General features: G+C 46.4%; 1 protein-coding gene and 2 long non-coding RNA genes across 10 annotated transcripts; 1 reads left to right on the top strand and 2 right to left on the bottom strand.

The window, feature by feature from the left end:
- Positions 1-107,560: 107,560 nt before the first annotated feature.
- Positions 107,561-198,354, bottom strand: Znf516 (zinc finger protein 516). Of its 7 annotated transcripts, XM_040757801.1 has the most exons (7): positions 193,260-193,348; positions 152,179-154,114; positions 122,387-122,505; positions 121,051-121,177; positions 117,031-117,135; positions 115,755-115,822; positions 107,561-108,621 (listed from the first exon to the last, which is right to left on the bottom strand). In XM_040757801.1, the coding sequence occupies exons 2-7, from the start codon at positions 153,950-153,952 to the stop codon at positions 108,562-108,564; spliced, it is 2,253 nt and encodes a 750-aa protein (XP_040613735.1). In that variant the 5' UTR covers positions 153,953-154,114; positions 193,260-193,348; the 3' UTR covers positions 107,561-108,561. The 7 variants fall into 7 exon arrangements, with proteins under 7 accessions (XP_040613735.1, XP_040613732.1, XP_005065459.1 ...); XM_040757798.1 differs by lacking the exon at positions 193,260-193,348 and adding an exon at positions 198,261-198,354 and having other exon boundaries at positions 121,051-122,505; XM_005065402.4 differs by lacking the exon at positions 193,260-193,348 and adding an exon at positions 197,047-197,181 and having other exon boundaries at positions 121,051-122,505.
- A 4,896-nt stretch (positions 198,355-203,250) lies between these two features.
- Positions 203,251-211,928, bottom strand: LOC121144302. Its single transcript, XR_005881627.1, has 5 exons — positions 211,736-211,928; positions 209,206-209,380; positions 205,884-205,952; positions 204,416-204,575; positions 203,251-203,744 (listed from the first exon to the last, which is right to left on the bottom strand). It is a non-coding gene; the product is annotated as an uncharacterized LOC121144302 (long non-coding RNA).
- A 52,290-nt stretch (positions 211,929-264,218) lies between these two features.
- Positions 264,219-266,583, top strand: LOC110343747. 2 transcript variants are annotated; one of them, XR_005881650.1, is made up of 3 exons: positions 264,219-264,335; positions 264,995-265,112; positions 266,254-266,583. It is a non-coding gene; the product is annotated as an uncharacterized LOC110343747 (long non-coding RNA). The 2 variants fall into 2 exon arrangements; XR_002386077.2 differs by lacking the exon at positions 264,219-264,335 and adding an exon at positions 264,823-264,871.
- The last annotated feature ends 21,775 nt before the right edge of the window (positions 266,584-288,358 follow it).

The following is a 288,358-nucleotide window of genomic DNA, read 5'->3' as shown; positions in this document are numbered from 1 at the left end:
CTGACCAATCGAATCAGCCATGATCTTGACCTTGACTTCCAGCAGTAACCCATTGGCTCTGCTCTCGACTAGCTCATTCTCAGACTGCTCTTGGGTGCTACCAAGCAGACATCAGGGAAACACTCTGCTTCTGACAGATGGCACAACCTCCATGGAGCCTCAGAAAGCCAGGAAGACCAAATCCAGACTTGCATGGGCCTCCAGGATACAAACTTTTAGCCTTCTTTCTGAGCCTCAGTGTCACCAAGACTGGATTTCTTTGTGGTGCTCTTCTGTGGAGTTCACAAGCAGAGGGGTCATGAGGCTCAGAAGTCCAGGGTGAGAAGGGGTCACAGTTCCACCACAGTGTCTCTCCTTCTGTGTGTTCCTTGCCATCTTCTATCCCTCATTTCACTCTTTGTGTAATCGGTATCACAATAAAACGTACTGTCCTAGTTAGCTTCAGCTGTCAACTTGACAAAGCCCAAAGTCATCGGGAGGACTCTCAGTTGGAGAAGTGCCCACACTGGAGTGGCCTGAAGCCATATCTGTGAGGAAGTGCATTAACTGTTGATTGGAAAGGCCAAGTTCACTGTACAGGGTGCTATCCCTAGACAGGTAAACCTGGGCAGTATGAGCATGAAACAGAGAGCAAGCTAGTAAGCAGCACCCTCCAAGGCTTCTGCTTCAATTGCTATCATGATTTTCCTCGGTGATAATCTGTTACCTGAAATTTCTTCCCCAAGTGGCTTTTAGCCAGAATGTTTATATGCACAACAGAAAAGTAACCAATGCATCCCTGCCCCTTGGAAAAATGAGACAAATGGACAAAACAAAATTACCCCTTCTAAGTGTTTACAATGATGCCTGACTCACTCACCGAGATATCTCAGTAACCAAGAGCGGTATTTTTGCATGAATGCTACGCTGGTTACAATTACCCTTAGCCTCTCAGAAACTTAGCACTTAGTATCACCACTTCAATGAAACTCAAACACAGTACCTCTTATGTTTTTCCCTGTATTCTTATGTCATTTAACTTGAGATATCATCCTCCAAGCCAGTGTTACAGAGACCCTTGTAAACTCAAAAGCCTCCACTTCTCTGCAGCCCTTACTGAATACCTGGGCACAAAAACTGTTCCCCCATAGGACCGCCAAGAATTCTGGTGTGCTCTCCAAATGCATTGTCAGGTAAGCTATGTGTCCACCAATTCCAGAGGCCAAGAAATTCACCCCTACGAAGATGAAACAGTGACAGACACAACTAGTTTCCAGTTTGGTAGCTGTCATTCAGTAAAGAAACCAAAGGACCAGGAAAACTCCCTGGCAGTGCTCCTCCTTAATCCGCAAGCCCGTGATCTGTGAGGACTTCTGGGTTAGGATCCATCTTTGAATTCCATTATGCATCATTTGCCTTCTTCTAGCAGTGAATATATTTATCACTTGCCACTCCCAACCCATCTCAACATGGAACATGCCAGAACAAGAGAAAAAGGGAAACCAGAGGATACATCCTAGGACTTAACCCAACACAAACATACAATGTCCTGTGTGTCACCATAGAAACTTCAGTTTTAAAACAATTCCCCAGTCTCCAAAGACACCAGACTCGGGAAGCAGGCCATGCCATGCCAGCCATGAGAAAGGCTGGTTTTACTTATCTCAGAAGATCAAACACACGGGAACGCATGAGTCACCCACAGATTACTCCTAATGAGGAGAGCATTCTGTGGAGACTGACAAGATGGAAGCCAGAGCTCTTTGTCCATCAAAATTGGACAAGAACAGACAGCTCCCACTTCCCCAAACTTCAAGTCTGCCTGAGCAGAAACAGCTTAAGAGAAAATCATGCACTAATATTTTCCATAAGGAGCCAGAAGTCCTTTACACAGCTGCAGTTCAAGCAGGAAGAAAGCTCTCATCCCTGGAGCACCCAGCATGAATGCTTTTAAGACCCTTTGGGTCAGCCTGCACAGATGGAGTCCTGTTCCTGTGGGTGGCAGCCATGTTGTGTCCGTGAGTTCGTTTTGGTAGATATGCCTGCAGATCCTTCCAGACTACCACGTTCTTGCTGGACAATGATCTCAGAAGTTGGAAGTCCTAGTGCTTTAGAAGAAATTAGCACCCCAGCAGTGAAACACATGCTTCGAGAAGTGGCAGGTTGTAGCGGGGGGTCGGTTATCCTGAGGCTACAAGCCCCACAGCTCCTTCTCCAATGTGCTGATACTGTCTAGGCAAACAGGCTGAACTCATGTGTAGATTCCTGGGGGTCAGGGGAAAGGCTTTGACTCTAAAACAGACCTTATTCTGTTCTGCGCTCTAACAACAACAGGTTTCCCTAGCCTCTGAGATAACCAGGGCCTGCCAGGAAATCCATTAAATCTCCAATGTTCTCAGGAACCCCGAAGTATACCGTCCTCCACAATGTTTTTGCAGAAGAACTGCTCAGCCCAGGGACTATTGGTGTTTGCAGTTTGCTCATCGTGGTGACAAGGCATCCTGAGCACTGTGGGGTGTTTGGAAGGATCCCAGGATTCTCCCTCCAGGCAGGGGCATTCCCACTGTGACAGCCCAAACTGCAGAAATTCCCAAACGTGCCCCCTGTTGAGAACCTCTGGTCCTAAATGAACAGGAAGTTCTTGGTTTTGACACAAGATGTCAGCCACTGCCTGTCACTCTGTTGAGAAGAGCCAGCAAATTTAAGCTTTCTTCCTCACATAGGCTCCCGCTAAGGGGAACACAAAAGGCATCCCAGAGCTTTTGCACTTGGAGCTCCGCAGGAAGAACCGGGGTGGTCCCTCTGGCATCCGGGGCTCCTCATGTTTCAGGCATAGGTTGTGGCCCCAATGGCGCTCAGGTCCCGCTTATGAATAACTGTTCCATGCTCCTTAGGGAACAAATCCTCTGGCTTTCGAAGGACACCCAGACAGGTTGCTTAATGATCATTGGGACATTGTGGCACCGATTTTTAAAATGAAATACCCATAAATATCTGAGCCTGGGGGTTATTTCTCTCCAGCCCTGATGGCCTCTCTCATCTTAAAATAATTTACAGGAATTCTGCAATTATAGTGGGTTCAGGGTTGTTTTCCCTTGCATCACTTTACAGAGATACTTATCAAAAGCCCAAACCAGACCCCATAAATCGCTCGCTTCCTCGGTAGACTCACACAGCTCTGGGTCCCATGTGGTCTAGCATAGGGTCACTTGGTGAGGGGCCAAGCTGCCAGACGTCCCTCCCTCGCTGCTTTTTTAATTTCCTCTCTTCCTTCCTTTATTCTCTGAGATACTACATCTTTACATAAAAGGCAGTGCACAACTTTACGGGGGATTTCATTTTAAATAAAATGTTCTTGAAGTTTAAAAAGAAGAAAAGGAAGAAAGAAAGGGGGCGAGAAAAACCTTTTCTTGATGACTTGCCTGGGACGCCTTGGCTCAGGATATTGGCCAGGTTCCCACCTCCTTCCACTCCGCGCAATCGGTTACTCGCAGACAACTGGTCAATGGCAGAGAAGCCAAACAAAAAGAGAATGGGCTCCCTGGCTGTTTTTCTTAAGTCTTGCTATTTACGGAAGACAATCCGGGCCACTTTTGCCAGGCAGTTTTCTCCGTCCGCTGGCTGGCTCCCTTCTGTTATCACAGCACAGGGCTTTGTGTGGCAAGTTCCTTGCAAGTGTATGATCACTGTCTTCCTGATGCCCCCTGTCCTCTCCAGCTTCTTTGTTCATGAGTCTATGGTGTGGGGACTGTCCCACGCCATGAAAGATTCATTTCTTTGTGTGTCTGTATATATTCATGCACTTGCCAATGTGGACATGCCTGTCCCTGTGTGTCTACACGTGTTCTGGTGAGTGTGGAGGTCAACTATCAAACTCAGGTGTCATTGCTTTTAGAGACAGGACTTTTCATTGTCCTAGGTACATTGATTTGGCTAGACTGGCTGGCCAATAAGCCCCAAGATCCACCCATCTCCACCTTCCCAGACCTGGGATTACAAGTATACACTGTCACATCCAGATTTTTACATCGGCTCTGGGATCCAGGTCAGGGCCTCATACGTATGTGACAAATACCTTACAGGTTGAGCCATCTCCCTAATCCTGAAGAGTCATTTTATTACCATTGACTCTTGTACCTCCATCAGTAATAAGGGACAGACTTGATGGGCACACAGTGAAGTCTACATTTTGATTCTTTTTGCCCTTTTTAGTCTGTAGAAAATAATGCTTCCTGTGGCTTACTATGAAGGAAACCTAGAGAAGATTTTTTTTCCTTCTTTTGGCCCAATGCTCACTGAAGGCTGGGGTTAATTAATTCACTAGAACCAATGATAAGTGGGTGTTTTATTGGGGGAAAACTTACACAGAACAATGAAGAACCACTACAGGGTTTTCTCTGCCCTTCGGATCGGATCTGCAACCCAACAGAGAGAGACAAAGCCTCATGCTTTCTCTTTCTGCATCCTTCAGTCTGCACCTGAAGCCACGCCCAAAGGGGTGTGGCCACAGTGACTAGTTCACAGGCAAGACACCACTACAGCTCACTCAGTCTTCTCATTTCTGGGTCCCTTGCTATTCTGGGTTAGCTAGCAGATGAGTCAAGACATAGCTGAAAGATGATTCTGGAGGAGAAAATTCTACAACATAAAAAGCACCCCACATGTGTTTGGGCTTTGTTTCAGTGGTGTGCAATCTCCCGAGGACAAACGTCTGCATGGCTCTCTGCCCTTCCTCAAGATGTCATAATTCACCCCCATTCTCAGTCTGGATTAGGCTCCTACTATACAGAGATTCCTAAATGGGCATGCCCTCTCCTCTTGTGGGTGGTAGCCAACCCTGTGTCGAGGACAGGTCTTACATATAGATCAGGACAGACAACCTTCACTGTAGTGTGAATGTTTTACCTGGTGTGATGAACAGGCTTGTGTTTGGACAGAGTGTGGGAATTTTCTCATGTGTGTGTTTGGCGCCTTGAGAGGAACACACTGTTGATCAACGCAATACACTGAGTAGGCCTGTGTTAGACTGCTACAGGGGTATTAGGAGGGCATGAGGCAGCTGCATGAAAAGATGCAGCACCTGCCCAACCTATCACCTAAAGTGATTTACAGCTTAAGAAACTGCCACGTATCGCCAGGTGGTGGTGGCCCACGCCTTCAGTCCCAGTACTCAGGAGGCAGAGGCAGGCAGATCTCAGTGAGTTCCAGGCTAGCCTGGTCTACAGAGCGAATTCCAGGGCAGACTCCATAGCTACACAGAGAAACCTATATTTAAAAGAAAGAGAGAAAGAAGAGAAGAGAAGAAGAAAGAAAGATTGAAGAAAAAGGAAACTGCCAAGTCTTAGCTGCTGTTGCTAAGAGAATGAAGCAAGCCAGAGTTCCACACTTAAAGTATGCTATTTACTCTCAGGAGGAGTTTGAAGAAGGGGCACCATCTACATCCTACTGAAGGATACACGTAATGAGAGGTACGAAAAGCTCACGCTGGTGAGGAAAGTACTAAGATTATTGACACAAATGGAGTCGAAGCAGAACAGCCATGCTCATGACAACCAAAACCAGACTTTCCCTTGACAAACAGTGGAAGTCCTGCTCCCACCACACAGCAAGGAAAGACCCTGCTCTCCAGACTCTGGTGGACAGTGACATGCTTGGGTAGGAATGCTCATAGAACTTAGAAAAGGATTTTTGTAACCTGAGCAAAGTAACTGATTACTTCATTCATCTCTTTTTTTTATTACCTGTTCCAAATTGCTTGCTCTCTGACCCCCCAAAAATCATTTGGGATCAAAGCAACTTACGAATCAATCAAGGAAACAAACGGTAAATGGCAAGGCTTCTTACATTTGGGAACTCTCTGGAGAGATGCCCCAGCACTTCAGAGCACTGGCTGCTCTTCCAGAGGAATCAAGTCCATCCTCAGTCCCCACAGGGTGACTCAAATTGCATATAATGTCAGTCCCAGGGGGGTCTGATGCCCTCTTTTTACCTCCAAGAGTAACAGGCATGTATGTGGTTCACTTACATACATATAGCCAAAATCTCATACACATGAGATAAAATAAATGAATCTAGTTTTCCTATTTTGAATGAGCTATAGCTCAAGGAATAAATTTCAACAGAACTTAAAACATACATTGGACTGAATGAAAGTGAAGGTGTAACACATTAAAAAATCATTAGATTGTAGCTAAAGCAATAAGACAAGAAAACTGTATAGCATTATACACCTGCATTAGAAAAGAAAGTCCCAATACCAACCATCTAGGTGCTCATAGAAAGAAAACAGAAAGAAAAATGTGGGAAGGAAAACATCAAAGTAACCTGAATAGAGCTGGAAGATGAAAATTAGAAAAACGGAAAATAAATAGAATTTAAACAAAAACTGGAAGAAGAAAATCACTGAAACATTAAAATTGTACTTTGAAAAGGTCAATAAAAACAACACAGTTCCTTAAGAAATTACTCATGCCACATTATGAATGCCTAGAAAATAGCAGCACCTGTTGCTACATAGTCTGCAGACACCAAAAAGCAATCACAATTCTGTGACACAAATTTGACAACTTGATGAAATGGAGCAATTCAGAAAACACCAGTGAGCATGGCACTCAGAAGTAGATGAGTAGCTCTGCAATGATTAAAGTAATGCAGCTTCCTATTTGAAAATTCCTTATGAAGCTGTCTACAGGTCCACAATCTCGTGCTTAAAAATTAACAATACTACTCGATTCCACTCAAAGAGGAGGAAGAGGCCCTCTTGTTTGTTTACTGGTCAGCAGCACCTTAGCAGAGCCCAAAAAAGAAAACCACAGCCTAAAACCACCTACGGATGTAAGCATAAAAAATAAAAAAACAGACCATTAACAAAATGCAGTACAAAGTACAATATAGGTTTAATTTGCATATGTGTTCATAAATGTTATAAACATATGTTCATGTGAAATCTATTCCAGGGCTGAAAGATTGGTTCAATATTGGAGATGAGGGAGGGGCTCATAAGGTACCTCCCCCTTTCTTCGGAATTATAAATAGTTATGATTGCTGGGGGGAGAGGGAGTGATAGTTCTCAGTAGTGTGGCTACGGGGAGTTTACCCTCACCCAAGTAAATAAACTCCAAAGAAGAAAAGGCGTCAGAAAGAAGGAAGAATTTGGTCAGAGGGGAAGGAAATAGTAGAAAATAGGGAATTTTATTTTTATTTGTCTTTGAAATTTTCATACATATTTACAATGTATCTTAACCACATATATTCCCTATAATTCCCCCCTAGGGAGGGAGAGGTGTGAAGTTGTGAAATTTGCCAGAAAATGGATAGAACTAGAAGACACGATTTTAAGTGAGAATAGTCAGGCTCAGAAAGACAAATCCTGTAGGTTCTCTCTCATCTGCAGATCCTTGCCTCTAACTAGGCAAACACACATCCATGTGGGAAGAAATCTGGGTACAAACCAAGAAACTAGAAAGGGGCCCATGTGGCTAGAAAAAAAGGGGTTTCAAGGCAGGGATAAAGGTACTAGAGCCAAGTGGAAGGGGAAATATCAGAAGAAAGAGAGATGAGAGATGAGAGGGAGATAGAAGAAATCAACCAAAATGAAATAATATAGAAATTCCATATTGTGCTGGTTAGGGCTTCTGTTTTTGCGAAGAGACACCATGACCATAGCAACTCCTATAAAGGAAAACATTTAACTGGGGTGGCTTACATTTTCAGAGGTTCAGTCCATTAACATCACAGTGGGACACGGTGGTGTGCAGGCAGACATGGTGCTGGAGAAGAAACTGAGGGTTCAACATCTTGACCCGCAGCCAACAGCAAGTGGTCTGTTTCACTGGATTTAACTTGAGCATAGGAGACCTCAAAGCCCAGCCTCACAGTGACATTCTTCTGACAAGACTACACACCATACTCCAACAAGGCGACATCTCCTACAGTGCCACTTCCTCTGGGGGCCATTTTCTTTCAAACCGCCACACATAAGGAAAACTGCTAATTTTAAAATTAGAAAATAAGCATAAAAAATCTAATGAGTGCAAAAGATTCACAAGCTAAAAAAAGCAACATTAAAAATCATTGATTTTCTATGTAGCAAAAAAATGAAGGTATAGGAAACAAAGTAAAAATGCAAAATCATTTGTAGTCACGCAAGTGAATTCTTCAGAACAAATTTCAAAACTGAAAACTCTTAAATATAAATCTCACAAAAACACATACAGAGCTTGACTGCTGCGCTGCAAAATGCTAATAAAATATTCAGTCAACTTCTAAACAAAGGAGAGACACACCACACCTGCAGAGTGGGAGACTCAATATAAAGATACCAACTGCTCCTACCTGATAGTCCCACTGGACATACCTCTTCTCAAAATCCCAGGAAAAAACTGTGATATAAAAATTATTCTAAAACTCCTATGAAAACAGCCCATGGCTAAGATAATCTTGTAAAAACGAAGCAAGAGGAAACATACTAAAGGCATCAAGACTTGCTTTGTAAGCTACACTGACCTAGCTGTCTGGAGATGGGAGACAGGCACATAGACCAATGAAGCAGAACAGAGGTCCCACTGTCTTCAGCACTCATGACTATGCTGACTGACTTGGTTTCTTGACCTATTGCTGCAATAAAATCCCTGACAAAAGCAACTTAGGGCATAAACGGCTTCCCTGGCTCGCGGTTCAAGAGTACAGTCCATCATGCAAGAGGTGGAGGCAAAGGGAGCCCAGAGAAAATGACCACTCTGTGCCTGAAGTCGGAAGAAAGGAGCAATGGGTTCGTGATGCTAGTGGTCAGCTGACTTCTTCACTCTTGCACAGCCTAGGATCCCCCACCCAGGGAAAGGGGACACCTACAGTTAAGATGGATCTTCTCACCATGATTGATATAATCAAGGCAACCCCCCCACCCGGCATGCCCAAAGGGACCTTTTTCCAAGTCATTGTAGTTCTATAGAAGGACAACGAACACTCACCATCATACAAACATACAAAACCAGATCAATGGACAAAGTATTTTCAAAATCAGACAAATATCCTCTATCTGATATTTTAACCTAAAATTAACTAAAAATTGAAGCATATTTAAATGTTATCATAAAACTAGAAAAAAAAATAGAAGAAAACAGGAAAATCTTTGAAACTCGGGGTCTCATAAGGAATTCTTGTACAGGGCACACACACCATCAATGAAAAATTTCAATAAGTGGGACTTGAAAAATATTACAAACTATCTGCAAAGATTTTGTTAAAAGAATGAAAACAGGGCTGGAGAGATGGTTCAGCTGTTAAGAGCACTGGCTGCTCTTCCAGAGGTCGTGAGTTCAATTCCCAGCAACCATATGGTGGCTCACAACCATCCAACCATCCAACCATCCGCAATAAAATCTGGTGCCTTCTTTTGGCCTGCAGGCAGACACGAAGGCAGAACACTGTATACATAATACATAAATGAAGAAAATGTAAACTACAAACCTGGGAAGGACACTTGAAATGACACAAGGGACTCATACGCCCCTTGACTTATGTAGGGAGTATGTCCTGATTGATCCAGTGTTATATGTTGAAGATGCTCTTACTGTACCTGATCTACAGAGCACCACAGCCTGACCTGGCCCACCTGAAGTGTGTTCTGCACACCTGCACAGGCCCATGGTTGGGCTGCACCCTCCCGCCCATTTACACAGCTTTAGTACCTCAGCTAACATCGCTGATCCATTGTTGGCCTTTGTGACTAACATTTTAAATCAAATCTTGCTAAAATGAGGGACCGTCTATAAGCCAGCAAAACTCAATAATAAGAAAAACAAAAGCTGCACTTGGGACCCTTTTCCTCCTACTGGGTTGCCTCATCCAGCCCTGATGTGATGCTTTGTGCCTGGTCTTAGTGTAACTTCTTATGCCGAATGCAGTTGATGTCCCTGGGAAGTGTTCTTCTTTGGTTTTTTGTTTGTTTGTTTGTTTGTTTTGAGTTTTTTGTTTTTGTTTTTTGAAGGAAAGAGGAGAGGATAAATGCATCTGGAAGAAAGGGTGGGTGGGGGGGTGCCTCTAGGAGGAGTGGTGGGAAGGGAAACTGCAATCAGGATGTATCCGAGAAAAATAAAAAAGAAAGAGACAGGCAAAAGACATTGTAATTTCATCAAAGAAGACATATGGATGTCATAAGTTCAGTCAGTAAGTATGCGTAAATTAAGGCCAATATGAGACATTATTATTGCCACAGCCCAAATAATAATTAGTGATATGAATACCAAATGCCGGAGATGGGAGACAGCCTGGGTCTCTCACATTCTGTGAAATTGTGCAGCTACTCTGAGACGTTTTGAAACAGGGTCTTACTATGTCATCCTAGGTGACCTAATTCTTGCTATATAGCCCAGACTGCCTTCTGACTTATGGAAGTCCAGCTTCCTTAGCCTTCCGAGTACAATGACTACAGGCATGTATCTCCATGCCTGAGTGGTAGCTACCCCTAGAAACAATTTGGCAGTTTAACTTTTAAATAAGAATAATAATGGGAATAATATTTAACTAAACAATTCAAATGTTTAGATAACTAATAATTTAAAAATTAAACAGACTCTAAGAGTCAGAGGTTGAGGAGGACCAGAGATACAGTGTCTTCTGAATGTAACAGGACAGCTGCACTCATGTACGGCCAGCAGCTGCTTGCCTGCACAAGATCAGTCTGGTAGGCGTTACGTTATGGAGAGTGTGTGGCTCATGAGGAGCCCCAGCTCACAGCTGAGGAGCTACTGGCAATGGCTTCTGAGAAGGCAAAGTCAGTGTGTAAAGGGAGGCTTTTCCTTTCCAGCCTCTTTGGTTTATCACTAGCCAGTCGCCTGGGCTCTGCCACGTTGTAGTCCCCAAATAACACACAAGACGCTGTATTAATTATGAAGCTGTTGCCCTTGCTTGTTTCTTACTGGCTAGCTCTGACTTAAGTATTTACTCCATAATTGTTAATCTAAGTATTTCTCTTACCGGAGAAGTTTCCGGCTTCTTATCCCTATGGCAGTTACATCTTGACTTCCTGTGTTTCTCCTACCCAGAGTCCTCCTCGACTCCTAGTCCCACCTATCTTGCTTCCCTATTGGCCAACAGTGCTTTATTGACATATACACAGGACTTCCCTCATCATCAGTGTTCCTTAAGGGTATGTCCCCTGACAGACTCCAGGGGATGGCCTCACACTTATGAGTATATGGCAGCACAAACTGGAGTCTACGGGTTTTAAAGAAATAAAAGGACATAAAATCAGGAGGGGTGGATCTGAAAAGCATAAGGGGAAAGAGGTTAGGGGTGAATATAATAAAAATGTGTTGTATTTGTGTATGAGATTATTTTTAATTAATTTAAATATTATGTTAAAAACTAAACATACACACAGTAGAGTCTACCATGCGGGATATTGATTTCAGAGAAAATGGAAGTTCACACATACAAAAATTGGGCCCAGTTATTCATAGCGATTATTTTTACTATCTTGGAACCAGAAATAACCCAACTGTCCTTTGGTAGGTGAACCACCCATGGTACAGCATACCCTAGAATCATACTCAGCAATAAAAACAGCATAGACTTGACTGACACTTGAATGAGCCTCAAGGACATTCGGCTGAATGAAAAGAGCCTATTTTGAAAGGCCACCAGCCATGTGTAATATAGTGGTGCCATTAGTGCAACATACTCAAAATGGCAAAATTTATAAAGATGAAAATGAGATTAGTAGCTAGTTAGGGTAGGGAAAAGGCAGGAGATGATCATGAAGAAGTCATCCTCTGAGGCCTTCGAACTGAGAGAGCAGCTGTGCAGCTGGGGTGTGCTGGTGTCTCTGTGAATCTACAGATGTGACAAGATGGCCTCCATCTACAGATGTGACAAGATGGCCTCCATCTACAGATATGACAAGATGGCCTCCATCTACAGGTGTGACAGGATGGTTTCCATCTACAGATATGACAAGATGGCCTCCATCTACAGATGTGACAAGATGGCCTCCATCTACAGGTATGACAGGATGGTTTCCATCTACAGGTGTGACAAGATGGCCTCCAACTACAGGTGTGACAAGATGGCCTCCATCTACAGGTGTGACAAGATGGCCTCCATCTACAGGTGTGACAGAATGGCCTCCATCTACAGGTGTGACAAGATGGCCTCCATCTACAGATGTGACAAGATGGCCTCCATCTACAGGTATGACAGGATGGTTTCCATCTACAGGTGTGACAGGATGGTTTCCATCTACAGATGTGACAAGATGGGCTCCATCTACAGGTATGACAGGATGGTTTCCATCTACAGGTGTGACAGGATGGTTTCCATCTACAGATGTGACAAGATGGCCTCCATCTACAGGTATGACAGGATGGTTTCCATCTACAGATGTGACAAGATGGCCTCCATCTACAGGTATGACAGGATGGCCCCCAGCTACACACTCAGTAACCCAGCATCTCTTTCTGGGGTTGGTGTAGCATGAGTTGATGGCTATGGGGGGGTGGGTGTAGAAATCGCCCCCCATGGAATCAGGAATTACTGCACTGTCTGTGCAGCTTCCTGTGGACTAACAATAATTTCAAAGCAAGAGGTTTGAATGTGTTCTAGATTTTAATGAAGAAAGCAGTAAATCCATGTGGAGGAAAGGCAAAATACAAACTGAAAACTTTCCCATCATGGCTGTGACCAGACCCCACTCCCAGAACACAAAGGAAAATGGATCCTTTCCTTTTTTTCCAGAAGGTTCTTGGTCTGTGTAAGATAGGCGATTTTTTTGTTTGTTTGCATAAGTGGGTTTTTTATGGGGGAAAGGTTGTTTTACACAAATGAAAGCACACTCCACAGACTGCTTTACACTTGCTTCTGCTTTCTTGTTCATCTCTCCAGGGAGTCTTCCCTTTTCATTAAAGGCTATGTCTTACTCACGTGTGCAAGCATCAAAGTGTAACTGTACCAGGCCCTGTTCATGGGTGCCAGAGCTGCACATGGGCTCATCCTGCTTTCTAGTTGTCAGCAGAGGGCTGGCCTGTGCTTACAGCCATGTACTCACAGAGTTAAAACAGATCCAGTGTGGGGCACAGCTTCCTGTCACTGTAATGTTTGAGATGGTCAGCTTATTTTGGGTCACCATTTCAGTCCATAAAAGTGAGGCAGAACACTTGGTGGGGAGGTGGGGGGAACAAGGCTGCCCAACTCACCGTGATCAGGAAGCAGAGACAGGAAAGGATTGAGGCCCCAGAATGGGACCCCATCCCACCTCCAGAAACCAAACTTCCTGTGTCTTTGTCCCAGCTCTTAAGGGTTCTACCATTTTACAGTGTTCCAACAGTGTCACAGACTGATGACAAACCTTTGGCATGTGACTTGTAGGGAATACTCAAGATCCAGAGCATTGCCCCATTTCATGACAAGTCAATCAACACTGGGTTTTATTTCAGGCCTTTAATGTCTTCTTTGCAAGTTCTAAATTGACACTTCAGACTTGTCTCTTCTTAAATCTCAATAATACCACACTGCCCGTCCCTGAGTCCCTGGGTCTCTGGGTCCTGTAAGCCCCTCATAATCCGCTGTGTCCCCTGATGCTTCCCAGTTGACTCAGATAGCAACTGTGATCAGAAAGACTTGACCACACAGGCTTCTAAGAGCTACTAACTGCCATATGGGGAAGTTCCAATTCCATCTCAGGCCTAGCTAGAACTTTCATTAAGATTCCAAATTTTCATTTACCACTACTCATTAAACACATCTAACCACAAGATCATGAACTTGCTGAGCTCCTACATACCAAGCAGACGAGAGCCTCACTCTTGATTACATAAGTCTCCGTGCATGCTGCAGATGACATTGCGTCTAGATGTCGAGACATTTGACATGCCTACAAGCCTTCTGTCCCATCAACCAAGGAGAGCAGAGATAGCACTCCTCTATCCATGCAGCCCCACTGAGTGCACCTGAGCACACACTGCCCAAGTCTGAACTTTAGTAAAGCTCACTGCAAAGTTTGCCTCTTGAAACACACGAGCTCACACCTAGACAAGGCCTCGGTCTTTGTGATGCCCCCACCTGTGTCTTCACCGTGCTTTTCTCCTCCACTCCTTTTGCTTTATCTTATCCTTAGTTCAGTTCTATGGCTGCCAGGACATGCCCACCACAAACAGAAATGCATTTTCTCTTTCATGGTTCTGAAGACTGGAAGTTCAAAGCCAAGGTGTTGGAGGGTCCCAAGCCCACTGAGAGGTGCTACTGGGGTGCTTCCCTAATGAGGTAGACTGCCCACGATACTTTCTATCTTGCCTCACAGTCTGCTGTAGAGATTGGTGAATCTTGAGGTGACTTGCATTTCTTTACTGCTTGATGCAACCTCTTTGCCTAGTAAAGTCCTGAGCAGGAGCCGTGGGTAAAAAGGAGTTTTCATCACCTTCCCCCTCAACACAGTGGCCAATAGTGACATGTGGCCACTGAGTACTCAAAGGGAATCTAACGTAACTCGGGGACTAATGTTTGACTTTTGCTTATATTGTTTAAAATCTCCACTGAAATCCTGGCATGGCCAGTGGTTGCCTTGTGGTGGCCAAGGCTCTCTATGTCACAGCTGGATTTGGACAAGGGAATGAATGATCTATCATACTGGTATCTTTCAACACTCTTGTCAACCACAGTGGACATTCCTGTCAAGCTCTCCACTATGTTAAGCAATTTTCTGAATAAGAATATTTAACCTTGTATTTTCATATATTGTTCTAACTAGTTTAGGTTAACAATTTAACACTGCCCAGAGTCGTCTACCTCCATTGAGGAGTTGTCCAGATCTGGTTGGCCTGTGGGCATTTCTTGATTATTCATTGATACAGGAGGCCAGTCCACCATATGCAGCACCATGGGTAGGTGTTCTTGAGCTGTATAAGAAAGCTTTGAGAGACAGACAGCAAACGATGTTCCTCTATGTCATCTGCTGCAGGCTCCTTCTTGGATTCCTGCTCTGGTTTGCACAGAAGATGCACTGCAACCTGGAAGTACTAGGCAAATAAATAAATAAATAAATAAATAAATAAATAAATAAACCTTTCTTCCCCTAAGTTGCTTTTGGTCTGAGTACAGATTAAACTAGAATATGAATGTTACTTTTTTATTTTTGTTGTTTGCCATATGGAAAATTTAAGTTTAGACAGGAACACTAATATCTGGGCATAAATTCTAATAAAATATCTCCGTATCACATACAAGTTAGTTGAGCGATGAAAAGCAATCTTTCTAAATTCCCTTATCCAAATGTCTTTCAGAAACTGAACTGTCCTGAAATTGTTTTTCCAAAATAATAAATTGTGCAAACCAAGTAACTGATAACAACTGCTACAGGAACAGAAAAGCAGCAAAGCACAAAAGGTTTTCAAAACAGTAGTTGCTTATTTGCTCATCAAAACCTTGTCTCTCTGCTTGGTTTGCGTTTAGAAAGGGAGCCATTGCTTACGAAATTCCATTAGCCTGCGCAGTTACTTATGGGATGGCCAAAAATAGAGTGGGACTGCACAGGGCATTTGTGTTGTTGTAGCCCCTGGCCAGTAGAGCACTGGAAATACAGGCTCGCTTGAACATTTAACAAAGGCCTCGAACTGAAGCTGCCTCGCAGGTCTCTATCACATCATACTACTCTGCTTCATCCCACAAAGAGATGTTGCAGCATTTTCAAAAGCACCTGAAATTCTACCTAAAAACGTCATGAAAGACCCACTAGGAAACCCCATACATGGGAGCACAGGGATGCAGAGAGACGGGGGGGGCCTAACTGGGACATCACTGGTCCCTGTCCCCCAGGATCCAGGGAACTCCTGCACACGGAGGGAGGCCTTGATGGTGGGGACTGACTTACCCACATCTGCAGGTGCTTGCTACACTCCGAGCCACCGGGCTCCAAGTGATTGCATTTCTACTCAAAGCTTGCTAAGTTTTGCTGCTGTTGTGACACATGCCAGGCACCGACTATGCTTTGGATGATCCAAAACCTGAACAACTCATTGTTGACTGTAACAAATACCTGTCAATTTTAGACTTGACAATTTCTACTTATGTTAAATTGCAGGGGGTACAAAAAAAAGATGGAACACCCTCTCTTGTGGTGCTATGAAAAGAAATAAGGAAATATTTGATATGTGCTTTTGCACATTTGAACAAAACCTAAGGCTTTGGCTTTCGGATTAAAAAAAATAAATGAAAGGAAATAAAAAAAGATGGAACAGAGCCGGAATAGAAAACCAGATCAGTGGCTACAGCCCAGGTTTTTTTTCTTTCTTCAAAGAGATGCACATATGTCCACAAACACTTCTATGGAAGTGAAAAAAAGAAAGAAAAATTTGCTACCAATGCAGTGAATTAAGAAAGTGTTGCTGGCTCCAGAAGTCTCCACTTCTTAAAGGGAACATAATTATTAGGGCTATAAACATTTTAATCATTTCCTTGAACATACTCAAGTGTAGACCTGGCAAGTGTCTCCCAGAGCAAAGCCCGGTCCTTTCCCTAATGGCACATTTTCTTAATGGCTTTGCTGGGTCTGAGTTCACTTCATTGCACTGTTACTCGTTACATCCGACATGAGTTAATATTGCACTAAAAAATGCTCACCGTCATTTCTCCACCACGTCAGCCCCCTCCACCTACAGGGGAAGAGAAAGAAAATGAGACCACTAAGAAGGAATCCCATGAACCACAAACTCTTGGGAGCGCATTTAAAACAGACACTGGAGGACGGAGATACAGCAGGCTGCTACAGCAGGCTGCTGTAAAGAATGCCTGTCAAAACACGGCTGAAAATGAGCTCAACAGATACCATCCTAACAGTAAACAGAGGTCTGGTACCTACAGAGCCGGCCTAAAGACAAAGCTGGAGCTGGGAGGGATAGCTCAGTTGACAATCTGATGGCAACACATACCTGTGGAACTCAGTCTGATGCCCCAGAACGTACATAGGAAAAAGTCCCACTCCTAGAAAAAGGTCCCAACAGGCTCGTTGGTTAGCCCACCTAGACTGCTGCTAAAAGTGCAGTGAGAGACCTCAAAAAGAATCAAAGCAGACAGCACCTGAGGAACGACAGCCAGGGTTGTTCTCTGAGCTACACAAGCATGCGTGTATGCATGTGTGTACACTCATGCACACATACATACACACGTGCATATATGCATGTGCATACACACATACAGAGAGAGAGAGAGAGAGAGAAGACAAAGCTACAACCCCCATGTGGAATGCAGAGGCAACTCTCTAACCATTAGTGCAGAAAGGCAGTCCTGACCTACCCAGGGACCACCTCTCTGAGGATAAGGCCTAGCACTGCAAGGTATTCAATAAATATTTTAAATGGATTTAACACTTGAATTGGCTCACTTTGGGGAGTTGAACATCTTTCCACACATTCTTCAACCACAATGTGCATGTCTTTCACCTATAATAATTTTGATTGAGATCTTCACTATGTTAAGCTATTTTGTGTATGAGGAAATTCAAACTTTGACTATCACACACATTGTGGATATTTTGCCCATCATGGGGCAAGCAAGACAGGATATAACTAGCAGTTTCCACAGACACACAGCTCATTCAAATTAGCAGCCCAGTCTATATAGTCTGAATTCAATCATCAGAACTCACGTTTTAAAAAGTAAAGGCCAAGTATAGTGGTCCATGATTTTAATCCCAGGACTGGGTAGGAAAAGATACTGGCAAGTTCCTGGGCTTGTGCCCAAGGTTGTCATCCAACCTACACACACACACACACACACACACACACACACACACACACACACACACACACGGTCCAGACAATTCACTTCTCCAGATCACACAAGGTCAGTCATATCAGAGCTGGCACTAAAACCTTCCAACACCAGAGGACTGCTGCTCCATTACAGCATATGGTAATTCTCGTTAGATGGAAAACAGAAATATTTAGGAGGTCCTTGGAGGCCCTTATTTCTTGCATGGAAAGTGAGGACTTGACATTCTTTAGGAGTGCTGGTCAACTCCAGACAAGCCACATGAAATAATGAAGTGGGAACAGGGACTGTGAAAAACGTAAGGATGGAGGGGTTTAAAGCACTGTGGATTTCAAAGCTCTCAGAAATATTATTTTGCTTTCATACCCTTGGCTCCTTCTTGGGGTTTTGGGTCCTATTCAAATGTTAGTTTTACTGGAGTGTTTTGTCGGGGCCAAATTAACACTCAAACTGGAATTAATGCCTACCTTTGTTCTTCATATTCAGACTCCCAGATGTCAGGTAGGTGCTGAACACGTTTTAACACTCAAGGACTTTTCCCACAGAAAAATATATCAATTTACCGAGAACAAACCTCAAACCTTGATGTATAAACCTTATCGACATTGGTTGTGGGCATTGACCCCAGAGCCTTCTCCTAGTCCTCCTTCTCCTTCCCTCCCTTCCAATCCCTCCTCTTTCCTCTGTTTTTCTAGTGCCTTATCCCTGGCTTTCCCATCCTGCTGCTCCATCAGACAATCGGAGGACTGTAGTCTTCGGGAGAAAATCTCACATCCCCCAGATGTCTTGCCTGTCTTTATATTCAGCCCCAGTATGGGAAGAAAGAAATAGATCTTGCTCCCTGTGGGCTGTCACATACCCGGCATTCTGGGGTCCTCCAGTAGAGGTCTCTGAGTACCTCACTGCCAAGGTACAGCATGGCTGAATGCAGGGTCCATTTCTTTTTGGCAGAGGCCCTTGTTTTCCACACACAAACTAATACTATTGCAACAGATTCTGACGTCATAATGTCTTTTCCATACACCTGCTCTGACAATTTCGTGAGATGATTGCATCCCAACCGAGCAAGGTGGGAACTGGGGTCCGCACAGGAACGCACAGAAGGCTGCGGTCACTTTCCCCACCTCACCTATGCTCTGCCTTAGGAAAGCAAGCCGGAGGCCTGCCACCCTTCAGATTTAATGACCAAGAGCTGCTTGCATTTGATTTTATAATCTTCTGCTTTCTGATTGCCTTGGGAAATGATACTGCCACTCCGAGAAGTGACTACTTCTCTAAGTAAATAAAAATTAGAAAATGACCTCCACACTTTGCCAGTTTTACTTTAGATTTTAATCGGCTCCGTTGAAGTCAGCCAAAACCTGCTGGGGGGTGGGCTACCAGGAGGAGTTAGCTGGGTGTTTAAAGCAACCCATCCTGGGTAGGTTTTTTTGTCAACGATGAGACCACTGCACTGAAGGCGTCTGCAGCATTTTCACCGGAACTGTCGAGCTGCAGTGCCCCCTAGGTGTGTCATGCAGAAGAGAAGACTATGAACCACACAGAAATCGCCCTCCTCTGTGTAAAACACCTTGAGTTGTTGTTTTGTCGGGCTGAAACGATATTTTAATGAATGTGAAATTGATACTTAGATCTAAAATGCCCCCACGTAACCCTGTCCTCCTCCCTCACAGACTTCAAACACTCCTCCCTGTAAGTCCTTAACCAAGAGCTGTTTTTGCTATTAATTCTCCAGGTCGAAATTAATAGTCAATAAGCTTTTATGCATCTAATTTTTGTCATATTAACTATTATACTACATAGTATGACCCATTGATTTTTGTGGTCATGTCAATTCCTCATCCTCTCTAGTGACTCCCAAAATTTAGCCTGTAAAATCATCAAAGGCAGGAATGGAAATTCTTGGTTTTTAATTCCCCAGTGGTTAGCTCAGAAAACTTGTTAAATGAACAGATTTCATGGCATTGCCTTTCACTATAGAAGGGTCATCCTAGACGCAAGTCATGCATGTGGGAAAGTTATTAAGTCAGTCTGCACACAAACCTCTCAACACCTAACCTCCTTACCCACTGTGGAACTTCAGAATGACTGGCTAATGTCACCATTTTCCTGGTGATGTGACTGATACCTTCCATGTAGTTTATGGCCTGTGGCAATGCGTAGCCATTTCTGAAAACACATTCATAACTGAAACTCAAACATAAATTCCCTAAAGAATCCAGACGTAAGAGGTCATTGCAATCCTCACTCCTCTCCAAGTTCACTAACGGCAGGTTATGGGGCTTCGAGAGTTGGCATTAGGAGGGATTCACAGATGGGAGATGCTTCATGTAACATTTGATTCAGGAAGGCCCATTGTCTCTGTGTGCTGTTCACTCCTTGGACCTCTAACGACCCTATGAGTAAGCATTTGGTGGAACTGGTGATATTTTTGTGGTAACCGGTGGTTAAACTTTCCTGAGCTTTTTTGTGAATAGTTGAGTGCTGAAGAAAGGATTCCCTCCCTGCTTCAGGTGTTAGATGTCTTGTAAGTTGAGGGCTTTAACAATAGAGTGCTGAATCACTGAGTGTCACAGGTTTCCAGTCAGGTCACTTCCAGGTTCGAGTATGTTTGGGCTTTCAGAATCCTCTGTGTGACTTGTTTTCTCAGACATGCAGTAGAAAGCAGGACCAGTCTGCCCTAACTTGTTTCTTGCTAAGGGTCCCGGTCTCCAGGGATCCCAACTATCCTGAGACACGAGGAAAGAATTTGGCCCCAAATCATACACAGCAGACCATCAGCATCCATGAAGGAAGTTCTGTGTGGCCTTCATGACCATTTTATCAGAAAAAAAAATGGTCCTCTAGACAGATTCATCTCCAAAATTCCTAACCACATGCTAAGAGGAAAGCTGTGATACTATGGTAGGGGTATAGTCCTCTTAAAGATAGCAGATCCAGTTTGCAGAAAACACAGCTACTCAACACCACCTCAGCCTGGTTTCAATTCTCTGTAGAACAGTGGCTGTGAGGCTTTCATCCACTTGGGTTTCTGTTTCCATGTGCCTAAAAGGTAATTTGGGTTTTATTTTTAACCCCAGTGAGTTGGCAGGGGAGAGCACAGTGCTGTAGCAATGTAAGCTCCTCCTATGCATGTGTAACCATAAACACTAAAAGACAAATGGCCATGCCAGACAGCCCAGAGATGAGCGGAACACTAAGCCCTACAATGTAGATATCCCAGTGCTTTCAAAGGAAATCTTAGGACTAAGTTGTACAACCAAGAGCTTTCATCTGCCTGCAGAGTTGGTGCACACCTTTAATACCAACACTCAGGATGCATAGGCAAGCAGATCTCTGTGATTTTGAGGCAAGATTGGTCTACAAAGTGAGTTCCAGGAGGACAGCCAGGGCTACACAGACACAGGGGAAGAATATCAAGATGGCTAGGTCTAATTGTCAACTCCACACACCTCTAACTGCTAGGTAAAGAATCTCAATGAGGAATTACCTAGATCAGATCAGCTCCTGGGCGTATCTATGGGTAACTGTCTTGATTCTTAAACGGACAAAGGAAGAACCTGCCCATGGTGGGTGGCACCATTCCTAGCCAGGAGTTCCAAGCAATACACTAGGGGAAAATGCTGCATGAGAACAAAGAACTGTGAGTTTCCTCTCTCTGCCCTGGACTCCAGACCTGGTGCTTCACGTTTCTGCCTTGTCTCCCCCGCAATGATGGACTGTAGCCTGGAATTGGGAATGAAACCAACCCTTCTGTAGCTGGAGTTGTCTTGTCCTGCCAGGTCCTGCCACTGCTTTCAGCCCCAAATAAATACATAGAGACATTAATTATAAAACTGTTGGCCAATGGCTATAGACTAGCTCTGTCTTAATTATTAACCCATTTCTGTAAATCAATGTATTTCCACATGGTCTTGGCTTACTGGAGAATGACCGGACCTATTTATTACTCCTTTGGCTGCTACATAGTGTCTCTTTGATGCCTCTCCCCCAGCATTCTCCTCATCTCCTAGCCCTACCTATCTGTCTGCCTCTATTAGCTAAAGAATGTTTTATTCATCAACCAATAAGAGAAACATACATACAGAAGGACATCCCTCCATCACCCTTACTTTCCTAAGTTGTTTTCTGTGGGATATTTGTCACAGTAACAGAAGTGACAGGACACATGGCAAAGGCTAATAATGACTGCCATTGTGCCTATATTTAGCAGAAAGTGCCTAATTGGCCCCTGTGGCTGCAATCCTACCTGACTCCGTTTAGGGTTTAGGGGCATTCTGAAGAAATCACCCCACAGGCAAAAGAGAGAGAGAGAGAAACAGAGAGGGAGGGAGGGATAAGAGGGAGGAGGGAGCGGGGGGGGGGGACGACTTCTGTTCATCCAAGATATAAGTTCTCATTAGTCAATACAGGAACTCCAAGCATCAAGCAAGCACAACAACAGACAAATACAGACTTGATACAGTTTAGAATGAATTCCTCATTAGTGAACTGGATTTGTTTCTTATGTTTCCTCCAGAATTCCAGTTTCTACATAAGTACCGGAAGTCGAGACAGGAAGTGAACACAGCTGATGTTTCCTTCCTTTTCTAGTGGATTCGAAAGCTGGCAGCCTTGAAATGATGCATGATGACCTTCTGAAGATGGTTAATGAGAAAAAGCTACCCAGAGTTAGAATTCTTTTATCTTGAAAACTAACAACTGTCCCTTGAAACTGGTACTTGCCAATTATTCAGAAGAGCCTGGCTGTGTGGGAGCCAGGAGGAGCAAGAAAGAGGACAGACTTGGGACTCATCTCACAACCTAAGTGTGTCCAAGTTTGCAGAGCAATATCCTGGAACCGTATGAGTAAACGTGGTGTAAATCCCCTGCCGTGGGAAGATAAGTGCTCCGAGCTCTGTAAGCTAAATGCACACTGCTGAAATCTGATTGGAAACTTGGCGATGTGAAGACTGAAAATCACAAGGAGGAGGCAGTGTTTAATCTCCTGCTGGATGATGGTTCAAGATAGACCAAGTGAGAGTCCTGCTGCCTGATAAACCAGTCAATAGTGCCGATGGGAGATACCCACAGGGCAGGAGAGGGAGAAGGCCAAGCATTTCCGGTTTGTCATGATGCTCTCTGCTCTTTCCTGGAATGGGTGAGACCTGCATACTCCATGTTCTCAGACTGTGGGGCCCCAGGCATCTCACCTTCTAGGTAGACCTCCATAGTCAGGAACCCACAATTCTTCAGCCATCTCGTTTGCCCATCGGAGATGATGAGTTAGTCTCTGAAAGGAACCTACGTACTGAAGGGAGGCCAGTATTCACACAGGTTTTCCCATCTATCAGTCAGTCTGTGCTTAGACATCTATGTTTTTTTCTTTCTTTCATTCGTTTGGATAAAATATACACCTAGATACAAAAGGACCAGAGAAATCAGTGTCTCTGGCCAAATGAGGAGAATATATGCCCACAACGTGACTAAAAGGAGCTAGGATCACACAGCTTTTCACACTGTGTGTGTGTGTGTGTGTGTGTGTGTGTGTGTGTGTGTGTGTGTGTGTGTGTCTGCATGCACATGCAGCTGTACCTACTTGCATACATCGGCTCTTGGTGGCACACTTATTGCTGTAGGTATTGGGAGGGAATTTGAGAAGAAGTTTTTGAATGTGATCATCTTAACAGGTTTATTTACTAAATAATTCACTAGGCTTTTCTGTTGGAAAAAATTCTGGTTGTAACAGAAAGTCAGGCAAGAAAAATGTTCATGGCGGGGAGCACCTATGGAATATCTCAGCTCTGGGTTCTTTATTAGGTAAAATGGTGTCACACTGCCATCCCTGTTGCAAACTCTTCATTTAATTTCCCTCTTTTGTGGATATTTTGTTTTCTCCTAAATGTCAGTGTTTGCTAGAGAAAAATAAAATCTCTTTGGTTTTTCTCTGAAAGCTTCTTGAAGTATGCCTCCACCTGCTGGGCGTTTTGCAAAGTGTGGTTGTATCACCGTGTATTCTAGCTGGGTTTTTTTCCCCATCACAAGAGAAAGGAGAAATTATGAACCTACAGAAGAGACAGACATAAAAAATATCGTGTGTAAATTAAGTATCATTCTCAAAACTTCTGAAAAATAGTATAATCAAAGTGTGTTCAGTACAGTTTGAAATGAATGAAAATAACTTCATTTTAGGGAAAGCAGGGTTTATGTTGATACAAGTAATCTACAGTATTTATCAAAATATAATCAATTAAAGGTGAAATGTAAATTGTGGCATTAAACTTCTGAATACTAACAAATATTTCCAATTCCCCAGCTGTAGGACATCATTTTTTATCAGCAACCGGGATGGAAGCTGTCTGGGGAATGCCTGTCTTACACAACAGTGCATCTTGTGGGTGCACCTGTTCTACAGCACAGATACGTCCTAGGAATCCATGTAATTTCCCTGATAGGTCAGGAACTGCCATGGCGTGCTGTGTGAATTTGAATTTTGGCATCCTTTACAAAGCTGATTATTATTGACCCAATAGGTTAGTAACAGCTCCAAAAAAAGCCAGTGCCACCGCTGTGTGACTCCTCCAGCGTGTGTGTTTTATTGAGCACTTGGAGCCATTGGGGTCTGACTTGTCAATCTTACTACCAGGGACATGAAGCAAGTTTATGCACCAGCAATGTGCTGGACATGGAAATGCAGTGCAGTCACCCTTGTTCTGACCCACCAAGACACAAGAAAACACGGGCTGTTTCCACAACAGCCTATTCTGTCACCTCCAGCTTTCTCCGTACACACACACATGCACACGCATGCGCACACACGTATACACACACACACCTTAAAACACTGGAAGCGAGATAAAGGAGTGGTGACTTGATTTCAAGCTCAAAAGAGAGGGGAGTGGGAAACAGGGAAAAAAGCAAAGAGGGAGGAGGGGGAAGGGTGAGCTTGTATGTTGTGCCTTAAATGAAACGGTATACATAGATTCACCAGCTGCCCATTGTGGATAACCATCCTAGAAACCAAATGGAGCTTCCTTTTAATTACCTAACATGCTTACTTTGTTTGCTCTCTCCTTAACATTTAAAAAATAGAGGGACTGGAAAGATGGCTCAGCAGTTAAGATCCCTGACTGCTCTTCCAGAAGACCCAGATTTGATTCTCAGTAACCACATGGCAGCTCACAACTCTCTATAACTCCACTTCCAGGGGACCCTACTTCCTCCTCTGGCCTCCTCGGGCACAAAGTTCACAGATATACATGCAGGCAAAACATTAATATATATAAAATTCCCAAAAGTTTTTTTTAGTAGACATGGGAATTGTTGTCAGGAAAACAACTCAGTGTTTTGTATTTTGCAAAGAAAAGAAGAATGAGACCCTTAGAGGCCACAGGTGTAGGGAACTGTTGCTGGCCAGAGATGTGCACTAGTCATCTTCATCTACGTGGCCGAGATCTGAGACCCAAGCTGATGATGAACCTCTGTGTTCTGTGCCCCCTGAGCACCATCCAGACTGTGCAAAGCAGTAGGAATGCCTAATACTTGGAGCCAGGACATGTTCTAGAAATGAAGGCATGAATGAACAAGTCTCAACAAAAGAGATATAGGGATGAGGTCACTAGGAACATAGCCTTACTCTCAGGCTGGCAGAAAATGGTGTCTTAGTTTTTGAAGCTGGGAAGAAAGGTGTACAGAAGGGCCCTTGAAACATGCCTGCTTCGTGAGGCCAGTATTCTTCCAAGTTATAGAAGAAGAAAATAGTCAGGAGTTGAGAGAAAGCGTCGCCCGACCTCATTCTTTCCCTCTCAGAAATACCAGAACTACCCATGATTTTACATGCTAAACTGAAAGGAAATTTAATACAATACTTAGAAATAGAGCAAACATTTTTTATTCTTTGCTATTTTGATCCATAATTGTTTTACTTGGCAGTTTTAAAACCAAAAGTTCCATGTTGGTGGGGCAAATGGGGACAAACTGGATGAGTTGGGTATTGGGGGAAAGAGAGGGGTGTTTGTTTATTTATTTGCATCTGCATGTTGTCGTGTAATTGAATAAAGGTTAGGAGCTGCAATTCATAAAGAATTGCAAATGTAATTCTTTGGGGGAATGATTTATTTTCACTTTGTAAGTGTCTGCTAGCTGTAGCCCCGAATCTCACCAAGCTCTAAGGCAGCAATCAAAGTGTGTCTCCCTAGTGTGGAGACTGAGGCCTGAGAAAGCCTTCCCTGAGAGGCTGTGGAACAAAGCTTCAATGAGCCTCCCCTGGCCTCTGGGGAGAAATCACTGGAACTCAGCCCAAATTGCTGGCTTTCTACCCTGGAGGCCTCCCATGGCTCTCCTGAGAGGATAACTTGTCACAAAACAGTGACACAGACTGGCAACCAGGACAGAGAAACTGCTTGCGGATGATTTTATGTCTGGGAAAGGAATCCCAAACCCCACTGGTCCACACCAGGCTCCCCATTCCTGTGACTTGGGCAGGGGAGAGTTAACTCAGGAGCGCTACTGGCCAGCACCAGCTGAAACAGATCTGTTGAAGACTCTCTCAGAAGCAGCAGGAGAAGCAGCTGCAGTTCAAGGACACACACGCGGCACACACATACATGCACACGCACACACACACACACACACGCACATATTTGTATACATGCACATAAACACACACATATGTATGTACATACGTACACACACACACACCCTGGATGGAGACTTCACAGGCCGATGAGCCTACTTCTTGCCAAGGAAATCCCTGGACAGTCACTCTGAGAGAGGAAATGCCCCATGCTTTTGAGCTCCTGGCTGACCAAGGCTGCCTGGGGGTTACACTGGACCAAAGCAAACAGGATGCATGAAATTCTTGTGGCTGCCCAGCAGCAGCCAGCAGGGGGAGCCGCTGGGCTCCTGGCCTGCAACATCCAAAAATAGCCCCTCACTCATGAACATAAGCACCCATCAGCCCACTTCCCACAGGAAAAACACAATCTCACTTTTCCTTCATATTGAAAGAGAGGAGAACCGGACATCATTATCTGAAATAAAATGAACTTGAACAGAAATTTTTAGGGTCTTCTTTATTTCCCCAGTTTTCATTTACCCCTCCCCCTACACACACACACACACACACACACATACACACACACATACACACACACACACACACACACACACACACACACACACACACCTTGGAAATGCAGAGAAATGCAGTCCTCTGCCAACCAGCACTGACTTCTAAGTTAGAATTTCAGTTGCAAATGTGACACCCCTTAAAAGCAGGTTCAGAAGGCTTCCCCCTCTCAAAACACAAAACAAAAACAAAAAAATAAACAACAAAAAAAAACAAACACTCAGAGGGACCCTGCACCAGGGCTGTTCTTACAGCGTGTGCACAACGCACAGCCTATCAAAAATACATTCGTGCTGTCAGTGAATCATATTGCTAATGCTGGACTAATTACAGGGGTGGCAGTGCATATAATAAAAAGTTTACGCCATCCTCACTCAGCACACACCTCGCTGAGACCTCTGAGCTCCTTCACTCTGTCGGCCTGTGAACACATCTGTCCCAAGTATGCCAAGAATAAATCTTCCCCTTCTGATCAATGCCGACTTCAGACTCAACTTTGCCCCATCTTTCATTTCAATCAGTCACTCTGGTCCAAGAATAGAGGGCTAATTTGGTGGCCAGAGAGACTAGAAGTCGTGTGGACAAGAGCCTTCTGTGGCAGCCATACTGTCCTGCCATGGGAAGGAAAGCAGGTGTGTGACCGCACTTCCTGTGAAAGGGCAGCCAGCCAGGAGCACACTGGGTCTTTTGTGGGGCAGAAATGCTGGGAGATGTCTGATGGGCATCTAACGCAGACTGAGACAATACAGAGCCTGCTTGCTAGGAATGCCTGGGAAACTGAATGCAGAGAGAGGTGCCCTGGATTCCCTCTACCCCTCTATGGCATATGCAGTACACAGATGTTCCCAGCCTGATGTAGACCTGCACCAACATAGAAACTGGATTGGGGTCAGGGAGGCCAGAAGTTGTGTTTAAAGCACTGTAGAAGGAGGGACCCCCTTAGACATTTCACATAAGATCCTTGCCTTTCTCTTGTAGACCTCTGGAAAATGAATGAAGGTCTTCATAGCCTTCCAGCCCTTAGTCCTTGGATGAATTACATAGACTGAAATACCACAAAGTCTGTCTTTCTCCTAGGGATGATGGTAGGCACCGCCCAGCCAGGCAACTAGACAGATGGGTCTGCCTTGGACAATGAGGGGCCACTGCATCTGCTCTTAGGCTCTGATTTCTAAGTCAGAAGAAGGGGCTCTGAGAGGATGGAGAGCCCGTCCCAGCTCAGATGCACCCTTACAGAGGACTACACTAGCCCTGACCCTATTCATAAGTGTGTTGGGCTGCATGGAACCAAGGGAAGGAGATGGGAGGGCCTCAAGCCAACCAGGCAGTGGGGGACAATGGGACGTAGGACTCCCTGGTAATACACTTCCTATACAGAGAAGGCCCACATTAACTCTGAGCCCTCATAGGTCAGCACAGCAATGGCAGAGGGTCCCCAAAGGACTGGCTAGCTTCCCTCTGGGGGTCTTCTCATCTGGTGAGGCAGAAAAGAGACAGAGTACAACTCAATGTTAGCAGACACATGGCAGAAGGGGTTTTGATCCTGGGCCCCCAGCTGTCTATACAATCTTAATAGTCTCCATCTAAAATGATCGTGTTACAAGCATCCGTATTTTCAGATTATTTCCTGCCTTGAGGGAATAAAGGGGGGAAAGACACCTAGCACATTGCCCCTTGTCAGGAAAAAGAAACTGCACTGAACCCATTCCGTGGCTGATTGAAAATTTAAAGACCCAAAAGAAACAGATAACAGACAACTTCCACTTGGCCCAGGCTCTGGTAGTGTGGCCGGTGGGGCTCTCTAGAATGTGGCAACTGCAAGCTGACAGTAGTCACGCCATCTACTGGGGGAGAACATGGAAGCCAGCATGCCTCAGTTTCTCTCCCTGTGAGAGGCAGCACAATCCACCATTTACAACCTAGTCTAGTGACACAAGTCTCTGGGGAACAGAGAAAGGAGCCCCAGAGTCTGAACAGCCATCAAGCTTGGTCCCCCATCCCTCACTGTGTGACTGTGGCAGGATACTTCCCACTGTCCTCTAACCCCTGCTTTCCTTAGTTGCATCATAGCACCTGTGTCTAAGGAAGGGGGAATAGATGAGGCAGGTGGTAGGGGACATGGTCACCCCTGGACTCCTATCCAGTCCTGTCTAGGACAGAGTGACCAGACATAAGAGGGAAACACCGCCTAATCTCTACAGAGCATTCCTGTGCAATCATCCACCTCATGGCTTCCCCACAGGAGGACTGCAAAAGCAAGCCTGGTGCCCTGTGCACACAAAGACCAGAGTCAAAAAGCCACCATCAAGCGTCCCCTTGCAATGTCTCTGCCCTGTTCTGCGTGGCTTCTCCCCCTAGCCTGAATCTCTAACCTATTTTAAACCCGCCACCCACTCCCCAGCATTAAGAGAAGGCTCCTTTTTTCTCTTTCTGTCTTTTTCCCCTCAGCAGATGAACTTTAAATGCAGTAGTGCGCTCCTCCTGGCTGACCCGCCTGCTGTGAGTAATTGTCTAGAGAGAATAGGAAAATCTAACAGCTTTTGTGAAAGGGAAAAGAGAAGACAGACATTATTATGATCTCGGATCCGAAGCTCTCTTCTTTTCTTTCTTTCCTTTTATATTTTTTTCCTGGATCTAACAGCTGTTTCCCATCACAACTTGGGTTTGAAAGACATTGCAAAAATGAGTGTATCCGTGCCCCAATTAGTTTCAGTCGCTAATAACTTACTTGCCACCCAGACCTGATTTAATCAGGACAGCCCTGATTTATGGTTGCTTGCCTGGTGTCCGACTCTCCTGCCAGCTTCTTAGGAGGGGTACCCTTTGGGGTGCTGGGGGAGGGAGGCTCTGTATCAGGTCTCACTTGAGGAGACCCAGGACTCCTCCAGGGGCAGGCAGGAGGACCCATCACTGAAGGAACTAACCACCAGTTAGTTCCTTCTGCCCCCACCCCCATCCCCAAGCCCTCCACACTTTAAGGTCAAAGGCAGTTCCAAGCTTTGTGTCAGTTCAGACATAAAAGCCCGGAGCCTTTGGTGGGGAGGCCACTGTGGATGGTGCCAAATTATGCGTGTCTAGTTTTTGTGATATGATCTACGCTGTTCATTAGGGACGGGGCTGAGCCCATGCACTCATTTTTCTTAGGGCTGCATGCTGGTCTGCAGGGAGTCCCTGCGTAGAGAGGCCCATCCGTCCTTTGCTCACTCAGCAACTTTGCTCTTTGGATTTTTTTTATGAAAATTTTTCATGCAAAATCAACATAGAAGTGGCTGGATCAGATCGTGCACACACCGAGCACAGGAAGCCAGTGGCAGCAGTTAACAACTTTGAAGGTTTTGAAAATCTGTGTCTGGCGGGGCAGCTGTGTCTCCCATTTCATGGTGCAACTGCTGAGCCTTAATGACAGCCATAAAAAGCGGGCATGGGGGCGTATGCTTCATAGTTCTGGGAACACATTATATGGTACACAGAACCTCAAAAGGCGATGCAGCCTGCTTGGGTAGGCTGGGACCTCTGTGTCTCTGGAAAATACACACAAGACACCACACAAAGGTGACTGGAGTGAATCCACCAGGCTCAAAGAAACAACCTCCTGTTTCTAGGCGACTGGAATTGAACTAAGGATACTCAAGTGACCACTGAACAGCCCCAGTGACGCAGCAGTGAAGAAAAAGGAAAGACATGTTCCTCTCCAGATGCCCAGCTGTTGCACCCCATCATGACAATAGTGTCCCTCCCTCCCCAGGGTCCCTTAAGCCTCCAGCTCCCCTGCCAGTGGAAAGAGAGCCTCTGAAAGCTGCCAGGTGGGCAGGACAAAAATCAATGGGTTTTCATAGGCGGCATGAGAATAGAAAATAGGATCGGGTCAGGCACGAGCAAGCCCTCCAACCTTCTCATCACCCTAAAACCCAGAAATAGCGATGCCACCCAGACCCAAGAAAACTGTTTGCTCTCATACAAAACCACACACAAAAAAAGCAAACCAAAAGCATCGAAAATCTCCAGCGAGGTGGCAACCTGTGGACAGTCGCAGTGCAATGGACATGGGGGAGGATAATTTTTCATGTTAGGACACCAGGGTCACAAGTTCCCAGAAGGCAGATGCCCTCTTATCATCAGATACCAATGTCTGTTAGCAATTGTCTTTCCTGAAGATCTGTCTTCCTGAGGTGCTGGGTGCTGTATCTACAAGTCTGGTTATCCCATGGTTTTGGAGCAGCTACAGCATAAAGCAGTAAGTCCACCGTCTGGTCTCTGGTCTGCCTTGGTTGAGTGATTTCTTTTGAAAAGTGAATTCAGTGACCATGGACGTCAGGATGACCATTGAACAGGAAGAAGTTTCTTAGAGAGGTTATTTAAAAAAAAATTAAGAAGGGGCAGCAGGTGAAGGTGCTTGGTGCCAAGCCTGGTCACCCGAGTTCCACCCCTAGGACCCATGTGATAGGAAGAGAGAACCTATTTCCACAAGCTGTCCTCTGACCTCCAGATAAACAGTGATACACACACACACACACACACACACACACACACACACACACACACACACACACATATATATATATAATTAAAAAGTCACCATCGCAGCCATCACACAGCAGAGTACACTGCAGTGTAAGGCCACTTCCTCCAATCACAACTGGTCTAACATTTTAGTCTTTCGCCCTCTTTACTGAATGTGCAGAGGCAGGCAGAGGCAGACAGCTTGGGGCAGAGCTGTGGCTGAACTCAGCACAGGGACGGCAAAGAGGAGAAAATAAAAGAGGAAAGCGACCATCCATCCATCTCACTTGGCATGTTTATATGTTCTCTTAACCAAAAAGGAAAAAAAAAACTGTTTACCAGATGGAGTGTCAGGAACATTGTGTAAAAGAACACTTATCTGAGACACTTTGATCTTTCTCCAAAGCACCGTTAGACGAGGCAGAGAGGATGAGGGCTTGGGGGCCAGGGAGTTGGGGAGGCAAAGGGGACAAGGGCTCTAGGGCCAGGGAAGAGGAAAGGGGAGCTTCCAGCAACAACTGTGCTTCTCCTTCTCGGGACTGTATTTAGAACTAGAGTTCTGGCCAGGCTGCTGGCCCACAGCACATTCAGAAACAGAGGAAGCTGGCTGCCATCCTCTCTGGGGGCCAAGGCCAGCTACCCCAGCCCGATTCCAGGCTGAGTGCTCCTATACCCTTGCTGCTCAGTCAGCCTGTGAACATTCCATTTTCTGTTTCGTGTGGTCTGATAAAGCAGGCAGAGAAGAAAGAGAAAACAACAAAAGGAGGGGGTCAGCCACTCACTTTATTGCCGTTTCCATATGTACTATTTTCATTTTAATGTAATTCTCTTTCACTTTTGGGTATTGTTTTGTAGGGTTTTTTTTTTGTTGTTATTCTCATCAGGGTCTTACTGTGTGTGTATTAATCCTCCTGCCTCAACCTCCCGAACGGTGGCATTACAGCTGTGACCAACCACACTCAGTTTGGTTGTGCAATTTTCATCTGTAAAGGAACAAATGAAACGTGCCCAAAAAGGCTTTTTGTTGTTCTTGAAAATTCCAAGGAGGGGTAGGTACAGGGTTCTGGAAAAGGAATGCGCATGGGCCAGGAGGGGTCAATTGCAAGGTCCTGTGTTCCTAGCTCCAGCTTCTTCAGAAATGAGATGACTCAGCACGTTGTTTTGAGAAAACACAGCAAACACCACTGAAAATGGGAGACTGTGGATAGGAAACACCACCCCGAGGTGACATTAATGAGAGCGGGGACTTTTGAAGGGTAAGAGAAGTGGGAGTCCTTCAGATGGCAAGTATGACATCCTGCCCTTGGATACTGGGTAGCCACTGCTTGTTTATACTTGGACAGGAGGTGCCACAAACCCAGTGACTCCAGAGTCCAGTGAAGCAGGAACTTCAGTAAACCACTTTCTGTGTATACTTAATAGATGCAACCCATCTATTTAGGAGTGTACGGGTTTTTCTGCATCTTTACTGTGTAGTGGGAATGGTGTCTCCACACAATCACGTTTAAGGATATTTATTTCCTGAAGATGTGAGATAAGCAGGCAACAACAAATATGTTTTCATTTTAGGAAGAGTCAGCTTTGGGTATGACAATAAGCAAGGCTTTTGCAAGTGGAGTCTATGCAGAGAACAGCCCAATGTGGTTAAAGATGTTTGGCAAATACACTGCAGCAGACAAAATAAATCAGCCAAGGCCTCCCACGCAGTGAAACCTTTGTCTCCAGGTTCTTCGTTCTTTCACAGATATTTCTACTTTCTTTTGTGTTTTTTTGGTTTATTATCATATCAGATGGGACTCCCCTGTGATCAGTCATTCATTTTCATTCTGACCTCCTTATCCATTTATTGTGTCTTTGTGTTGCGTCTTCAAACTCTTCTCGTCCTTCACAGATATACCATAGGTTGTTATAGCCACAGCCACCCTGCTGAGCTGGGGACAGCAGTGCTGCATGAAGGGTTCCAGCCATGTTACTAGATACTAACACAGTTCCACCTTTGTTGCCGAGCATTCACTCAGAAGCCATGGCTGCAAAGAGCGCCTAATATTCTGTCTCTCTCCACTACCAGCCTAGGAGCAGGAACCTTACAAGGAAGGGACATTACAGCTCCAGATGATTAGCAAGCACCCCAAACTGACATCGGGAAAGAAGGTGGAATTCCAAAGCAGGGATAGTGGGTGCAGATCCCAAGCAAGTCCTCTAGATAGAGCCACCCTGGACACCCACCCCACCTAGTGTCAGTCACAGAGGTCACAGCCCAGCATGTGCTTATGCATGGACTTGATGAATACATGACCTGGTCTCCTAAGACTAGTCATCTATAAAACAGGGACAACAGTGTCTGTCTAATGGTGGTGTGTGAATTACATCAACATGTAAAGTTTAATTTTTTAATTCAAATTAAATCAAAGTGCAAGGCAATTTGGTCAATTATGCTAAATCCATTTGAATTAGTTAGATTAGATTCTCATTCAGTACCACCTCCCTGACACCAGTGTGTCTTAAAGTAAGGACACCTGCAGAGCAGGTGTTGACTGCCAAGAGCCTGGTAACACTGAAGCACCTCACACAGACTTTGCCACCAGCAGTAGGGTCATCCTAATGAAATGAAACAGTATGCTTGGTTTCTGGATGTGGGGGTTTGTGCAATACTCGACAAATCTAACTCTGAAATTATTTTATCACTATTCTGTAAATCACACCTGTATCTCATATACTCAATTATTCAGTAACTGATCAAAGTTGATCAACTGCCAGCAGTTCTTCCAATAATGCTGTTTCATCCAGTTTTCAAAAAGTCTTTCTGTATGTTTAACTATAGCTGGAGCTCTGATCAATTCCCCAGGGTCACTTTTTGAAAACTGTCTAAGTCCTGGGTCAGGCATACTGTTGTACCAACTCAGAGAAACAGAGACTCAAATGCATGAGCACTGCCCATGCATGTAGCAAGGCAGGTAGCATGTACTTCCCCTTAATGGCCTCTACTTTGTCGGTGCCAAAGATCCCTGGAGCCAGGTAGATAGCTCAGAGGTTGAAGTGCTTGCCACATAAGCAAGAGAACTGGAATTCAGATCCTTATAACCCAGGAAAAATGATGGGTGGGTATAGCAACTTGCCTGTACTTCCAGCCTTAGAAGGCAGAGAGAGGTGATCCTTGGGGCATGCTCTGGGTTTGATTGAGAGACCCTGTCTCAAACAATAAGGTGTAAAGCAATCAAGGAAGACTGCTCTGCCAAGATCAGTTTTGGGCCTCTACAGGAGAACACACACAGATGCAAGTACAACCTTCCACATGCATAACCATGTACATGTAAACACACACACAGGAGAAGAAAAAGAAACCCAGCCTGTGTTCATGGTTCTAACTCCATCCCACATGTTAAAGATCTCAAAGCTACCATTCCCTTCCTTGGGACTTCTGGACTGTTTGCCCTAAGAGTGTTATGCTTTCAAAGCTAAAGTCTCTAGCTTCCCATCAGGCCAGTAGCTCAAACCCCCACCAAACCTAAGCTCCTATTGAATATTTAGTCCTCAAGTATTAGGTATCTGGGTTCCTCTCTCTTGTTATCATCGTGTTCATAGCTTATCACCTGGACCATTGCAGTAGCTTTGTGTGTAGTCTCTCTTCAGAATTGTCCTTTCACATTCATTCTCAACACACACACACAAACACACACACACACACACACACACACACACACACATGGGGGCTTCCAGAGGTTTATAATACCTAAGCATGTTACTCCTTGCTGATAACTTGGCTGGGTTCCTGTCACTACAAGGCAGATGGTCATTGCCAAACCTGTCAGAGAGGACACTCTAGAGCCAGTCTATGCTCTATGCTCGTTAGACTCACTGCCCCACCCACTGGCATCATGACCTTTAAGGTTTCATCACTAGAAAGCTACCTGCACACCCTTTAACTTTGCAGCCTTCCCCCTGCCACCAATACCTGCACAATTCAATATGGTGGCCACTGGCTACACAACCTACTACACCTGAAGACACGGTGCTAAATAAAGCTGAAATGTGTCCTCCATGTTATCAGGTTGATTTTGTGCTGAAATGGTAAGACTTTGATACACCGAGTCAACTAAACCACAGCATTAATATTACTTTCATTTTTTTCATTTTCCTATTTTAATGTGAAAATGGAATGACTTTGTAGGTTCTGGTTATATTTATCCCTACTAGACAGTACCGGGGCCAGCCCACCTCCCTCCCTTCCCTCTCCCCCAGACCCTTCCCCATTTCTTCACATCTAAGGTTCTTCACAACTGTCAGGACTCTTCCTAGAACCTTTGTCTCCAGGGAGCGTGTCTTACCTGCCTCGGGGTGAAGTTGAGCCTTGTTCTGCACTGTGGAAGACAGCCTGCATGCTACTTTCCCTGTGTGTGTGTGACACTCTTAAGTCTGTGGCACATGCCCTTCCAGACTATAAGCCACTAGAGGGTAGAAATTGTGACATAGTCATATCAATAGACACATCCACATATCTGGCAGTATCCATAGGCATCCGCCACATCTTGCACTGTGCTGGGCATTTGGTCCTGATGCTCAAAAAAGGAAAGAGTAGAGGGTCTGAACCCAGACCTAGCTTGATGAATAGACAAGGGATCCTCTAAGAAGGACATAGGAAGGTCAATTTTGTCAACTTGGCACAGCCTAGAAAGACCATGGGAAGAGAGTGCATGAGCTGTGGTCTACACTGATTTGCCTGTGGGTGTGTCTCTGGGGGGTTGTCTTAATTAAGTTAATGGATGTCAAAAGGCCCAGCCTATGAGAGGCATTTCCTAGGCAGAGGGTCCTGAACTGTATAAGAGTAGAAAAATCCAGCTAAGAATAAGCCAGCAAGCACATGAGCATGTATATATTTATTTCTCTCTGTTCCAGACTGTGGATTTGAGGTGACTACCTTTTTGATGTCCCTGCCTTAAGTTCTCTGCAGTAGCAGACTGTAGCCTGGAATTGTAAGCCAAATTAAATCCCCATTTCCCCTAAGTTGGGTCTGGGTGGGGGAAGCACGGGGGTATCACAGAAACAAAAATGAAACTAGAATACTAGACGTAAGCACCTTATTTCAACCTAACAATATTTTATGGCTTTTCTGCATGCCTATCTGACCTATCCCGTGACTGACACACTTCTCCCTCAAAGGCATCTAAGTCTACCCAAGAGGAAACACAGGAGTAAGTGAACGTGATAGAAGGCAAACACTCCAAAGCACAGCCTTCCACGCAAACCAAAAAGTCCTTCACCCCCATGGGAGCATAGGCAAGCTTCGTGGAGGTATAGGAGAGACAGTGCCAGGTGGGTGCCGATGGAATGTGGGAGAGGGCAGATGAGGAAGAAACCAGGGAGGAGCACAGAGCGGGGACAATGGGTGGTCGGGCAGGGCAGAATGGAACTGGGCTTGGCGAGAGCATAACGTGGCCACAGCAAAGCGACTTGTTGGCAAGGTCTGTCAGAACAGAGGACCACAGACTGGGTAGCTTGAAACAACACAGATGGAGGCGAAGTATCAACAGGGCCTGTCTTCTCTCCAAAACTCTGGGTGACATGGTAGGTTTCCCTGGCTCTAGTGGCTGTCAGCAGACCTTGATATCCCTCGCTTGTGGCATGGCTGCAGTTGTGGCCTCTCCCACTGTCAGTCAGCCCTCAAATGAGCGCTTCTTAACAGACACACCTGCAAAACATGACCTTATCCTCACCTGACTTCAACCCCCAATATTACATTTCCAAACAACATCACATCACAGGTATTGGTGATGGCCAATACTGCAACAACTCCTTTTGGGGGACACACCCACAGAGTATCCTGAGACCCCATGGAGGGTGGTTCCCCTCTCTACCCTGCACCCTGCCCCCCCCCAGCCTATCATCATGTTCAGTAAAGAAGAGGAAAGCTCAAAGCAGGGAATACAAGCCTGGTACCGAGAAGCAATAGTGACATGAAACGACATTTAGGATCATGCTGCACACATCCAGAAAACAAGCTAGCAGCCATGTGCCCAACAGAAGGAAAACCACCGTTTATGTGACCCACAGAGGACATAACTCAGTGTTACCCAGGGCACCAAGAATCCCAGTGACAGGGAGGCTTTGATGCACACCCCCACACTGGAGCATGCACTTACTCAGGTCTTAGCTGAAGCCTGAGAGAGGGAAGCAGAAGCCCACAAGTGGGCTCCGCAGTGCCTGCCACTCCCTGCTAATCCCACCCACCCTGCTTGTCTTTACTTCTGTGTCTGCACTTCCCGGGCACCAGACCCTTAAAAACCTCGGTGGTTAACGTGGAATTAAACAAGCCAAAAGCTCCTCTAGCCTGTCATCATGTTCAGTAAAGATGAGGCCTAACGTCGAGTAGAAAAACCCAGAGCAGCAAAATGCTAGGGATACAGGCCTGACACCAAGCAGCACTAGTGACATCTTGTGGCAGGAGCCCGTGACAGGCGCTCCCCACATTTTCCCTGTCACTGCACAAGCTGTGTTCCAGCATCCAGCCCTGTCATTACTCATCCATCAGCAGAGACATCTGGGACTTTGATAATGGCTGCCAGGAGCTGCTGATGTGCCCTCTAGAATTTTCTCTTGCTTAGCCAAACCTCACAATGCTCAGTTTTGCCAGCTTCTTTCCAACAAGAACTTGTACTTGGGGACGACGTGCTTGCTGTTAAACTAGTTATACTCTGGTAAAATTCCTACTGATAGACTTTCCCAGTGTAGCTTGGGCAGCATTTGTGACCCTGAGCTCCATAATGGGACTATTACCATCACATTTGGAGATACCAGCAAGTAATTTACTAAGTGTCCTCAGAGTGACATGGAAGCATGATCCAGGCCAGTATGTCACAGGGTCATGGGGGAATCAAGTCACAAGAGGTACCTCTGGGAACACATTCGTGTTTCTCTTTCATGTTTCTTTCCAACAATTTCAACCAAATGATGCTGAGGTTTAAAGGAATAAATTCTGGATACATCATGAGTCTGTGTTACCCAGAAAAAAAAAATGAACACAAAAATTATTTAATCCCAGCAGAGGTTTTATTTGATTTTATATTTTGCATGTGTGTGTATGATGCATGCTTGTGTGCATGCTGTGAATATGGGCATGCACCTGCCACCACACATACATGGAGGTCAGGGGACAGTCTAGCATCTTGGTCCTTTCCTCCCACCTGCTTTAAGACAGGTCTCTTTTGTGCCAGGCTAGCTGTCCTTAGAACCTGAGATTTTGCCTGTCTCTGATTCCCTTCCCTCTGTAGAACACTGAAATGACTGCCATGCCTTATGTAGCTCTGCACTTTCACACACATGTCCCTGTGTTTGTGCAGTGAGCACTTTTACCCACCAACCCTTCTCCCTGGTCTTTGTATTCTGTTTTGCCCAGAACTCATATTTCACATCCAGGGCTCACCAAGACATTAAATACAAATGCATTTGGCTCAGTGAGCACACATTGTCCTTTATGTCTGACTGGGAAAAGAGATGGTGTTTCACTCCAAATTTACAGTAATAGTGATATTTTAAGAATTATAGAGTACCCTCCCCTAATTAGACTTGAGTTCACTCCCTGCAGCCTCAGGGTGGCCTTGCTCTGTTTACTGGCAGGCACCAGCTGTTCTGGATACAGAGTATGGGCTGCAGACTCTACAAAGAAGGACATGCAGTATTCCAGAAGATTTCTGCCCCGGCTCCACATGTGGAGGTTCCAAAGTGCAAAACTGGATGCATGGGAAGTCAGCCCATGCAAATGTCACCTGTGATAAATCAGTCTTGCTTGTCAACTGGGCTGGATTAAAAGATATCTAGGACTTTGGCCTGGAAAGATGGCTCAGTGGTTAAAAACACCAGCTGCTCTTCTAGAAGACTTGGTCTGGTTTCTAACACTCACAAGACAGCTCACAGCTGTCTGTAACTCCAGTTCCAGAGGATCTGCTCCCCTCTACTCAGGGGCCATGTATGCGTGTAGTACACAGACTTACATGCGTATAAAACATCCATGCACATAAAACACGAATAAAAAATATTTTTTAAAAAGACTGATGTCTAAGCCTGTCAAGGTGCACTTCTAAGTGTGTCTTATGGACGTTTCCAGAGAGGGCTAACTCATGGTGCAGGCACTTGGGGTGAGACCCCTGCCTTAATGTGGGTAGGCTGGATGGACGAAAACGGGAGGAAGGGGAAGCTGCAAAGTAGTGCATGTTCCATCCCTTCTCAGTGAATGTGTCTGTCACTGCTGCCATCATGCTTGGATCAGTCTCCAGCTTCTTCCGCCTTTCAGGTGTCCTCAACACCAGGGAGCCTCCAGGTCCTCAGCACAGCACGGCTGAAGGGTCCTTCTAAGACCGGACAGCTGTGGAGTCCCAAGCTTCCCAAACCATCAGTGAATTAACTGGTCCCTGTCGTATCAGACTTACCCAACCCACAGCCCCATGGAATACAAGCATCTGAGGATAGATATAAATGTGGTCCAGTACAAACTTGAGCTTTCTAAAAGCACTGATTTCTGTGTGTGATTATTTTTGTAACCTTTTTGCATAGTTCTTGAGCATGAATTTTATAGATGGCGAGGTGATCCAAAGAAGCCAAAAGGTTGGACATACCCAATACATCTCTTTTTACTATAGTACAAGAGAGAGAGAGAGAGAGAGAGAGAGAGAGAGAGAGAGAGAGAGAGAGAGAGAGAGATCTAGGTGACCTCACTCGCAGTGACAGAAAATAGCATTCAGCTTAATTTGACGTATTTCCACTTGACTCCTGATAAAGAGACATCTCTGGCCTTGGGGCAGGCTAACCCTTTTATATAATCTAGTGCCTTCTCGGCTCGCAGAATTGCCAACTCCCCAAGTTCAAGCAATCCCATTTCTCCCTATTTAGTTTTTAAAAGAAGAAACAGAAAGCAAGATTGGGTAAAGACTGGTTTATTTGAACAGGAAAACACCTAGATAACTTCCTGGAATTTAGAATTGCAGAATGCAAAATTACATGCTAAGCATATATACATCTGTATTATATATTCAATTCTTTACATCACCTGACATCCTACAAATGAGAAGTGTTATTTAAAGATTTATTTCTATTACTTTTAAATTGTATATGTCTATGTAAGAAATGCACGTGACTGCATTGTCCTCAAAGTCCAGAAGAAGGCATCAGATCTACCGGAGCTGGAATTACTGAGATCGACTACTAAAATGGGACCTCCTGAAACACAGTCAGCAAGACAAAACGGCAACCCACAGAATGGCTAAGGATGTTAAGCACTTTCTTAAGTGTCTCTAGGCCATTTTAGATTCCCTTATTGAGGATTCTCTATATAGTTCTGTACCCCACTTTTTGATTGGATCATTTAGTATTTTGGTGACTACCTTCTTGACTTCCTTGTATGTTTAGGAAATCAGCCCTCTGTCAGATGTGGAATCAGTGAAAATCTTTTCCCATTCTTTGGGCTGCTGTTTTGTCTTGCAGTCTCCTGTACCATTCCAGGGTACCTCCCACTTTCTCTTCTAAGAGGTTCAGTGTGGCTGGACTTACATTGAGGTCTTTGTGCATGGCGATAGATAATGGATCTATCTGCAGTCTTTTACATGCCAACATCCAGTTATGCCAGCACCATTTGTTGAAGATGCCTTCTTTTTTCCATTGTGTAATTTTAGTTTCTTTGTCAAAAATCAGGTGTCCGTAGGTGTGTGGGTTAATATCAGAGTTTTCAATTCAATTCCATTGTTCTACCTGTTTACTTTTCTTCCAATACCAAGCTGTTTTCTGGACTATAGCTCTATAATAGAGCTTGAAGTGAGGCATGGTGATGTCTCTGGAAGTTCCTTTATTGTGCAGGGTTGTTTGGGCTATCCTGGGCCTTGTGTTTTTCCATATAAAGTTGATTATTGTTCTTCCAAGGTCTGTGAAGAATTGTGCTAGGATTTTGATGTAGATTGCTTTTGGCAAGATTGCCATTTTTACTATGTAAATCCTACCTGTCCAAGAACAGGTAGGTTCTGGTATCTTATTTAATTTCTTTCTTAAAAGACACATAGTTCTTGTTATACAGGCCTTTCACTTGTTTGCATTACCCCCAAGATATTTTATGTTGTTTGTGGACATTGCAAAGGGTGATGTTTCTCAGATTTCTTTCTCCGCCCGTTTATTGTCTGTATACAGTAGGGCTACTGATTTTTTTTAGTTAATTCTGTATCCTGTCACTTTGCTGAAAATGATTATCAGCTGTAGGAGTTCCCTGGTAGAGTTTTTCGGGTCACTTATATAAACTATCATATCTTATGAAAATAGTGAAAGTTTGACTTCTTCTTTTTCCAATTTGTATCGCCTTGATCTCTTTTTGTTGTCTTATTGCTCTAGTTAGAACTTCAAGTACAACATTGAAGAGATACGGAGAGAGTGGGCAGCCTTGTCTTGTCCCTGATTTTAGAGGAATTACGTTGAGTTTCTCTCCATTTAGTTTGATATTGCCTGTTGGTTTGCTGTATATTGCTTTTATTATGCTTAGATATGTTCCCATTATTCCTGATCTCTCCAAGACCTTTATCATGAAGTGGTGTTGAATTTTGTCAAATGCTTTTTAGCATCTAGTAAGATGATCATCTTGTTTTTCTTTTTCAGTTTGTTTATATGGTGGAGTACATTGATGGATGTTTGTATGTTGAACTATCCCTGAATCCCTGGGATGAAGCCTACTTGATCATGGTGGATGATATTTCTGACGTGTTCTTGGATTTGATTTGCAAGTATCTTATTGAGTATTTTTGCACTAATGTTCATGAGGGATATTGGTCTGTAGTACTCTTTCTTAGTTGTGTCTTTATGTGGTTTGGGTACGAAGGTAATAGTAGCCTCGTAAAAGAGTTTGGCAATGACCCTTCTGCTCCTATTGTGTGGAACACTTTGAGGAGTACTGATATTAGCTGTTCTCTGAATTTCTGGTAGAATTATGCACTGAAACCTTCTGGCCCTGGGATTTTTTTTTTTGGTTGGGAGCCTTTTGATGACTGCTTCTGTTTCATTAGGGGTTATAGGTCTATTTAAATTGCTTATCTGTTCTTGATTTAATTTTGGTAAGTGATATCTATCCAGAAAATTGTCCATTCCCTTTATATTTTTGACTTTTGTGGAGTACAGGTTTTCAAAGTATGACCTGATGATTCTCTGGATTTCCTCAGTATCCGCTGTTATGTCCCCCTTTTTATTTCTGATTTTGTTAATTTGCACGTTCTCTCTCTGCCTTTTGGTTAGTTTGGATAAAGATTTGTCTATCTCTTGATTTTCTTGAAGAACCAACTCTTTGTTACATTAGTTCTTTGTATTGTTTTTCTAGCTTCTACTTTATTGATTTCAGCCCTCAATTTGCTTATTTCCTGGCATCTACTCCTCTGGGGTGAGTTTTCTTCTTTTTGTTCTAGTCTTCAGTTGTGATGTTAATTCTCTAGTGTGACTATTCTCCAGTTTTTTCATGTGGGCACTTAGTGCTATAAACTTTCCTCTTAGTACTGCTTTCAAAGTGTCCCATAAGTTTGGGTATGTTGTGTCTTCATTCTATTGATTTCTAGGAAGTCTTTAGTTTCTTTTTTATTTCTTTCTTGACACAGGAATGGTGTAATTGTGCACTGTTCAATTTCCATGAGTTTGCAGGGTTTCTGCAATTTGTGTTGTTGTTGAATTCTAACTTTAAAATATGGTGATCTGATAAGATACAGAGGGTTATTCCAAGTTTTTTGTACCTATTGAGGTTTGATATATTGCTGAGCATGTGGTTGATTTTAGGGAAGGTTCCATGTGGCTCGGAGAAGAAGGTATATTCTCTTGTATTTGGATGGAATGTTCTATAGATGTCTGTCAAACCCAATTGGATCAAAACTTCTGTTAGTTCCTTTGTTTCTTTGCTAAGTTTCTGTCTGGTGGTCCTGCCTAGTGGTGAGAATGGGGTGTTGAAGTCTCTTACTATAAGTGTGTGAGGTTTTATGTGTGATTTGAGTTTTAGTAATGTTTCTTTTACAGATGTAGATGCTTTTGTATTTGGGCATAGATGTTCAGAACTGAGACTTCATCTTGATAGATTTCTCCTGTGATGAATATTAAATTATCTTCTTCATCTCTTTTGATTGATTTCAGTTTAAAGTCTAATTTGTTAGATATTAGGATTGCTATACCTGCTTGTTTCTTGGGTCCATTTGATTGGAAAATCTTTTCCCAACCTTTACCTCTGAGGTACCATCTGTCTTTGAAGTTGAGGTGTGTTTCTTGCATGCAGCAGAAGGATCGATTCTGTCTTTGTATCCATTCTTCTAGCCTCTGTCTTTTTATAGGTGAGTTAAGACCATTAATATTGGGAGATATTACTGCCCATTGATTGTTAATTCTTGTTTGTTTTGTATTTGTTGGTGTGTGGATTCTCCCCCCTTTTTTGGCTATTGGCAAAGTTGGATTATCTATTGTCTATGTTTTTGCAGATGTAGTCAACTTCCTTGGGTTGGAGTTTTCCTTCCAGAACTCTCTGTAGGGTTGGATTTGTGGATATGTATTGTTTAAATCTGGTTTTGTCATGGAATATCTTGTTTTCTCCACCTATAGTGATTGAAAGTTTTGCTGGATATAGTACTCTGGGCTGGTGTCTGTGGTCTCTTAGTGTTGGTAGAATATTTATCCAGAACTTTCTGGTTTTCAGAGTTTCCATGAAGAAGTCAGGTGTAATTCTGATAGGTTTGCCTTTGTATGTTACTTGGCCTTTTACCTTTGCTGCTCTTAATGTTCTTCCTTTATTCTGTATGTTTGGTATTTTAATTATTATGTGGCAAGGGGACTTTTTTGTGATCCACTCTATTTGGTGTTCTGTAAGCTTCTTGTAATTTTATTGGCATGTCTTTCTTTAGGTTGGGAAAGTTTTCTTCTATGATTTTGTTGAATATGTTTTCTGCATCTTTGAGTTGGGTTTCTTCCCCTTCTTCTATACCAATAATTCTTAGGCTTTGTCTTTTCATGGTGTCCCATATTTCCTGGATATTTTGTGTTAGGGATTTATTGGACTTAAGATTTTCTTTGGTCAATGAATCTATTTCTCCTAGTGTATCTTCAATGCCTGAGATTCTCTTTTCCATTTCTTGTATTCTGTTGGTTATGCTTGCATCTGTAGTTCCTGATCATTAAACCGGGTTTTCTATTTTCAGCATTCCCTCAGACTGTTTTTTTATTGTCTCTATTTCAGCTTTCAAACCTTGCACTGTTTGATATTGTTTCTTATAAATTTTTGTTTGTCTTTTCCTCCACTTTTTGTTGAATTTTTGTTTGTTTGTTTTTTCTTTCATTTCTTTAAGGGATTTTCTCATTACTTCTCTGAGGGTCTCTGTCATCTTCATTAAGCTATTTTAGGGTCATTCTCTTCTGCTTCATCTGTTTTGGGATGTTCAGGTCTTGCTCCTATGGAGTCCCTAGACTCTGGTGGAGTCATATTGATCTTTCTGTTGCTGACTGTGTTCTTATACTGTTGCATTTCCATCCCTTCTTCCAGTGGATACCAGTTGGGTCTTTCCCTCTCCTGGTGGGTATGGGACCAAGGTTCTCTTCCAATGGGTGCAAACAAGTCCAATACTCTAATGGCTCTCCTCTTCCCATGGGTGGAGGTGGGACTAGTACCATGATGTTGGCAGACTCTGGATGTGTTGTTCCGCTGGGACAGGTTCCCTTGTGCACAGTCCCCAGTCCTCAGGATATTCTGAGCAAGGCACCAAAAGGCAGGCCAGAAACAGGTCCACACTTACCTCCTCTCATGGGTTGAGGCTGGACTAGCACCTTGATGCTGGCATACTCTGTACAGGCTGGTCCTCTGGGACAGGTTCCCTCATGCACAGTCCCCAGGCATCAGGAGGCTCCAACACTGCAATACCCTTCTAACCATTAAGCCCCATCTTCTAACTGCCTCTCCAACCCAAGAAGTATTGTTAATGGAAGGGGTTAACTTGAGTGGTTATGGAGCTCAATCTCACAGCACAAAAAAAGAGAAAAAAATGATTTCACACTTATAAAAACCAAGTCCAAAAATATGCAAATATTCTGGCAATTCCTCCAGACATTCTGTCCTCACCTATGTCTTTACTGACTTGTAGGTCATCCAGAAAAAAAAGATGCCATGGATATTTTTTCTCAGGGTCTAGAGGCCATGAAGAACTGAAGTGTCGACAGTGGTAAAGCTCTTTGCTTTGACCTCAGCTGTGCTCTGTGACATTTACAGCAGACCCTGGAGTTGTTGGTGACTCAATTTCATCCACTCCCTAGATACAGATTCGCCAACACACTGAAATGAATGTTGGGTTGAAAGGGTCCCGAGAAGTACTCATGGCAGCTCATTCCCTGAGTGGCCTGATCCACAAGGATACTACACACACAGGGAATTGAAGACAGCAGAGCTGATGAAATCAGGTATCCCTCTCAAACAGAACAGGATAACTGCCAGAATCCAGCTACAGTGTTAGCTGGGTCATTTGCAGATAGACAGCTATTCAAACATTACAAAGGTTAAGTTTTTCTGAGGTTAATGAGATGACTCAGTGGGTAAAGGTGCTGCTGTCAAACCTGAGGACCTAAGTTCGATCCCCAGGGACCTACATGGTAGAAGGAAAAGAGGGAATAACTCCTGAAAGTCATTCTCCTACCTCCATTTATATCCCATTGGATTACACACACATACACAGACATACACACATACACACACATACATATATACACATATATACCCACACATACACACATTCACACATACATACACATGCACACATACATTACACACATACACACACATACATACACACACAGGGTGAGGTAAATAAACCACAATTTTAAGACATAAAAGATATGCAATATTTTAATTTCTCCACTTTGCTATCCTTCCCAATACTATTAACAAACATCTTTAGTCCTTTATTTACCCCCAGTGCACTGGGATCAGTTACTCATCCCCTGCTCCATACAAATACACTGAGCTGGGTCCTTAAAACCCATCAAAATTGAGGACACAGTCATTGCTCTGAAGAAGTCGAAAACCAAGAGGACAGTAAGCACATGAACATTTTTACCAGGACTGATACAAGAAGGGAGCGGCCCCTTGAACCACACCTACAGAAAGCAGCACGGACAAGTACTGTACTGAGCAAATGAAGTCCCACGCCTAGCCAACAGTACAGAAAGGCATGACTGCATCTCTCTGGGTCGGGAGTGGGTCTTGAGAGAGGTGAGGAGGGGATTTAACAGAGGAAGCGCCTGACTCCAAGAAGAGTCCTTGTGAACAAACATGGACACGTTTCAATACAGGGCTTATCTATGTCTGTCCTCCAAATGGGGGCCAATACATAAGGCAGAATTTCTAACGCCATGTCTGACCTCCCCCCCCCCCCCGCCCCATTCTACAGTGCTTCATTGCATAAGGCACAGCTAACTGAATGATGGATGGAGAAGCCACTTGGGCAGTAGCCAGTATCTATCTCCTTCTGTTCCGAGACCTGCATCCAAATTTGAGCCTGTGAAATGGCTCGGGTGATCTTAATTTGACAGTTGTCAACATTTCAAAATCATTGCCAAGTTCAACCACATGGAAGTCTTTGATCAGGCTCAGCTCTCCACATATGTGTGCGTGTGTGACTGTGTTGTGCGTGTCAGAGAGTTGCCAATCTGAGCTGGGAGAATACACCTGAGCACCCTTCTTCAGTCACATCTCATTAACATCTTGCACATGACGGATTCTGCGGGAGAGTGAAGAGGAAATGGCGCTTCAACTTCAGTAAGTTTGGTCCAAGGAGGAGAAAATAAATAGGCAAAAAAAAAAAATATTTTGAGTCGCGCATTAAATTCAACATCGAAACTGAAAAAAATTAGAAAATGTACTACACAAAATAAAAACTTTTACATTAAAAAAATGAAATGGGATCATGTTATGAACAAAACAGCTCACAAAGGCATTTAACCCTTCTCTGGGTTCTTCATCAACCGTCTATCTCAGTGTAAGCTGAATTTGAAGACAATTGAACCAACCCAGTGTCAGAGGGGAAAGCCATATGACTCTGCTCCAGGCAAGGGGTTTTTCTCTGATTTGCCACATGCAAAATAGCCCACTTGGAAACACAACCACTGGCAAAGCAAATACAGGACCCCTAAGGGGAAGGCAAAATGCAAAAATCCAGGAACCTGCTGTGTGGGGAGCACAGCTGTGGGTTAAGGCATCTTCTCTCCATCCCCAGGAGTCTCACGGAGAAGCTGTCATTTCGTCTGCTGCCAGGTACCAAGCAAGCAGGGGAAAGGATGGACGTGGCTCTCCACTGTTCTTTCTCGTGCCAGTACATTTTGACGGCTATTCTCCAGAGTTAACGTCTTCCAGGAAAGCGTGCATGTGTAGCTAGAAGGTCTTGTTTGAAAACAGTAAGCCAGCAGAATAGAAGGTAGGGGCTGAAAGACCCTGAAATGACCCATCCTCACTGTCCACTTCATTAGAATCCCCAGGGAGGCACATTTGTGAAAGTGTGTCCAAAGAAATTCAACTAGGGACGGAAGACCCAAGCTGAATGCGGACTATGGGCGACCCCCTTCCACAGGCTAGTAACCCCCGCTGAATAAAAAGAGGGAAAATGCAAGCCAACTGAATACCAGCAACCTTCTCTTTCTGCTTCCTGACTATGGACATGGTGTGACCAGTGCCTCGAGCTCCTGTCACCATGCCTTCCCTCGAGCTGGAAGCCAGGAGAAACCCTATCCTCCATAAGATGCTTGGTAAAATATCTTGCCACAACAATAAGAAAAATGATCAAGACAATGCTATCTGCTGTCTGTCTTGTTGCTCAGACCCTCACTAATGGGTGTAAATCTGTTTTGCTTGCATTTATCTGCCAGCTGCAGGCTGAGCATCTATCTATATACTTTTACTCATTCGTACATCTTCCTAAAGTGAAACGTCAACTCATATCCTTCTGTGTGTGAGAGAGGGAGAGAGAGAGACAGAGGCAGAGAGAGACAGAGTTGTCATTGTGTTTCAAAAGTGTTTTCATAAATTCTAAATACAAGTTCTTTACTAGAAATGGACTCTGTAAATTCTTTCTTTTATCTTTTCATTTTCTTATTGGCATTTTTTAAGTAGAAAGTTTTTAAAGTGTGATGAGGCCTAAATTTTCAATTACTTCTTTTGCAAACTGTGCTCTCTGTGATAAATCTTGGGAATTTTTGCTTGTATCAAGACCTTAAGATATTTTTAGTAATCTGTCTTCTAAAAAGTTTGGGGTCAGGCCGGGCGGTGGTGGCTCACGCCTTTAATCCCAGCACTCGGGAGGCAGAGGCAGGCGGATCTCTGTGAGTTCGAGGCCAGGCTGGACCGACAGCCTCCAAAACAATACAGAGAAACCCTGTCTCATAAAAACCAAAAAAAAAAAAAAACGTTTGGGGTCAGAAAGATGGCTCCGTGGATAAATGCATTGTCTGCCAAGCCCAATGACCCAAGTTTGATCCAGAGGACCCACGTGCCGGAAGAAAAGACCTGACTCCTGAAAGCTGTCCTCCAGCATCCACACTCGTGTTTCACACACACACACACACACACACACACACACACGCACGCACACAGCACACACACACTACACACACAACACACATACACACAACGCACACTACACACACTACACACAACACACATACACCACATACACACACCACACACACATACACACACCACACTACACACACACCACACACACAAACACCACACACAAACACATACCACACACAACACACACACACCACATACACACACCACACACACATACACACACCACACTACACACACACCACACACATATCACACACACACACCACACACACAAACACCACACACAAACACATACCACACACAACACACACACACACTGTAATAAAAAGAAATAGACATAAACTGTGTCTACTTTTGTATAAATATTTGTGGATAATATCAAGTAAGGGTTTCAACTCCTCTCTTTGTACACAAGATTAAATGACCTTCACATTCATCAGCTTTGCCATGAAAGATTGACCACACATTGGGATTGATTTCTGCACCCTCAGAATTGTTCCCTTATTTTACAGTCCTGTATGCCACATTACTTTAACTTTGGTAAGGATAGCTCTAGAGACAGTTTCAAAATAAGGAGATAAAATTGTCTTCCAACTTCCTCCTTGTCTCTCTAAGTTGTTTTGGATATTCTAGCCATCTTGATTTGGTATGTGTGTTTTTAAACATTCAGCTATTCATTTTATGTGCATGTGTATCTGTATATTGTGTGCAGATATTCATGCGTAGGTGGAGCACCTGGGACAAGAAGAGGCATTAGGTCCCCTTCGCTATCACTCTCAACCTGTTCCTTTGAGGCAGGGTCTCTCCCTGACACTGCGGCTCCTGTTTTCTCAGTTACTCTGGAAGCCACCAAACCCCAACAATCCTCTGGTCTCTACCCACCCTTGAAGTCAGGACGGCAGGTGTACATGAGACATCTGGCTTGGTACACAGTTGCTCGAGTCCAAACTCATGATTGCACCACTAATGCTCCTAGCTGCAGAACCGTCTCTTCAGCCTCAGCATGTAGATATTTTGGAACTACTTGTCAAAATCCTTTCTCAAAATCTGCTGTAATTTTGAATGCGTGAATTGATTTGAGGAGAATCTCCACATTTGCAATATGTGGTTTTCTAGTCCATGAGCCTAGATCCTCATTACTTTCTCAATACTTCAATAATTTTCACCATGCAGGTCTTTTGTGAAATTAGTTTCTGCCAATTTTATTCTTTTTGATTTATTATTGATTTTAATTTTTAGTTGTTTTATTGTTTGTATATAGAATAGAACTGATTTTTATATTAATCTTGTATCCTATCCCCTGTGAACATGCCCTACTTGTTTATTACTTCTCATGGTTGTTTCTCTGTGTGTGTGTGTGTGTGTGTATGAGTGTGTATGTGTGTGTTCATGTGTGTCGGTGTGTGAGCATGTGTCCATGTATGTGTGCATCCATGTGTGAGTATCTGTGTGTCCCCCATGTGTGTGTGTGTATGAGTGAGCCTGTGTCCATGTGTGTGTACATAGATGTGTGTGTCCATGTGTGTGTATGTGTGTCCATGTGTGTTATTTTCCATATAAGTAACTATGTCATTCATGAATGAACACAGTCTTACTTTTTCATTCCAGCATGCATGCCTTAAATTTATTCTTCTTGTCTGGTTTTGCTGGTTAGAGACCCTTGTGTGTGTTGAATAGAAGTAAGAAGGGATAATCCACTTCATGTTTGAACTCAGGAAGAATATCCATCATCATCCATTAAAGACAATGCAACTGTTGGTTTTGCTCTACAATGACATTGACCTGGTACAGCGCACAGATGCACTTTATCAGTGCTTCCTCCCACCATAAATGTGTTAAATAATTTCTATCATAAATGCATCATGCATTTTTAATGGATTTCTATATTTACTGTGATTCGGGGGATGAGTCTTTTGTCTATTACATACTATTAATATTTTTTAAAACCCGTACCCCTAGAAGCTTCATCCAGTGACTGATGGAAGCAGAGGCAAACACCCACAGTTAAACACTGAACTGAACCCATGGAACCCAGTGACAGAGAGAGAGGAGCGATGAGCAAATTGGCAAAGAATGGGCTGGCAAAACCAGCAGAGGCAGCTGATCTGAACAAGGGGGAGCTCTTGGACCCCAGATTGACAGCTGGGAGGCCACCATGGAACTGATCCAGACCCCCTGAGTGTGAGAGTCAGTGAGGAGGCATGGGCAACCTATGGGGCCCTGGGCAGTGGATCAGTGTTTATCCCTGGCATACAAACGGACAAAGGGATGCTCTCTCAGCCTGGACTCTTAGGGGAGTGCCTGGACCCTGCCCTGAGTGAAATGACAGACTCCGGATATCCCCTATGTGGAAGTAAGAGAGGATAGGGTGGGAGGCTGGGGGAATGGTGGGGGGGTGCAGGAAAAGGGGGGAGAGGGAACTGGGATTGACATGTGAAGCAAGATATTTAAAATTTTAAAAAAACCTGTACCAACTTTGGATTCCCACTTGCTCATGTTATATAAATCTTGGAATTGGTTTTGGTCTTGGTTTTCTAACACATCACTGCATTTTTATTCTCATTCTACTTATGAATGATATTGGTCTGTAAATTCCAGGGTCATTCGGTGATTAAAGATCTGGGTTCCCAGGATGCATCAGCATTTTCAAGTGCTACAGATGGATGTTTCCGTCTCTGAAGCATCCCTGGGGTTGGGGCCAGGCTCTTTTTGCACACTTGGTCTCTGCCAACAAGAATGTTAAACATTTGCAGCTGACTATTATCAGGGAATGCCCCGGAGATGGAGGTTTCCTGAAAAGTGAGCTCTGAGTCCAATCAAATAATAATCAGTGCCCTTTGAGGGGGCTTTTTTCTGAGCACCGTGAATCGGGTCACAAGGTGGATGTCCGAATTACTTCCATTATCTTTATGACAAAATCCACGACAAAAGCATCTTCCAGAAGGGTTTATTTTGTCCACAGCTTTAAAAAGGACACAGTCCATTGTGGTGAGAAGTCATGACAGCGGGAGGGAGTATCCTCATGGTCATGTTGTGTCTGCAGTAAGCAGCAGACATTGCTGATGTAAGTGTTCAGGTCATTTTCTCCTTTATATTCAGTCCAGGGTCACATCCCGTGGGATACTGCCACTCACACTCAGGGTAAACCTGTCTGGAAACACCCTCACCGGTCCCTGGATGATTTCAAAGTCCCGTCAAGTTGATAATAAATATAACCGTCACAGAGGCAGAGAGATGGCTCAGCTGTTACGAGCAATTGCTGTTCTTACAGGGGACCCAAGTTTGGTTCCCAGCACCCACAACAGGCAGTTCAAAACTGTAACTCCAGTTCCAGGGGATCCAATTCCTTCCTCTAGCTTCCTCAGGCACTGGGACTTGTGGTACATAAAAGCTCACATGGGCATAAACACAAGCATAATTTCTTTTAATTTGTTGAAAGTTTAAGATGGCCGATCACTGTGGTCATGGAGTTTTGGCAGCCTTCCAGACCCGTTCTCCTTTGGTGGCTGTGAGAGCCGCAGCTCCCACAGCTGTCGAGGCACTGAAGATGCTGGTTTTCAGAGTAAGAACTTGGGCACCTGGAGAGTAGGACTCGTCAAAACTCTCCAAATGCTTGGTTGCTGTGGATCCCACGTAGCTTTTCTTCAGTAATTATTGAAGTCTTTGAGCAATCTCTGGAAATCCCCAAAGTGTTGATTTTGATAACTTTGCCCAGACCCTTTCTTCCTTTGTGAAGGAGCCAGGAATCATTCCTGTTGGGTGATGGTGGTGGTTGTTGTTTTTATCTTCTTGTCAGAAGTTAGACTCAAACAGTAAAAGGAACCTCAGCTAAGAAAAATCCTCCGATCAGACTGCCTGTAGACAAGTCTCTGGGGCCATTTCCTGATTGCCAATTGACAGAAGAGGGCCTAGACCACTAGGGAAGCAGTGCCACTCCTAGGCAGGTGGTCTTGAGGATGAACAAGCCATGAGGAGCAAGCCAGGAGGCATCACTCCTTCACGGCTCCTGCTCCAGTTCCCGCCTCCCGGCTCCTTCCTTGGATTTCTTCCCTGATCATGATATAGAACTGTAAACTGAAACAAACCCTTTTGCCCCAAGGTGCTTGGTCATGGTGCTTATCATAACACAGGAACTTAAAGCAGTGTCCATGTCCTTCAACAGATCACACAAATTCATCTATGGAATTGTAAGGTGGTAGAATCTATAGCACCTGGTTGTGGTAGTTTGAATATGGTTGACCCCCATAATCTCATAGGGAGTGGCACTATTAGGAGGTGTGGCCTTGTTGGAGGAAGTATGTCACTGTGAGGGTGGGCGCTGAGACCTCCTCTGCTCAAGATACCAACCAGTGTCTGAGACCACTTCCTGTCGCCTGCCTGCAAGTCAAGATGTCGTACTCCTAGCTCCCTTCCAGCACTGTCTGCCTGCAAGCCACCACGTTTTCCACCATGATGATAATGGACTGGACCTCTGAAATGTAAGCCACCTAAAGTCAGACTGCTCGCAGAGTTGTAAGCATTCTGGATGGGAACTGTGTCCCTGCCTTGTCTAGCATCCAGTGACTACCGTGTTGTTTAGCTGATGGTCCCCGTCCTTTGTATAGTGAGCAGCCACAGCTCCCCATTTCTGCTTTCTCTCTAGCACACACCCCAGAGCTCTCCTCACATCTCAGGAACCCTGTATTTCTTGAAAGCCCATAAACGTAGTCCATGACAGTCTCCATGTCTCATGGTCCTCGACTTTCATCACATCTAAAAAGTCTCTTTTCCATGAGAAGCAATACAGTCCCAGTCTCCAGAAACTGGACATGGATGAGGGCTAGAAAGTTGTCTCGGTGGCTAAGAGCACTTGTTCTTGCAAAGGACCCTGGTTCAATTCTCAGCACCCACTTGGAGGCTCACCACCTCCATGGGCCCCAGGAATGCGTGCGGAGCACAGACCTCCACACAGACAGAAACACTCAGACACAGAAAATTCTCATCTCTGGGGAAGCTTTGTCCTCCACAAGTCAATCTGAGGTTCCCCCCTCCTGCATCCCAAAGCTGCTGTCCCTTGTCTCCCCCTTTATGGCCACACAGTCACATGATATTGACTGTCTTCTGACTCTGGCTTCTCTGTTCACCTTCATCACCGGTAAGAGTTCACTAGTAAGTTTCTTACAATAAATCTCTCAGTGGCTTACACAGTGGCTTGCCCGATGGTACATTTATCGATTGTGGAACATGTCGTTGTATGTCCACACATCTCTGCTCAACATTTTTCTTTATTCTCATATATTAGCTGAAAGAGAGAGAGGAAAAACCACCTCTCCTGGAATATGTTGAACCTGTCATCTCGACTTGATTTAAGGCAGCCTTTCTCAACAAGAGACTTTTTTTCCACTTGGATGCAGACTGGATCAGAGGAGCTGGGAGTGCCTTTTTCATCTCTGAGATAATTGGTTTGCTTCTGGTTCTAGGGAGTGACTTTGATAACCCTGTAACAAGCAAGGTAAATACTCTTTCTAATTGACCCATTCAGCAGTTTGCGTACTGGAATCCTCGGGGACCACAATCAGTAGATGTAACATAGGGAAGAGAGAGTTGCAGGGAAGGGAGGAACTTGCGAGACCTACTGTCCCCAGCTACATATAAGAAAATGCACTAATTAATGTTTGGATTAAGTGGAGCAAGGGGAACATACTAAAATGTGATGGTTAATATTAATCACCAGCTTGATTAGATTGAGAAGCACCTAGGAGATCAGTAAAATACACCTCTGATGGGCGGGTGAAACTAAGGAGGGAATATATGCCCTGAGTGGGGACCACACCACAGGCACAGTCTCCGAAGAAGGAAAGGACTATTGTGGTTTGAATCTTAGATGTCCCCACAAGGCTCGTGCTTTTAATGCTTGTTCCCTAGCTGGTGTTGCTGTTAAGGGAAGCAGTGTAAAACTTCTGGAGATGGGCCTTTGCTGATAGAAATAGGTTGTTAAAGGGATGGAGCAGGTTATAGAACTCTTTTTTACTTTCTTTTTTCCTGGTTTTTTTCTGTTTTGGTTCTTTGTGACAGGGTTTCTCTGTGTAGCCCTAGCTGTCCTGGAGCTAGCTCTTGTAGACCAGACTGGCCTCAAACTCACAGAGATCTACCTGCTTCTGCCTCCTAAGTGCTGGGATTAAAAGCATGTGCCACCACCGCTCAGTCAACCTGTTCTTTTTTTTTTTTACATTTCTGTGGTTATGATTTTAAAAATATATGCCTTGACAAAAAGCAACTCAGGGGACAAGGGAGTTGGTTTTATCTCATAAATCTAGGTTATAACCATCATTGTGAGGAAGTTAAGGCAGGAGATTCAAACAACCATTCACATCACATCTGCTGTCAAGAGCAGAGAGAGAAGGAGCAAACACATGCACAATTGCTTGTTTGCTTAATGGGATTTCTCCACTCTTACACCTCTTAGGCCCTCCCTCACTAGGAAATGGTGCCACCCAAACTGGGCTAGGGATCTCCACATCAATTAACTCACTTAAGATAATCTCCCATAGGTGAGCCCAATGAAGATAATTTCCCATTGAAATGCTTCCCAGGTGATTCTAAATTGAATCAGGGTATCAACTAATGTTAGGTGCCATATGAATGCCCCCTGCTACACAGTCCTACCATGATGGTTGGAGTGGTTCTACCATGCTTTCCGGTTTGGGTGGACCCAAACTGTGAGCCAATGAGAACTTTGATTGCCTTGTGTTACTTCTTTCAAGTATTTTCTCACAGCAGCAGCAACAACAACAACAAAAGTAATTAACACAATGGGGGGGGCAAAAGATACCCTGCTAGAGAATGGTCTCTCTCTGTCTCTCTCTGTCTCTGTCTCTCTGTCTCTGTCTCTCTCTCCCTCTCCCCCCGCCCCTCTCTCTCTCTGCCACATACTCTCACTGCAAAGGCATTCTGCGTCAGTCAAAGCAGCCAAAGACTTCCTGGTCTGAAACCATAAACCAAAGCAATCCCTTCTTCCTAAATAGTTTTACATCATGTGCTTTATCCCAGTGAAAAATCTGGATAATAGATAAAATAGGAGAGAAGTAGGGACATTGCTGTGACTAAAACTTCCATGAAGTTCCTAAGCCTTTACAACTGGCTTTCGGGAAGAAACCATCCCAGGAAACACTTGACTATTGTGATCCCAGCCTACTGGGTGATTCAGAGGGGGCTTAGAAGACAACAAGTAGGTCTAGGCACAGTGACTAATGCCTGTAAGCCCATAACTTGGACTAAGCAAGAAGAAACAATGCAAATTTGAGATCAGCCTGGTCTACATAGTGAGTTTCAGGTCAGCAAGGGCTACATAGAGAGATTCTGTCTTAAGAAACTGAAAGCAAAAGAAAGAAAGAAAGAAACAGGAAGTAGTGAATGAAGGGAGAAAGACAGGAAGAAAGAAAGAAAAAAAGAAAAAAGAAAGAAAGGAAGAAAGATGTGGATATTAAAGGCTGTGTTTGCCAGGCTTCAGATACAAACAATGACTCTCATTGGACTAAAGGTCACTGTTGTATCATGGTTTAGAAATACAGAATGGGAGGGAGGAAGGGAGGAATCTGTTTTTCCCTCCTGACCTGAAACTTTGTGAGAGACTGACTTAACAGTGATGGATTAACTAATTTGACGGAGAAGATATCAAGACAGGCCTGCACTAACATGCTAGGTGAACTCAGTTTTAGTCACTGCTTTTGCTAGTAGCTTTTAACCATATTTATAGAGCAAAATTTGTAGTAGAAAATTTGAAAAGGCAAAAGCTAAAAGCTTTTGAAAGCTGTGGTAGGAAGGAAGGAAGGAAGGAAGGAAGGAAGAGAGGGAGGGAGGGAGGGAGGGAGGGAGGGAGGGAGGGAGAAAGGAAGGAAGGAAGGAAGGAAGGACTTCATATATAGACCTTGGGTATCAAATAAACTCTGTCTATGAAAAGTAAATCCAATACTCTGCACTGGAAAAATAGGAAGGTTCCTTAAGATCATCTTAGAAACTAGCTAGATCCTACCCATCAAAGCCTCAAGAGTACAAAAATACAAACACATTTGAAAGACTCCCCCTCAGAAGCCAGTGTTTCTTGGTACACAGGGCCATCTAAGGAGAGTGCTATAGTTGTGGTTCATAGAAGTCTGACCATTGGTTCAATTGGTGACACAGTGTGACATCATACAAAATGTAGATGGAAGTTTATGTCCCACCCAGTCCTGCAGCCATTTAGTCCCAAACAAGCACACAGAGACTTATATTATTATAAACTGCCTGACCGGTGGCTCAAGCTTCTTATTGGCTAGCTCTCTCTTTTGTTCAGACATGCAGAAGGCCACTGAGAATTCTTTTCACATTTTAGAAGTAGACCTAGGAGAAGGGACAACTGTGACATGGTTGGAGTCCTACTGGAAGCTCCTTTGAGTCTGTGAGGATAACATCCAAACTTCCAGAGAGACCTACAAAAGTTAGATATACCAGAAAAATTCAATGTCCACCAAGAAACACTTAAGGCAATCACCAAAGCCAACATGAGAGAATAAGTGCATGGAATCAAACCAGCAAAGACACTGGAATGGGTGTGCCTGAGCCCTTTGAGGTTCATCTCATAGTTAGTCCCAAGATAGCCAAGGCTACATGATAAGTAAAATCCTGTCTCAACAAGCAGGGAAGGTGTAGACACACTCTTCACTTTGGGTCTACCATGAAGTCAGTAACCTCAGGTATACATTCCTGTTCCTGCTTCATCGTGAGCTCAGATTAGTAACCTCAGGTGTACATTTCCTGTTCCTGCTTCATCGTGGGCTCAGATTCAATGGAACCAAGGATGATAGACTGAGTCCTCTGAAACTGTGAGCCAAACCATGTCCTTTCCCTTCAAACTGTCTGTGCCAGGTGTCTTGTGACAGCACAGAAAAGTATGACACGTTCAGAAAACAAGTGTCACTGAGAACAATGTTTGGAGACACTGATTTAAATTTTCTTGTATCAAAAGAATTTAACCAAGACAACATAGTTTATCAATACCTTGACTCTTCAACAGTCAGGAAAGGATATATGCGCCATCTCAAATTAGTTGCCCACAGATGGTACTACATTTGCTTCTCAGCAGATATCATCAAGATTGAGTTTTACAGTCAAGTATATCAGTAATCTCAGCACTAGGGAGGCTGAGGCAGGTAAATCTCACATTTCAAGCCTGTCTTAATTCCATTTCCTGTTACTGTCATAAAATGCCCTGGCCAAAGCAGTTTAAGAAAGATAAGGTTTATGGAGCCTCATGTGTCCCAAGTGCAGCCCTTCCTGTCAGGTGAAAAGGCAGGAACGAGAGATGGCTAGTAAAGAAGCAGAGACAAATGTTGGTCCTCAGCCCTCTTCCTCCTTCTGATTCAGTCCGGGGTCTCCACCAGGATCATCACAGTGGGTAGGTCTTCTCACCTTAACGAACCTAAGGAAGCTAATCTTCCATAGGCATACCCAGAGTACTGTCTCCTGGGTGATTTGGACACTGAGATTAACCAAAGCCCACCTTAGGTGACAAAGTAAGAACCAACCTGTGTCAAAAAAATTTAATTGAAGCTGATGGCAAACCGGCTTGTATTATTGCTAAACCAAGATCTCCCAGAGTCCTGCAGATTATACGACCTTGGGCTGAGGGAACAGTGTACTGTGTAAACACTCCCAAATAATATGTTACCCAAATGAGTAGAATTTCACTGGGTTTTTCTCAAAATACGGAGACGCCTATTGCAATTTTTTAATAGTCAAACATGTAAGTTTTGGGATCTAATATATTACAACAATCTACCAATAGATTCAAGTGTTTCAAACATAGAACAAATAAAACTCAAAGGTTACTAAAACTCAAAGAGGGGGGTAATCAAAGTCTCAATGAGTATGGTTTTGATGAAAGAATGACCTCACAGCCACTGGGGGAGGAATCTGCCTCATGTAAGTATGGTTTTGATGAAAGAATGACCACACACCCACTGGGGGAGGAATCTGCCCTCATGCTTGAGAAGAACAATGAGTTAATTCCTGACTCATCTAGAGAGTATGTGTCCAGGTGACAAGCCTGTCTGCAGACCCTTGTAAAAGTTCACTGAGTCCAGATACACTTCAAGCACAAAGTAATTAGCACAGCAGACAAGGCACACTTGCCTCGCTGTGGACCTGGATTGTCAATGAATGAAGCTAATGTGGTAATCCAATTCTCACCCAAATGTCTAACACTGAAATACAGAAGGAAGGGCTGGCAAGATGACCCAGTGACAAAAGTCAACTATTGCCAACTGATATCCACATTTTGGCCCCCAAGAGCCACATGGTGGGAGGAGAGAACAATTTCTGTAAGTTTTCCTCTGATGTCCACACATGCTCATGGCACACATGTATCCCCCATAAACACACACACACACACACACACACACACACACACACACACACACACAATAATTTTACATAATTAACGAGTAGTTGGAGAAATGGCTGAATGCTTAAGTCCATGTATTCCTCTTGAAGAGGACTCAAGTACAGATCTCAGCATCCATATTGAGCAACTCACAACTGCCTGTTACTCCAGTTCCTGGGGAATCTGACGCCTTCTCCTGGCCTCCACAGATACCCTAATTCAAATGCAGATACCCAAACACAGACATGCACACATACATCTGGTTACAGACTCAGTGAATCTTTGAAATAGCATAATTAATGAAATACAGAAGGGATAAGCTAAAGATACCTCTGATACTCCTGACAAGACTAAAGCAAGTGGCACATCCCTCCCTTCTCCTATTCTATTTAAATGTGTTGATTCAGAAAGGAAGAATTAAGTCTGGGCTTGCAGCTTTGTGAGAAGTAACATTTAACTAATATGTGCACCACAAATCTCGATCTGTGTAAACAAGATGGTCACAGAGCTGTGTCCTCCACGCTTGCTGTGATATTTGTTTCTGTCCTGCTCTGTCAACCTGTGCCAGGAGATGCTGCAGAGGTCTCAGGATCAAAAGCTAAACTTCAAATAAGCACATGTGGAAAACACAGCTTCTTTAACATTGTTTACATTTTGGAGGATAGCTGATCTAGTTGCTGAGAAACACAGACAGAGAGAAAATGAACTAAAATCTGCTTTGGAATGCAGTAGCACCCTCTCAGCACAGAAGCACACACACAAAACTCCAAATACAAGGAACTGGCCTGGCCTGAGGGAGTCAGAGGATGGGACTGCACTGAACCGGGTAACTCTGAGGGAGGACACAGGCTTCATAGCCCCGTGCTCGCAGATTAGCCAGTAATCTTTCTGGATACATGAAACTTCAGAACCAGAGGCTCACTTATAACCACTGACTGTTCCTGGCACAGCTTTTGACAGATAAGCTGCCCGCAGGCTGGTACACATTTGGCTTTGGTGTGTTTGCAAGAGGGACCCTAGGGGTGTGGGTCTCACATGGGAAGAGCCACTTAGAGACAGAGTCACCGACCCAGCAGCTCATCCTACCCAGGCTTAACTTCATGGCTGTGACAGAATCCACAATGAGTGCAACTTCCAGGTTTACATTGGCTCACATTTTAAGGGCACAGTCCGTCATGGTGGGGAAGTCATGGCAACAAGAGCTTGAGGTGACTGGTCACGCTGCATTCACAGCCAGAGAGCAGAGATGCCGATGCTCAGCTACCTTTCTCCTGTTGATTCTGTCTAGACCCCTCGCCCATGGAATGACACTGCTCACATTTAGGCTTGGTCATTCTTCCCACTTCACTTAACCTAACCTAGAAACTCCCCCACAGACATATGCAGAGGCGCATCTCCATGGCAACTCTAAATCCCATCAAGTTGACAATTAAGATTAACTGTCATAGTGGAACAACAGGCTTAGGGCTTAAAATCCTGGGCTCACCATGGACAATGTCCCTGTAGGCTTAAGATCTGAGTGTTTTATGGTACTTGGAACACTGACTTCTGCCCAGAGTCATAGCATGCCTTATATGTTTGAATCAACTCTATCTGAAGACCTGCCTCAGTGACAGACTCATCACTGGTGGAAATAGGAGGATCCTGGTAGTAGTGTTGGTCATATTTGTTAGCAGTGGTGTACACTAAACTTAAACCACACAGGGCTACCCTTGAGCTTATGCATACTTAGTGAAACGCATGCCTACTGATGAATGGTTGGTGCATAACCGTTGGAGCTCTGCCATGTTCCAAGAATTCCATACGCATTCAATATCTTTGCTTCTTTTCCTAATTCTGTGATAAAATGCCCCAGTGATAGCAACTTATAGGAGGAGGGTTTGTTTTGGGGCACCGTTCAAGGTACAGTCCATCATAATTCAAAAGTCAAGGCAGCAAGAACATAAGGCAACTGGTTACATTGCCTCCACTGCCAAGAAGCAGAAAGAAATGAATTCTCAGCTTGCTTTCTCCATTATACAACCTAGGATCCCAGCCTAGGGAACTGTGCCACCCAGAGTGGGCCGACATTTCCACCTCAATTAACTTGACAGAAATAATCCCCCATAGGTTTGCCCTTAGATAACCCCTCACAAAGGTCCTCTGAGGTTTATCACCTATGCAATTCTTTATCCTAGAAAGTTGACAACATTAACTATGCCAGTTCATGACTTCAAACTCCTAGCCCTCAAGGACAACTGTATGCCTCACAGAGGATCTTGACATGAAATGGTGATGAGAGCCATAGGTTAGTTTGAACTGGCATAAGCATTATATTTGGCACTTGGAGGAAGGGTTTGACCAAAGAATCATGGGAAATATTTTATGACCATGGAAGTATTTGTTTGGGCTTTTTAAAATGAACAGAGAGTTTTCAAGCCTAGTGATCAGTCACAAGGCATTTTGGGAGGACACCTAGGTCCACACAGCTGGGTCTAGAGTCTTGGAATCTAGTCACCTGGAAGTTCTGAAATTTATCATTTTAAAAAATATATATTGTATTTTTGATGCTGCTTTTGCTTGAAGAAAGAGACTGAACATACCCCAAACACAAAGCGGATGAAACAGTTCTCCAGGGTCACTGGCCGGTGAGAGAACACTGCATACAAGCGGTTCCTACGTAGTTCAGAGTGGTCACAGGAAGGCACTGGATCTCATTCCAGGCAGAGATAGAGATGAGGTGACCCAATGGTCATGGGACTCCCAGGACAGCACAGGACCTGCATATCTAATGCCTTTGGAACCCATTCCCTGTTGTCTGAGGTTACCATGTATATCGAGAAATCTGAGAAATTCCCAAAGCCTGGAGAAACCTAGAAACTCCCCACTTCAATACATCTGCTTTCTGAGTCACTCATCCCGTGCATGGACATTTGGTTTCAGGCTGGGAGAGCCACTCAGGACGTTTTCCTAAATGAGTAAAGGAAGGAGGTTGATGTGGGGTGCCCCTCTGTATGCTTTGCGTATGTTTTATTACAATTGGTTAATAAAGAAGTTGATTTGGTATATAGCCAGGAAATCCAAGCAGAGATACAGAGAGAAAAAAGGCAGAGTCAAGGAGACACCATGTATCTACTGGAGGAGTAAGATGTCAGACCATTACTGGTAAGCCATGGCCACATGGCAAAACATACATTTTTATTTAAATGTGAGAACTTGTTAGTAATATGCCTGAGTCATTGGCCAAACAATTATAATCAATATTAAGCCTCAGAGTGGTTACCTGGGAACTGGCAGGTGGAAGAGAAACATCCAGTTATAGGAAGTTTAATCCCAAACTGGACTGTGTTAGCAAGCACAAGGGTGAACTCAAAGAGAAGAGGAACATACAAAAGTGTTCCTCAGCATCAAGAGGACACCGTGGGTGTGGGATAACACAAGAGAAGCACACATACACGTCAGGTGGAGAATTGCAGCCATATGAACAGCCTCTTATCAGAAATGTACAGCCATGCCATGGAAGACACCATGAGCTACGATTCAAAGTCCTGTGATAGCAGCCAGACATGTTTTAAGAAATTGAGGTTCACCATCCCAAGAGAACGTGCCCCAACACCTTGGAATATAACCACAGCAGAGGCTGGTGGTCTGTCTTGGAAACTTGTGAAACCCAAGACAGCATGGTCAAACATTTTGAGGAAGAAGGAAGGGTTCTTCCCCTCATCATACAAGTTGGGAGGAATTTCCACACATGTAAAGTCATTTTCCTGAGCAGAAGGAAGAGGAGGGGGGCTTATTTATTCTCATGGTATATTGCTGTCATGATTCAACTGAAACATGAGCAAGTTATAAGCCTGAGCTGGAGACAGCAGCCCAAATGCAGTGGGTGCCTGCCTGCGATTCACTCAGCCACTGAGGAGACAGCTGTGAAACGGCAAGCCTCGGCCCCTGAGCAAAGAAGGTTTGGTGTGAATTCCAGAACATCCCACACTATTACACTTTAGATGTGAGATTGGTGTGTTAGAAAACTTGATCCCCTGCTGCTGTTCTGTTGAGAAGTTGTGGAACCTTTTTCTGAAGGCAGCGGTCACTTTGGGGGAAGAGACCTTCTGGACTATAGCCCTACCTCCCTGCTTCATGACCCATGGAGACATGAGGAGTTCTGGTACACAGTCCCACCACCACGAGCTCTGCCACTCCTTTGCCGTCGAGATGGACTGTACCCTCAAACCAAGGTCCAAAATAAATCCTCCCTTCCTTAATTGCTTCTTCCAAGGTATTTGGTCACAGAAAAGTAGCACACTTCCAAGGTATTTGGTCACAGAAAAGTAGCACACACACACACACACACACACACACTCACACACTCACACACACCCTTTCTAGCCAAGTAAAGTCTTGAGAGAAAAAGCAGCAGTTGTTTTTGCTCACTTGCATGTCTCATTGGGAAGCCCAAATGTAGACAAGAAGAAAGCCTTTATTTCTTCTGGCTAAAACCAAGTGAAGAATCAGCTCTCTGGGACACATTTTCCACCCTCTGCCACTGGAATGGAAGGGCCACTCTGTCCACACAGTCTGCCTGGGTGTAAACAACACTAAAGGTGGGGACATTCCCCTGTCCCCCTTCACTACTGTCAGACGTGAAAAAGAAAAGAGCAAGGGTCATTTATTAGAGGGTGCTTTCCATGCAAAGCACCCCATGTTCTCTGCCATTCAAAAGGTGCAATTCTACTTCCTCACTCCCATATTAAGGGGGCTTCAGGTTGCAACCTTCCAGGGCATTCACAGTCCCAGAGCCTCTGATTAGTGGCCAATTTACACATCCTTCAGCTGAACTGGGTCTTCCGTAGAAAGACGCTGTAAATTCATTTGGCCTTTACTCTAGACTGTATATGAACTCTGAATTCAAAGCAGGGAGCATTAAACTATATCACTTTGTCTTGTGATAGTGTTTCCATTAGCGAGATGCTAGTTAACCCTTTCAAATCAGACCCATCAGTTGTGGGCAATCTTTCCAATAAAATTAATAGTTGCCACTTACTTGAACTACCTTGACCATCTGATCCCATTTATGGGTTTCTGTACAAGAGACAAATTCACATCCAAATCAGCCTTGATTTAATGGCCTCTGAAGGGTTTGGAATGATGGAAATTTACTGGAAGTTTTAAGAACATCATTGAATTATTGCATCGTCACCTTATAGGAAGAGATCACCAATCATGGGCTTTCTGATCTCAACAATAAGGCCACATCTTCTGTTTGCATCTCATGATCAATACATGCTTTGTTCTCTTAATTGGCCAAATTATATTGCCATGCTGGCTGGGGCTGCTACATCGAGTTGTCTGCTGGCTTGCTGACTTGGTTGTGAGTAGATTTCTGGAGACAGCCATACTTCATCGATAAGCAGTAGGTCAACAATCCATCAGCTTGGTGCTACACAGTCATTTCTAGAAGGCAAATCTAACTAAGGAAAGATGTCTATAAGCTTTGGCAGAGGAATGCTGGGAAATGGACCACTGTGTTCTTAGTGCAATTCCCACCTCACTTTGATGGGGAAGCACACTGGACTCTTTCAGAAACTGTGTTGATAATCCTCCTTAATCTAATATCCAAGATGCCCAGGGCTTTGAAAAGACAGATGCATTATGGTTATCTGCTCCCATAATACAGTCTTCCTCCTGTGAAGCTGCAAGTGTGGACTGCAAGTGTAAGGAAAGGAACCTCCTCCTAGACACCTAATTCCCATTGGAAATGTTTAAACATCATTTGAAGGGTATTTGCTGAGAAGAGGTATTCAAAACAGAAATAACTTTATTTGTTCATGCTACGCTTTTTTTTTTAAGTACACACTCTGCCCAGAATTGGGAATATGGGATTCTGTCCTCAGTAAGTAAAAATGGCAGGGCTGATGAACCCAGTAATAAGAACAAAGAAGGGTTACAAGATCAAAGGTTAGGCGTGTGCCATTCAGCCCACTGACACTTCCTTCCTGGCACAGAAGCTTTGGCAGGCCCCGCGGTGTTCTCTCCTTCAGACATCTCAACCTGCTTCTTTCTCCTCCCTCCCTGACACCTGTCCTTACTCCCAATTTTCCTGCCCTCTTTCTCTTCTCAAAACCCCTGTCATCTTACTAACTTAGCATCATCCTGAACCCTGTAAATGCACACATCCAGAGGAACTGCATGCTCCAACCACAGAACCCTGAAAACACACAGAAGCAACAAAAACACATCTCAGTAGATCAGGAAGATAAATCTAGGGGCGGGGGAATGATGCAAAAACCCAACACCTGGAAAGAATGTATCAATAGTGTCTTACCTGGTTAGAGAAACAGATAGGCTTGAAACAATAGGAACTATTTTGGAAGGGCATCTTTATTTCAGTGGAAGAAGGATCCAGGCTGCTTTTAAATGTCTGTGTACCTTTGACAGTTTGGAACTTGGTCTGCACAGTAACACCAGTAACTTCTACTCATTACGCTCTTAAAGTATGATACTATTGTAGTCCACAAGTCAGCAGTTCTCAATCTGTGAGTTACAATCCCTTTGGCAAACTTCTATCTACAAAATATTTACATGACAACTGGTAACAGTAGCAAAATTACATTCATGAATTATCAATGAAAATAGTTTTATTGTTGGGCGTCGCCACTACTTGAGGAGCTATATTGAAGGGCTGCTGCATAGGAAGGTGGAGAACCACTGTGATATGTGCTGCCATAGTATTGCTGAGCACTCTCTATTAATGCCTTAAGATGGCGCTGGTAAGCTTACATGCAGCTGCGACCTCAATTTCATGTAAAAACAAAAGTTAACCTGACTCGTCTGGCTATGGTTATGGTAGAAGGGGATCTAAACTGGGCTCTGAGCCTAGCCTGTGGGAAGGTTGAGGTGGTTCTCTGCCCATCGCTTCTGGGACCCTGCATCTAGACCTCATGAATAGCACACTAGGAATGGTATCTTGTTTTGAAGAACTAACCCAGGGACTGGGAATGCAGGTCTGTTGGTATAATGCTTGTCTCAAATGCACAAAGCCCTGGATTCAAGCTCCAGTGTTGCATAAACTGAATGTGGTGGTTCGAGTGAAATTGGCCCCCATAGACTCATATATTTAAACATTTGGTTCCAGGTTGGTGAACTGCTTAGGAAGGGTTAGAAGATGTAGTTGGCCTTGTTGGAGGGGATGGACTATGAGATTTCAAAAGCCCACTCCAGGCCCAGTGCACTCGTGTGTGGTGTGTGGTGTGTGTGTGTGTGTGTGTGTGTGTGTGTGTGTGTGTGTGTGTGTGGTCTTCCTGTTTGTGGATCAGATTATAAGCTCTCAGCTACTGCTCCAGTGCCATGCCTGCCTGCCACCATGCTACCTGACCATGACGGCTGTGGACTCCACGCCCCTGTAAGTGAGCCCCCAATGAAACACTTCCCTTTGTAAGTTGCATTGGTTACGCTGTCTCTTCACAGCAATAAAGCAATGACTAAGACACTAGGTACCGTGGCATACTCTGAAGTCCTAGCACTTGAGAGGGGCCAAGAGGATTCAAAGTTTAAGCTTGTCCTTGGCCACACAGCAGGTTCAAGGATACCTGAGACCCCACAGGACAAGGCAGGAAAAAGGAGAGGAAGAGACGAGAAGAGGGGGAGGAGGAAGGAGCGGAATATGGGGAAGAAAGGAGGGGGGAAATTAATGCGAAATAAGAAGAGCTAACCCAAAAGAGCCCAATGTAGGCAATGGCCAATGTACGAGCAGAGCTTGTTCTATTGTTTGAAACAGACTGGCTGTACCCATCTGAGCTGTTTGACCTGTGGTCTTCTGAAGGTGCAAAGTCAAACATGCATTTCAGAACAGACACAAACAGCCTGAGGACTGTGCACTGTTTGGGATTCTACAACCCCACAACACACTTTGATTACTGTGGGGGAGTCACAGAGTCTGCCAAAGTTTAAAAAAAATCATCACACAAAGAACAAATATCTGACCAAATAAGTTATCTGTGATCAACTTACCAGGACCTGGTACTTACCACCACAGCAGCAGCAGCTGGGCGGTCACAAGCCATCTGGCCAGCACACACACCCAGCCTTCAGAAACAAACGAGCCTCCGGGGCAGCCTATGTAGAGAAAATGGGACACCAAGATCCTCCTGAAATAGCATTATTCCGCTAAAGGCCTGTGTAGGAGCCTGCTAAGGGTCTAAACTTCGCATGAATAAGATAAAATAAAATGTAGCTTCCAAGACCAAGAACATACAGTCTGTGCACATGACGGCCTCTGTGTCATCTTGCTTTCTTGTGCACAAAGTGAATGTTGTGCAATTTGCTTGAAAGTAAACAAGCAGCTACATTTCCAAGGAACAAACTGGCCCCTAAATGTGTTCATGAAAGAGAAGGTGCAGGGAGGGGTGCAGAGAAAACCAACAGGCGTCCCCGAGCAAGAATTAGAGGACTGGGCAGTAGGAACACAGTGACACAGTGAGGAATGGCCATGACCTTGGGCGACGGAGCATGGAGATGGTGTTTTCCCACACCACAGACAGCCTCGGCTAACCCAGCTGTTTCTGTTTGGCGTGGGCAGATTTTCTCTTCCTTTTGTGGAGAAGAGGGAGACTCGGTGCCCACTGGGCAGTCTCCTTAACTGTTCTGCTCTGAGCATCTGCCTCCCTGTGAAAGCTGTTTGCTCTCACAGCATCTGATGGGATCTGGAGTTGGTAAAGGGGCCATGAGCTAAGAGCGGAGGAAGAGGCCGTTACATGACAACAGCAGCTAGGACTCCAGTGGGAGCAATGTTCAAACTCAGGTTCAGCGCAGTGACAAAGCATTGTCCTTCTCGCCACAGATGAGATGAGAACTTCTGAGCTTTGCAAACATATTCTCATCTCTACGGGAATAGTTTCAGGTAGTTCCAGAAACAGATACAAGCATGTGTGCTGAAGAAAGGAAAGCCAAGCCACCCTCACATTAGAAGGAGAATACTCTGGAAGGGATCCCGGATGTGCAGTCTTAATATCCGAGGCCAATACTTGGTCATCCATGGGAAACATCCCCAGGCCTGCATTACCATGGGGGAAACAGCCTACATAAGGATTTCCTTGTCAGCATGTGCTGAGCCTAATTTGAAAGCTTAAGTGTAAATAAACACATTTCCTGTGTATGTCGGCAGCAAGCAAAGACCAAACAGGAAAAGCGACTCCATCTCACGCCACACGCACTGTGTGCTAAGCGAACCCGAGAGCAGCGACAACACACAGGTATGTTACTGCACCCAAATGCACCATCTCTCCTCAGCCTCCCCTGCCAGTTGTCCGGAAACAAAGCCACGTGGACGCACAGAGCCATTTTGTAAGTACCGTCCTTCTATGAAAATGTTTTCCCCCTTTTTTCATTGGCTTTTTGTGAGCAGAAGATATAAAATGGGCCTTTGAGAATCCCATGAAATACCTCTACTTTGTGCTCAAATAGCCCATAAAATGCACAGAGAGCCATGAATATAATTTTTATACCCAAATTGGATTCCAACCCTTGACGGCTATTGTGCTATCGACTGGTTGACTGGACTGGTTATCCCACACAAAATACAAGGACAAGTTGTAGCCCGAAACCTCATGTAGGCCACAGCCTTGGCTTTGGGCCTGTGCCTCTGAGACCACAGGTGCTTTGGGACTGACCAATGGCCAGTCCCTTTCAGGTGTCAGTGAGGAAGACTTGAATGAATAAGCGAATGATCAGTTTAGAAAATGGCAAAGCCGGGCGTTGGTGGCGCACACCTTTAATCCCAGCACTCAGGAGGCAGAGGCAGGTGGATCTCTGTGAGTTCCAGGCCAGCCTGGTCTACAGAGTGAGTTCCAGGATGGCCTCCAAAGCCACGGAGAAACCCTGTCTCGAAAAACCAAAAAAGAAAAAAGAAAATGGCACCATCCTGGACAACTATAAATTGCAGTGACCACAGACTTAGTGTGGGTCTAACAAAGGCTGTAGGGCTGTCTACCACGCCTGAATCTTCCATCACACAGACTGCTCTTCGTTCAGCAAGCGTATTTGATTGCTGCTTGGGCAGCCGGGTCTGAACCAGAGTCATTATCACAAACACCCAAAGTTACAAACCATTTATGATTAGACCACAAATTGAAACGCAGGGAATATTTATAAATTCAGTGTTAGGGGGAGCCTATGAGCCAACCTCAAGTCGTGCCTTCACTTTAGTGAGGGTTCAGTGAGACTGTGCACCGGAAGGGGTTTTGAAAACATGCTAACAATGTCTCCAACACTTACACACTGCCCTGCACCTAACTTCGTAATATCTTCCCGGGCCCCTCTGCAAATGCCCACCCCCTCTTACCCCACGAGGTGTCCCTCCCCCATCCCCAGAGTAAACGCTGCCCCTCCCCACAGTCACAGAGGGCCAGGACATCATGCAGCTGAGGCGGCTTCTTTTTCATTATTCTCCCTCTCCTTCTCAGAGGAGGCTGGCCCTACCAAGCGCATGGTAGACTTGTACGAGACCCGTCTGTGTCCTTCAGACACAGGTGACTGTGTTGGCTGTGAGACTTCTCAGCCTGGCAACACAGAGGAAGCATGGAGCAGCTGCGCACTGCCCCCCTGAGTTTCTGTCACTTAACCTCTTCTTTGGCAAGAACAGACTTGCTCATCTCGAGGAAGATTGCCAAGGCCTCTCAAAACACTGTTCTCAGACACAAAAACGTGAAGAGACCTGCAAATGCCTATTGTGGATTTCAACGACACTGAAAATCGCTTGCCATTCAGGCAACACGAATACTCTCAAGATGTGAAAGAGCCCTAGACCTCAAGGACCCTGTTCGCATGGAGAGCCGACAGGCATTTAATGAGGTCAGCAAATGAGGCACTTTCTCCCACACCTTCACAGAACCTTCCAGGCTTTCCAGGGAACCTGGATGCCACTTTGTGCAAATGATTCAATGCTGAGGCAGCAGAATCCAGGAATGGCTAGAAAGCCCCGTTATGATTAACCATGTACGTAGTGTGACTTGACACAGTACAGTTATATAGCAGGCACACACAGGCTAAAGGAGAGCCTGGTAAGATAAAGCTATGGGACTTTTAAATTTTATTGTGAAATCTTCACTTTATCTCTAATTGTAAAGACTCTTAAAATTAAAAAAAAGAAAAAAGAGATATCCCTTTGCTTATTAGCAAAACAAAAGACATGGCTTTCACGGCTCTATTTTCTTAGGAAGCACAGTGAATAATCACACCAAAGCATTCCCAACACTCACAGGGAAACATTGTTGCCGTTTAAATTTTCCAGGGGACAATTCAGAGAGACAGTCATTTGTGTTAGGCTATATTACATGCTCATTTAAAAAAATAATAATAACTCCAAGCTTGACAGGTTGCTCTGCCTTTAAAGTAAAATATTCTGATAGTTCATCACAACCCACAGAGAGAAGACAGGGTCTTTTCACAGAGGGCCATTCTTCCCAGAGATGCCGGTCCCACACTGCTTATGTGCAGGTCTCAGATCTCCATAATCTATTTCAGGCATTATGAGCATCCAGGGTTCCTGGGGCTTGTTATTGCTATAGCTCTGTTCTCTCGCCTGCCACTCACTGCCAAGAGATAGGGAACAAAAGCCTGCTGCTTTAATCTCAATTTGTTACACTAAAAATGCAAAATTAAAGAAAAAGGAGGAAAGTTTAATATTGCCAGAGAATGTGATTGATAACATTGTGTCATGTTACGATTTTTAATATTATAAACTGAGTTTTATGTGGCTGTCTTCTAATAGTGACATATTTAACATTTTAAGACTGGGTATAATAATTTTATGGGGTAAAATGGGTATGATTAGATGATTATGCTGTAGTACTTTGTCAAATTCTTGTGTATTAAATACAAAAGAACTACAATAAAAACAAGAGAGGATTCTGCTCTCCTCCGAGTAAAAGAATATAACCGCTGCTGACCTCCCCTGTGCACAGTGCTACCCCAGCCCCAACTCAGAGATCAGAAAGATGGCTTTCCTGCAGGACATGGTAGCACGGTCCACAGTCATCACTAAAGTTCCGTGTTCTCGTGGCTGTGTCTGAATGCCGGTCCCGGAAGTGATTCCCCACCAAGTCTCCTTCATTTCCTTGAATGCATCTCTGGGGCAAACCTGAATCACATTCTTGAAGGACGGTTGCCTAGTGACCACTTAAATAGGGCTGAGAATCTAGAAGAATTGGACCACAGGATGTGTGTCTAAAGGCACCTGCTTGAGCAACACACTTAACACTTAACCACTTAAACTAAACAAAAGGCAGTTTCATCTTCTGTAGAACATCTTTTAGGTGGGCACAGCTCACACATTTCTTGAGACAAGGAGGCCTAATCTATTCCCAAGACAAGGCTGACATTCAAGCTTTGTGTTACCTTAGCAGAAAGGACACCAGGGGACAATATCACGCCACTACTGCAGGGAGGAAAGGTGAGACCCGGGGAGCCTCTAGCACGTCGAATCAAACACAGAGAGTGACGGAGGGCATGATGGTGAGCAGTTGAGCTAGCCAATCCGCTTCCCCCGTCACGGATTAGCAGACCCCATTGCTCTCTGCTCCTTGTGCGTATTCAGGGTAGAACCGAGCTGTCCAGATGCATCTCCACTCCTCCTCAGAGCACAGTGAGGACATACCTCACTTGCAGATTCACAAGCCAGCTGCGTCCCCTTCCTCTGCACACAAACTTCTGAGTCACAGCTGCCCTTCAGCAGGAAGTAGAGTGTTCAGGGCTTCGATCTACCTCATGCCTGAGAAGTAAGATGCAGCCCTCCTTTTCCCAACTATGTCTTCTTGAGTGGCAAAGTGCTTTCCACAGAGGAAAAGGACATTAATGGAGACACCAGTGTCACAGGTGCACATCCAAGCCTGGGGGGCACCCACTGTGATTTCCACATTCTTGCGTCTGGTCAAGACCAGCAGACTGCACCAGGCACACATTGTCTATAACAGAAATAGAGACAACTTATTGGAAACAGAGAGATGCTTCTGAAATTGGAAGTGGCTAGTGGGTTAAGGAAATGTGAATGGGCCAACCCAGACCACACGTACCCAGACCCTCCCTACATCATTTACATGGCACCCCCCTTCTATCCCATGTCTTAAGCAGGTTTTTTTCATGCTGATTCCGTGCAGTTCAAATGGAGAAGGGTTTTCCATCTTTTTTTGTTATGTAACCTTTTTCCATATCCCCTACCTCTGTGTGTGTCTGTACACATGTGGGTATGTGTACATGTGCACACGAGTGTCCATGACTATTCATATCCCTACTCCCTGTCACAGAAGGAATCAAAACAGGAAATGGGCCAGTGTCATCCACCTTGGCTGTCCATACTCTGCCTGAGCCTCTGGGTCAGGGGACTGACAAGGATGAGCTTAAAGAAGCAGACAATGTGTCCTCCAGGGCACTTGACTTCCTTTGACCAGGACTGGGAAGCACCTTTAACTCCCTACCTTTATCGAAGTGAGAACACAGCAAGACAGGATGCCTGGGCCTCTCCACACCAGCTACCTGTGAAGTTTGTCTCCTGCGTGACTCCCTGTCAGTCCAGTAAGACAGGATGCCTGGGCCTCTCCACACCAGCTCCCTGTGAAGTTTGTCTCCTGCGTGACTCCCTGTCAGTCCAGTAAGACAGGATGCCTGGGCCTCTCCACACCAGCTCCCTGTGAAGTTTGTCTCCTGCGTGGCTCCCTGTCAGTCCAGTAAGAATCAACACAAACCATCACCCTCTCGGCCAGAGCAAGAGCGCCATGTCCCAGGGCCAGGTCACCTGTAAAAGATCACATAGAGACAACCACAACGCCACTTAAACCAAAGTAACTCCATTAAAACAACAGGAAAAGCATGGCAAAGTGGGAAGCTTTGAAATTGGTAGGGGGGAAAATAAACTCTGGGAATAGGTTTCATAGTTCAGTGCACTCTTATTAGCGTTATTATTTATAACACACGTATAGTGAGTAAGACACTTGGCCAAGCACAGACAATCATACCGTCTCTATTTTTATTTAAACAACCAGGAAGACGTAAATAAGCCTCCAAGGAGTCTGACAAAGATGCCTCATTTTTTGTATTAAAAAAAAGTTCATGTTAATATTGTTCCTGACCCCATGTTACTTGTATTGGGAGAGAATGTTATCACAACAGTCCGCCAGACCTGGATAAAATATTCAGAAGAAAGAGAAGGGACTTGACATTGGCAACAACTTATCCTATAACCTTAAAGGAAGGAGAAAGATTCCAACCAGAGTTAGAATGGCAGTTTTAAGACAAATTAGAACAGCACCAGAAATGCCAAGAAATACAGAAAGTAATGTAAAATCTGCAAGAAGTCACTAGAAATATTACATGGTAACGTGGTGATTGGATAAGAATCCCCCAACATAGCTTTGTATATTTGAATGCTTATGGAGTGGCACTGTTTGAAAGGATTAGAAGGTGTGGCCTTGTTGAAGGAACTGTGTCACTGAGGGTGGGCTTTGAGGTTTCAAAAGTTCAAGTTAGGTCCAAGGCCCCTCTCTTTCTACTGTCTATGGATTCGGATGTAGAACTGTCTGCCTGCATGATGCCATGCTCCCCACCGTGATGATAATGGGCTAAACCTCTAAAATTGCAAGCCAGCTCCAATTAAATGTTTTTTATAAGCATCTCCATAGTCTGTGTCTCTTCACAGCAATAGAACACTGACTTAAGACATAACAGTAGCAATATACCTGCAATATAAACCCAAGTTCAGGGGTAGAAGAGATACAAGTTAAGCATGTCTAGTCATTAGTGCTCTCAACAAATAACAGGAGGTTGTGGCCTTTTCTAACTGTCCTCAGTGTCCAAACTCAAGGAGGGGTAGGCTCTATCTGGCACTGTAATAGGGAGACATGGTCATCTTACCTCACTTTCTGCCCAACGGATGCCCCAAAGATATCTATATCCAGGTGACAGCATTCACAGGGAGCAAGCACTTTGTTCAGAACGTCAAAAACTCTGAAGCAACCAGTTTGAAGTCATACCACTACCAAGTTAATTGCAGGGACTACTTTATATTATGACATGTTTGTGACACAGTACAATGGCAGCATATGAACCTGTCAAAACAAATAAACCTTTCAAAATATATACATAAAGAAATCTACTGCACAAAGAGCTACACAAATTATGGGATAGAAGCAAATGTCTACTGCATCAACTGAATTAATACCTGAAGAAAACTCCAGGAAACCTAGAATTAACTGGGAACTACTGAGCACCAAGAGAAAGACATCTTAAGACAGAAGGGCAGCAATGGTGTGGTCAGAGACCGCGTGAAAATACAGCCAGCCACCTGTGCTGCACCTGGCTGTAATCAAGAGATAACAAAACGTGTGACTCAAAGCAGGGACAGAGAACTTGTCCCCAGGCTATTTGTGTGTACTCACTCAGGGCCACTGACATGCTGAGTCTTGGACAGCATCCAGTTGCTTCTTCCTCATTTCTAAACAGAGATGAGGGACTCGCTACTCAGTATGGCAACTGATCCATGGCTGAGGTGGTTGGTTGGTATTAAAGAGAAAGTTCTGGTAAGGAGACAGACATCTATTCTTAAAAGAACATGGTTGAAAGTATGCTGAGAATGGGCACCGGGTGGTTTCGAACAATTGAAAACATACCAGGTTTTTGGAAGTCACATGACAATCAATGACCAATGTTCTGGAAGGGCAGTGCTGTGTGGCAACACATTTGCTTGGAGCTCACAACAGAACAAATCATGACCACCACTGAAGTCCAACTTAGTGAACCACTCAGTTTTTTTACACCAGGTGCCTCCGTCAGTCCAAGCCTCTTCTAGGCAGCTCAGCTGGTTTCTGCTTCTTTCAGAGAGCTGACCTGACCTCACAGTCTTCTTTGCCGCTTATCTTGTCTGAGGGACTTCTTGCGACTTTCAGTAGTCTTCTCTGTTTATATAGTCTCAGGAGAGGGAGGGTGCGCTGGCTAGTCTCATGTCAAATTGACACAAGCTATTTATCTGAAAGGAGGTAACCTCAATTGAGAAAATGCCTCCATAAGACCCAGTTGTAAGGCATTTTCTTAATTAGTCTGGGAGGGCCCAGATATTGTGGGTAGTATCACCCCTACGTTGGTGGTCCTGGGTTGTATAAGAAAACAGGCTGAACACGCTCTGGGGAGCAAACCTGTAAACAGCACCCCTTTAAGTCCTCTGCATCAGCTCCTGTCTCCAGGTTTTTGCCCTGTCTGAATTCCTGTTCTGACTTCTCTGAATATGAACCGCAATGTAGACATGTAAGGTAAATAAAGCCCTCCCTCTCCAACTTGCTTGCCTCATTGCAGCAATAGAAACCCTAAGACAGAGGGACCTTGTGAATCTGATCAGTTTCAGGGACTTCCTGAAGCTATTTTGACTTGTTTACCTTCAGTCTTAAGTGGCATCCGTGGGAGATAGAATGTTTCAATCTTGGAGGAAACTGCTACATAGCAAGTAGCCAGGCATCTTAGACCCCACAGTGAGAGTCAGAAGAACCCAACGCATGCACCCAGGGGAGAGAACAAACGATGATCCTTAGACCATTAGGACAACAGAAAACAATCTACAGGCAGAACTGACTAAGCATATAATGCAACTACAAAATGAACTGCTTTGGAACCACTAAAATTAATGTTGATTAACATGGGAGACAGTCACTGTTTGGAGCACAGCACAGAGGTCTTTGCATCCCCAAATCTCCAGAGACACTGGGACAGCTATGCACACAGGATAGACATAAAACCTGTCCTTCCATAGAAAGCTGGGGACCAGAGGTAATTAACAACCTGGTGATCTAATGAGCCAGACCGTATCAAGGTCCTACAACCAGGACTGGGGGTGGCTAGTCAACTAAATGACCCTTACATTATCAGTACAGCCAGAGGTACCCCCAAGCTCCCACAATAGGACCAGAGGTAGCTAACAGTCCAAATGACTTCTATGTTATCTGTATGACTGAGACTAGGCCAGAGTCATCCTTAGGCCCCTGAGCTAGTTCAGGCTGCATATCTCTAGAACCCATTTTCTTGGAAGAAATGACTTGTACCCTGAGTTGAGTTTTGCTGTAATTATGCTTTCTTGTGCACCAGGCATTGTATTGCACCAGGAAGCTTTTTTCCAGGTTATACTGTTTTAATATGCTGGCAATAAACCTACTGACATCGGGCTCCCTGAGGTTTGAATCAGGTTGACAAAGTCAGTCTGAATCGAGTTTTCATTTTCACCTCTTTGTGTTTCGCTTCCCTGTCTGCCATGACCACATACAGGGTTCCCTTTCAATTCACAAAGGCAAATAAATAAGAAATTGCTTCATTTGAGGAAGTGTAGCCTGTTAGACCCTTTGGTGTACTACAGCATAGTATAGAACATGTGTGTGAAACTCTTGAATAATTAGCCTAACAGCAAAGGGAAATAATGTGTGGGCTAAGGAGATGGCTCATAGAGTAAAATGCTTGAGCACCTGAGTTTATCCCCCCAGCACCCACTGAAAAGCTAAGCACAGTGATGCGCCGCCACCCAGTGCTGGGGAGATGGCTACAGGAGAGGCCTGGGGGCTTGATGGTCAACCAGTTTAGAACAGTGAGCTCCAGAGAGACCCTACACATGCACGTGCGCACACATGTGCTATACAAACATGCAGAAGCAAATCATTTGGAAACTTAAAAGCTAGTGAACTAGAAGAAAGACCTGATCCTTCTACAAACTGGAGAAGAAGGGAAGGATCAGATAATGGGCGTAGAGAGGTGGAAGCCAGTGGGTAGAAGGCCCCATGTCATGAAACAGGGAGAGCCAAGGTTGTTGTGTGAAAAACCAAAGGAGCCAGAGATAGATATTGGTTCAGGGAAGATCAGGGAAGCAAAGCAGCCAAGCTACCAGAGAGTTTTTACCTTTAAGAGGCCTGGGACGTTCCTATTCTCAACACGACTAGAGAATGAATGCCTGACACTGAGACCTTGCTCCTGTCATATCTACCTCCCTAAAGCTGGGATTAAAGGTGAGTGATCCCAGGTGCTGAGATCATCTTTGTCCTAGGATTAAAGGTGTGTACCACCACCTCCTAGCTTCTTGCTGCTGGGACTAAAGGTGTGTGCCTGGCTTCTATAGCTTGAGACTGACTTTGCTTTCTGAATCCTCAGACAAGCTTTAATAAATCATAAATAACATACCATCACAAGAGGCATGACCAGGTTTCCTACCACCAGTTTCTCAAAAATTCCGTTCATTTCTAAGAAAGAGCATTGTCCTGGCCACAGCCTCCTTCTCTATTTCTAAGCAAAAGAAAAAACTTAAAACCCGGGGCAGCTTGGCCCCTGGATGGCCGTGGAGAAGCTCAACACTCATAGCTCATCATTAGCTAGAGGCAGGACACATAATATGGTGCCCATTGATTTCCCCTCCGACCAATTCATTTAAAAGAATGGTGTTGCTAAATCTGAAATGAGGCGAGCTTGCTTGGATGGTAGTCATTCATTAGCCAGGCTGGACCCAATGCCACAATATATACTTAGATCAAGAACGGGGGGTGAAACAGGATCTGTAATTAGACTGTCTCTAGGGTGAGGCTGGGCAATGGAAAACAGGCATTATTCATGGTGTGACACCAAGAAATGTCTCCAGCATTTAGGAACAGTGTCTGCTTCATCAGAAAGCATGGGTTATGGACATCAGACAGACACTGAGCCCTATTCTCCACACAGCCCCTGTGCTCCTGTAGACCCATCACTGGGGCTACTCAACTCACACACTTCACTGATACAAAGGGAATTTGGTGGTCATTCTCTCCCTGAAGACTTCCTTCATTAACCTTGTTTCTACAGGGACACCAGGCCCCATGGGTGGATGCTGAGTGTAAGCACTGTCCATAACTCAGACTACCAAAAATACTCACTGTTTGTAATATCATGAGCTTGATTTGACTATTGCTGCCAGTCAAACCTGGAAAAGAACTGGTTATAGAGAGAACGGGCTATAATTAACTCCCCAAATAATGTTCACCATCTGCATTGGCAGCACAATTTCATATCTTAGAGCCCTAGTGGGTGTCAGCAGGGACCCCACACAGCAACCCTGGAAACTCAGAGGGGCTTTTCACTGAACCTAACATGGGGGAACTCTCTATAATAAACATGACTCTCGATCATTTACATAAAAAAAATCAAGTGATTTCTGACAAGTGAAGGGTATGTCTGGTGTGGGAACACCAGACCTTGAGCAGAGACCCACTTCCCCTTCTGCCTGGGAGTAGGCAGCTATAAGACAATGTTTAGTAAAAACATGTTTACTAAAAACGATACAATAAGTTCCTGGCCACTTCCCCTTCTGCCTGGGAGTAGGCAGCTGTAAGACAATGTTTAGTAAAAACCTGTTTACTAAAAATGATACAATAAGTTCCTGGGAAAGGCCTTCCCACGGAAACCGCCCTGACCTCGACCTTGTCCAGAGACTAACCGCACCTTCAAAAACCCACACACATCCACCTCTGGTGTCAGAGCAGAACCAGCCAGGGGAGAGGAGAGAGCAGAGGCTTCTCTGGTGGGAGCCTTTCTTAGGAAGTTTTTCTTGAACCTTTTTGGAGCCTGTTTAAAGTTCTCTTTATATCATTGAACGAGTCTCTGTGTTATCAATACCCGACACCCTCCGCACGTTCTCGGACACAGGCCGCGCAGCAGTCGTGACAATTGGAGGTCCCACCGAGATCGTGAAAGCGAGGTAAGTGGACGGGGTTAAGAAACTATGGGGAATAGTTCCGGGAAGCTAGAATCATTGCAGTATCAACTAAAAAAGTTACTTAAAGAACATGGGACTGCAGTCAAGTCTAAAACCCTAGAAGGCTTTCTAAAATCGATCGAACGAGCCAGTCCATGGTTCATTACTGGGGGAAGCTTAAATATTCCAGATTGGGAGGAGGTTCGCCGTGATCTTCATAGACTTTTACGAAAAGAGGGATCTGAGTCCTTGCCCCCTACGACATTCTCCTTATGGAGATTAGTGAGGGGAGCACTTTTGACAGATAAGGTTCGTCACCGCCAGGTAGTTCAGGACACAAAAGAGGCTTTTTAGAGTTACAAGAGACTGAGACTCAAGCCTCCTTGAGTTCAGGGGCAGAGAGTGATGATGAAGAGACCGTGATTGAAACTAGAGGCTCCATTGTTAGTGAGGATGAGGAGGAGTCTCTTAGTAACAACAAAAAACGGGTAGACATCTCCGGGCGCGACCCAAAAGAAGGACTCCGGTCAGAATCGGTTATATCCTTCTCTATCAGACCTAGAAAATGGAAGTAGCTCAGACTCAGACTCGTCACAGTCTGAAAAGGAACGGTTACTTGCTGAGATCGCGGCCCTTAAAAAAGAACTAAAAAAGATTCTAATTAAGGAAAGACAGGACAGGGAGAGAAACCCTTCCCCATACTCTGAAAAAAGGGACTCCTCCTATGAGATAACCCAGTCCTTCTTGGACCTGGAGGGAAGACCCAGAGGAGGGGTCCAATGCTGCCCGGTGGTGGCCCCGGTAATGGAAGTTCCAGACCCGAACAATTCTCGACAGGTCATTCGGCGCCATGACCCTTTAAGTTTCAAAGATATAAAACAACTGAAAGAGGCAACTTTAAATTATGGAGCACAGGCTCCCTTTACACTTTCCTTAATGGAATCTTTTGCGTCTCTTAATTTGACACCTGGCGATTGGCAGCAGCTTTGCAGAGCAGCTCTGTCGGGGGGAGATTATTTGATTTGGAGAGGTGAGTTTCAGGAAAGATGCAGCCAGACAGCCCAAAGGAATGCACAGGCCGGACAGCCCCAGAGAAATGTGGAGATGCTTACCGGAAGTGGTCAATACGCCACCATTCAGCAGCAAATGCAATATGACATCGCAGTCTATGCCCAAGTGGCAGCAGCGGCCCAAGGAGCTTGGAAAGCATTGCCTTCCAAGGAAGGAGGAGATCATCTGTCCAAAGTCCTTCAAGGACCTTCCGAACCTTTTCAAGACTTCGTAGACCGTCTCAGTCAGGTAGCAGAAAGAATATTTGGGGGCATTGGGCCTGCGATGCCAGTCATAAAGCAGATGGCATTTGAAAATGCAAATAAATATTGTAAGGAAGCCCTTCGTCCCTATCGCAATAAAAGTCTAAATGACTATATCCGGATCTGTAGGGACATTGATGGGAACTTCATCCAGGGCCAAGTGTTAGCTGCTGCTATTCGGCCCCAAGTGGGGAAAGAAAGACCTACTCTGGGAGGGAGAAAAACATGTTTTAGCTGCGGTAGGGAGGGACACTTCCGTAGAGAGTGCCCTCAAAATAGTACTACGGGTCTCAAGAGACCTGGTTTATGCCCCCGTTGTCGAAGGGGATATCATTGGGCCAATAACTGCTACTCTAAAACTGACAGGGAGGGAAATTTCCTTTCTGCTAATAATAATCAGGGAAACGGGAGGAGGGCCCCGCCCCAGGGCCCCAAAACCAATGTGTACGGGGCAATGACCCCTGCTCTGGGCAGTGGCAGGACTCATTTTCTCCCCAGAGCAACCCCTTCATATCTCAGACCTCCTTAGAGCCACCTCAGGGAGTGCAGGATTGGACCTCGCTCCCTCTGCCCGGGCAATCCTAACACCGGAAATGGGGATCCAGGCCCTCCCTACTGGGGTGCATGGGCCATTGCCCCCAGGCACGGTCGGACTACTTTTGGGACGGTCCAGTACTATTCTTCGAGGCATCCAGGTACACCCCGGTGTTATAGACCAGGATAGTGAGGGGGAGATTAAAATAATGACATCAGTGGGCAGTGGGGTTGTTGCCATCCCTGCAGGAGAACGGATTGCTCAGATACTCCTTCTCCCTACAGCTCCTTGTGAGGCTAGAAAAATTAAAGAGAAAAGGGGCAACCAAGGTTTTGGAAGTACCGGCCCGGCAGCATTTTGGGTAGCCACTATGGAGAACCGCCCCCAGCTTACATTAAAGATAGAAGGCAAGTCCTTTAGGGGCGTCTTAGATTCTGGGGCAGATTTCTCTGTCCTCTCAGATAAATTCTGGCCCCCCACCTGGCCGAAAGAGGAAGGGACAGTGACCCTCCAGGGAATAGGACAGGCTGTGCCCCAAAAAGCCTCAGAATCTTAAAGTGGCAAGACTCTGAAGGCCACACAGGGCTTTTCCAGCCATATGTTTTGCCTGGCCTCCCTATAAACCTCTGGGGACGGGACCTCATGCAAGAAATGGGAGTGGTCCTCACCACTCAGGCACCCAAGTCCAAAAGCAGGGGCCCCCAGATGATGCAAGGGAGGGGCTGGAGCCCGGGGAGGGAACTAGGTAAACTAGAACAGGGAGAGGTTTGCCCTGTGGCATCCCTCCCTTTGGAGACCAGGGCCCCAGGGGATAGGAAGGGTTTTGGCCATTTTTGATGAGGGTCACTGTTGCGCCGCCAGCCCCCATGCCCATCACATGGCTATCAGATGATCCGGTATGGGTGGAACAGTGGCCCTTACCAGCGGAGAAACTAAGGGCGGCTCACCAGTTAGTTCAAGAACAATTGGAGGCAGGTCATTTGGTTCCTTCCACGTCCCCTTGGAATACCCCTATATTTGTAATAAAAAAATCTTCAGGGAAATGGAGGTTACTACAAGACTTGAGGGCAGTGAATGCGACCATGCAGCCTATGGGGGCTCTGCAGCCTGGCTTGCCCGTGCCTGTGGCCATTCCTAAAGACTGGCATTTGATTGTTATTGACTTGAAGGATTGCTTCTTTTCTATTCCCTTGCATTCTCAAGATAGTCCTCGGTTTGCATTTAGCCTTCCTGCGATTAACTTTAGGGAGCCTGCCCTTCGCTTCCAATGGGTGGTGCTCCCCCAAGGGATGGCTAATAGTCCAACTATATGCCAGATTTATGTAGCTGCCTGTTTAGATCCCCTCAGACGTAAGTTTCCTGATCTTTACATTATCCACTACATGGATGATATTCTTTTGGCCGCGGTCGAAGAAAGACAATGTTACATAGCCTTTGCAGAGCTACAGGAACTTCTGGAGGCCCGCGGATTTATTTTGGCTCCTGAAAAGATCCAAAAGAGACCCCCTTATACTTATTTGGGTCATCAAATTCAACAAACTGGCCTCCGGCCACAAAGACTCCAAATTGATTGTTCAAATTTAAAAACACTTCATGATTGGCAGAGATTCTTGGGAGAGGTGCAATGGTTTCGCCCTTCTCTTTCTATTAAAACAGGGGCCCTTAAAGCGCTTTATGATATTCTTCCTGGAGATCCTGCTCCAACTTCCCCTAGACAGATTACCCCAGAGGCCAGGGAAGCCCTACAATTGCTGTTAAGAAGTATAGAGCAAGCCCACCTTTGGCGTATAGATTATGGGCAGCCCCTTGTTCTGGTTGTACTTTCATCTAGCTTTTCGCCCACTGCCGTGTTTTGGCAGACTGGTCCTATTTATTGGGTACATTTGTCAGCCTCCCTAAGAAGGTAGTGACCCCTTACTATGATCTCATTTTACAATTGTTGTGGAAGGCACACAAGTTTAGCATTCAAACCTTTGGAAAGAGTCCTGATAAAATTATCCTTCCTTATGGTAAGGAGGAGGTGGAACATCTACAGATCTTCCATGATGGGTGGACCCTGTTTATTACATCTACAGGCGCACAGTTTGATAACCAATATCCCAACAGCCCCTTGATGTCTTTTTTCAAACAACACCCTGTGATCTTTCCCAAGATTTTAAAGGAGAACCCTCTAGTTGGAGCTCGCTCAGTCTTTACAGACGGCTCCTCCAAGGGTTTCGCGGTGGTGGTTTCTTCTCAGGTGCAGAAGAGGGTACCCACAGGACAGATGTCAGCACAAGCCGCCGAGTTGTTTGCTTGCTTGATGGCTTTCCAAATGTTTGAGGGAGAGCCCTTTAATTTATATACTGATAGTGTTTATGTTGCCAACATTGTTAGACCTTTAGAAACTTCTCCATATGTTCTTCCAACCTCCCAGGTTCGTTCCTTATTAGTTCAGCTCCAACATCTTATTTGGCAGCGCATCCACCCTGCTTATGTGGGATTTATTCGTGCACATACTAACCTTCCAGGACCCCTTGCCCAGGGCAATGAAATTGCTGACTCCTTGACCCGCCCTAGGGTCTTATTTACTCAGGAGCAGCTGGCCCACCAGCTCCATGAGAGGTATCATCTAAATGCCCGCTCCATTAAATTTCACACTGGGTGCCCCTTATCCATAGCTACACAGATTACCTCTCAGTGCCCTGATTGTGCCCCTTATCATAATTCTCCCAATGAGGGGGTAAATCCCCGGGGCCTCAGGGCCAACCATCTCTGGCAAATGGATGTCACTCACCTGCCGCAGGCAGGGAAATTAAAATATATGCATGTCTCTGTGGATACGTATTCTAAACTGATTTTTGCCTCTCTCCACTCAGGAGAGAAGATTAAAGATGTTATTTCTCATTGCCTGCAGGCCTTTGCCTACATGGGCGTACCCGATGCCCTGAAAACGGACAATGGCCCTGCCTATGCCAGCAATCGCTTTGCTGCCTTTTGCAGGGAACATCACATTGTCCATTCTTTTGGTATTCCTCACAACCCCACGGGACAGGCTATTGTGGAGCGCACCCATGCCACTCTCAAACAGTATTTTAAGAAAATAAAAAAGGGGGAGTATGTTACCTCCCCCAATATTCAGTTATCCACCATACTTTACATTTTAAATTTTTTGACCGTAGACCGTAATAATTTGTCTGCTATGGAGAGACATTGGAACAAACCCTCCCAGTCCTTGGGATGGGTCAGATGGAAGGATTTGATTACAGGAAAATGGCAGCCACCCACTCCCCTACTAGCTAGGGTCCGAGGGGCTGTTTGTGTTTTCCCTCCAGGAAGTGAGAAGCCCATTTGGGTCCCCGAACGGTGCATCAGGCATGTCGACCCCAATACTACTCCGGATACTAGGAATGCTCACCATGATAAAGATCCAACCATTGCTGAACACTCAGGTAAGTGAAATATGGGCGTTGGTGAGGATTCCCCCCCATGTTGATGCCAGTTAGTCATTCCAGCTCCCTGTTCATCAATTTTTATAACACCAATAATACATTGGAAGCGGCTGCTGCCAATGAGATTAAAAAGTCAGAAACTAGACATTCTGAGTTTCCCCTCCTAAGCCTGATACCAGGGTCAGGAAGTAGGGGAATCCAAGAGATTCCCAGCGGCATACGCTTTTAATCCCAACACACCTTTATGCAAGTCCCAGGACAGCCTCCAAACAATACAGAGAAACCCTGACTCAAAAAAAAAAAAAAAAAATTGGTACTGGTATTAATTAAAGAAAAAGACAAAGACAAAGGTATATGGAATGGAAAATTTTGTTTACATTTAAGTTCTATTTTGTGAGTCATCTCTAAAAACTTTTGGCCAAAATCCTGGCCTCTCTACCTTGCATCTACAGAGTTACAAGGAGTAGGTACGGCTGTACCCCATGACTGTAGCTCAAATGGAGGAATGATAAAAACATATAGGACTTTTTAACCTTTTTAGTTCAAGGATTGGCTGGAGTTGTTCTTTTACATAGATTTCAATTAAGGAAGCTTCATTGCAACAGACTAATCATGACCTAGGGAAAAAGGATGACTGAAAGATGCATGTATGTTCTGAATGTATGGTGTGGCCACACCGGTATGTATGAAATGTGATTGCGAATGTGTGAGTGTGAACTGCTTATATGATTAAAAGGATACTTAAATCCCTTCAAAAATAGTTAAGAAGCTACCTAGATTGCGTTAAATATAGCCAAAAGGAACATCCAGCCAGTCTGTTAATGTTTTAACAGAAAAATTTAAGATGCAAATGAGGCCTTGTCAGCTAGTGAGAGCTCTACAGGTTAGATTGGGAAAGACTGCTCACAGACTTCAAATAATTTTCAAAAAGTTATTTGGACACAGTATAGTTTACAATCTTTGAGTGATTTTTCAGAAGTTTTTGGGAAATATTCAAAGGATATGTCCTTTTTAATGGACATCTACAAATAATCTAAGTAATAAGCCCAATTTACCTAGATAGTTAACCAAGGAGGGTAGACAAATCCTTCTACTGTTATGGCCCAGCTTCAACAGTTCAAAAAAATTTTTTAGAAAATAAAAAAGGAGAAATAATGCCCCCAGTCCCCACATGACTCATCAAATAATACACTCCTCATTTAAAAATTTTATAATGTGAATGCCAGTGAGTTTCAGACAGATTCTGGCATGATGGAACTTGAGCAACCATTGCTCAGGTCAAATGGAGACATCCATACACTAGACAGTGGAGAAGACCCTAATTTGGGGTCGAGGGCATGTTTGTGTTTTCTTGCAGGAAAAGAATAAAGCTTCGGCAGCTGTCAGACCATTTAGTGAGATGCATGGAGCAGAGAAAAACTGGACCTGAGACCATGGGAGCCTACCTAAGCCAGTTTGAGTGAGATCTCCTAAATCAGTGTTCCTGACCCTTGATGTCATCGAATCTACAGCCCAAAAAAAGAAAGAAAACAGTTGGTTCGAGATTTCCAGTTTCTCAACAGACCTGCTGCATCAACCTTCCGGACCCATGAGTTTTCATCATGAAGCTAACAGAGAAAAAAGGACCCATTTAAAGCATTTGGACATTGGTATGGACTATGATGAGTGGCAAAAGCCTCTTTTCAGTATTTGAACAGGACATGGTCACTTGATGGTTCCTGTTTCTGGAATCACGACTAGGCCAGTGTATTTTTCTGGAGAAATGCAACTTGTCCTAATGCGACAACTATTGTTCATATTTTTCGTAATGCTACATGTGTAACATCAATGATTGTACCTAATGTATCTGTGCAAGTGCACTTTCTAAATGCTTTCCTGAGCAGATCTTGAAACGATTGGAAACTTTATCAAATTGTAAATGTAAATCACATGCGGGTTACCCTTGTAAGAGACGAAGGCTGGTAGAATGTTATGGCCCAGATCTGGTGATGGGTATGGTAATGGAGAGGCGCTATGTCGATGGGGGTCCTGGAAATGGTGGCAGTGGCGGTAGGCATTCTGGCTTTATGCCGAGCTCAAACGTGCCTTGTTCCAGAGACAAGAGATCCGTAACCAAGTATTGCTTAGCTTAGCCCATGGCAATCCCGATAGCCATGAAGGTTGGTTACAGATGATTTAAGGTTGGGGTATCTCCGATGACGGGCAACCTGTGGGGAAGACCCCTCCCACCTAAAACAGGGGTTCAAGGTCCCCCAAAGACGGGAAAGGGAGGGTGACCCTACTTGACCTAAGCCAGGAGTGCCTCATTTGAAAATAAAAAGGGGTGAATTGTGGGAACACCAGACCTTGAGCAGAGACCCACTTCCCCTTCTGCCTGGGAGTAGGCAGCTATAAGACAATGTTTAGTAAAAACATGTTTACTAAAAACGATACAATAAGTTCCTGGCCACTTCCCCTTCTGCCTGGGAGTAGGCAGCTGTAAGACAATGTTTAGTAAAAACCTGTTTACTAAAAATGATACAATAAGTTCCTGGGAAAGGCCTTCCCACGGAAACCGCCCTGACCTCGACCTTGTCCAGAGACTAACCGCACCTTCAAAAACCCACACACATCCACCTCTGGTGTCAGAGCAGAACCAGCCAGGGGAGAGGAGAGAGCAGAGGCTTCTCTGGTGGGAGCCTTTCTTAGGAAGTTTTTCTTGAACCTTTTTGGAGCCTGTTTAAAGTTCTCTTTATATCATTGAACGAGTCTCTGTGTTATCAATACCCGACACCCTCCGCACGTTCTCGGACACAGGCCGCGCAGCAGTCGTGACAGTCTGGTTTGATAGGAAAGAAATAGAACAAGTCATGATGACTGTTGTCATGTCAGACGTATCCACTTGTAACCCCCGGACCACATGAGCCCCAGGATATCATCTACGAATGTGGCCAAGAACAAAACTATAAACCTTCCTTAAAACATTATGTCTTTTTTGCAATTTTTTGTAACCCACAGCCCTCATGCATGAACTCCATATATGATAACATCCTATCACAATGTCAAAAGGCTGAAAATACCTGGTGGAACTTTGGGTTGTTATAGATTGTGTGTTGGTTACCTTTAACTGTCAAGCTATAATAGCCTGGGGCGAGAGTCTCCATGAGGAATTATCCAGATAAGGTTGGATTGTGGGCATGTCTATGGGGAATTGTCTTGATTGTTAATTGATACAGAGAAACTCAGCCCACTGTGGGCAGTGCCATTCCCTAGGCAGAGGCTATGGACCATACAGGAACAAGGGAGCACTTCTCTGTGCTCCTTACCTCCTGCTGCGACTTCCCCCACAGTAATGGACTGTAACCTGGAACCGTGAGCTAAAATAAACGCTTTCTCCTCTAAGTAGCTTTTGTGCTGAGGCTTTTGTTACAGCAGTGAAAATGAAACTAGGATGGATCATATTTAGGCATCTGCCTTGCAAGGAGTCTCCAAATGATATGCATCATCCTTGACTTTTGGATGTCCTTGCTGCATACAGTTCTTCACAGAAACCGCCTTCATGTGGGAGAGACAGGCAGACACTAATGTTAAGTAGCTCATGTAAATATTAACCTGCCCTTTTCCCGTGCACAACATGGAGACAGTGTCATGCGTCATGAGCAGCCCCCTTCCCCCTCCCCAGCTTTGCTTGTGTGTTGTGTGGCTTATCAGACCCTAGGACACCAGAAGCATTCTGAGTTCATTTGGTGAGTCCAGCAGCACCAGCATGTTCAGGTTAAAGCAGACCCTGGAGGAAGAGTGGAAAAGGAAGTTAGCTGGATGAGGACCAGGTCCTCCCATCCCAATTTATGTCACACTGACCATGTCACAAGTCTGTCCTGGTCATGCCTCCAATTCACAGACCAAGAGAGCAAGGAACACCATGGCTCTCCTGTGGTCTGCTCCAAACACAGGCAGCAAAACCCAGCCTCCATGCCACTAGAAGATGGGAAACTCCAGACACCTATGCTGGAGAACATCTGCCTCAGTGACTCTGTGTTTGCTGAAGGCCCCCTCCCCAACCTCTTTTAAGAAGGTATGACAGATACTTGGTTCCTCCTACACAAGGGAGTAAGCACTGATGGGGGAAATCAGAGACCAGACCTTTGTGACTCACATGACTTTCTTTCCTCCTATACTTTGGTGCCTTGATGTGACATCCGTGGGATAGTAGAGGGACACTAAAAGTCAAAAAGAGATTCTATCTGAACAAGCCAGTAAAGGCCAGTGGCAAGGGAGGGAAACACCATGTCTCTATGACAAAGTTTAGATTAGCAGGTTATAGACTTGGAAGGGAAAAGACAAGGATGCGCACAGGTCACACCTTCTGCAGAGTGAAGTGAAGGATTGAGCCCCTTGTTGCATCTTCTTGAAGCTTTGAGCAGGCACAGACCATGAACCAGCATCAGACACTCAGGGCTGGGACAGGGAATAAGTAAACCTTATTGACTTCAAACCCAGTTACTGAGGGTGTGCTCCACACAGGGTGCTTGCCACATGCTGAGGGACGAATTATGTCGGTGGGCACACAAGATGGGCAGTCACTCAGGAATCTTCTGAGGGCCCCACGAGTTCCCCATCTTTGCTTCCTAGAACTCCCTTCCATCACTTCCTGTACCGGCAGTCTCCAGTTGAGTTGTCAAAGACCACAGAGTTATTAAGTACAATTATTATTTATTCGTTTTCTGGTCTATTTTTTCCTAGCCTTCACTACTGGAAATTACTTATGGGAAGTGGAGGAAGCTCTGAGTGAATGCGCAAAAAGCAGATGAAGTCCTGAATGAATGTCACTGACATGACTACAGCCACACCAAGGACTCAATGCCTCAGACACACGGGAACTGGCAAAGCCTGCCTCTGGTCAGGGTGTGAATATTTACAGAGAACGCAGAAGCACCCATCCACAGCTTCCATGCCTGAGATAAGAGACCTCCTACCAAAATTAGCTAAGTCTGTCTCCTTCTTCAGCTACCTACAATAAACTCACTTTCCCAGTTTGGATGTGCAAATTAATGTGCTGAGACTCTGGGTCATGCTATTGTTGCTGCATCTCCACCAGAGAACAAAGGGCCCATCCGACCCCAGCTTTTCTGTACGTGTGTCTGTGTGTCTGTCCTTCATTCCTTAATCACCTCAGTTAGGTTTCCAGGACCAGCAATTGCTGTTTAGGACACAGCAATGATATCTTCATCATACAAGTTCAACAACCTCAACATACTGCTAAGTGGTAAGTTCTACCTCTGTTACTTTACTTCACTGCTTGACCCAGAATATTTCAAATGACCCCCAGACATAACATTTCAACTATTAGTGTGTGTGTGTGTGTGTGTGTGTGTTTAGACAGTGTCCTGTATCCCAAGATAGATTCAGACTCACTACGTAGCCTTTTCCTCCTGTCTCTACCGCCCAAGCATTGGGATTACAGACTTGGGCTACCAGGACTGTTTTATGTGGCTCTTCGGATGGAATCCATGGCCTCGCACATGCTAGACAAATACTCTATCAACCTCATTATATCTACAGCCCCTTGTACTCATTTATTAGGTAAGAGACCCACAGGTCACAAGTGTGTGATATTCCACAGCCTGAGTCTAACCCAAGATTAAATACATCCAGACATATCCAGAAAGTTAGTGAGAAAAAAAGATTTATAGCCAGTATAAATAAATAAGTAGCACAAACTCACAGCTGTATGCCAGTATAGCCAAGTCCTCCTCCTATGATATTAGAATAGCCAAATTAATGTTATCTGTTGGGCACATCCACTCAAAATTGACTGTACCTGAACCACACAGGTCTCCAGGGCCCCTCCAAGTGACAGTGTCTGTTCATCTGCTCTTGTCTTTCTGTGGCATCTTAAATGCTCAGAGAGAGAGAATCAAAGGGGTCCTCTTCACTCTTTAACACACTTCCAATGAGAGTTTCCTTGAGACTCTGCACTGAGACAGCCATTCAGCCTTCCAGAGAGTAAGAAATTCTTCAGGGAAAACCAATGACTGACTGTTCCTGGAAGATGGGGCACAGGGGCTGGAAGAAAGGAGGCATAACAAGAATGATGGCAGATTGATCACACAGGTGAGAAGAGCAGTTGCATCAGGAGAAAACCAGCCTGCCTAGGGATTTTCGTTTTCATGCTGGACATCATTAGCAGCTGATAGATGCCAAGACCCTACTGTTGAAGTTGAGAGCCAGATGCTCAAGCAGGAAGTTCCTATATCCTCTCAAGACCACAGAAGGACAAGTCTACCAGTTGGGAGACTCCCCCAGCCAGATGCAGACAGCCTGGGCAGGTGTGCTCCTCTGGGTCATCTGATGAGCTTCTTCTGTAGCTTCTCAGAGAGCACCTGTCCTCCTGCCTTCTACTTACAGAACTGCCCAGAGTGCCTCTTCATGCTGTATTTAACCTGGATGAGAATGAGTGTTGGACAAGGCAGATGGAAGCTGTTCTTCTGAAGGACACAAGAAATCTGGAAGAGGTGGTGCAGACTTTACAGCATCAATGCCAACTCAAACGGTGTGTGTGTACACATATACATGCACATGCGCGTGCACACACACACACTCTTTAATGCTGGTTAATGAGTGCAGTGGTGATGAGAGATACAGGGAATAGCTTAGCAATCCAAGTCTCTACTTGGCTTGGACCATGTACACACTGCCATAATAATGCACTTGGAAGTCAAAGACCCTTATCTGTACACTCTGAGTGCACGCGCCTCTCTAAACAATGCTCCTAGCGATCTACACCTACACAAATCTGCACACTCTTTGAACAATGGAGTAAGTTTCTTTGCCCTGTAATATCTGTAAACTTGGACAGTTTATACTCAAATTTGTTCCCAATATATTCAGGTTTGGAAAGTATGAGGTAGTCCAGGCTAAACTGCTTTTTAGTGCATGCAAAATAAAGCAAACATAAATCTCCAAATAAATTTTTATAAAGATTCCCCTATATGCCATCTATGCCTATTCATGATTGGGCTTACTAAAAATTAAAATCAGGTGCATTGTGGGAAGGGACAGGCATAGTAGAAAAAATGGTATATAACCTATTCTGTCAGTCACCATAAAGAACCACTCCAATTACGTTCCTACTAACTAAATTCTTTCATCTCCTGAACCCTGTGAAAGGCCCCCATCAATACCCAGAAGCTTTTGGTATCCACTCGCATGGCCTGCTGCTCTCATATATACTCTTGAGCTGTTCTGTGGCTTTGATTGAATAGTTTCCTTGCAAGCTTTACTATACGGGCTCTTACTTCACTCTTGAATAAGAAGGCAAGAACCCAACCATCAGCAGCAGTCCTGGGCATCATTAGGAGGCATGTTTCTCTACTTTGTCATAGATGTATAGAGGTGTGGGAAGATTCCCACAGAAAAAAGCACCTACATGGATTTTAGTTTCTGAAGGTCAAGTGAAGAATCAACATGACTGACAGCTAAGTGGTGTGGAGGGAGAGAGAGAGAGAGAGAGAGAGAGAGAGAGAGAGAGAGAGAGAGAGAGAAAGAGAGAGGAGCCCAGGTCTGTCTGCTTGGTGGCTCTATGCACACGGTGCAGCCCCTCACGCTTCCACCCCCACGCGTTTTGTCTCTCAGTCACTTGTCTCTCTTCTGCATCGTCACCTGAGCACCTCAGGACCCGTGACAGCCTCGCACAAAGTAGATTGTCACCTTTGTGGCATTCCACCTCAAGCCCTCCTCTGTGTCTGCTCCGCCCTGTGGTGATCACTCCTCAGAAATCTGGGTGCCAGCCTGGGTGCCTCCTTCAGCCTCTTTCCTGGACCCAGCTCGTTCCAGAGTCTTTCTACTTGCCTCCTCATACAAGTGAATAAACAGGATGTTGTTCTAAGGGGAAGGGAAGCATTCCAGGCTGAAGGGACACTCCTTAAGTTGAGGAAGTAAACAACTCAGAGCAGCTTCCGGAAGTCACTGAAAACGACCAGATTCACTAGGCCCCTCCCTTCCCTCGTGTACCTAAGCTGTAAGGCCCCCCCTGAGATGCCTGGAAGAGGTAGAGACCAGCCAAGCTGCCTGGAAGAGGCTCAACCAGCTGATGTCCGGACAGGACACACTCCAGTGTGTTGAGCTGTCTGCAGGTTGCTCAGTGCGGTCCAGATCTCTAGCTGCGGTGAGCGCTCCCCCCATGCTGCGGTGGGTGGGCTTCTGGTGATGCAGTACAGCTGTCTCTAAGCCATTCCTGCTCCTGTCAGTCACCTCAGTAAAACCCAAACCACGTCAGATCTTCATGGCGTTCATACTTTGGTGTGTCATCAGCTCCCTGTCTGCTGTGAGCAGATCCTTGTCCCCATCTCCACATAAACAGTGTCATCCAGCAGCCAAGTTTCTGCCATGCCCTTCCTCTAGGCTTCAGCATTTTTCAAGCAAGAATTCCCTGAGACCTTGTCACTGTAACTAAGTCAGGACTCCTTTTTTTTTTTTTTTTGCATGAAAGTAACATATTTTCTGTAGCAGGAATTCTAATTGGTCTTAATAATAAAAGCCCGGAGCCAGAAATCACAGTAAATGCTGAGAAATCAGAGAAGCAGAGCAACCAGCCACTAGTTCTTACCTCTACTGACTCCTCAGACCGAAGGGGCAATCCTGTCCCTACAGACCCTCAGACTGAATACAATGAACTCGTTTCCTCCTGCCTTATATTCCTCTCTCTGTCCATATCCCTTCCTGTCTCCATCTCCCTGGTGCTGGAATTAAAGATGTGTGACCCCCAAGTACTGGGATTAAAGGTGTGAGTCACCATTGCCTGGCCCTGTTTCTCTTTTAGACTGGATCAATCTCGTGTAGGCCAGGCTGGCCTTGAACTCACAGAGATCCGTCTGCCTCTGTCTCCCGAGTGCTGGGGTTAAAGGTGTTGTGCTGCCTGGCCGCTATGGTTAACTGGTGGCTTAGCTCCACACTCTGATCTTCAGGCAAGCTTTATTAAATTGCCAACAAAATATCTCCAGTTTCCCCGTGGCGTTTTCATACCTGTTTGGTTTTGGTTGACCTGCCTATCCTGATTCTCCCTGTTCCAGAAATGTGAGTGTGCTTGTTAAACATTGTCTGAGCGCCCATGCAAGTATGTAGAAAACTAGCTCCTGCTAACGCCCAGCTCCCGGCCCTCCTTTTCCCCATGCGTAGCTCATCAGACCCTTGCTACCACCCAGATGCATCTATCTTCTATTGTACTTTGTCTTTCACTAATTTTTCAAAACTTCCAAAGGAGAAAAAGCACTTAGACTGGCAATACCTCTTATTTATTCAATGGCCATTTCCAGAACACAATGATGTATGAGTCTTAGGCTGGAGACAAAAAGTCGGGGGTCACTGGCCTCATTCTTGGGGATCTTCTGTCTCTCCTGAGAGCTCCACTTGCCTCTTCAGTGACATCTCTTGGCAGGCATTATATGAATCCACTAACATGCAGTTTTTTTTTTAATTACAGCTATGTTTGTCTGTGGTGTGTACTTCCTCAGCTTCCCCAATATCTCAAAGGCCACTGGTGAAAAGACTCTCATCAACAGCTTGTTTGTCTTCAGGTGGAGGTAACCCGGCCGGGCCACCTGAACCAACACTGCACAGCTGAAGATACGTCCTCAATATCTTCCCTTCCTGCCCTTGTCAACCCACCACCTTATTGCTCCAAACCCCCATCTGAGTGGCAGTCTTGGAGTCCGGTTTGGGGCACATACAGTGTGGCCCTTCCTTCCCTCAACAGACCAACTCAAAGTGATACAGTGCAGTGTGCAGCTGAAGCCGTAAGCAGTCTTACTAATTCTAGAGCATTTATTTGCCTGGCGATTATAGAAACTACTTCGGTGACAGTGTGAGCTTATCACGGTTCCCGAAAGGAATGCACTCATTTTTCTCCTCCCCGCTCTTACACTGTAACAGAAGCTTCCTCATTTTCCAAAGCAGTGATATTATGAGACAAACAGACTGGAAATCCCCAATGACAGTTTTCTTCCAAGAAACCATTTTAAATTATGTAACTGATTTACAGTGGCTGCTAGATCCTGTCTATTAATAGTGCAAATTTAAACTCTAATTCTCCAAGCGAACATTCCAGAAAAGGACTCCTTATTTTGGTTCATTGCAAATCCAGCTGGTATCTGGCAAAGGGATGGTGTCTTTGGGCTCCCCTGAGGGTGCCAGGGCAGCAGAGTGGTGACACAGGGTACAGCATGATCTTCCACCATATGAATTCCAGCCACCATACAGGGAGACTGTCTTCCCACATCTGTCTGGCCTGGCCTCTGTGGAAGCATTTGGCCTTGGTTAGCCATGTGCTTGCATGGACCTCACTTAGCATCAGCTGGTCCACAGCAGCACCGAGTCCTGCTAGTCGCTAGCCAAATTTCCTCCTCTTCTTCCCACATGAGTGTCTTCGCCCTCTGACTCGAACTTCTTCTTTTATTATTTTTCTTTAGAAAGCTCATACATTTTCCTGGCTTTAGCCATAGGACTAATTAATGACCCAGGAATCTTCACTTTCTGTCTTCTCCCGAATCCTCTGGTCCATGCTTCCACCTGGGGTAATGTTGTTTACATGTAGTGATAATGATAGTGATAGATTTGATGGCAAAGGTGGTGAGGACAGTAGTAGCGGTGATGATGACAGTGATGTTGCGGTAATGAGTAAGATGATGCTGACAACTATGGTTGTCTTAACTACTACTGTGGTCATAAAACACCATGTCCCAAAGTAACTTGGGAGGGAAAGGGTTTATTTGCCTTACATACCTTGAATCACAGTGCATTAAGGGAAGTCAAGGAAGAAACTCAATATGGGAACCCGGAGGCAGAAACTGGAGCAGAGGCCATGGAGGAGAGCTGCTCACTGGCTTGCTCAGCCTGCTTTTTTTTCCTTTTTAAAAATCTGTTTATTATCATTTTATATTCCCTTACCCTTATTACATTTTGTTTTTATTTTTATTTATTTATTTTTATTTTTATTTTTTTATTTATTTTTAAGTTTAAATTAAGATTAGAAACAAGGTTGCTTCACAAGTCAGTTCTAGGTCCCTCTCCCTTTCCCTTCCCTCCTCCTGTGCCTTCCCCCCAACCCCCCAGTATCCCCTCATTCCCCCAGGGAGGGTGAGGCCCTCCATGGGGGTGTCCATAGTCTGTCATTTCATCCAGGGCAGGGCCTAGACCCTCCCCCAAGAGTTCAGGATGAGAGTGTATCTCACATTGTTGGATGGGAGTCCAAAGTCCGTGTGTATACTCGGGATGGGTACTGATCTGCTGCCCAAGGCTCAATAAATTACCTAGGCCTCCTCACTGACACCCACATTCAGGGGGTCTTGATCAGTCCCATTCTGGATTCCCAGGCTGATGCCTGGGATTCAAGAGTTACCTTTGTCAGGTCAGCTGTTTCTGGGGGTTAAACCAGCCCAGTCTTAATCCCTTTGGTCATCAGTCCTCCCTCTCTGTTACTGGCTTTCTTGAGTTCAGCTCAGTGCTTAGCCATAGGAGTCTGCCTCTTCTCCCATCAGCCACTGAATGAAGTTTCTGTTTCCCAGACTCTCTGGCCATGGGATTATAGGCTGGCACTCCCCAGATCTATGTCTAAAATCCATATATGAGAGAGTACATGCCATGTTTCTCTTTTTGTGACTGTGTTACCTCACTCAGGGTGGTTTCTTCTAGTGTCATCCATTTGCCTGCAAATCTCAGGATTCCATTGGTTTTTTTTTCTGCTGAATATTACTCCATTGTGTAAATATACCACATTTTCTCTATCCACTCTTTGGTTGAGGGGCATCTAGGTTGCTTCCAAGTTCTGGCTATTACAAATAATGCTGCTATGAACATAGTGGAACAGACATCCTTGTATGAATGGGCATCTTTTGGATATATGCCTAAGAGTGGAGGTGCTGGGTCTTGTGGTAGGTTTATTCCCATTTTTCTGAGGAATCTCCATACTGATTTCCAAAGTTCAGCCTGCTTTCTTATAGAACCCAGAACCACCAGTTCAGGGATGGCATCGCCCACAATGGGCTGGGCCCTCCCCTGTCAATCTCCAATGAAGAAAATGCTGTACACACTTGCCTACAGTCTATGGAAGCATTTTCTCGATTGAGCTCCCCTCCTCTCTGATGACTGTCACTTATGTCAAGTTGACATAAAAACTAGCCAGCACTGTGGTGATGCTGGTGGTAGTCATAAGATGATGGCGGCATTGATAACGGTGAGAGTAGATGATGATGGTAAGGACGATGGTAGTGATGGTGATGACATTGGCATTATGGTAATGAGTTCGACAATGGTTATTGTAGTGATGGTGAGAATAGTGGTGGCAATGATGGTTATAGTAAGTTGTCAAAGGGCTGAGAATAACTCAGTGTTGAACTGAGTCCCAAGTGGGCATATCACATAACACACACACACACACACACACACACACACACACACACACTGTCACGTCTGCTGAGCGGCCTGTGTCCAAGAACGTGAGGAGGGTGTCGGGGATTGACAACACAGAGACTCGTTCAACGATATAAAGAAAACTTTAAACAGGCTCCAAAAAGGTTCAAGAAAACCTCCTAAGAAAAGCTCCCACCAGAGAAGCTTCTGCTCTCTCCTCTACCCTGGCTGGTTCTGCTCTGACACCAGAGGTGGATGTGTGTGGGTTTTTGAAGGTGCGGTTAGTCTTTGGACAAGGTCGAGGTCAGGGCGGTTTCCATGGGAAGGCCTTTTCCAGGAACTTATTGTATCGTTTTTAGTAAACATGTTTTTACTAAACATTGTCTACAGCTGCCTACTCCCAGGCAGAAGGGGAAGTGGGTCTCTGCTCAAGGTCTGGTGTTCCCACACACACCATCATACTCAGGGAACATCTAAGAAGAGGGGACAAGAAGAACTAAGAGCTGGAAGGAGTGTAATGTCATGGAATGCTTTCTTCCAGATGTTAACAGTGCCATTGCACTCTTGAGCCCTCAGTGGCTGTGATTATCCATGTAAGAACTGCACACAATTGAGCTCACCAGCACTCTGTCACAGAAAGTGTAAGAGACCACGCGCCTCTCATCCTGGGCATAAATGGAATGGATGGTGGCGGGGCTCAGGTTTGTTTACAGTGTCCTCTTTGGTTCCAGTCCTCCTTCCCCTCTCTCATGTCCATGAGTTGCATGCCTCTCCTGCAGAAAATGCCAGGTTCAAGGTGAGGGAGGCATCTTATGTGCCCAGCTGCTGTCCCCAGACTCTGCCCACCTTCACCTGGCACAGACAGATGTGGGGTGGACATTCATTTAACCATTTGAGAATCTGAGGGCCTGTACCATGACAGACACACTTCCCCCATCCCCCACATCCAGTAAGGGGCTCCCTCCCACTTCAGCAGCCCTGGCTCCAGGGGTGGTAGATGAGCCCTTTCATTTCCAAATAAAAACCCATTCTGCCAACAGCACACAAGTGGAATTCTTCTGGGGTTTTGCTTGTTTTTTTTTTTTTTTTGTACATGGGCTTTTGTCTTTTGTTTTGTGGCACTGTTAGGAGGGGAACTTTAGGCCTGCAGTAGACTAGGCAGCTGTGGAACCACACCCCAGCTCTAGATAAGCAAGCTCAGGCGAACAAAACCAGATATTTCTTCCACTGCTCTGTGCCCCTAAAGGTTCACACAACTCCCTGTGGTCCCCACTGTCTTCTCTTTGAGATGCACTCACTCACTGCCCTCTAACGTGCTGAAAATAAGAGGTCACCTTTTACCTGATGTCCTACCTATGCATGGACTGTCTGCCGCTGGTCCTCCAGAGTAAGGGAGCATGTTGCCACATAGACCTGTGATCCTGGGACATGCAGCCTCTCTGCTTCCCGCCCTGGTTTCCTGCTGAGATGTCCACAGGGGTTGGTTTTTGTGACCCTAGACAGGAGATTCCCCAAAAGCAGAACTTCCACCGTCTGATCAGCCTCTGTCCCCCATACCTGGCTCTGAGGAGATCACTACTAGCTTGGAGGAAAGGGATACCTGTCATCTTCACTGCAGGCTTCCCACATCAACATCTGCCTGGAACTGCCATCTTCATTCAAACACCGCCCCCCCCAACACACACACACACACACACACACACACACACACACACACACACGTGAATGCTGTAAGTGCTCAGTGCATTTGGAAACAAAAAACAACCAAGTGGAGGAATCTGACATTGGCATTCGTGTTCATGCGTGACCTCCATCCACCATCTAGTGGTGGAAGAAGGAAACTTCACAGCAGTACGCTTTCTCAAGGCAATCTGGGAGCAACAAAGGAGCTGGGCATCCGAGTCCAGAGTGACACCCACTGTTGTCCTGTAAGCACCAACCTTTGTTTCCTAGAGCAGGTGTTCCACTGTGTGGTCAAATCATACATGGTGCAGAGATAAGCATCAACACAGAAGAAGAAGAAAAAGAAAAAACCTGAGCTGGGCATCAGTCTAGTGGGATGATCTATGAGAGAAATCAACCACTTGGTCAGACAGCATAATCCAGGCAGAACCTCTGTGGGGTCAGGGGTCAGATGTGTGTGGAAGCTTTCACTGGGGGACATGGGAACTTAATATTTCATATTCCCTGAGCCAACTCAGGGAAGAATTGGGGACAAGTTAAAAGAAATTGAAAGGAGTGCTGAGTGTAAAGTTGAGGGGTATTGGTGGAGAGAATAGAATAGAAACGACGCCCAGCCCACAAAATTCCAGAGATAAGTAGAATAGTCAGTGTGTAATGTTAAAAGAATAAAATGAAGCTTTTACCTGGCTGTGTCCTGAAGACAACTTGGGGACCACTCATTCCTCAAACTTTGCTTACCTCCTAGCTTTGAGCTCTGATTTTGAATTAACTTAAAGCCACATTCGAGGTACACACAGAGCCCTTTAATAGTCCAATGACTCACTAGCTGCCATGCCCATTCTCAAGAAAACCTATGTACCTAGCACTCCGGACGTAGAGGCAGGAAGATCACGATTTCTGGGCTAGCCTGCCGTGTATATTCAGAAAATAAGCAACAGAAGACCCTGCCCCCAAGTACCTACCAAAGGCCTACAGCATCCCAGATTGCTCAGGTGGCTTCTATAGATGATTCTTTCAAAGACATCACATCAGTGCTTCTCTAGTCAGTGTTACATAGGCAAACAATTCTATTTCAACTGGAGTCAGCTTGATCATAAGTCTGAGGACTGCGCCTCAGTGGGTGGGAAACAAATTCTAGTTACCTTTGGACAAAAATAAAGAGCCCCAGGTGGTAGAGTTGTCTATCATAAATGAAGCCCTGGGTTTGATCCCCAGAAGAACAGGATATAAACTAGGCAGAGTAGCACATGCCTGTAACCCACCACTTGAGCTGTGGAAACAGAAGTTCAAAGCCATACTTGGCTAAAGGAAATTTGAGGTCATCCTGGGCTACACAAGACTCTGCTCAAAAACAAAAAGGCCCTGTAAGTGGGATGATAGCCTAATTTCTTGAGTGTCACATAAAAATAAAATATACATTTCCTGATGTATAAATGCAGGTTTATAAAATGTAGGGGATGAGTGATATAAAGATCTTGGTGACTAGTGAATGCGACTTGAAAAAAACCTATCAACTCAACTAAATGTCTCACATTTTGTGTATCATCTAAAGTTTGAAAAATGTGCCTCCTAACACCACAGGACTGAATCACTGGAGTATGTGTTTACAGTTGAGTACTATGAATGAGACTAAGAAGACAGAGTACTTGCCTTCATGCATAAAGCCCTAGGTTAGCATAAGCCAGACCTGGTGGCAAATGTTGGTAATTCCAGCACCGGGGACATGTAGGCAGAAATAAAAGGAAGTTCAAGTTCATTCTTGACTACAGGGAGTTTGGGGCCAGCCTAAACTACATAGCTTGGGCTATGTAAGACACTGTTTCACCAAATGAAAAGGGGCATGACAGTTGAAAGGTCACCACATCTAGAGTCATTTGAGATATCCAGGCCAAGCAGTAGAGTGAAGGATAGAGGCCACTCTTGGCAAAAACGTAACTGTTGAACTTTGAATGATCAGGAGTATCTGAGTGTATATAATTTCCCACTGAAAAGGCTAGAACAGAGTAATTGGAGGAAGTAATCATTACATTTACTAACTACATGGTCCCTGACAAGCTCAACGGGAGATAGTGAACACGGTAGTGACAGCAATCCCAGACACCTCAGGAAGTTCAATTTGAAGTGTGGAGAATTGGGGTAAGAGGGTGTGGTGGAAGAAGGCACCATCAGCACCATCTGTGACAAGGGGATGGCTTGAATGTGCCAACATGAGCTAGGTAAGACCCAACCAGCTGAAGAAAGGAAGAAGCTAATAGATGCTGGGTTCTGTGGGCAATATGATAGCCATGAAACCTACACCATGTCTTCAAAATCTGAATTCGCCTCTGCTTTCTGTTCCTGAGAGACAGAAAGCCATTCTCGGGGGGGTGGCTTAGAGAGTCAAAGCACCAGTTCTCCTTAATGGACTGACAGCATCCTACCTTTCCTCCCTCCTGGGTGGTTTCCAGATCCATAAGGGATGCCCCTGTGTACCAGAGAGTGGCATCATCATTTCTCACCATGGGTAGTACACGGGCTGGGGACCTGCAAACTACAAGAGATCTGAGCCCACACCCCAGAACCTGACTTCTGGAAGTGCTAGCCGGCTCTTCTACTCAGTTTTCTCCATAAGATGGAGTTTGTGATGCTCATCTTGAAGCATACTGAGACAACAAAGCCACTTTCCCAGAGAATAGCCTTGAAATTACAGCATGCTTGTCTCCATTTGTGTCAGCCTTCTTTCAGAAAAAGTGAGAAAATCCAAATCCAAGTGAAGATGACCACCACCCATACCTATGCCTCAAACCCAGGATCTTCCTACCATAGGTCTCAGCCTGGTCCTCTCTTGACCCCCTACCTAGCCTGAGACTGCTTCAGAGTCCTGTTTCTCTAATCAACTGTCAAAGTCCTGAACTCTGAATAGCAGACACAGAAACACACAGGCCACCTTCGTACTGAGCCAACTTGTTCTCTCCTCGGGATCACGGCAGCTGGTAGACACTTTTTCTTCCTGAAGCTTCACTTTGCCATGAAAGAGTAGCTCACAAGGATTCTTCTTTGCTTCCCTCTGGCAAATTTGACAATTAAAGTATGTTCTTGATGCACACCATCACCCCAAATCAATTTCCCTGGACTTCTCTCAGAAGCACTAGTGTTTTCAGCTTTAATCTCCAACCTTATCAACAGAACTCTGTTTCTTATGACTGCCCCTGGGATGTGAGGTGACTTGATTCTATGATGGGGATGTCCTTCTGTGTGTGTTTGCCTTATTGGTTGATGAAGAAAACATTGTCCAGCCAATGAGGCAGGAAGACAGGTGGGACTAGCAGGAGAATCTGGGAAGTGTAGGCAGACAAGGGTTGTAGAGCCCGGAAAGAGATGACATGAAAGGTGGTCTCCAGTAAGCCAAGACCACGTGGAAATACATAGATTAATAGAAATGGGTTAATAATTAAGACAGAGATAGCCAATAAGAAGGCCTAGTCATCAGCCAGCAGTTTCAAAATTAATATAAGTCTCTGTGTGTTCTATTTGGGGCCAAACAGCTGCAAGAAGCTCTTGCTACAGTCCTAGGTGTATGTGGGCATATGACTTTGGACCCTTAGCCTCCTAGAGTCCTCTATCCCTTCCACTCATATCCTTGTACACAGGACAGCTGCCTGGACTGAAAACCATCACTTCTAGGTATTTTCATTCTTGCTCCACTGTAAACCCAGAGTAGAGGCTTTTTCTTTTTTTCTGTGTCAGCATCTAACACAATTGTTGGCTCACATCAGTCAACACATCTGGTGAACTTCTAACACCTACCTATTTGTGCACACCAAAACTCTTTATAGGGGGAGACACCACACTGCCCTAGTTCTCTGAGCAAGATTATACAGCACCCCTGGAAAACAAACCGGAAGCAGCTCAAGTAAGTTGCCACCTCCACAAGCAAGCCATCCCACTGTGCCATGGCTAACCTTATTGTGACTCTTGATGCTGGATCTGGGTGACACTCAGCTGAGAACACATCCCAACCAACCTCAAGGATGAGAACTCCAGACCTATCAAGCCACTATCCATTTGTGTCAGCTTTGTAAACATAGCCCTCTCCTCTGCCTCCCCAAGTCTCACCCTTTCCTTGTGACTCTGGAAGAGTTCAGAAAAGGTAGAGGGTGGCATAAGAGTTAAGTGGAAGGGACTGTCTTTGGGACTTAGATAATGTCCTACTGCCAAGTGATCCAGATCCCCTTGCCTTTTAGAAGCTGTCACCACTCTGATGTCCTGCTCTCGCCAAGCCAAGGACTTAATGTGGGATCCCACACATCTTCCTCAGATGGAAAGAGCCATTGCTGCTGTCTGTTTGCACACCCAAGATATGCACAATGAAAGCTCTGTGGTGACATAAAGCGGCCTTTGGGAGACCAGGTCTGCAGAGTAGAACCCTCTTGGGTGTGATCAGTGGCCACATGAAAGAGGTAGCAGGAGCTTCTCCCTTCTAGCCAGGGATGATGCTGCAAAGCCCACTGGTGAGACAGAGCTAGTTCCAGCTAAATGCCAAGTCTCTGGTGCCTTGCTCAGGATTCCCACCACCCAGAACTGAGAGCAGTGAGAGTACTGCTTTAAAATGACTCGAACTAAGGTATTTTGTTATAGGGTCCCAAGAAAGACTACCTGCTCATTATCAGTTTTCCTCTTCCAACAGGAGAAATGAAATGGACTACGTGATCACATGTTCCTACATTCCTAAAGGACTCCTTGGAAATCACCCTAGGCCTTGTGTCAGTTCAGAGTAAGTACTGAACAAGTATAGCTACAAACAAAAGCCACATTTTACATCTCAATCTGCTAGTCCCTCTAGTATTGACCTAAAAAAAATGGACTGAACTGTACACCAGTTGGGAACTTACGCTCACTGTGTTGACTGGAACCATTAGTTTCATCACTTCAGTATCAGGTAGGGAGGTAGGGGTGTGTGTGTGTGTGTAACATGGCCATGTTCAACTCTTGTATCCAGATCAGGGACATGTGATCATTGGCTGGTCTTCTCCCATAATTCCCAATAGCCAAGGAAGTGCTCCAGGCAGCCTATGGCTGCATGTGTGTCCTTCCTGTTGTGGGGTTACTTTCCTGGAAGAACAGTGTTTCCATGCAGAGTAAGGGAAATGTGTGTTTGGATGTGAACCCTGGAGCATGAGCAAGTCTGTGAGCTAAGCACCTATTGGTGAAACACGGGTCTCTGGGCTGAGCTTTGGCTGTCACATCTCAGGGGCTGTTGAGCTTCAGCCTCAGCTGCCCGTTGCAGACTTAGTATTCCCATCTTCTCGGTCCACATCTCATCCTTTTATGAACCAGCCATTCAATGGCAGGGAGGTCCAGGACAGCCACACATCTCACCTGAATCAACACAGGCTGTATTTCCCCTGCGTCACCCTGAGGCCTCTTAGGAAATCCCTCAAAAATGGTGATTCCTCTTGAAGTGCAGCAGGAGTGGGCGACAGTGAGGTTGCCCATGGCTCTGCGGGTAGAGGAAGACAGTGATGGCCTCTTTCATGCCATCAAAAGTCGTCTCCAAGTACTTGCTCATCCCTTTTCTAGGGCACACAGACATACAGGTACATCTTTTACTTTCAAGACATACCTTTTTTGGCATCTGATGGCCAAATTCCATTTTTATTACCTAGTCAGTGTCAAAGGCCCTAGGTCACCATATGCCCAAAGTCTGGAGCAGAGACCAGCTGTGGCTCCACACCCAGAACCTCTCCCCACATTCCACTATGACTCCCACTGGACCAAGGGATTGTCTAATTTTACTGCAAACATCAAAACACGGTGTTCAGGCAGTAGAGAAGAGGGTGTGTAGCAAAAAAAAAGAAAAGAAAAAAGAAAAAAGAAAAGAAAAAAAGCTTTTCACTAAAAACAAAGCAAAAAAGGCATACCCTGGAATCCACAAAAGATGGGGTTTGGGGACTGTCCATCTGGCATCTTTTCAGGTGAATCATCCCTTGGCTTGTTGTAAAACCATACAAGTAAAGAATAGTAACATTTGGGCTTATATTCAGCCAATAAAAAGGAATAAATGCAGGTCAAGACAAGCTGTCAAATAATATAAGCCACCTTCTAAAGGAGGGGCAAATATTTTACAACTCCAAGATGTTTTTATTTATTTCAAATTCCAATAGAGTGAATATGTTTTATCTAAATATCTTTTATCACACAGCTGTAACATTGAAATTTTTTCTCAGAAATAGTTAAATACATCAATCTAGTTACAAATTCTAATATAAAGAGTACAAAATATAGCATTATAAATTGTATTTTTTAGAAAGAAATACAAACTCTATGGTCTTCTGCATCTTACCACCTCAACGACTAATTATTAAAGTTGGTGAAGAAGAACATTTGCTTGGTGGTCACTTCATTCAGGAGTGTCCCCGGGCTCTGCAGTTTGCAGCAATCGCCAGTGTCCTGGAAGGCCTTGTTTGCAGGGCTGTTTTTCTTTTAGCTTTGTTTTCTGTTTTTCTCTCAGCAAATAAAAGTTGCTATTAGAAGCTGATAGATTGGTAAGCATGAAAAAACAAATCGTGTTCTGCAGGTGTGGTGGCAGGGAGGGGTCTTGTCTTACAGAGGTTGGTCAAGTCTCTAACAGGCCAGGGAACACTTCCTTCCTAGAGAATCCCACCCACAAGTGTCACCTGGAAAACCCTCACCAGAGAGCAGCCACCCTCCTGGCTCCAAGGAGGTGAGAAGACCAAGGCTACCAGCCCTGGGGATGCCAGAGGTAGAACGGCCACCTGCTGTGCCGAGCAAGGCACCTGGAAGCAGACTCCAGTGCCTCACAGCAGCCAATCAGGAGAGGCCGCCCTGCAGCCCACTGGGACACTGGCGCTCTTTTATTATTATGGAGTGGCCTTGTGCTTCCTGGAGCACCTAATTTTCAGAAACCAGTGTCTTCCTGGACTTAAAAAATAAATAAGTAAATATGGGGAAAACTTCTTTAAACTATCTAATATTTTCAGAACCAAAAAGACAAAGTCTGCTTGACTTGGAAACTGTACTGTGCGGGGAGGCTGAGCTGCCTTCACCTAAGAGACTGAAGAGACTCCCAAGAGCCAGCAGACGCATGGCTGGGTACCCTGGGCAACTCTGCAGGGGTGGGACCATTAGAATCTACTTATTTATTAGTCGTGACTTTAAATCTTCATTCTCTGAATTAGGACAGATTAAATCACCTAAGAGATTCTGATGAACTCCGTACGTGTTATTCGCATTTGAAATGAGGAGGAAGTGTGAGAGAAGAGGTAGGGGAAAGACTAAGAGGCAGAGATGGAGGAGCCAGGCCGGGGTGAGCAAGGCAGGGGCCAGGAAGAGCGCAGGGTTGAAGGGCAGGGGAGACACACAGGGCAGCTGCAGTGTAGACAACCAAACCCTTTATTGTCTAAGGTACATTAGACGCAACACTGTAAAACTCCCATGAGGAAACAAGGAGACAGCAGATTCGTAGAGGTAGTAGGAAGTCTGTAACAGTCAGAAATGCGGAAATTATCTCAGTGGGGGAGCAAATCAAAACAGATTGGCTAAATAAATAAGAAGACATAAATCATATTAAATACTATGGTTGAGCTGACATTAATGAGTTAACAAGCCAGTCCAATACTGATGGCCAATGGGACAAACAGGCCACACACCCAGGCCAGCAGATAGCGGGTCCCAGAGGGAATGTGAGCTGGGGAGGGGCCCTATGGCTACATGAAGACTGCTCTCTGTGCTTCGAGGACACGGCATCCCGGGACCGGCTGCTCTCCTGGCTGCTCTTCAGACCCTCAGTTGCAGGGACCCCACACATCCCTCTTCCCCCAGACAAACTGGGAAGGGGACCCACTGGGAGACACAACCTTCCAGCTTTCAATGCCAAGTGCAGCTTCGGACACAATAAGAACGCAAACAACACCTTTGTGTCCCTTTGTGTACAGAATTTTTTAATAACTAAAACACAGAAATAGATGGGGTCAAATCACAGGCCCCTGCACATTCCTAACTGTCACCTTTGCTTTCAGCCAAGAAAACAAAAAGCCAGAGAATGCAGAAATGATGGGAGGAAAACTATCAAAATGATCAAACACGAATCAACAGAAAGGGGCTCTGCTGCCTCAGGTGGAGAGAGGAATGTGTCTCTGCGACCCGCTCAAGGTGACATTTCAGAACCATCCATGTTCCTAAGCACTCGGACACGGCAAGCCGCTCTCATACATACCTGGTGTAGGAGTATCAGGAAAAAATAGGTAATAAAAATAATTATATATATATGTATGTATATACATATACATGTATATATGTATCTGCTAGCCAGTTAACATTGCATTGTTTGCAAGTGTCGCAGTCACCTGAACGGTCAAGTAATTAAAACAGTAACAAGTAGAATCCAGAATAAAACATTAGCTAACAATAACAATAACAATAATAATAATATAATAATAATAATCCAACAGGTCATTAGAACAGAGAAACCACACGCCAGGGTTCATGTATACATGTGTGTTTAAACAAGTCTTTGTATCAGAGGCCCATTTCCTACAAAAACTGCACTGATCCATTACTGTGTTAAGTAAACTGTCGCTCTCACCAGTATTAAAGGTTAGGATAATTTCTGTACATGTAAAATTATTGCTTTTTTTTGAAAAATATATTTAGCATGCTTGTCTTAATCCATTTCCTGCCTTTACAAAATTTCACAATAAAAAAAACTAGTAAAGCTTTTGCAAAAAATTTCACAGAACATTTTTCATTCAAGGCAGCAGTAACTTCTGATAATGCATAAAATCATATGTGCAAACATCTGGAACTTGCAGAAGTATCGCCATCACACACAGTGTCACAGCAACGGGAAAAGGAAACGCTGCTACCTGCGGAATACAGTTCCGAACGCACACGCTGTGTGGGTTCAGAACCTCTGCTGGGGCCTTCACCCCACCACAGAAACGTGAACTTGCGTGACTAAGGAAGAGGTATATAAAGCCGTCCTCACTCTCAGGCCTGGTGCCTTCCCATCAATCCGTGAACAAAGTCACTCGTCCAGTGGTGGCCACCAGGCCCGAGGGGGAAAGACATCTATTTGCTGGGGTGGTGCAGGGAAGGTTTTGGGATGGGGAGGGAGGGAGGGAGGGAGGGAGGGAGGGAGGGAGGGAGGGAGGGAGGGAGGGAGGGAGGGAGGGAGGGAGGGAGGGAGCAGAAGGCCCCAGAGCACTAGCACCCTAAAGATCTAGGGCCCCCAATCTGCTCAAGGATTCTTCTGCCATCACTAAAACAGGCCCAAATTGGGAGAATTCAGTGGCTTAATCTGTTAAGACGTGTAGTCTTCTCTTGTGAGCAGTTTGCAGAATGTAGCCCTGTTACAAAAAGGTCCTGAGAATAAACAAAGACACCTGCTCTTCTTAGTGTTCAACTAACTCTTTTCCAAAGCAGGGTTATATGTGTTCCCATCTCTGCCGTGTTTCCTGTGCCAATGCAGCCCAAACAGAGAAAACACAGAGAGCATGAGGGTGACATGAGCAGCCCAGAGGGGGTCATGGCCAGACCTCTGAGTTGTGAGGACCTGTCACCGCCCTGCCTTACTGAGCCCGAGCACCACCAAGCCTCACAGCTCCTGAACACCACCCTCCGTCTTACCTGCTATTAAATACCCACTGAGGCAGGGAGAGGCAGTGGTGTGGACCCTCAACAGCCTCCACGCCCCGTGTCCTGACAGTGTCACCTGACAGTGTCACCTGTCCTCTAAGCACCGGAGCACCTCCCACAGTGCTTAGCTCTTCACTCCATCCAAAACACACCATCATCTTTTTTCCAGTGTCTCACGCTTGTCTTGAGTGATACAGATGCCTTGAGCTCCCACTGTGCCTGCCAATACCACTGCTCACCATGAGGAGACACAGGCCATGGTGGATGAGCACAAACATGTGTGTGAAAGAGCTACACGGAATTCTAGGCATAGCATCTTCGTTGTCCTTAAATGTCACCAAGGGAGGCGTCTAGCACAGCGGCTCCCTTGGTCTGCTCTAGCGCAGCGGCTCCCGGGTCTAAGGTAGTCTGGTCAGGAAACCCTGGCTCTTCCTCTCCAAGGTGGCCATGGTCACTGATGGGAGCCTTCCAATGACCCGTGAGGCCACTGTCAACACCATCACGGAGCCGAGCGCTGGAGGCATGTCTCTAGGTCCCCTTCTGGAGGGGCCCCGCTGGCACAGTCCCTGGGGTAGTATGATCTCTCCCCTGGAAAAGAAAGAAAACAGCAAGCAAGCTCAGTTGTTTTCTAGTCCCGAGAGTACTTACCATATGAATTTTCTTAGCGAGACCCAGAAACACAGGGCACCCTTCACCAAGCAAAGTGGCAGAAGCAATCAAGGCCTCTGGTTTTAGGGGCAGCTCATTTTACACCAGCATGAATACTTTGCTTTCACCCTGCTGCCTTCAATGGGGCAGCACTAGAAACCTCCCCAGTAGAACACCCCCCCGCTGCCCTGAGTGTTAGATAGTATCACTGGCCTCAAAGAGCAAACAGCAATGGTAGGCCTGGCTCCGAGCGATTCTAGAAGTCAGCAAGATGAGAGGAATGGAGGTTTGAAAAGCACACGTCTGTGGTACAGATTCCCAGGTGAACAATAGGGCTGACGGGTGAGCATGGAGCCACACAAACAAAAGAAAAGCCCATGGTGCCCACATCGATCTGTGGTCCCATAGTGGCAAAGCTATGCCCAGTGTGGCTCAGAGTTGCTTCTGCTGCCTGTGGATCAAGATGCAGAACTCTCAGCATCTTCTGCAGTACCATGTCTGCCTGCATGCTGCCATGATGATAATGGACTAAACCTCTGAACTGTAAGCCAGCCCAATTAAATGTTTTCCTTTATAAGAGTTGCCGTGGTCATGGTGTCTCTTCACAACAATAGAAACTCTAACTAAGACACCAACCAACCACTTGAAATCAACATGCACCCACAAACCACACAGCTCATGGGAAACTCTAGTCTCCAGCTAGGTCTATGGGAACCCTAGAAACACACAGGAAGTGAGTTAGTTGGCATCATAAATTTAATGCTTCAAATCTTTAGCTAAGATTTTCAGAAAAGAACTAAAAGTTGGCCTTGCATACAATGTTTACTGATCAATACACAGTAGAAACCAGAAAGATATTCAGAAAATGAGAGACAAGGCAGGCGCAGAATTGCAGCCTGTGGTCGATCTGAAGTGCCAAAAGTAGCATCAATTAGAGGCGTGACAAACCCACCCTCAGATAGATGATAAACTTCCTGCTGTAGACCAGGAGAGATGACGGTCATTGTTACATAGCAATGACATATGGCAGATATCTCTGTGGACATCCAGCCATAGCAGGGCTCACTGAGAACAAGTTCTAGGCATGTTTGCAAAGGGACAGGGGGCTCTGGGCTTCCACAAGAGAATGAGCTGCAATTCTGAGTGTTTGGCCTTGAATGTCACCATAAACACCTGCCTATGGCAAAAATACTACCAGAGGCTCCAGGACAGAGGAAGCTGTACAAGGCTAAGGTGCCATGAACAAGGCTGTGGTACTGTATGAATCTGGAGTCTCAATGGACGGCTGCACAACAGCCCCCAGGAAACACCTACCCGTGCTTCTATCTTTGGACAGACCACATCAACTATCCCTGGGGCGGGACAGAGAGAAGAGGCATGGTCCTCCACCAATAAAGAGCTGAACACTGCTTGGCTCAGAAAGTTTTCAAACTATTTATCCCAGTTCTGCAAAGCCTGGAAACCAAAACAGGGCACTTGCTAGGTTGTGTCCACAGATCGCTGCAGGATCGGCATTTCCCTTTATATTGAAGAGATGGGTTTAAATGCCGCACTTCTGGAGAGTCACTTCAGACCACTGATTCATCGGGATATCAATGATGGGACCGCAAATGCAGTACCCCTTGCAGGGATTCAAAGGAATGCATTAAACTAGGAAAAGAGATCTACAGGATTAATCTGAAAATGTACAAATTGCTTCCTCCTTGAAGGAAGCAGCAGCCAGGACACAGGAGCAGGCTTTCGGGACACTGGATTTGCTTCTCACAGCTGTGCACTGTGCGATGAAGTTGAGCCAAAGCGAGTACTACCTATCACAGTTTAGGTGTTCGTGGGCTGGACACTGACTCTGGAATCAGGTAGGATCAATTTTCCTCTTCTTTCCTTATAAGACAAGAGACCATGTACAGTCATGGGGGTCTGCCCTCAACATACACCAGCCAAAGGGGCACACAAGAAAAGCCATGCGCAAGGTTTGTGGTGCTAGCCCACAACTACACACCAGACCTCAGGGAGCTTGGCCTTTGTCATCAGTCAGCAATGACAAGGTGACAAGGTGAAGTGATTCTGGTGAAGTCCCCAGTCACATCTGGTAGAGTATTAGAGAAAACAGATGATGCTCCGAAGATGCTTGTTTGATTTTATGAATAAAAGCTTCAAGTGGCATTAGCTTTCAGACCTGTGATGCCAAAGATCTCCAAGCACACTGGTGAGAAGGGGCCGAGATGCAGAGCCACGGGCCTGCCCGGTGTACCATCTGCTCAGCTGCCCAGGGTGAGCGGGGCAGGAGGGTTGTCTTTCCTTGTTTACGCTTCTTGCTAGTTTGATTTATGGAATTATGTCTCCAACTTAACTATTTTAAACTAACATTTAGAATGATGAAGAATAAACTATTAATCATAGTCCTTAAATTCTGACAATAAATCCAAACAAATCAAAACACTGTGTTTCACATTATAGCAAAACTGTAAACTGGGGGTTAGGATGGGTGGTTGGGTTGGTTTCAAAAGTTTTTGTAACTTTTAAAGTATTTTACTACATTTATGTAGTCACAGTGTGTGTGCATGTGTGTAGGCACACTACGGTGCATGGGGGGGGGGGGCAGAGAACAATGTGGGGGACTTAGTTAGATCTTTCCAGGCTTCATGCACGACTTAGGTCATCAGGCTTGGCAGCAAGCACTCTAAGCAATAAGCCATCTCCCCAGCTACTAATCGTTGAACTGTAAAACAGTGATAAAAACAGCTTCTCTGAAATATTAGTTTTACCATGGCTCAGGAAGACCCACACTTCAGCACCTAATTTTCAAAAAGTGTTTTGTCTTGGTTTTTCTAACAACAAATGCTGAGGATTACCGGAACCTACACATGGACAAAATATGTCACCCTACAATAAAAACTCCCCCTTGGAAACTGTCCGTCCTTGGGATAGAGCATGTTCAACAAAGTCAGGTCAGTGTCCTGGGAGGACATGCCCTCCCCATCAGGAGGCTTCACTTGAACACCCTTCCACTGAGGAGGAAATGGCTCCTCAACTCAAGGCCAAGACCCTTCATGGTTTCCTAAGCTTGTGTTATGTTGGTTTTTGTACAATAATTGAGAGATAGCAAGCAGTTCAGACAACAGGTCATATGGCCAGAGCTGCCTTCTGTAAACTCATGCCATAAACTTCTGTGACTTCCAAGACACAGTCACAACCCACTTCCTATTAGAGACCCGTCCGTGGCCATCAAAAAGGAGAGGTTGGTGACCTGGTTTTATGAAGGTCCTGGAATATACACCTGTGATCTGGGACAGGCTTACACAGGACATATATAGGAGAAGACTACCCTCAGACACACCAGCTACTTAGCTGCCCTTGTTCCTCCGAGTTCATGTATGAAAAAGGCCTGAGAGATGACAGTGTTAAACCAATCACTTCAGAGATTTGATAGATCCCATGCTGGTTCAGTCATGTCACCAGAAACAGCAGCATATTTTGATTTTCTAAATCTGATACAGCAAATAGAAATGTTGATATGCAAAATTGGTGTGCAGTAGTTATTTTTTCCAGTGGCTGTCAAAATACCAGACTAAGTAACTCAGAGAGGGGAGGAACTTTAAGCTCATAGCTCAAGTGTACACTCTCTCATCTCAGAGAAGTCTTGGCAGCAGGAGTTTCACGTAGCTGTTACATCCAATCCTCCATGAGGAGGCGAAGAAGAAGGGAGGGAGGGTGTGAAGAAACTCCCTCACAGGCATACCCAAAGGTTGGTCTCCCAGATGATTCTAGACCCTGTAAGTTGACAACAATAGCCATGACAGTTGTTCTGTGACTGTCTATCCAAAAACCTCAATGTACCAACTGGCAAGAAGAGCTGGCTACTGGGAAACTCCGTGTTGGCAAGACTGCTCAAACCAGCAGTTCTCCTGGATCCTCCCTTTTATGAAGAAGTAGTGACTTGTCTCTCAAGCACACTAAAATCAGAGTACACACAAGCCCATCAGCACACCCTGCAAAGGCTGGGCAAAGTAAAGACCAGAAGCCCTGGGGCTGTTCCCTCGTGTAAGCTATTACTGGTGATCCCCTATGGGAATGGGCCTGTCCACACCAGAGAGACGCAAGCAACACGCTCTCACCATGTGTGCGAATTTTCTTAGACAGTCCTCCACTAGATCATCTGGCAACAGTGACTCCCTCACAGTGTGTGTCCTCCGTGCCAGGTGGGGGGCGTCTCCTGGGGACCAGTGTGTCACACTGCACAGAATAGTAAATTCATCCCCAACTGAGATTAGAGTCTTCCTCTCCAAACTCTGTATCCTAACAACTCACGTTATACACCTCTCAGAGTAGAATTAACTGACCATGAATAAACCGAATGCTGGTAGCTATTAATCACCAAGATTGCTGCCAAGATCTTTTTTTTTTCCTCCAAGTTACCTGCCTACTAGGTATTCCTGCTCCCCCACCCAGGCCCAGGACAGGACAGAACCCCACCTCTGTCTTTCCTTGTCTGCTACCTACACCCTGACTGACTCCTCTCTAATGTCTCTCAGACCCCGTTCTCCATGCCCATGCCGACTAAGCTGTACAACCCCTCACTGGGATCAACTCACTGCCCCCAAGGGTTCACCTTCCTGGCTGTCCACAAGTCTGGCCTCAGAGCTGAACTCTGCATGTCACCCCTCTGCTTCAAGAAGTTTTCTTCTGGGTGACAATCTCATGCAGTGACCAGATGTTCCCATCTCCCCAGACATGTACCCACACTTCGGCCTCCCATGTCACCAAGCCTCCTCCAGCCAACTGATTTTCACACTATCTCTCATGCTCTTCCTCCTTGAGTCTTACACCCTGCTGGGCTCAAGTCCACTGCCCTACAAGAGCTCCCAGACACCCAGCTCCTGCTCCCAGCAACCATTCTTATTCCCTCAGCAAAAACACCCACCAGCCTTAACCACAGGTTGCCTCAACTGGATAATTTAACAACTTTTATGTGTATATGTAAAATTCCATCATGTTGAGTATCACCTGAAATGACGTTAGTATGAATGAACAGTGTTACATGATCTAACAAAGTCCAGAGCCTCTAAAGTCCAAAGGAAAATAACCCCATTTAATAATAATTAGCTAATGTTAGGAAAGCACTTTGATAGGCACAACAAGATATTTTTCAGGCATTCATGATGGCATAAACTAGTTCTAAATTAACGTGTCCTAAGACACTGCACTCATGATTAACCCGTAAGAACCAGTAAGAAGGAAGAACACAGCTTATGTTATAGGAAGAACCTATTACAGATGTGGTTTTCTGACAACAAATTTCTTTAAGCTTCAAAATACATTAGCAAAAATGGAATTTCCATAAAGACTGAGAGCATCTACAACAAATCAACAAAATCTATACTTTTCAAGGTAAGGGAGGGCAAAGGGGCCAATGGAGCACATGACTTTAAATATAGAATTAAACTAACTAGCTACTATAAAAGACAGGTGAGTCAAGCTGGGGTTAGCACTAAGGCCTGTGCTACCTCTGTCCCTCTGAACAAATTAGAGTTGACCTGCTGAGGCCTCCTGGCAAAGCAAATGCACCCCTCAGGGCTGGATCCGCAGTAACAAGATGTCAGTATTGGATGATCATAAGCTTGACAGTAAGAGGACGGTGGCAGGAAGTCTAATGTGACAGCGTTACATTTAGAGACAGAGATGACACATCAGCATCCTTCTCTGTCAGAACCACAGACCAGTAATATTAATATAAAGGCCTAGTATAAGTAAAAGCAACCCAAGAATAAGCTAGCATAAAATTGTAGTGACTTCAACCTTTGAGCTCCTGTTTCCATGTGACAAAAGCATGGGGACAAGCTGTGGAAGAATTAGCCCCAGTAAGCAGGCTCACCATTCTAGGAAACCCAATGGTTATTGGCAGATCAGCCTAGTGCATCCCACCAAGTCTTTGGTGGCCTGGGAGCAGAAGAGCCTAGTATTCATTCTAGCTGCGATGCCTAAATGTAATCCTTAGTCACAACACGACCTTCCTTGTCACTGCAACCCATGCATTCTGCACAATGGCCCTTCTATAGCAAGCTGCCTTTAGTTCTGTTGGAGCAAACAGCACTAACCTGATCCAGGAGCAGGCTCTGGGCCGGGAAATCTTTCTATTCAGTATTTGGGAGAGGTTATACTTGTTTTAAAAACTATCTTACTATCACAAAGGAATTCCTTTATATTTTAAACCACGGGTTTTACTGAAATAACCTAAAGAGATCCTCAAAAGTTCCTTGAGATCTCACTATAGTGAGACCACAGCGCAGGCCTTAATCCTGTCATCACAGGTCAAGGGACACTTTAGGGCAGGCACACAGATCTGAATCCTACCAACCAGACAGGGCTTGGACAAAGGGGAGAGTTTCTGCAGCTACGACAGAATAGTCAATAACCCATGTGATGTGAAGAAACTAGGACAGTGGGAGGGGTGGAGAGCAGGGAGCAGAAGGTGCCTGACACCACACGCTGTCAGCCAGGATAACAGAAAAGCAGCCCTGCGCACTGATACCCCTCAGACCCATATCCTAAACCAGGCATGGCACAGGGCTTTGCCACATCCCGGGCATATCAAATGGCATGTGTGAGATAGTCACACTCCCACAGAGAGGTGTTTGAGGACAAGCACACAGGTGTGTCCATGCAGGAGAGCCTTCTTTTCCCGGGTGTTTATACAGCTGTGAAACACCAGACCAACATCCTTGACAGGCACCTCTTACAGAGGAGTAAGAAAGCAGTGCTCTTAGAAGAGACAAGATGTGATTCATCCGCAGGCTAACTTCGACGCAGACTAAGAAATTCTCATGTTTCCATCACCACTAGTCACCGCACCCCTCCTCCCTAGCACCAGCCATCATAGGCAGGTCTAGAGCAGCTGGCAGCTATGCGGCCTCCTGCGCTCTCTTCACCCCAGACAGCCTGGTTGGATGGGCTCCAATGACGTGGAATTATTACAGTGACGTGGAATTATTCCATAGTGCACAAGATACACAGGTGCCCTATGTCCCAAGCCTCTGCAGACACACTGACACCCAGACATGCATCCCAGGACATACTTGTTTGGGGGCATCCGTGGAGGCTGCGTGAACTTCAGACCCTTGTGGACCGTCACACTCAAACACGACTGTGGGGAAAAATGGTCTGTTAGCAGAGGACTGAGGAGACTCCTGAGTGCAAATCAAAGAGGCCTTTAAGGACGAAGCATTTTCACGAGAAGACACCAATGCCTGGCCTACAGCTGGAAAACACCCATTCCCCACAACACTAACAGTGAAAACCTCAATCATTATGAGTGCCTGGGGCCACAAGCCTTCCTAATTCAGATTCCACACTGAGAAAAGCAATCACTAGCAACATAAATTATCTGTGTGGGTAAAGGGACCTGTTTTCTGCCCTGCTGACCGCCTGGCAAGGCTGATCAGGCTGGTTTCTGGGTATGTGCATGCCACGTTGCTAGACAGGGTACCCATCTCCCTAAGGCTCCTGCTCTGTTGGGACACACAGGTGGCCCAAGCAGAAGTCATGCCAGATTTATCAGGTGGCTGGAGGTGCATATCCACAGACCAGCTCTACCCATCAGGATGGAAGTCAGCAAGTCTGGGGCTGGAGGAATAATGTCCTGGCTGCCACTGATGATGGTGACACTATTAACTTATTAGCATCTCTTCTGAAGGTCTACTCTAGTTAAAAGGAACTATGCAAATGGGTTTTTCTCAAACTAAACTACATGGTACACAGATGCAAAGAAAAAAATCATGCCACATACTGAAGAGGCACTAAGGGTGACCTAGAGGTAGATGTCACAGTATCAGCTCTGGCCAAGTTGAAACCTAAACATGCCCACTATGACCTTGGATGACTGGCAAGAAAGGCTACGTGTTGGTTAGTCAGCCTTAACCTAGAGTCACCTGGAAGGAAGAATCTTATTGAGGAAATTTCTGGGGCAGAGAGATCTGTGGGCATGTCTGTCAGGCAGTGTCTTGACTGATAACTGATACAGGAGGGTCCAGTCTACTGTAGGTGGCAGCATCCACAGTTAGTTGTCTTGGGTTGTGTAAGAAAGTTAACTAAGCATGTAAGTGAGCCAGAAAGCAGGCTGGCAAGGAGCATTCTTTCATGGTTCCCGCCCTGAGCTCTTGCCCTGACTACCCTCAGTGATTGATTATGGCCTGGAAGTATATGCCAAATAAACCCTTCCCCTCTCCAAGATGTTTTCGGTTATGGCATTTGTCATGACACCAAAATGAAACTAGGACATACCCCTGCCCCCTCCCCATCACAAACACACATATGCTTGGCACTGGCCAGTCACACGGCACAGGGCTGTGATACCTGTGTGTGCCCGAAGGTGGGCCCTGAGTTGGCTGGGCTGATGGAAACTCTTGCCGCACTCCACACAGACAAAGTCTCCCTGGCGGGCCTGTGTCCGCGGTGTCCCTGTTAGTCATGTGGCATAACATGGAGATGAAGAGGAAAGACGGAAGGGGAGGGAGAGAGGAAGACATCATTAGTCTATCTGACATATCAATGTGAGAAGCCACCTCTGGGCCCTGGTGACAGCTGTCAACCTTGCCTTGGCACACACCAGACTGCAAGGACACATAAATTACAGTGAGTTAAGCAAGTGCTCCAGACGCAGGACAGGAACAGGATGGCACTGCCAGACTGTGTGGTGGGCAAGAGGTTCCAAGCAGCTGGATACGCCACCCAGATGTCACCTGGCCCTACCAAGCAGTATAATAAACAAATCAGAGTAGCGCCAGTGTGCCAGAGACAAAGCCTGAAGGTAACAGGAAGTGACTAGGAACAGAGCCTGCTGTGCCCACAGTGACTATCCCAGGGAAAAGATGCAGAGCAATGGTCATCAGCAACCACCCCAGCTGTGGCCTCCTACCTGTCCGCCAGGAGTTCTTGACCACCAGCAAACTGCAGGCGGCAGCCCCAACGTAGGCTATGCCATCAGCAAGGCAGGACAGAACCAAAGGCACCTATAGACCTCAGTTGGTTCTTGGCTTCCCTCAGAGCCAAGAGCATCATGCAGTTTGCCAGTCTTTCCTTTGCCAGGAAAGGGACTTCCGCCACCCCTGGTTCCTTCTCTCTTTTCCTGTAACACCTGCCGTAAGAGCCTTCCTCTGTGGCGTGCCCTCCCCACTGTGACTCAACTAAGCAGGAGTGGAAGCTGTGCCTGTACCACAATTCCTGGACACTGACATCCCCAACATCTGAAAGGTAACCCATCAGGGCAAACAGACAGGATGGCAAGAGGATACACACCTCCAGGACTGTCCCCCACGTCCCCATGCTCAACTGGTAGAAACTGGATAAAACCATATCCCATTCCATATTGGGATGATGAAGACAGTGAGTCTGCACTATGAGACCCTGTAGACTGAGACACTTCATTTCCTGTAGACTTACACACAAAGAACACTAAGAATCAACGAGAAGTCACTGGCTAATGCTCACAACTCAACACTCATGGGAGAAGGCAAGCATGACCCGTGGGAAAGAGAACAGGTCTTGAGCTACCAGGATGTGGTCACATGGCCTCTTCCTAAAACTTGATTTAGACAATGGTGTAAGTCTACAAGAACAAGGAAGAAAGGCAAAACCATCAGACCTCACCAAGCCAGACAACGAAAAAACAACCCACAAGATGGCAAGGCTGCCTTCAGGGTGAATGTACGTGACCCACACATCCCCAACAGACAGAACCAGCACTTCTGAGCATGGACGATCCTGGTGCCAGCAGAGCTCAGCCACCCAGTGAGACCCCTTGTTCCTCAAGCTTAGAGTCCCTCTTCCACTTCAGGCAAGGGGCTGACAAGAAGTCTGTAGAGAATGATGCCCCTTTTTCATAATGCTCAATCTGAAAAGCAATCCATCCCCTTCAGTTTCTACTGAGCTGAATTCCTAACAAACGCTCCATACACAGCTCTTCTAGAACCTTCCTAGGTATATGCTTCACTTTATCCAACCACACCAGAGATACCAATTGATGACAACAGTGCCAACAGCTACCCTACCACAGCCCCCACCTCCGAGTCGCTATCAATCTTTCTCTAACTACTGTTGTCTACTTCCTATCCAAGCACTCTCATTCAGTGAACTGACACACACAGTCCCACACATCACCATAGCACTTTCCTTTTACTTTTTAAGAAAGTGCATTGCCCATTACAGCCGGTGATACCACGCCCAGGCTGCTGTACAGTTCCCAGTTACTCAAAACTCTTCTTCTATGTGAATGGAAGACTGCCTTGGGAACCAGCAGCTCCAACATGTTTCCTAGACCCTCAGGTGCGGAGAGAGGCTCTCCACAGTGAGAAAGCAGCCTGGCTGTGTGCGTGAGTGTTTCTCATCATTACCTTGTGATGTGTGATCTGTAAGGAGAAAGACAAGGGTAGAAGCTCCTCGAAACAATGAGACATGATTTTTTTTAAGTTCTAATAAGGAAGCACATGCATACTATCCTATCTAAAATCATCTAATTTCCCCATCTGAAATCCATATCATCATATAATACAGGCAGGGCAGACTGGGGACACAGTGACTTTTCATGACATTGTATTAACAAACCAATTGTGTTACACCCTGTGTTTCCAGACTTCATAGTCACTTTGTAGAAAGACAGTGAATACATACAGTGGGATTTATTCTGAGTCCTGGCCCCTAAGGCAACCACAGTTGTTCTTCCATGTTCTGCTGGAGAAGTGGGGGGTTCCACAACCCATTCCTACAAAAGTATCACCCAGACCAACCCAAATCAACAGCTACTGCTCAGACACACAGGGCAGCAGCAGAATGGGTCAGGCGTGGGGGAGGGGACTTCCAAAGCAGGCCATTTTCTCACTGTGGAGAACCTGTTTCCACAGCCTGGGGTTTTAGGAAACATGTCAGAACTGTTTGCTCCCAAGGTAGTCTTCCACTCAAATAAAATATATTTTTGATTAACTCAGAATTTTGTAGCAGCCTGAATGTGGTGTCACTGGCTGATTAGCTCACCACAGAACACACTGGCAGGTCAATGGTCAGAGGTCACAGAGGCCACCGACAGGTGACTGATAGACAGCGAGTCTGAGTCAGTCTCTAGAACATGGAGTGAACAACCAGCTCTGCTGCTAAATGTCTGGACCATGGGGAAAGAGTCACCAAGAACTAGACAGCCATAAGTCAAGTAAAAGCAGACAATCTCACCAGAAGGCTGCAGGCTCAGAGCACTGCACTACCAGCCCAGGCCCTAGGCGTGCCGCAGCACAGCTCCCTAACAGCATTCCTGAGACCTGAGGCACCGGATTACAAGGACAGCTGCTTCAAGGAGTAACTGCTTCAAGAAGCTATGGGCTCACGACAAACAAAGCTACTCAAGGAGAAGGTTAGGACCTCCAGGAATGAACTGACTGTGGTTTTGGATGCAGAGTGTCACTTAAGTACTGTGGCTAGCCTTGAATTTGCCATCTTGCTGTCTTTTTGTTGTTGTTTTAACAGGCTCTACGTTTCCCTGGTGGGTTACATGCTAACGCGAAAGCAACCTTCGACTTACATTCAAGAACAGGGCCATCATTCAGTACCACTGTACCCAAGGCATATCTGACTGGCAGGGAAACCTGCAGGCAGGTTCTTATGAGTACTACTGGCTACTGGTACTCCAAACATCCATGTGAAAACGCTCCAAACAAACGTACTAAATCCCTCCCCCCTTGCCACAACCACTGTGTGAACTTTATCTTTAGACATGGGCCCCATTCCCAAGATACTATATATAGGGAACTATTCCAAAATCTCAAAAGATCCAAAATCCAAAATATCCCCGGCCCCAGGCACAAGAGATCCTAGACAGGCATTGCTATTAGCTGTCAAGAATGACATGGAAGGGGAAACGGAAACACCATTAATTGTGGCTTGAGGATCAGAGAGGACAGTTCAAACCACCAATCTTCGTGCATACATCCAACTCCAAGCAGCCTCTGCCTACAGGGTACTGCTTACATATCCTTTATATTATTTAAATACAAGAAGACTTAACAATCACTTCAAATGCAACAGTTTCTCTTCTAGAAAACAATCACAGTGAATGTGTACCAACGCTTTGTTTAAAGTGCCAACATGAAGTGTGGTCAGGCCTGTCTGCTCCTATCAAGTTGCAGTGTTAGAGAGTAAACTGTCCACAGAAAGGGGACAGTCAAAGATTTCTGACTACCGGCCCAGACACACAGCCCCAGGGGAGAATGGTTGAGCTCCAGGTTAGCCAGGTCAGGAAGAGGTCTCCGCCTTGAAGCCTCAGGCAGTAGGAAGGTATGCACACCCATGACCTTCAGAGCAGCCAGGGAGGAGGGAGCCCATCCTTCTTACCTCTGTGCTCAGGCCCAGGACTGCTGACACCCCAGCCCTGGTAGAGTGTGGCGAAGTCCTTTGGAATGTACGTCTTAAAGATACTGAGGATGTCCAAGCGTTTCTCCTGCCCCTCGGCTGCCGGCTCCTGCTTGATGGAGTGTAAGATGGGGGGCGCACCAGCTGGGGCCTGCAAGGCTGCATCCCCTCTGGAGCCCGCTGCACAGGTGGCTAGTGTTCTCAGCTCCTGGGCCGCCTTCACAGGGGGTTCCCGGGGAGGTAGAGGAGAGCCTCCTTCGCCTTTTGTGGGAGGCTGACCCTGAGGCTGAGGACTGAATTTGGCTTTCAGAGAGTCTGGGGCACTGTGCTTATTCGGAGGGGCAAAGCCAGCCCCCACTGCAGGGACCCCGAGTTTCTCCACCGTCTTGTTATTGGCTGAGGGCTGGGCACCTACACGGGTTATAACTGAGGGTGTGGGTGTGGCACTCCTGCTGAGGCCCCCACTGCCTGGAGAAGGCGCCAACTTGGAGCTGGCCTCCTGCTTGGGTTTGGTCAAGGGTCCCTGCACGACAGCACCAGGAGGCTCCTGGCCATGGCCGGCTCTGGTCTGTCGATATCCATCGGGGCCAGAGGCCCACAGAGCACAGGGGCCCCCAGAATGGCTCTCCTTATTCTTAGGCATGCTAGCGGCTTTTGTGGTCACCCCAACGGGAGAAGAGCTGCCCTTTGATCCCGGTACCCCACCTGGCACCTGGGTGCGGGTGAAGCGAGCAAGGAGCAGGGGCTGGCACTCCTTGCCTCCAAGAGCAGGCGGGGGGCCTGTGCGCCCACTGCGAGCAAGGAAGACCAGGCTGCTACGGATGCTCCTGTGGCCGTTGGGCTGAGTCCAAGGGGGCGCTACAGAGCTGCAGCTGACCCTGTGCCAGATGCGTTTGTGCATCCACAGGACCTCGGGGTAGTAGGTCTTGTGGCTGCAGTAAGGACACGGGTGAACAACCAGGGCCGCCTGCAGGGAGCATGCATCCTTGCTGCTGGGGTCATCCCGGCTCGACTTCATACTCAAGTCCAGCGGGACCAGGTCAGGGGCGGATGCCCGCTTTCCTGCCCCACAGTGCTCCTTGTGCAAATCAGACAGCTTTTCTTTTGAATGCCCAGCCTGGCTGTCCAAGGTGAGCTGCAGGCTAGTTATCTCCATGCTCGAAGGGAAGTCTCCCCGGCCAATAGTGCTAGGTCCCTCCTGCTTGGGGTGAAATGCTGGCATCTTTAGGTCAAGAGAAAATCTATGCTGCTCGGGACCCTTGGTCGTCTCTCTGCTGCTGTTTTCAAGTATGGACACGGATGGCGTGGCGATCCCCACCTTGGGCTCGCTGATGTCTTTCTCTGGCAGGTTATTTCCAAGTGTGTGACTCTGGTCCCCGTTGGAGAGCACGGTGGGTGCCACCTCTCCAGAAGAGCAGCAGTGCTGTGGCTGGCCCCCTGCGGGATGCAAAATGTAAAAGGGGTGTTAACCACTTCTCATCAGAACAGCGTAAGGCACAGGCATCGAGAAGCCAGACAGGCATCCCAGGATGTGCCTGCCTCGCATCAGGACCGGGGCTTGGCATCACGAAGACAAAGGCATTGAGAAGCCAGACAGACATCCCAGGATGTGCCTGCCTCACATCAGGGCCGGGGCTTGGCATCAGCAAGAAGGGTGTTCTGGGGTTGGATTAGGAGTGAACCACACAGAGGGAGGTAACACTATATACTACTAGTTAAGCTGTCAGTTTTCAATCAACTGAAATGACCCAAAAGATGGGCGAAGAGATCACGCTACCATCTTGTTACATGTAAATAAACCACTACTAATTAAAGAGAAGGTGGCCAGCTATAGAAATTGAAGGCTATTGGTCCCACCTCAATGAGATGATGGGACAGAGTTCCTAGGGGAGGCCTTACCCTCTCTGTGGAGCAGATGGGAGGTGGGAGGAGAAAAGGGAGGGGAAACTGGGATGGGAATGTAAAAAATACATTAATAGTGAAAAATTAAAGCTTTACTAGAGGAGGAGGAAGAGGAAGAAGGAGGAGGAGGAGGAAGAGGAGGAGGAGGAGGAGAAGGAGGAGAAGAAATAATAATAATTGAGGAATAGTTGAGGACTAGCAAGAAGGCTCACTGGGTAAAGGCACTTGCTACTTGCCGCCACGCCTGAAGACAAGAGTTCGACTCCCAGATTCCACACGGTAAACAGAAAGGGGGCACTGACTCCCACAAGTCATCCTCTGATCTCCATGTGCAGAGCCAACATGCAATGCAGTCCCATACACAGACACAAATAAACAATGTAATAAGATCTCAAAAGACATTGGGAAAGAGCCTAACTGTAACCACGTGGTACTTAACATGCTCTGGAACTCTCATGAGGCACTGACACAATCTGGGATCACATTTTGTAGTGAAAGACATTGAGAGCAGTATGAAAACAGACGGTGCACAGGACCCGTGTTCACCTCAGAAACTAACTGCGGGCTACAGAGAAGTTCAACCTAGCCTTTGGAATCCTCATCGTGAAGGTCAATTTTCAACTCTAAAATCTTGATCCTAAACCCCCTTCAGAGAAAGGCCTGTGCACATGGCTCCGTTATTCCAGGTAGCTCTACAGCACCACCTATGGGTCACCAGACAACTGCATGAACCCTGGGTGTAGCACTAAGGTTGGGCTCCTAAACCTGGCGGTAGGGGTTCAGTGTTGGAGGTGGGTGTGGATGGGAGGGGAGTCTGCAGGCTCCACACCCAGTCCCCTTGCCTAGGAAGGAGCACAGGCTGGCTGCCCTGCCCTGGTGGGACGGGCTAGATCCCTCTGTGGTCAGTACTACAGGTTGGCAGGACATAGCTCAGCAAAGTCTCCTTTAAATTTGTACTGATGCCCTGGGCTTATTCAGACCCGGGTGTGAACCTGGGACAGAACACTTGCTACTTGCGGCCAAGTACCAGGAGTCACTGGTTAGAGGACCAAGAGTTTCCCAAGAGATTTGGATATCTGGTGGAATTTGGGTATCGACTTACTCAGTTCTAAAATGTTCTCTGTGTGTTTTTAGAGATACAACTTGGAAATGTTATCAGAAAAACTATTTCAAAGGACTCTTTGTAGGGTCAGAAGGCATCCCGAGAGGAGGAGCAGAGATAACACTCCCTTCGAGGAGAGGGGGCTAGCAGGCACTCCGAAGTACAGTCTCCTAACAACTGGGACAGAGAGGTGAAGTCTGCAGAATTGGGAGTTGGCAAGGTGGGGGTGCGGTGTCCACATCCTCACTCCAGTCAGCTCCTCAAAGCTGGCTGAGGTTACTGAGAGTTGGGGCGCTTGCCTGTTCTGAGCCCATACTAGAGTGGCTCAGAAACCACTCTGTAGACACCATGGTCACGGTCTTGAATGTAGACACCATGGTCACGGTCTTGAATGTAGACACCATTAGACTTTGGGCAAACAAGGAAGAAAGGGGTCATGAGTGGGCGGGACTGTGCTTCTTAGAGGTCATGGCACAGACTCACACCACGGGACTGGGCTAGGAGGAAGCTGACCTTCATCACTGCATCCAGAACCACAGTTCCTCTCAGGGTTCCCGGAGTCATGGCTCCTGGGGCGGGGGTGGGGACTTGGAAACAGGACCATGAAGAGGTCCTTGAGTCATGCCACTTTGAATTGAAAGGTGGCCACCTGTAAGCCAGATCTAATCTTCTCCTCTAAGTTGCTTTCCATCAGGATATTCTATCACAGCAACAGAAATGAAACTGCAACAATGCAGTTCTGAATTTTTCCAGTTTTTCCCTTCCCTGACATTTTAACATTTTCTAGTCTGGAGCATCTACCTTGAAAGACATTTTTGTTACGTAGCCAAACCCTTCTGAATAGTTAATTGGGCAATTTCAGTGATTTGGCTTCACCCACAACAAGCCCTCTCTTCTATCCACAGGGCAATGGAAGAGAACCCTACAAGAGTGAGGAGTCTGTCTGTCACACTCTAGATGCTCAGCTCAGCACAGGAGCAGAGACGGGGTCAGCAGCTCCATCGCCCACAGAGCCACTCTGCAAATCAGGATGTCTGAGACACGAAGGGTTTGACAACCAGGGGTTCCCAATCAGGAGGCGTCTAGCTACCCTCTCACCTGTGACTCTGCGTATTCTCCATGACAACAGAGCAAACAGAGGCTTGAACAGTTAGAGTACTGGGGCAGTGGCTAACAGACAAATCAGCACAGATAAAAACACAACTGGCAACTGGTGGACTTTGCTGAGAAAGCAAACCAGGTCGCCTGATGTACCTTGGTGGTCTTCTTCCTGAGATACAAATAGCTTCTAAGTGCTGTACCCTGGGTTTGGCAATGTATAAAAGCCCATGTATAAAGTGCCTCCCTTCATGAGAAGGTCCTAAGCTGAGGAGACAGACGAAGGCCTGGACAGGCTGGTGCTCCAGTCAGGGACAGTGTGGCTGACTCAGTAAGACAAGCTGAGGTATGTCCATGGCACCTTACACAAGGAGGGAGGATGGAATGGTGTCTATACACACAGGACGCCAGCAGCACACTCATCTGTGACCACAGCAGGGACAGAAGCCAGAACTTTCACTGGCAGCACAGAGATGCAAGCCTGGAAAGTGACAGGGCATGACTAAAGAAGGAAAAATAGAAACAAGAGGGGAGGGGAGGGGAGGGGAGGGGAGGGGAGGGGAGGGAAGGGGAGGGGAGGGGAGGGGAGGGAGGGGAGGGGAGGGGAGGGGAGGGGAGGGGAGGCTAAAGTGTGTGCCGTGTGAACGACTCTGAACTCCAAGGAGACCACAAGACACCTGCCCTGAGGTTCAGATCAAATGAAAGACATTTGGGCCACAATCCTGGAGGACGCAATCCCAAACATCAAGGTCTCAAACAGCGAGATCTAAATATCAGAATCTCTAAGATATAAAATTCCTAACTCCTTAAAATTCTAAAACAATCAAAATCCTAAAACTTAATTCTGGGTTAAAAATACAAACTTCTGAGGTCCAGTGAGATGGCTCGGTGTTAGGTAAAGATGCTTTGTAGCCACACATGGTACTCTGAGTTCAAACTCCAGGCCCCACGTGTCAGAAGGAAAGAACTAACCCGGTAATGTCCTCTGACCTCTATGTGTGAGCTTCATAGCATGTGCATAGGTGCGCGCGCGCGCGCGTGTACACACACACACACACACACACACACACACACTTAAAAATCCTAAAAATAAACAAAATTGCCCAAAAGACATTTACACCCTTTAAGGAGAATTTATTTGAGACATATAAAAACATGAGGGAACACGTCATAGACCACTTTATACAATATACCAAGTCATGAGAATATATGTATATTCATAAGCATAAACATCAAGGTACACTAAGGCAAAAGTTATGAGCGGTCAGACCACGTTCATTAAGAAATAAATGCAACACGGTCATGCATGAACCCCACAATGGCCACCACTGCACTGGCAGCTGCCAGCACCCACGTCTGGAAAGACAGTGGCGCTAACCAAAGCGACCCGCATGCAGCCATTCCTTCATTCACCAAGCATCATCCAAGCCCCTTCGTGCAGGCCCGTGTGCGTGCAGTGAGCTCTGCAATAACAGAGGTTTGCCACTTTTGCAAAACTGAATAAAACAAATATGAACTCCATACACGTCTTCATAGGATTTAGAAATGGAAATGATATGAAGATGAAACACATACAGCGTGGTGAATTACTTAAAAATAATGGTGACAATTAAAATCAAGAGGGAAAAACTAAGAAAGAAAAGATACAAAAGAAAAGAGTTCAGAAGAAAATCCAATCTATAAATCAGTGAAGTGGATTCTGGGTGGCCCACAGAGTCATGAAAAGCTGGCCAATTCTTCATGTACCTGGGCTCTTGCGCGTGCCTAAGGAGTATTGTCACTTCAAGATCAAGGCTGGGCTCAGAAGGCATCCTCACATATACCGCTCAGCCGTTGCTGGAGCCACTGTGGCTGGATGAAGACTGGCAGACCCTGCCCTCCAGTCTAGCCACTGTGGCTGGATGAAGACTGGCAGACCCTGCCCTCCAGTCTAGCCACTGTGGCTGGATGAAGACTGGCAGACCCTGCCCTCCAGTCTAGTCACTGTGGCTGGATGAAGACTGGCAGACCCTGCCCTCCAGTCTAGCCACTGTGGCTGGATGAAGACTGGCAGACCCTGCCTCCAGTCTAGCCACTGTGGCTGGATGAAGACTGGCAGACCCTGCCCTCCAGTCTAGCCACTGTGGCTGGATGAAGACTGGCAGACCCTGCCCTCCAGTCTAGCCACTGTGGCTGGATGAAGACTGGCAGACCCTGCCCTCCAGTCTAGCCACTGTGGCTGGATGAAGACTGGCAGACCCTGCCCTCCAGTCTAGCCACTGTGGCTGGATGAAGACTGGCAGACCCTGCCCTCCAGTCTAGCCACTGTGGCTGGATGAAGACTGGCAGACCCTGCCCTCCAGTCTAGCCACTGTGGCTGGATGAAGACTGGCAGACCCTGCCCTCCAGTCTAGCCACTGTGGCTGGATGAAGACTGGCAGACCCTGCCCTCCAGTCTAGCCACTGTGGCTGGATGAAGACTGGCAGACCCTGCCCTCCAGTCTAGCCACTGTGGCTGGATGAAGACTGGCAGACCCTGCCCTCCAGTCTAGCCACTGTGGCTGGATGAAGACTGGCAGACCCTGCCCTCCAGTCTAGCCACTGTGGCTGGATGAAGACTGGCAGACCCTGCCCTCCAGTCTAGCCACTGTGGCTGGATGAAGACTGGCAGACCCTGCCCTCCAGTCTAGCCACTGTGGCTGGATGAAGACTGGCAGACCCTGCCCTCCAGTTTAGCCACTGTGGCTAGATGAAGACTGGCAGACCCTGCCTCCACACGGTCTAGGGTCGATGGCACGCGGCCCTGCCTTTGCTTCTGGCAGCCGCTGAGGGACCTGCGACTCTCACTCCTGATGAACACCCCTGCTAAGTGATCTCTACCAGAGTGGAAGGACAGATATGGAAAGAGGGGAGCCGTCCTCTGACGGCTCAGTTCCTTGTACCTTCTCTGTGGGCTTGTTCTATGTTTTTCCCTGTAGAGCCCTGGATGTCCTGCAGACCAGGCTGGCCTTTTGGTTTTTGCTTTGTTGCAGGGGAGGGGGCCTTCTGGGTTCTCACTCCCCAAACTCTGTGTTCACACCTAGACACTGGCTGCAGTCACAGATTTCCAGAGCAGGTGTGGTCCATCTGGAGTCTGGCCCTGTTCAGCCTCTGCAACCAGGCAAGTTTCTGCTTTTGAAATACTGATAAGAATGGACCTTTAAACTTCCATCGCTCATCAGGAAGCACTTGTCCCACCTCACATGACAAAGTTGTTCCTCAAGCTGCCAAAACAGCTGGGCCCTCTCCAGAACTTGGTTCCTGTGCCTTGGAGAGCTTTGTCCCAGGAAGAGGCAGTTTCAGAATCCTAGCATCGAGGTGACTTGAGATTTTAAGCTGGGGAGTTTTGACACTGGGGGCTGTGGTGGCTTGGATAAGAATGTCCCCGTAAGAAACATTGGAAAGATCAGAACTGCTAAATACATAGGCAGTTTTCTTCAAGGGAAGAAAATGACTAACTCCCGTTCACCAGGAAGGCTAGTGCGGATGTAGTCTAACAATATAGTGATCTTTTGCTAGTCTAACAGAGTCAGCCTTCACTTGAATCCCCCCAAATCCTGAGCTGTTTAGACCCTAATCCTGAGCCTAGTCTCAGCAACAGAACCCGTCCTTAGGGAAGAGGCCCCATCAACATCATCTGTCCTGATGCTTATTACAAGCCCTTCCTCCCTGAGCCCTTACCTTGAGCACAGTTATCAGTGGAACTAACTGTAAAGGTCACACGTGTTGCTACTTTGCTATGGAGTTTCTATGTAGCCATGCTTAAAGTTTTGCTGGGATAATTATCACATGGAAACCTTTCCCCAGGGTTTTACTGAGCTTCAGTGGGTGAGAGAAATAAACCGCAAAGTCAGACTCTAGAAGTTTTGACCCAGCGCCTCCTAAAGTGATGCTAACTCAAGCTTCATTTTTCACCTCATGTGAAGAGTTTCCCTGCCAGCCACGACTCTCACAGGGCCTCCGACAAGCCCCTGGGGGCTCATGTTAGAATACTTGGTCCCCAGGTGGTAAAACTGTTTGGAAAGGATTAGGAGGTGTGGTCTCCTTATGTACCTGTGTCACTGGGAGCAGGTTTTGAGATTTCAAAAGGTCTTACCATTCCCAGTGGGCTCCCAGCTGTGAGCTCTCAGCTGTTCCTGCTGTCATGCCTAGAGCTTGCAGCCTCCTGGGGCTACTTCCTCATTGTGGCGGTTGTTAATAATCATGCATCGTATCCGTACTGGCCCGCCCTTGGGGTTCTGACAGAATATGTCCTCAGCTGCAGCCACTAAGAGCACAACCTGTGCACATTCACTATGTTCCCATTTGGGGGGGCGTTGAGACAGGGTTTCTCTGTGGCTTTGGAGGCTGACCTGGAACTAGCTCTTGTAGACCAAACTGGTCTTGGACTCACAGAGATCCGCCTGCCTAAAAAGGTCCTACTCACCTCTTCCCTCCCTCTCTCTCTTTCTTTCTCTCTCTCTCCCTCCCTCCCTCCCTCTCTCTCTTTCTTTCTCTCTCCCTCTCCTCTGCCTCTCTCCTCTGTCTCTCTCCCCACCTCTCTGCTGCTCCTGTCCCTAGAAGCACATCTCCCCTCCCCTTTTCCCATTCCCTGTACCCTAATAAAAATCAACCCACCATGTGAGCTGTCACATGGCATCTTTCTCTTGTGGACAGCTTTTTCAATGACAAGTGGTGATGCAACTCTAAGTTCATGAACCTTTCCCTCTATGTAGTCGTGATGTTTTACGCAGCAACAGAAAAATGACTGACACATGGATAATGGCACCCAGACTGTCTTGGGGCCACACAACAGCAGGCACCCAAGCAGTGACACGAGGGGACAGCTGCACACCCAGAACAGGCCCAGGCTCCTGGGAGACAAGTGCTGTGAGGAGGACCCCAGAACCTAAAGGAGCGCTGACTGGAGATTCAGGACTCCCTCCGTGAAGAACACACCTAGGAAGATGACTTTCTTGAACCAGCTGTCCCAGCCACACACCAAGGTCACATGCTAAGCACAAAGGGCACTGTGAAGTGTGAATCGCCAAGCAGAGAGCTTGGATTTTTTTCTTTTATAAAAATAATAAAATGCAGATCTGGGAGGTAGGCAGTCAATACAGTGCCTGCTGACAATTGTGAGAGTGAGGGTTTTGATCCTCCAAGTGCATAAAGCCAGGAATTTGTGACACTTCTGTAATCCCAGTTTAGGGGCTGGGAGACAAGAATATCCCTGGGGTTCAATGGCCAATCAAATCCACCTAAACTATGAGCCATAGGGTCCAAATGAGACACACCCAAGATGTCATATGCATGGAGACACACACACATGCAAACTCAAAATAATAATAAATAAAAAATTTAAAGTTAACACTCCTGGTAATTCTAGTCCTCAGAATTACCTGGGGAGCACTGACCAAGGTGGGAAAATAGACAGGAAGCAACGAGAATCAGACTTCAGGGGAGCCACTGAAGGCATGTTCAGAGGAGACAGGAGAGCAGGATGGGGGACCTTGTGAGTAGGCCACTGGCCCTCACCAGGAGGTGCGGCAGGCACTGACAGGACTCAGGGTTCTCCAATCCGTGGGGGGGGGTCATGGCAGACACAGAACTGCACACTGAGTGTCTAGAGGACAGGCCTCCATCCCAGCAGACACAGGTACAACATAGACTTGGTTCTCTTTCTAGGATGCTCTGCTGACTGAGAAGGAAGGATCTACAATCTAACCCTATACAGTATTTGCAGGCAGGGATGGAACCGGTGCTCCCTACAGAAAACTGCCTGTAAGGGAATTGAGCCAGAGCCTTTGGTCATAGGGCACTAAGAGCAAGGAGTCCATGAGGCTTTGGCGGAAGCTGCACCAGGGATTATTTTTAGCATTTGTGAATTTCTAACAAATTTTATAACAAACATTCCTAGCTGTTGAAAGCAATCTGGGAGCACAATTCCAGAGTCTTTGAATGTTTCTCCCAAGGGCCTCTGTCTTTACTATGTCTTTAATAGGGACTCCTTGAACAAACTAGAGGGCAGAACCAAGCGAAGACAGCATGTCAAGGTGCCCCTAGAACTGCAAAGTCACTCCGACAGCACAGTTCGGAACACTGGGGACCAGACCTGGCATGGAGCCTAACTAAGAGAGAGTCATCCTGGAAAAGAGCACCCGGCAGAAGCCCTGATTCCTGAAGAGAGGACACCACTGAGCCCTGGTGACAGGCAGGGTCGTGGACAGGACATACAAGGTGACCAACAAGCAGGAGTCTCAGCTGGGAATAAAGCTGACATAAAAACCAGCCGGGACAGCAGTGTGGAGGAGACCCCTCAGCAGTCCTGAGAGAAGCTACAGGCTCCCTGAACCCAATGCTCTTCCACGAAGACTGTCCTAGGGTTACCCCTGCTGTGATGAAACACCTTGGCCAAAAGCAAACTGGAGAGACAAGGCTCACAGTTCCATACAGCAGCTCACTCTAGAAGACACTCGGGGAGGAACAAGGCAGGGCAGGAACCTATAGGCAGGAGCTGAGGCAGAGGCCGTGGAGGATGCTGCTAACTGGCTTTGCTCCCCATGGCTTTCTCAGTCTGCTTTCTTATAGAACCCAGGGCCACCAGTCCAGGGATGGCCCCACCACATGGGCTGGGCCCTCCCCCATCAGTCACTAATTAAGAAAAAGTCCAAAGGCTGGTCTATGGTCCATTCTTAGGCAGGCATTCCCCAATTGACTTGCTGACATGAGGGAGAGTCACCCTGGAAGTTGACATAAAAACTACCTGGCTCACAAACTAAAATCCTGCTCCTATGAGCTACGGCCAGTCCTGATCAGATGATCTGCTTCATAGCCCAGGGAAGCTCGCTCCTCACTGGGGCTGCGCACGGTAACAGCTATGCCGCACACATACATGTACATACCCCGCTTTCTCAGTTATGTCTGAACATACTCTGACCTAATATGATCTTCAACATAGATTGCCTGCAAAACCTGACAGAAGGTATGGAACTGTCTTAGCATTGTTGGAAGCCCTGATCTGTAGCACAGAGAAAAAAAACTGGCCCTCTGGAGGAAATGCAGGTTTTCTGAGTAGCCAAATTTGCCAAATCCCACACAAAAAGTTTAAAGTCTGAGAAAACATCTTGAAAGACTTTCTCACGAGTGAGGGCAGAATCGGCAACAGTCTGAGTTAATCAAAGGTTCCTGGCCTTAGCCGGGCTTTCTGCTACTAAGTAGCAGTTTGTTGCACATAGAGTCCAGTCACACCCAGCAACCTAGAATTTACTGAGTCCTCTTAACCCAGCATGGAACCCTCACACAGCTTTGTTTGACTGGACCCGCGCTGATGTGAACAGGGTGCATCCCTTCTTCCTGCTACCCCGTGTCTTCCCAGGGTGCATCCCTTCTTCCTGCTACCCGTGTCTTCCATGCTGTCCTGGGTCCTGATCCTCCTGGCCAACTCCACTGAGGACATGAAACTGACAAGAAACTGGAGAAGGTTGAAAAGCCACCTCCTGACCCAGTAGAGATGGATGCTGCCATTCATAAATGCAAGCGAGTTGGCTCTGAGCATGTGTCACTCCCTGAGTAGAGGAGTGGACAGAGAACCCTCCCAGGAACCGTTGGAAGGAAAGAAGAAACGGCAACAATGGGAGAAGCAAAGCAAGCGCAGTGAAAACTTGCCCACCACACTGCACAGGTCTCCAGCTACACACACACACACACACACACACACACACACACACACACACACACACACACACACACACACACACACACCAGAAATAAACCACTCACCCGTGTGCTTGCACGGAGTGTTTGGAGAAAGAGGAAGAGGAGGGTTCAGACTTCAAAAGAGAGCTGTTGCTGTTCCTTCTCACCAACACTGGCCACATAGCCACAGCCTAGCGTGGATGTGACACAAGGGTTTCCTGTAGCAATACACTCTTAACCAAAACAAAATCCAAAGACTGTATACTGTATGAAAAAACTATAATGATCCTTCTTTTAAAAATAAAAAGGATCCAAATTATGTATTAGCAGGACCTTAGGGATTAAAACGTAGCATGTGTTTTACTAGCAGACAAAGGCCATTTCATAACACAAGCCTTCTGTGCTCTGGAAACAGAGGCAGACACTGCTTGACTCAACAGCTGCCCTAATGGTGTGGCAGCCAGAGCAGTGTATGGGCATGGCCACTAGGTGGTGCCTGTGCCCAATTTATGATCCATTGCCTAGGCTCTGTGTGTGGTCTGCTATTTTGGAATACCACAGGACAGGCTGCTTCTGAGCAGGTATTCATTAACTGAAAACATACCATTATTTCTTTTGCAGGTCCTACAATGTACCGTGTGGACTTCCATAAAAAAAGGTCTTTAAAACATCTTAGTTTGGGTTTCAGAATTCTTCAATACTATCAAACATAGAACACAGGGGACTTCAGTAAGTACTTGAACTGACAGAATTGATCTAAGCGAAATAACATATCCAGGTGCGTAAGACTTAGATTACAGACTTCACCTCCAACTTCAAAGGTGTCTGACATCTTTAAATGCATCCAATTTGATGAGGTAAGCACCCTGCTGTAAACAGCCCTAATAATTCAGTAACTGGTTGAAGCCGGCCCTGCCCCAGCAGGTGTGTTACCACCTTGACTTCAACACAATCCCTTGGGAAGCCAGGGTATTCTGGAGCCAGTCCTGACCGACCAGGGACCAAGACTTCCTATGGCCTGCAGATTCGGCTATGAAGGTTCAAATGTCAATACTGCAGAACAGTAGGTCACCTCACCTGCGCCACCCTCAGTGCTGAGCTGATGGACCAGCAGCAGACACTGGGGACAGAATAAAGAAGTCCATGGGGTAATGATGGCTACCATGAAGGGATCAGAACGTCTGTGAGGACCGGAAGCTGCGCAGGGTGGAGTTGCTGCGTGACTCTCCACAGCGGGAGTTGGCATCAGGGACAAAGCACCCAGGGAGGTCAGATCAGCACACCCTTTGAGTGTAGGGTCTAGGATGAGGCCAGCCTCTCCTGGCAGGTGACCCTTAGTGCCTCATTTTAGCAAGCTCAGGCAAGGTGAACGTGCTCCCAGGTGAGGATGGAGGCGTCTCGTCCAAAGATGCAAAGACAATTCTGGAAGGGCCCAGGAGTGGGGACAGGGAGGGTTCACAGTGGTCAGGGTATGTCCAGAGTTCTCCAGTCCATTCACACACAACGTGCTCCATGTTGGACCGACTTTTCCTCAGGGTACTGTCTGTGCACTCTTGTTAGCTGGAGAGGCCCTGAGTTGTTCTGGAAACCGCACTTCTGAGCACTTGCTGCCTAATCCCTCCACCACCGTGGTTAAAATTCTTTCACAGAGCAAATAAGTCAACACTCCACATACCCCATGCAGCTGTTCTCCCCGTCCACCTGCTCCAAGCAGCTGCTGTCCCCATGCACCTGCCCCATGCAGCTCTGTTCTAGGACACTGTACACACACACAGGAGCAGCCGTCAGCACACACAGCCTGTCTCCAAGTGCAGAGCTCCGTGTCACTGTCCAGAGAGACTGTCATATGCCATGCTGTAAACTTCCCAAATCACAGCCCTAGACTGTTTCTGGATTGCAGCAAAGAGCTCCAGAGACATAACACATAAGTCAGTTGCAGGGTTCTTCATTCAATCGCAATCCCCTTCCTGTCTTCTGCTGTAAGGAAGCCAGCCAGCTCTCCTTCCATATATATATAAACCCAATTGGTAGCCCACTTTTGATTATCTAAATTTTCCAAGTCAAAGACAGACGTTGGATTCCCACAATGCCTCAGAACAGCGCAGGAAAGCAGCAATCACTGGAGACCTCTCCACCCTTTAACCCTGTTCTGTGTGCTCGCGGGTCTCTGGGATGGTGGCCAATCAGGAGTCCCAATCTATTATAAGTTTCCAGGTAAAGTCTGTTCCATCCATTCCTATCAGGTATCAGCCCACTCTCCACCAGCCCTTTTGAGGCAGAGAAAGACAGTTTGCTCCAGAAGTCATCCCCACTATTGAGCGGGACTTCCTCAGTGGTGAAGACGCAAGGATAACTGCAGAATGCCGAGCTCACATGGTACTGGCCTGTTGTCAGGAGACCCCAGAGGTCACAGAGCCCTGGGGATCAAGAGGATGACCACAGCACTGCTGGCTGAGTGCCTATCCTATCCATGAGCCCAAAACAGGCACACAAAGGTTAAGCAATCCAGGATCTACGCAGCCTCCAGGCGACAGTGGAGCCATGAAAACACCATCAAAATTAAGCATTAAGAGGCACACACCACAAATGACTCTCTACATTCACCATGGAGAACTGGCTCCAGTTCCCACCCCACAGATAGTGAAGTCCATGGATGCCCAAGTGCCTTATGTCAAATAGCTAGGTGTTTGCACGGAACCACACAATCCTCCTGTGTGCTGCGGTCTCTCTAGCAGGCTGGTCACGTGGATGAGATGGACAGGCTGTGAGACAGCGTCATGATCCCCATGCTCTGGGGAGGAGGAGAAGCAGGATATACCCAGGACAAAGTAAGGCTATGTTCCAATGTCTGCACTCCACAATTGGTTTGAATCCATGGGAGAGATAGGAATACTGAGAAAAACTGATTGTGTGTTTATACATCCATCCATCTGTCCGTCCATCCATCCATCCATCCGTCAACCCGAGTAGAAGAACAACAGATAAGGCTTCAGGACACCAAAGTCAAATGATCCTCAGTGGGGCTACACACCACTTCCTCTGCTCAGAGACACTGGTCATAAAAACTACCTGTCCCTGATGATCAATTTTCATTATCAAACACAATGACATGGAATTTCATCATCAAAATTAATTTAAATGTATTTTCAAAGCTAATGAAATTCTACATTTTAACCTCACCATCAGAACGGTATCTGGGTTGGTTAAGTGCCTAATGAGGGCCTGAGTTCGGATTCCTAGCACCAACAAAAGTCTGTGTTGTGGGGAAAGAAAGAAAGAAAGAAAGAGACAGTAAATCTCCAAAGCCCAGCCAGCCTGTGTAATGAGCGTCAAATTCAGAGACCCCGCCTCCTTTAAAGTTGACTAAACTTGGCTGGAGACACAGCTCTGCCCAGCAGCCCATAGTCCCTGGGTCCAATCTTCAGCACTACCATAAGCCAATTAATTAATTAACTAATTAATTAGTTGAGACCAAACTCACGCTCTTTTCATTAACTAAGCCAACCACTTTGACTCTGCCAAAACAATGTCTTTAAAAAGTCCTTGAAGAGGTAGAGAGATGGCTTACTTAGCAGTTAAGGGCGCTAGCTTCACTAGCGGAACTAGAGATGAAACCACCACCACCCCCCCCCCCGCAGGGGGTCAGCACCAAGCAGAGCTGCCAGGACAAACAGTCCCTGAGAGCGTTTCTGACAAGGGAGTGCCCAACCCACCACTAAAGCCAAGGCCACAGCTGGCATGTGGAGATCGCCAAAGCAGATGACAATCACAGCAGAACTGGCTCCAGTGCTGGCACCCGACATACGTCACTCAGTATCAACATTTCCTTCCACTGAAGGTGTTGTTCTTGGCCTTGTAACAGGCCAGACCAGGCACACAGTTCATCAGCACATGGGATCAAACACAGGCAGGGCTGATGACTCAGCAAGCCCGGTCCCCTCCCTCCACAGCTGAGCCTGTCCTGTGCTGTCTGCAGTCTCATGCAGAAGGAAAGGAACTGGATGCCCTCACACCCTGCACCTGCCCAGAAAGAAGGGTGCTGCTGGAGCTCAGAGTTTCAAGTACATTCTGTTGTGGAGTGTTAAAGATGTGTTACATTTGTTTATGCTGTGGAACATTTGCTTTAATGATGAAAAATGTGTCGCATTCTTTCCTGTTGCATTTGTTTAACTGTGAAGCTGTGCTACTCTGCCTGTCTAAAGTACCTGATTGGTTTAGCTGCACGCCCCTAGCTGGACAGAGAAAGGACAGGAAGGGCTGGCAGGCAGAGAGAATAAAGAGGAGGAAAATCTGGGAAAAGAGGAAGAAAAGGAGGAGGACGCCAGTCACCCAGTTATAAGCAAGTCACGGAGTAAGAAGTAAAGAAAGATATATAAAATAGAGAAAGCAGAAGGTAGACGAGATAATTTAACTTAAGAAAAGCTGGCTAGAAACAAGCCAAGGCTGGGCATTTATAAGCAATAATAAGATTCCCTGTGCTTATTTGAGAGCTGGGTGGCAGGCCCCCAAAGAGTCAAAAGAGAAGAGAGTAAAAACCAACAACAAGACCCCTCCATTTCAAATGTGCAGAGTGGAGCATGGGCCAAGAAGTCAGTCTGTCTGTCTGCTCTGCCCTCGGATGCCTGCTCAGCCCCAGGGCATTGACGGAGCCTAGCACCTGCAGAAGAGTGGTTCTCCTGAAGTCAACATCTGCCTCACCTTCAGTGGACAATTCTGAATTCTGGTCCCAGTGCCAATTTGCTCCATTTCCAACCAGCCACCATGTATTGTGACCAGCTGAAGACTGACTTTGTTAGCTGTACCGCAACGGATCCTACACCAACTGCACAGTTACTCGGAATGAAAGCCGGAGTTCTAGCACAGTGAACTGAATCCTAGACCTCACCAAAGGGAAGGAAGGCTCCTGGGAAAGGCCAGTTTCACCTCAGCAGCACAGGTCCCGTGCAGCAAGGCATTTTAAGAACGTAATCAAAGCTGCCTCACTGAAGCCACACTTAAGTTCTCAATAGAAGGAAGCCCCTTCCCGGCTTCAGAGCACCCCCTCTGTGTCATGCTGGCCTCTGCGTCTTTCAGGCAGAATTGGAGCCCAGCACGACTGTGACATGATCTGGGCAGACACTCCTGGTCAGCATGCCAGAGCTTCTCACTTACTGCAGGGGTGAACGTTAGACAACTTACTACTGTACGGGAATGTGAGTGCTTATATGTAGTCAAATAGGTTAGGAACTGCTCTGAACTACAAAGTGTCACCCAAGGCCCAGTGTTAGGCCAGGAAATCATGGCTGTGACTATTTTTGTGGGTCTCAAGAAAGAAAAGGGAACAGCTTCTCGCCTCATCTGAGGGCCTAAGTGAGGATACCCAGCATCTGGCCTTAACCATACCCAACCTGAGGCTAAAGGATTGGCAAAGTAAGTAAATCAATCAATGAAAACACACGTCACCCTTCCTCTTTCTGCCCATCTTCGTGGTGGATCCCATGCAGCCCATGGCCCCCTCCTCTGCATTAAAGGGGCTGCATGGCTTTAATATCGGTTATAATTATGACTGTTGTTAATAAGCAAAGAGCAGAGGAAGAAAAACAAATTCAGAAATACTTAGCCCTTCCCGGGTTTGGCAAACACAACCTGCCAGCCCTCCATAAATAAGAGAATCCGGGGCCAGGAGGACGGAACCCCGAGAAATGAACAGAGCCTCACAGTGCAGCACAGCTTGCAGCCAAGCTCTGAAATGAAACTTGGCAGGCGGCAGCAATGCGCTGCTTTGAACTGGGAAGGCCTGGCTGCAGCAGCCACCAAGGGTTCCACTCCCTCAGGGCCACTTCAAAGCACAGCCACCCCACCCCCCACCCCTCCACCCCGTCCTGGAGAGGGAGAGACGAACGGAAGGGCACAGTCATGGCCCGAAATGGCATGGTCTGTGCTGCTCACAACTCTCCCAACGTTTTATGAAGCCATGAAGATGTGGAAGGCAGAACCCAGAGTTACACAGGAATCCCCAGAGTCTAAGCAGCAAAGGCAGCCCATCCGCCTTCCCTTATTAAGGGCCTAGCTTGTCTTTGCCAAGGAGTTTTGTAGAACACGAGTCCAGTTTCCTAACATGCCTCCTAGCAGTTAATTGGGAACAAACAGACATTATTTGCTTTTGCTTTAACATATCAAGAAATCATCCACAAAATCTTATCCAAATTCACACCTGATATGTCTTGGCCACTTAAAGCTGAGAAATAAAAAAAAAAAAACTTGAAAGGACTTTTTTTTCCTCTTCCATTTGTGGTCTCAAGCTTAAACTACAGAAAACCGTGGGCAGGAGTCTTGCTACCCCAGAGCCACACACAGGCACCCTAAGTCAGTGTTGCTGTTGCTCCCTTTGCAGAACTGCTGCTTTTATTCGGCTTCCGCACAGAAGTTTCAGGAAGCCTGAGTTAATGAGTGTGTGCATCACCTCAAGCCCTGATAGGAAGTAATATTTGAATATTCAAAGGGTCAGAGTGCCTACCTATTAAGCGTGAAAATCCAGTTTTACTAGCTACCAATGATGAATTTTCTCAGTCTGTGTCAGATACAGCCGGGAATTGTTTACAGTAAGGAATAAGCAGGTTTTGGAAGTAATATGTCAACCAAGGATGCTTCAGTTTTCTCTTTCTTCTTGGTTTGCCCCACCCTGCACCTGCCCAGAGCATACTCTCCCTTCCAGGCATGCAGCCCACTGCCTCCCGAGCATCCTGGTCACACACTGAGACAGGCTGGCCTGAAACTCACAATACAGCCACAAATTCAAAAAAGAATTAAAGTAGAAAATCCCCTTAGCAATAGCTTCATTTTAAGTGTAAATTATAACCTGTTTTCCTTTAAACATATGTGACATAGTGCTAATCCAAGAGACCAAGGAACAATAGCTTCAAAATATATGAGGATTTTGGTACCCACAGCAAGGTAAAGAGATGATGCCAGAACCAGCCTGCTGCAAGCAGAAATAATACTCTCCGCTGTTATGGTATACTCTTATCTTCCCACCATAGCCAGTGGAAGAAGTGGCCGTGAGCGAGCAGAGAGGCCCGCTGTTGCATCGGCGCCCTGTGCCCGGCCATCTCATCTCCCAAACTACGGGGTTCACTTTCGCGTCAGGATGTCTCACCGATAATAAAACACATCATTCACAGGACACTGTAAGTCACAGCCAGGCTCACCCTGGAAATACACATTTCCAACTGCCTAAAATGAGCCATAGCTGCACTTTGTGTGCCACAGAATTCTGTCTGGCGTATGTAAGGCTATGCCCTTCACACAGAGGCCATGAGGAAGAGTATTGTCTATTGCTTGCAAGCTCAGCCTGCTTTCTTATGTCACCCAGGACCACTGGCTCAGGGGTGGCACCGCCCCCAATGGGTTGGGCCATTCCACATCAATCCTGAATCAAGAAAATGCCTTACAGCCTTGCCTACAGGCCATGTTAGTGGAGCATTTTCTCAATCCAGAGACCTTCCCAAATGACTCTGGCTTCTGTCAAGTTGACACAAAATTCACCAACTCAATCATTCCCTTGTCAACTTAACACCAAACACATCACTATTACACCATTAACTTTCATTTCTTACTTGCTCCCAAGATCTCATACTAATAGTGCTATCACAATATAGAACATAAATAACTTTGAGAGTCTTTAAAAACCCAAGCACTTTAAAAGTTCAGACTTTAAGATGCACCCAAAGTCAAAAGTTCACAGACCCTCTAAAATGTCCAAAGTCTCTCACCTCCGGTTCCTGTAAAAGCATCAGAGAACAAGAGGCCGTGCATCTGGGGATTGAGGGAGGCACAGAACGGCTGGAGGAGGAGAAGGAAGGGGCAAATGGAAAGTACTCGCATGTGAAATTCTCAAAACCCGAACGAAATGTGGAGAGCAATAGAGGACGCCACTGGGCACTGAGCTCAGACCTCCCCAGGAACACGTGTACAGAAACGTGCACACGGTGCAAGCACGCCCACACACATGTGCACACACCACCACATACACACACAGACAACACTACACGTACATACTGTTTCAAAGGCACACGTGAACAAGCTTAAGACATGGAAATACAGAACGGGCCCAGACGGGTATAGTGGACAAAAATATCAGCAACAGTTTTCTGAACAGCAGCTTCCTCCTTTGCTGCCCCCTATCTGCAAATGCTAGAGTAGATACGGCACAACAGCAGAAGGATAAACGCACTGACTTCTGACGTCAGAAAGACGTAATGAAGCGTTGTTGGCTTTGCTTTGCTTTGTTTCTGGTACTTCACCTTCACTCACTGCTGAGAAAAGTGTTGCCAGGCTCGACATCAGGAAAACTCCAGACAGGAAGAGAACACCCACACCAGGGGGAACTTATGGCTAAAGATCTACTTCACATCAAGTGAACACACGCGGCTGTGGGTTCTTCAACACAGAAGAGGCGGGGTGTATTATTTCACAGCAAATGTCCCAGATACTTCTTGGAAATCCTAAATGATCAAAGAAATGTGGGCACGGGTAGTAATTCCTTCCTCAGCACAGGACAGGGAAGGTGACACTTCCTCATGTCTTCTTGCCTTCATGGGCAGGAGGCCTCATCACAGTCTCATCCACTGAACATAAACTACTCAAAACCAGAAAGTGCGTTCTCATTAGAAAAAACCTAATACTGCGCAGATATGTTACCCAAGGAGGCCCAAATGGAGACCTGACTCACATGATTAATGTGTATGAATGCCACGTAACGTGACAGCAGTTGACAACACCACCACCATCACCACCCCAAACAAAGGACTTGGATAAACAAACTGCCAGTTGTAGTGATTCCCAAAAGAATACAAATAGGAGAACAGAGTTTCTGGGGCAATCTGACACTGGTGGAGACATGGGGAGGCTCCTGTACTCACTGACCCACCTCCTTTTGGGAGAACAAGCTGCCTCAGAAACCCTGCTCTGACACCCAAATACCATATGGGATATACTTATGCCTCTTCAAAGTAGTTATGCTTATCTGAACTCCAAAGTTAATCAAGCATGCTGTATTTTCACTTGACAAATCTGGCAACCTCAGCTTCCAAAGACAAACACATTGTCCAGATAAATGACTTCAAGCAAGGCAACTGTGTGCATTCACCACGCAGCCCAGAAGCACACAGAGCTGATGTGAAGACACAACGCTGTATATAGAGATGAAACCTGTCTCACTGGACCTTAGTGAAGAGATCTGCTTTCTGCGTCACAGCACAGCAATCCTAGCATGGCTGCACGAGATCAACAGGCTAGAGGGCAGGGCTGGAGGAAGAAACGGTGTAACTTCAGAAACCCCGTCTCTGTCCTTCCTCCCCGGCTCTAGCTGTGGGGGACTGAAGCAAGCACTAGCAATGGCCACCGTTGTCGTGACTAGTGTTACCTTGAGAAAGTCTGTCTAGCCCTGTCAGCCTCTGGCTGGCAAGCGATAGCCATAGGGCACCTACCAATGGGAGCATAATGTAGGATGCTGCTCTCAACAGTTCCGACAAGAAAGACTGACAGGACTAAGAAAGGTTGGAAACACTAGATAACTAAGTAGAGAATTTAGACTCACAGAATGCATAGAAAGTTCACTGTGGGGATGAAGAAAATGTAATAATCTAAGTTTGACTGACTCAACGAAAATATTTTCACAGCTGGACAAAGATGACTCTCTAGTTGCATGCAAATATTCAATAAGGATAAAAGGAAATTGAACATCTCTAACTTTTTAGAACTCCCAAAATAGAAGACTTCATAAGTAAAATTTTAAAGGAGAAACTAGAAGGAAGTATTTGAAACATACTAAGTAAAATATTCCAATCTCTAATAGTTACTATAAAAGGCAGAAGGCCAGCGTACAGCTAAGCAAAGCACTTTGCCCACCATGTGTGAGGCCTGAGTTCAATTTCTAGCACCCACATACTAGAAAAGGGTATTTCCATAAACACAGAAATCCTTTAAGAAATATAAGGGCCAGTAAGCATAAAAGCTCACAGAAATCAGAAAACTTTAAGTTAAATGCAGTGTAATAATCACTTCTCTCTTTTCAGATAGGCAACTTAAGAAACATTAACAAATTCTGAGTTCTTGGGCATATGGGAAAACATACATTCATGATGGTGTATCTGGTGATGTATAGGGTGGAGATGACAGTGTAGACTGTCATGATGGTTTATCTGGTGATGTACAGGGTGGAGTTGACAGTGTAGACTGTCACGATGGTGTATCTGGTGATGTACAGGGTGGAGTTGGCAGTATAGACTGTCATGATGGTTTATCTGGTGATGTATAGGGTGGAGTTGGCAGTGTTGACTGTCATGATGGTGTATATGGTGGAGGGGACAGTTAATGTTGGCTGCTGTCATGATGGTGTGTATATAGTGATGTTTATGGTGGAGGTGACAGGTTGACAGGCATGACGGTGTACATGGTGATGCATATGGTGGAGGTAACGGTTAGGGTTGACTGTCATCTTGACAGCATGCACAATCGCCTTGGAGGCAAGCTTCCATGCATACCTGGGAGGGAGTAGGCAGAGTGGGTGAATTCCGGGCATGCCCATGAGAGATTATCCTGATTAGGTTACCTGAGATGAAAAGACCAACCCAGAGAGTGGGCAGTGCCACTCCCTAGGCAGGACACCATTGAAAAGCATGGGCGTGGCTCCCAGACTGCAAAGAAAGGAGGGAGCAGGCTGAGCCCCAGCATTCCCTGCCCTTTCCCAACTGTGAACATAATGTGAGCAGCTGCTTTAAGACCTGCTGCCTTGACCAGACAGTCATAAGAGGCTGCACCTTACCCTATGAACCAAAGCAAACACTTCCTCAACTGCTGTTGTCAGGGATACAGGATGATATAGGAAGCCAGGACAGTGCATATGAGAATTATTAAGTTCAAATGGCAGTGTCTGTCCCAACACAAGAGGTGCAAATTCCAGGAAGCGGCAACTTTACTAAAAGGCATCAGCCATGGAAGACTCCTGAGTGTTCTCATGACCCTCATTTGGAGCATGTTGACTACAGTTCAACACCTATGAAAAGACAAATAGCCTGAGCACAAGTCAGCAAGAGAAAAAAAAAAGTATCTTGTAATACTGTGTGCTAGTGTGTAGTTGGCATGTGTGAAGTCTGCATGTTTACATGCATGTGTGTGTGTGTAGAGTAGGGATACCTGGTCCCCTCCCTTTATCTCTCTCCACTTAATTTTCTGAGGCAGACTCTCTCGTTGAGCCCAGAGCTCTGTGATTCGGCTACTCTTGCTAGCCAGCTTGCCCCAGCGATCCTGGCTCTGCCTCTTTTTTGTTGTTGTTTGTTTGAGACAGACTCAGTAACATGGTCCTGGCCTCAAACTCACAAAGATCTGGCAGCCTCTGCCTCCGCAGTGCTGGAATTAAAGGTGTGCGCTGCCAGCCTCAGAGTGCCTCTGCCTCTTGGAGGCTGGGTGACAGGCGGCCGGCCACCAAGCTCACCTGGCTTTTACTGGAACTCTTGGACATCACACCACTGCATGACGGCCTCTTGGTACACCCTTAAGCAAGTGAGGCAGAGCTCATCCTACCCACATGGAAAATTCCTAAGGCCCACTAGGATGCTGAAAACACCAGGAGCAAGACGAATAGACTGGTCTCCTCCAGTATCCAAACCTACACACAGAATCCACACAAATACATCCTTACACAGATGCCTTCGGAAGACCTGGGCATGGGGAGGGGACTCAAAATAAAACTCTTTCAGTGAAGTAGCTGAAGAAACTCAGCAGAGCGTGACAGTCTCCCACCTGAGTGCATGAACGGAATTTAGAATTTAGAAACAGCACACTTACATGAACACCTTGTAAAACTAAAGAATGTCTAAGCAAACTCCTAAAACCAGCTTTAGTACCAGAAATGGGTCCAGCCTTGAATGTCACCTCAGTTTTCCCAACACATCCAAGGCATCCTGGGTAAGAGACGGCCTCAACAGCTGAGTGGGGACCACTCTCCCCCTTGTCCTCCCTCTCCATCTCTGGGAAGGTCAGTGTCAGGCGTGCCTGGTGAGGGGTGCAGAATACTCAGTGAAGGAGATGGACGTCAAGAGCCTAATCTCATCAGAGAAGACCCTCTCCTACCACAGAACATTAAGACATCAACTGAGAGGAAAACAGTTAGCACAGGACCCAGGCAGAAGGGGCAAGGATGAACAGTGACAGCAGATGCAGGGATGGCAGGAAGTGATGGAGTGAAGATGCTGGGCTGGACCATGACCACAGCCCCCGTGTAAGTGATGGAGTGAAGATGCTGGGCTGCACCATGATGACGGCCACCGTGTAAGTGATGGAGTGAAGATGCTGCGGCTGGACCATGACGACGGCCACCGTGTAAGTGATGGAGTGAAGATGCTGCGGCTGCACCATGACGACGGCCACCGTGTAAGTGAAGGCCATAGGTAACTCAAGACCAGACTCTGACCTCTTCAGTTACCAGCTGAGCCCCTGGCTCAAACCTCCCCAAACACCAACAGTACCACCCCAACATTATCTGGGCCTTCACATTCAAACAAAACTACTTCCACAAACCTGGATCTCACCCAGGACAACAGCATGCCAAGAGGAGGGTGTTCAGAGCATCATGGAAGCCTGAGCTGCTCACCCCCTCTACTGCTGGAGCACAGACCTTCACACCCACAGAGGGAGCCTCCAGCAGCAGCACAATGACTATTGCCATAGAAACCACTGGTGCCTCAGGCTTCCTTTCAGACTACTTTCCTCATGCCTGAAATGTAAAACTTCCTACCCTGCTCGTCTGTCAACTTTTGGGCTCGCCTCAGCAGTTCAGGCCCATGATGCTGTGTTCCACTAGACCTCAGAGCCTTCTCCTGCAGCCCTACATCACTCTGGAAAAGGCAATGCCCACTGACATTCCTGAAAGTGAGAAATTCCCACCACGTTCCTACCATTTTCAAGTTCAATTCCAAGAAGATCTGTAAAATCGTGTTCTCGTAAACCCTATAGCTGTCAGCTCTCAGAAGCTAACAACAGTCCCTGTACTCCTCTCTTTTTGTCTCTTGTTTACTCAGTGTGTGTCTGCATGCGTGCTCGTCACAGCACATGTGTGAAAGCCAGAGGACAGCTTGTAGGAGTCAGTTCCCTCCATCCACCATGCGGGTTCAGGGACCCAACTCAGGCTGTCAGGCTGGTGGCAGGGGCCTTTACCCACTAGGCCCTAAACCCCTTTGTAAGTCAGAGGAAATGAAGTGAGCAGAAGCCAGACACAGAATCCTAGTCATCACATCGGTTATCACATTCTCCAACTGCCCAGTCCCTTTGTGTGCTATCCTATGGCATTCACACCGACTCAATCACTGGTCAGCCAGTCCCGTGCATGGAAAACTGGATTTTATTACGATGGATGTTCAGCTGGTGTCAGATCCCTGCCTATATGCAGTGTTCTATAGGAGGCAAACCCACAGACGAAGCCCTGAATTGCCATTCACGCACCACATTTCAATAACCAATTAGGCTATTAAGTGAAACCAGATTAGGTTTGGAATACAGCTTAGTCATAACTGAAATGAAAGTAATCATTCTAGAGCTAAAGCAAGCGCGTGAGTAACACCCAGACTTGGCACATCTTTACATGAACATATTTGGCAGCTAACAGCCAGCCCAAATGTCTTACTAATCTGTGAAAATACTTCTTTCAAATCAATGGCTTCCCTCTGTAAATAACACAGGATACAGGGCCTGCTCTAACAGCATATTAATGCATTAATCACGCACACAGAATCAATAGAGGCCAGAAAAAAAAGTCCTGCTTTCTAGTTTTGTAATTAGTCCCCTTTTCAATCTTGATATAACACAGGGCTCACTGCATAGCTTGTTTGGCTGGCCTGGAACACACTTTGTAGACTGGGCTGGCCACAGACTCATCGACATCCACTTGATTCTGCCTCCCAAATGCTGGGACTAAAGGTATGTGCCACCACTGGCTTGTCAATATTTTTAAGCAAAGGGTATATCCTCCAAGTTCTCATGGAAAGTCATTCTCAGATTAGATCCAGCACATAAATTATTTTAGAAATGCTCCCACCCCAAAACTCTAAACTTACAAATAAAAAGTTAAGGACTTGGACCGGAGATGGGCACATAACACTTACCAAGTGAGATTTAATGTTCCAGCATTCAAAATCCAAACTTAATAAATAATTCCTAATTCCCACATGAACATACACCACAATCAAACTACACACCACCAGTTCCTGAAAGAGCTGTGGAACACGGCCTGGGCCACACCCATGAGGAGTGTCACATCCTGGAGGAGGGAACGAGGAGGCAAGCTGGGGAAAGCCTTGCCCTGTGACCTTAGCTCCAGGGGCCTCCGGAGGGCTCACCCTGGGCTCTGATGAGGATGTAGGTGCTTCCCTGAATAACACATGACCTAAAGGAACAAAGTACACACGCAGGCTCTACAATGTCTCTGCAGCAGGTGGCCCCATCCAAGAGAGGAATCTACCTGATAGGAACAGGCTTAAACTCCCCCCAAAGGTCTGAACCAATCACTGTGAGGGCCATCATCAGGCATTCTCCTGATACTACCAAGAACAGCGGATAAAGAATGGGGCTTCAGGCTGGGACACCATTCAGTGGGTGATGCACTAGCCACACAAGTCTGACAGTGTGAGTTCAGGTCTCAGGTCCCACAGGAAAGCCAGATACAGTGGCTTAAACCATGCATAATCCCAGTTTGCATAAACTGCTAGGGGTGGATTGTACCTGGAGGTGGGGGAGAACATGGCTGCATTTTAATCAAATAAGAACTTAATAGGAGAGTTTTCAACTGTCTATTTCTAACTAACTAAACTCGGCACTCAGCACACTTCCAACACCATGACGATCCAATGACAATACAAAGACAGGTGGTCCAGGCAGGTGCCAGGCACGGCAGAAGTGGACAAAGACTAGGGTAGTCAAGTTAGTTCTCATGTAGGCAGAGCAGGATCATAACTACTTCACAGGAAAAGCATGTTTAATGCCTGTGACCACCCACACTGGTCCAAGCAGGCCCAGCTCAGCGTCAAGATGGTCAAACTATAGATGCATCCAACAAGATGACGTTTGTAACTCTCTTACAGCACCTTCAAGTGCTGCCAGTCACTCATTTAAACAATGTCCTTCTAACCTACTGACTTGAAGTCTATCTCCAAAGTGTTGGTTTTCTGAACTCCTGACTGTGCTTATATGCATAAATGTTGGGGTTTCATATACTTAATTATATGCCCTGTACCTCTCTTTATTAAAAATATAAATTTTTGCAATCTTCAAATACAGTTTCTACCTGTGCCGAGTCGTTTTTCAGCAACTCTAGTTCAGTAGCTATCCATCACTCTCATTCTCAGTGTCACACTGATACATGTGCCAGAGTTGATGGCCGCCGGGCCCAGCTCATGTTCAGAATGAGCAAGACAGCCCCCTACAGGCAGATCCAGAAAACAGCACCCACATAAACTCCTGGATGTCAAAACTGCTATTCAAGTAAAATTACAGCACACATGGTTATTTCATGGAATTAGCAGAGATCTGAATGTCATTTTCAACACAGCTGTATCAGGCTGGCTCTTGTTAAAAGAATTTCATTCTCTGCATTATTGATTTCTGAAAACTTGCTCCAACAGTTACTTGTACCTAGACATTTCATCCATGTCTTATGGGAATATAAAATACTTTATTTAAAGACTTGCAACCTTAATAGCAAGATAGGCAAGCATGTTCCTAAGCTCTCTGAATATCTGAAGGAAAGAGAGCAAAAAGGGGACACCATGCATATCCCAGCATTCCAACATTTCTTATCAAAAACAGCTGGTCCAAAAGCCTCAGGAGACCTCAAACAGGGTGAGAGTAGTAATCACATGATATGGCCAAGTGACTGGCCTGTCTCCTCCAGGAATAGCCAAGACCCCATCACTCAGTGCTAATGTTACACACTGGATGCTACTATGATCAGAAAGCCTGGGCATCCAGGTGGGAAGACACTGTCCTTGGAATCACGGGAAGTGATGTCAGCAGATCCACAAGACTGCAACACTGTTACGATCCCACAGTAACAGTGACACAAATCTCTTCCTTTCTTACTAAGTTGCAACCTCATCTCTGTTCCCATAGTTAAGCTCAAATACAACATGTTTATAGGATAATGTGAAAAAATACATATATCTTTACCTATAGACAGACAGACAGACAGACAGACAGGCAGGCAGGCAGGCAGGCAGGCAGGCAGACAGACGGTAGCTATTTTTCTTTAGTAAGATATTTGGTTGCCTATGAGTCTCAGTGGTAGTGCTTGCCTGACATACACAAACCCTTGGGGTTCCATACCCAGTAACACACAAACTGCTGTGGTGGTCCATGCCCTCCCAGCACTGGGCAGATGAAGACAAGAGAATTAAGAGCTCAGATTCTTTCTCTTTTACATGGTGAGTTCAGGGTCAGCATGAGATACTGTCTCATTTTCCTAGAGAAAATTCTCAACATCTTGTATAAAGGAAGCAGTGATCTCTGATACTTCATAAAAATGTTTTTAAGTGGAGCTCCAGAGGAGGCTCAGCCCTTAAGAGCACATGCTATTCATAACAAAGGACAAGAGCTAGACCCTTAGCATCCTAAAAGTTCCTGGCCACTTAAAACTCTAACACTTCTCTTGGACACCGTGGGCATGGTGTACATACAGACAAGCAGGCACACATTGATAATGTCTTAAGTATTTAAAAAAAAGAAAAGAAAAAAAACATTTTTAAAGCAAAGCTCATCTTGGCTCTGAAGGGGCCACAGCCACTTCCTCCCAGAGAATGGGGGCTAGATTCAGAAGCTTCCATGTCTGCTGGATCTGGTGATGAAAGCCTATAACCTCAACTACTCAGGAGGCTAAGGAGTTTAAGGCCAGCTCGGGTACAGAGTGAGTTCAAGGCTTGCCTCCACACCTCAGCAAGACCTTGTCTCAAAAAGTAAAGACGTTGGCAATGTCACTCACTGGGAGAGTGCTCACCTCACACACAAGGCCATAGGTTCTATCCCTATTACTATAAAAACAATTCTTTTCCAAAGAGTGGAAAAAAGATACAGTGCTTCCCTAATATTTTACCCAAGATGCACATAATGAAACAGTCAGACCAAAACACCAGCAGTAAAATACATGGGCATACAAAATAAAAAAGAGGGGGGCTAAAATTCAAAAAGGTCAACTGGGGGCTACTACATCTTACCAGACTTTGTACTTCGAGAAATGCAGAAGGGCTTCAACTGAGCCCCGAGTGAGGAAACATAGCCTGTTTTCTGCTCCCAGGGCCTCTTCCTTGCTGCAGACCTAACAGTTCTGTGATGGGCTCCTCTGACAGTGAGCGCCCAACTTCAAATAAGAGCAACGGTGTCCACCAGCTGCGAGACCACAGGGCACCCTGGATGTGTCCACTCACAGGGTCCGCCCCTCAAGCATCGCCTTTTCCTCACGGAAACTTGTGGGCAAAGTAACAAAGGCAGCACCAAAATGCTTAAAACTGATTTTTAAAATGGGAAAATCATGAAAATGTCAAGTCAGGGATCTGGAAACATTTTCATGGCTGTTATTTGAGAAGAAATCTGTTCCAATTAATAGTCTCTAAGGCCACGGGTTACCAGAATCCGAGGAGATTAATTATAACTACACAAAGATGCCTGCCATTAAAAGTGTGTGTACATGAGCGTGCATATTTCGTGAGTGTGTGTGTATGTGTGTGTTTGTGTGTGTGTGTGTAAAAACAAGCTCATGGCATATGTGGTACATGCTAAATATGTGAGTATGTATGACTGTACATCAACAAGTGTTATGTGTTTATCATCCCCACATGTCATGTGTTCATGCATGTGTTGTGATGCGTGCATAAGCAAGTATACATGTATATTTTTGTGTCTGTGCTTCCCTGTATTTGTATGCACAGGCATGCTTATGTATATGTATGTGGGTTTTTTTTTTTTTTGGTTTTACAAGACAGGGTTTCTCTGTATTGTTTTGGAGGCTGTTGGACCAGCCTGGCCTCAAACTCACAGAGATCCGCCTGCCTGTGCCTCCCAAGTGCTGGGATTAAAGGTATGTGCCACCACCGCCCGGCATATGTATGTGTTTTTACATGTGTTGCCTGGGGTGTCTATGTATAGCTTTTCCATGCTCGGATGTTACATACACGTTCATGTTTGTGTATATTAATATGTGCTTGTTTGTGCAGAGTAAGTGTATATTTGTGGATGTATGTTATGTCTGAACACACGTATCCATGCATATATGTATATATATATATATGCATGTTTGTGTGTTTGTGTTTGCTGTGTCTGTCTTAGTCACTGTTCTACTGTGTGAAGAGACACCATGACCACAGACACTCTTATAAAAGAAAGCATTTGACTGGAGGCTTGCTTACAATTGAGAGGGTTCGTCTATTACATCATAACAGCGAGCATGGTGACATCCAGGTAAGCATTCCACTGGAGTGGAGAGTTTTATGTCCTCATCCACAGGCAGAAGACAGAAAAAGAGAGAAACACTGGGCCTGGCGTGAGCTTCTGAAACCTCAAAGCCTACCCCAGTGACACACCTCCTACAAGGCCACACCCACTCCAATAAGACCACCCCTTGTAATCCTTTTCAAATAGTGCCACACTCCCTGATGACTTAGCATTCAAATATATGAGCCTATGGGAGCCACACTACCTATGGCATGTTTCCATGAATGTGTGTGCTGTGTATGTATATGATGTATACACATGTGTAGGTGTAGGTGCATGTTTTGTATACACATGTGTGCTTGTGCTTGTTTGTATATGAACAAGTATGTGTATGGGTGTTTATATGTGGTGTCTGTGTGTATGTGGAGCGTGCACACACGTGTGCATATTTGTGTCATATAGCAAGAACCCTGTTCTGACAGAAGCGGAGAAGAGAAAACCGTTTCAGAGGAGCCTAGGAATCACTCCTCAGAGACTTCAGACACCCAGAAGAGACCAGAGACTCAAGAAACCAAACGTTCATTAGTGCAGCATTAGTAAGTCAGGAGCAAAAGGAGACGAGAGGAGCTGACAGCATCGCTTACACTGTGCCAACTCCATGACCACTAAGTGCAGGATGCCCGAATTCATGGCCACTTGGACACTGGACTCTGAGCTGGAACCAGAGGTAGGGTACCAGGCCATTAAAGCATAGGCACACCTGAGGATGCAAGTCCCTCCAGCAAGACGGCCTTGCCGCAAGGCCAGCTGAGTGAAGGGTTGCATGAGCTATTGAACCTGATCCACCCAGGAACCCTGCTCACCTGATGCGGGTTCAGACACAGCCTCTTCACCACTGTCATCCACCACCTCTTCGGCCAGGCCAGAGCCTGGGGAGTCAGCGATGGCGCAGGCTGAGCCAGGGCTGCTTGGTTGGGAAGCTGAATCACCCTCGCTGAGTGAACCGCAGCGGGCACGCACTGCCCTGTCCCCTTCAGGATCCCTGTCACGGCGTGCACGGCGGTGCACACGGGAGTGGAGCACCATCTGGTGGTAGGTGCGGAAGATCTTGCCGCACTCGAAGCACTCAGAGGACTTGCCCTGGCCAGTAGTGGCCGCAGCCCGGCGGTTGGGCCGTGAGGCTGGCCGGGGGTCAAGGTGTCCAGGAAGCATGGGGTCCCCAGGTACACTGGCCCTCTTCCTGGGGGGGCCCTGGGTAGAAGGGGCATCCTGTTCACGCTTTCGTTTCTCCTGGTTCACCAGTATATACTCACGCTTGTCCTTGTCAAAGGCCACATCCCCGGACAGAGCTTCATCCCAGGTCCCATACTTGAGGTACTCGGCTGGCTCCGCCACCTTGCCCCTGGTGGCTAGCTGCCAGGCCTGATAGCTGTTGACGGGATCCAACTCAGCCACCCGCCGTCCAGCCTGCCCACTGGGGGACATGTCACCAGCCACATATGGTGTCAGGTTCAGGCACTGTAAAAAGAACTGCTTGGTGTCCAGGGGGCCCTCTGTGTCCCCCTCCTCAGCCGGGGCTCGTGTCCGGCTGGCTTCCACTTTGCGGTGTATGGCATTATGGGCATTCAAGCTGTCCAGGTTTGTAAACAGGTTCCCGCACTTTGTGCAGACCTCGTAGAGGGACAGGCCGGCGACGATGACCTCCTCCTGCACCACATTGTTAATGGTGGCAATGGGGTCCAGCTCATTCTTGGGCCTGTTCTTGTTTCCTGCCTTGGGTCCATGTGCCTTCATGTGGTTCTTGAGGAACCATGGCTCTTTGAATCTCCGGCCACAGATGTGGCAACCATGGTCAAAGGAGCCCCGGTGTTTCTTCATGTGTGCCTTCAGGAACCAGGTCTGGCTGAAAGCCTGGCCACACACCTCACATGGAAACTCGCCGGGGCTCAGCTCGGGTTTGCCGTTCTCCACACAGGCCTCGCTGCCGCCGTTGGGCACCTGCGCAGTGATGTGGTCCCTCTCGATGTGGCTCAGCAGAGATTCCTCCCGCAAGGTGACGTAGCTGCACAGCCGGCACTTAAATGGCTTGTGGGCCTGGTGCACATGCAGCTCCAGGTCCTTCTTGCGTTCAAACCGGCTCTTACAGAAGGAACACTGCACCATGGCCTCTGCGTCTTCCTGGGCAGCCCCCTCCGCCTCCTTGCGGCTGCTCCTGAGCAGGATCTTGCTGTTGTCCGTCGGCACGGCCCCGTTCAGCATGCGGTTGCAGGCTGAGGTGCTCTTGGTAGGACTGGCACACCCATCCAGGCCCTCAGACACACGCATCTCACCCAGCTGAGCTTCGCTTGCCTCTGGCTCATGCCCCTGAATCAAAGTCCCTGTACGGTGGCTTCGGATGTGAATCTTGAGGTTACCTTTCTGAGAAGCCCTGTGATCACAGTAGGGACACTTGTAGGGCTTCTCTCCCGTGTGCTTGCGCATATGCTGCGACAGTGAGCTCTGGAACGGAAAGCTCTTGCCACAGATGCAGCAGCTGTGGCACGCAGCCTTGTCCCCATCCACCTCGTGGCTCCTGCCAGCCCTGGGTGGGCTGGGTCCTCTCCTCAGCTCCATCTCAGCCTCTCTGCTGCGATCCATTTGGACAGTGATGTGGGTGTCACAGTACAGCCTTGTGTCGTGAGGGCCTAAAGGCGTGTCTTAGCTCTCCATTTTCAGAGGGGCTCTTGCTGCCCGGAGGGGAGAGAGGTATTTGTGATGAGTAGGTGCATATTCTGTGATGTAGCCGATGGCAGCAAGCACCTGTAACAGAGACACAAACCCTGTAAACACGGCATCCTATGTAATCAAGTGCACAGTGTTGACTGTGCTCAATTCTGCAAACTCCACCATGAAAATCAACCAGTCTGAATCCAGAGCTGTTTGCCCTGTGATGAAAGTTAATAGTTCATGCTAAAGTAACCAAAAGAGTACACCTTTAAAAAAAAACGATGGAAAGGTGTTTCTGCGAGCATAGAGAAACGCAGGCTTCTGCACAAGAGGATGTACGGCAACAGGGTCAAGAGAATTCCAGTAAAAGATGGAAAGCAGCCTGGCTGAATCAGGAGCCCACGGCCCCTGAGCCTCAGAGATGGATGACAGGAGCTAAAAACGCACAACTGGTCTCAACCCTGGGAGGTGAGCCCTCCACTAGGAACGGACAGTGACACAAGGCAGAAACACCAGGCTCCCAAGGCCACGGCAGCCATCTTCTGTGGCAGCTCCCCTGTACATGTGCTGGCTACAAGGACAGCCACAGACCACGCCACCACACTTATCTGGCCTAGCCTATCATTTCCTTCCACCTGACTCCTTGCTCCCAGGTATCCAAAGAACCCTAAGCTGCAGTCGCAGGACCAAGTCCAAACTCCAGGAAGGGCCCCTTCAACCAAACGGCTGTGGTCTCCTTCCTGACTCACTGTGTCCTGACTCAGATTCAAACCCTAGCCCTAACAACGACCAAAAGATGCCCAAGACTTGTTAAGTTCACACATCATGACTCCAATTCCACACCTATCCACCCACCAGTGAGTAAGAGGCAGGTTCCTTCTTGGGTCCTACCAGTTACATGACAGACACTTAACCCTGGCAGCCTACATACCTATGTCCAGTGCAGATCAGGGGACATGGTGCTGAGACATGTCTCACCCACACACTTCAGGGTTGCAGAATTTTACAGAACACAAAGTTTTCATTTTAGTCTAGCTGCACACTCACACTTATCTTAACCAAGAACACAGGGTCGCTTCCCAAAGAGCCTTAGGTAACAGCTCCTTGCCTGCTCTGGACAAACCCTGAATTATTTGCTGAGATAAAGCCAAGAAGGAGACTATTGACCAACAGAGGGAGCACGAGCTGCAGACCATTGGGTACAGCAGGCATCATCCAGGCACCCTCTCAGGAACTGGGGATTCTGAGTGCAGCATGGCCACAAATACACAAGGTAAAAATCTGAGAGTGACCTTAAGACACAGATGGAACTGAGGAGAGAACCCAGACCACCCACGGCTGGCAGGAGCCATGAGATGGACTGGGACCCGGCTGCCTGCCACAGAACAGCTGTTGTGCCTGTTGGAAGGGCTTTCCCCTCCAGAGCCTGCTGTCACAGCACATGCCCAAGCATGCAGGGTAGAAACCCCCTACAGATCTGGAAGGAACCTAAATGGACATTGGCAGACCAGGCTAGGCAGCGACCCCTACAGGTCTCTAGGACAACTAAATGGACACACACAGGCCAGGCTAGGCAGCGCCCCCTACAGATTCCCAAGCAACCTAAATGGACACAGGCAGGCCAGGCTAGGCAGTGCCCCCTACAGGTCCTCAGAACATCTAAGTGAATGTACAGAGGCCAGGCGGGACAGCCCCCTAGAAGGCGTGCCTTCCTGGTTCCTCCACAGACTACCTAGTGAGCAAAACAGCAGGGACGGTGTCCAAAGCTCACTGGCTCCAAAGTAAGGTAAAATATATGAGCTTCTCAAAGAAGGTGATCCTGACCATGTCTCAATGACAACCCAATTTAAGCAATATCATCAAGGAGTTTTATATGGCTGTACAGTTATTTACAAAGACTTAATACAAAAGACAAACAATACCTAGGAAGTACTACCTTTTCTCAGATATTACCTCCGTAACCCTAAAAATGCTAAATGGGAAACATAAAAATATTAATGGAAAAACATTTACATGTAACTTAAGGATCAAATACGTTTAGAGAATCATACAGTGATAAGTTATGGGAAAGAAGACAAAATCTTGGTGGGAATGTACCTAAAGGACTTTCAGACTCCAGTGAGCTAACACGTGTTCAACAAGGGTGCCCAGTGCAACTCAGAACCTAAGAGAATTGAACAGTCACATCCAGAGCCCTAGAAAAGACCCAGAAAAATAGCCACAGGGCACCCAGACTAAAGTGAACACCTGCAGCATGAAGGTCTGCAGGTGCAGGCATCATAGCCAGCATGCCCTCTGCAGACACCTGTGCAGCCTCGGGCACAGGTGTGTGGTGTGGACCCCCACCTCCACAGCAGCACTGCCCAGCTAGCCTTGTCCCCGCCCCCTTGCTTCTCCTGCACCTCCCACCCTTGATAATGGAAGCAAATGACACATGACAGAGCCATGTGTACCCAGAGGACCTTCAAAAAGGGCTCTGCTCGCTCACCGATACACGCCTATCTCTCCTCCTTAACGCCCCAATGCTTGGTCTGACTCCAACATCCCCACCACCCCAGTCACAGATGGACTCCTGCACTCACCAGCCCAGAGACTGGGGGGGGGGGTTAACCAGCTTCCATTTTCTACCTAGCCATCCCCAAAACTAGTTCACAGCTCTAGCCAGGGCCAGTAATGAAGGCCATCAGATACTCACTCAGGGCAGGTCCTCTGAGCCACAGGCAGCACAGCCTTCTTACTACCGCCTACCAGGCCCTCAAAAATCAGCCCGGAAGTAAAGCCAGGAGAACCACCGGGGAGAATTTCTGAGCACCAATGACACAGAAGAGAAAATAACAGCCATGCAGAAGGGCAGAGAGCACAGTGCCCACAATCAAGCCCAGACACCATTATCTGAGGAGTGATGCATGGGGACCTAGCCACTCTGACCAGAGGATGAGCTACCATTCCCCCTTTGCAGGCTGGAGACCAGTGCCTCGGCAAAACCTAATTCTACCACAGATCCTCATAGGGTCCCTCAGGGGCCAGACCAACAGATCCCTGTACTCCTTCCTCTGGCTACAGGTACAAATTGCTATTAATCAAGAGTGTCATTTGCAAAACTGACCATAGATACTAATCTCAGAACTGACGGGCTGGATGAAGCAATCACAGGACAGTCCAACCACCCATACCAACCTTCTGTCCTTAAAGCCCAAGGCCTCAGTGGCTAGGACAGTCTCCAGTGATTTTCCTACCTCAGTCTTACCTGACAGGAAGTGGCTCACACACATGTGGTAGCCTGTGACTACCAGACAGTTTAACCAGACAGTCAGCACCATCTGGATAGCCAGGGCTCTCATAGCGCATGTCAACCTGCAAGCAATCAGCCAATACACGCTAGCCTGCTACCTACACAAGGGTGACGGAGGTGTCCAGAGCCGCACAAGCATGAGGAGGAGAACAAGAGTGGTGTGTTCTGCTACCGTGAGGACACCAGGGCTCAAGTGAAACACTTTGTGGGTTTTGTATAACATACACCAATTTTTTCCCAAGGCTGAAACTCAGAATTAGACAAGGCAAGACGGTAACAAATTGTTTCGGCTATCTGGCATTTTAAAATAGATTTCCAATGTGTGCAAGTTGTCTCAGAGAATGGCTTTGCAGTGAAGGCACATGCCTTTAATCCCAGCACTTGGGAGGCAGAAGCAGGCAGATCTCTAAGTTTGAGACCAGCCTGATCTACAGAGTGGATTCCAGGACAACCAGGGCTACACAGAGAAACCCTCTCTTGAAAAACCAAAAAAAAATTTTTTAAGTTTAAAAATGTGCTTTGTATAATTTCTAAAAGTGTATTTTTTTTACAAAAGTTAGATAATCACATTTTTAATAGGGGAAAGAAAAATAACAATGTGTCTTAGATTTTAAAAATATATATACAGGAGATGGAGAGAAAGGAACTGTATGACTAAACTTTGAAAAAAAATTACATGAACAGCACAGCCCAGGCCTGACAGCACCAAACTGTGACACTGCAACAGCTTCTTCTGACCTTGGTCACCCAGGTGACATAGGTAGGTCAAGAGACTCTCCCTGGATCTGAGACCATCAGGCTGCAACACCTCACACAGAAAGCTTTTCCAGTTCTCCGTGTCACCCAGCTGCCTCAGTTAGGCGAAGACTGCCCGGGTATCACACTCCATAGACTGGAAATAGAGTTAACTTCTGGGCACCATGCCAACTACAGATGACTCCAATGACAAGCCCTACAACCCTTTAGCACAGACAAGTCGCTCCCCACTCGCCCCTGCCTGGTCATCAGCCACAGGTGGACCTGGGATTACTCCATGGACGGGGGATAAGCACTCTGAAGCAAAACCCCAGATGCCCATGGGAAAGGAAACAAGGTGCAATTGGACTACAGGCCAGTTGCAGAACAATGTGAGACACTGACTCACTCTCAGTGCCCCAAGACTGACCATGTGCCCCCCACTGCCAAGCACCCACCTCGGCAAACACAAGAAGATGCCTCACAGCACTCGGGTCCTGGCAAGCTGAGCAGGCTGGGACGGGCAGGAACTGAGCAAGGAAAGGTGACAGAGGGTGTTCCAAGATCAGCCGGTGCAGCAACCACAAACCCCCATTACACACAGCATGCTGGCCATGGGCCGGCAGGACCAAGAGATTGCTGGCCATGTGCCGGCAGGACCAAGAGATTGCTGGCCATGTGCCGGCAGGACCAAGAGATTGCTGGCCATGTGCCGGCAGGACCAAGAGATTGCTGGCCATGTGCCGGCAGGACCAAGAGATTGCTGGTCATGTGCCGGCAGGACCAAGAGATTGCTGGTCATGGGCCGGCAGGACCAAGAGATTGCTGGCCATGTGCCGGCAGGACCAAGAGATTGCTGGCCATGTGCCGGCAGGACCAAGAGATTGCTGGTCATGGGCCGGCAGGACCAAGAGATTGCTGGCCAAGTGCTGGCAGGACCAGGAGATGTTTCAAGAAGGCCCAGATGGAGAGATGCTCCATTTGTGAGAATTGACAAGCTCCTGCGAGGGAACTACATCTGGGATTCCAAACGATGTGGCTGGACTCTAAGTATCAGGACCAGTCCCTGGCCCCTTTATCAATCACAAGCACAGGCCTTCCCGGAGCCTCATACATGACAAGTATGCATCTCCCCAGGCAACTCTGACCCCCACCACATGCATCTCCCTAGTTTACTCTGAACCCCACCACCAACCATAACATTGCCCCAGAGCATATGTTCTGCTAACTCCCCAAGCAAGGGACTGTCCAGAGTACAGCACACAGTCACCCCACCTCCTATCTATACATGCCCCCAAGGGTACAGTGCCACCAACCTCACAGACTTCATGGGCCTTTCCAGCCCTCGCCATGAGCACAGAACACCTTAGCTTGGTCTACAAGGAGCTGTCTGGTCCCTGCTGTATCTGCACGCCTGCCCCAGCACCCTGCGCCCGGAGCCCTATGCCATGCCTGAACCCTGCATCCTGCAGCCCTGTGCCCTGCACCCGAGCCTCGTGCCCCTGTGCCCTGCACCTAACCCTGAATATCTCCAGGACTCAAGCCCCCAGTAGTAAAACTGTCCTACCCACTGTCCCAGGTACAGCCTTCCTGACCACCTCAGCCCCTGACATACAGCACTGCTTGACAACAGGTTGTGAAAGAACAGCAGACCACCTGGATCAACACCGAGTTCTGCGGTCCACTCAGATCATGGTATGACCCAAACAAGTATCCCTGCCTCTCTCTTTCTCAGTCCATCTCTCCATCTTCAACATGCAGGGACGGTAAAGCTACGAATCCTATAAATGTTTGGCTGGGTTAGATTTTAATGCACGTGAGCTGTGACATCCAGCACTCGGCATGGGTCCTCAGCACCTCAGAGGCTTTCAGTGAGTGACTTCCAAATGAATGAACAAAATGTCATTGAAGTAGTCAATGACACCTGGTCACTGGCATTAACAGCATTTAAATTCAAGGGGACAAAGCAGCAGTTTGGGACAACCCTGAGATACATCTAATGACTAATGAACCTCTAGGGCCCTTTTAACTTACCCTACACCAGGTTACTCGGCACAGTTAAAAAGCTCACCCGGGACCAGAAATACCCACAACACATAGCCAACATACTCAACACCAGGACACTTCATAAAAACCAACTTTAGTATGGTCTCCATATCAAGTGACGCTTGAGGAACATACTTCTGGGTCAAACGTATGATGAACGACTTGAAGGTACTCTACAAATTTACAGATGCCCAGGACACTGGATCTAGTAGTCACTGAGTAGGTACCATTAGTCCTCCTGTTTGCATGGAACTGGAATTTATCCAGGAAGACATTATGCAAGCCTCAGATGCCACTCAGGTAAGAAGCACAGGAAAGTGGAAACACTCTGGAACCTTCCTCATTTCCACTCCTATACTGGGCCCATCTCCATCTCCGCATCACGCCCTCCACATAAGCACAAAGAAGCTGGGTGCTCAGGAATACAGTTTGGGAAATTATCTTTCCCTAACTACAATGTGAAAACGTCTCAAAACTCAGGGTCTGTTCAAACGAACAGTGGTCTCTCAATTTTGAGGGGGATGTTTCCAGACCCCTCCTCCAACCCCAGCCACAAAGCCCTCCCCACCCAGAACAAGAGGCAACTGCACGCAAAACAAGGAAGCAGGGTCCACCCAGGACAGCCCTGAGGTTTTCCTCGGACATCTTAAATGACACTCTCCTGACTAGCTGAATGCAGCCGTGCCAGGGTTTGTATGCACTTTTACAAAAAGTTAAAGCAGACAAGCCGCCTCAGCACTCTGCCTGTGAATGGAACCAGTACAGAACAAAGGCTGCATGGTTTCCCTGTTTTCCCCAAAACTAGCAAAGCTCACACTACCAGAATGTCACCCTAAGGAAGGAATGAGAAAGCCAACTTTGAAATATGTCCTGATACCCACTCATTTCCAAAGCAACCCTGCTCCCAGTTTGTCTGAAACTGTATTAAGAGGAAGAACAAAGGTCTGGACAGAAGAAACCAAAAGTCAAGGAACCCCATCAAATCAGGTGGTGGGGAAACAGCAGGACTCAACTGACCTGCTGTTGTTGGGGGGGACTAGGACTCCATCTGACCTGCTGGTATTGTGGGGCAACTAGGACTCCATCTGACCTGCTTGGGGGGGAGGACTAGGTCTCTATCTGACCTGCTGGTGTTGGGGGTTGACTAGGACTTCATCTGACCTAATGGTAGGGAAACTAGGACTCCATCAGATCTGCTGGGGGTGCACTAGGACCCCATCTGACCTGCTGGTGGGGGGACTAGGACCCCATCTGACCTGCTCTCTGAGAAGTGACATTATAACTCTGTTAGATCTGCTGGAGGTGAACCAGTCTGCTGCCTTCAAAGCTTTCTAGTAAGACCTGCTCAGTTCCAGTTCACTCATTAACTCCATTGGGCTCTAACTTCTAACTGTTCTGGCTTCTCCAGCCAGGTGAACTGCATCTATGTCCTTCTGAAGCCTCTTCTGCCAGAGCTAGAGGCCTGCTGTGGGGACATGCTGTGTGCTTCCTCCTCTGTGAACAAGGGGAGAGATCGGGAACACGGGCTACAGGGGGTCAGAGGGGCAGGGCAATGCCCCCACCAGCCTATCAGTCTGTAACACAGCTTGACCTGGAGAGAAGGCCAAAGAGTAATGTGCCTGTCTACGTGCAGAGACTCTGGCAGACAAGTCAGAAAAGGCAGGGAGCTACGCTTGGCGTGCCTCTGGACAGTTCTGGGAACTCCAGGAGATGAAGTGGGTGCAGAACCCAGCATACCCCACACACCATGTGGGAGCTGCCCGTCTGTACTGCAGGACACTGTGGGCTTGTTCTCCTGGAGACAATGAAAGGGCCTTGAGAGTCACACTGCAGAATTATGAGCCATGAATTAAAATACATCATTAACATCTTGGGCAAGCTTATCCGACTTCTGCAGACAAAACACGTATTATCTGAACAAATGGGGGGAAGTCCCCAACAACAATGAAGAGTCCCTCTCTTCACAAACCACTCTGCACAGGATTAACAATTGTGGTTCAGTGTCCCCAGACTAGGGTCCCTCAGAGGCCCATGAAGGGATGTATTCACTGCTCCGGAGTGTGCAGGCCGCAGGGCAGGGTCTGCAGGCTGCTGTGTCCTCACACCATCAGGAATCTTCCATGAGCAGGAGTCCTTTCCACTCTAATAGAAGACCTGGATGCTGGTGCTGCTTTCATGAGAACCGCCTTCACTCAGGACAAGGACACAGACCCCAGCCAATGCCGAGAGAGTAACGGCGCCCTGCTCTGGGCATCAAAGAACAAGAAGCCTGGGCATTTCTGTTAAAAGCAAACACTCGTTTTGCAAGTGCACCTGGCCTATGCTGCATTTGGAAAGGGGGGTGTAGAGGGAAAGAACACACACACACACACACACACACACACACACACACACACACGTATTAAAAAGAGGGGGCAAAAAAACCTGTGTTCTTTCCCTTAATATTTAGATGGGCGGTCACAGCTAAGGACCCACTGAGGAGCCACCAGAGAAGCTCAAACGTGAACAAGGATGGACACTCTCTCCCCTAGTTATTTACACTACCTACTACAGGGTTGGAGTTTGGAATCCAGTATGTATGCCCGCCTGTCTGCCCTGCTCTGAAACTGACACATTCCTGTGACTTGTTGTTCACTATTGGCTACTTTCTGAGTCTTGTATCAGTGACTTGTCACTAGGAAAGTAAGCATCACAAAGATAACACAGGGCCAGGGCAGTGGGCGCCAGGCCGCTCCGTGACGCTCTCCAGATAAGAACATGTGTGTGTGTCCTCTCCCAGGCCGTGCAGGGCAGCCCCGTGGTCTGATGGCAGAGCCTATACTCCTGAAACAGCTCCCCAGCAACCTGGTCTTCTAGGTTTCCATGAGCGCCCCACTTCCAGGCTCTGAGAACTGCACCACACCCTCATCTGAACAGCCTGGATGGAGAGACTGCTGTTTATTCAACAGCGCCCCTAAGACGTTCGGCTCACTGCTACTGAGACACCAACCATATTCCAGACGTTAGCATCCTCCCTCATCACCATTAAGACCAATGTTGCAAATAACTTAAGAAAGCTGAAAACTGGAGGGGTGTAGAGGAGGTATAACACCAGAAAAAAATGAAAATTCATAAACTGCTATTTTTATAAACAATGTCAAAAATCAGGAAGTCTTCATGCAACTTGAAGAATACCAGAACTTGAGGAATAGTCCAGTGTAAAGGTGGTTGAGAGATTTCTCAAAGAGCCTAACTTGTAAGTACCCCCCACCGCTGCCACCCTGGTGTCTAACACACACATTTTTTTCAAATTCTTTTAGAAATTGTCAGCAGTGAAAACAAACAACCACACAGAAATACCCATTTCCTATCAGTTGAGCATAAAATACACTTTTGCTACAGTCTGTTTCTACAGTGGACTAGGTCACTTACCCCAACTCCAGACACTGCCCTAGCTGCAGCCTCTCACCTAACCACCACCAAGCTGCGATTGATACCATCAATCGAGCTGCTGTTATGTCCGCCTCTGCTTTTGTGTGTGTGAAAGCCTATCTGGAGCAGAAAGCAGGCACTGTCCTGCACCGTCTCACTACCCATCACCTAGGCCAGTGTGTACAACACCCCCAAAACCCCTTCCTTACCTGCTCACTGGAGAAATAAACACTCTGGTAATCAGTGTTACTGAAATCTAAGAACTTACACAATGACCTGGATGGAATGCATATTGGTGAAACCACTGAAAAGCACATCTCACCAGGCCTTAAGGTTTTGTTTGCCCTTATGCAAACACCAATCGATATACCCTGAAATCACAAAAGGATTCATCTCCCAAAATGCTTAACTACACATATAGTGCAGAGAATACACCCATTTAAATTTTCCACAATGTTGCTGTCAAGAGCGGCGGCAACGGGACCCACTTTCACCACTAACAGGCACTGTCCTCTGCAAAGCAACCAGAGCCCTACAGGAGGGTGATCCATCAGGGAATGTTTACAGAGACTGATTTCTGAGGAGAACATGATGTCACATTTCGTGGGATTTACCCTGCTCTCCCTGTCTAAAAATATCCCTTCAGACGCATTCACCGGTACACTCAGCAAGTTCCAGCTCTGAGGACGAGAGACCACCTGGACGTCCCTTGCCAGGAGCCAAAAGACTCAGCAAGCTGAATGCTGGCTGAACTCTCTGGAAGGCCTTGTTATGTTTTACAGTCACAGAAAGTACTGCAAGCTGTACACAGAACGGTTGTAACTGATCTTGCAAAAGTAAGCCTGTGTTTTGGGAAGCTACAACTGCTCAGTCAAAGTGAACGTACAATAAACATTTTTTCCCTAGAGCAGTGATTCTCAACCTGTGGGTTGTAAGCCCTTTTGGAGTTAAATAACCTTTTCAAATGATCACCTAAGACCACGGGAAAACACAGATATTTACACTACAATTCCTAACAGTAAAAAAAAAAGTATTAGCTATGAAGTAACTACAAAAGTAGTTTTATGGTTGGTGTCATCACAACATCCTGTATTAAGGGGTCGCAGCATTAGGAAGGTCGTGAACCACTGCCCTAAACAGAAGTGCTTTCTTTAGACCCTCGCAGGACCCAACACATGGAAGGTTAGGTATTGTATCTTAGGATAGCACTGGCCCGTGTCAATCACGCAGTTGCTTGCGAATATTTTCCAAGAACACAAGACCATGTCACTAACCTTGTGACTGTATAAGGACAGTCCCTTTGCCATAAGGTCAAGACTGTTGTAAGTACATGTCGTTTAATGGTACACACCTCCTGACGCCACCTTTCCTTCACCTGCCCCCCCACTCCCTGCACACAGACGCACAAGTAATCCTGGACTCCTCTGATTAGTCCAATGCTAATGTTGTGAGCAGATGTGCAAGGCACCGCTAGGAGACAGCAGAGATTAAATGTATGCATCCTGCATCCCGCAAGATGGGGCCCGGAGGTGGAGCTACTGGGCCTCTGCCACACTCAACAGGCCATGCCTGTTTGCAGACATGACTCCATGTGGTTCATGAATATTACTCACATATGAGTGTTTATAGAAACAACCACACACACACCCCTAGCTGGTAACAGAGAAAGTCATTCAAGCTCACCACTCAATACTGCCACGTGTCTAATAGAGAGACGTTGTGTGGCTGTGTATATTAGATGCTCATCTCTATGGGAGACAGAAGCAACACAGTGGGCAGTTAACCTGCCGAACCTGGCACTGAAGACTCAAAGAAGCCAGCTCCCAGCGTCTGCCAAGTTTGAGCGTCTGTGTGAGCTGCCACACATGATTCTCTAGTCAACATGAAGCCACGAGAGGAGAAGCCACTTTGCCCACACACTCTCATCCCTGCCTGGGCTCCAGATGAATCTGCAGGAGGGTGTCTCAAGGAGGATTAGCCAGTCCCATCTGCAATGAGATGTCATGAACACAGAGCACATTTAGGTGGCTCTACCCAGCAAGGCTTCCAGCCCAGAATGCTTCAACAGTGCATTCTCATGAACTATTGGTACTGAGGATGAAGTTTAAACTGAGCCATGATACATGTGCCCAACAACACAACTGTGACTTCACATAGGTGCCATGGGCTTTGCAACTCTGTGCCAAAACCCCCATGTCAAGCCACTCCTGCCCTCATGTACCATGACACTTGTTTCAGTTTCCTGCTGAATTTATTTTGCATTGCAAAAATCACTTTGCTGTGTCCATTAGAGAGTACTATAGGACTTGGTCCTGCCTGCTGTGTCTGCAAAAGAGAAAACCACAAAAAGGAAAGCCACAGTTCTCCGGTTTGTCCCTGACGAATTAAATGGACAGGACACCAGAGGAGGGCACAGCCCATCAGTGTAGAACAGGCAAAAGGATCTTCAAGTACTTACAAGGAGGCAGTGTGACACTGTGAACATAACACAGAGAGTGGAACATGTTCCTGATGTACAAAAAAAAATCTCCCTTCTAGAAAGTTCTCAGTAGGAAACTGCATTCCTTATCCTCTCCACATTCACTGGACATCTCCATTGCAGGCATGCAAACCACATGCTCTCATAGTCAGGATGGTTTCCTAAATCAGTTCTCCAACCTCTTAAGGGAAACTATGCAAACTAAATACGACAGTGTCTTTCAAAACCAGAACCAAGGGCTAAGAACATGGCTCAGTAGGCAAAGGGCTTGCCACACAATCATGAGGACCTGAGTTCGGAACCCCCAGCATCCATGTGAAAAAAGCTGGGTTCAGTAGTGTGTGTCTACAATCCTAGCAGTGGAAGATAGAGACAGGAGGATGGATGGGTCTGGCTGACCAGAGCCTGGCCAAACCAGTGAGCTCCAGGAGCAATGACAGACCCTATTTCTAAAAGCAAAGAGCATTTGAAGGAGACATCAAAGTTAACCCTAGTCTCTACATGGGTTCACTCTAGCATGTGTGTGTACACACTCATGCGTGTGCACACACAACACACAGCTTCACTGCAACCTGCTCCCTACTGGGTCTTGTGCATGGAAAGGTGCTGAATTTCTTCAACCCAAAGATGTCCTTTCCCAAAATACATTAATCCAGAGTTATGATCTAGAGAGAAGTCGTCTCCACACCTCAAGCAGTGGGAAACTCGGCAGTCCCCTCAGCACCCTGATGGTCCTAACACCATCAGTGCCACAGACACTCTCTCAAGTAGCAATGCATCAGCTAAATGTGTAAAGGTCACCTCCCTCACAGCACGAATGCCACCAGCAGCTGCTCTTACTGAAGAGCCCAAGTCCTTAGAGAAAAGTCACTCTGAGAGAAAAGCTTCCAAAGGGCCAGCATGACGGGGTCGCAGTCTGTATCCTCTGTGGCTCTAGGACCAGCTTCCCTCCTGGGTTCTTCCAACAGATACAGATTCCCCACGGGTCTCCCTTGGTAAGGGCCATGCACAAGCAGTGACTTTTCCATTAGCACCACCATAGGAAGGCAGCCTAGGCGTCTGCAACCCCGTCGTGCCCCTCAGACCAGCAACTATACATGTGTACATTTGTGAAGAATGGCTGTGAGCATGAGCTGTGGCCGAGTGCACACGCTCCTGCCGGTGAATAGACATGTGAAGCCGTGGCACATGTGGGCACCTGCAGAGGGAGCCTACATTTCAAGTGTGTGTGCCTGTCACAACTAGAATAAGTGTTAGAACAGCGTGTGTGTCACGTGGAGATGAACGGACTTGCACTCACGCTAGTAGTCTGCTCAGCAGCTACTGTGGGCTTTGGGAGGATGCTGCTGCATTCTAAGATGGACAGACAGGCACACACACATGCACACAAGCATGCACACACACATGCACACAAGCATGCACACACACATGCACACAAGTACACACATGCGCCCAAATATGTACTCACACATACACAAACATGCACACTTGCACGTGCATGCACACACACATACATACGTACACACTTGCACGTGCATGCACACACACACACACACACACACACACACACACCCTCAGCTGGCCCCTTTGTGTTTGAGACAGCCAGTCCTATCCCTCAACAGCTAGCTCCGCATGTGCTCTGGCTTCACCTCTGTGACAGTGAATGCTTCATCATCCTGAGCATCCCCATGGTCCCCCCCACAGCCCAAATGTCCCAGAAAGCAGTGTGTCCCTTCCCACCAAGAGATTCAGGCCACCACAAAAGAACAGATGGCCCCCACTGCAGCCAGGCAGAGCCCGGTGTGGATTCCTAGCAAGCAAAGTCCATGTGCACACACTTAAGACCCTAAAGGGGCAAAATTTCTCACAAGCCAGCAAAACATGTTCAGAATAGAATCCATTCTCTTGTGCTGAAGTGCTTTCTGTTGGCGATGCACCACCAGCCACGCTTTTCAGCACCACCTGCAAACAGCCACAGCTCTCTCTACAGGACCCCCATAGCACTTGTACGAGAGAGCATGGGCATCAGAATGGCGTTCAGGTATTTCTCTTGGGTAGCAGGGGTTCCCATTACAACTTGGAGTGATCCAGGGGCCAGCTGCAGTCCCATAAGACAGAGATTAGGATAGTGGTCAGCCTTCCACAACACATGTTGGCAAGGGGTAACACAGTCAGCCGCTGGAGGAGGAATAAGCTACTGGCATCTGTTAGTTCTGCAGAGGACACGACTAAAATCCTGCAGGTGGCCCTCACTGTTCGTACACCAAAACCGTGTCTGAATCACCGCAACCTCATTGTTCCACTGCTGCTGACATAATGGTGTTATTCAAGGAGCACACTCACTAACAAATGAGTGTGCTGTCTAGAAAGCTCGGTGCTGAGCTTCCAGCTTGGGTCACATCGTGAACCTATAGAATCCAACAAGAGGCTCAACACCCCCATGTTGCCAGAAGTAGAACTCCACCTCACTGTTGTCACCAAATGTGCCCAGCACTCAACATGCCATGCAAGGCTCATGTCTGCTGTGGCTTGAGCCTAGTTTAGATGACAATACTCAAAATGGACAGTCTGGAAGCATCTCTCTAGGCTGTGTCCCTTCCACCTCAACACTCCATCTCACCCTTCCAGAATCTCCAATTCCAATGTCTACAATGAACCCACTTAGGTGTCCTAAGAGTATGCTTGGGCACCACAAACAGATGTGACCTGAATGTAGGACATCACCACGACTTGATCACAACTCTGGTCATCCACCAAGCATGCTGCGGCCACACAGCTTCTGCGCAGACTCCGGACTCTCGCAGTGGAACAGGAGGCCATAGACTGGCTGGCACAAGCTCAACTGTAGACCAGGACAGCCAGAATTTGATGGGTTGCTTTCTCAGCCTTCTTGGGTGAACCCTGTGCCTTAGACAGCTTGCCCTGACACTACCAAGGGCAACAGATTTGGGTGCTGATGTAACTGATGAGCACTAGCAGGAGCCGCTCATCACTGAAAGGGGCTCCTGTCCCACATGACAGAACCCATGCTGTGAAAACTCTCCCGAGGGACAGTGTATGCCTCCACTTTAAAAGAAGCAGTGGGCTATTCCAAGGCACTCCGAATTAGGCTCTTCAGCACTTCACTAGTAAGTGCTCCAGTGGCCATGTGACCAAAGCAGCCCTTTGTCTGTATCAACACAGTCACCATTAATGGCATGCACCACCTTTTCATACAAGAGGGGGCCTTGACAGTCTTCCCTGGTCAAACAGACCAAGGAAACCACAAGGACCAGAATCTAGTGTATCTACAATCTAGGTGGTTCAAGAGAGGGTGGTGGGGAGTCATGGTCACCACAACGTCTTCGCTTGTCATAGACTTATGTGTAGGACAATGAACATTCTGGCCCAGCAAAACACAAATGCAACATGAGAAGATATACTTCAGAGCTTACAGCCATGGTCCATGAGGCTCCCAGCCAATGCCAGTACTCTCTCCCAGACCAGGATGCAGCAGCAGCATGAGTACTCAAAGTCCACTGCAAAGTCCACAACCAGTCACTTGCAGATCAGTGACACCAAGTCAACTTGGGCCATGGAGCTCCACCCACAGGGTCCTACTCCTGTGTACCCCACCTTGACCCAGCATCCTCACTTGTTCCTCATCTCACTGTGGTCCGGCTCCTACCCGGATCCAGAGCAGACGTGTGCAAGCTAGCTCTCCTGTCTCTTGACACCCACATACCATTCAGGGTACTAGGAACTCAGCATCTCCCTTATAGGATGTGTTTTCCAAGTGTTTCTGTCACCAAGGTATCTTGGCTGGTGTCCCACTGGAGTCACACCTACATAGCTGGGACTAGGCGCTGAATCCCCTATGCAACTGGTCTACAGCACATCACAGTTACGGAGGGGAAAGGGCAATAACATCATGTCGCCTGTTGTGGTCTTTCAAAATGCAAGCTCCCTCATCCAATCTAGCCACATATGACCTTAGTGAAGACAACATTTAGGGCCACTGAAAGCATAGCAGTCATTACCTTCCATTTTGGCAAAAGGACCAAAAAGCCCTACGTACCTGTCCTAAACCATGCCTTCAGGTAGAGACCTGGTAATGGCACACTTGGGCCCTGGAATGAGAAGGCTGGTAGCTGGGCCTGCTGAAGACCTAGCAGACAGATACAGTCCACACCCCAGAGGCTGGAGGTGTGAGAAGAGCAGGTACAACTCTCAACAACCTCCACCCCTGCTGCTACTCTCTGTTCCAGACACACTCCCCAGGAGGAAGCACACTCAGCCTGCACCCTAAATACCTCATGCCTAAAATCTGAATCCAACCAAACAGCCATGCAGAGCGCTGTGACAACTTGGAGTAAAAGCAAGTAGTCTTGTGGGCAAGCTAGTGATTAGAGGCAGGTATTTAAGATAGCACATAGCTAAGAAAGATATGCTGTAGAAAATATTAAAATACAGGCACACAGTCTCCTAGGTTACTGTACACATTTTCAGGACACACTGAAACACCCCAAATACGGCTGCTGGTGAACCACATGGTGGGGCTGCCACCTCTCATGTCTAAACAGGCATAGAATACAGGAAACATGATGGACGGAGGCTCGTTGGCAGAGTAGCCATGAGAGCATCTAACGTCCCACTTGTGATCACAGCCACTGTCCATGTGGCTGTGGAAGTGTCACCAAGGACACCTGTAACACACTTCCTTGGGCTCCTATGCTGGGTTTCCTGAGCATATCTCACGCCGCTGGCAAACATGTCCTGCTCTTCCTGAGGCAGCCCCATAGGGCAGCATCCACATGTGCAAAGCAAACCGCTGCTTTTCAGGGCCAATCTGTGGCCAAGACGCAAATAAGCATAGCACTATTACCTGAATACCTCCACCTTCATCAGCACAGGTGTGTCACTGTCCTCAACCACACAGAAGTCACTCCAAATATATTCCTGGGGGTGAGCTTGGAAAATGACAGGCGAGCATAACCTTCTCCAGGGAGATGATAAAATATTTCTAACTTCTTAGTGCTGAAGTTACATAGTTTTGCTTATTTATGTGTTTGCTGAATAAAAAGGCTGGGGTCATGAAGACATCCCCTCATTTGTATGATCATGAGATGATTCTTTGCCTGTGGACTCGAGAGTGGAAACCCCTAGACTTCAATGGGAGAACGGGCTCTTCAGAGTCTCAAGACGGCCAGAAAGCTAGTCAAGTACTACTAGGAGAGCCCGGAGTCTCAGAGAAGAAAACTACCCACCCACCCATTACAAGACATGGCAGAGTAACCAACCCTGAGAAAAGTATGGGGGCTTGGGCTTCAAGGGCCTCTCCAGAGCCCACATTTGGTCATTCCACATATCAGTGTCAATGGGTTTTTTCTGATTTTGTAGTCTGTGTGTTTTATAAGATCTGGCATTGAGTCATTCAACACTGGGAGGTTAGGCAGAGCCAGGTAGGACAGGATAACCAAGGGTGACAGAGAACCTGCACCACAGTCAACTCTCAATTACAAGAGTGTGTCATGTCACAGAGGACACTCATGGCCTCCTCACCTCAGATCACCTCCAAGGAGTCACCAGCCACAAGGACCAGACATGGTGCTGGGGCACACCTCTGTTTTGTGAAGGCTGTCCAGCTTCATCCATGGAGTGCCCTGGGCCCCACCAACTGCTGTTCCCTCATCTTCAGGGTTTTGTCTTTAAACAGCCCTGCCTCCTGCTCATTAACAGCCCTAGCACCCACCCAACAGTTTGTGTTCAGAGCTGACTTCCTAACTAGGACACCCAGCCCAGGGTTTACAGCACCACTCAATCCCCCTGGAAGCCGCATTTAAAATACACAAGAGCCAACAGCCAGCACCATGTGTCTTTTAAACAAACTGGGCTGGGATGGGCTTTGGTCACAAAGTGCTTGCCTGATACAGGTGACACCCTGGGTTCGCCACCCAGAGCTGTGGAAATCAACACTATGTATGTATGTATGTATGCATGTATGTATATATGTATGTATGTATGTATCAGTCCAGTGAGCTCACGCACCACCCTTAAAGTAATTATTGCCAATCCACTAGTGTGTGAATATAACTAGACCCAGAGAGGGTGCCTACACCGCTGTGTCACCCAGCTCAAAGTGGCCGAGAGAGGGACTCTCATGCCATCTGGGGAGTTGAGAGTGGAGTTCCATCCCCAGATGTCTGAGTTATCCCCTCAGAAAGAGGCTGTGGAAACAAAGGGATGAGTGGGAAGGAGACACGTGGGCAGGAGCAGGACTCCAGAAGACTGGGCTACAAGGATGTGACGAGCCAAGACATACTTGTGTGGAACACAAACCCCCAACTCAAACATAGGAAACACCATGCACGAGACCCATGAGCTCCTCTTAAGGTCTTCAGACGCCAATGACTCCCCTCCTACTTCTAGCACACTCAGTGGCTCATCCAAGTCCAGCCTCAGTGAAAACTACCACACTCTCCTAGAATTATTCATCCAAGCGCTATGAGATACTTGACTTAAGCCGCTAATGACATGGATTCCTGCTGAGAAACACTCAAAAGGGAGACCTGCTCACAGGGGTCACTCCCCTCCACTCCCAGACACTCTGAGCTAATTTGGGGAGAGAGTGAAACAGGGAGAAAAAGGAGAGGAGGCCAGAGTAGCCAGAGAGGACATTCCCTCTAGAGCCCCATGACTGCTGACCCTTCCTAACTGTCCCACTGGTCTCCCTCCAGGGCAGGATGCACACTTGCCAGCAAAGGAAGAGGGGACCACAGAGACTCACTACCCAGGGGCCCTGGGTCAGAATCCCAGTAAACCCTGCTCCCTCCCAGTGCGATCATGGGGACATCATAGATGGAGACAGGAAAGGAAAACCTCTCCAAGTTCCAGCCAGGAAACACTGCTACATTACCTAGGCAGATTCGTTTTCTTGGCAGCAGTGTAGCCATTTCTTATAGATATAAACATGCATCTTAAGCACACTGGTTTCCTGGTTTCTTTTCCATTCATTTCCAGGTACAAACAACAGCATGTCTCTTGCCCTCTATGCAGCCACACAATGTATACATGGGGAACAGAAACCAGCATCTCCTTTCTCTCCCCTCTGCCTTACAAGTTTTGTCGTATGGGCAGCCTCACCAGTTGGTAAATCCACCCAATACTCACCGAGAGCACAGAAGCCTCTTGTGAGACTGCACCAGGTCAACATGCCAGCCTGGCTGCACCCCACTTCCCTGCAGGGTGTTCCAGGAGATCATCCAATGAACTGTAAAGGTACCTCCTGTGCAACAGTATGTGTGTGTTGTGGTTGTCTAAAATCACAGATATTAAGACAGGTGGAAATCTTTACTTGTGACCTGGGCAGGCCTATGGTCACCAGGTGAGATAAACTACTCAAGTAGGTGGAGGAGAGAACTCAGTGAAATGCTCACCTCACAAGCACAGGACCCCAGTCTGATCCCCAGAGCCCGCGTGGTGGACAACTTGTTACCCCAGTGTGAGGGAAGAAGAGGTAAGCTCCTGAGGCCTTCTGGCCAGCTAGCCTCACCCCATCAGTAGCCCCAGGCCAGTGAGAGACCCTACCTAAAAATCAGGCACATGTGTGTACATACGTATGCACATGTGCATGCATGAACACACACACACACACACACACACACACACCACCCAACTCCAGGGGCACAGATAAAGATGTACATCCATGTGACCATTCACTCTCCAGCTCGGTCCTCAAGGAGCTTTTGCTGTGAGAGCTACATCACCCTCACACATAGTTGTCTCCTAGTGAGAAAAGATCCTGAACCTCCTAGAGACAAGAGAGCATGGACAACAGGCAGGGCTGAGGAGCCAGCACTCCACAAGAGGCCCAACACCCGCTCCACATCAGCTTCCAGTTCACTCTGAGTACTCCATTTGTTCTAATGAAGTTATGAGGTCCCCTCCCAGACTTAGCTCTAAATGAACAGAAACACCCAGTGGGGTGGAACAGGGCATGCTAACCTCGGCTGCCTGGCCCAGACTTTCTGCCTTCTCCCAGCAAAAAGTAAACTTAGTGAACTGACAGCAGGGTGAGATCAGCAGGCCAAAATTACTCCCAAACTACTACTTCCTAAGAATCTGCTGTCCTGCTCCTCTTGGGGCTGGAACAAACCACAGCGCTCCGTTTTATTCTTATAGGGGTTCTTAAAAATAGCCATCAGTGGAGCCTTCTGCGTGTACGGGCTGAGCAACACAGTTACCACACTCAGAATTCTCAACTACAAACCTGCCCTTCTACACTGAAATAACTAAACCTGGTAATAGTTTCCACTACTGCCTAAGGGGGAATGGTTTCTCTCAATGGAAGAAAAAAAAACGAGAAACTACTGGGCTGTGGAGAGGAGAGGAACTCAGAGGAGCCAGGGTAACTCTGGCCTCTCTACCAGAGGCTTCAACATTTCTGAAGAGGGAACACAATCTCAGGGTTTAACAGAGACTTCCATTTTCTAATTTTATCTTCTTCCATTAGAAAAACTTGGAAGTCTAAAAGCTATGCCACTATCCTGGAAATGAGTTTACGGTGGCTGAACAGGAACGGCCCCCATAGACTAACGTGTTTGAATGCTTGGCACATAGGTACATAAGGAGGCGTGGTCTTGTTGGAGGAAGTGTGTCACTGTGGGGGCGGGCTTTGAGGACTCATCTAAGCTCAAGCTGTGCTTGATGTGCACCCAGTTCACTTCCTGTTGTCTGCAGATCAAGATGTAGAACTCTAAGCTCCTTCTCCAGCACCATGTCTGCCTGCATGCTGCCTGCCATGACAATAAAGGACTGAACTTCCAGCACTGTAGGCCACCCACAATTAAATGTTTTCCTTTGTAAAAGTTGCCAGGGTTGGCTGGAGAGTCTCTCTGAACAACAGAAACCCTAAGACACAGGCACAGCCACCATATTTAGGTGCTTTCACCTAATATGCACAACTCTATTTAAGGCAGATATTGAATTATCACTGCTTTTTCAGATTTACTTTATTGTTAATTATGGGTGGGTGCATACACTTGAATACAGGTATGCATGGGGGGTCAAGACACTGTGGGGCAGCTGTGGTAGTGTACAGTGCAGACACTGCAGGGCAGCTGAGGTAGTGTACAGTGTAAACACTGCAGGGCAGCTGAGGTAGTGTACAGTGCAGACACTGCAGGGCAGCTGAGGTAGTGTACAGTGCAGACACTGCAGGGCAGCTGAGGTAGTGTACAGTGTAAACACTGCAGGGCAGCTGAGGTAGTGTACAGTGCAGACACTGCAGGGCAGCTGAGGTAATGTACAGTGTAGACACTGCAGGGCAGCTGAGGTAGTGTACAGTGTAAACACTGCAGGGCAGCTGAGGTAGTGTACAGTGCAGACACTGCAGGGCAGCTGAGGTAGTATACAGTGTAGACACTGCAGGGCAGCTGAGGTAGTGTACAGTGTAAACACTGCAGGGCAGCTGAGGTAGTGTACAATGCAGACACTGCAGGGCAGCTGAGGTAGTGTACAGTGCAGACACTGCAAGGCAGCTGAGGTAGTGGACACAGCACAGCAGCACAGCCTGTTTCTCACGCATCCTACAAGGAACAGTCATACAATCGGGCAATCTCCACCATGACCCTCCAGGAGGTGAGCACCCAGTGGAGGGGAGGGACTCGCAGGCCACTCTGTCTTCCTAACTGGGTGTGCACTTCAATCTGTCATTGGACTTAATCAGCCCCTAACTTTCCCCACTGTGATATGAGGGATTTATAGAGGAAAAACAATTTTTCAACTCAACTCTCCAGATTCTGGGAGGTGGGGTTGGTGCAAGGGCACAATTATTACTCCTACTTCCTGTATCTACAGACCTCTGCTTGTTGGGTTTTGTTTTGCTCTCGACAGTTTGACACAAGCTGGAGTTGTCTGGGAGGAGGAATCTCGTTGGAGAAAATGCCGACATCATACTATCTGTAGGCAAGACTATGGTGCATTTCCTTGATTAATGACTGGTGCAGGTAGGCCCAGCCCATAGAGGGGAAGGCGTGGAGGGGATGCCATCCCTGGACAGGTAGGCATGAGTTATAAAGGAAAGCAGGCGGGCTGGAGAGATGGCTCAGAGGTTAAGAGCACTGCTTGCTCTTCCAGAGGTCCTGAGTTCAATTCCCAGCAACCACATGGTGGCTCACAACCATCCACAATGAGATCTGGTGCCCTCTTCTGGAGTGCAGACACACATGGAGGCAGGATGTTGTATTCATAATAAATAAATCTTAAAAAGAAAAGAAAGAAAGAAAACAGGCTGAGCAAGCTAAGAGGAGCAAGCCGGTAAGCAGACCCCTCCGAGGTCTCTGCTCCAGTTCTTGCTTCCAGGTTCCTGTCTAAGTTTCTGTCATGGCCATCTTCAAAGAACACAGGGTATGGAAGCCAAATAAACCCTTACCTGTCCCAGTGTTTCATCACAGCAATAGAAACCCTAACTAAGACACGACCACAGGGGTTGAAATGCTGTGGACTGAGCTCGCCCATCCCCCATCCCCACAAGATGAGATAAAAGTTGATGAGAGATCCCAGAAGTTTACCTGAAGCCCTGGGGTTCCTGCCCGGGCCTGAGTCCCTATCTGAGTGCGTATTTCCCTGACCCAAGCCAGGCTGACAGTTTACTAGAATCTTCCAGCTTCCTCCAGCACGTCCCCACCCCCAGCGCCTCGCTCCCCTCTAGCACTGTGTGTCCTGCTAACAGTATCACTGTCCCTGTTGTTCCTGCCTGGGGAGATGACAGTTACCCTCCCACCATCACACTCAGCAAAGGATGGGCATGGCCTAGGGCTCTACGGCCCTCTGCCTCCACACACAGAGGGCCAACTTCCATCCTCTTCCCTGGGCCGTCGTCTCCTAAAGGTTTTCTCTGGCTGGTGCTTTGATTCCACGCCTGCAGCCTCAATGCTTCTGTCACTGCTGACGACCCACGGGATGGGTCTCTACACAGACTGCCTCCCCTTCCGCAACCGTCTTCAAGGCTGCTGCATGATGACTTCCCCAGCATCAGTTCTCGGTAAAAGACAGCTCTCCATACAAGCCTGAAAACTCGAGTTCTCTATCTCTCTCTCTAATCTCCACCAACACCCTGGGCTGCACACCTACAATGCACACATAAATGTATTTTAAAAGTAAAAACTATAATAATTTAAGTTTTTAATTAAAACACACACTAGAGCACACCCAGCAGTCCTTAGCACTCATGTACACTTACATACATGAACACATACGTGCACAAGGCAGGTGTGTGCTTAAGGCAAGACTGTGTGCATACATACACACAGGTGTGCATGTTTACACTGACTTAAGTATGTCCACACTTGTGAGTGTAAATACTTAATACACTTGCATATGTGTGCATACTGTGTACTTATAGCATAAAATACATGCCTTCACACTTACACTGTTCACTGTTACACAAGTGTGTGTTTTTATACATGTGTGCTTATATACACTCATATATAATGGTGTAAACATTTATATGTATGCCCATGGCCATGTGCATCTGTGTACACACATGAACATGCACAGGGGTCACGCACCTCTAAGCTCCAGCAGTCTGGCACTTCTCCTCTCCTGGGCTCTGGACACTTTTCTGTCACTTAGAACCCCACCTAGAACAATTAGCTACTCCTGCACAGAAGCTGGAGTCCTTAGCAGTACACCCTTTAAGTCTAATTGCAAAGGTAATATGGCCAAACACGGTCAAGCTGAAAACAAAAGAAAACACCTGAGCCTGCAGTGATTACATCCTCTTGTAAACAAGGAAAACAGAGCCCAGGCCAAACATCTGTAATCCATCCAGGAAACAGACATTCAATCACAACACGCCTCAAATAAGACCTGTACAATGTAGAAACCAAATCTACAAGACTGCACTACAGCACCACTGAGAGGCGAACACAGTGGCGGGGAAGTCAGGACAAGTGGCCAGCAGAGGACACGGGACAGCGGGAGTCCCACTGCCCTGGCACCATCTGACAGCCTAGGTCTGAATAGGCACAGGCAAGGGTTCAACGGTTACAAATGTAAACCAGTGGGAAAGCTAACAACAAGGTACTTTGTAAATGCCTCTGACCAAGAATTAAACGGAATTAATTGATACCCTGATGGAAGTAAAGGGGAAACTCAAGGAAACATGGAACAAAGGCTCCAAGTTAAGACCACAGAGTGAAACCTTATCAAAAGGAAAGAAAAGGGGCAGGGAAATAAAGGAAGGGACAGACAAATAAATCCGTTTCAGAAATAAATAGAATAAACTCAAAAGAAACAATCCACAATAGGATTAAAAGCTAAATCCAACTATTTGTTCCCTATAAGGCATTCCTAAAATTGAAGACCTCTGAACAGTTGAGCAAAAATAGTAGACAAAAATATACCCAAGAAAGAAAAACAAAGCCAACAGTAAAAATTAAAATGCCATCTGAAGTTTAATTCAGCGTTGGAGAGCAGCCCTGTGGTAGAGCACTCACCCAGCATGCACAAGGCCCTGAATTGCACCCAGCACTGAAGGAAGAGGAAAAATACTTAATGTCTAGTTAAAAAAAACACTAAAACTAAATTATACAATTATAAAGTGTGAAGGTGTCACTGTCCTAAACTTTTAAGACAAATAACAGAAACATCAACAGAGAGAAGACAACCAGGATATGTGATCAGTCTCTCATAATCCTGTAGGATTAGGGCAAAAATAAGAAATAGATTTGAAAGGATATTTATGTTTCCTTTAGCTAACGTGCAGCAATCAAATGCCACAATCTGTACACAACTGCCCCACACACCTCACAAGCCAGCAAATGACTGTCCCCCCCACGGGTTCCATACACACCACCATGACAAAAAAGGCCAACAAGTACTCCCAAAATATTAACAAAGGATCAGTCATGTGACATGCTCTCAATTCTCCATAGTAACATAACCCAAACTAGGCTGTCCACAGGTCCAAACATCCAATATACAGAAAGAGGCAAAATAAATATCCAAGGCTAACCCATAAAGAAACAGGACCATTATTAACAATGGGGACTACAGCAAAATGGACAGACCCTTTAATGACCCCAGTGAAGCATACGGACTGCTGAAGGGGGTGTCTAATGACCTCCCCATAGGAAAATTAAGAGAACCCAGTAGGCCATGGTTACACGTGCATGTGAATTTGGGAGGCTGATGTAGGGGGATGGTGAGCTAGAGAATGCCAGCCTGGAACACACAATGAGCTCCTGTCTGAAACGACAAAGCCAAGACTGGAGAGAGGGCTCAGCAGGTAAGGACATACAACTCTTGGAGATGACCCAATTCTGGCTCCCAGCAACAAAGTCAGTCAGTTCCCAACTGCCTGTAACTGCAGCTCCAGTGGATTTGATGCCTTCTTCTGTGTGCACACAGCTCCCCCCAACACACACACACACACACACACACACGTACATGTATCCTCACATACATATACACATAAACAAAAACAATTTTAGATATGCTCCATAAAGACATTCAGAACACTTAAGAAAATGACTATTATCCAATGTTCTTACAAAACAAAACTCCCAAATTATTAGTAGAAAAACTGAGTGAGCAGTTGATTTCCAAGAGAAACAAAATGATCTGCAAACATTAAGAAATGCTTATCTATGGTACAATGGTATTTCAGGCTGGCCAAGATTTAAAAGACTGATAACATCAAACAGAGATACCCAACAGCACAGACTCCCTTAAAGGGAGTGAACCTCTGTTGGGAAGTCTGGTGATATTAATCCATTAAAATGACCCTTTGTTCCAAATACCATACCTTGGGGAACTTACCCTAAAGAAATATTCTCACAAGGATATACACTGTATTTCTGGAAAGTCCCCTGCATACTAGAAACTCCATGTCTCCTCCCAGACACAACTGGAGCTGGTAGGCATGGCACTGCTCTGTAGGATATTTGTGGTCAAGGCCACCCAAATAGTCTGTGCTCTTTATACACTGGGCACTGGGCATATTAAAATGGGTGTGCACACAGAGGACTGTGACTAATGCATGCCTTCAAATTTTTATACTTTAAACAAAAAATACAAACAGAAAGAGATCTCAGTAGGTAACAGTGTTTGCTATAGAATCAAGAGGACCTGAGTTCAAATCCCAGCACCCACATAAAAGCTATGCATGACCCTTAGTACGCAGAGGGCAGAGATGGGAAGATACCCCAGAGCTCTCTGGCCCGAGAGCCTAGCTGACAGGCTCAGTGTGACTTTGTCTCAAACAAGATGGAAATCTTCACAGAAGAAGAGACACCAAAGTACTCTTCTGGCTGTGAATGTACATGTACCTGCACACACATGTGCACACACCATATATGTGTGTATGTATATACTAATATATATGTACACAGATTTTGTTTTAATCTTAAAAGGGTAGCTGTAGAAAACTCATGTAACATGATACCATTTTAATTCGTGATACTGAAAGCATACATGTGGAAAATCTTCACAGGTAACTAAGCTAATGTAGTTAGAGGCCTATCAGACTAGTACAGAGAAAATAAATAGGTCACAAAAAAATATATAAAATTATATCCATGTTGTACAGTGTCTAATAGTTTTCCTCCAAATGCCATTTCCCTTTTACTTTATAAATATCCAACATCAAAGACAATGACAGTTTTTAGTCATCAATAACACACATTTGTATAAACACAAAAATATTCAACTCAGAAAATAAATCATTAATTTGGGCATGGTACATGCCTGCCCCCCCCCCCAAGCATTTGACTGTAATTAAATTACTAGGATAGATGCTGGTAGGCTGGAGGGAATAGCTTAGTGGTTAAGAACACTGATCTGGCAGAAACCTGAGTTCAATTCCCAGCACCCACATGGTAGCTCACAATCTTGTTAAGTACAATTCCAGGGGTCCAATGCCCTCTTCTGGTCTCTGTGGGTACTATATACACATGGTGCACAGACATATATGCAGGCAAAACATCCATCCATACACATGAAATAATAACCATTTTAAACTTAAAAATGTTAAAATAGGAGCTGATGGCTCACCAGTGAAGAATATTTGCTAGTCTTGCAGGATTCAGATTCAGTTCCCAGCACCCACTTGGTGGTTCACAACCATTTGTAACTCTAGTTCCAAGGCCTCTTCTGGCCTCTGAAGGCAATGGGCATGTACAAGGCACACAACTATACATGCAAGCAAACACTCATACACATAATTTTTTTAATTTTATTTACCAGTTTAAATTTAGATAAGAAACAAGGTTGCTTCACAAGTCAGTTCCAGGTCCCTCTCCCATTCCCTCCCTTCCTCCCGTGCCCTCCCCCTAACCCCCCCCCGTAATCCCCTCATTTTCCCAGGGAGGGTGAGGCCCTCCATGGGGGTGTGCATAGTCTGTCATTTCATATAGGGCAGGGCCTAGACCCTTCCCCAAGAGTTCAGGGTGAGAGTGCACCTCACATTGTTCTATGGGAGTCCAAAGTACACATAATTTTTTAATTGTTAAAATAAATCTGTGGCTGGAAACCAAAGCTGCGGTGACTGCTACAAGCAGAGCTGCTGATTAGAAGAGTGGAAATGCTATCTTCCTGCCGTCTTGAAAATGTCATGGTCTTAACTTTTCAAAGTTCCTGGGTATGTCTTCAAGACAAAGTCTATCCTTACCTGCCTGAGCAGTAAGACCTGAGAACACCTGCCAATCAGTTACTCTGGCTCAACCACTAAAATGCATATATAGCTTCAAGTACTTCCCCTGAACAAGAGCACTCGAGTCTCCTCACTGCCAGGCAAGGAAGTTATATGGAAGAGACAAAGTCCACATCAGAGCCTGTGGGGACATGGCCCCACTCCCTCTCAGCTACAATTCCTTTCACTTAAAAATAGGACACAGCCCATTTTCTTAGCTCCAACTACAGACATCCTAAAGTGTATTAAACAAAGTGCCTTTCAAATGAATAGGAAAGAATTCTGCCCCGAGTGATTAACTGTAAGCCTACAGTCCTATTTTCCACTAACCCTCTAAGACCAGTCAGGGTTTGTCTAAGAAAGGGATGTTATAATCAGAACACTTTAATTTATTGTGAAACTGAAGTCGGTCTGACCAGCAGATCCTAAGGCAATTGAATAACCATAAATTGCACATGACTGGTTAGAAACAGCCTGAGCTCTTGAGCCCCCAGATGTGCGGCCAGCAGGGGGTGACTGGGTCTGGCAGCTTAAATCATTTTCAAGACCAGAAACCAGTGATGAAGCCTAGAGACTTGGGAGTTTCTGATCCCAGAGAGCAGTCATACAAGGCCCGTCCCCTCCCCAGCAAGGACCCTCAGGAAGCAGTTTTCTGTCGAACAGATATGTCCCTTGACTACATCAGCATATGTGCTGACTAGCACTTTCTGTCCTCTGTGAGCAATGTACACTTGGCCTTGGTGACCCCACCTGAGCACAAGCCAACCTCACGTTTAAAAGCCTAGCAAGTTTTCTGAACACTGATACTGCGATTCCTCAAGATAATAAACAGAGTTCCGGGCAGTTTCAGCTGTATTTCACTTATCAAAACAAGCACCGTGATGACTGACTCAGCCAGGAACGGAACTTGACCCTCAGTCAAAATAATAAACCTGCTGATCAGAACACCTGCATTTACAAGCAGGAAGGACTGGTAACTAAAAGTCCCATCCAAGAACAAGGCCCAGCCCCAGAACCAGGAAGCAATTCACATCTTGCCTTGAAAGTGGGATAAACCCGTGTTAACCAAACCAGAGAGCCTGAAAACCACTTGAGGCTTTGCTGGATGCACACCCAGCAGGAGTGTGCGTCCACCCTCTGGTGCCTACCAACCAATTCTGTGTCACTTTCTTGGTAAGCCCCTTCCCTTCCACTTGGTGTCTCTCTTGCATGGGCTGCTGTCATTCTCATTCCCTGGAGTAACGAGGGACACCATGCTCAGAGGCTACATCAGAAGGCTGAGAGCCCGGCAGTGTTGGCACACTCCCCACCCCAGGTCGCCAGAGCCTCCTCAGGCAGCCAGGCAACTTCACTTCACTCTGATGCCATTTGCCTTGCTCCTCTCCAGAGCAGCAACTCTCCCTAACTACTGATACCTGGACATCATTAGTGCTGTCAATGTGATGGTACCGTGCCCTGTTTGATTTAAGAAGACTAAGGAAATGCTGTCCCCTTATCCTTCTGACAAAACAAACAAGATGGTCTGCCTGCCTCCACAGTGTGTCCTAAGCAAACCCCCAAATATAATACTCTTCGCAGACTCTAATACAGAGGGAGAGAGTGCTGCCCTGTAACCCACCAGCCATGCTGCAAGAGGGCAGGACCCAGAGTGAGAACGGGAAGGGGGCCCTGGCTGGGGAGGAAGTGTGCTCATCTTCTACCAGGACAATGTCTTCACAGAGACAGAGACTCACCCTCCCTGCAGTTTCCATCTGGTCTACCTCGGTCCAACACTGTTTACCAATCTTCAATCTAGTTTACGGCTCAATGTATAAATAGCATCTGCCTCTATGAGTGAGGTCACATTTCTCTGCTGCTTTAGACGAGTGCCATTTTTACCAGCACCGCACTCGAACCAACTGACTTAACCAGACAGCAAAATGCCATCTTTAAACCTACAAAAAACAGTAAGTGGATCTGTCACCTTACAGTTCATACAAACAGCACTAACTTGTCATTAGATGATAGAGAACACATACTCATTCTGATCCACACATTCTTTGGGCAAAATACCAGGTTAAAAACTAATTCACTTCAAATTGCAAAATCACCCTCAGGATTGCTCAATCTAGCAGCTAAGTGTTTGGGCCCTTCTGGGTCTTTGAATACAGAAGACAACATCCAGGCATGGGAGGTAGGTGCCCAAGGACAGGGCAGGGGCACCCTGGTGCTCACACCATCCCTCATAGTGAATGGAAAACTGCCAACGTAGTCCCTCAGAATGAAGCCTGAGAACTTCCACCCCTCCGAACCCATTTCTGGTATTTCAAAAGTAATATATCCTCCCTTTGAAAACAGGTAACAGGAGAGTGAGACAGGGACCCAGGTGGAGTGGGGATTTCCATACCAGGCTGATATGGGTGGGGCCTCCCTCACCATGCTGGCCACTGGAACCCAAAAGGCTGCCAAACCGTGCTTGTCCACACTGGGAAGGGCTGCTGGTATGACTACACATAAGTTTCAAAGATCTGGCATACAGAGAATAAAAACTACATCAGTATTAACTCCTGTATTGTTTGCATGCAAACTATATTAATTTGTGCACACACATACACACACACACATGCACAGATCAGAGGGCAACAATGGAAACTGATGCCCTCCTTCCATCAAATAGGCTCTGAGGCCCTCACAGGCTAAAGCCCTTTACCCACTGAGCTATCTCCTGGGCAGTCCTCACATGCTTAAGAAACACTTGGAGTGTGTGAAAGTTTTTTAAACATCATTAATTTTACCCAATTCTCTTTCAATGTAATTATTAGCATTCCATCTTAATGAGTGACATGCAATTCACAGACAGCAACCAAGTGGACCAAAATCTATCTGAGAGCTATCTCTAATTGGCCTGGGGCTAAGAACAGCTCTGACACGTGTGATGCTTGTGGAAAATATAACACTGTGTGAGATATTGAATTTTATGAAACCCCAATTCCAAGTGTCCATAACAAAGGCTTCTCTGAGACGATGTACTCTCTCTAATGCTTTAGTGCTTCAAGGTCAACACCACAGAGACAGCTTCACCTGGCCCAAAAAGCCCATCTGTAGAAAAAGTGTGCTGAGGCCAGAGAGACGGCTCAGTGGCTAAAGTGTGCCTGCTCAGTAAGCATAAGGACCTGAGTTCAAATCTCTAGCCTGTGTGTAAAAGGAAAGAGGGAGTGAGGGAGTGAGGGAGGGAGGGAGGGAGGGAGGGAGGGAGGGAGGGAGGGAAGGAGGGAGGGAGGGAAGGAGGGAGGGAGCTTTATGGCATCTTAGTATCCAGAAGGAACCGTTTTTGAAAATATCATCTGCCTTGATACCCTCACCGAGTTCACAACTATCTGTAACTGCAGCTCAGGGTTCCGACACCATCTTCTGGATTCTGTGGGCATCCTCAACTACACACACATACCCACACAAACACGTAACTAAACAGATACATAAAATCACTAAGTACACAGCTTCAGGTAGACAAAGAAGACATATCATTCTAAATGTGGGAGTCAATCTAGGCACAGTTTCTCCTTTCAGAGAACATCCAGAATGGCTGCCTGTGTCTGTTTAGAATAAGCCCACAGGAAAGACTAGGGTTTTATGCTTAACAATAAAGAAGAACTAAACAGCACAGGTCCATGGAGAACTGAAGAGTGAAGATACCTCCACATGTCACTAGTGATCACAAAGGGCCCACCCAGACAGATATCAACTGGGACACACTGAACACAAAACCTTCCAGTCCAGTGGGCCACCAACGCTGGTCACGGCTGAATTACCAGAGGAAAGGACCCTGCGTGGCTATCTGGCCTCTGCTCCATCCTGTCATGTCTCTTCTTTCTTGCTGTCTTGTCTGTGATGCCCCCAGATGAGCTTAGAGATGAATGCCACCACTTCCTGGTCAGCTCTCTATCTCACCAGCCCTGGTACACTCCTGACCAGCTTGCCCCACCCAGACCTCTCTGCCAATTCCTTCATCTCCTGTTTACCTGTCCCCAACTGAGGACAGACACCAACCACAGGTCTCAGACTATGATCTTCCCTGGTTTGTGGCTTTGGGCACAGGGCACTGGCTGTACATCAGAACGACTGTTGGCTTTTCTGACTCCTTTTACTAGTCTTCTGGTGGCTCCCTTTTTCAGGTTTTCTATATCCAGTGCCAGTAACTTGCTCTTATGAGATGTGATGTTTCTAGCTAGGAATCTACTGATCCCTGGGTTTGATCTCAGTACTGGAGGTAAAATGGGGTCTGAATGGCTCAATCGATTAAGTGCTTGCCATGCACACACACATGAGGACCTGAGTTCAGATCCCAGCACTACATAAAACTGGGCGCAGTAGTTTGTGTCTATAATCCCAGGTCTGGGGAGCTTAGCAGACAGTCAACCTAACCTAATCAATAAGCTCCATGTTCATAAACACCCACACCCCCACCACACACACAAATATTGATACTGGTAGTTACCGCTGGATTTCCTTGAAAAATCTACACCTTTGCCCATAGGGCTGGCTTGGAAACTATGCTGACAGCTGGCTGGCTGGGAGACAGGGCTTTCTGCTTCTTCCTGGACTGCACTCTGCAGTGCTGCCATGGCCTCAGATGGTGACAACTGGCCCAGTTCTCACACAAACACTTCACTGTGGAGAGACGCAAACACTGAATCACCACTTTTTCTACTCTGGAGCCAGCGCTAAGCACCACAGGTGAGCCGGGGGGCCACTCTGTAAGTCATGCTTAGCAACGGACCATTTGCCAGCCTGGCGCTGACTCAACACACTCTTAGTTAGCACTCTTGTCCTCTAGGTGGACTTTCTGCACACCTCGTCTACTGTGTTCCCTGCCAGTATCCTGGTAAGAAAATTAACCTGGTACTAAGATTCCTAGGTCAAACCCCACCCCATTGTGGCCTTGGCTGAGTGACCAGATACTCCTGCATTTCAGCACCTACAGAACCCCAAAGTCACCCAAAAAAATCACCTCTAAGCCACGTAAATACAGTAAAAAAAAAAAAAACAGAAATACACAGAGAAATGCAAAATATCATAAGAGCACTATCCTGGTATATAGTGAGGCCCCGTCTCAAAAGAAAACAAAAAGGATGGGAGGGAGAGGGAGGGAGGGAGGGGGAAGAAGGAAGGGAAAGCAGAAAAGGAGAAAGCAAGGCCTCCCCAAAGTCACTTGGTCTGCCTGCTCAGACCAAAACAGGATAGCTAGCAATTTATCCCCAGGGCTGGAGCACACTCACCTTCCTCACACAAAGCCTTGGGTTCCATCCTCAGAGCTGCAGGGAGGCTACAACCCACCCCCACATGAGCCCCTAAGGAAGCCTCTCTGAGCCAAAAGATGTAATGCACTTTCTAAAATGGGTGGCTGTTCTCACAGACAGCAGGACTGAATGCCTACACCACATGTTCCAGCTGCCCCTGCACTTGTGCAACGCAACAGAAACACATGCTGTACAATTAGACCCCAAATTCCAACTGAGACAGACACTAACTGTCTCAGTTAGTGCCTATGGGAAAGGCAAACTACTTCCTAAAGTTAAGATTCAGGACAGCCTATAATCTTCCACCAACCTAAAAAAACAAGTGATAAGCCCAGCCACCAGTAAAACCATTAACATCCTCCGATTCTCTGTCACCAGGGTAATTTACAGAGGCTAATTTTAATCCTACCACTAATCCCACGATTCTACCGAATCGTCCTCAAGTTTGTGTTGCTATGGTGTGTGCTCGTACACCAGGAATCCACTTACTGTCCATCACTTTCAGGAATAAGACCATCCTCCTCCTCCCCTCTTACATTTTTGGAAGTAAAAAAGCCATTTCTGGGGAAAGGAGGACAACTGGGTGTCTGGGTACTACGCTATCCTCATCACAATGACCATTATGGCTTCATGCCAAGTGCTACTCTAGGACAGAATATCATCATCATGCTAATGGGTCACGCTAAAGACACAGTAAGTACTGGTATGATTGGAAAGATCCATCTGGATCTGTCAATGAACAACAGTATTTTCCCACACTGGCCCAAAAATACTGCATCACTCGATCGTAGCAGTGTGACTTGTGTGCAGAGGAAACACGGCTCTGCTGTTCAAACTCCACGCAGTGCCCTGCCTACAGATTCCAGAGTGTAGTTTGGGGACACATATGACCAAGCTTGTTTGTTTACTTCTTTCCTTGGAACAGGAAAACCAGGAAGATGAAGGCTATCTAAGAAGACAAAGTATCCAGAGAAGCCGGAATCCTGGAACACCACAGCCAGGCATTTGTCAGGGATGGAGGAGGTTGGTGGGCACAGGACATGTTGCTGCCCTCCTGAATCTCATCGCGAAAATCTACCCTTGTGAATTAAATGCAATCTAACTGAAAATCCCCAGCTAGAGTGTGCAAACATCAACTACACATGTAGATAATTCCACAACAGCTCAGAACTTCAGTAAAACCAGAAAACTCTGACAGATCTATAAGAAAAAAATCATCTCTAAAACCAGGAAACCACGAATATAGCAATCTATTATATACACTCCAAGGGTGGAGGGAAACTAAGCCCTTAAAATTGGGAGGTGGGGGACAACACACATTTTTAGCTCTAGGTTAAAATCACAGGGATCTTAAAGAACTAAGGTGTAACATTCTTTCTGACCAGGGGGACTCTTAGTCCCACGCCCAAGGAGAAGTCTTGCCATGCCTATCAAACTCTAGGTTTTCCTGATTGGCATAATCACTCAGCATTTAATGGCAAACTATCTCCTATAAACATGAGCCTTGCTCACCACTCATAAACACCAGCTGAAGAAGCTGCTAAAGCCACAGCTACCTCTGGGCACAACTTCCAATGCATCACCAACTGTACTCAATTTCAAAGAACATTCTTGAATGCCAAAATAAATCAATGTCCAGCATAGCTCCACTAAGCTCATAAAACATAGGCTAAATAGAACCATATGGTGAAGACAGACACATGTTGCCCCTTGCTGAAACAATGGACAAAAATTCCTAACAAATTGTCCCTTACCCTTTCACATGGGAGGAGGTGGAGCTGATTAGGATTTCTGAAGTGCTAAGAGTGCTGAGGGAGGGAGGGATTACTGCCTCGCCATTAACAAAATATTAGATTCAACAGAGGGCCTCCATGTTTGAGACTCTCTCTAGGTCTTGAAAGCTAACACCATGCTGTAACCTCTGAGCACCAGTTCCTAACTAGGCAGGAGGAAGGCAGGCCAGCTGTGTACAGGAGGCAGTAGCATCAGCAGGTCCCCAGGGTATGAGAGGCAGTGAGGGACAACCTACCTGTTCAGAAGGAGTAAAACACCTGCTCAACTAAGCTTGGAAATAAAATAGCAAGACGTGCACCTACCTCCCCCCACGGCTGTGGAGACAGACCTCTGTTATATATCGTGTATGGAAAGAATCCGGACTGTAGTGACTTCATTAAATTTCTGACTCAAACACCCAGAGCAAAATAATCTAGCAGGATGAACACATCCTGGAACACAGGCACGCGTCTGATGAAATTGCCTTTTCGATTATTTTTTCCCTGTTCTCCAGTTTTGTGTCTTACTTATTACTTAACATATATATTTACATGTTTGCTTTCTAAAAATAGCTAATTACACTGCTTAGTAATTTCCAGTACCATTTGGACTGAAGATTAAACGACAGATGTTTCTTTAAAAAACTACTTTTAATGCATGTTGGGGAGGCACAAAATTATACATCTTGACAATCCCCATGTGTGCATGGAAAGCGTTTCCTTCACACACACACACACACACACACACACACACACACACACACACCCCACAGCTCCCAATCCAGCAGGGAAGGACACAGCTGCTAGTGTCACACGTAGGCAGATGCAAGGGATAAAGAAGGTAGAGTGGACAGTTGCAACTGCCAATTTTCACCAATGCTTTACCTCAGCAGACAGGTCTGGACATTTACAGCCCCAGGAATGTAGTCATATGCCTGAAGTGTGTGTCTCTGGAATAAAATTAACTTTAAAGTAGAGTTGTTTTGCTTTCTTTAAGACTCAGACACACATTTCAGATTCACACTCAACACCTCCTTTCAGTCTCCCTTTCATAAGGTTAATCTTGCTAATAAATTCTCCATTAAATACAAACACTAGATAGGACTCCTTTCTAGAAATGGGTTTCTGGTAGTTTTCAAAACTTCTTGAAAATTCTTAAATAATCATAGCTGGTTTCCAATGACAAGACTCCACCCACTCTCCCGGGCAGGGGAAGAGGAGGGTAAGGGAGCACTTGAAAGAAAAAGGTCCTACCCCCACCGCCAGCGGCAAAATCCCTCCTGGTGGAGGAGGGGAGGGTGGGGGCCAGGGCTTGAACGTGGAAACTGCTGCCCCTCAGATGCCCCCTGATACTCTAAACCCTGAACAGGTGGTTGCCACCACACTCCAGGCTGTCTGGTACAAAGGCTGGCTAGGATCAGGGCCCCACAGTCGCAGCAGAAGCAGACAAGAGTAAAACCCTACACACAACCCCGAGCAGTTCCAGGGTCCACATTCACACCTGCCTAGCAGCATCTCCACATTCCTCTCAGCCAGGGTCACGGGCAGCTTCAGATTCCAAAAGCCCCCTTCTCCTTCCTCGGGCTTCACAGCCCTACATCCTGAAGCTGGGCTTGCTGGGAAAACACAGCTGTGGAGATGCAGTTCCAAGCAGCACCAGAGGGGTCAGTCGCCTGCCCTGCCAGCTACAGAGTAATGAAATTAGTCCCTCATGCTTCCACGTGAATAATTCTGGAAGCTAAGGTCAAAGGTGCCGGATTGTAAGCAGCCTGCAGAAGCCTAGTGGAGCACCAAACAAAACTCCGGTGGACTCACGACACAGCTCCGGGGTACAAGCTCAGGAAAATGGGAGGTAGGGGATTTCCCTGCTGTTTCCAGAACTGGGGGGGGGGCCAACAAAGAGATGCATTTTTAAAAAAGACTTTGTTAGAATAGCTTTTTTTCAAGCACTAAAACATATAAACATGTACATAAGCTGCCTGCCTTTGAGGAAGGAATGCTATTTGAGGGTTCAAAGTGTATAAAGCAAATATCTAATTAAATAAATTTGCTTCTTCTTTCTTCCATGAGTTCCATTAATTATGATCAAATCCACGTGCAGCACTAAGTGAAATTTGGGAGATTCGGTATACAATGTGGCCAGTTGAAAACAAACAAAGCGAAAGTTATGTCCCTTGCAGGGCAACAGCCATGTTTGCTCTGCTTGGGCACCTAGTGATAGCATAAACGAACTATTTCTTGTAGTGCCATAATTAACACCTGTCCTTCTCTCCTAAATTGAGAGTAAGAAACAAAGCAGTGAGATGACCAGGCCAGCCCTCTAAAGGAGCAACATTGTAATAGGAAAACACAGGCAGGGGCAAGCTCCCTCCCTCCTGCCCAACATAATCAGCTTAGATTTCAGCTCCTATTTCCACAGCCCTAAGGTATAATGCCGCTGAAACTCTACACACAACACCACTCCCACAAAATTCCTTCTCAAAGACTACTCCTGGTAAACTATGAACAAGGCAAAAACATCTGGAGAGTGGATACACAAAAACCTTCAGCAACCCCTTTAACCCAAGACTGGTTTTTCGAGGAGGAGCCATGACTAAACTCCACTTAGGTTGCCAGGGTGCATTACCATCTTCCCCCAGTTGAAGACTGGGAGCCATCTGTTGGAGTATTCCCCACTTCCAAGTATTCTTAAAGAGTCTCCTTTTCTCTTTCACGTAATTGTTGCTAAACTTAATCACATCAAATGCTCCACTTATAAAACTCAAACATCTCCTGGCGGGAGACAGTAAGGCAAATGGAGTTAAGAGTTTCATTTACGAAAGTGGAGATACCATGTGACCTGTTGGGGAGGGCACCTCTCAATCCCACTTTAATAGTATCTCTGGGACATCATGCGAAGTTAAGAAATAAATAAGATTTCAAACATCCCTGGAGAATTTTTAGAGATGCCTTAGTTGCCTCTACAAGGTGTTTACAAATAACAGTGCTCAAAAGCTGCCGAGATAAGCTACTAGGAGGGCACATCAGCAATAAGTATCAGACAGATACCAAAGTAAAAGTTTGTAGCCCTAAAATGATTTCATATTTTAGGATTTCAAAAGCTCGGAAACACAAATAACCAAAACTCCCTTTTCTGCGTCCACTGTTGGGAGCAGTGAGTAGCCAGAGCCAGATACTGTGGTGTTTTGTTCCCTTTTGGAAAACCATGCTACTCCTCTCCATAGCTTTATAAGACCCACTGGGATGGCTTCTTCTTTAGAATGCTAATGTACTCTGAAGGTTTCAGTATATTCAAATTAGCAAGTGTAAGGAAACAAGTTCTCCTAATGAACTAAGAAAATATTAGACATGGATTTATCTTCACACATCAGGATTTTAATTTAATTATCAAAACAGTTGTTGTGAGCCGTTCCCTAAGTTCAGTTTGTCCCAGAACCCTTTGGAGATAGCTATGGGGTCACTCTCGTGGAACTAAAGCTGTTCCCTCCAGTGACCCAACTCACACCCCTGACACCAGGGAGGCTCAACTCCATCTCCAATTTTGCCAGGGAGGGGGAGGGGGCCCTTAGAAGTCATGCACAATAGTAGTGTGGTATATTTAATTCTAGCCGGTCTGTGTAAACAAAAATAACACAGCTATTTTGACGAAACAATTAAAGAATGCAAGAGAAAATGAAAGAGTGATAAAAATGGGCTCTTGTGTTCAGGGCAGCAGCGAATATCATATCAAATAGCAGGCATGCCTAGTTAGTTCCTTAAAGTAACACATTCCTAAACCGAAATACTCCAATCATATTAATAGGGAGGTTTAAAAACGTAATCTGGAAAGATCCTGCTGGGGAGCTTCTACGCCGGTCAACGCACATCAATTTTTAAATTATATTTAATCAACATTCAAGACTTAATGGTAGGTTCACCAGGACGTGACTTTGTGCTGTACCTTTAATTAAGACGCCGTCTAAAGTTCTTCCGAGACTTGCTGGTTAAGTGGGCACAGCGAGTGGACCAGAAGGACAAGCACTCGGTCCTTTGTTACTCAATGGACACCCTGGAAGGCCCGCCCCAGCCCAAGGGCACATCTGGGCTTCTAGAAACAACCCGACGTCCACTCGGGCCTCCTCTCCACCCAGTCATCGATTAGGTCTCGCTCGTAGACCACGAGAGCCCCCGGCCCCCCACGAAGCAGCCAGCCGCCAGCACCCAGTTCCCACCGACCACTCCCGCCCCAAATCCGCCCCTCGGGGGAGCAGGGCCCAACTCAGGTGTGGAGACTTACATAACCGGGCCCCCTCCGGGGGTGGGGGGGACGCCTCCCCTCCCAACCCACCTCCAGCAGAACAAAGTGAAGTTTAAAATAGAAACCAATTACCTGGCCTGCCCGCGGTGCTGGGCCGCAGAGCCCCGCCGCGCCTCCCTAAGACCCCCGCCCGGCTGGGCGAGCCCTCCCCGCCCACGCTCGCCCACGCCGCTGTCCCACGAGTTCGCCGCCCCTCCCCCGCTCCCCCCGCGCCCACGCCCCTCCCCCACAGTCCGCGCCCCACGGCCCACACGGACCCCAGTCTTTGTTACGGTGCGAAGTTGGGCTTGCGGGTCCCCGTCTCTTTCACTTCTTGGGTTACAGTGCAGGCGTGTGACGTCCGCTCCACATGACGGGGGCGGGGGGCGGGCGCCAGAGGAGAAGGGGGGCGGCGAGCAGGGGGCCTCCCCTCTGGCGCCCCGCCCACGGCCCGCCCCCCCGCAGCCCGCAGCCCAGCAACAAGCGGCCGCCGCCCCCGCCCCGGGGACAGGCAGGTGGGTGTCCCGCCCCCAGCCGCACGCCACGCCTCCAGGGCGGGCAGGTGGTGCCCCGCCCCCGCCCCCGCCCCCGCCCCCGCGCACTCACCCTCCCCTACCCCCACCAGCCACCCAGGCCCACGCCCCCCCCACCCCCAAAGGCGCCGTGCGGCCGGGACACACAGAAATAGGAATGATTTAATGCAACGGCATACCCATTCCTCAAGCCACCGGCTCGCCGAGATTGCAGAGAGGGCCGAAAGGGGTGGCGATCCGGTTGGGTGGAAACGGCCCGCGTAGGAGGGGGATACGCGGACTGACAACACCTAGGAGTTGGAAATCTCTGTGGAGAGGGCACGGTGGAGGTGACCTCGGTGCGTCCAGATACTGCCCACCGGGTGTGGACACTGTGCCTTCCTTCCAAGGTCTGTGGCCCCTCAGGAGTCTCAAGAAAGGGGAGGCGCACGCGTGTATTTAACCCACCACTGCATCAACACCCCCCCAGTGAATCGCAAGGCAGACCACCGAGTGCCCCAAAGACCCAACGTTTAAACACAAGCTAGGCGATCCAGTCCCGAAGTGAGTGCCGCACTAATCACCCATCACTATTGATGTTCCTAAGGAGAATGGAGCAGATTCAGAAAGTAGGCAGCATGGTGTGGCCCGTGACACTCTGCCTGGGAATGTACCCATTGTGCAGACGCGGCCAGGGCGCAGCCCTGGTAAGACCGGGGACCACCAGAACTTTCATTATCCGTGAGCAGTTCGCATTCTAGAATTTACCAGGGACTAAGTATCGCTCCCAGTGAGAGAATGAAATTGGAAGTTGGAAGATGAACGGTGCCCTTCAGTTTTATGTGGAGTTAGCATCCTTTTCGACAACCCACGATCCCTGCACGTTTTCGACAACCCACGATCCCTGCACGTTTGCTATCGGCAAGTGGCTGCAACACGACCCCACTGGCGCCTGGAACCAGGCGGATGGAGCTCTTCCAGAGTCCCCAATGGTTGAGAAGTGTTATCAATCGTTCCTCTTTCCTTCCCCTGTGGCAGGTTTCGACTTGAATTCGAAAGTGCTGCCCAGTCTTCTCAGGAAGACGTTGAGAGGGGGCAGGGTCTCCACTTGGACTGCTGCGTGCGCATCTAGCTGGACAGACTTGGATAAAAGCGTGTCCACGTCTACAGCACACATCTGTGCAAATGCGGGAGCCTGCGGATGCGCGCGGCTGGCCGGACTCTGTGCCGACACATGGACGCGTGCACGTGCGTGTGCGCGCTCACACGCGCACACACCCCAAATTACCTCCGGGATAGAGAGAGCTGCTGCGGATTGGTGGACAGAGCCGTCACTCACACCCAGGGGGCAGGGAGACTTTGAAGGCAGTTTCTTTTTTCTTTCTCTCTCCCCTCCCTGTCGTTCTATTTAATGGTAAAACAACAGCAGAGCTCTGAAAGTTAGGCTTCCATGCGGAGTTTGTCTCCCTAACGAGGCCGGAGTCAGAGGATCCATTTAAATATATTTCGTACGTCCACAATGGACGAAAAGGGAAATAGGCAGCGAGATCGAGGAGCCTGGAGTGGGGGGGGGGGGGTCATCGGGGTGGGTAGACTCAGGCAGGGTAGTGTTCAACACCCCAAAAGAGACTTTGACCTTTGGGTGATTTAATAATTAAAAATATTTTCAGGAGTCAGATTATGACAAATGTTCGTCCCTAATGTTTAGAGTCGTTATTTTATTATTTAAGCATGCTGAAGCAAGCATGTTTCCTTAAGAAAGAACTGACCTATTTTTGGCTGGAGATAAACGATCATGTTAACAGATGTTAATCTTGTAATCTGTTTTTCCTGTAAAGCACTTCGAATACCCGAGCTTCAAGACCTTAAAAATAACATCTTTTCCAAAAAGACCTGACGTCACAATCCACTCCCTGGGAAGAAAAAAAAAATCACACTCCCCTCCAGTTTCTCTCTCCTGCAATGATTTCAAAGACATTAAATCTTTTTCACTTTATAAGTGCCGATTTGTTCTGCCTCAACTCCCACAGGCTTTTATTTGCATTTCAAATTCCACAGGTTACACCAGTCGCCTTTTCAAAGAAAAAAAAAATGTAAACTAACAATGAAGCAGCAGTAAATGGCTTTTTGTGCATCTGGATTAAATAAGACACCGAACGAATATATTTTAAAAGAGGGGAAAGCAAGTTGATCTGCGCTCACCCACAGATCAAGTGACTCTTCATCCGCAAGTCAGGCAATGAGTTAGCTAACACACAACCCCGAAGCTAGGGGTTGGGGGAGATGGCCGGGTCTGCTGCAGAGAGCTTGTTAACGCTGGTGATGGATGCAGCTGACTTACAGAGAGTTTTCGGGTAAAAGGCTGGCTCTCTGAAGTCCTAATTGCAGGGACCCACTGGTTTCCCGATTCACAAAGCCTGATAGTCCTCGCACGCAGGCCTTCCTCCATGAACTGCTGGCTTAAAGACCCCACTGGCCTGAATGTGACAAACTTATTCAGACAAAGTTTCTTCAAAACTTGACGAGGCGGTTTAATCTAAATACTGATCTTAACTATTCGGTATGTTCTCCCTGGAAATGGCAGAGGAGGCGCCGTTCCAACCCCCACCCCACCCCCGCAGCATACACCCGCTGCGTTCTTCTCTTTCACACACCCGGGTGTAATTCCTGTGTGTGTGTGTCTGTGTGTGTGTATATATATATGTGTGTGTTTTATATATATGTATATATACATATATATATATCAATAAGTTCCCCACCCCCACCCCGCTACACCCCAGCAAGGCAAAGCTCAATTCCGAGGAGTCCCCACCGCACGGATCTCCTTCCCACCCCACTCGGAGTCACTTCCAGAACCTCGCCCCCGCCCCCACCCCTACGCGAACTTCCCTTCCTAGAGATCCCACTTCTTTAGTGTTAGGGTCACTCAAATCTCCCCGCTGACCCGCAGAAGCCGGGGAGGGGACAGAGAGAACACCCACACACACACCGAACACAAATACGCAAACAAGTCCCCTAGGCAGAGGCGCTCTGTGCCCACAGGCATCGATCCCCTCCGCCAAACCCTTAATAATTGAAGCGGCTCCTCCGGCCCCGCCGCCCATCACCCACCTTCATTAGCCAGAGCGTTTTACTTTAAAGTAAGGCAATTTGCTCTTTGTCTCCTAATGGATGAGAGCGCATCCGAGCTCCCCTCCTCCCGCGTCGCCTTTGACGAAGTGTACAAAGCCAGAGCCTCTTCCGCGCTCCCACCCCGGCCCCCACCCCGCCCCTCCACTGCGGTAAAAGCCACCTCCCGGGCGCTCGCCCCGCCACCCGAAGTTGCATCTTCTCCTCTCCTGGAATTGCAGAGCGGAGTAACTACCAACACATAAAGCCAAGTCTCCCTCCTGGCGCCAGAGACCTTCTCCTGGGCGCGCCCCCTGCCCAGCACGCCCCCACCCCACAGGGCACAGCAGGGTCTTGGACACGTTGTGGGTCCCGACCCTCCCGGCCCTGCGGGTCGATCCGCCCTCCCACGGGCTGTGAAACGCCCCCGCCCCACGGCCCCTACCTTGGAGGGGAGGCGGCGGGCTCTTGGAGGAGGACGCGCACGCCCCGCGCATCTGAAGGTGAAGCAGAGCGCCCGCGGCGCCGAGCGGAGCGCTGCTCTAGACCGACCGCGCCAGCTGCGCCCGGGCGCGGGGGACGCGCGAGGGCGCGCGGGACCCGACACGCGCCCGGCCCCCCTCCGCGCGCCGCGCGCGCGCCCGGGACGCACCCGCCCCGCGGGGGCCCAGGCGCCGGCAGGGCTCCGAGGGACTGCACCCAGCAAAGACGGGGGCCTGGCGTCCACGGTCGGAGCAGGCCCTAGGCTTCCCCCAGCCCGGGAATGGTCTGCCCTGAAGGAAACGCACACGCTCCACTATTGTCTCATCAGCACAAAGTTCTGCCACACTGCGGAGAAAGTCTGGAGGCTCACGATGACTCAGATCCAGCTAATTCCTCCCCTAATAGCACTGAATCACGACGTCCGCGGCTAGTGGTCGCCCCTCAGCTTCAGGTCTCAGGTTGCCGCAGCCCCAGTTCCTACAGGCTGTTTACGTGCGCGCACACTGCACACACACACACACACACACACACACACACACATACACACACACGCATCCATACGAGCAGACGTTTCTGGCATGCAACCTCAGCACCTGGACGCTGAGCCTCGAGCCCATACTAAATGGTGTTCACCCTGCCCGCGTGTCCCCTGAACTTCACGGGAGCGAGTCCAGGAGTCCGCATGCCGCGGAAAGAACAGGACAGCTCTGGGGCTGAGTGGAGCTTCCACTCGTTTGTCACCGTGGCTGTTTACTCGTGTCTTCAAAGTTCAACTCATTTTGCTTTGGTTCTGAAAACTTCATTTGTGCCTCCCCCCTCCCTTTACTATTCTCCGTGGGTCCTAGTTGCTGACAATATCTTGAGTCTGTGAATCAAAACCTAGATTTGACGCCCCAAAGCTTTCTTGGTACTTGGCAGGGAGGGGCTGCGGGAGGGGGGAGGGGAGCTGGAGCCGAAGGAGGAGAGAGGAGGAGGGGCCGGGGAGCGCGCCCCGCGATCCGCGGTGACGTAGGCCAGGGGAGCCGTGGCCTGCGGAGGGGCACTATCCTCTCCCACCAGGCTCTTGGCCATATTGTTCGGCTGCTGCGCATGATAACTCCGCAGTGGAGAAGCACTGGGGTCAAGACGCCAGAGTTGGCTCTGCCTAGCAATCGGCGCCAAGATCCGGGCGGTTACCTTTCGCAGTGGCTTTCCCGGGTGCCTAGTCCTCGCCGCTGCTAGTGCAGCTCGGGGGCCCTCCCTGGCCACTGGTTTTGCAATAGAAACTCCTGTGCGGAGGAGCTGCAAAGGGCGGCGCTTGTACCCTGGCAGAGCTGGCAACCGGGCGGGGGCCTGGCTGAGAGTGAGATGTTTCCGTGTGCATGCGTGTGTTTCCGCCGAGGAGGGGGGCGCAGAGGGAGGAGACCCGCGAGGAACGGCCCGCGAATCATAAAATGTAAGCCCCGTGTGATTAATGGTCGGCACTAATTTGGAAAGCAGGCATGTTAAAGGTCACGGCCAATTGTTGCTAGTTTCAGCCTGAATGCCGAAGTGGGATGTATTCCTGAACAATCACATTTAAGTCTGATTCACAAAAAAACAAAAACAGAAAACTATTGAAGTGCCCACAATTCATTACAATACCCGGTGAAAATTCACAACAAAGGCTTCACCCAACTCAGCTAATGACATGAATATAAACAGCATGTGTAGATGTTACGTGTGTATACACAGTCTCCAACACACATTCAAATATGCATAGCACAAATTTTAATTGAGGGGTTTTTGGGGGTGGGGGGTAGTACTTTTAAATCGATACTGGTTCAAGTCCACGTCATGTAGGAGACATCTCTGTGCCTCTTTTGCTCTAGTTTCCGACTACACGTTTCATTAATAATTTCCATGTATTGAAAAATTGACAAGTTGGCGTGGTAAACAATAAGGAAAAACTACATAAAATGCTATAGTTTATATGACGTGCCTCCTTCCTTCAGCCCCTCCCATGTGATTTCACTCGGTGCCTCCTCCGTCTACAATAATATTGTGCTTTCAAATGGTTTCCTTGCACACTTCTGGACAAGGCGTTCGAAATCTGAGAGTGAAATTTGATAGACGGGCAAGAGTCAGATTCTTGTGCCCATGTGACAAACCTAGAAAAGGCAGTCTGAAGGCCAGCCAGTTTGTTATGGAGTTGAAATGCGTTTTTCAGTTGTTTATTGTCAACATACCAGTGCTAGATTGCTCTACACACAAAGAACAATGGTATAAAAATGAATTTGAGAGGTGTCTCATGCTATTGGAACAACCATACTGCTGCTGTTTTTTATATCTTCAAATATTAAAAAAAAGAGTGCCATTCAAGATTCAAGACACCTTCTATACAAAGTACAAACCCCTGGGACTCTTTGGGGGTGCGGGGGTCCTCCTGTTCTGAAAGGTTTAAGTCACTTAAAATATTAGAATATTGGAGCTGAGCAAAGTCACAGTGTTAATGGTTAACATTTGGACATTTATAACGTTAAACCAGCTGATCCTCCTGGCTGATGAAACAGGAGAAGAAGAAAGCTGCTGCGAATGAGTGACTGGTTTGAAATTCTGTTCCTTCCAGGGATTTGATGAGGAAGCCTTGCTCCGTGATTGGGGATGTTTAGATAAGAAACATTCTTAGAGGGTTCCAGTAAAGAAGAGCTAAGAGTAAAAAGCAAACAAAAAGCACCACTCCCCTCCCCCAGAAAAGGCCTTGCTTGTCTGAAAGCCTGAAGTGAAACTCGCTGTAATAGAGCATGAAATCCGAGGCAAACTACCAGGATGTACTAGATAGGCAGACTCTAAGTATAAGCCCTTTGGGGGGGGGGCACACGGACACAAACACAAATATTAATCCTTTCTCTTCTAATTTATTGAGACTGTGTGAATTACAGGTCAGATAGGAGGATGACATTATTTACTCAAACAGAGGGCAATCTTTTGCTCTGCAAACTAACTGAAGTGTAGAGAGGGAATGTCTAAAGACAGGAATTCAGAGGGAATGCAGCCTAAATTTGATTTATATCACAGTGGGTATTCCTAGGTGTTCCATGTGAGGGACAGGGTTAAATTGTTGGGAATGAGAAACACTTCCCATAGAAATGGAAATTGGATATTTGCTGCTATTTCAAAATTAGTGCCCCAATCACAACTTGGTGAAAATCTTTTGAAAAAAATCTTTATTTTTCATGGAGTTTAAAGGACACAATATTGTCTATTGAGAATCCAGACAAGCCGAGGGATAGCAGCTTGGATTTGGTGTGTTAGTTGGAAGTTAGCACTCTGTTGTAAAGGCAGTCCTCTGAAAGGCTTTCCACCTACACTACTCTAAAGTGCATTGTGTGACATGTTTCCACCTTGGTTTAGGCTGTCTCGGTTCTCTTCAATCCTCATTCTATTTAAGGTATGGCTAATAGAAAAGAAGCAGTGTATTTCTTGCACACACACACATACACACTCACAGCCACCTCTAATGGGAACTGTGCCCAGATGACCCCATGTTTACACTAAGAGACTTCTCGCTGAGGGCAGTCTTCTCTTGAGTAGTCATTTATGTACCAGATAATTCAGGGGTAAGGATTAATCAAAGCTGAGATCTTCCTGTTCTTTCAAATACTTGTGAAATTTTGTTCATCCCCCTACCCAGTCTAAGCCTGATGATTCTGTACAAAGTGTACCCATGTGTGCAATGACAAGAATGCTGCACTCATTTTCCCCCGATGCAGAAATCTAAAGAATTTTCTCACAGAGTCATCATCTTCACAATCCTTCCTTGATTTCTTCACAGAGTAGAAAAATAAAACAAACACTAAAAATCTGCACACTGGCCTGTTGCACAGTGTTCTTACTGTCACCCAGATTTTCTTTTCCTGATTTTTGCTGTGTGTATGTATCTTTTGGGTTACAACAGGTAGCATTAGCAAATAACCCTGTTGAATCTCAGAGCCAGCCCTGTTCCCAACTGAGGCACAAATGGTGTGGAAATTGCCCTCACTGTTTAAGGCAGGCAGCTATTTTTCTCACCATTTGCAGTTTTTGGTGACTACACAGCAGGTTGACAACCCTCAAGTCTGTTCCTAATTTCAGCCCAACTAAAAGGCCCAGCAACGGCTGCCTTCAGGATAGCGGATCCAGAGCTCCACAGATGTGGGTCATAATGGTCTGGAGAATAAAAGGAAGGGGGCCACGGAGTAGAATTCATCTGAGGAGAGAGGAATTCAATAAAGTGTTCTCTTCTGAAAGAGTCCCCCATGTTTGGGGAAGGGAAGCTGCTTTCTGCTAACTTCTGTCACAACCCCACAGCATGGTAATTCCTCAGCAGGCAGGTTGTGGCCTATTTACATCTCACATCCTTACAACTGCAAAACCCTTGACTGTCTTAGCCCCCAAATCTCATTAGATGTCGCCATGCATAACTGATTACATATGCACATTGACGGGAAACTTTCCCTACAGAACTGAGAGGAGACTGAGGGAGGCAAGCGGCCATGTCTCCTTCACTGGGGTAGGCTCCGCACACTTTTGCTGAAAGGGGAAGAAACTCTGAAAAGCCCTTCCCCGAGACGTGACACATTTGTGATCTAGTTTAAAGGACCGCAGCCGCGGCTCAGAAAGGTCAGTAGGAGGAAAGTCAGTGGCCACAGGATATAGGAGACTTGCCCAAATTAGGGACTCAGGACATTGTGTTGAGAGGCTGGGTACAGTGACTAGGAACCCTCAATAACAAAACAAAACGGGCAGCTTTAACCATTTTCAAACACACAACTGGCACATTTCACTAAGTTATGCAAAAGTGTCTTCACAGTGCACCCCTGGAACTTTTTCATCACTCCAACAGAAACTGCAAGCCATTAAACACTTCGGCCTTCCCTCCCCTCCCCCAGCCCCTGGCATTCATCACCCTACTTTCTGTCTCTGCATTTGACTACTCTGGGGACCTGGATCCCCCAGCACTTGTCCTTTTCGACAAGCGTAATTTCACTCCCTTCGTGTCCACGAGGCTCATCTGTGTTAGGGAATGTAGCTGGATGGATTTTTGTTTCCTTCAAGAAGGACAGAAGTGGACTAGAGATGGAGGTTTCTGGGTAATACTTGGCTACAATGGCGGCCTGCCACTTGCACAAAGCCTTGAATTCAATTATCAACAGTGGGAGAAATAATTACAAACTGAAGCAAGTAATATGAAAAAAAAGCAGTAATAAACTTGTTAATGGAATGGCTAGAATGTCACTGAAAACAAACCTCAGGAATGTTTTTGTGGCCCACAACGGTTGGTTCCCTTCTGGCTGTCTTAGTCTTTACAGGAACCCAGCTCATCTTCTTCCCACCCAGCGGTACCAACAGACCGGATCGGACCTACACAGACATACATGCAGGCAAAATGCCAAAACACATAAAGTAAATAATAAATAAATAATTTTTAAAAAGTATATCTGAGGAAGAAATATAAACCAAAAAAAGAATGTTTCAATTGAAACACTTTTCGGTGGCACATCAAATAATTACCACGGAGCCTGAGCCTAACCTAGTCTCTGGACAGTGTGGATGATGGTACTCCAGGGGTACCCAAGAGGCATGAGGACAAATTTGGGGGTACACATGAAATCTCTCAGAGATTCATGGTGTGCCTTCCACTCTCGTGTTTGCACTTGTGGCCCTTGTGACAGCATCCCGGGACCGATGGGAAATGTGGGGGAAATAGACTTTCAAGCACTTTATTCATTAATCGCTTTCACGGTATTTCACACTGGCCATAATCATGTAAGCAAGATAATAAGGCCAAGCAAAATGGCAGCACTGAGACAGCAAAACAGGAAAATCAAAGACCAAAGCCATCCTGGGCTACCCACGGAGACCCTGCTTCAAAAGAAAAACAATCATATAATAATAATGATATGATAACAATAAAATGAGTATCATATCCAAAGTATAAACAAATGTTTGCTACGTTTTCACAGCTGCGAATTTGCTCATCGACTCCACATTTACTCTAAAGCCAGGCATTAAATCAAGTGCTAATTTTAAAAACAAAATTGATTGTGTGCTTATTATCAAACAGCATGCAGCCTGTGAGTCATGTGGGCCCAGCACAAAATTGTAAACTTCAAACATTATGAGTGTGCCCCCATCCCATTCCCCTCCCCCCCCGTCAACTGTGCAGTTCTTGGCTGATGTCAAAAAGTTAGTTTTACCTGATGGGAGAATCCCATCAGCAATTTTATTTTGTGCCATTTACTCTGTTACAGTAACCCAAGAGGAAGGGGCTACAGTTAGCCCATTTGTCAGATGCCAAGAGAGAGTCTCAGAGTTCACCCAGGAGACCAGTGGGGAGAGCGGGCAAGCAGCAGGGCTGAGGTGGCCACAGCATCGTTGACCTCTCACCTGACAGAAACCACAGCCTTGCTAGTGAAAGAGCAGCTCCATAAAGGACCAAGCCGAAGGTGGCCTTTCCCGTCTGCCTTGTTCTTCTCAGTGGCCATTTGCACATCCATAAATCCTGCGCCGTCTTCACCCACCCAGGAGCGGCACCTGTGTCAACGTTCATCTTTTACCACCTCTCGTCCTTCTGAACCTGGTGTGCAGGCCGCATCACTGGTGGGTAGAGCACCTCTGCAAAAATCTTCTTCATTTACTCTCCTGGAGTGGAGCCAGCTTCTGGAAAGGAAAACAAAATGCTTAACCTACGCGTGTCATGGCAGTACACAACTGTAATCCCAGCACCCAGAACGCTGAAGCAGGAGGATGGTGAATTGATGGCAGCCTGGGCTACACAGTGAGACCCTGCCGTAATTTTTAAACAAACAAAACATATACGGTTAAAATTCAGAAAATTTCAGAAAGAAATCCTTCCATGAAAAATGAATGAAACAGGGTGGGTATAGACTCAGCCAGGGTCAGCACAAGACATTCTGGTAGGTTAGAGATAATGGGAATTTCCTCCGAGGGTCTAGCTAGTATGGAAAGCCAAGCTAAAAGTACATTCTCTACTGCCTGCAAAACCAAGACTCCGTGGGCTGAGTTCGCAGCGCTGTTACCAAAGGGCCAAATTCCTACTTTTCACCTCGTTACTGTGTGGAGGCAAAATAATCAACTTATAATTCAGCAAAAATTTCCAGTGATGATGTGAAAAGTGAAAATCACTATGAACAAGAAACTGTCTAGCAGAACAAAGGGAACTGAGGGGAGGGGGAAGGAGTAGCAAGGGGAGGGGGGTGGGGCCTATGCTCAAAATACCTTATGTGCTTATATCAAAGTGTCCTCACGAAACCCAGAGACATGTGCAATTAATGTACGCCAATTAAGCCTTTTTTATCGCATTTACTTACTCATGTCTGGAGGGGCTCAGTGTGCATTGCCATGAGCGGTGGCTCTAGCGTAGGGGTCAAGAGACAACTGAGTTCGTTCTCTCAGACTCAGGCCACTGGCCTAAGTGGCAAGCACCTTTACTTGCTGAGTCATACAGTGGTCCCTAAGGAAAAATATTACCTGAAATAAAAGGAAAACAAGTGTGAAAGTCACTTAGCGTTGTTTTCAGGCTATGCCAGCGTGGAGGCAGGTGTGTTCTTCACCACACGGATCCCTCCCCAAGTAGCTGCTGATACAGTCAGTATTGGCAAACTATATTATAAGGTAAGATGTCTGAAAATACCCGGAAGTCTAAGAATGCTCTCTCTTAGATTGCAGTAATGCTTCTAGTGGAACATGAATTGCTTCTGAAATCATTCCTGTTTTCCCTGGTAACTTTTTTTTAACTTATTTTTATAGAACATTGTTGGTACAGACCTAGGATTGTGTCCCTGAGCACAGATGTACACACACACACACACACACACACACACACTGCATCCATGTTCCCGTGTGAGGCCTGCCCCTTCCCCTGAGAGTCAGCATGGACTGAACTAATATCCCCCAGGCCGACTCCAGCAGGGAAGCTTCCTCAGGGTATGTCCCTTCTTCTGACTCCAGGCAGTTGAATTCCCAGGCTGATCAGCCTGGCCTCTTAACTCCCCAGCCGCTCCTGGGTGTGCAGAGCATGAGGCCTTCTAGTAACTGATGTCCGATCAGGCTCGGGACGAGCACTTTTCCTTCTTTATTTCCTGTGGCTTAAACCCTTCGGCTACTAGAAAGCCTTTATTTAAAATAAATACAGAAAAGATGTGCTTCGCTGTGAGTTATAATACAAAACAATCCTCCACTGAGTGCCGAACCCTGTTCAAACAAAGTTCACGGATGGACTGACAAATTTACAAAAGCCAGGGACCCCAGAGAGGAGGGGCTGCCCCCTCACCCGCGTTTCCCCCGCAGTGCTGGGCAGGCCTGTCACCAGGCGCCAAGGGGGAGGGGCTGGGCAGTTGTCTCTTGGGGGGGGGTACAGGAGATGGGCTGGGGGTTGTTCTAAGTTACACACTGCCTGAAGTAGGGGAACTGGCAAAGTTAAGGGGAGCCTTAAACCGAATTGGTGGTCTCTGTGCCCCTTGTTCCCAGAGAGTAAATTATCCGCTCCAGCCGGGTGGAAATGAGACCCTTCTACCCTCCAACCCCTCCCCCGCAACCTCTTTTTAAGGATGCAATTGAGCTGCTCCAGTTGTTAACACGTGGGCTGCGGAGAGGGGCAGAGAAGCAGTTAGGCACACACTGAGGCTGAGCGGCACTTCTAGACGCTGGGTTCTGTAGGAAACTTTCGAATACGGTTTTTCTGGTATATCCGATTGCAGAAAGCAGTCCTTTGGAACAACTGTAAAAGCACCTTAGTTTTCTCAGAGTTTTGAAATATCACATAGTTAAACTCCTTACCCTTCCCGGCTCCAGGGGCACTGGATCCTCAACAAAGGCATGCTCGCACACATCCAGTACTGAAGATTTCTGCCACAGGAAAACACGAGGAGAATTTTAAAAACCAAAGCACATAACTGCAGACTCACACAAGGACTGTAAGATTCCAGGAAAGTGGGCTGGTGAAATGGAGCAAGCCTACAATTCCAGCATTTGGGAGGCTGAGGCACGACTGTGACTTGAAGGCCTCTCTGAGCTGCTGTGCGCCCCCGTCTCAAAAAAAAAAAAAACAAAACAAAAAAAAAAAAAACCAAAGGTTAAAATAAGGCTGGATTGCTCAGTAGTTGAGAGCATTGACTGCTCCTTCAGAGGGTCGAGGACTCAGCTCCCAGAATCTACACGGAGGTGCACAGCCATCTGGGGCTTCATTTCTAAGGTATCAGATGCACTCCTCTGACCTCCCCTGGCCCCAGGCACACATTTGGTAAACAAACAAACATGCAGGCAAAACAGATACAAATAATAAGTAAAACCTTTTTTAAAGGTAAAAATAAAATAATGTTTCTTTTTAAAAAGCATGTAAACAATACCACGTCTGTTAGGAATGCCATGTTTCCCTTGTTATTCATGATTGTGCAATTTTAATGTGTCCCCATCTTGCTGTCCAAAGTTACAGGAAAGTTAATGGTACAGACAGCTCTGAGTTTCAGAACCTTCCCATCCAGATACATTAAGGTGCACGAGGAGAATGTGTCATGGTTTGGATCCTAAGAGTGCCCCAAATGTTCACATGTTAAATGCCTAGTCCCTAGCTTGTTGCTATGGAGAAGCCATATAACAATTAAGGGGTAAGGCCTGAAATGAAGTTAGGTCATTGCTAGTATCCTTGAAGGTGATTATGGAACCCTGGTGTACTGGCTGGCTTTGTGTGTCCACTTGACACAAGCTAGAGTCATCAGAGGCAGGAGCCTCAGGCTGAGGAAATGCTTCCACGAGATCCAGCTGTAAGGCATTTTCTTATTTAGTCATCAGTGCGGAAGGGTCCAGCCCATGGTAGGTAATACCATCCCTGGGCTGCTGTTCCTGGGTTCTATAAGGTGTGTTGAGAAAAGCATGAGAAGCAAGCCAGTAAGCATCTCCCTTCGTGGCCTCTGCATCAGCTCCTGTCTCTGGGATCCTGCCCTGTTTGAGTTCCTGTCCTGACTTCCTTCAGTGATGAACAGCGATACTGAAGTGTAAGCCAAATAAACCTTCCTCTTCAACTTGCTTTTCAGTCATGGTGTCTCTTCAAGACAAGAGAAATCCTAAGACTCCTCATTTGGTTTTTGTTTGTTTGTTTTTGGTTCTACTTCTCAGTTGCCATGACATGAGCAGTTTCCTCCACCAAAAGCACCAGCCATCATGCCATCATGTCTATGGAGGCCTGCTAACACTGACTGACACCTCCTAAACTATGAGTGAAAATAGCCCTCTTTTTTTTTTTTTACTTATTTATTCTCTTTCTTTTATATATATATATATATTATTTTTAAATTTAAATTAGAAACAAGGTTGCTTCACATGTCAATTCCAGGTCCCTCTCCATTTCCCTCCCTTCCTCCCGTGCCCTCCTACCAACCCCCCCCCAATATCCCTTCATTTCCCCAGGGAGGGTGAGGCCCTCCATGGGGGTATCCATAGTCTGTCATTTCATCCAGGGCAGGGCCTAGACCCTCCCCGAAATAGGCCTCTTTTTATATAAGTTCATTATCTCAAGTGTTTGTTACAGTAACAGGAAACAGGCACATAGATTCTAAAATACTCTGTTATTAAACTCTGAGAAAAAATATGGAACTCAAATATTTACTAAAAAGCTTTAAAGGGGCTCCATAAGAAGTTATTTGAGGAAGTATTGCTTCATGGCAAATAATTCACCTCCTATTTGTTGGGAGTTGGAGAAATGGCTCAGCAGTTAGGAGCACTCACTGCTCCTCCAGAGGACCCAGGTTTAATTCCCAGCACCCACATGGCAGCTCACAAACTGTAACTCCAGCCGGGCGTTGGTGGCGCACGCCTTTAATCCCAGCACTTGGGAGGCAGAGGCAGGTGGATCTCTGTGAGTTCGAGGCCAGGCTGGACCGACAGCCTCCAAAACAGAGAAACCCTGTCTCATTAAAAAAAAAAACCAAAACTGTAACTCCAAGATCTGACACCCTCACACAGACATACATGCAGGCAAAATGCCAAAACACATAAAGTAAATAATAAATAAATAATTTTTAAAAAGTATAAGTCTGAGGAAGAAATATAAACCAAAAAAAGAATGTTTCAATTGAAACACTTTTCGGTGGCACATCAAATAATTACCACGGAGAGTGTAGTTCAATGGCAGAACATTTGTCTGTCATATGTGAGACCCTGATAGATGTCCACGCTGTGATGGAACTTAACGGCCAATGCCTACTTCTTTTATGCATAAAGACACTTATTTTCTATTTAAACCTAATATGTAGAGAATGCCACTGGTGCAAAAGGCAGGGACAATACACTATAGGTACTGAACTACAGGACAGAAAGAGCAACAGAAGCAAGGCCTTGAATTTGGAGAAGTCTCCTAGTGGTGGAAACTGCTGTTTGAGTGCAACCATGCGTCCTCACAACAGCATAGTCCATTTAAGAGTTAAAACTCGGGGCCATTGTTTAGCTTCTCGGTGACACTATCAATTAGAAGCAGAGGCATTTTGAATTCACACGAGTTTCTAAGATTTATGGGTCTCAGTGTAGTTCTTAAAATCCATGTGCCCTATGCTGTGGGGGAGGGGGATCTTCCTTCTGGTTGCTCCAGGACTGCTGCCTTGTAAGAGACAGCACACCATCTTGAACAATTGTTCTATTCTCCATAATTCTTTGTTGAAAGGGATACTGAAAAAAAATTACCATCATGTTGCGTGTCAAACCAAGATGTTTTTCACAGAATGTAGCTATGGCGAACTGTAAATTTGTGACAATTTCTGAATAGACTCAATCAAAGAATTAGTGTCAGATACATGCATGACTATAACTTCAACAGGCTTCACGTAATGAGTGACATTCAGAGACAGTGTAAAGGCTGATGTCCACAAGGAACACAGCGAATAGCATCATAAGGCAGTACGGTGGATAGCCTAAAATGTTAATTTAGGTTGAGTCATGGCACTTGGCCCTGTCACAATGGTAATATTAAACACCTATGACAAGCAGATATAAAGCAGTTCATTCCTTCAACTAAGATTTGTTGCTCACATAGTGGGTATTTGCTCCATGCTGGTTTTGTTTCCGTGAACAAGGACTCTGGCTTAGCTGGATTCCAGTGTGGATAGCATACCTTCCCAGAAGCTTTGCCAAGCTGTCTGTCTTGACTAGGTTCCCATTCTCTCCCATCTCATTGGGTGAAGAATTTCTTGGGTCCATGAACCGTCACACAGAGACCCATCTTCATCCTGTATGTTGTCCACGCTGTGTATGGCCAGTGACTACAGGAAACTAGCTGGAATCTCACTCTTAGAGAAGAGAATGAAATGAGATTTTAAGCCGATATGGTAGTCCCACTCTCCATGTTTGCAAATGATATAATTCTGGTAAAAAGATACAAGGGAACTTTTGTTAGGAGTGGGGCTTCTGGCCAAGGGGCTCTTTGAGGCTAGAGGAGCCCAGAGTCAAGTGTCTTCTGACTTCTCCTGGAGTGCGGTGATCTGCGGTGGTAGTCATGTGGGATGTCAAGAACAGGCCCTTTCCCTTCTGCCATGTGAGGACGGAAAAACTCTCTCACCAGAGTGCGTGTTCCTTGATCTTGGAATTCCAGTCTCCAGAACCATGAGAAATAGTTGTTTGTTGTTCAGAAATCCCCCAGCTGGTAGGGATTTGTTTGAACAGCACAGATAGACTGAGGAAACCCACAACCTAAAGCAGCTGCCCTTACTGTGAGCGTGGTTAATTCTGCACTGTCAGCTGCACTGCAGTGAGCTTGTGTTAATTCCTCACTGTCAGCTGCCCCTGCAGTGAGCGTGGTTAATTCTGCACTGTCAGCTGCTCCTGCAGTGAGCTTGTGTTAATTCCTCACTGTCAGCTGCCCCTGCAGCGAGCGTGGTTAATTCCACACTGTCAGCTGCACTGCAGTGAGTGTGTGTTAATTCCACACTGTCAGCTGCACTGCACCGAGTGTGTGTTAATTCCACACTGTCAGCTGCCCCTGCACTGAGTGTGTGTTAATTCCACACTGTCAGCTGCCACTGCAGTGAGTGTTTAATTCTGCACTGTCAGCTGTTCCCACAGAGGTGGTGCTTAGCAAATATTCAGCCCATCTGAAGGGAGGTGCAGTGTTCTGCTGCTGAGATGCCTATCCTTCAAGGCCTAGGCCTATGGTGAGTGACAGCTGAACTTGGAAATATCCATGCAAAGCACTGAGGGAACGTTGTCTTAGTTAGGGTTACTATTGCTGTGATGAATAATTATGATCAATAAGCAAGTTGGAGATGAAAAGCTTTCTTCAGTGTGGTGGTTTGAAAGAAAATGCGCCCCAAAGGGAGGCACTATTAGGAGGTGTGTTGGAGTAAGGTGTGGTCTTGTTGGAGGAAGTCTGTCACTGTAGAGGCTCAAGATACTGCTCAGTGTCTCAGACTACTTCCTGTTGCCTGTGAATCAAGATGCAGGACTCTCAGCTGTTTCTCCAGCACCATGCCCTCCTGCATGCCACCATGCTCCTTTGCTATGATGATAACAACTAAACTTCTGAAAAAGTAAGCCATCCCAATTAAATGTTTTTCCTTTATAACAGTTGCTGTGGCCATGGCGTCTCTTCACAGCAATAGAGACCCTAAGACATTTGGCTTATGCTTCCATATAGATGTTCATCATCAAGGGAAGTCAAGAGGGAACCCAAACAGGGTAGATATATGGAGGCAGGAGCTGATGCAGAGGCCATGGAGGTGTGCTGATAACTGGCCTGCTCCACGTGGCTAGCTCAGCCTGTTTTTGTTGTTGTTGTGTTTTGTTTTGTTTTAATAGACCGAGAACCACCAGCCCAGGGATGACCCCACCCACAATGGACTGCACCCTCCCCTACCAAACTGAGAAAATGCCTCAAAAGATCAGTATCTCAGCAGTAGAACAGTTAAGATTCCCTCCTTTCAGATAATTCTAGTTTTTGTGTCAATTTGACATAAGACCAGCCAACACGAATACCTAAGACAAGTCACCCAACTTAAAAAGGGACCAAGGAAATGTATACAGGGCCCCTACATCCCTTTTAACTGCCTTAGTTATAGGTAATGACAAAGCCAGACTTCAGGCATACCAAACCAGAAAAGCTGATGGGACTGTGGCAAATGGTGGTGAAGATGGTGTGAAACCACTGTCGCCTGCACTGCCGGCAAGGTGTGGGGCGCAGACGACGCTGGGGATTAGTCAGGCTGTGGTTGACAATGTTAGAGTTCCCATGTGACCCAGCAAGTCCATTCCTAAATTCATTCCCAGCAGAAGTGCAAACATGCTGGCATGAAATCTGTTCACACACTGCTGATCCAGTGAGCCAAAGGGAAGACAGCCCTGGCGTCCACTGTCATTGAGGGATGACCGCAGTAGACTTGCCTCGTATGTTCAGTGGTGCATCAGTTGGTGAAAAGGGAAGCCTACTGTGTGCTGCAGCAAAGACAAAGCTCTGAGAATAAAACAGGAAGCGACAGAAGCCAGCACAATGTATGGAGATTCCATCCACACAGTGTCCAGAGCGAGCCCACTTAGACGGGAGTAGAGTTGTGGCTGCCTGGCTTGTCCTAGTTAGATTTCTCTTGCTATGATAAACACCATGACCAAAAGCAACCTGGGAGGAAAGTTTTATTTGTCTTATACTTACTTACCCATCGCTGAGGGTAGGAACTCAAACAGGAATCTGGAGGCGAGAGTTGCTGCAGAGACCGTGGAGAAATGAACTGTCTCCATAACTTGCTCAGCTTGGTTTTTTCGTATTCCAGGACCACCTGCACAAGAGTGGCACTGCCCACGGTGAGCTGGACCCTTCCACATCACCGGTCAGTCCGGAAAAGGCCCCACAGACGTACTCACAGGCCAATATGATGGAGGCAATTCCTTGCTTGAGGGCCCCTCTTCCTGGGTGTCTCTAACTTGTCAAGCTGACAAAAACTAATGAGGACACTGGGGTTACCGGACTTGGGGAGATTCTGCTCATGGATATGGGGCTCTTTTTCTTTTGCAGCAAGGATGAAAATTTTGGGTACCAGATATAGGTGATAGTTACTCAGAACGTGTACTTGCTAGGAGCCGCTGAGTTGTGCGTGTTAAATGGTACATGAACTATGCCTTAACACAGTTGTTGGTTTTGTTTGTTTGTTTGTTTTAAACATTGGTTCCATCAACACTGGTTTTATACAGTTTCACACAAAAATGAGACTCAAAAGTCTAAAAGCCAATTGCTCTTCGGGGGCTGCTCAGGAGAGGACATAGAAGGGGTGGCTCCCTACCTTACGCTGCCATACACTGGCTAAGTTAACCCTCCCCCCTCCTCCACCAAGACCGTCGGTAGCTCATCTCAAAAATAAGAGGTCAGAATTAAACAATTCCCTCGGATAATAATTTCTTGATCCATATTTTAAATGGCTCTCTCTGCACTCATGTGCAAACATGAGCATAATCATGAGAACAAAACATATGTGCTTATTTTCTTGAAAGCACACAGCCACGCGTAAATGTGGCTGTTTGTGTGATGGGGCCATTAGCGGCTCGCTTTTCGTCTTGTGAGCTTTTCAGTTCTTCCTGAACAAGCATTTTAAATTTGTACTTGGGAAAACCTTTTCATCCAGGGAAAAGAAAAAAAAAAAAAGATTGTGTCACACTGATTAAAATGTAGTAACCTGACAGAAGCAGGCTATGTTGTGGTCGCTAAGTGTAGGGAGACACATCTGTGACTCCAGCAATGGGTGGGGTGTTTGAAGCCCCTGGCATTTCTAGAATTGGGAGTCTTCCTGGCAAGGTTAAGCTCTATATCTACATGTGTTCTTGGTTTTCACACTAAACATGGACAACTTTGCTTTGATTCGAATGATGTAGGAACAAATACTGACTTGATCTTCATAAATACTGGGGCAGGAGGACACTGCTCCCAAAAGGGAAAAGAGGGAAATAAGGCTTCATATTAAAAAAGCAAAACCTGGGTGTTGACTAGGCAGCAGAGAAGAGCTGTGTCTAAACAGGCTATCCTTGATTACTGTGTAGTTAGCCATAGAGTCACACAGTGGTACTTTTTTTTTGTTTTGTTTTTGGTTTTTTTTGTTTTGTTTTTTTGTTTTTTTTTCAAGACAGGGTTTCTCTGTAGCTTTGGAGGCTGTCCTGGAACTCACTCTGTAGACCAGGCTGGCCTCGAACTCACAGAGATCCGCCTGCCTCTGCCTCCCGAGTGCTGGGATTAAAGGCGTGCGCCACCAACGCCCGGCCACAGTGGTACTTCTTGCTTTGGATTTCCACACCAAGACCCCAGGACTGTGCGACAGGGAGCATTTTGATTAAACAGCAATGAGACTTTTTGTTTTAAACTAAGGGCTGTTGTGTGTATACAGTCAACACGGCCATCTATATCAATAAAGTTAAAACATAAGTTGTATGCTCTAAGAAGTGAAGAAAGGGACCAGAGGGATGTGTTGGTGGTTAAGAGCACTTGCGGCTCTTGCAGAAGACCTGGATTTGATATCCATGGGCACCAGGAACATACATGGTGCATAATACATACATGCACACAAAATTATCATACATATAAAATAAAATAGATATGTAAAAATGTTTTTAAAAAAGCTAATAAAAGCCGGGCGTTGGTGGCGCACGCCTTTAATCCCAGCACTCGGGAGGCAGAGGCAGGCGGATCTCTGTGAGTTCGAGGCCAGCCTGGTCTACAGAGCGAGTTCCAGGACAGCCTCCAAAGCCACAGAGAAACCCTGTCTCGAAAAACAGCAACAACAAAAAAGCTAATAAAGCTGGTGGCTGGTACATTCCTATAATTTCAGCACTCAGGAAGCTGAGGCAGAAAGATTGCCACCAAGAGTTAGATAGAGGTATAGACTAAGAGTAAGACCCAACCTCAAAACCAAAGTAAGTAAATAAATAGATAACTACAGACCTAAGGATCAACGGAGTATTGATAGAGGACTCCAGGCATCCACACACATCGCCACCTGGTCTTCATTGCTGGGACTGTTCTCTAAGATTGAGGTCCTCACTGACCCCAGAAAGATGGGCTGACACTGAGTGATGGGCAAGCGGCTCTCATCCTGCAAGAGAACTGCCATGCATCAGGAAGGGACCAGACCCTGGTGCACTCAGTGAAAGCTATTTCTGTGCTTGCTTGTTTTTTTTCTGGTGTTCAGAGCACACACATGGGACTGGGAAGGAAGAAACTGTGTCAAATGTTGGGTCAGGAGCTCCTCTTTTTGTATGGCTTCTTCATTGGCTTTGTTATTTAAGTATGCTGTTGTGTAAGTGTGCAGACAGGAAACCAGTTACACAAAAGCTTGCCCAACAGCATATTGGGTTCCACATACTCAGATGGGCTCCGTTTTGGAGATTGCTGTGTATTTCAGTTTTGAGAACCAGTGCTCAGTATTGTGTTCTCTGGGAGGAACATTCTCAGGACTTCAAAAGAAGTTAGGGGTTGGGGAAATGGCTTAATGGTAAGAGTGCTTTCTATGCAAGCAAGAGAATCTGGGTTCAAGTCCTCAGGGCCCGAGTCAAAAGCCTGGCACTCCCATGACTCCAGTATGGGGAGGTAGAGACAGGTGGGTCCCTGGGAGCTCTCTAGCCAGCTGCCCTAGCCAAAACGTCTTCCTCTGGTGTCTGAATGAGTGCACAGGCATTTACACCTGTACACACACACGTGAGTGTGCCCTGTTGCCATCTCCTCATACACTAAACACGCATGTGTATACACCATATCCCCCAATTAAACACACATGTGTGTATACACCCTACCCCCATCCTCACCCACACTAAACACACATATGTATGTACACTTTATCTTCCATTAACAGCACACTAAACATACATGTATGTACATCCTATCCCCCCTAACCCACACACAAACTAAATACACGTGTGTACAACCTACCCACCTATCCACGCACACACTAAATAAACATGTGTGTATGCACCCTATCCCTTTATCCTCCACAGACACTAAATATGTGTGTGTCCACCCTACTGTTCAACCTCTCACACACTTAAACACGAATGGGTGTACACCCTATCCCCCATACGCTAAACACACATGTGTGCATACACCCTACTCCCCATCCCCCCACACACACACTAAAAAGAAGCTAGGACCATTCCGTATAGATTTTCTTGGTTCATAACTACTGCTCAGGCCTACAGCAGATTTTGATATTCTCCATGACCTCTGTATCCTTCAAAACTATGAAAATCTCATGATTTCATAGGAGACAGTGACTGAGCAAGCAGGACGTACCTTTTGCAGGGTTTCCACCAAGTTCTGCCAGGTTTTAAGTTAATAAGCATCTCTGTGCACACAGGAGAGGGGTCCATTTACAAACCAGCCTGCCCACCTGCCCTGGCTGCTCCAGAGAGGTGCGGGAGACTTCCTCCATTGCTGGACCAGAGAACACACCGGGGGAAGCACTGTGCTTCCAGAGTCCGGGGGCAGGCTGGCTCTCCTCGAGTCCCTTTTTTTGGTGTGTTTATTTGTCTGTTTGTTTTAAGATTATGCACGTATGCACACGCGAGCGCACACACACACACATACACACACACACACACACTCTCTCTCTCTCTCTCTCTCTCCTAAAGTTAAGGGTCTGAAACAACACTGATTTAAAGCACATTGGTAACTGGGTATGGTGGCTCATGTCTTGTAATCCTGTGCCTTGGATGGCTGATGCAGGAGGATGAGTGAGAGTTGGAGGCCATTCTGGGCTGCAGTGGGAAACTCTATCTCCCAACAAACAAATGAAACCGGTCCCCCCACCCCGGCAACAAAACCTGCTAGCTGCTCCCAGATTCAGCCTCTCAACACTTGTGTGCGTGAGACCAACTGGTAGAAATGCAGAAAGGCCATCTTTGGGGGGATGTTATGAACATGCTAAATTTTATCAGCATGCTGATTTTTATGTGATGCTCCAGGTTGCTCTGGGCCTCTCCTGCAGAGCACAGTAGCATCTTTGCTCAGCTCAGATAAAACAAAGCCTTCTGGGTGGGAAGAGATGTGAAAGGGGCCTTCACAGTTACCACTCCCCCAAGCTCACTGCTTACAGGCCAAAGCTGAAGGCAGAGTCCCCAAGCAGGAAATGCTTGGGTTCTCTCCCTCCCATGTTGGACTGGGGAGATGCCTTCTGCTAGACACTAAAATGACCCATGGCCCTCCATTTCTGACCTCTGCCGTCTGCTCTAAACAATAGTGGCATATCCTCCATTTTAACCCAGAGCATGTGACAGCCACCTAAGCAAATGACTAATACCTTCTTAAAAAAAATCACTGTCCATATGATGGATCTCAAAATTCTGACAAAATTTAAAAGGATATAAAATCTAAAAATCTAATGTCTGGGAGGAACTGACTATATTGTTCTATATTGGCTCCAAATAGGCAGTTTCCATATAGCACACAAATTAGTGTGTTAGAAAACTTTATTAGGGCCTATCACAATTTAAAGCCACATGAAGACCAAGGGAGACACAACACATTATTTCCAAGCATAGTCCAGTGCCACTGCCACCTAATTCCCTGTGCCTGACTTTGATTTGCTTTTTCCTCTTGGAGACAGTGCGTGAAGAGTGGGATTTTGGCAGCAATGTGTGTGCTTTTGAGTAAATCATTTTGAGAGGTCATCTGTATAAATAAAACTTAGTCATAATTAATTTGTGGGTAGCATGGCCTCTCACTTGGGCTGCAGCTGATTGGCCTTCCCTGTGGCATCCCTGAACCTTGTTTTGAAAGCCTGATAAGCTAACACCTCAAATGCAGGAAGCACTCCAGTTAGATACTCCAACTTGGCTAAAACCAGCTTCTTGGTGTGTATAATTTGTGGATTCCTGAGAGTTTGGTAAAGGCTGAACTGGTCTCACTGACTTGGGAAAGCACTTGGAAACCTAGTGGGGACCATGTGATGTAAGGGGCTTACCTCGTTCTCTGCTCCTGTATTTCCTGTATTACCTCAGAAACCGAGAACAAAGTAGTTCTCAGGACAGCTAAACCTGTCCTTTCCTCATTTCCTTCAAGTAACGGAACACGTGGCAGCCCTGTGACACATGTGACATAGAATTAATTCCAGAATTCATAACTAAGCATCAAGAATCTGAGAACCCAAGGCAAGAATGCCCACACCCTTTAGACAGATCACTATAGAGACCCAGCTGGCCCAGAGCAGTCTCAACTGGAACTCTGCCGGTCTCTGCTTCCAGAGTGCTAGAATGAAAGGCATTCACCACTGCATATAGGCAAAGATTATTTTTTTCATTTATTTATTCTTTTTTTGTTTGCATTAGTGTTTTCCCTGCATGTATGTTTGTGTGAGGGTGTCAGATCTCCTAGTTACCATGTGGGTGCTGGGAATTGAACCCAGGTCCTCTAGAACAGTCAGTGCTCTTAACCGCTGAGCCATCTCTCCAGGCCCCGATTATTATATTTGTTTTTTTGGTTTGGTGTTTGAGACAGGGTTTCTCCGTGTAGCTTTAGAGCCTGTCCTGGAACTCTCTCTGTAGGCCAGGCTGGCCTTGAACTCACAGAGATCTGTTTGCCTCAGCCTTCCCCAGTGCTGGGATTAAAGGTGTGCGCCGCTGCTACCACCACCCGGCTCGATTATTCTATTTTGTATGTGTATGTGTACATACACACATGCCCTCTGGTGACTGCAGAAGAGGATGTTCCATGTCCCTGGAGCTGGAGTTATGACAAGTTGTGAGCAGCTGGACGTGAGTGCTGAGACCTGAACTTAGGCCCTCTGCAAGAACAAAACGTTCCCTTAACCATGGAACATTTCTTCAGCCTCTAAGAACAGCTTTAAATGTGCAAATTAAGTATTCTAAGTGAAGGTTCAGCTTTCGCTTTACTACTCATATTTAACCCAAATTATCTGCTGCAGTAAGTGCAGGCTGAGTTTGAAGCCCAGCCAATAGCTCACAGGTTACCCCTAGACTTCTAGCAAAGAACAGAGAATGCAGGAAAAGAACATGACACATTTGTATTTCCACCGAAATGCCATGGTCTCGCAGAAGCTAATGATTAGCATTAAAACCGCCAGGCCTGAATCTCAGCCTAGAAGGAAAGCAGAAGTGAGCCAAGAAGCCTGAAGAACCCTCTCCTCTGGCTGTTGTGTGTGGTCCACTGAAACGGGATGGGGGCAAGATGATCTAGGGCTTAGGTGCTCAGGAGGAACCATGTGTGAGGTCCTGGGAGGGACGGGAAAGTAGAGAAGGCAGCTCGTTCCATGAAACCACAGCCTAGTGCTGTTTTCCTTAGGGCCAGGCCAGCCCTTCCCCTCAGATTTTAAGGATCACATACTCGTTTTTCCCCCAAGGCTGCCTATCTAGAAGGTTTGTCTGTTTTGTTTTGCCATCAATGCTACTCTTTATAGCTAAATGTCTGTGTAGTTTATACCTGGAAAACAATATTTTAAACTCTCTTCTTTTACACGAATTTCTCAGCTAATATCTTTCCTAAACAAACTTAAAAAATATTTGCTGAGGTAGGCAAGATGGTTCATCAGGTATAGGCACTTGCCATGCAAGCCTGATGACCTGAGCTCAATCCCCAAAGCATGCAAAAAACTGGATATGGTGGGTCATGAGATCCAAAATCCCAGCATGCCTATGGGAAGGTAGGAGGATCATGCCAGAAGCCCATGGGCCAACTAGAATGGCAAGAACAAGAGACAGTGTTTAATAAACAAGGTGGAAGGAGGGAACCTGCTTCTGTCCTCACACACTTATCCTACCAAACATCTCAAATGCTTACACACATCATACAGTGATAACAATAAATAAAAATGAAAAACTGTTATAGTTTTGGTTGTGAGCCTAGCCTCAATGGCTGAGCCATCTCTCCAGCCCAGATAACAGGAATCAGTCTACCTCAAGACCCAGCAATTCCACTCTTAGGCATATACCCAAAAGATGCACATTCATACAACGAGGACGTCTGTTCAACTATGTTCATAGCAGCATTATTTATAATAACCAGAAACTGGAAGCAACCTAGATGCCCCCTCAACTAAAGAATGGATAAAGAAAATGTGGTACATTTACACAATGGAGTACTACTCAGTAGGGGAAAAAATGGAATCTTGAAATTTTTAGGCAAATGGATGGAACCACAAGAAACCATCTTGAGTGAGGTAACCCAGTCACAAAAAGACAAACATGGTATGTACTCATTCATATATGGATTATAGACATACAGCAAAGGACTACCAGCCTATAATCCATACCACCAGAGAAGCTAGGAAGCAAGGAGGACCCTAAGAGAGACAAACATGGTCCCCTGGAGAAGGGGAAAGGGATAAGATCTCCTGAGAAAATTGGGAGTATGGTGGGGAGGGGAGAGGGAGTTAGAAGAAAGAGAAGGGGAGAAGAGGAGGGGGAGAGGAGAAATGAGAGAGCAGGAAGACTGAGTCAGGGGAAGACTAGAGGAAAGCAAGAAAAGAGATGTCATAATAGAGGGAGCCATTATAGGTTTAAAGAGAAATCTGTTACTAGGGAAATGTCCCAACATCTACAAGGATAATCCCAACTAAGAATCTAAGCAGTAGTGGAGAGGCTACCTTAAATGCCCTTCCTCTATAATGGGATTGACTATAATGACTACCTTATATGCCATCCTAGAGCCTTCATCCAGTAACTGATGGAAGCAGAAACAGATACCCACTGAGTCAAACTCCTGGAATCCAGCTGCAGAGAGGGAGGAGTGATGAGCAAAGGGATCAAGATTAGGCTGGAGAAACCCACAGAAACACCTAACCTGAACAAGGGGGGAGCTCATGGAGCCCAGACTAATAGCTGGGAAACCAGCATAGGACTGTTGCAGACCCCTGAACGAAAATGTCATGAGGCCAGGGCAGCCTATGGGGCCTCTGGTAGTGGAACAGTATTTATCCCTAGTGTGCTAATGGATTCTGGGAGCCATTCCACATAGAGGGATACTCTCTCAGCCTAGACACACAGGGGAGGGCTTAGGCCTTGCTCCAAATGATATGACAGACTTTGAAGATCCCCCATGGAAGGCCTCACCCTCCCTGGGGGCAGAGAGGGGATGGAATAGGGGTTAGTGGGTGGCAGGGGAGGAGGGTAGGGAGAGAGAACTGGGATTGACATGTAAAACAAGATTGTTTCTAATTTTAAATTTAAAAGAATGAAAAACTGTTTGCAACTTTAAAGCAACTGCTTTCCTGCCGTCTTGATGTGTTTTTTCTGTTTCCTTGATCAGTTTATTTATTATAGAATACAGGACTGATTTGCAAGGCTGTATTTTCAATCTTGTCACTGTTTGAAATTGTCCTTTGCTCTGACTCACATGTGTTACTAGACACATGAGCTCTGAGCCAGGGTGATCTGCCTCCCACGTTGTGAGCACCCCTTCTCCACACACCAAGGGCGATGACATGACTTGCTGGCTTCTACAGTGTGGGGGAACAGCCTCCACTCTTGCCATTTTGTCCATCAGAGCACGAGAGCCACAGGCACGCACGTCAGTCTACCAGGGAACTCCGTTCCCAAGGAGTGACTCCTAAATGATTCCCAAGGAATTTCCTTTGTTATTTCAACCACAATGACTATATGAAAGGATGCTATTGATTCCAGATCATCCCAAGGAATACATTGTTGAAACCCTTGAGACTTGAGCGGCATGTAGATTAACGACATATATCCTCCTTTTAGGGCATTTCCATAGCTAATGACAGAGGCTGAGATTTTGTGAAAGGGGGTTTTAAATGAAAATGTCATTTCGGAAGAGTGATGAGGGCTGTTAGCATTAAGGCACACTAAGTAACCTTCAAATGACATCCCTGGTTTTAACCAGCTTAGGGTGCTGGTGAAAAAAGACTAAATTCTTTTTGATGACCATCTAGCCAAGGTTCTCTGTGTTTACTAGCAGGGAGCAGAAGTGGAGAGTTGAGCAAAGGAGGCTTTTCCTGGAGCCTGAGGTTAGGAGCTGGTGAGGCCCAAACTTGAAAGGCCAACCACAAGAGCCCTGAGATAGACAAAAACTCACCAGATATCCTTGTCAGTGTGACAGGGACAACTTGAAAATGACATGATTTACAATAATACCAGTAATCATTCCATAGCAGCCACAGTGACAAACACTGACAAAGTCAGGAGACTTCATTTCCTTAATTGATGTGCTTGTCTTCTGTAACGCATAGCCTACATAAGAAAACTCAAGCCACGATGGCCTTTTCCTTGTCTCCCAGGTTGCTAGGAAACAGGTGTTTCAGTTGAGTAATATTATACAGACGAGATGAGTATCTGTCAACAGCCCCTTTTGCATCCATCCTGTGTCTTTCCACAAGGAACTGCCACAATGACCTGTCAGTGTTTTACAGGGAGTCAGCCTTTGTGTGTCCTTTGTCTTATGCTGGAACCCCCAAGTGCACCAATTTAACACCACCTGAAGCCTCTCCACCCCGCAGTGACTCAGTGCTTTAGTGTGTGTGTGTGTGTGTGTGTGTGTGTGTGTGTGTATGTAAGATGTGTCTATGATACATACGTGTATATTGTGTGTGCATGTTTCTATGTGAGTTGCCATGGGGGGCATGTAGAAGACAGAGGACAATCTTGAGTGTCGTCCTCACCTTCCACTCTGAGGAGGACGGAGTCTCTTCGTTGTTTGCTGCTGCATATGTGCATGTGGCAGGCTAGCTGCCTCTGCCCTCATCATCTTACCTTAGGAGCACTGGGATTACACACAGGGCTACTACTCTTGGTTTGGGACATCTCAGCTCAGGTCCTGACCCTTGCTTAGCAAGCACAATACCCATTAAAATATCTCTCCAGTCCAGGGCACCTCATTTTAAAAAGGTCATTTCTCTAAGACAATGGCAAACGCTGAAAATAATCCCGACAACTAACCTAGCTGAAGACCCAACTCTACAGGGCCTACAAAGTCCTCTACTGCAAAGGGAAAATTTTTGAGAGTGCACTGAGCATATCCAATTTAGGATAGGGAAATATAGTGAATGTTAGGACATTCTTCATTGTAATTTCTTTATCTCCTTCCTTTTTCTTTCTTTTTTTCAGTCTCTTTTTCTTTTTTCTTGAAACAAGTTTTCTTGTATCCTAAGGTGGTCTCAAACTCTTCATGTAGCAAAGAATGATCTTGGACTTCCAATCCTCCTGCCTTCAACTTCTGAGTGCTGAAATTGCAGGCATGTATTAACACACGCCCAGTGTGTGCGGTGCCGGGCATCGAACCCAGGCCTTGCTTCATGGTACACAAGCACTCTGCCAACTGAGCAGCCCTTTCCCCATGCTTTCGTTGCCTGGAAATGATTTCTAAGGGAAACTAAAGTGCTTCCGCGTTTTAAACTCCAATGGAAAGTGGAGGTAGAGAGTGGGTGATCTTCCAGGGCGAAAGATATACTGACTGTTCAAGTTGTAACTCTGCATAAATATAAAAAATAGCAACTGTGAAAACCAACAAATTGATATTTTTTAGAGTCCCAGAAAGTGGGGTGTGAAGCACCTGGGGCTGTGGCTGTGTTCTGTGGGCAGTGGGCCATTCCAAACTGCTGGTACGAACACAACAATCCACTCAAGTGAATCCAATTACATTTTGTAAGAAAACTTTGATATGTCACAAGCATTGGGTAAAAAGGATAAATACAATTTCCTAATTGATGCCATAGTTCAAACATCAGTCTGCAAGCATTGCCTTTACCAGAATGACAAAATTAATTAAGGCTCCATTGCCATATGATTGTTGTACTTAGAAAATCTCAGATTTATTAAAAAACCTCACCTTCTTCTTTAAATGGAAAATCACCATCTACTTGTTTATCAAATATGTATGTCTTCCAGTTGTTTTGTTAATCTCCCTTGGAGACTGGTCAGGGCTCTTTACCAAAACCAAACACACCATTAAAAAACCACTAGAAACATAAAACAAAGGAGTCAGAGAAAAGCAAAACTCGGGCTAACTTGAATGCTTGACTAGGCAGCCGTCTTAGTTGGTACAGCCTAACTAAGTTCTGTATGTTAACTGATTTACTAATTCTCACAGAAATTGACCAGGCCAGTCAGTGTATCTGACACTGCTAGTGAAAGCCTGCTGTTATTTAGCCCACACGTGACACCTGAGGGCAGCTCGGGCTTCCAGGGAGTGTCTTGGCTGGCTTTGGCCTCTGGGCTGGTGGCTCTAGTGTTTCCTTTTGTAACAATAAAACTGTGTACTGGGGTTGGGGACAGGGATGTTTTCACAGGAGAGTCGATGAGCTGAGCACCCCCCATTTCCACTAAGTATAGTTCACTCGCCCGTTTGGTCTGCACCATGCGCTGTTTTCCTGAGTGTCAAATTCCTGTGGCATCTTTAAAGGAATCACCATGCAGGCCTTCTGCCTCATTGTCTGTACTTTTACCTGTAATCTGATTGGGGGGGGGGCTGGAGTCCTTCCCTCCCCAGCACCCTGTTACTAACAGCATTTGTTTGGTTAGTAATTCTATCTCAGTCTGGACTTTTCCCACTCCAGACGTTTGTTGCAGTGTGTGCATAGCTGCATCTCCATGGCAACGGGAAAACAGGATGCTGGAGATTCAAGAAGGGCCAGGGAGGATGAAACCCTACCCTCCTCCGGCCTTTCGGGAGGGGCCAGCTAATTTATATGTCAAGTTAAGAGACATGGGGACTTCAGATCAAAGGGGGTCAGAGGGTGCTCTTGCAATGGGAGATATTTATTGTGTTTAATATAAATACAAATGTGCCCAAGGAGAGAGATGGAAGCCTTAAAAGGCATGTGGACCGCGTGGTTAGTAAATAGAAAATAACACAACTGAAAATGGGCACACAGTTAAAACCAACAAGCACTTTATAAAGCCGGTTTCATTTAAGTAGAGTAGATGAAGACAGTGACAGCCTCGGCTGGAATTGAAAATACAAGACGCAAGTCACTGGGAAACGTTGATGAAGATTTCTGGCTACATTTCTGAATCATTTTCTAATACCTCCTGGCTATGAATGTGAAGATTACCAAATGCATATTGGAAATTCCTAGTTTCACTTCTTGGCTACACATGCTTCGTTATTAAGAACATGTGTTTTGTGCTAAGAACTACCCACTTACACTGAGCTTTGACATGGCATTGATGTGACAAGTTAGGACGTGGGGTGTGTGGGTCTGGAGGAAGGAAGGAGCTTCATATTTGGGGACTCTATTACTGAAACAATAAGCCTACCCTCAAGGCGATACAATGGAACGAGACTTCTATTCGTTACTTGAGTTGTTACTGCCAGTTGAGGCCAGGTGAAGCATAGATGATTGAACCTCACAGATAATCAAAAAGTCACTATTTAGCCAATAACTTCAAACTTCTTCCCCCATCGAACCAATTACCAGAGGAGCTAACAAATAGGACAAATGGATTACATTGAATTCCGCTTCCTTAAAGAGTACCACTGTGAGGTTTTTCATTGACTAATTCAGAACTAGAGCCAAAGATCAACTATATTCCAGAGACTAAATTGCAGGGATTTCCCCAACAATTCAAAGGGAAAAGGCAACATCACAGAAGGAGGCCTGCGAGCAAGCCATTTGTGGCACAGACCAGTTTTTTCTCCCAAAACTAAGTTGTTCCTTGTGTCTGGGGCCCAAGGCAGCCTTCAGAGCAACTGAGGGCACTAGAACTACATTTTCGGTTTTCAGGTCTTAACCAATCCCTTTGAACCTGAGAGCTTATCCTCCAAAGATTAAGTCTTTCGCACCATAAACCTGGGTTTTTTGTTTGTTTGTTTAATTGAAATAAAATCAACACAACTCCAAATTACCCTTTTCTCTCTAGCTGCTGATCCATCAGGCTATGCCTGTAGATTCAAAAAGAACCCATTATGGATGAGTGTGCGAGTTTGTGTATGTGTGTGTGTGTGTGTTAGTGAGTGTGTTGGTGTGTGTATATGTGTTGGTGTGTGTGCATGTTGGTGTGTGTGTGTGTTGGTGTGTTGGGTTGTGTGTGTATTGGGGTTGTGTGTTGGTGTATATGTTGGTGTGTGTTGGTATGTCTGTGTTGGTGTGTGTGTCAGTATGTATGTGTGTGTGTTTGTGTGTGTGTGTGTGTGTATGTTGGTGTGTTTGCCTGTGTAGGTACATGGAGAGACCAGAAGCTGAAATGGAGAAGTTTTGCTCAGCTGATTCTACACCCTATTAACCTCTCTATGTCAGCTATACTGCTTACCAGCAGGGAGTGTAGGATCTGCCTGTAACCTGGGGTTACAGGCTGACAAGGCCACATCTGGCTTTTAGGTAGATTCTGGAGAACTGAATTCAAGATCTCATGCCCCCAAATGAACCTTTTTAAAGTATGTAACTTAGGGCCAGAGAGAAGACTTAGTGGTTATGGGCACTTGATGCTCTTGCAGAAGACCCAAGTTCGGTTCCCAGCACCCACAGGAGGTTTACATTCATCCATAACTGAAGTTCACCATCTTCTGACCTCCATGGGAACCAGTCGCCCACACAGTGCACCTTCATACATGCAGGTAAAACACTCATACACATAAAATAATAATAAATATACTCTTTAGTTGCACAATGCAGTGAAATTTAGTGAAGTCACAGAACTATACTTCTACTTGATTTCAAGAGGTTTTTTTTTTGATAGTTTGTGAAGAAGACCCCTTTTGACGATTAGTGGCCATCCCTTCTCCCACCTCCAGTCCCTAGTAACCTGCTTTCTGTCTCCATGGATCTGCTTATGGGCTCATGTCATAGGTAGCTCTTTGTGCCTGGTTTCTCTCACTTAGCAGATATGCCGAAGGCCTGTCTCTGGTATGTGTTAGCAATTCATTCACTCATCTTCATGGCTGAGTGATACTCCATTGTGAGGACAGTCATTTACTAATTCACTAATTGATGAGCTCATAAAGGGTTTATACCTGAATTGTGCTGCCAACTAAAGTACCATTTTCACCCTGAGTTTTCTCTGATTCTTGTGGAAACTGGGAGTGGAATGGAATGTGGACATGAATTTGGGAAGTAGCATATCTCTGTGGGCATGGATGACTCTGTTCCCCCTGGAGCTGGACCTTGGGGATGTGGCATCAGTGAAGACCACTTCGGAGCCCCAGCAATGGAGATAATCCCAGATAGGAGCAGCCTAGGACAAGAAGAGAGGGAAGTGGGTGGTAGAGAGACATGACCAGTGAGGACTTCAGAGAAGAGGAGCAGGGAGAACAGATGCCACCATTAGATGGAGCTGGGCTGGTGTGCGCAGTTCCCAGAACAGAAGTGACTGGTCAGTGAGGACCAGAGGAATAGCATGGCTACTTCCTGTTCTGAAAGCAGGTGCTCAGAAATGAACCTGTGGCAAATCAGTATCATAGCCAGGCTCCATGAGTGCTGTCACCCTGACTGATGATCCCCAGAATAGGACCCCACACTTCACTGTACTGGACACTTTATTGTCAACTTGACACAAGCCAAAGTCAACCGGGAGGAAGGAACTTCAGCTGAGAAAAATGTCTCCATAAGCCTGGGCCATAGGCAAGTCTGTGGGCATTTTCTTAATTAGTGATTGACGAGACGACAGAGGTCCCAGCCCATGGTGGGTGGTGCCATCCCTGGGCTGGTGGTCCTGGGTTCTATAAGAAAACAGTTGAGCAAGCCAAGGGGAGCAAGCCTGTAAGCAGCACCCCTCCGTGGCTTCTGCATCAGCTCCTGTCTCCAGGTTCCTGACCTGCTTGAGTTCCTGTCCTGACCTCCTTCAGTGATGAACAGGGATGGGGAAGTGTGAGCCAGAGAAACCCTTTCCTCCCCAGCTTGCTTAGGTCATGGTGTTTCATCGCAGCAATGGAAACGCTAAAACACTTGCGATGATCCCCACGTGTCTTACGAGCCTGTGACTCTGCCCCTCCCGGCCTTTCCTTGCCCTTCACCCCTCACTCCCACCCTCCCCCCTCCCAAACACCCATGCCTTCTACCCATCCCGCCCCATACCCCCATGCAATCCATACCTCTCATGTCCTGTACCCCACATCCTCAACCCCTATGCCCTTCACCCAGCGCCCAATCACATGCATTCCCCCAAGCCCTCCACCCTCTCACTCCCCATACTCTTATGCCCCCAACTCTGGGCACCACACTGTACCCTATACCTCCACACCCTCTCCCCCATGCACACCCTGCATCCCCATACCCCTGTCTTCCACCTTGAACCTATTCCCCATGCTTCCCCCACGCAGCCATGCTGTGTCCCCTGAACCTCCTTCAAGGCCTAGTGTTTGGAGGGCTTCAGTTCCTTGTTCTCTCACCAGGATCTTGGGGGGTTCATATTCCAAAGACAAGACCTCCCCTTACGGAAGTCAGTTTTCAGTTCCTCAGTTGGCTGATAGTCCTCAGCTGAAACAAGAAAAAGCTGTAAAAATCCCTGTGTTTTCAATTCGGTACATACACACACATAGAATGCCTTGTCTATACATTTGTCTGTGTGATGCATGCACGTATATAGGCACAAGTTTATGGGACAACCCATACTCATTGGTTGGTTTTTATAGTTCTACAAATGCCGTTATAAACCAAAAAAAAAGTTGTCAACAGAATATCTTTCCAGATCCAATCATCTCGGCCATCAACGCTTCACCTATGCCGCTTCCCTTTCAATGCTCATCTTAGATTATAAATATTTGTTTAACTTTCCCCCATTTTATCATATTCCCGGCTCTTTCACTTTGATGTATTGGCAGTTTCTGGGCCTTCTGGCAGGGAGTGGTCCTGGCAAGTATGACCTTAGGTGACCCTGCTGCTCAGGAAAGCCCAGTGACAGAGTCAGACAAGCAGGGGACAAAACCTATCTTCTGTAGGATACCTGTGTCCCCAGTAAGCAAAGTGATTGCAGATTTGAGTGGTTTCATGCCCCAAGGAGAAGAGGTGTGTGGTAGCCTGGGAGATCTAGCTACCCCGTCTTGGGAGGTACTGCTCCAGTTCACGATGGCAAGTCCCAGGGCAAGGTGCTGTAGGAGTTTCCCCCAACATGAAGCCAGACAGCCCTGGTGCGCATGTGCAGCAGCCACAAGGCTCCGGACAATCCAGCTGGACTGCTTGCTGTTCCTGCTTCGGGCTAGGCAACTGGAGGGAAGGGCCCGCAGATAGGCGGGCGGGGAACAGGAAGTAGTATGTAGATATAGCTATATAAAAACTAAGATCCACAAACAACATAAAACACGACTTAACATTTTTAAAATATGTGAGACAGGGCTTGACACAAAATAAATGTCTCGCAGAATAAATTAGGTTTGAAGGTGTGTTAGAGAGAAAGCCGCTTGGAGAGATGCCAGAGAGCATCCAACAGAGACTGAGACTTAGCAAAAGCTGTTAGCACCTTTTCAGTTATTTACCCATGGGCTATGCCTTGAGATCCAGGGCTGAGAACAAGTTTATGGTGTCACTGGTGTTCCAGGAAGCATGTCATACTCCTCTGGTCATAGGCATGCAGCGGTGGGGTGCAGGGGTGTCAGGGGTGACTGGAGGCTATCTGCTCCCCAGAAATTCAGACAGAAGGCGAAACAGGTCCGGGGGGGGGGTGTGTGTGTGTAAGGTATCTAACACGGACTCTATGGGTGTGAGGGCACAGTATTGTCATTTTGAATCTCCTTATAGTGGGCATCCGCTTTTCAGGGTACAGTCAGCTGGAAGCTTTCTGAAGCCCATCTCTGGCCTGCCAGCTTCGGCCAGCTGCTTCAAGTGGGACACATTGTCCTCCGAGAAGCTGTTAGAGGAAACATGTTCCAATAATCAACTGAGGCTGGGCCAGGTGCCTACTACATCCCGGGCTGAGGAATGCTACCGTCATAGCTGGTCTGTGAAACACATTCGATTGCGTTCACTTATAATATTAAAGATTCATAATACCTTCCAGGAGAACACAAATGTCTAAGCAGACGCTTTTGATCTCTGTAAACTCAGAGAAAAAAGGCAACATTAAAATTTCATGTCAGCCCTGACTGTGAAGGTTTTTAGATAGATATCCCTATCATCTCATTGGCTGTGGATGTTGGCTTTGATGGCAGGGTCACCTGCTGGGTACATCCTGTGATGCAATCAATGGGACATTCTAAATGACATTCGATTTGCTTATTTAGTTTCTAGTGTTAGGGACAGAAGCAGTCCCCATGCAAGACCAGCATCCCCTCCACCAGTGAACTACCCCCCTGGCTTGGCTTTATGATTTGGTCTGTCAGATACCATTTCTCTTTCCATCCTGTAGCACTTGTCATCAAGGCCCCCCTCAGTCACTCTTTTACTCCTCAAAAGACTAGTCTATAGTGAAGAGTTGGGGTCTGTGGGTTGTGGGTCTCTCGTTTTGGGGGTTCCTCCTGTGTGTTAGGTGTGTGTAGCTGAGTTTGTGTGCATGCACAGTGTGGAGCCTAGGTGTCTGTCGTGTTCATGCTGGAGTACACCTGTCACTTGGGACCCAGATCACTGTACCACCCTCCTCCAGGGTTTCTGACCCTGCTGCTCTGGGGTGACCAGCATTTGATCTTTTGATATGCTGCCGAAGGCATATAGCACTCCTGCCTGACTCTGGGTCTCATGATCACATGGGTGGATCTACTGCTTGTTCAAAGGCTTTGGTACCAACCGGGAGAACATTAGTGCAGGGGGGTGTGTGCAGCTGCAGGGGACATAGTCTGCAGTCTTAGGACTTCTCACCTGACCTGAAGGCCTACTAGGCTTAGGACTTAATCACCCTCTTCGTTTGAGTTTTTAACAATTAGAAACTTTTTTTGAGAAGTAGTCTTTTTGAAAGCCAGGTAGAGTAGGGCTGGAGAGATGACTTAACCTGTTGCTCTTCTAGAGTTCAGTTCCCAGCACTAACAGCAGGCAGCTTCAGGGGCATTTCAGAGTTCCTGGCTCTTAGAGACAGCTCACACACGTGTCAGGCTCTCTCTCTCTCTCTCTCTCTCTCTCTCTCTCTCACACACACACACACACACACACACACACACACACACACGCATAAGTAAATAAATACATATATCTTTAAAAAAACACTTTTTGTGGCACACACCTAACTGCATTCAGGAAGCTGAAGCATGAAGGTTGTAGAGAGTTTGAGGCCAGCCTGGACTACATAGTAGAACCTGACTAAATAAACAAACAAACAACAACAAAACCAACAAACTGAACAAAGTCATTTAATGTAATTGTTTAAAAAAAGAAAAGAAAAGGAAGAAAGAAAGAAAGAAAGAAAGAAAGAAAGAAAGAAAGAAAGAAAGAAAGAAAGAAAGAAAGAAGACATGGTGGCGTATGCCTTTAATCCTAGCACTCAGGAGTCAGAGGCAGGAAGATCTCTGAGAGTTCAAGGTCAGCCTGGTCTACAAAGCAGGTTCCAGGACAGCCAGGGCTGTTACAAAGAGAAACCCTGTCTCATAAACAGAATCAAAAAGCAAAGCAAAACAATAGTACTGGAGAGATGGCTCAGTGGTTAAGAACATTGGCTGCTCTTTCAGAGGACCCGGGTTCAATTCCCAGCACCCCCACACAGCTGAACAACTGCCTATAGCTTCAGTTACAGGGGATTTGACACTCTCACACAGACCTGTATACAGACAAAACACCAATGCACATAAAATAAAAAAAATTAAAAAAATCATTTAAAAAAAACTTTAAAAACCGAAAATTCTGCCCAGGCTCTGAAAGACGCTTCTGTTTCACAGCCAACGTCCTAGTTTGCTTTCTATTGTTGTGTCAAACACCATGGCCCAAAGCAACTTGGGAGGAAAGGGTTCATTTGGCTTACACATCCCAGCTCACAATCCATTGCTGAGGAAAGTCAAGCCAGGAACTCAGCCAAGAACCCACAATGGGCTGGACCCTCCCACATCAATCATTAAGAAAGAAAATGCCCTGAGGGCCTGTCTACAGTAGGCCTGATGTAGGTGTCTTCTCAGCTGAGGTTCCCTCTTCCCAAATGACTCTAGCTTGTGTCGTGTGGACAAGACACTAATCAGCACATTCAGGCAGATGATCTGCCTGCATACTTAAGGGATCATAAAAAGTAATCAGACATAAACTGGGGATAACCTTCAGGATTCAAATAAAGCATAACCGGTCAACAGGGCTTGTTTGCTCTGCATAACTTTTGTTATTGTACTGAGGATCAGCCAAAAGATGAGCAAACTAAGAGACACCGTCACTTTACACAGTCCAGATGACTTTCCCCAACACCTTTCTTTCTTTCTCTCTTTCTCTCTTTCTCTCTTTCTTTCTTTCTTTCTTTCTTTCTTTCTTTCTTTCTTTCTTTCTTTCTTTCTTTCTTTCTGTACCTCTGGCTCTTCAGTATTCAGCAGAATTACCAGCCATGTTAGCAGTGTGGCCGTTAGTCCTCATCTTCCATTCATTCCAAAAAATGCACTAGGGATCCATGAGGGAACCACCCCATCACATTCCGCCAGCACTTCTCACTCAGAACTGAGGCATCTCACAAGAAGAGGGTGAAGGAAGGAAGGGATATGGAACCATGCTCTTTCCCAGACCAGGTCCTGCCCTGGTTCTCTGGGGATAGAGTATCTGTCTAACCACTCCAATAACCAAACCTAAATAATGTCATTACCCTGACTTTATAAAGAAATCACGGCTCCGTTAATGTCCAAGCCTGGGAAAGGAATGGGTGACACATGTATGGAATGTAAGGAGCTGGCCACAACTGGACTGGCCAGCTTGTCTGCTCATCACTCGAGGTCCAGCCACATGCCATGAACTTCCTGTCCAAAGGGAAAGCCCTGTAGTTGTCCCTTGCCATGTATGCATTCACATTGCGAATGCCAAAGTCAGCGTTGGGATTGCAGCAATGCTTTCAATGTTCACTAAAGCAGATCACTGCAGTTCATGCATGCTTGCAATCCCACTTAGAGGTGATACTCTAGCCTGTGAGTTGATGCCTCACACGCCGGAGTCCACTTCTTTTATTGTTTAGATTTTGCTGTGCTGGGGATGTCACTCAGGGGCTCACACATGCTAGGGAAGGGAAATACAAGGGTCAACCTTCCATACCCAAATAGCGTTCAGAGTGTGTCCTGCGTGCCGCTCTTGAGACATTTAAGATGTAGTGAGATGACTTTCTGCTTTGCATTGGTCACACTGTATTTCCCCACTAAGTCTTTAAAGTCAGGGATCCATGAACAATTCAACTTGACCTTTCCTGAGGAGCAGGCTGAATAAGATTTAATTCAGTGTCACTACTCCACATTTCATCAAATCCTCCAAGCCTTAGGCTCCAACACAACAAAAGCAGAGCACACGTGGGCATGGCAGCCTTGGCCCTACCTACACCCTGCTAAGGGCTGGGCTCCTTATGTCTCTGACTATGCAGCAGAACTCCAGTTTCCTTCCTGCTCATGGGGAGTTCCCTTCCCTTCATTTCCAAATTGGCTCAGCTGGCCCCATGACTGAAGGTCTGAAGGGGTTCCACAGTGATTCAAGACACAGAACTTTCTGCCCTCGTCCTCCCCAGATCTTTGTTCTGTGTGCTGAGAGAGAGATTATTGTGCTTTCCTCTCCTGGATATATCCCCACATTCCTTTTCGAGCTTTGGTGGACAGGGTTGTCTTCTGCTTTGTGGTTCGTTGTGTCCCCTTCACCCGTGGAATAAGTTTTTCAGGACAGTTGCCGCACTCCCTCCCTATCTCTAACCTTTGCCTGTCCTGGCTTCTACTCAAGACGATCCATGATGCCCACTAGAGTGTTTCTCCTTTGCTTCTCCGTGTTTGTCCAGTTGAGACACTGAAGCTTTCATTTTCTGTGACTCAGTAGGCATCAGGGGCAAGGTCTTCTATAGCATCTCAGGGAAAACAGAGAACCTCTACAGTGGAGTTTTAAACTTGGCTCATTTCACCTTGAAGTAATCACCACCTAACATTTTAATTTCAGTGGAATTTCCACCATAGTCTTCTTGCTTTTGATAAAAAGAGAGAGAGAAAAACAAAACCTCTGGAAGCCTCTCCGTATGTCCTATGGAATTTATCTGAATTCTTGTTGTGATAAAATGTCCTGAGTTGAGGGAAGCCTGAAAGCCCCAACCCAGGATGAAGTCAGCTGTGGGATTGAGAGTCAGCACACTGGTGCCCCCAACCCCAGGTGTGTGTGTGGTTGGCTGGTGATGATAGGTGTGACCTTGGTTCAGGTCATATATAATGGTCCCATTGCCCCCAAGGATCTGATTGTACCTACACATCTTTTACTCTCAACAGTGGCTTCCTCTTCCTTTGGGAATATTTTTCTTCACATTGGTGTTTCTGAGGACAGAGCAGGAAAGGAAACGAAAATGCAATTTGGTGGACTTTTATTTCCTGGACCACTTAGAGTTTATCCTCCATCTAAACACTGCAGCCTCTTGGAATGTCGGGGGAGATGAGTGGCTGATTCTCTGTCCACCACCGTTGCTCAGTTTCTTTATTTGAGTTAGTAGAATGGGAGACCAGACCATGCTGGGTCTTGTCTGCAGATGCTGTATCTATCCCCAGTGTGTGTGTGTGTGTGTGTGTGTGTGTGTGTGTGTGTGTGTGTGTGTGTGTGTGTGTCTGTATCTGTATATGTGTATGTACAAGCTCACAAGCATGTGTGCTCAAGTGTGCTTGCCCCTTTATGTTCTTTCATGTGGAGGCCAGGGGTCAATATCCTTATATAGCTTCCATCTTTTTATTTTATTAAAATAATTTTTGTTTTCTCTTTTGAGGCAAGATCTTGCTATATATCCTGGGCTGGCCTAGAACTTGCTATGTAGACCAGGCTGAGCTCAAACTCACAGAGATCCCCTTGCCTCTGCCTCCCAGGTCTGGGATTAAAAGCACACATCACTGCATCCAGAGTTCCATCTTATTTTTGAGATAGGGTCTGTCACTGAGCCTGGAGCTCTGGTAGACTGGCTACTGGCAAACTTGGGCAATCTTCCTGTCTTTGTCCCCCAGTTATGTGGTCACAAATGCCCTTCATCAAGCCCATCTTTTTTACATGGGTACTTGGGATCTGAACTCAGAGCCTCACGTCTTGTGCTCTGTTTCTAAGTTCAGCGCTGTAATGCTTATCCTGGCTGCACCATCTGTCACTCCGCTGCTCATCATAAGCACGCCTTTCCTCCTTCCCTGAAATTCGGCCAAGGGAAGTCGAGTAGCTACCTTTTCCTACTTGGACTTCTAAACATGGTCTCAGGACCAAGTCTGTGTAAGAGACAGAACTTCAAAAAAGTTCATTTCAAATGCACCCTCATCTTGACTTCTGGAGGAGTAGGAGTGTGACAACACCCCCTCCCATCCCCATCACCTCCAACCCCCATCAGGCCATATCTCTTCAGGCCACATTGGATACAGCCAATGGGCCTCAGGCTGCTCACCTCTGAAACACAGCCCTAAGTCACCCAGGACTCTTGTCTGTGGAGTACAACCATCTCCTGCCCTTGGGGCTTGGAGTGGGCAGGATTGCAGTCAGCATCTGGACAGAAAGCCCTCTGCTGCTCATCACTTATTTTTGCTGTCCTTTGGCTTAGAGCTCATTGTGGGATGTTCTTATTGTTCATGTCTTCCTTTTTTGTAATAGAAATTACATACTGGAAATTCTCACTATGACTTAAAAATTCATATATCATGCTAAGACCATAGGAGACTTGAAAGTGCCAACAAACCCCATGATCTTCTGTTGTCTGTCCTTTCCCTACATTTCCTTTTAAAACCTTTTTCTTTCTGTTTATGGTTGGAACCCAGGACCTCATCTGTGTTAGGCGAGTGTTCTACCCATGAGCTACACACTCATCCCTTCCCTTGATTTCTGAAATTCCTTTTGTGGTGCTGCTTACTCCCTATTACTCAACTCTGCTCTTCTGAATGCAGGCAGGGTAGAGGGTTGGTAGTCCCCATGTGTGGCTTCTCCAGGAGACACCTTGGGTGTGCTGGTGGGTTCTGAGATTAACTTTAAGTTCTCCTTACTGTGCCTGGTGTCAATATGGAGTCATGATCATGTGCATGTGTGTATATGAATGTACATGGGCATATATGACTGTGCATATGTGTATATGACTGTGCATGTATAGATGATTGTGCATGTGTGTATATGACTGTGCATGTATATATGGTTGTGCATGTGTGTATATGGCTGTGAGTGTGCACAGATGTGTATTCATATGAGTGTATGTGTTTGTGCTGTTGAATTTTTTTTTGAGACCAGGTCTGACTTGGAACTTACCTAAAACTTGTAGCAACCTTCCTACCCCAGGCTCCTGAATGCTGAAATTATGGATTTGAGATATTATACTCAGATATCTATTCAAAATGTTACAGAAATTTCTAGTTCTGTGTGGGTCCTATGAAGAATGACTAAAAGGTATGTCTCATTTCCAATGCCAGGAGGTAAGGTTGGCTTCTTTTCCTTTCTTTTATTTTTCTTTCTTTTTGTTTTTTGTTTTTTGTTTTTTTTTTTTTCGAGACAGGGTTTCTCTGTATTGTTTTGGAGCCTGTCCTGGAACTTGCTCTGTAGCCCAGGCTGACTTTGAACTCACAGAGATCTACCTGCCTCTGCCTGGGTGCTGGGATTAAAGACAAATGCCACCAACACTCCCCCTTTCCTTTCTTTTTTAAAGGTTTATTTATTTTATGGGTATGAATATTTTGTCTGCATAGGTAGATGGGCATTTCATTTTATGTGTATGTGTATTTTGCCTACACATATGTCTATGCACCAAGTGTGTGTAGTGCCCAAGGAAGCAAGAAGAGAGCACTGGATACTCTGGAATGGAGGTACAAATGCTTGTGACCCTCTGTGTGAGTGCTGGGAATTGAACTGGAATCCCTGAGGAGAACCAGTGCTCTTAACTGCTGAGTCATTTCCCCAGCCCCTTGACGATTATTTTATGTGTACACTTCTGTGCTTGTGTAGTATGTCTACCATATGCATGCCAGTGCCCTTGAAGACCACAAGAAGGCATCACATCTCCTGGAACTGGAGTTAGAGCTTGCAGTGAGCAATCATGTAGGTTCTTGGAATTGAACCAGAATGCTCTGCAAGAGCAGTCAGTGCTCCTAACTACTGAGCCATCTCTCCAGCCCCCAGATCCTGTGTTCTTAAAATCAGGCTTGGGTCACATCATCCCTGTTTTTCCTTATGATAAACTGTTAATCTGGGCAACAGGAGTCGGTGTTACTGAGGCATTTCCAGGTTACCTGCTGGTAACCGAGTCTTGACTCAGTGGCATGCACCAATCCCATGAAGCACAGGTTTTGGAGGACTGGAAAAATATGACCTGCACCGGAGTGTCCCAAGCTCCCAGGAGGCCACAGGCCTAGATTGTGCATAGGCATCGTCTCTCTTGGCTCCGAAGGAAGTGCATAAACAAGACAATCTGCCCACTGTGTGGCTGCTGTCATCTGAATGGGCATTCATCCACCGTGGACCGGCACCCTCAGTGCCGCTTGTTCAGTCCTCCTGAGGCCTGCATGTGACTCTTTCTTAATTGCTGATGTGTATTTGTTGCACATCTGGTGGAATGGGAGAATGCAGACTCCAGAGATGTCTTCATCTGAATTCCGACTCCATCTCCTGTCTCTGAAAGATGGACTCAAGATCCCTGGCCTCAGTTTCTTCTTTGTAACCTCGGAATGATTTAGTTACCCGTTTCTTGAGGAGAATATGAAAAGCAGTAGCACAGAATGTCCCCTTTTGATGGTGAAGCATTGAGAAGTGTGGGCTGGTATGTAACTCAGGTAGTACAGGGCTTGCACAGACTGAAAGGTCTCAGGTTTGATTCCCCAGCATGACATAGAACCAGCATAGTGGTGCTTCTAACACAAGCAATCCTGAGGCCAGGTTTGAAGTTAGCCTTACCTACATAGTGAGCTCGAGGCCAGCCTGGACTAAAGGCTGTCTCAAAAAGAAAACAGAAAACACAGCACACAAAGCATACTCAGTGAGGGGAGCATGGCTTTAATTGCAGCACTGCTGGATGCAAGTAGATCCTGAGTCTGGGACCAGCCCAGTGTACATAGGAAAGATCCTGGAGAAACATACACACACATAAACACACACGGGGGGGGGGGGGGCAGAAAGGGAGGGGCAGGGAGAGAGAAAGAGAGGGAAGGAGAGAGAGGGAGGGAGGGAAAGGGAAGGGGAAGGAGAGAGATAGTGACAGAGGGAGAGAGGGAGGAGAGAGAGAGAGAGAGAGAGAGAGAGAGAGAGAGAGAGAGAGAGAGAGAGAGGGAAGGAGAGGGAGGGAGGGAAAGGGAAGGGGAAGAAGAGAGATAGCAACAGAGGGAGAGAGGGGGGAGAGAGAGAGGGAGAGAGAAGGGGAGGGAGGTGGTAGAGAAAGAGAGAGGAGAGACAGGAGAATATGGAGAAAATTGCATTCATTTTGTAAGACATAAAATTATGATATTTATAATAACTGGTTATAGGCATATTCTTATCTCCCGTCTTCGCTTTAGGTTTTCACATTTGTGGAGACCCTGCCTTAAAGTAGATCCTTGTAAAAGGGAATGTTGAGTCGGGCAGCACAAAATTGCCAATTCTTAGGTTAAAAATGGCCAAATGTAAGCAATTCCATGTGGTTTTGCTTAATATTCTTCTCCAGCAGTGTTTTCAGTTGTATTCAAAGAGGGAAAAAGGCATCAGATGAGAGATACGTCCAGGATCAGCATTATGCCATCAGTGTAGACTGCAGTAATTATCAGCGCCTGCACTAATTCTGAATAGTCAAATTATGCTCTGTGTCTGTGCATCCCAGGCTGAACAGTACCTAAGAGATCATTAATCTAACGTCATTTTTTAAGATATGGAAATAGCATCTCAATGAGGTTAATCACACATCCCGGACTGGAACTCCTTTTTTTTTAATTTCCAATTTAGCGTTCACTGGATTTTGTGCAGCCGTCCTGAAGCAGTGTGCACACAGAACAGCTTGATTGTAGAGAGCCCTGGTGGCTGCCAGATTTGCATGAAAAAAGAGGCGAAGAAGCTACGGCTGCACTGCAGAGTAAATAACACCTACCCGGAGACACTGGCTGTTAAAATATTAAACATTGGCCTGGTAGTTTTGCTCAGTTCGTCACTCTCGGGACATACGTGTTTTACAAACGACTTAGGCAGGAGGTCCTCTGAAAGGCCAGTGTGTTTTGCTGGAACCTGCCTTCCTTGTTCCTGAAGCAGTGAGGCCACGCCCACCAATGCCAGACAGATGAAGGAAAGAGCTCCAGGTTCCTTTGCACTGGGGCCCTTTCTACCTCCAAGAAGGTTCAGCAGTGACTGCCCACCAGGTAACAGCTAAACTTGGCCACAGGAACCTGTTGGAAACTTGTGAGCGTCCAACACTCCTACTTAGGAAACATTAGGCTTGTTGAATTGAAACCTGAATTTGCCTAATTCCTGTGTAAGTGGGAACATCTCCAACTGTAGCCAACCCCCTGATCCCCAGGCAAAGATTAAATGGCTGGGCCTTCCTTGAACCTGTACACACGCTGGTTCGTGAGGCAGACTACCTCAGTGGCTGAGCAGACATGCCATAACATAACTGGTTTCTCCTCACGGTCACTGTGATATAGCTTGCAACCTGGTAGAATGCAACATCTACCAGGGCTGTGGAACCAACCCTCCATGGCAGGTTAGGCAGGATGGAGAGATGTACCTCAAAAAGTTGCTTGAATGATAGATTAAGGCTTCAGTGTATGCAGACAGACACACAGAGGGAAGCCCCGTGTCTTATGCACCCACGCTGGGTCCTTGTACCCACGGCTCTGCATTTGTGTTTGTGGGAGAACCTTCGAGAGTAAGCCCTCGGTTTCCTTTCTCAGCAATTGCTTCTTCCTACACAGGGGAACCCTGAGATGTGGCCAGTGGGTGAAGGAATGTGTGTGCTGTGACAGGATGAGGACTTCCGGGAACCAGGCAAGGTGGACCTCCTGTAATGGCACTTGAGTGCTGTCATCTGCCACCAATTTGTGAAATGACATTATTAAACATTCACTTAGTTGGATGAAAGGGTCCCCCTGGCTGGCATGCTTTTGAAATGGAGCAGCCTGCAGGGCTGCAGCAAGGCCAGCCTCTGAGGTCATTACCACCCATTAGCGGCTAGGTGTGAATTGGTTCATCAGCTCTGGGCCCTGAGCTTGGCAGACCTGGGTCTGGCTTAGCGGTGAGGCAGGCCATAGCTAACCACACCAAGCACTAGCACCTTACAGGGAGGGAGGCAGAGAACTTGGAGGGGCAGGCTCCAGAAAAGCCCTGTTGGCCTTTTCAAGGCTCCTCTAATCACGAGCCTGTTCTTAGACCCCCATCCCCAAGGTCAGGGCTATTCATTTATCTGTGCACATCTGCTTTTCCATCTACCCCGTCAAAAAGAATTGCACAGAAACTGTCCAACAGGCACTGCTCTGCAGAATACCCTTTCAGTGCAAGATGGGCCGGCTTGTTGGTTTTGCAAAGCTGCCCAGCTGCCTCCACAGTCACACAGTGTGGTGTCAGCAGCTGCCTCTCCCGGGACCCCAGTTCCTAGTCAGATGTTGCCTCCTGTGTGTTTGTGTGTGTGTGGGGGGGTCATGTGCGAATATTTGTATGTTTGTGCGAGTACGCACATGAGTTTCCCTGTCTGCATGTGTGGGCCTTTAGATGAGTGTGTTTGTGTGTATTAGTAGTACCTATAGGAAGGAACCATTTGGGTACATAGCTGTTTAAGTGTCTGGGGAAATGATGGTCTCAGGGCAATGTTTTTGCATAGTTAGTTAATTGTGATTCAAGAAAACTGTCTAAAGAAATAACTTGTTAAAACATAAATTGTTATGACAATCCTTGAGTTAATTAAAGAGACCATGTCTGAAGACAGAGGGGCAACGTGCTACACCCTCTCCAAAAGAAACTAGAAATCTCAGGCTGGAGGGAGCCATGCTGACATCCTTACAGATCCTCCCAACTCCCCCCTTCCCCCATACACCTAGCTTCAGCTTGTGTCCTGTGACTCTTGGAATCTGGCTGCCAGCTCCCGAGGCCATGGCTGCAGTGTGGGAGGAGGGTTCTGCCCATACATGCTCTGTTTCCATTCTGTAGCCTCTCCTCCCTGGGCTTTCCTAACTTGGTTATGTTGAGCACAAATCACATCTTTCTTAGCACAAGATGAAGCCAATGAGGTTAAGCTGAACCTGCGTGGGCACTTCTGAGGCTCAGTAAGAAACACCCTTTGTAGTACATGCCCGCCTCACAGCAGAGTCTGAATAGTGCCCTTACGAAGATCTGTGTGATTCCCATGATTACACAGGACCTGGCATGCAGCCCAGGGCTGCTCCAGTCCTGTTACTTGCCCTAGGCTGAGGTCACACATGTCACCCCAGAGCCAAGCAGACCAGCCAAGCTTTCCCTCAGTCCTGCTCAAGGACAGGGAAGGAGGGGAGGGTGAGGTCAGGCCTGTTGCTGCTACTGAGGACAAGGACTCTCACAAGCCATTGTCCCTTTGCCTCCGATCGTCAGAGACAGACATGTTGTTTTCTTTTGTGTTGAAGTGGGTCAGAAACAGGGATGTGGGGTCTGCACATGAACACAGTTAGAACATCCCATCCCTCGCCTAACGCCTGTGATCTCCTTTCCTGCATTTGTCCTCCCGAAGAAAATAAACAATACACACTAGGTAAATGAACAGAGTGAAAACAGAATAAATACACCTCTAAGTGTGTTAGCCGAGCTGCTGTGGTCCCGGATTTGGGCTGAGAGGGCGGAGAGTAGAGGCAGCGGCCATCCTGTGCAGAGTGGACGACTGAATTGTTATGCTTTTCCTAAGCGTTCAATTGCGAAACTGATTCTTTCATGTGTTTTTTTTTTCTTTTGGGGGGGGGAGCCTTGTTTTATGGGGTTTTCTCCTCTATCATTATTCATATCCATTAACAATGACGGGGGACAGGCAGGAAGGGAGGAAGAGCAAGTTTCTGTGGAAATAGGCTGGCTACAGAATCAGGAGGTTGGGGGCCACAGAATTGTATTTTCTCCTGACTCTCCTTTGAGTCTCAAGTACACTACAGATAACTGTGCAATTAATCTTGACATGTAAAAGATTGGCCAGAACTCTAAATCCTAGGAAAACACACCTCAGCAAAATCTTACATGACGTTAACATAAAAAGCATGGAACTGGAGAAGGGATTTAAATTATTAAAAACAATTCTAGCACCCGCCCCCCATTTTCATACATCTTTATGCATTTTCTCAGTCTTCATTGTTTTATGCTGATGGGGGAGGGAGGGAGGGGAAAGAAATACTCCAGGAAACAAGGTCTTTGTAGGGAGTGGTTTTATTTTTTATTTTTTCGTCACCACTCTGTTTTAAGGATCTTTTAAGAATGAATTCCACTGTCTCCTGGGGTAATTCAGCCAAAGACACAACACTCTCTATGCTGGGAGTCACGTTGTTGCATCTCTCTGGAAATCTCTTTCTTCGGAACATTTCCCAAAAAGCCACATCCCAACGTTTGCCTGGAATCCAGCAACCTCTGTCCTGTGTCTCTAAACCTTTCAACTCCCATTAATTATACACTTGAGGTTTCAAAAGCTGGTGACAGAGAATCCCAGCCATAGGCTGCTTGCAGGCAGTGTGCCCCATCAGTTGTAAATCGGTGCAAAGCTGGCTGGATGGGCGACTCCTGAAGAGTGGTAGCTGGTGCCACCCTAGGGCCGTGGGCTCTGCCACCAGATCTCCTTAGTGAGCATCTTAGGGTACAAGACAGCAAGTCCTAGGGGTGCCGCCGGAGGCTGGGGTTCCTCAACAGTGAAGAACCTGTCCTCAAATTTCCACTTTCATGGGCAATTGAGCCTTAACCGTAAGGAAAACACACATAAGAGGAAACCGAAGCATGCTCCAGTGTTAAAGCCGGTTAAAAAGATGGTCTGGACTCCAAACACATCAAAAAGCCCTCAGGTGAGGACCCAGACCCCGTGCATTTCCCTTCCCTCCTGCTGGAGATAATTACACTTTCCTCTTCAGTTAGCGCACACATCTTCCTCCTGCTCTAGCCTCTTCGTGGTGCAATTAACTGATTAATGAGCATGCGTCCCTCTCCTTTCTCCTCAGCATTCCCAGCCCCGCCCATCACCGGCTGGCAGCCACCATTACTGTGTTTAATGTGTGCCTTGTTTCATCTGTTTACTCGACAAACGTATTAGTTTGCGCTGCACTGTTTTAAGCGCATGTGGATAGCATATATGGCATTTTTGTTTTGCTTCTTGTTTTTTTTTCCACTCATGTTTCTGGGGTCCACTGGGTCTGATGATGAATATCACAGGTGGCTGCTAACTGCTCCCACATAGCTTGTAGTGCTCTCCAAACCCAGACAGACATCCCCTGTACGATGAGCATCCCTCGATTTGTTTCCTGGGGGAAAGGAGTTGCTATTTTCCAAAAATAAATATGAGCAGTGGGTATGCAGATGTTTGCTGGGTCTCGGCTCAGGCACGTGTACACTTGTGCAGATTCAATGATTGGGGGTCACTCCGTGGTCGCCATTTCTTTGTTCTTGTACAAATAGCAGCAAGAGCAAGACAAGATAAACTGGGGGATTTTGTCATAGTATCTGACAGAGAAAAAAAAATCTCCACATAATTATCTCAGGCTGATTTTACTATCCCGTGGCACTGTATTCTTTTGTAAGTTTCTTAAAAGAATCTAACAAGGGAAGGTAGGCACAAAATCCCACCCCTGACTGAGGTGCTATTGACATTCCATGACTGCTGGGAGAGAAAATGTTAGTTTTCTTTAATAATGTGACCTTTGGTGGGTTGACCACATACCAAGGCAGGCCCCACTTCCCAAAATAGCTGGGCAACACAAACTGGACTCAGTGGGGAAAGAAGAAGAGAAAACAGAAATAATCTCAACGTCGAGTGGGAAAGGAGAGGTATGGGGGAGTTAGGGCCAAGAGATCCAAAACTGTGAAGGAGAAATAACATTGTTTAAAAAAATAAAATCTTAAAAATAAAATCAAAACAGGAACACGAAATCCTTAAAAAGTACAACTTGAAATCTGCTGTGGAGTTGAACTTGTAGATTAATTTGAAGATAATGCAAAGCATTTTAAACATGAAGAGATTGCGGTTGCACAGAAGACAGGGTGTGTTTGGGTCCTCTATCTCTCTATTCTTTTTTTCTCTCTCTCTCGTCTTAAAGCTCTTCATTTTGCAATCATTTCCAGCCTTGTGAAAAGGTTGCAAAAACAGAACAAGAGTGCCCACAACATTTCCTTTGCCCAGTTTCCCCACACGCAGCACACGGGTCTGAAAAGGTGGTTGGCACAGACATACCACGGCCTAGTAACCTGCAGACCCAGCTCACAAGTGCCCCACCTCCAGAGTTAACATGGTGCCCCATAGCTCTCTAACCACAGATCTTCTCCAAGCTCAGCAGGTGGCCTTTCGCTGGCCTCATGAAGTCCAGAACTGCCCACACATTTAACTGCCATACCTCCCAGTCTCCTGCCCTTTGGGACATAGTCTCAGGGTTTCTCGGCCTATCACAAACATTAGCGACTGACAGAGGTAGCTGAAGAAGGAATTAATGACTTGCCATTTTGTAGAATGTCCCTTTTTGGGTTTTCTGATGTCTCCTCTGAGTTCAAGTTGTATTTCCTCATACCTTCCAAGAATACTGTATAACCATGGTCAAAAGACAAAATACACAATACATGACATGCTTATGCTAACAACCCACCCGTCATTATTCTGAACTTAAAGTTTGTTACAATTATTCTAGTAGCATATGCAAGTTGGAAAACTTATAAACCCATTACCCCTTTTATATTTGTTAATTGAGATTGTACTCTATGAAGAGTTTTTCAAGACAGTATGTCTCTGTGTAGCCGTGACTTTCCTGGAGCTCTCTCTCTCTCTCTCTCTCTCTCTCTCTCTCTCTCTCTCTCTCTCTCTCTAAACCAGGGTGACCTCAAATTCAGAGATCAGCTTGCTTTGCCTCCAAAGTGCTGGGATTAAAGTCATGCACCACCACACCCAGTCTTGACTGACTTGTTTTATTTTTATTTTATGTGTCTGGGTGTTTTCCAGAACATTTGTCTGTGCACTACGTGTGTACCTGATGCCTGTGGAGGTTAGGCCCCATGAAACTGTAGGTACAGATAGTTGTAGCTATCACGTGGGTGCTAGGATTCGAACACAGGTCCTCTGCAAGAGCAGCCAATGCTCTTAACCACTGAGCACTCTCTCCAGCCCTGATTTCTTTATTAAACTACATTTTACGACAAGACAATCTGGTGGGTGTTAATTTCACCACATGGGACAGAATCTGTCTTGTGGTCCAGATGTTTGGATGTGGGGAGGTACAAAGCGCTCCAACTGTTTAGATGTGGGGTACGAAGGCTCCTCTGAGAATTTCTCTGCTGGTGCCCTCTGAGCACTTCCTTTGTAAGGTAGGATCCTCTCACCTCCCATTTTCTTGTTCCAACCCTAGAAGCAGCCTCTTCTCCAAGACCTCCGTGACCTGCTTCCTGGGAAACTCACCAAGAAGTCAACTGGAGTGTGGAGACAGGAGAATCAGGAGTTTGGTGTCACTTCAAAGGCTTGAGACTACTGAGGCCCTGTCTTAGAAGGGAGGGAGGGGAGGAGAAAAGGGAGGGAGGGAGGGAGGGAGGGAGGGAGGGAGGGAGGGAGGAAAGGCAAACTAGGAGAAGGAAGATATAGAGGGAGGAAGGAAAGAAAGGAAGAAGGAAAGCAAGATTGGGAGTGGAGATACAGTTCCTATTATTCTTTTTATTCTCTTTATAAATGTTTGTTATTTTTAAATTTCCCACTGGCCATCATAAATATTGAGAAGTGTTGTCATTTTCTTTCTTTCTTTTCCTTCCTTCCTTCCTTCTTTTCCTGCTTCTTCTGTTTTTGTTTTGTTTTTCAAAACAAGATTTCTCTGTGGAACTCACTCTGCAGACAAGGCTGGCTGAAAACTCAGAGATCTGACTGCCTCTGCCTCCTGAGTGCTAGGGGTGCTGGGATTGAAGTTATGCCGCCACTACCCAGCAAGAAGTGCTATTGTTCTCATAGAATGCCTTATATTTAACACCAAATGTAAAGCCTCTTGTTCTAATATATAACTGATTTTAAAGTAAGTGAACAGATCAAAAGCTAATAATGAGCTTTCTTCACTTCCTTCTCACTTTCACCCATTCTCCTCTCCTCGTCCCCCTCCCCCTCCCTTTCCCCTCCCCTCTCCTTTTCTTATCAGATTGGTTAGGGTTAATGTTACTATGTAAAAACATACAGATATGAAAATACGCATGATTTCTTCCAAACTCAAAGAGAATACATCAGAGTCGTTGGCAGGTATTTGCTTTAGACTTCTGACGTGTAATCCTTGCTAAATTAAGGAAACTCCTTTGCTCGAGGTGGCTGGGAGAATTAAAATAATTTAGTCACAAATGAGTGTTTGCCTTCTTTAAATACTTTATCTTGTACTGTTGACTTTTTGACACAGTCATATAAATCATATATATATTACATTATTATTTACTACTACTATTACTATTGCAGTGACAAAGATTAAACCCAGGCCTTGTATATGCTAGGCAAACTACTCCTGAGCTCTACTTTCAGCTCTAACTCTTGTTTCCTCAATTAACCCCTGTAGCCCTCTTTAGATACAACTACTATTAACTATAACCTTGTATATAATTTGTTTGCTCAAGACAGGGTTTCTCTGTGTAGCCCTGGCTGTTCTGGAACTTATTCTGTTGGCCTTGAACTCACAGAGATCCACTTGCCTCTGCCTCCTGAGTGCTGGGATTAAAAGCATGTGCCGTCATCACCTGGCTATGATAATTAAATTTTTAAATTTTAATTAATTTAGTTTCATGAATATATGTGTGGGTCCGAGTATGTTTACTTACACATGTATGCAGGAAGTCAAAAAAGGGAGTCGAATTCCCTGGAGCAGTTGTAACAAGCAGTTACAAACTGTCTAACATGGGTCCTCTGGAAGATTAAACAAGTGCTCTTAGCCACTGAGGCATCTTTCCAGCCGCTACTGTATTGTTCTTCCAGCTTACATATTTTAAAACATGGTGTTATTGTTTGCAATTCTGAGAACCTAACCTGGAGTGAGTGTATATTAGCACCCCCTTACTGAGCTGAACCCGGGTCTTTCACTTTCCTGACAGATACTACGTATAGCTTGGAAACTATGATCTCTTTTTTTATACTGCCTTTATCTGATTTTTGGAATCATAAACAATATTTTCCTAAAATGAAAATTATTTGTGTGTGTGTGTACCTATGTGTGTATATTGTGTGCACATGTGTGGGCATATGTGCCTGGCTGTGCTTAAACATGCAGAGGGGCTGAACCCAGGGCTTTCTGTATGCTAGGCAAGCACTCTGCTAAGGAAACTACATTCCCAATCATGTGGTTGCTTGAGTTTTGAAGAGAGATTGAATATATTTCAATGGGGAAAAAGTAATCTTTTTCAAGAAACGGTGCTGAGACATATGAATATCCACATGGAAAAGAATGGAATTTGACCCTGTGCCACATTATACATAAAAATTAATTCAGAGCAGGAAATGGGCCTAGAAGTAAGCACTAAAAACTGTATAGCTCTTCAAAGAAAAAGGAGAAATGGATCTTTGTGGCTTCAGTTAAGCAATAGCTTCTTGACTGTAGCACCACGGGATAAAAGACTGAAAAATGGAACTTGGTCAAATTTTAGAACGTTTGCTGGGTACGGTGGTACTCACGTATAATCTCAGCACTTGGTGGAGGAGCTAGAAGCTCAAAAGTAGTCTTGGCTGCGTACTGTATAAGCCGTGTCTCAAAAATAAATAAATGGGGGGAGGCTGGAGAGAAGGATCAGGGGTTAAAAGCTTTGTCTGCCTTTCCAGAATACCCACGTCATGACTCACAACCCTCTGTAACTCTTGTTCCGGGGGGATCTGATCCACTCTTCTGGCCTCCATGGGCAACCAGGTATACATGTGGTGCACAGCTCCATTTACAATGATAAACATATAAATAAATACATAGATGGATGGGTGGATGGATGGATAGTTGCATGGATAAATGGATGGATGGATGGATGGATGGATGGATGGATGGACAGACGAACAGATGGATGGATAGATGCATGGGTGGATGGATAGAAAGGGTCTGAAGAGGGGGTTTTGTGGCTAAGTACATGGACTTGCTGCTCTTCCAGAAGACCTGAGTTTGGTTCCCAGCAGCCACACAGGCAGCTCAACATCAGTAACTTCAGTTCTACGGGATCCAATGCCCTCTTCTGGCCTCTATGATAATTGGAACACATACACATTCAGTCACACATATACAAACACAGACAGAGGCACATAAATAAAAATAAAATAAATCCTTAAAATTAATTAATGAATCAATTCAACTCAAACTTTTGTACTTCAAACTTTCATCCTCAAAATGAAGATGACACAAATATTTGGTAAATATATTATTAAATCTTAAATTTTGTAAAGGGATTATATTTAGGGAACTTTACAACTCAGTAGTAATATGACAATCTAATTTAAAAGGTACAAAAGATCAGAGTGGACATTTTTTTTCCAAATGGCCACCAAATACACAAAGAGAAGCTAACAATTGCTAGTCACAAGAGATGTAAATATAAACCACAGTGATGTACCACTTCGTACCTCCAGGACTATTGGGGAAGAGGGTTCCGAGGAGCACAACAAACCATGTACATGACTGGTGGGAGCAAAGACGTGTAGCCACTTGGCAGTTTCTAAAAAGGTGGGCATGGGGTTACCCCATGACTTGACAAGTCAGGGTCTCAGAGCCCAGGTAGGTCTGGAACTCAATACGGAGCCCAGGCTGATCTGGATATGGAAATCCTCCTGCCTCTGCCTTCAGAGTTCTAGAATTGTAGATGTGTCTCCCCCTGTCCTGCTCGGGTGTTCATAAGAGTTTAACCAAGAAAATTAAAACCCATGCCCCCACACACATTTGTACGCTATAGTTCACAGCACCACAGTGCATAATAGCCCCAGAGTGGAAATAGCTCAGATACTGGCCAACTGATTAGTGGGAAAAAAAAACAAAAACAAAATGTGGCATTTTTACCTACTGAGACAGCTTTGGGCAATACAAAGGAATGGAGTATTTTTTTGTTTTTTGTTTTTTCGAGACAGGGTTTCTCTGTGGCTTTTGGAGGCTGTCCTGGAACTCCCTTGGTAGTCCAGGCTGGTCTCGAACTTACAGAGATCCGCCTGCCTCTGCCTCCCGAATGGAGTATTGACAAGAGCTACAACATAGGCTTGATTTGAAAACGTTATACCACATGGAAGAAACTAGTTACACAAGGTCACATCACGAATCATTTTAGGCAGGTATCTGGAATGTCTATAGGGATGGACAGTAAAGCCAGAGCTGCTGGGGCTGGAGATGGTAGGGTGAGGTTTGGAAGAGAATTGGGAAGTGGTTGCTAATGGTTTTTAGGGTAGTGAAAATGTTCTAAAACCAGACTACGGCAATTATTGCACAACTCTGAAAATACTAAAGCCGTTGAAAGGTAGATACCCTCTATCTGATGGTGTGTGTGTGTGTGTGTGTGTGTGTGTGTGTGTGTGTGTGTGTGTGTGTGTGTGCGTGTATTTGAGACAGAGACTCTCAAGCTCAAGCTAGGATGCACTAAGTAACTGAGGATGACCTTAAACTTCCGGCCTCCAGCTCTTGTGTGCTAGATCAAACCTTGAGTCTTTTACATGCCAGGCAAGCACTCTACCTGCTGAGTCAATTTCAGTCCCACCTGGGTTGGGCAGAAAGCGCAGAGCCTTTGAGAGCCACTTCCGTGTCTTTAATACCTAGTGCTCTGTCCATTTGCCATGTCTCCCGTGTGTGGAATTTGACATTTACTATTCTTCGCTTCCACTTATTAGCAGAGTTCATTTGGAGAGGAGTAGCTAGCGTCAGTGCTTGGAGCCCCATCTCTCCTGCACCGTCTCCTCGTTCCTTCCCAGAGATCTCTGTGTCCACTCCATCTCGTAAACAGTTTTTTGTCATTTGGGAAATGTCCTACAGTAGTTTAGTTCTGTCTCATCGAGTTGTGCCTTTATTTTCATTGTTTCCTCTTTGGTTCTGGGTTTCCCAGTTTGCCGTTTTCAACTTCTTGTGTGGAATAATCAGCACGTGCAAGCATAATTTCATTTCCTCATAGATGAAGTTAGGGACTAGAAATTTTATGTATCTCCATCTCCTATCCCAGTTTCTGTTGTTAATAGTGATTTCATAGTTCTAAAGATTAATTTCTTCTTCAAATTTATTTTTGTTTGCATTTTGTATGTGGTATATGAGTGTGCGTGCACATGTGTGTGAGGGTAAACATTCCAGTGCATTTGTGTAGAGGCCAAATGTCTAACTGGGTTTCTTTATTCAATTCCTCTCCACCTCTTTTCTTTGTTTTTATCTGAGACAGGGTCTCTCACTGAACCTGGAGCCCACTGTGTGAGCTAGACTGGCTGGCCCTTGAGCTCTCGTTATCTGCCTGTGGCCATCCCCCTAGCCCTGGTTACAGGTGAACACTGCCACACATGGCTTTTACCTGGATGCTGGGGGTTCAAACTCACAGATTCTCACAGAGCCCCTAAGACTCTCTAACTCACCTTTTAATTTAAGAGTTATTTAATAGTGAGTAGGTGTGGTGTCAGATGCCTGCAGTCCCAGCATTCCATAGGCAGAGGCAGGAGGATGGCTGTAAATCTGAGGTCATAGTAAACAAGTTAGAGAGCTCCAGTCGGACAGGGTTACAGAGTGGAGCATTGTCTAAAAAAGAGAACTGAGCTATTGCCAGCACGATAGTGTCTAAGAAAAGAGGTTTCCAAAAATTATCAGTGACTGCCTTGGCAATTTCCATGAAAAAAAAAAAAAGCAAAACCCCACTAACTTGTACATTACATGCAAGTGTGTATGTGTGTGTGTGTGTGTGTTATGGGGTTTGTGGGGGTGTATTGTGGGTTTTGTGTGAGGTGTGTGTGTGTGTGTGTGTGTGTGTGTGTGTGTGTGCGCACGCGCGCGCGCTTCCCTCACATGCCCAGGTAGGTTACTGAGCGGAAACAGCCCTGGAAAAGGCTCTTGGGTAGAACCTTTTCCAGCTGACCTTTCTTGCCAGCCACAGCCATTTCTATTTTTGGCATAATCTGAGCCATGCAAAGTTTCCAGCCTATCCTTGGCCAATCTGTGTAAGCACTTCACACACACAGACAATGTGGGCTCTCCCCAGGTGAGAGTCCTGTTGGCCACATACCCACATTGTTCCTGTCCTTAGATATTTGGTATCTGTGATTGCCTTTGGTCTTCTCACTTGACCCATCTTGGAAGGGATGGGCCCATGTCCCCAGTTTCCCCAATGGCCCTGTGTCAGCCGTAACACCATCTTTTGTCTCTTACAATGTCCCAGACTTCAGTTCTTTTCTCTCAGATTTTAAGAGCACTGTGCTAGGTATCTCTATTCCTTATTTGAGTGTTAATTTATAATCTCCGTATTTTCAGCACTCTATGTCTTTGTTCTCAGTGTGTTTGTTTGTTCTGTACTTAACCCTAGGTAGAGAGCTTTCTAGTTCAGCAGGCAGGCAGATGTATCCTTTTCAGACTCATGGTCAGTTCTGTGCAAACCTCACTCTGATACGTTGATGTTTTTCTCTGCCGTCCTTCCTTTCTATCTTTTGTTCCCGAGCTCTGCTGGGTTAGAAGTAATGCATTGTTGTTTTTTCTAGCTGCCCCTTTTGTCTTAGGACATAGTCTCCTGGATATGTCCTGACTGTCCCTAAGTATATGATAGTGGTGCTACCTCCTGATAACAGAGGCCCACGGAGTCACCAGCTCCTTACCCCTCCCTTACCCTAGTCATGCTAGGCAGAGTTGAAATTCTAGATTCTCCAAAATAATAATTGTCACCAAAATGCTTGTTTCCCTTGATTTTTTGTCTTGTATGGCAATTTCTCGCTTAGATATTTTTTTTATTTTTAGCAACCCCCCCCCCCCCCCCGCCCAAACTGCTTTCTTATGGAAAGTGGATCTTGGTTTAGTTACCTGTCTGAGATAAACCTGAGAGTGTTTTTATTGTGCCTTTGGGGTAGAAAAAAAAAAAACGCTGTCACATTATTTCACAAAGAGTGGAAGAGCTTCATGTTAGTACCTGGTGACCCACTGCCGTTCAGCAGGCAGGTTATCTGTTATCTGTTATCTGAACCTTTGCAGCCTCTACTTCCATGTCCGTGAAGTGGGTATTTTCCACCTTCATGCCCGGGATAATTTATGTGCAATCTCAACAGCATCTGCAGGTTTCTCGGCCTGCTTCTCAAAGCTGTTACGCATCAGGACCCCGCTGGTCTTTCTAGAGCTGGCATAGTGCTTTCCCCAGATTTCCAGGGGGTTTTAAATATAACAAGCCAAAGAAATGTGAGCTGGAAAGATAGGTCAATTTAACTAACCTCAGATGATTGCAGGAACAATTCGCTGATTCATTGAATCTGCCAAGCACAGGACTTTTAGTATTTTCTGTTAAAGGAGATCATTTAGCATCTTATCGTTTAACTGGAGAATGTCTGTTCATAGTCAGTGTCTGTTTGTTCCGAACTGTCCCTTTGTCTCTCCCCACCCCCACCCGCTCTGCAGACTGCTTTTTTAGGGGGAAGCGCCTATGTGCAGGCACCATTTCTTACATGTTTTTATGCTTAGAGTTTTGACTTGAAGATATTTGTGGACAGAGACTCAGGTTTCAGAGGGTGGGAGGAGAAGAGTTCGTCCAATCAGAAGGCGCACTGGCTCGGGTCGTTTGCATCTCACCGCCCACTTTGCCATGGTGCAATGACTCCTGGAGAATTATCGTTGGGGAGACTTCGCAGCCTCGCTGAGGTTTCTTTGGGCTCCCTGACTGCCAGGGTCGTTCGATGATCGATGTTTCTGAAGTGCATGAGGCACTTAGACCGGCAGAGCTGTCTGGCGACTGGAGAGTCGCGCCCATCTTGTGATCGCACCTGAGGAAGATACGAAAGGCAATGAGCTTTCTGTTCCCTAGTGTCATTGCACTCAAATACACTGATTGATGACTTGTTATTTCTCTTTGGTGCAATGTGACATCAGGACCTACGACAAGGCAAGCACCTATGAAAATGATTTTAATGCAAAAGCTCTCCCCCATTTTTTTCAAAGGTAATGGTGTTCTAAAATTGGGAAGAGTGTAACTAGGGTCAAAACTCAAATCCAAGCAAAAAGACATTAAATAAGCTTTTAATTAGATGTGTTCCTTCTTCCTAGATTTTTCTGTACAATAAAGGTTTTCTTAACATGCTATTAGATGGGTCTCTTTACTTAACCATGTTTCTAGCACAGAAGTTCCAATACTCCATGATTCCAGCTTTGCAATGCTGTCTGGTCACCTCTGGATGCTGGCTTGCCGATAATAAGCCTACAGTTGAAAACAAGCCTTATTTGAGGATCTGCACCAAAGCCCAGAATGCATGCCAGACAAGGAGACAGGAACCTTCCTAATGCCCCCTGGGCTTGGGAACTCTCAGATTCCAGGAGTCATTCTAGAGGGGGAATTAAACTTGCAGAATGCTATGTTAGTATTTGTTTGCACAAAGCTATGTACGGAGAAGAAAATAAAACTGGAAAAGAAAGTTCACTTACAAATGCTATTTGTGCCTGACACACCCAAGCCAGAGATGGGAGGAATGCATATTTAGCAGTGTGTAAAGAGGGGGATGGGAGGCATGGAAAGGAGATGGCGGATTCCCAGTATATTACCTTTTAGAATTCTCTGAAGCCCTCAACTCTTTTTGTCTGGAAAGGTGCCTGGTTTTCCCACCCTCCCTGCAGCACTGTCCTCCCAGGAGAGCCAGCACTGTCCCCATTTCCTTCAGAAATGGAAATGACACTGCCCTTTAGCGTTTGTGGCAAAAATGAGCACGGAAAATTGAAGCTTGATTGAAGATCTACATGTAGCTTAGATATCCCCTCCCCCTGAAGATCTGTTGAAATAAACTATTAAGTTTTTATATTTAATTTTGGCTCATAGGAATAATGACAAAAAAAAACATGTAGGGAGACTGTGAGCTGGGTGGCTTCTACAGGCTTGCACTAGATACACCCTTCGTCATCCTGCCCCCTAGAGTGAGGTACAATGCTGAGGGTCACTGAGTGGCTGCCAGACACTGGGGGTTTCCTGTAGCCCTGGCATGAGAGAGCCAGGGATGGTGGGGCCATGACTTGGAGGAAGGAAGCTACTAGTACCTGGAAGACTTTTAATTTTATCTGCCACTGAAGCCAGCTGAGAGCCATGCCTGGTTCATGATACCTCGATCCGCAAGAATGTCAAGCAGGCAGACCCATCTCTAAGTCCCTTTGCAGGATCTGAACACGGGAAATGTTCCCACTCACACGGCTGATGCAGTCTGTCATCATCAGAGTTGCCACTGTAGTGAGCTTTCCAGTCCTTGTCTCTGGACAGTGCGTTGGGGTGAGCCGTGAGGCCCGGTTGTGAGTAGGGGCTCTGACGTGAGACAAACACTGGTAAATGGGCATTAGAGGTGTTTCTCCTAGGATCTCCAGCACCCTCATAACCGTGACTGCAATGATACCTCTGGCTTTGGCACAGATGGCTGTGGTGATCAAGGATGATGGAGATGGGTAAGGACAGAAGTCCCAGCAGAGACAAGCTGTGGGATTCCACAGAATCAGTGTGTGTTAAGAGAATCTTTTTCTTTTGCTAGCCGCTTTGGTTTATCCCCCACCAGTCGCCTGGGCTCTGCCGGGCCAGCCTGGTTCTAGATCCGCATGAGTTCCAAATAAACACACAAGACGCTGTATTAATTATGAAGCTGTTGGCCTTGCTTGTCTCTTACTGGCTAGCTCTGCTTTAAGTAATTACCCCATAATTGTTAATCTAAGTATGTCTCTTACCGGAGAATAGTTCTGGGCTCCTACCCCCATGGCGGTTACATGTTGACTCTCTTGTGTTTCCCCTTCCCAGAATCCTCCTTGACTCCTAGTCCCTCCTATCTAGGTTTTCTATTGGCCAGACAGTACTTTATTGACAAATGCACAGGCAAATAACAGGACTTCCCCAACATCTCCTCTTTTCTGTTTAAACAAAAGAAAGGTCTTAATTTTAACATAGTCAAATTGTATATGACAGAACAGTTATCAAGTAAGAACATAGTTACAATATTTTAGCAAGATTTAAAGAAAATATCATCCATCCCATCCTTGTGAGTCCAAAGTTCTATGTAGCTTATCTTTTATCATAACTAAGGAAAACTGTAATTATAACTATCTGTCTTCAACTCCATCAAAGACCACAGAAGGATAATATATAAACACTAGGATTGACAGAAACATCTTACTGCCTGGACAGTCACCCGAAGTTCCTCTGTAACGTTGGGGCATCCATCTTCAGCCCATAGGCCACAATGTGTCCAGAAGATTTCTCAGCAAAGCAGGAAATTTCAAACTGTCCATCTGCATTGGCAGTCTGTCAGTCATTTTTCTTTGTCCTGCAGAAAGTCTCGTAGACTCTTCATCAAGCAGGAACCCTGTAAGACTGAGTTCAGTAGTCACTTTCCTGTGGGTCCTGCATGTCCAGATGATACAACAACAGTCAAACAATCTAGGCAAGAGCAGTTTCTTGCCCAAATGGCTAATCTTGCCATGTTGAAAGCAAACTTTATAACGAGTTTCTTCGATGCCCATCTTCCTCTCAGACGTAATTGGTGCTGCCAGGAGCAGACATTTCTCATTGTCAAGACAAACCTTAAACCATTTAAAATGCCATTTTCTGATGGTCTTTGAGAGGTTTGAAGACTATCTGTCTCAAATACATCTTTATATATCTAGAAAACCTAACTTACCTAACAATAAGATCTGACTCTTATAAGTAACTATCTATAGCCTGTATTCAATTATGCATTACGTTTTAAAAGATCAGTATAAGCACAATACTTAATCAAGAGGAGAAATATACATATCACAAAATTGACCTTGAATTTGTATCAATAAATGAAAAACAATACCCATAACATAATTCCCCTTTTTACCATTAAAAAAGATTGGCTGTGATCATTATCCAATTATAAACAATCCCATTTAAATGAAAACAAAGATTTATAAACAAGATGGGAATTGGGACATCGCTCATTCCAAACTGCTTCCTGCTGGAAGGGGGCGCTGTTTATACCATGGGGATCATGACAAAACTCAGAAACCTGTATAAGTCCATATTTTCGGGGTCTGTAAGACTGCATCATCTTCGCTGTTTCGATTGTTGGAACACCTGGTCCACTGCTTCCGGGGGTCTTGGTTCGTCAAACCACAAAAGCCTGGAAGGAATCCTTAGCTTTTCATTTTCTGTAGAAACATAAATAAAAACTCCTTTTCCAAGTAACATATCCTTACACTTAAATTTTGAAGTCAAGGCATTTTCAAAAGATAGAAGTTGGATTAGTTTAGCAGCATTTATAATCAAGTGTACTTTAGCAGTTCCTTCCTGAGCAATCAAAAAACTGAAAAACATAATAGCGTACAGTATCCAGACTCTCTGTGTATTTTCCATCTTTACGTGGCTTATTTATTTATCTATTATTACTTTATTTCTTTTACTTTTATTTATTTTTCTCTGAGACAGGGTTTCTCTTTGGAAATCCGCCTGCCTCTGCCTCTGGAGTAAATCCTACCGGCGTGTGCCACCACAACGCTGGCTTTTCTATTTATTTACCACTTTGCCGTTTCATTTTCTCTCTCAATCTCACGTATATTTTTAAACACACTGTAAACCTTTAGAGGTTTTTTTTTTTATCCAAGTCTGACTTTACTGTAAATCTTTATGTTTTTCTGGCCACGTGTCTTATCTGTTAAAACTGCGGCTGTTTTAAACTGCCGTTTCAAGATGGCGGGCGTAAGCGTGACTCCAGCTTACCGCCTCAGTCCATGCTGACATCCAGCAAAAGCTGCCACTTCCAGCTGTACGTACAACTTTTAAATCGTTAGCAGAGTCTCTTAAAACAACCTTGTTGGTTTTTTTTTTTTCTTTTTATGCCGAGTCAGAAAGACTCTGGTAAGTGAGCCACGTGAATCTCGGCTTGTCGCTAGCAAAACAGAGCACACCTGAGAAAAATGCTGCTACCAAAAATCTGTGCTTCTCTCCGTTCTTCTGTTTCTAAAATTCCTTTAAAGCTTTTGTTATTTTGCGTGGAAATTCATAATCCCACTCCTGATCACCATTCTGTTACGAGAAGCTTTCCTTGAGAGAAGCCGTCCCGCCCGCCTGGTTCCTGGGCTCTGCCGCGCCAGCCTAGTTCTAGATCCGCATGAGTTCCAAATAAACACACAAGACGCTGTATTAATTATGAAGCTGTTGGCCTTGCTTGTCTCTTACTGGCTAGCTCTGCTTTAAGTATTTACCCCATAATTGTTAATCTAAGTATGTCTCTTACCGGAGAGGTTTCCGGGCTTCCTACCCCAATGGTGTTACATCTCGACTCTCTGTGTTTCTCCTTCCCAGAATCCTCCTGGACTCCTAGCCCCACCTATCTAGATTCCTATAGGCTCAACAGTACTTTATTGACAAATAACAGGCAAATAACAGGACTTCCCCAACAATTCGCTTTGCTTATTTGGAGTCATTTGTTCTTTCATATAAATTTTAGAATTGGTTTTCAGTTTCTGTAGAGAATGCCACTGGAGTTCTGATGGTGATGGCATGGAATCTGTGGGGTTTTTTTTTATGAGTCTGTATCCATTTTCATAATATTAAATCTGACAACCCGTGTGTGTGTGTGTGTGTGTGTTTATCTTCTGACTCTTTCAACTTCTTTCTTTACTATTCTAACATGATCATTGTAGAAGCCTTTCCCTTCCTTTTAAAGTCCTGCGCTCTTTACTTTTCTGAGGCTGTGGTGAGCGGGTTTATTTTCTTAATGTCTTTCTAAGCATGTCTGTGATGAGTGTTTGGATATATACTGATTTTTCATGGTGACTTTATTATATATAGGTGGGATTTCTATTTGAGCCAGGTGTAATCCACATTTACTTTTGCATGTGTTTTATTTTTTCGTTTGTTTGAGGTGGTCTCCTTACATACCCCAGGCTGGCTTAGAATGTGCTGTATATCCTAGGCTGGTCCAGAACTCTTGATTCTCCTGCCTCAGCCTCTGGAGTACTGAAATTACAGTTACTTGCCACCATACCTAGCCATGCTGATTCTTAATTTGCCTTTTCCAGGAAGGGGCATGGTTTCACCATGTTGTCCAGAATGCCTGGATGTAGTGGGCTTAGTTTCTGCCTTGGTTCCATTTTTGTTGCTGTGGTAAAATAACCTGACACAGATGCAACTTGAGGGAGAGAGGATTTATCCTGTTTTCAATCCCATGTTATACTGCATCTCAGAATGGAAGTCACGGTGGCAGAAGTTTGATTCAGCTAGTCATGTCACATCCGTACTTAAGAACATAGACAAATGACCGCATGCACACTTGACTGCTTGCTTGTATTTAACTTGATTTCTCTACTCTTATACAGATGCACAGCTACTGCCTAGGGAATGATGCCACCTGCAGTGGACTTAATCAAGACAGTCCCCCACAGACATGACCATGGGCCAACCCAAAGCAAACAACCCTCATCAAGCTTCTTTTTCCAGGTGATTCTGTGTGCTGTCAAGTTGACAGAGCTGACAGTCACAATCCACCCCTTGTGAAGTTTACACACAAACACATCACTTTAAAACCATGTGTTTCCTCCTCTTTCCCTTGTGTTGGTTACTTTTCTGTTGCTCTGATGAAATATCCTGATCAAAAGCAGTTTAAGGAAGAAAGCTATTTGGGTTCACAGTTCCAGGGTACTAGAGTCCCTAAATCTGGGACAGCAGGGTGGTGGCAGGAGCAGGCAACTAGCGGCTATTGTTTTTTGTCAGCATACAGGAAGCAGAGAGAGGCCATAAATCCTCATAGACCTCCCGGTAAAGGACTTCCTCTAGCAAAACCTCCTCCTGAAGGTCCTACACATCCCCCAAAAGTGCCACCAACTGGGGAGCAACTGTTCAAATACACGGGTCTATGGGGGACATTTGTCATAGAAATCGCCACTGTCCCTAAAGTCTCATGTTCATCTCAATATGTAAAATATAGCTAGGCTATAAAGATTCTCAAATCTTTAAAAACCCCACAAAGTCTCCCAAACATGTCTCCTATAAAACAACAAACAAGTTGGAGGAAGCATGCTCACTCCGGAAGGGAAGGCCAGGGCGCACCAAATGAACAATCAAATCCCCAGCCTTTTAAATCCGGCTGCCACTGGTGCTTCTGCCAATGCTCATTGAGGCCCCTCCACATGAAAGCAACAGGGAAAACGGTGGGCCTAGGAGTAGCCTGACCTCTCCCTGGCCCAGCTCTTGTGGAGCGGGAAGCAGTACCGCTCTGTGGCTGTGGCTTCTTCCACCAGCCTCACCAGGCCAGGAGGGTCTAAAGCACACCGAGCCCCTTTCTCAGAGCACATGCTGCCTGGCTGCACCCTCTGCCTGGTTTCCATTCGACTTCTAATGCAGGAGCAGCATGGAGCTGAGTAGTCACCCGCCTCCCATTGCCCAGGATTCATGAATAGGCGGGGCATGAGAGCAAAGCGCTCCGAAGATCTGAGTGGACCTGTGGTCTAGGACCTCACTCCTCCAGTGCTTAAATGAAGACCTGTGTTTTGTCCGCAGGGACAGGGTACCCCTCCACATGACATTCCAAAATGTGTTCATGTGGTACTGAAGAGTTATGTGGAGCACACAGAAAAAGCGGAAGTGAGTCTTCTCCGTCCCAGAAGTTAGCGGAAGTGAGTCTTCTCCGGCCTTGGTGACAGGCAAAGGTCTGGCTGGTACCCTGTTCTCCACTGGCACTGCAAGCAGGAGCTGCGGGTGCAGGGCCGAGCTGGATGCCTCAGCCTGAACACTAAGACAAAACTCTCCCTCCCCCAGGCTCTGCAGGGCATCAGTCCTGCATGTCCATGGAGTGTTGCCAGTCCCAACCACGGTGCGGCTGTGCGGAGGGCTCATGGCTCAGGGCCACAGCAGCTCAGAGCTGCCTTCTAAGGGCTTATGGCCGCACCCTTTGCAGACTAACAGCCAGCGCTGGGTAGAACCTCCCACACCTCTGCCTCAAGACTCTGCACAAAGCAATTTTCAACTCTCTTTAGCAGGAAGTGTCCACGTTTACATGCTGAAAGGTTTAGTCTCTCGCCTCCTCTCTGAAAATATCAAACAATTAGAGATCAATGGAGATGGTTTTCCACTCAATTTTTCTTTCATTTAACATCGAGTGCCTCTTCCGCAGACACGCTGAAGCCTTTGATTCTGTGTTTGCAACACACCCGTGCCTTGTTGTATCACTCTCTTGATTATCTGGTCACTCCTGTTCGATAACAGGCTGCTAGAGATGAACATGCCCACCCTTTGAAACGGTGGTTCTCAACCTGTGGGTAGCGACCCCGGGAGTACCTGGCAACAAGCCGCCCTTTTGCAGGAATTGCCTATTACCATCAGAAAACACAGATACTTACATTGTGATTCGTAACAGTAGCAAAATAATTACAGTTTGAAGTAGCAATAAAAGTAGTTTTATGAGCCAGGCGTTGGTGGCACACGCCTTTAATCCCAGCACTAGGGAGGCAGAGGCGGGTGGGTCTCTGTGAGTTCCAGGCCAGCCTGATCTACAGAGCGAGTTCCAGGACAGCCTCCAAAACAATACAGAGAAACCCTGTCTCAAAAACCAAAATAATAATAATAATAATAATAATTTATGGTTGGGGTCACTGCAGCATGAGGAACTGTATTAAAGGGTCACAGCACTAGGGAGGTTGAGAACCATTGCTTTGAAAGGAATGTGGACTTTTAGGAAGCTTCCAAGTGCAGATGTATCCCTAGGAACCAGAGCACACAGGGCTCTGTGAGGGGGCCATCCTTCCAGTGCAAGCCGCTCTCGGTGCTCGCTGGAGAAGCTCGCTCCTGGTATGGCAGTAGGCATGGAGTCGGTCACTGTGGCCGTGGCTGACTCTCCCTCCTATCCCTTGCTCTCCACCTGGATCTCTAGCATTTCTCAACTCCTGTGCTTTCTCTCCTCATGCAGGCCTCTAGCCGTGGCTCTCCCTTTCTCTACAGCAGCTTCCTTTCCCCGTCTCTTGCCTCCTGTGTGCAGCCTTCCTCTCTTGTGTGCACACGCAGGGGCAGGGTCAAATCAGAGCAGCGAAGATGCTGCCTGCACCACGTTGGCCGAGCCGGCCCTGACAATAGGTCTGCTTTCGCACCACCCCTCCCCCACAGCGCTGAGACTGCCTACAGGGAGCCGTCTGTGACTGATCAGTCCCATGGGTGTTCTCTTGTCTCTCCTTTCACTTCTGTGGGATCCGACTTGGGTGCGGGCACCGATTGAGGTTCCTCACATATCAGGTGGAGGAAAGTTTACTCCCGATTAAGCAATGTTGGGAGGTGAGGCTTACTTGATTAGCTCATGAGGGCTGTACCCTCAAGAACAGACCACTGCCATTATCTTGAGTGAGGGTTTGCTATAAAAAGACGTCGGTCCCAACTTGCTCTTTGGATGACACAGCAAATGGACCCTCAGCAGATCCGAGGACTTTAGTTTGGGAGTTCCTTAGACTCTAGAACTTTGAGTAGTTTCTTTCCTTTATAGGTTATGTAGATGATGGTGTTGTTAAAATGTCTAGGTTCCCGGTTAGGGAACCAATGTTATTGAAATGTTTAGGTTTATCCAGTAACAAGACACAGACTGCGACTCAACGATCCCACGTGTAGTTTATTGGTAGACAGGGCAGGAAAGGGGGGTGAGAGGTAACTATCCAGAGCAGAGCAGAGCAGAGAGAGAGAGAGAGAGAGAGAGAGAGAGAGAGAGAGAGAGAGAGGGAGGGAGGGAGGGAGGGAGGGAGGGAGGGAGGGAGGGAGGGAGGGAGGGAGGGAGGGAGGGAGAGAGAGAGAGAGAGAGAGAGAGAGAGAGAGAGAGAGAGAGAGAGAGAGAGAGAAGGAGATGGAGAGTAAGAGAGTAAAAGAGTAAGAAAGTAAGAGAGTGTAAGCAGGCAGGGGTCAGTCCTTTAAAGGGGTCTTTGCATCTGCGTGGTTCTCGCAGAACCCTGGGCTGGCCAGAGTGCTGCCTGAGTGCATCCTGCCAGGTAACAGGGCAGGCCAGTGTAATGCCTGAACCTTTCAGATGGTACCGTGTCACAGTGCACAAAAGAGGACCAAGTAGGTTGTTGTCAATGGAAACGCAAGTTGGTATCCGGGCTTCCAAAACTAAAGTTTCACAAGCCTTTGTTAAGCATAGATGAAATGGCTTTATCTAAGAACCCAAGTGACTAGACCCCTAACATTGTATGAAAGGCACTCCCGAGAAGCCACCGAGTTTCTGTGACTTCCCATAGGCCTTTTGGGTGTAGCCCATCTCATCTCAGCCACACTCTGAGGGTAGACTCACACCCAACCGTGTGTGCGCGTGCGTGTGTGTGTGCGTGCGCGCGTGCGTGTGTGTGTGTATGTGTTCTTCACTCTGCGGGTGTATTTGCACAACTCTGAGCAGAGACATGCTTTGCTGAGCCCCATCCTGCACCAGGATGCCTGCACCGTGCTTCCTGCTGAGTAATAGCAATCACTCCTCCTTAGCGGACACAGTCATGGACTTCTGTGTCAGCTTCAGAGGGGATTTTAGACTCCTGTTAGGATAAAGAATTTGCTAAGGGTGCCTGAGAAGCGCTCGTTTTTATATTAAAAACACATACAAGCCCATTAAACAGCGATAACTAACTGCAGTTAGCTCCCCAGAGCCCAATCTTGTCTTTGCAGTAGCTGCTCTGTTGGCTGATCCAGCGAGTTTGTCCTGGCATCCAACTTTCTCACTGTCCAAAGAAGGGAGCTGGAATACTGATCTTGGGGGTGACGAAGCAAATATTCCATGGAGGGTAGTGGTTCTCCACCTTCCTAATGTTGTGACCCTTTAGTACAGTTCCTCATGTTGTGGTGACCCCAACCATAACATTATTTCATTGCTACTTCATAACTGTAATTTTGATACAATTTTGAATCACAATGTAAATATCCGATATGCAGAATATCTACTACTGTGTGAGGGGGGGAGGGGTGGAGAGGGGGGGAGGGGGGAGGGGGGGAGGCCTATGTGAGGGGTGCTGAGGTGGCAGGTAGTAAGAGGGATGACGGTGGTTTCCAGAGGTCTGGGACAGTTAGTACGAAAGCAAGTGTGGGGAGCACGGGTGACCTGCTGGTTGTGAACTGTTGGCCTCCAAAATCCCCTGTAACCCAAATGTCTCCAAGCTTGGTAAAGTCTGTGGGCAAAGTCTGACCTCTTCAAACCTCTGAGAGGCCTGGTCTCAGGAAGCCTGTAGATCTGAGGCCTGTCCTCCAGAGGTGTGTAGGGCTGAGGCCTGTCCTTGGGAGGTATGTAGGGCTGAGGCCTGGCCCCCTGAAGTCATGTGGAGTTTGGGGAAGTTGCATTGGTGATGGGGAAATCCTGTGTATATATCAATAAAGCACTGTTGGCCAATAGGAAAGCAAGATAGGTGGGACTAGGAGTTGAGGAGAATTCTGGGAAAGAGAGGCATGGCAGAGACATCATGTAGCCTCCATAGAAGTAACAGGTCCAGACCTTTTCTCCGGTAAGAGAAATACTTAGATTAACAATTATGGGTTAGCCAGTAAGAAACAAGCAAACGGCCAACAGCTTAATAATTAATATAGCCTCCTGTGTGTTATTTGGGGACTGCAACTGTGGCAGAGCCCAAGTGGCTGGCGGGGGAAAACCAAAGTGGCTAGCGGAGAAAAACTACACCCTACACATTGGCCTCCACAGAGCATAGCTTCTGTCTTCAGTGTGGCCTCCGTGGCTTGGATGGTAGGAAGCACGGAAGGCCAGACCACTTCAGAGGTTGCTGAGATGAATTCAGAGAGAAGAGGTCAGGAGCTCTGGAAACTGGAGAAGATGGGACCTGGTCACTCGGTACCTGGTAAGACATTTGTGTCGATGGAGAGCAAGGAGCCCAGGAAAGCAGGGGTCCAGACTCACAGTGACAGATGGAAGTTGGCGTGGAACTGACCTCTCAGGTGGTCGACACAAAAAGTGTTAAGATGTCCTTCATGTCCACACTCTCCAAGTGCACTGTGTCTGTCCACTTTTTCTTCTCCAAATGATGTTAGTCTGTGACACTTCCTGTTTTCACCTTATCTCTGCCTGTCTAAGATTAAATGCCCTCCCTCTCTTCCTCCCTCTCTCCCTTTCTTCCTTCTTTCCCTCCCTCCAGAGCTTATTATATAGTCCTGCCTGGCCTGGATCTTGGGGCAATCCTGCCTCTGCCTCCTGAGCGCTGGGGTTACAGGCATGCAATGCCACACCACTAGGCTACCAAACTTTTTACAAAATCTGCTTACTACCTGATGACAAGATCTGTCCTCCAGGAAAACAAAGTCACAGGACCTAGAACATCTCACTGAGGATCAAGAGGTTCTTCTATCATGATGGGGACACCCAGCCACGGTGTTTTATTCCCGTGGCTGACTCTGTTCCCAAGTCATCTTCATACAGCTAGTCCTCCGGTTCTTTCTCTTCTGTTCTTAGGTAGCTATTGTGCCTTATCCATATTCAAAATCTTCACTTAAACTAATAAATTTATTTCATAACTCATAACAGGTTTTTAATCAGTGAGTTCTACTCACCCTTGCTGAGGTAATTCCCAGGGGGTCTGGAAGAGCAAGGCTGGAACTCCACACAGCCCCTAGAGTGCAGAGAAGCACAGCCTCTGCATTCATTGGATATCATAAGGGCCTACGTCTGGGGCAACTCCTTCTGCCATGATCAGAACAAAACTGAACATTTCCAGCAGGGTGAGAGTCCACAGATTGCAAAGACACCAAGGTTGTGGCCCAAGAAAAATCTGGTGTCTGGCACAGGTAAGGAATCAAAATGGCTAAACCCAACCTTTGCCAGCTTCCGGGGAAGTCAGACCCACAATTCCACGTGAGTGCCTTTTATGTCTCTCATGTCACAGTGTCTATTCAAGGTGTGGCCAGTGTCCTTTTGCCTGTGGAAACTGGGACACTCCTAGTCCTTTCCTGGGGTATTGTGATATCACAAAGGTCACCTTGTAGCCCGAGGGGCAGAATACCTGTGGCACCTGGCCTGGAAACTGACCTTGGAAAGCACTAGAAAGGAGGGAACCACTCCCAGCTTGGTGGAGAAGCATAATCCTCTCACTTCTTCTGTTTACTTATTATTGTGCATGTATGTACACAGTATGTCTCTGTATGTGTGTGTGTGTGTGTGTGTGTGTGTAAGTGTCACTGTGAGTCACTTCTTCTATTGTGGGTTTCAGGGCTCAATCTTAGGTCATCTGCCTTGTGAGGCAAGTGTTTTTACCTGTCGAGCTGCCTCACCAGCCCGGCATGTCCACTTCTGAAGTCCAAGCAGTGATGCTTATGTATATACATATTGTGCGGGACAGTTTTATGACAGCTTGACACAAGTTAACGTTATCTGAAGGGAGGGAACTTCAACTGAGAAAATACCTTCACAAGATCCAGCTGTAGGACACTCTCTTAATTAGTGATTGGTGGGGGAGGTCCCAGACCATTGTGGGTGGGGCCATCCCTGGGCTGGTGGTCCTGGGTTCTATAAGAAAACAGGATAAGCAAACCATGAGGAGCAAGCCAGTAAGCAGCATCCCTCCATGACATCTTCATCAGCTCCTCCCTCCAGGTTCCTGCCCTGTTTGAGTTCCTGTCCTGATTTCCTTTGATGATGAACAGTGCTGTGGAAGTGTAAGCCAAATAAACCCTTTCCTCCCCAACTTGCTTTTTGGCCATGGTGTTTCACTGCAGAATAGAAACCCTAACTTAAGATATGTATGCATTTGGTTTTAAAATCATGTATTACTATTGCAGGTAAGCGTGTGCTCGATGTGGAGGTAGACTTGTGTTACAGTGCACACATGGAGGCCAGAGGACACTCTGAAGAACTGGTTCTCTCCATTTTTTATGGGGTCCCCGGCATTAATCTCAGGTAATGAATCTTGGTGGCAAGCAGCTTCACCTACTGAGCCATTTTGCCAATCCATGCCTTTTGTTTTTAGAAACACTGTCTCACACTGTAGCCCACGCTGTCCTAGAACTCATTATGTCTCAAACTCTCATCTGTCCTCCTGCCTCAGACTCCTTAATGGAGTGAGAGTGTGAGCCACCACACCTGGCTTTAACAGCTGATTTTACATTAATTAATCAAAATCCAGATTGTTCTCATGAAGTTGCAAGTTGGTTTATTTTTTTTAACCACAGGGAATGCTGTACTGAAGTTTGGCATTGCTTTAGCTGGCACATGCCACCCTAACAGCCCGACGCGCATACGTTTCCTGTTCCAGCTTGTAGACACTGTCCCGATTTGAGGCTGGTAGGCATCATCTGCCTCTTCTGTGGCTCCATGTGAGTTACATGGACATATATGGACATACATGGACCTTGTTGTCACGAGGATCATTGGTGGCTTCCTGTGCTTGTTTCCCATCTGAAGGCAGATGTGAGGTTAATGCCACTGTCAACTTGATAGCACCTAGAATCACCAAAGATACAAACCTCTGGGCATATTTGTGAGGGACGGCCTACCCTGTGTGTGGATATATTTGTGTGGCAAACTTTCCTTGGGGAGATGTAACACACACACCTACTCACCCCAGATAGGTACCCCTTGACAGATTAAAGTACAGATAACACCAAAATCCAATTTGGTGATGCAATGTGTTTTATTGGGGGTTACTTACGGGAATATAGGTGAGGGGTTACTTAAAGTAACAGAAACACAGCCGCATCACTGAAGCCTACCCCAGCATGGGTGACAACTCACAAAGCTGGGAACTTGGAGTACATTGCACAGCCTTCAGGAAGCTCAAGAGGTTGAAGAGTGTCCATCCTTTCTAGGTGCCTCTATTGATCTAAATCTTCTCTGACAGCTGAGCTGATTTGTTAGTCTTCGAAGAAGCTGGTTCAGTCCCACAGTCTTCTGTGCAGCTCAGCTTCACTTCCTCTGACAGGGACTCTAGGTTTTTATTGTTTACTATGGCAGGGAGGAGCCTAGTGAATCTGGTCAGTTTCAGGGACTTCCTGAAGCTTTTTTAGTTGTTTACCTGCCTGTTTAATCGACTTTCCTGCAGGACAGAAAGTTTCAATCTGGGAGGAAACTGTTATACGAAAGGATGGCATCACTCCATGGGCTAGGAGAAATGAGTTCAGCACCAGCGTCTATGGCTCTACTTCCAGGCTATGGATGTGATGTGACCAGCTGTCTCCTGCCATCTGCCTTTTCTGCCATGATGTGCTATACACTCCAACTAGAAGCCAGCATAAACCCTCCCCTCCTTAAATTGCCTTTGTCAGAGTTATGGGAAGAGTGATAACATAGCAGCCTTCCCCTCTGTCCAAAACACATAACAATGGTCTAAGCTAGAAGCACTCCCTCAAAAAAACATTTATTTTTACTGAAATTATGCTTTTTCTCATTTCTTCCATCAAGCAAACTTTCATCATCTCTCACTAACTACATGATTTTGTTGCCCTAGTGGTATTCTACCCATGCAAGTTAACTAAGGAAGTGTTACTGCAGAAAGGGTCTATATCTCTACCCAGGTTTAATTAAAGTCTTTGTTGTTTGAAATGCATTCACTGGAGGGAGGATCAGTGGTTAAGAGCACTGACTATTCTGGAGGACTGGTGTCTTGCTCCCAGCATCCATGTGGCCAAGCTGTCTGTAACTCTAAATCCCGGGGAATCTGACACCTTCTAGCCTTTGCAGTTACCAGGCATGCATGTGATATACAGACACACATGCAGACAAAACACTCCCACACGTTAAATAAACACAGACAGAACTTCTAAGTGACATTCACTCATTATCTTCAGTTTCCCTAAATAGCTTGCTTCACACCTTGTTTTTTCTTAAATTCATACATGGATGTCATTCATATAAGCGTTGAACAATGGGAGTTGCCTTCATCAAGATTAATTTGTCTCTGACCAAACTCAAGCTACTCTAGAAGAAAGGGAATTGCTGGTTTGAACCAGAATGCTGCCATTTAAGGGCTGAGCATGTGGTGTCCTGTAGAGAAAGTGCACCTATGGGAGATAGATTGTGTTGGAGAGTCCTTGCTATGCCTATGCATGTACTGAGGGGAGGGGCAGAGAGAGTGAGTGAAAGGGAGGATGAGGGTGTGAGTCAGGGGACTGTCCTCTTGTCTGTCTGTGGGGCTGGAGGGTCTTCAGTGCCAAGGGCTTGCCCACAGGCTGGAGACCTACATAGGGGACAGCTGGCGCTCCAGTCAAGAGTCTGCACCTCACAGGGCAGATGGGAAAGAGAGGCGGGGTCCCCAGCTAAAGCTCCCAGGAGTCTATTTTCACTGGAGGTGCAAGGTCTTTTCTCTGATGGCCTTCAGGTGATTGGACGGCTCCCACACACATTTCAGAGGACAATCTGTTTTACCGAAGTTCGCTGATCTAAGTGCCAATTTCAAGTGAAAGAAAAAAAATTATCCACAGTAGCACGTGTCGTGTTTAATAGAATAACTTGGTAACCAGCCACCCTGCCCCCCAGCCACATGCTCGCCTAAATTAAAAAACAATCTTGCTGTGTAGCCCATGATGACCTGAATTCTCAATTCTCCTGCCTCTGCCTTCATGTGATATGTGTCTCCACACCTGGAAAGGGGACGAATCAACACAAATTCTGAAAGCAGCTTTTTTAAAAACTTGGCCACACTTCTAGATACTCAGTGGATTTAAAGGGGCAGCCTCCTCACAAGGCAGCCCAGTCGTGGAAACCAAGCATGTAGCAAGTATGTAGCCGTATGTGCACACAGTGGCTTAGCCTGGCCCATTCTGACTTTGAGACATTTTAGAATGCCCTGAGCACTAAAATGCACACTCACTGTTGTGTCTTAGCTGTGTCCTGACACAAGCGTTTTAGACACACAGAAACTGAGTGATGGGTAATTGCCATTGTAGTGCCTTCCCCTAGCCCTGGGCTCTCCACATCGAGCCTGGGTCTGGGGAGATGACTGGGTGAATGAAAATATTTCCTGTAAGAAGAGGGGGGCTGAGTTCATGTCTCCAGAATCCATATAAGCAGCTGGGCATGGTCACATGGGCCAGTAACTCCAGTGCTGAAAGAGGAGAGTATCACAAGGGGCTTGTTGGACAACCAGCCCAGCCAAACAGAAAAAGAGCACTAGGCACAGTGAGAGACCCTGTTTCAAAGGAATAAGGTGAAGGGTCATATAGCAGGATGACCCTCAGATGCCCGCATGCATGCACACACACATATTTGTTAACCCATATTCTTATAATACACACTTAAAAAACAAAAACCATCAGAGCTAGGGCAGGGACGCATCAGAACACTTGCCTAGCTGGAATAAGGCCATGGGTTCCATTCACAACACAGAAGAAAATCAGAGCTAATTTGCTATCCCCCAGGAGACTGCTTTCCGAGAGAGCTACCCAAACCCTCAACTACCCCAAACCAAAAGATCTTCCAGCTCTAACCCAAATGCTGTGTTTTAAAATGGTGCCAAGGTATTAACACCAGTAAATTCTATAAACATGCTGGACTCTTAAATTAGTTCCACAAGACTTTGACCCCTTAGGGAGTGAGTTCTGGTCTGGGGACTCCTGCACAAACGAACCCAGGCTTACCGAAGGGAGTGTGGGTCCAAATACCTTGCCCGTTAAGAAAGCTCTACAGAGAGCCGGGCGTTGGTGGCACACGCCTTTAATCCCAGCACTCGGGAGGCAGAGGCAGGCGGATCTCTGTGAGTTCGAGGCCAGCCTGGTTTACAGAGGGAGTTCCAGGACAGCCTCCAAAGCCACAGAGAAACCCTGTCTTGAAAAAAAACAAAACAAAACAAAAAAAAGAAAGCTCTACAGAGAGGGATTCTCACCGGGCCTAGACAGCACCTGGGTTTATGAAAGAGACCGGCTACCTTCTCAGAGTTCAGTCCACACGCATCCTTGCCCATCAAGGTAAGAGGGTGGCCCAGGCAACACTTGAATGGGAAGCTGCAAGCAGGCTTGGCTCCTCTCAGGACTCTCTGGAAGTCTCAGAGCCATTGGCAGTGGACACAGATCTCAAGGGGGTGCTGTTGGGGATGCCTTGGGGCCAGGCAGTGTGGGGAAATAACCATCTGGCAGTAAGATGTGTGCTCACCTCCGACGGACTTGGGACATTTACAAGGCCAGGCCTGGGCCGGGCAACTACTTGGGATCCGTCACTGAGTTACAGTGAGGCAGCGTCCCATTTTCCCCTCTGCTCTTAGAAGTGATGTCAAGCTCTATGCGTCTATGCAGTTAAATTTTTTCCAGTCAAAACTGACTGAATAAACTCTGAAATCTGTAGGATTTACCTAAACTGTGAGTGGCTGTGTCTTCATCTCCATAGCTATCAGGGTTCTGGGCAGCTTCCTCTCCCAGGATTTCCCTGTTCTACCCATGAGCACCCACAACTTCCTTGGCTTGAGCCCACCAGATTCTAGATCCCAAAGACAAATTTGTTTTCAGCTAATTACGAGTTTAATGACACAAAACACAGCTCCCACCTTAAAAAAAAAAAGGTAGTTTATTCTGAGTCAATTAGGAGTGATCTTTGTGTGGAGAAAGGATCATCCAGGTGGTTGCTAAATAGCTTGTCCTACTGCAGACGTGTTTACAGGAGCTTTTATATTTGCAGACCAAAAGACAGCCACGAATCGCAACTTTTAACGAATGTGTTGGTGGGAGCATCAGTCAGGAGGGTCACAGTGAAGCTCAGGAATCTCTGCTAAAGGTCCCAGAAGCTACCTGATGGCATTCTTAGCATTTGGGTTGGTGGAAGTGAGTGTTGAGTTAATACATTCCAAAGGTCTTACCTGATTAGTCAAAAGGATGTTAGGTCAGACACAGAAGCCGACAATGAAAGGCTACCAAGGAGACTAAAGATAGTCTGAGATACTTCAGCTCTTGATATGCAACATTCCAACTTTCCAAACCATGACGTTCTAGTTAATCAGTCTTGTAGACTCTTTAACATAGGTGTGGCTTGGTGGGAGTACTTCAGGTTGTGTGTGGATACAGGGGAGTGGAGGAAATAGAATGGAGAGTTATCATTCCTCACAAGCACGTGACACCATAGTTTAGACCAGGTGACAGGAGGAAGTCCCCCCATCCCCACGCAAAGCAATTAGAGAACAAAGTAAGAGATAATAATTACATGCAAAATCATGTGGCATAGGTGAGACACAATTCAAGAAATTGAAAAGAAAGGGAACAGAGTCCGGGCTTAATAACTTCATTATCACCTTATAGATCCATTTTAAAAGGCAAACAATAAATTGGCAAGAAACATTCCTTGGAGGGTCCTGCAGAGGGGTTCTTTGAGGGTGGAGAACCGACTGTGAGCAGTTACACGCACAGTCACTGCTAATTTGCGTCAGATCCCAGCTCCAGGAAAATAAACACCTTCTGTCACTCGCTGCACACTCTTGCATGCTGCAGTTGAAGACCCTGGGCTCGGGTGAGCATCTGGGAGGTGTTCCGCTGTCTCCAGAGGCCTCAGCCTGCCTGTCTTTCATTGGCTCTTCAGGCGTACTAACGCCTCTCTAACGGTATTAAAAGAAATCTGTTGAGCCTCTTAGGAAGCTGCACAACCAGTCTTAAAATAGCTGCACTTCTGGCCCGCTTCCTCACAAGGCGATTCCTAACCCGCTGTTGCTCAGAAGTCCAGGCAGGCTCCCAGGCAGGGCTGGCCCTGCAGAATTCCCCTGTGCCAGAGGAAAAGGGGCCAGGACAACCCAGGCATTGACATCACTGTGGTGAAGAGCAGAGAGCAGCAGCAAGAAGCCTCCAGGCCACTGCATGGTTCTTAGCTCTGGGAATAGGGGCCTGGGGCCAGCATTGGACGAGCACTGCAAGGCAGACTTCCAGGATAGACATCCTTCCTCCAGTGGACCTATTCCTATGTCAGCACTTCTCTGTGCTGATCCCCAAATTTAGAAGGTTTCAGTAAGTACATGCTTGACTTCATTGCCCAATCTCATGTATGAGCATGCATGTGTGTGTGCATGTATGTGTATGTATGTGTGTGTGTGTGTGTGTGTATGAGAGAGAGAGAGAGAGAGAGAGAGAGAGAGAGAGAGAGAGAGAGAGAGAGACAGTGAGGAACAGAAATAGATGTTAGATGTTTTTCTCAGCAGCTCTCCACTGTGATTTTTGGGGTGACAGGGTCTCACTGAAACGGGAGCTTGCTAGTTCAGTGACACTGTGGATCCTTCTGTCTCCACCTCCCCAGTTCTGGGATTGCAAGCCTGTGCCATAGCACCCAGATTTATTTTAAAGTGCCGTAATAGTTTCTTTTTTTTTTGTTATTGTGATAAAAATCAACTTAAAGGAGAAAGGTTTCTTTGGCTCACAATCCTAGGTTGAAGAGCGTCATGGTAGGGAGGTCCCGGCAGTGGGAGCTTGAGTGGACTTGTTTCATTGCATTTACAGTCTAAAGAACAAGGAATTAATGCGTGCGTGCTAGCGTGCAATTCACTGTCTCCACTCTTCCTCAATCTACGCTCCCCTGCCCAGAGAATGGTAGCACCCACAATGGTTGAGTCTTCAAATCCCAATTAGTGTTGTCAAGACAATCCCCCACAGACACAGTCACATGCCAGTCTCATCTAGACAATTCCTCATCCAGACGCGTGTCAAGTGACACTGTCAAGCTGACAGTGGATTCTGGGCAATTGTCTTAGGTTCTTCTGAGTGCAAACACATTACCAGTTGTTATGGGTACACTTGGTCATCAACTTGACTACATCTGGAATTAATGAAAACCCAAGTGGCTGGGCACACCTGGAAGGAATATTTTTTAATGATTTGAAGTGGGAGGACCCACTTTTAACCTGGGTCTTTTGAGATGGGAAGACCCACCTTTAATGTGGGCCACACCTTCTGCTGGCAGCCTGTATAAAGGACTTGGAAGAAGGAAGCCAGCTCTCTCTGCCTACTTGTGCCTGCTTTTGCTGACAAGTCCATTCCCTCACTGCCGTTAGAGCCTGCTTCTTTGGAATTCTGGCACACACTGAAGACCAACTAAGACTTCAAGCCTCTTGGACTGAACAACTATTGAGTTCTTGGACCTTCTGTTGGTAGACAGCCATTGTTGGACTAGCTGGACCACAGCCAGTAAGCCATTCTAATACATGTATAAGTATCTGTTCTGTTCCTCTAGGGAGCTCTGATTAATACACCAATAGACCTTTCTCCCCAGTCCCCATTCTTTGTAAGTTGGCTTGAAACATGATGTCAATCAGAGTGAAACCAGAACCTCTAATGGGATGGATGACCATCTGAGGGGGCTGGCACCTGTGCCCCTGTCTAGAAGAGAGAAAAAGAGAAGCAGGAAACACCCTCAGATCCCCAGTGGTCAGCACTAGCAGCCTCGAAGCAGAATCCTGGTTGTTCCCCCCGCATCACCAGGATCCATCTGGGAATTCCTACACTGAGGAGTGGGTCCCCAGGAAGCCGCTTCCTAGTGATCCATGTTGTTTCCTAGGGTGAGAACTTACGCAGGGAGTGAAGAGTCCTCCTTCTAGGATCATTGCAGAGTCCAATATCTGTGTCGGGAGTCTGTGAACTTTATTCTTTCACAGTGTTACACTTGACGAGCTCTGTGAATGGCAGCAGGTGCCTGAGGGACAGGGAAGCTGTGTACAGCTGTGTACAGGGAGCTTCGCAGGATCCCGTGAAAGTGTTCATCGCAGTGCTGACCCATTACGTGGCCCTAAGTCTGATGACTCTCCTCACAGGAGCGATAGACGGCCCGGGAACGTGCAGAGAGCAAGGAATGGTATTTGCTGGAAAACACAGTACTACCACACCTGGGTCACTGCGACCTAACCACAGGCTGCTGCCACTCACGGGTCCAGCATCTGTGTCTTTCCTTTGGGATGACTGAAGCCATGTCTCATGATGTCACACTTCTCCCCGTGGGGAGGCTCTGTCACCTCAGTTTCTCTGGCTGTTATGATGTAAATGTAGAATGTTCCCTACAGGTCCCTGCATTTAACCACTTGTTGCTGTTTGAGGAGGTTGAGGACACTTGGGAAGGCAGAGTCTTGCTTGGAAGGAGTAGACCTCTGACAGGCTGGTCTTGATATTTGCAAATGGGAGCCATTTCCTCACCCAGGGAGACATGAAGAGGTGATTGGCTGCCATGCATTCACTCTGCACCCACGCCTCCTTCACTGTGATGGACCAGATCTTTAAACCTCACCCTGAAGTAAAACCTCTTCCCTTCAGCTGCTGCTTGCCAGCTACTCAGTCACAGCCAGGTGGCATGAGTCACACCCCTGCTCTGCCATGCTCTACTCCGCTCTACTCCAGAACTGGCCTTTAGGTCTGTTCCACCCCCTGCATGGTACCCAACAAGGGATCCTCAGTGCTAGAGAGCAGCCCTGAAAGCTACCATGCACAATGACCTTCCCCGCTCTCTACACCAGGCATCCTGATGGGTACCTTTCAACACCTTCCAGAATCCAGGAGTGTGGGAGCTTTACAGAGGACTAGCCTGGCAGCCCTGGATGCACAGAGAAATGATGCCAGGGTGGCGGGCGGGCGCCTGAGCTGCCACTCACTGCTGTCTGCGCCACAGGCAGCTCTGGAATGGGAGCGAGCTCCATCCCTTCCCTGCCTCTTCTCCAACGGTTTTAGCTTCTAGGACCTTTCTTCTCCACCATACCTGTCATCTGTGTGGGGACTTCATCACAACAGCATTAAGGGACTGAGTGGATCCAGTGCTATGCTCGACTCGGCTTTCCGCGCTTATCCACATCTGTGTCTCCTCCATGGTGATGACTCATGTCTTCTCTCGGATGGCATGAGGAGAAACTCCAGCCTCAAGGAGGGTTCAGGAGGGCGGGTCCCATGCTACTGGATTTTCCCTCAGGGTTGTACCTTCCTTCCTGTGAAACCATTTAGTTTAAAAGGGAAATCTGCCACAAGACAAAGCAATCTCTGGTTCTCACCAGGATAGCCCCAGGGGCTTAGAGCCAGACTGCCCTGGATTCTAAGGTTAAAATCCTACCCACCAAGGACAAGCATAGCTCATGAGGACCCAGGGCAGAGCACCTTATATCAGAGGACAGTTAGGATAGAGCAGAAACTACTTCATCAGAGCCTCTGTGTGTTAGTAAAAGGTTCTGACTGTCCGGGACACACACACACACACACACACACACACACACACACACACGCACGCACGCACGCACACACACACATGCACACACACACAAACACACACTGTGTTTTGACAAGAGGTGATCCAAATAGGGAAAAATAAATAAATGAATGAAACCCTAGAGTTAGACATTCTGTATCTATCTCCAGATCTGACCGGAGGAGCCTGAAAAACATTCTGGCTGTTTGTCAAATTAAAATGCCTGTGATCTCCACCTCTTGCCGCAATGGTTGGAAACGCAATTCAGCTGTTTGCACCAGCCACCGACTTGGCTGTTGGTCCTACCTCCGATTCTGCTGATGAAATGAACCCAAAGACTAGATGGTCTGGCTTGGAAACCAAATGCAGGAAAGAGGAGAAGCCCATGAAGGCAATTTCTCCGAGTCAGTTTGCCATTGATGCATTTCCTCTCCTGGAGCCTCCAGCCAGGCTGTGCCCTCTCCCTGCCCCCCAACTTCCCAAGGTAACAGAGACTTCAGGGTCAGAGAATGTTTTTTTTTCTGCTTCTTAGGGGATCTCTTCTCAGAGCAGGCTTAACCCCCTCTGCTAGCAATTCCTTTAGTTAAGGAATAGCAAGATGTTGCTACTATGCGTAAAGAAATAATTAGTATTTTCCACACAATCATGTGTGCATGACTATTTGTGCTTGTGTGTGTGTGTGTGTGTGTGTGTGTGTGTGTGTGTGTGTGTCACAGCAAGCATGTGGAGGGCAGAGGACCTTGTTGGCAGCAGGGTTACTTGTTGACCACTGTGTGTCCCAGGCTAGGAGGCCCATGAACTTCAGGGATTCTCTTGTCTCTGCCTCCCATCCGAAGGCAGGGTGGCTGGAATTAGACTAGAGCGACCACCTCTGAATTTGTGTGGTTCTAGGGAACCGAACTCAGGCCTTCATGTTTGAACAGCAAGCCCTTTACTCACTGGGCCATCACCCCATCCACTCTGCTAATGTTTTCAGTAAAACAAGTAAGCACTTACGTGGCATTTGCTGCACACTGGAAACTCCTTTGTATGTTTACATCAGTGTACTAGGGTATTTAATCTTCATGGCAGACAAAAGAGGAAATTGAGGCTGAGCCCAGGGGGGTTATAGGCTTTACACACAATGGGAACCTTGGTTTAGGATAGAGGTCAGACAGGAAGGGACTGTAGACCCTAAATCTTACCTGCTAGCCTCTCCCTGATCTTATAAAAAGACTGGACACTTTTTTTTTTCCTTAAAGAAAGTGCAGTCCCATAAAGTGACTTCACAGACTTAACTTCTTTTGCGTATCTAAAGGTCTCACAGAATAAAATGCTAAGACACATTCACTTCAGTATCTGAAATGCTTTTGTTACTCTTCGTTTTAGTATAATGGCTGCATGCTTCTCTAATCCATGACCCACATTTGCCTTGCTACTCCCTGTTGTTGAATATTGACCTTGTCCTAATTCTTCAAAATAAGAATAAATCATGCTCCGACGAGCATCTTTACTGTGTGCATTTCCCTGTATTTTCAAGGATGGATGAAACAAACTGCCAATGGAGGGAAAATTCTACAAAATAAACACAGATGACGCCTGGGTTACTCATGTGCTTTCAGTACATGGTGGTTCATTTCACATGTGGAAACTACGAATGATTATAAACAAGACGGAGAAAAAGAGAATACTGGGGACCAGTGCTATTTAAGAAAATGAATACAAAAATTTTAATTGAAATACTAGCCAAATGAATTGTGAATTACACGTCAGAACATGTAACAAGCATTTAGGCTTTGTCCTAGGAAATCAAGGACATCACAATATATAGATCAAAGGTTTAGACTGAAACCACCATTTAAAATTCAACAGCCATTCCTGAGGAAGAGACTTGCTCAGGACATCATTAAAGGGTTAAAGAGACAAGAGGGCCTGGTGATGTTATCCTCATCTGTCTTGGAAGTCTAAATATTACTTCCAATAGTAATGCTAATGTGAAAATGCTGTTAATTTAAAAGCTAAGCTTATCTTTGTGATTAGAGAGTATTATTTCAAGTTTGAAAGGTCCCAGAGCTTAGCAAGAGTAAAAGTGAAGTTTTCAGAAAAGTTGTAAAAGTATACCAAAGCACTGTCTTCATTTATGCCTGCAAATATACAAAATCCCGGTGGCTTTCTGTATGTAACGAATCACAGTAATAATGACAACTGTATTCCTCATAACATTCTCTCTATAATAAGGAATGCATATAACTTAAACTAAATAATCATACTGATACATCAAAAGGGAGCCCAAGGGCAGTGAGTGTGAAACCCCACAGGAAGAAGTTTAATATTCCACAGAGTTTCTTCTCCTCAGGCAGAAGGTTGAACCCAAACCTCACTTTTACACAGAAAAAAACATCTCTTAGGTTGGGAATGGAAATGCCTTGGAGGCTAAGGAAGTTTGCAGAGGAAGAGTGAGGACCTCGGGCACCCTGCCCTGGTTCCAAGCCCAGAGCTCTAGAGGGCGGAGACTGGATTTAAGGGAATACAAAGAGGAGTGTAGAGAGGGGGAAGGCACGAAGGCTGGATGACAAAGGAGCAAAACTTGCATACACACAAACAGCAGAAGACATTGATTATTCTCAAGGGGACAGAAGGACATTGGTACCTAATGTGTGAATAAATCAGTATGTGGCTGGAAAGGTGTGGCAATGGAAAAGCTGGGAAGCTGTTATAGGGAGGGATTTGTTGATGCTGTTTTTGCATAAATTCAAGATGGAAAAAAAAACCATACAAGGAGAAAGTCAGTGCTCTGACCAAAGACACCACAAATGGCAGGCAGCTTCTGCGTAACTCTGGTCAACAGATGGGGTGTGAATCACTGATATACAGGCAAAAGTGTCTACAAGGTCAAGAGGCCAAGAGAGAAATATACAAACCATAGGGCACTTAGTCCCCCAAAATAAACACCCAAGTGGTCAAAGGAATGGAAAAGTGCTGAGTGAGATTTAACAGTTATAGACACACAAATGTGTAGGTATTTGTTTTCACACATCAGATCAGCAAGGAAATATTAATATTCCTTTTGGGGTGAAGATGTAAATATACGGGCAAACCCTGTGACACAATTCATAAAGATCAGCTCCCACCGCAGCTTTAAGGCCATCCTTTCACAAGGAATCCCCCCAATAAGAATTTATCTTTGGAACACTCAAATCATTCAGAGTCTTATTATCAATGCACACATACACTGATATTTATTGCAGAATTTTTTTTAACCTTGAGGACTTTGGGAAATTCATTGCTCCTTAAAGGAGGTCAGATGAATTTAATTCTGCTATTGTGGTATACTGAAATGTTATGCTTTTTCTAACAAAAAGGAAATTGACCTCCACTGTACTAAGATGCAAATGACTGCAGCAGAGTTTCAAGTCACAGCTGGAGGGATGTCTGAACACTCATGTATGCAGAGTAGTCACATGCCTGACAATTGTTCACACCTCTGCACACTAGTAAGCAATGTGCATTGTGTCCCACTAGACAGATACAAACCAAAAGAATGGTGAAAATCTTGGGGTTTACACAAGATATTTGATACTTGGAGTTTATGGGAGTTGGAACATTTAAAAAGAGAGATCACGGTCTTACTTTTTAAAAATAAAGACTTATTTTCATTGTGTGTGTGTGTGTGTGTGTGTGTGTGTGTGTGTTTAGGGGGTGGGTGGCTATGTACACATGGGTGCAGGTGCCTACAGAGGGTAGAAGGGTATCAGGTCCCCTGAAGGTGGAGGTACAGGCAGTTGTGCACTGCTGTAGGTTGTTTTCGGTGAGGGCACTAGACAATGCTAACCAGTGAGTCAATCTCTCCGGTCCCAGAATAGTTTTTATTTTATTTGTATGGGTGTTTTGCCTGCATGCATGTCTGCATATTACATGTGTGCAATGCCCGAAGAGGCAGAAGTAGATGTTGGATCTCCTGAAACTGGAGTTGCAGACCACTGGGATCAGCTTTATGGCTGCTGGAAATTGAACCCAGCCAGTGCTCTTAATGGCTGAACTATTAGTCCAGCCCCAAGTCCCAAACCAACTTTTTAATCTTCCATGCTGTTTGGAGTATTTATGAATAGACATTTCTCTTATGTATACAAATACACCTCATGGTGGTAACACTTTCAAAGATGTCAAAGGACTGAAGGTTTCTGGCAGTAGCAGATGCATGGGGCCATGTTCCTTTAGCCTTCTTCCAGTTAGGACTGATGACTGGAGAGCCTGAGGTGCAGTCCTGCAGCAGCTCTGTAGGCAGTGTGCAGCTCTTCAGTGTGATTCATTCCCCATCCTGTCACCTCTTTTCCCACTGCCCTCCTAACTTGGGCCTCCTGCTGCTGGCTGACCTCTGACCTGCTCCTAGGCATGAGAATAGAACCCATCAACAGCCAAAGTAATCCCCACTTGCTGGTCCTGCAGTTTGCTGGCATTGGCACCACTTGTGGTTAGAGACAAAGAATCCCATGATGAAGGGTCCTAGGGAACACAGGAGGTGTGACAGCTACCGGGACACTTCCTGCAAGACAGCTTATGAACATCCTGTCCTTTACTCTGCTTCTGCTTGCTCTAGCTCCTCATCCAGGACTCAGTTTTATCTCTTCCTTCATCGCTCTTCTAGCTGGCCATGTAATTACTTGCTCTACAGCTGCGTAGATGCTCCCTACACTCCCTTCCAGTGGAAGGGTCCAGGCAGGAAGGAAGATGCTCTGAGATATGCTCATCTCTCCACTTTGACTGCCAGGCGGTGCAAATAACAGACCTCAAGACACTGGAATTCTCCAGGTGCCTCCTGTGGGAGAAGGAAAGGGCTCAACCCTGGTGCCAGCCAGCCAGGTGGGGAGCTTGTCTCCCAGATTGCAACAGGAGACTGAAGTTGACACAGTGATGAATCAATGATGGATAGACAAGATCACACACACCTTAACTGAGATGGCTTAGTTATGCCTCCTAATTTAAACTACACTTGTGTCAGGTCCTGGAAGATAGATTGGAGGGCCACCGAACGTCTTGATGTGTTCTTCTTCCCAATGTGGCCACACTGAACAAATCCTGTTCTGTCCTTTGCTATGAGTTCTATGTGTGGCTTGTTTGTAATAGTAGTGCACTCAGACTTGGATCTCAAAGATCCTTGCGCACTGAGAGGACCCAGTGGCCAGCACTGCCCGCTTGGCATCAGCTGAGCTCCCTGTGGTAATGGCAGGTTAGTCAGTGAGATGACTCCTAAATGATAATCTGCTCTACTCCTATGGATTGCTGCCTAGACCAGCTGTCATCAGAGGGCATCACCAGGAGAGCAGATGCAGAGACCCACAGTCAAACACTAGATGGAGCCTGGAGGACCCCGCAGAATAAGGGGAGGAAGGATTGTAGGAGCCAGCGGGGTCAAGGACACCATGAGAACCATCCCACAGAATTAACTAACCTGGGCTCATAGGGGCTCACAGAAACTGAAGCGACAATCACAGAGCCTGTATGGATCTGAGCTATGTCCTCTGTGTGTATGTTATGGTTGTGTAACTTTGTGTTCTTGTGGGACTCCCAACAATGGGACTAGGGGGTGTCTCTGACTCTTTTGCCAGCTCTTGGAATCCTTTTCCTCCTACTGGGTTGCCTTGTCCAGCATTGATATGAAGCTATGTATCTAGTCTTCATGTAACTTGTTATGCCACATTCGGTTGATACCCCTGGGAGGCCTGCTATTTTTTTTCTTTTCCTTTTTTTTTTAAGTGAAACAGAAGAGGAGCAGATCTGGGGAGAGGGCAGATGGGGGAGGGACTGAGAGGAGTGGAGGGAGGGAAAACTGTGGTTGGGATGTAATGTATGAAAGAAAGAAGAATAAAAGAAAACAAAAATGACAGGTCAGTCCCACAGTCTCCCCGGATACCCTCCCTAACTCAGGGCATGGCTCCAAGTCTCTCCCCAGGGTCTTCCTGGAGGATGAGACACCCGGTCATAAAACCCAGATCTTCCCTTGATCCTGGTACCTGGTATTGGATCTGGAGCCAGGAGCCATGTAACCCAAACACAGATCAAAGTCCAAGTGCCCCAAAGCTCCCTTCAGAGTCCTGGCCTGGCCTGGAGCCGATTAGCTCTCTAGGCCATAAATGACTTGTCTCAGTTTGAAAGTCTTTCTCAGTTTCCTTTGGAAACGTGAACTTCTGAGTCTAGTACGCTTCTCGCTGTGATCTGGCTTCCTTGCCTGCCAGAGCCCCGGTCCTCAGGCAAGCTAGTGCCTTCCACACTGGTGATCCCATGACCTCCCAGTCCAGCTCCATCTCACCCTCGCCTTCAGACCCCACCCACACCTTCAGACCCAACACCTACACCCCCATCTCAGGCCTCCTGCTGACTCTGTCCTTCATTGTCCAAGCCAATGCAGATGGCTCTTTAGAGGACAGAGAATGAGAACATCCTTTAAGGCTAAATTAGTTTGGGGTTTTTGTTTGCCTTAAGTTTTGTCTGTCTAGTACTCTTCCTTCATTTTAGTGTGTATTTATTTTATTACCATTTTTGCAGAGTTTGGACTGGAACCCAGGGCTTTATGAATTCTAGGCAAGCTCTTTACTACTGGGCTGCCTCCTCACTGGGCCATTTTTCATTCATTTCAAACATGGAAAATATTTTTTTCATGAGTAAAGGTATTTCATTCAGTTAGTAAAGCTTTTCCCCAGCACCATAGAAGTCGAATACATGAAGAGTTTGGGGCTAGCCTAGGCTAGGTGAGACCTATTCCATGCAAATTTTTTAATAGCAGAAGAATATGGACTACTACATAAATACTTTTTGTGCACACCATATAGAGTTGGAGAAAATTAAAGAAAGTTGACCTGGATACTCAAAGAGCAAGAATTTGTTTCCATTCCAGGTAGGCAGGTGACAATGGCAACACTATCAGGTATCCATCCTGTCACGAGGAGGACACCACGGCCCAGGGTCCTCATCCCTAAAGTTGAGTTAATTGTATGTGTTCATCCATTTGAGGGCTTAGTCTATCAGTACTCCAGTCACTGAACGATGCCGGGTGACACTTAACATGCCTAACAACCCAGGTGGGTAGCACCACACCAGAACATTTGGACAAGATCTAACACTGAGCAAAAGTGTGTCCACAGAAACATCATGAGGTGGTCAGTGGCCAGCGCTGTGAGGGACGGAATCAAATTCAGAGTGAAATTGAAGAATTATCCCCACATGTTAGCTCTTCGTCTCATTGCTGTTATCAAATCCTGCCAAACAACAAAACAAACAAACAAACTTGAAGAAGGTTTATCTGGGCTTGTGGTTCCAGGGGACAGATGTGACAGCTGGAACTTGAGGTAGCTGGTCACATTGTGTCCTAAATCAGGAAGCAAGAGAGTGAATGCTGATGCCCAGCTCAGTGTCTCTTCTTTTCTCTTCTTCTTCCCGTTTTATTCAGTCTGAAACCTCAGGCCACTGACTTTAGAGTTGTCTCGTTACCTCAGTTAACTTAATCTGCAAAATCCTTCACAGACACATACCCAGAAATGTGTCTTCTAGATGATTCTAGTATCTGTCAAGTTCCTAATCAATCTAAACCTCCAAACCACGGCATGCTTCATGAAGGGACTATGGCCAGGCCAAGCACGGCAAGCGTGGGTCTGGCAGGCCTTGCCCTTCTCCCCCACCCTCTGCCTTGCTAAAAAGTGAGTACATTCCTAAAGCTACTCACCAAGGTCTATTCCTTTATTTGGCCACTCCCTCCTCCTGAGGCTGCCTAACAAGGTCCAGCTATCAAAGTGTTGAAGTCCAGCAATCAAAAGACCCCTTGGCTCACCTAATTAACATACCCAATTAAAATTAAATACCTCATCCTAACACAGAGTTTCCCCTTGTACCTTTATAAACTGCCATTTGCCTGTAGGCCACATCTGTCTCCTCTCTGCCCAGAAGCAGCCCTTTGCCCCCTCCCTGCCACGGCCAGGACACATACCACTTCCCCCTCTCTCTTGTCCCCCTCCCCTTCCCTTCTCCCTTGCCCTCTATCTTCTCTTTGTCTCTTATCCCTGCCCTCTGTCCCTCTGGGGCAAATAAATCTCCTCTGTGCTTGGTCCTGGGCGTCCTGAGCCGATACTGACCCTTTCACTTCAGATACGAGGATGGCGGGAGTGTTTGAGGAATTCCATGTTGCCTACTGCTCTGGTGTTGAATTTGGCGTTGGTGTTTTATGTAGAACAATTCCTACTTCCAGGGCATGTCTCTATTTAGTGTGTGTGTGTGTGTGTGTGTGTGTGTGTATGCACGCGCAAGCGAACCCCAGGGACTCCTGTAGGCTAGTCAAGCACTCTGACCCTGAACCATACACCCTTAGTCCAATGTAGCCTCTCCTAGTCTTTTAAAAGCGTCATGGGAAACCTGTGTGTGAAACGTGTGACTCTCTGTATTGTCACACTGACGAGGCGTTTCAGCGGAGAGAAACATGAAGATTATGCAGACGAGTTCAATAAATGAATTCCTGTCACTTTGCTGGTCTTGTGGAGACTGACCCACAGTTGTTCCAGCAGCCATCCGAGCATCTGTAGATGCTTCCAGGATAAATATTTAAACTGTAGCATGGATTGCCCATGGTAGCATTAAATTAAAGTCATTACCTTCAGGGAACGCACTCCTCAGCTGTGAGGAGGTGCAGTGACTCATATTCAACACCCGCTCTCCCTTTTTATTTCAGTACACAGAATGCACTGAGGCCCTCAGACATGCACACCCTGCCACCTGGGAATCCGAAGCCCCTCACTCACCCACCTCACAATGTCACAGACTGTGATATTTCTGTCATCCCATTCACACTGGATTAAAATGTTCATATATTTTCTGTCAGAGAAAGTATTATTTTACAAGATTACTCCCTGTTTCCACCTAGAGAGACGTCAGGCATTGCTAATATAATTCACAGATAATTGCAGGAAGCATCCTCAGGCTGCAGCGGTGAACAATTGGCTCAGTACATCCTTGGGCAAGCCGGCAGGCGTGGTTTAGGTTGATTTGACTGGGGCTTCTGTGACATCATGGGCACAGGGACTGGTGGACTGGAGAGCAAACTCAGCGCTCTTTAGCACGGAGCTAAGCTTGAAAATGGAGAGTTCCGTCTTCTTTGTTTCTTCTTCCTTCCTCTTAGTTATTTCATACTCACTGACACTGAAAAACCTAACAAACAACGAGATAGGTCTATTTCTTTGGTTCTCTAACAGAGGGCTTGTGGAAAGACCCCCCCTCCTGGGTCCCAGGTTCCCTGATTCCAACACAACTCAGGACACGGTCTATACTTGTGGCGAGAGCCTTAATTTCTTGATTTGCATCGGCTTTCATAGCTCTGTATTTAATATCAACCCCCCACCCCCATCTTGTTTAGGAAGACACTGCCCCCCACACACACATTGAGGACTGATTCCTTCAACCATCACAGCTCAGGCCTCTCTCTCTAACCTTCCTTTTCCCTTCCCTCTCACCTCTCTCCCCCTTTCCCTATGTGTCTCCTCCCCTTCGTTCATCCTGCTGTTTGTCCATCCAGTCATCTCTCTATCTACACAACTCTCATCTATCCAACTTCCTATCCATCTACTCCTCCCTTCCTCCCACCCTCTTTGTTTTCTCCGAATGATTTAACCTCAGTGTATAGTCCAGAATGCCCTCAGATTACCAATCATCTTTCTTTTTTTTTTTTTTTGGTTTTTTTTTTTTACGAGACAGGGTTTCTCTGTATTGTTTTGGAGGCTGTCGGTCCAGCCTGGCCTTAAACTCACAGCGATCCACCTGCCTCTGCCTCCCGAGTGCTGGGATTAAAGGCATGCGCCACCACCGCCCGGCTTCCCAATCATCTTTCTTGTCTTGGCTCCAAAGGCCAGGGTTACAAGCAGGCCCTACAGTTCTTGGGTTATATTATGATAATTATTTTTAACTTAATTTGTTTGTGTATTATTTGTGCATGTGTGTGTGTGTGTGTGTGTGTGTGTGGTATATATGTGTCTGTGTGTGGTGTATGTGCCTGTGTGTGTCTGTATGTGTGTGTGTCTGTGTGTGTGGTGTATGTGCCTGTGTGTGTGTCTGTGTATGTGTGGTGTGTGTGTCTGTGTGTATGTCTTTGTGTGTGCCTGTGTGTATGTCTGTGTGTGTGTGTCTGTGTGTGGTGTATATGTGTGTGTCTGTGTCTATGTTTGTGGTATATGTGTGTGTGTCTGTGTGTGTGTGTGTGTGTGTGTGTCTGCTCTTGTGATAAATTCCTGTGATCCTGTGATTGGAGAACAACTTTTGGATTTGATTCTCACTTTCAATGTTGTTGAAGCAGGGTCTCTCTTGTTTCTTCTGGGCAGATGACTTCTGGGTAACTGGGCTGTGAACTTCTGGGTGGTTCTACTGTCTCTGCCTTCCAGTGTTGGGATTATATATGGGCACCACAGTATCTAACTGTGTAGAGGGTCTTCAGGGATGGAACTCAGGTCATCATCTGACACCCCCCCCCAATACTAATGACTTTTGAAGAGTTGATTCAAAATACCATGGGATTTGGGCTAATTCTCACAATCCATGTCTACAGGGGACTAAACATTTAGAAAGAATTCACAATGTACTCAACTTATTTTCTCTTTTTGACTGATCGGAACCCTTAACCACACTCTGATTTATATAAAGAAATAGAAATAATAGTAACAGCAAATCAAAAGGCTCTCTCTTGTCAACCTCACCTGAATTATTTACTTTTGTTTTGCCCATGGTGTTAGTAATGGCTGAAGCAGAGGAGCTATAGTCACGTGTAAGATTCTAAGGCCTTGTGGGAAAAAAAATCCAACATGTTTGTGACATGTTGGACACTTCAGTAGCTTACAGTGATGGTACTTGTGGGTATGACTAGGTCAAGGAGACTGCCCCCATGATGGGGTTAGGGTACTTATAAAAGAACCCCAGGGAATTAATGCCACATAAGGACACGGGAGGCAAGACCTATGATAATCAGCAAAGAGACACCAGAGTGGATGGCACATATCTTGAGCTTCTCAGCCCCCAGATTGTAAACCATTAATCTGTGTTTGTAAATTACCCCAAAATATTTCATTATTGTTCCTCAAATGAATAGTGTTTTGAGTCCTACTAGGTCTCACCACCTGTACAGTTATGGATATACCGACCCATAAAAAAAATCATCAACTGTCTGAATTGTCTCCATTTAGAATCAAGAAGCCAGCATTTGGGGGTTCTGTGAGCCAACCCCCCTTTTAAGACTGGGAAGGTCAAATATCTGTGAGTGCCCACCTCAGGGCAGCTCAGCCCTTGTATTGCATCACATTTTCTCATTCCCAAGTCACCTCAATCTGGCAAGACATTTTGTAAATAGACTGTCGAAGGCATCAGGCTTAATGCCAGTGTGGAGAATGTAGGTTGTTTCTTAAACCAATGGCACGAGAACATACCTTTCTCACCAGGGAAAAATGAAATGTCAAAGAAAGGTATTTCACCCGAGTCTGGATTCCCGAACCCCGGGAAAAGCTGAACCGCCTGGGCAAGGACTCCTCCCCACACACAAGGTCTCACTCGTGTCGGCTACACAACTATTCTTGCAGCAGTCCCTCAAATGGGATTGCTGTCAGCACACCTGGAGAGTCCAAGCGTTAACAACGGATGCTGAGCTGTACATGCCATCTCCAAAGAGGCACAACACCTCCATTTCTTCCCTTCAGGATCACGAGAGCAGATGATAATGGTAACTCGGAGAGGATTTCTACCTTCTCAAAACTGTCTTCCCCCAGCTCCCCCGGGACACAAACAGTGAGGACTTAGTCTCGAGGGCCTGTCTGTTCTCATGGGAGTGTTGTTTTCCACTGTCACCCGGGTATCCAGCGGTGACTGAGCTGTGAGTCCATGTGAAAAGACAGTGTGTTTTGAAAACTTCAATTAATAAATTAACCCATGCCCCTTAGAGTGTTTAATAGTATCACAGAGAAAGAGATGGCCACTAAGTATGGAGGTCTCTTCTTAGCCTGGGCCCTTGTTGGTGTGAAGCCACTCGTGTGTGTGTGTGTGTGTGTGTGTGTGTGTGTGTGTGTGTGTGTGTGTGTGTGTGTGTGTGTGTGTGTGTGTAGGACAACCTGGTGTCATTACCCAGGTCCAGTCAACCTTTCTTTAAAGACAGGATCTCTATTGAGCTAGAGGTCACCAAGCAGGCTAGGCTGCCTAGCAAGCAATCCTCCTGTCTCTGGTGGCCCAGCACAGTGATGAGAGCCACCATGCCCAGCTCTTTAAACACAGTTTTCTGGGAACCCCATGCTTATAAAGTAAGCATTTATAGAGTACCAACTGAATTGTGTCTCCAGGTCTGGAACTGCCCTTTGAAAGGTTGAGCTGATGTTTTTAGTCACCATCCTGAGTGACAGGGACACCAAGAGGAGCACACAGAGAAAGGACATCAGGTGAATTCTATCATCAAAACACTGTTTGTCCTCCAAGGCCTCAGCACACCCTGTAGGAGAGTGACAATGCTCTGACCATTTTCAAGCTGTCTACACGCAGTGCAGCTCAGGGGAGGGGGCAAGTTAGCTAAACTTCTGTAAACAGCCCAGGGGTGCTGGGAGGGGCTGCCCCTGGACATCTCTGCCCACTCTGATGTTATCTCCACTGTCTTCTTTGCTAGACAAGCAGACTTTGCCAGGAGCTATCTAGAACACTGTGGTCTCCATGTGGGCTACTTAAATATTTAAATCATGTAAGTTTAAACTTCCCAGCCACTTCTCACGCCCCTCCCCCTGTTTGGCCTGCGGGTGGTGGAAAGAGTGATAACAGATCAGCGACACTCAACCCCGGGCTCACAGGGACATGCGTGGTGGGCACAGCTTCCCCTCCTCCTCTGCTTGAACCTAAGATTCCCACCTCCTTAACACGGGCTCTGCCCTTACAAATGTCTCAGGCTTGAAAACTGCCTTTGCATAGGCAGAGGTGACTTGGACTGCAGAGAGAGGGAGAGGGGGAGAGGGACAGAGGAATAGAAGGAGAGAGGGAGGGAGGGAGGGAGGGAGGGAGAGAGAGAGAGAGAGAGAGAGAGAGAGAGAGAGAGAGAGAGAGAGAGAGAGAGAGAGAGAGAGAGAGAGAGAATGAGCGCTCTTGAGCTGCTGCCAAGAGACAGGAGCTATTGGTGTTGCCTGGGACTCCAGCCAATCACCTGAGATCTTACATCCCTATACTCCTTGGTGATAAGCTCAGACCTCAGACCATTGTGCTCCCCTGGACCAATGCCCACCTCAGGCAACTCTGGCCTTGTTTTTAAAGTAAAGTAACAGGGCTGGGAATGTAGCTAGGGATAATGCTTGCTGAACAGGCCCCAGTGCTTGGAATTGATCCGCAGTGTCTCCTCTCAGACGTTGAGTGTGGGTGTCATGCCTGCAAAGCCAGTACTGAGGGGGTGGAGACAGGAGGGTCCGAAGTTCAAGGCCATCCTGGGAGACCCTGCTTCAAAAATACTAAATAAATACAAGTAAAGCAACATTTTCTTCTCCAATAGCTCTGCAGAAGAAAAAACAAAAGCAAAAAACAGTTGCATTTAGTAAGATGTGCGAACTACCATGAGCTGTGTTTCTTTCCTGGGCATGGTTTCAGTTAACTAAACTCTTTTTCTTTAGCCATGCAGGTTGCCATGTTAAAAACTAATTTTTAAAACATTTTTGGTAAATTATACATCACATTAAATGTGCTATTTAATTCTTTTTTATCTTAGATGGGGTGATATAAACCCAGGGCTTGTCTTCATTTCGTTCGATTGCTTCATGGCTTATGCTCACTGTTGTGTAACCACCACTTCCAGACACTTCCAACACCCTTCTATCACCTCACGGGGCAAATTTGAGCAACCTAAGTAGCTCTAGACCATCTGTTCTCAACCTGTGGGTTCAGACCCCTTTGGGGGTTCAATGACCCTTTCCCAGGAGCCACATAAGACCTTCAGAAAACACAGATATTTACACTACGATTCATAACAGTATCAAAATTAGTTATGAAGTAGCAAGGAAATAATTTTACGGCTGGTT

The sequence above is a fragment of the Mesocricetus auratus genome, unplaced genomic scaffold (assembly GCF_017639785.1).
Source record: "Mesocricetus auratus isolate SY011 unplaced genomic scaffold, BCM_Maur_2.0 Super-Scaffold_100015, whole genome shotgun sequence".
Lineage (NCBI taxonomy): Eukaryota > Metazoa > Chordata > Mammalia > Rodentia > Cricetidae > Mesocricetus > Mesocricetus auratus.
This window is presented reverse-complemented; position numbering and strand designations above follow the sequence as displayed.

Bases quoted from the DNA above. Each gene is read 5' to 3' on its own strand.
- Znf516 (XM_040757798.1), bottom strand. From the start codon at position 153,952: ATGGATCGCAGCAGAGAGGCTGAGATGGAGCTGAGGAGAGGACCCAGC. The intron at 122,506-152,178 runs GTGAGCAGGGTT...TGCATCCCGCAG, and splicing joins TGTGTCTGAACCCGCATCAG to GGGGCCAGCCACAGCACTGC. The intron at 108,622-115,754 runs GTATGTCCTGGG...TTTCTTTTCCAG, and splicing joins CCACGGATGCCCCCAAACAA to GGGAGAGATCATACTACCCC.